At 42.0% G+C, this 288358-nt stretch overlaps 5 protein-coding genes and 1 long non-coding RNA gene across 23 annotated transcripts in view; 3 read left to right on the top strand and 3 right to left on the bottom strand.

Annotated features, from left to right (window-relative positions):
- MYH15 (myosin heavy chain 15) overlaps positions 1 to 17385 on the top strand; it is a 46112-nt gene extending 28727 nt beyond the window's left edge. The window contains exons 29-42 of the mRNA XM_065638113.1: positions 42 to 168; positions 1269 to 1387; positions 1865 to 2061; positions 3099 to 3448; positions 4663 to 4787; positions 7164 to 7279; positions 9268 to 9460; positions 10159 to 10362; positions 11381 to 11506; positions 12882 to 13052; positions 13484 to 13588; positions 14722 to 14817; positions 15325 to 15462; positions 17278 to 17385. Of these exons, the coding sequence (XP_065494185.1) occupies positions 42 to 168; positions 1269 to 1387; positions 1865 to 2061; positions 3099 to 3448; positions 4663 to 4787; positions 7164 to 7279; positions 9268 to 9460; positions 10159 to 10362; positions 11381 to 11506; positions 12882 to 13052; positions 13484 to 13588; positions 14722 to 14817; positions 15325 to 15462; positions 17278 to 17295 (2085 nt within the window). The 3' untranslated portion in view covers positions 17296 to 17385. The remainder of the gene's footprint in view (positions 1 to 41; positions 169 to 1268; positions 1388 to 1864; positions 2062 to 3098; positions 3449 to 4662; positions 4788 to 7163; positions 7280 to 9267; positions 9461 to 10158; positions 10363 to 11380; positions 11507 to 12881; positions 13053 to 13483; positions 13589 to 14721; positions 14818 to 15324; positions 15463 to 17277) is intronic.
- HHLA2 (HHLA2 member of B7 family) lies at positions 15393 to 33524 on the bottom strand. 7 transcript variants are annotated; one of them, XM_065638059.1, is made up of 8 exons: positions 33449 to 33524; positions 26993 to 27264; positions 26637 to 26733; positions 25202 to 25522; positions 24473 to 24733; positions 22332 to 22622; positions 19634 to 19725; positions 15393 to 18263 (listed from the first exon to the last, which is right to left on the bottom strand). In XM_065638059.1, exons 3-8 carry the CDS (start codon positions 26698 to 26700, stop codon positions 18240 to 18242), a joined length of 1053 nt encoding a protein of 350 aa, XP_065494131.1. In that variant the 5' UTR covers positions 26701 to 26733; positions 26993 to 27264; positions 33449 to 33524; the 3' UTR covers positions 15393 to 18239. The 7 variants fall into 7 exon arrangements, with proteins under 7 accessions (XP_065494131.1, XP_065494122.1, XP_065494139.1 ...); XM_065638050.1 differs by having other exon boundaries at positions 26993 to 27267; positions 33449 to 33495; XM_065638067.1 differs by having other exon boundaries at positions 33372 to 33456.
- A 263-nt stretch (positions 33525 to 33787) lies between these two features.
- IFT57 (intraflagellar transport 57) lies at positions 33788 to 62701 on the top strand. Of its 3 annotated transcripts, none has more exons than XM_065637396.1 (12): positions 33788 to 34002; positions 36586 to 36748; positions 37851 to 37969; positions 38928 to 39018; positions 42267 to 42335; positions 42882 to 43004; positions 47443 to 47514; positions 48117 to 48248; positions 49384 to 49446; positions 51183 to 51249; positions 52459 to 52614; positions 58953 to 62701. In XM_065637396.1, the coding sequence occupies exons 1-11, from the start codon at positions 33788 to 33790 to the stop codon at positions 52587 to 52589; spliced, it is 1245 nt and encodes a 414-aa protein (XP_065493468.1). In that variant the 3' UTR covers positions 52590 to 52614; positions 58953 to 62701. The 3 variants fall into 3 exon arrangements, with proteins under 3 accessions (XP_065493468.1, XP_065493450.1, XP_065493459.1); XM_065637378.1 differs by lacking the exon at positions 58953 to 62701 and adding an exon at positions 57720 to 58060; XM_065637387.1 differs by lacking the exon at positions 58953 to 62701 and adding an exon at positions 52777 to 52855.
- A 2588-nt stretch (positions 62702 to 65289) lies between these two features.
- LOC135990069 (uncharacterized) lies at positions 65290 to 72114 on the bottom strand. The gene is made up of 4 exons (XR_010606378.1): positions 71912 to 72114; positions 70564 to 70679; positions 69096 to 69192; positions 65290 to 65584 (listed from the first exon to the last, which is right to left on the bottom strand). It is a non-coding gene; the product is annotated as an uncharacterized LOC135990069 (long non-coding RNA).
- Positions 72115 to 72873: 759 nt separating this feature from the next.
- On the top strand, positions 72874 to 97420 carry CD47 (CD47 molecule). Of its 4 annotated transcripts, XM_065647257.1 has the most exons (11): positions 72874 to 72980; positions 76443 to 76793; positions 78150 to 78197; positions 80372 to 80461; positions 83690 to 83791; positions 84191 to 84283; positions 84812 to 84907; positions 88037 to 88129; positions 89590 to 89621; positions 91931 to 91955; positions 92611 to 95027. In XM_065647257.1, exons 1-11 carry the CDS (start codon positions 72935 to 72937, stop codon positions 92634 to 92636), a joined length of 1002 nt encoding a protein of 333 aa, XP_065503329.1. In that variant the 5' UTR covers positions 72874 to 72934; the 3' UTR covers positions 92637 to 95027. The 4 variants fall into 4 exon arrangements, with proteins under 4 accessions (XP_065503329.1, XP_065503344.1, XP_065503321.1 ...); XM_065647272.1 differs by lacking the exons at positions 91931 to 91955; positions 92611 to 95027 and adding an exon at positions 95058 to 97420; XM_065647249.1 differs by lacking the exons at positions 91931 to 91955; positions 92611 to 95027 and adding an exon at positions 90950 to 91908.
- Positions 97421 to 125675: 28255 nt separating this feature from the next.
- Positions 125676 to 270142, bottom strand: BBX (BBX high mobility group box domain containing). Of its 7 annotated transcripts, XM_065636476.1 has the most exons (15): positions 268304 to 268317; positions 266695 to 266767; positions 252788 to 252843; positions 185256 to 185426; positions 183465 to 183707; positions 177105 to 177303; positions 171524 to 171591; positions 167479 to 167559; positions 157210 to 157290; positions 154221 to 155139; positions 153199 to 153337; positions 149921 to 150069; positions 136426 to 136623; positions 135549 to 135741; positions 125676 to 132717 (listed from the first exon to the last, which is right to left on the bottom strand). In XM_065636476.1, the coding sequence occupies exons 4-15, from the start codon at positions 185415 to 185417 to the stop codon at positions 132630 to 132632; spliced, it is 2520 nt and encodes an 839-aa protein (XP_065492548.1). In that variant the 5' UTR covers positions 185418 to 185426; positions 252788 to 252843; positions 266695 to 266767; positions 268304 to 268317; the 3' UTR covers positions 125676 to 132629. The 7 variants fall into 7 exon arrangements, with proteins under 7 accessions (XP_065492548.1, XP_065492573.1, XP_065492531.1 ...); XM_065636501.1 differs by lacking the exons at positions 252788 to 252843; positions 268304 to 268317 and adding an exon at positions 270088 to 270142; XM_065636459.1 differs by lacking the exons at positions 252788 to 252843; positions 268304 to 268317 and adding an exon at positions 269166 to 269218.
- Positions 270143 to 288358: the final 18216 nt, after the last annotated feature.

Below are 288358 nucleotides of genomic sequence, written 5' to 3'. Positions count from 1 at the left end.
AGGCTATAGCTTTGATTATCTTCTCTCCTGATGCCTGTTAGGCGAATGCAGAGAAACTTTGTCGCACTTATGAAGACCATCTGAACGAGACAAAAACGAAACTGGAGGAGATGACTCGCCTCATGAATGACCTCACTACTCAGAAGGCAAAACTCCAGAGTGAGAATGGTACGTGCATGTTCAGCCCAGATAGACTGTTTCCCAGTCACTCAACAGGTGTCTCAGCACTGCATCAGTGAGATGTATTGTGCAATGGCACCTCTGAAGGCGGCTGGATTAGTATTGCTGAATGGAGCAGTAGCTTTGTGTCTTTTGACATTTCTATCCTCAGTATTTTTATAACCTTGGTGGAGAGACCTTGCCTCGGACTGGCTTTTGAAACAAACCTATAACCATATTTACCAGCATATTGTGATACCATCTCATGAGCTGAAGTGGATGTGCTGGCTGGGTACCCAGTTTCAGAAAAAAGGACAGGTACATCTATCTTGCAGTGCTAGAGGGAAGATGAAGGAGTTGGCATATCGCTGCTGTCTGTGTGAATACCATCTTCCTCAGAGTGACCTTGGGCACTAGAAGTTGCTCACATCTGATAAAAAATACTACATATCCTCTAAGTGCTTGCTGCATTCTTAGGCAGAGTAGCACTATCTAATCTCTGTATCCTCATCAGATACCACCCTTTTGTGGTATCTGATGAGGATGACATGTTTTTCATTTCCTGAGTTTTTTTCTTGTTAGTTCCATGTACTCATATAAGGCTGCAGTTTCCACCCTGCAGTGATGCCCTTCTTGTGATAAACAAAATTTTCCCTATGTATCCCTCTGCTCTGTACGCTGGTCATTCTGAGGTTCTCAGGGTGCTTTGCAGCCCTCTGAGAAGTCATCTGTGGAAAAGCAATGTAAAGTAGTGAAGAAAAGCATGAACAAAACCAGATACAACCACATGTGAAAGTAAGCATTAGTCTAGTCTGACCCATGAGCTGAACGAAAATTAATGAATCAACATATTGGCAGTTCAAAAACAAAAGCCCAAAACTAAACAAGAAAAACAAACAAACAACCAAATCAAAAACCAAAACCAACCCTAAAGAAAACTACCTAGTGAAGTGTCTGAAGGTTAAAACTTTGAAAGAAGCTTCACAAAAGGTCAGCCACAATCACTGTTAGTTCTTTTCCTTGGTAGAATTGGATAAGTGGGACTTTGATTTTGGCTGGGACTTTGTCATTTCATCATCTTACCTTTTTTTGGTTAAATCTTGTGGCAGGTGAATTTATAAGACAACTTGAAGAGAAGGAGTCACTGATAAGTCAGCTGTCCCGGGGGAAAACATCGTTTACACAACAGATTGAAGAACTCAGGAGACAGCTAGAAGAGGAAACCAAGGTAATGCTTTGATTGTGTCACATTAATTGACACGGAATGGAGAAAACTAGTCATGTTCATTTGTAGCCTGGATGAAAGCTGAAATGAGACACAGGAGTGAGAATCCTTCCTGGTAATTGTACTAATATAAGTTCCTGCTCCTGACTGAGGCAAGACACAGGAGAAGAGTTTGGGAAAATAATCAGCATCCTTAATTGTTAAATAAAACCCAGTAGGATAGCCAGAATCTCAGATTGTACAGCTTAAAAGTTTGGATGCTTCTCCAAAAGTGTTAGATTATCTTCAGTCTTGATAGTTCCTCAGCATGACATCAGTTAGAAATGACTTTAGACACTTCTTACCTCACTTGACCTGGACTGTCAAGGCCAGAGGCAAAAAGAGAAAAAGGCTTAAGCCTCCATTTTAATTTCTATGGGCTGTTTGTTTGAGTTTTGCTGTAGATGACCCTGCAATGCTGTGACCTTTCTATCCCTGCAGTCCAAAAATGCCCTGGCTCATGCTCTGCAAGCAGCCAGGCATGACTGTGATCTCTTGCGGGAGCAGTATGAGGAGGAGCAAGAAGCCAAGGCAGAGCTGCAGCGGGCACTCTCCAAGGGAAATGCAGAAGTGGCACAGTGGAGAACAAAGTATGAGACTGATGCCATTCAGAGAACTGAGGAGCTGGAAGATGCCAAGTAAGTGTGTTATGTGGACTTCATCATGTCCTTGGCTGAGACGACTGTGCTCCTTGGGACTTGTTATAGTGCTAAGGAACCAGGGCAATCTGGTTGGAAAAATCCCTCTGGCTCGTTGCTGTCATTTATGGCTGTCCTTCTTCTGGTTTTTAAATTGCTTGAGCAGGTCAGTGTGTCTGTTGAGTCCTTGTCCATGGGGTAGTGGTTGAGGATGCTGGGGTTTATTTAAGAACAAACAAGATTAGATTACCCTCCTGGGTTATCTCACACACTCACTTGCTTTGCCCCAGCCCAGTGCTACGTTGCCTCAGTCTTGACTTCCCTCACCAGCAGAGAGATGATGGCTGCTCTGGGAAGGGCAGAAAGTCGTGTTGGGTCATGCTGTGCAGCTGCTCCCAGTGACCAATCTCAGGTGTTACTGAGCAAGGACTCTAAGCATCTCCAGCATCTGCTTCCACACATCTCTGATCTGCAGGAACTTCCCTCACTTCCAGTGTATCTAATCCATCTAGCATCTTCACGGTCTTCTTTTGGGACCCTCCTTTATTTCCAGGACCTCTTCTTGCTGGGAATCCCAGCAACCTGTTTTCCCAATCTAAATAATCTATGGACAAAAACCCAAGGCATGACCAGCCTCTTAATTGGTGGTTCCGTCTCATATCTCCTAATTGGAGGAATGTGACACTTTAATTTAGACAAGGCCTTTTCAAAATCTACAACCAGCCCATACTGGTTACAGCTAGCAAGCAGCAAGCTGCTGCTTGAGAGTTCAAAAGTTCAATTTCAAACACTCATATGCACACATGCACAAAATTATGTGCCACATGTCACCATTCATAATTTAAGCTTTTTTTTTTTTTTTGCCTATCATAGTCCCTTGTGTCTATAGGCTTGATTTCCCCCTCCCTTCTCCTTGTCCCTGCAATTTTCCCTTTCAAAACTGATTTATTGATATATACTGCCTTGGTGTCAATTTTTCTGAATAACATGGCAGTGGTGGCACTCAAGTCATTTCACTGTGTCTTCCTACCTGGTAGGAAGAAGCTTGCTGCTCGCCTGCAAGAAGCTGAGGAAGCAATCGAGGCAGCCAATGCCAAGTGCTCTTCTCTGGAAAAGACAAAGCACAGGCTGCAGAACGAGCTGGAAGACATGATGATCGACCTGGAGAAGGCCAACTCAGCAGCTGCCTCCCTGGACAAGAAGCAGCGCGGCTTTGACAAGATCATTAACGACTGGAAGCAGAAGTATGAAGAGTCACAGGCTGAGCTGGAGGCTTCCCAGAAGGAGGCTCGTGGCCTCAGCACCGAGCTCTTCAAGCTGAAGAATGCCTACGAGGAGACGCTGGACCATCTGGAGACATTGAAAAGGGAAAACAAGAACCTTCAAGGTAGGCTTCATTCAGGCCTCGTGTCCAGCGTCAGAGCCACACCAGTGGACAGCTGGAGGGATGCAGGTGCCCCACAACAGCTGTAGGGAAAGGTGTTTTTCTCGTCCTTCAGGCTAGCTTTCTGACGTGTTTGGAGACACTGACGGATGTGGGCAATGAGGGTTTTAAACATAGTGTCGTGGTTTGATTGCGGGGTGACAATAAAACCGTGGCAGATGTATTGTTAACCCCCTCTCCCCACCCTAACCCATTCAGCGCCTCCTCCTCCCCCCTTCCCACTAAGGACAGGCGATTGGGAGGGAAAGAAGGACAGAGAGAAGAGAGTTGGAAAAAATTAAAAATGTTTTACTAATGCTACTAATAAAAATAGAGAAAATAATACAAAATATACAAAACCAATCTTGAAAGTCCCGGCCACTGCTCTGGCAGATGTGGGGCCGGCACCCGAAGTCCTGGACTGGACTGAGCAGCCAACCGGAGCTGGATTCAGTCTGTCACTGGGCCTCAGTTCGCAGGGACAACTCACAAGGTCCTCTCCCAATGTCGGCCATAAGGAAAAGGGATGAAATCCTCGTGATACCCCACTTTTATATGAAGTATCACGTGAATGGGATGGAATACTTTAGTTGGTCAGTTTTCAGTTCACCTCCTGCCTGCACATCTCATGGGATGCATCATTATCAATGACCTTGCATTCCATTGCTATGTCTACCAAAACATGTATCTAACTTTCAGGAAAAACTGCAGTTAGTAAGAAGACTTTAGCTGACAGGGAAATTCACTAAAAGAGAATCTTGTTTTTAACAAAACCAGGACACACAGAAATCGGTATGGCCTGAGGAGGGCAGGCTTCCCTTTGCTCGCCTGCCCATGGAGCTCACTGGCAGAGGAGTCAGTCTCAGGGAAGGAACGAGAAAGACGACAGAGGTACAGCAGATGAAGCTTTGACAGCTCCAAAAGCAGAGCACAGGGTTGCTAGCCTGCAGATCACAGATAACAACTAAACCACTATAACCACTTCAAACAGTGTTTACGAGAAAGTCTGTGCCTTCAAGTTCGTCAGGCAAAAAAAGCTGCTGTAATTGAAAGTAAGGCAGCGCTTGTGTACAGATGAACCCTGGAGGTAGTCGTTTGAGGCGTGGGTCCTGTATTCATGCTCCGTGAATTGTAGTACATTTGGGACACTCTGATTGCTAATCCTTTTTTTGTTTCAGAGGAAATTTCTGATCTGACCAATCAGATTAGTGAAGGAAACAAGAACCTCCATGAAATAGAGAAAATCAAGAAACAGGTTGAACAAGAGAAGTCAGAAGTTCAGCTGGCTCTGGAAGAAGCAGAGGTAAGGGAAGAAAGCTCAAAGAAAGAGGAAAGTGTGTCTTTATCACAATTTTCTTCCCTTTTTCGTCCCCTCAGCCAATGTGTTGATTGTTAGCAAGCATAACCTCTCTGCACCCAGCTCCTCTGGCCTTGCTAGCCAGTGTTTTTTGAGAGTGACTGGTGACTTTCGGACATGTCAGCTCTAAGATCATCCATTGAGGCCCTTTCAAAGGAGGTGCCTTGTAGAATTGTTTGTTTGTTTGTTTGGTGGTTGTTTTTGTATGGGCTTGTTTGTTTTGTTGGGGTTTTTGTTGTTATTGGAGTTTTTTTCCTCCCTTTCAAGAAGTTCAGAAATCTTCTGAGCACCTCCTGAAAATCCAGTTCTCGGTCACTTTGGCATAGACTACTTCAGCCTTCCAGGAAACAGGAACTACTGAAAATTGTGGTCTTATACTATTTTATCAGTTATTTCTATTGTCTAGTTTCAAACAGCAAATTCACCATTTCCTGTTTTTGAGAATAAGAAAACAAACCTCCTGATGACTTTAAATTTTATAAGGTCTCAGATACTGTGTTGGATACTGCAGCCTGCTTAGAAAAAATGGTAGCAGTTTCAGAAACCAAATGAAAACAGGCCATTTAGAAAATCATTGACTCCAAATAGGAATTTGGTAAAGATGTTTAGCATCACTGCATTAATTTGTACAGTGACAAGTATGTACGTATCCAAGAGAGATGCCTCATTCCAGTTTCCAGAAGCAAACCAACAATAGGGAACAAGCCAACTGGAAACCCTGGTTATTCACTTAGAGTGCTCAGTTGTCAGTTTTTTTGGAAGTTTGGTGCATTGCAAAGCTAAGAAGTGGTAAAGGTGTTGCTGCCTAGAAGCAATACAGCACGTAACAAAGGATTTTTAATGAAGGCTGCATTTCTTTCGAATTGTACTCTAAATAATATCTACTAAAACAAACTTCACCCAGTGACAGGTATCCGTTTATACCTTAAATGCTGTGCAACTTCTTTTGTCTATTACAGGATGCTTTATACATTGCAGGGATTTCACAGCCAAACAAACAGGTGTCATGATCAGAGCAGAGGAAAGAGCATGCCTTTCTTCCACAGCTCTGAGATGTGGAGGGTGATTATAGGCTCTGTTAGTAAACTTCTCTTGCTAGAAAGAATACATCAATTCGTGAGGGATCTAAGGGGCACACTTTACTTTCCTGAACTGTGTGGAATGGCTTCCTAAAGATCAGTGATATTAGAAACTAGCAAAAGTAAAGTGGTGATGTATCTTACTTTAATTGTGAAAGAAGTGGTTTAACACAGATTTTCTCCCTTCCTTGTGGATTTGGGTCTCTGGCAGTCACCACTGGTGACGCAGTCCTTCTGCATGCTGTTCCCACTAATACGCTGTGGCTCCTTGGCACGAAGTGTGCATTTGACTGACCTGTAGCTGCTGCATGGTGGGTGAAGATTAGCAAGGATTTTATACAGCTTTGTCTTCGGAACCTCCATTCTGTTTCCATTATCTCTCCAGGAACACATAGCTAAGCCCATGCAATTCTGCCTTTCAGAGAGCACTTCCAAAATATATGATGTTCAGTTCTATGCTTTCCTTCCCTGTTTGATGTGAGCAGCAAGGAGTCAGAATGCCACTTGAACCTGGTTTATGCAAGACCTGGAAGTCAAAAGCCCTGTTATTTCACTATGAGGTGTTGTCATCTTAGTTCTTGACTTCCACACATGAGAGAAATGTTAGAATAAAGACATAGGAGCAAACCTCCCTTCTTTCATAGACTTCATGTTAAGTGGAAAGAATAGACAGAATATTTTTGCATTTTTTCATCTAAAGCTGATGTCTGTTATTTCTTTCCTTGAGGTCATACTGCCTAAAAAGATTGTATAATTGCAAGGCTTTCAACACTTCACGATTTGGAGAGATCTTCATGAGCTGCGGGATGTGTGGACCCCTTCAACCTCCCAACAACGATCTTGTTTTAGCTTTTGCCTACCCCTTACAAGCCTGTGAATTTCTGGAGAGTGTCTGTATGGGGGTGTGGAAAGGGGAATGTCTGTTGATATCAAAACCATGCAGGCAGGGCATAAGGTATTTGTTTTTTGTGACCCATGGACTGTTTGACAATTTGTCCTCTGAGGAGCTTGCTGCTCGGTTTTCCAACTGCCAAGTTGCATTAGAAGGCAAATAAATGTATAATTTTGCTGTGTAAGCCACTCACATCCTTGCCTAGAGAGGGAGGCAAGGAGGAAATAGTGCTATTGGGAACAGGAAGAAAAGTGTGAAGGGGCTGTCTTTGTGCTGCAGTTTATGATTTGGGAAAAAAAAAAAAAAAAAAGCAACTCCTGGCCTGCAAGCTCTTGATGTTTTCTATTTCAGGGAGCTTTGGAGCATGAAGAAAGTAAGACCCTTCGTTTTCAGCTTGAACTTTCTCAGCTTAAAGCAGACTTCGAAAGGAAACTGGCAGAAAAGGACGAAGAAATGGAAAATATAAGGTACTGTGCAGGAAGCAGGATGTTTTTTAAGGGGAAAGTCTCAAAAGACTGGAAATATTCTAAAGACCCAAGCTAGTCAAATGCACCACAGGTAGTTACGCTAGCACAAGCAGATACTGTCCATACCAGAAACCAAGACAGCTCTATTTTCCAAAAGGTAGTCCTACCACATTACCATTTCTTAATTCAAATATTCCTGTCAGTTCAGTCTCTGCCAGAGCACACGTAAGCCAAACATATATATCACGTAGCAGCTGTAACACAACTGACCGGCATAACCAAAGTCACAGCAGACCAAGGGCCACTAAGTCTATACATTTACAGTATGGAGACAAGTAGGCCTAGAGACCTGCCTTCTCCTAAACCTCTGGGATGGCTGCCTCCCAAAGGGAACCACAGGCAAAATCAGCCGTACTACCCCAGTGGTGCTCCAACCTGTTATCTGAAGGCATTTAGTTAATTTATGCAGTTGTAGCTACACTGATTGTGGGAGAATGCGAGGAGCTTGCCATTATGTGTACACCATTTGGGTAAGCAGTGAGAATTGCAAAGGCACAGAAAGTACTAATATAAAAGGAGAAGAGCTCGCAGGTGAAAAGGATAAACATGGAAAATGGAAAGCAACTAGATGAGAGAAGGAGAATGTCTTTTGTCTCTCCCACCCAGCACAAACGCTAGACTGAAGAGTTACACTCTTAAAATGATGCCATGCTGGGCCAGATTTTCAGCAATGGGTGTGTGCAGTCCTTCAGGAAATTCTGGCTTTGAATTAGTCCATGTTACAATGCTGTTAATCCAAGAATCGTGTCATTGTTGGTAGGCTAAAGGATAGAGAAGGGGAAGTCCAAGGCACACCTTGGCCAGCAGAGACACAAGGATTGATATGTTAATTGTTTCAAACCCAAGAATGTTCTGGCCCTTTCAGATACTATCTTCTGATCTCCTGCAGACGTCTGGATGACAGAGTTTTCAGGACAAGCCATCCTAATCAGTGCTTTCTGCCTCAGCTTCATTATGAGTGTTTTCCTGCTAAGTTGTTCAGCAGACAAGCTGTGTTGTTCCCAGGGAGTCTTGGGCACAGTTCAGTATCTTGCTGAAGCAATAAGGCCCTCAAGGCTTCCCTTGTTGACTCGGTGATTTCCCAGAACTCCTCTGCCTATGGCAAAACTTGGCCAGCAGTGAGATAGATGTTTCCCTATGTGAGTCATAATTCATGCTTTGAGTTATCTTCTGCTTGTGAGAGAGCAAAACTTTAATCGTAGTACTTGACTGTTATAGAGTCAAGAAAATTAAGCACCCGTCTGTATCTGTTTTGCCATCTTTATGTTGAAACTAAGCTGCCTTTCACAGGGGGACCAGGCTCCTAACTGGGTGGGCTTAATCTTTTCTAACTTTAGATGTTCATAACACAGATTTCTATTCCTGAATTATTCCCCTTATAATTAACACAAGAAATGTTTTTTTAACATCTACTTTAAGACAATAAAGTGTAGCTTACACATGCCATTTACTATAACGAGCACCTAGAGTGCTACCTACATCTTAGAATGTAGCTGCCTACATTCAGTTTGATTAATCTCCTCCACTAATGCCTTCATAAAAAGACTGAGAGGTAAAACATCACAGTAAATGATTCAGTAAATATCTTGGTGACTACTAGACTTGACGTGCTTCTTGTAAGGTTTAAACCTGTACTTGCTTGAGTTTACAAGAGATCTGAGAGAAGTCCTTGCTCCAATATCGCCTGAAGAATCACAAGAGAAGGATGCTACAAGTGCTTACGGATTAGGAGTTAGCTGAGAGTGTGAAACACACCAGCCAGTTAGACAGCAGTGAGGCACTAGAGATCTGTGCTATGTATGTCATTGAGAAATATACTATTCCTGGAAATGAGACACTTTCAGAAAAAGTGAAGCACGGTTGCATGTAGTTCTGCGTTCCTGTGCAGAGAGGAAAATCACTCCATTCATCCTTCATGTCCTTTTCAGGAGAAATCAGCAACGCGCCATAGATTCACTCCAGTCCACCCTTGATTCTGAAGCCCGGAGCAGAAATGAGGCCATCCGGCTCAAGAAGAAGATGGAAGGGGACCTCAACGAGATGGAAATCCAGCTCAGCCATGCCAACAGGCATGCTGCAGAAGCAACAAAGTCAGCACGTGTCTTGCAGACACAAATAAAGGTACCCTGAGAACTGCCAGTCCCAAGCACTCAGGCGTAGGTGTGGGCTGGGTTTCATTAGCACAGAGCAAAACAGCAATGGTGATGGTAATTAAGAGAGAAGGTACTCCCAAGGATGTGCAGGGAAAGCCCTCAGTGATCATGTCTGGCATAAGAGAATACTGAAATATGGATTTCTTTCAAGACTTGCATACAAGCTGGAAGAGATCCAGTCATAAAACCCTCACTGGCTACAGCCTCCTGCAGGGGCAGAAAGCTACCGCATGAGGAACTGAAAATCTGTGATTTCCTTGTGAGATTTCAAGTCCTTTAAAAGCGAAGAGCAAGTCAGGCTGGAGCACAGTAGTGCGTGTATATTCAGCTTTGTTGTTTGTTTCAATATTTGTAATATGTTAAAAAAAAAAAGTGCCTTGCTAAGACAAATCACCTCTCCCATGCCCAAGCAGCTAGTTCTGCCTCAGGCAGAACCACAAGCTCTGACAGATTTGAACGCACAGGTTTTTTTCCCCATTGCACAACATACCACAAAAGCTATTCAGATGACAGTGTGGAGGAAGCCCTTCTCCAATAATGAAGCACTGAAATTCTTCAGGTGGACCCCATGCAACCTCCGCAACCTCTGGGGTCCTCTTACATAAGCATAGCAGCTTGAAATGGAGTTGCATTGGTAAAAAACCCTAAACATCTGTTTTGTTAAAGGAGCTTCAAGTGCAGCTGGATGACTCAGGACATGTGAATGAAGATCTGAAGGAGCAGCTGGCAGTCTCTGACAGGAGGAACAATCTTCTCCAGTCCGAGCTGGACGAGTTGAGGGCTTTGCTGGACCAGACTGAACGGGCGAGGAAAGTGGCAGAGCATGAACTACTGGAAGCCACTGAACGTGTGAACCTGCTTCACACTCAGGTTGGCTTTTTCTCTGCGCTCCCTCTCTCTGGGTTAAGCTGAGCCTAGTCTTTTAAGCACTGACACTGTTTGCCCATGGCCATCATAAGCCAGACAGGCCCCACTCTCCTTCAAGGGAGAAAACAAGGAGAGGAAGTTAGTCACTCTGTAGATAAGCCACCTCCCTCCCTTCAAGTTAGCTGGAACTGATGAATCAGCCAACTGCTTTAAACAGTTCCCAGAGAAAGCAATGATGGAAGATAACACAAGTAAATTTGATCTCTTTCCTTCTTCCATGCTGTAAAACCAGTTTCCCGCTTTTGTTGAGCCATGGCTGGGGTGGTGAGGCATTCCTTTGGAGAAGTGACACAGGTGCTGTTCTTGTGTAGAAAGCTGATGTTACGCAGCAGTGGAAACTGCAGGGGCCAGGTTCTAACATGAGGCGTATTGTGCAGGGCACAAAACTACTCTGCAGCACAGTGCTCTCATTAAGACAGGCCTTTGGACTTTGTCCCTCTATAATGATGTACACTGCAGTTTTTACAGGGTCATGGAGGGGCATGTCCTGATGCACCAGCATTTTTGCACAAAACCAAAGCTTCTCTTCACCAAATAATGGTCAGACAGAGGTGAAAATGTGCTACAGGCTGGTGATGTTTTGCAACATTTCCTCCAGCCCATTGGTGACTTGGGGCTTCTGGTTTAATCACCTCATTGACTAACTGATCAGTAGTTTTCCAGGATGAACTGCCTTATTCATTCTTCTATTTCAGCCTCTGGCTTATTATTTTATCTGAATCAAAAGCTAAATATTTACAGCTTTGAGAATATTTTCAATATTTCCTCAGTCTGAAGCTAAGTTACGTAGTAAAGGCCAGCCCTCACCACATACCTGGATCTCCCTTCCCAAATACTGCTGTAACCCAAAGGATGCAAAAATCAGTAAGTCTTGGTGTGCTGGGATAGTTAGAGAAGTTACATTTCTAATCATCGCTTTTCTTCCTTTTCCACTGTTCCTTTGTGGAAATCTTAATAAAAGAACACAAGCCTGATCAATCAAAAGAAGAAGCTGGAGGGTGACATTTCCCAGATGCAGAATGAAGTGGAGGAATCAATCCAGGAGTGCCGGAATGCAGAGGAAAAAGCCAAGAAAGCAATCACAGATGTAAGTGGACTGGTTGCCTCCTCACTTCAGTACTGCAATGTCTCAGTACAACTAAGAAAGTATTTTCCAAGTCACCATTTCTGTGCTTGTTACAAAGCTCATACCTCCAAATCACCCCTCAGTTATCTGGAGGTAACTGATGAAACTTCAAAATTAAACAGGCTGGAGGTAAAAAGAGAGGAGGGACTTCTTCCTGGTGTTTGGGTTTTGGTTGCTTTGTTGGGGTTTTATTGCCCTAAGAATGCAGTATCCACTGATCCTCAAAGTTTCAGGTCATGTCACCTTTGGATCAGGTAAATCATACACCTGTGTAGGCTAGACCATTTCAGGCTGAACTAAAGCTAACTGCTCTCCTGGTGTAGATAGAATCTGATGTGACAAAATTACTGAATCTCAAACGAGGTACCCTAGACCTAGATGTCTACTGGAAAAACACGAGGCCTAAGATCCCAGGAGGAGAAATGTAGTGCCTTCTTCCTCTAGAGAAGACATAATTTGGGCAGGTATAGTTTCATTCCCCACAGACCTGGAGAAATCCATGTCTTCAGAGTTCCGCTGATGTATCACATCATACCAACAGATAACACAAAAGCTAGAACTGGAGGTTTCTGTGAGTTACATGTCTGGAGTGTCTGGACAAAGCTATTCCTGTACCATGTTCTTTACTACTTCTCAGCTGACAGCACTATTGCTGCCTGCCAGAGAGAAGACACTGATTGTCCTTGATTCAGCTCCAGGCTGGATTGCAGTGACTGCTGCCTTCTGATGACTGCTCAGTGTGGGTAAAAAAATCTGTAAATGGCTCTTGGTGGCAGGCACAAATGTCAAAGCAGGAATGAGCTAATTGGCACCCTTGTCACCTGTCTTACAGAACGGCCAGGGACTATGTAAGTTGTTGAAACTGAGCTTCTTATTCCAGCACAGACAGCAGAAACTGCTCTGCTGTTACATCTGCTCAGGCAGCTCTCATCTATGGCTGTGCAGGGAAATTTGTCTGCCATTTGCTTTAATTTACTACCTTTCAAGAGCTCCAAACACCACGATTAAATTTTCAACAAGTTCTAGATAAAATGCCTGCAGCGAATGACACAGGCTTACTTGTAGGCATTATAAACAAGGACATTATATAGCACAGATACTAAAAGAAAAAATTAAAAAATGTGGGGAGAAACTCTTAAATCACAACTTTAGAATATGGAGGGAAAAAAAAGGCCTCTCCATCCAGGGAAGATATGCACACACAAGATATTCTCTGGAGCTTTGGGTATAGTGAATGATACAAGTAGTGGATAATCCAAGATCAATCTTCCATCATTTCTTCTGAGATATAATTCAATAGGATAAGAGAGCTGCTGTAAAATGTGGTTGCTTTCAGGCAGCAATGATGGCTGAGGAGCTTAAAAAGGAGCAGGATACTAGTGCCCACTTGGAGAGAATGAAGAAGAACATGGAGCAAACCATTAAAGACCTCCAGAAGCGACTGGATGAAGCAGAACAAATAGCCCTGAAAGGTGGCAAGAAGCAGATCCAGAAACTGGAATCCAGGGTATGTTTGTGATCTTACTTTGGACCACTGTCTCCTGGTTACAGAACTGGGACCACGTAGGTGCCTGAAGGGTTGCCTTTTAAGTTCATAGTGGCCAATAAGGGATACTATGAACGCTTTCCTCTGTTTCACAAAATGCAGATGAGCAGTTTTCGAGGCATGCTTCCCTTTCATCATCCAGCTACAATGAGCTGTTGTAGCACAGCAGACAATCAAGCCCTTGATTAAAAAAATTATTAAAACCCTCCACATTTAAAACCAGGAAAAGCCCTTGCAATGCTTCCTTCAATTAAACTTTTCTGGCCTTTGCGTGTGTCTGCACTGTTGCTGGTGCAGTTTAAATACTTTTATGAAAAAGCAGAATGGAAAGGTGACGTCTTGATCTGCTCTTGAAATTTGGCATAATGACAAGGGTTTTTCCTTTTTTGCAGGTTCGTGAGCTGGAGAATGAGCTCGAGACTGAACTCCGTCGCAATTCAGATGCTCAAAAAGGAGCCCGCAAATTTGAGAGGCGCATAAAAGAGCTGACTTACCAGGTATGCTGAGGACAGTAGCAACCACTAGGTCCCTGGAACTAAATGTGTTCTCCCAGTGTCATCTGTTGTCTCAGTGCTTCGGTGAAAGATGAAGGACGAAGAACTGCATTACCCAGAGCTTTATGACTGTAGGAAGCTTTAGGGATATGAGGAACACCTCTCTAGGGCTACCATCATCTTGCTTGACTCATTGTGACTAATGTTAGAAAGCCTCTATTGCTGGGATTTGGACAGTTTTAGCACAGCATTAATATGGAGCAGGCTTAGATGACTATTCAGACTGCAAGAGAAGAAGGAGCCCAGCTGTCTCTCAGCTGTGCCAATGCCAAGAAAAAGAGCCAGAAGGATTCAGTTGACTCTAATGCATCCCTCAGTGTAGGGTTGCCCAGTCCCAAGGCTCTGTCACCTATTGCTGAGCAGCAAGGTCTCATTGGAAGCCTCCCACAGGTTTGCTCACAGCTGCTGTTGTAGCTTGCCTTTTGAAAAGGGTCTTTCAGCACAGAGCACTCATCCTTTTGCTTTCAAGAACATTCTTAAGCATATAATCCCATCCATCTGCTTCAGGAGATTATTTAGCCTCCTACCTGTTGTTTTACTCTGACTTGTATATGCAGAGGCTGAAGGTGGTTTTCTTAAAATACAGTGCTCTGGCACAGGCAGAATTATCTGGTCCTTCTGCTTATGGACTGTGACAGCATAAACCTGGCTCCTTTTACCAGAAATGCCTCCAAACATGATTTTTAAATATGAAAATTACATATACTTTAGGCCCACTCATAGGTCTGTTTCACTAAATAATGACACACCCTTTAATGACAAGAGTGCTCCTCATCCCTGAGCAAGGAACTCTCTGTGTGTTTATGAGTATACTTCTGAAAGTATGTGCACATATATATGTATACATATTTACATATATATATATATAAATGGGGAGGGCGCTCTCTTCGTCCTCAGCCTCTAGGCTTACATATATCTTTAATCAACCTATACACAGGGTGATCACAATATGGCTTGTTTGTATTTTCAACTACGTGTTTCTAAAATCACAAATATGGCAGCCTTACCTGTTTCATTGTGGGGGATGCTTTAGGCCTTTTTCCGCTGCCAACCTAATTAATGGTGTTTTGATGCAGTCAGAAGAAGACAAGAAGAATCTGGCCAGGATGCAGGATCTGATTGACAAACTACAATTAAAAGTAAAGAGCTACAAGCACCAAGCAGAGGAAGCTGTGAGTAACTATTTAGGCCTTTTTAACTTTGAGAAATGTGTTGTCCTAAACCCACAGTCTTTAATCCATAGAAGCTTTTAGTAGAAATGCACATTTTCTGTGTGTATTAATATTTGTATTTATATTCATATAAACCCTGTATGTATAAATATAATAGATATTAAACAAAATATGTAGCATTTGTGTTGATTATATTTAAGAAAAGGTATTCAATTTTATCTTAAGACTGCAGTATCATTTGCAAGGGAAGGGGGAAGGGAAGGAATAAGGAAGACTTTTTTCCTCCTAGTCCCTCAGGAGGCACGTTAAGAACCTCCCAGTTCACTTAACATGGAGAGTGCCACTGGAAACATCAACTCTGTAAAACAACAATCTCAGTTCTCCAGGAGGCAACTGGTTCCCCCACAGCTTACCCAGGCATGCTGAGCACTTTATGTCCTGCTTGAATTGGAAAGCTTAGTTTCATAGGGACCGGAGGAAATCAGCTGCACTGTTTTCTCTCACCAGGAAGCTCAAGCCAATCTGTACCTTTCGAAGTACAGAAAACAGCAACATGACCTGGATGATGCTGAAGAACGGGCTGAAATAGCTGAATCTCAAGTCAATAAGCTGAGGAGCAAGTCAAGAGATATTGGCATGAAAAAGGTATGGTTATACCATATGGAGTAAATGTGACTGTTTAATACACAGTAGTGGATGCTATGCAGGAAGATCTGTTACATCTTTAAGTAGCATGGACTAGAATAAATTCTTGTTTACTACGTTTTTTTTAGTTTCAGTCTACTATTTATTTTAATATTAAGGTTAGCCTTTAGGACAGCAATCTGATGCTTAGGCAAAATGAATTCTCCATCCTCTTCATGTTGTCATTTAACCTCTATGCTCAGTAGTCAGAAGTTTCCAAAACTGGTGGTTTTTGTTTTTTTTTTTAATGGGATATTAAAAAGCTCCACCTTTTTCTCCTGATGATGATGTAGATTTCTATGTATGTAATACAGCCTGGGGATCACTGCACTAGCAGATTGCCAGATATTTTAACATTGCTCTTTCAACAAACTTGTATTGATTTAAAGAGCTAGACAAAAAGAAAGTATTAGTGATTAGTCACTTGGGTGCTGGGAAGTCATTCGTAATTAGAAATATATTTGTGGTGTTTCACACTTGAGCAGAATGGTAGCAGAATAATATTGATGATACTAAAAGGTGCCTGAGAACCCGGTCTGGAACTGAAAGCAAACATTTGCTTCTCTATGCTCACCTTGTGGCAACCAGGGCAAGTAAGAGAGGGGTTGTTACTTGTACGAATGATAGAAAGAGGATCTGGGTTGTTGCTTTATCTGTTTCATTTGCCAGTGAAACAAAAACTGTCGTGGTCAGTGTCATATAAGTTTTGTGGGGGTGACAGCTCCTGAGTCAAGAAAGAGGAAAAAAAAATTGTATAATTCTGGTATTTTTATCACACTTGATCCCCACACCTTCCTTCTCTCTTCTGTATCCACCATTCTGTGAGAAGAAACACTCCAATTTCTGCTTTTATATTGGAGTAATAAAATCACCTTTGACTGAAATAAATGATTGTAGCTCTACCATCTAGAGCAGAGCTGCATTAAAACTGCATGAAAATCTGGTCTCTCACACATTTACATATTATGGAAGCAGCACTGTAACTGAAGCTCAAAATAAGTTTTGCAGCTTTTAAGAGTAAAAAATTTCCACATATTTTCCTTTAAATTATTCCAGCCCTAGAAAAAAAAAAGAAAACTCACACAAGTTCACAAAGCCATGGCATCTCACAGACACTGAAATAGGTAAACCATGAGAGAAATTAATTTTTTTAAAATACTGTTAAGAATTATGTGTATTTCCTGTATCTTACTAGTACCCTCTTTCTGCCTCAAATATGCAAAAATAATAGAAAAGCGGATGCCTGTTTTTATTAGTCAGATGCTGGTTTGCCAACACCAATTCCAGCTCTGGCTTACAGCAGAGTATTGCGCTGTCAAAAGATCAGCCAGGAAACATGTTCAGGCAGCGAGTGCTGTCCCAAAAGTCATGACACATCTCCTTTGGGGAGAGAAAGGCACTGGAGAGACTACTCCCACTGTGTAGCATTAGAAATATGTTGTCTACTTCTACTAGTACCCATGTTCCTGGAAACTCAGAAGCGTGTGTGATTCAGAATGAGCACCACCACCTATTGAAACAGGGTTGTATAGAAGCCATCTGCTGTCAAAGGGAGATAAAGTCTAGCATGAGGACAAGAAACATGTATTGTTAGCTGAAATAAGACAGCAAAGGTTGGCTGGATTGGTGCTCGTCTCTTTCACATAAAAACCGGTAATACCAGGGAGCAGAAGCATTAGTGAAGATAAACTTTTGTCATACACTTGTGAACTTACTCTAAAAAGCCCTCAATGCTTCAATTTTTAACAGTTGTATACTATCTCAATTGCATTTCAGGTTCATGAAGAGGAATAAGTACAGTTCACGCTGACAAATATGAGAAGATGCTTGATATAATCAGGCACAACTGAAAGCAGATGTAGAAAAAAATAAGCACTTACAGAAATAAACATCAAGTTTATCAAATCCAGAAAGACTGTGTAGTGTATTCCATTCATTTCTTTGTGTTTCTATTTTGCCAAGCCCCAGGGATCAATAAAAGCTTACATCTTGCCAATAGCCCACTTCATTATATTGGAACAAATCCTAACCGGCAGATCTCTGACAAAATCAAAACCAAGGGCAAATCCAGTTATGCTGCACAACCTCATGCATTTCATGTGCAGATTGTTAAAGCAGCACAGATTGAACCCGTGCAGGGGTACAGCCCTTAAAGCTGGGATAACTCAGGTTCCATCTGTCCTGCCAGTTGGAGGCTGTATGAGTTTTGTAGGAGAGCAAGACACAAACTTTTCCATATGAACAGTCAGTTTAGAAGCTTCTACTACCACCAGCCATAGTACTTTTGTTCACCAGCTGCAGTAGAGACATAGCAGATGCTGTAGAGGGACATGTCCCATCAGGTGTTCTCTTAGACGTTTTCCACTTTTAAACAGGCAGGTTGTTGTTGCCCGAAATTAAAATACTAAATGAAGTGCAAAACAGTAAGCCCTCTCTTTCCCCCATACTGAAAAAAAAGCCCTCAAAACTGAAACTTCCTCTGTAGAAACTTTTTTGTTGTCCCTTTAAGATCTTCTAGTTCCAGTTTTTCATGTTGACTCTTCACAGACAAGTGTCAATTGACTTACATTTTTTTCACCATCAGTCCAGTTGTTTGTTAGTGTTGCTTAATCACATTTCCATTTGGCTCTCAATGCAACTCAGTAAGGAAGGTGAAGGAACCCTTTGTTCTTTTAAGCAGCAATCTCAGTAGCATCTGTGTGTGCAGAGAGCGATTTTCCTCCTTTATGTCAAGGTGCTTATATGATTCCTCTTCTGTGTTTCTAGTCAAAACAAAAATGTTTGTAAGAACTACTGATGTGTAAAATTAATCCTCTAGTGGGAACAGAACAAGACACACTCACTGTAAAGATAAGCCAGTACTTTCCGTTTTAGCATTAGCTGAGTAAAACAAACATCCACATAACAGTGCAGAAAAATTCCTCTTTCTTCTATCTAGTCCTCCATCAGTGTAGCCAGACCTGAGTTAACACATAAACTGTTCCAGTTGCTCTGATTATATGTTAAAGGTCTCAACAGATCCCAAGATAAATAAGTCTTGCCTAAATTATTTAAATTAAGCAGCTGCATCTCAAAAGTATGTTATTATCTCCAATGCATGTTAGCATTAAAATTGGCTAATAAGAAGAATGCAAGTGAATCTCTAAGTGAGAGAAAAGCGGAAAAAGACTGCAACTCAGTCATTTTAAAGTTGTCCTTCTGGTATGTTCTTGTTGAACCTCTCAGTAACCATTGTAAAATGTTTCCTGAACATTATCAAATTCAGACTGTGACAAAATCCAAGGCTTAGCAAGTCTGAAGGTATAGGTCTCCATGGGTAGGGCTCTACTGTCAGACACAGAAAGATGTATCTGAAGGACTAAGAGCTAAAGTTTGTTTTTTAAGGATAATCACCTCAAATGCAGAGGAAGGAGACAGAATACTACAAGACAGAGCCAGCCTTCTTCAAAAGCACAAGAACAAAATGCATCCACTTGAAGATGCTGTACACTAGTAAACAGGAGACATGTGTTGAGAGATGAGATCAGGGATCATATGGTTATAACAGTCTCTTAAGCAAAACAAGCAGTATAAATTTTCACACCAAAGTTTTGGTGAGGTTAGACGTTGGCTATAGTTGAAATACTAATTTGAGCCCTAATGAAGGCTAAGTATGTGTATTGTTTGAGAGACTTCATGTTTTGGTTTGGGGTTTTTTGGTTTTAAACACAAGATAAAATTAACCAGTTTGATTGTTTTTAAAGCAAGTTATCTGAAAGGATCCATGAAAGGTAACCAACTTTTTCATCTTTTTATAAAGCACAGGAGAGCATGTGGTCAAGGGAAGGTCATGTTAATATTGTTACAACCAAAATACTGCTGCATAGATGTACCAATGAGGGCTTTCTGGACTTAGAAAATAGTAAGAATAAGGACAATTTATTTATGCTGAGACTTATCATCCTACATTTTCAGTCTTTTGTATGCTTTAACTCATGAAAATCAAATTTATGTTTTAACATGAAAGTTGTGTTTCAACATAAGCATTATGTTTCAACATAAAAGTTATGTTTTAACACAAAAGTAACAATCAAGGTCTGGATTTAAGCTTAACAGTACCTTTACAAATAAGTCCCCTAATGATCACACATACCTTGAACCAGACCCAGACTCCTGCTACCAGTACCACTGCTGCGATCGCTCCAATCACTCCTAGCACAATGCTCCCGGTGTTACCTGAATTTTCTTTAAAAATACAAATTCCAAGAAGTTTAACAGAAGTGCTAATTAATGTTCACTATTGTTCAATCAGCATACCAAAGCCAAGGTTTTTTTCTTATTTATAGTCTAAAAGCTATGGTTTAGGGAGAATGTCTCAGTTTCTTTTAATGTTACTAATATAACAATGTTCAAGTTACTTGACCCATAGTGCAAGACTTTTAATGATACTGTAATGACTTAAGTATGAATAGCTGAAAGCAGATTATTTTACTTAATTGTGCTGATACAAAATTCCATGTGTGCTCATGTAATATGATTTGATGACTTCCTAATGTAAGTCCCATTTAAAAACAATCAACTGCCCAGTATGCCAAACAACTGCATCCAAGGCTCAGTGCCATTAACAGTACTGCGGATTTCCAGTGGAACAACTCGGTAAGTGTTATCCAGCCTGGACCACAGGTCTCATGATTTCTGTTATGAAATCTTTGCAACTTTCATCCAAAATGTTTCCCAACTTCACGATGCAACCATGCCATCCAGGTGGGTGCAAGAAGCAGCAGATGGGTGGTAATAACGGATTCCACAGGAGATAAGAGCCCATCTAGCAGAGCTTGGTCCTGCACAGCACCAAGTGTCTCATTACACCAGCCAACTTCAACAATGTAAGAACACTCGGAAACAGAGGACTCATTCCTTTAAGGATGGTTCTTCTACTTCAGCCTTCCTTTCCGCTGCTGCATCTCATCCAAAGAATTTGAAAAATTCTGCACTCCTCTGGAAACTCCCTATGGATGTCTAGCAAACAATTCAAAAATGAGAACTGCCAAAGCAGAGCATTTAATCTGGCCATTGCCTTCAGATTGGCTCTGTCCCCCCATGCAGACCTGTATTTACAACTTGCCCATTCCTTTGGTAGAGCAGCTTGAAGCTGTGACCTTTCTTTACACAGGAGAAGGCCTCCAAAATGATTCTAAGTTCATCTCACTTTTCCCCTTAGAAGTTTCCTTTCCAGTGGCACTTGGAAATCTTTCTGATGGTTGAGCAGCTTCTGTGCTATGACCACTATCCAACATACTGATCTAGGTCATTCCCTTATGTTTTACTGTCTCTGTCTCCTTTTCTGCTTTCAATCTGTGCTGCCACAGAGATGCTAACCTCTCTGGGAAGTGTCTTCTCTGTTCTGTATAATGTATTTCTGGTCCACAGTAGGAAAATTCTGTGAGCAGCACAGTAATTTAGCCACTAAAAAGGGGATTTGTGTCACCTGTGGCTATTATGAGATCCATCGGCAGAGAGCAGGTAGAGAAAGGCATTTGTAGAGGAAGATCCAGATCATATTTGGACTGGACAGGTGCACATGTCTGTCCCCAGTAAATGCACAGGGAGACTGATAGACTCATGCACGTTAGTTAAGAGCATCAGTTAAGTGTGTAATTCCTTGGAGGTTTTCAATGCCATCTACTTCAGAGGCACAATATTAGGTTTACAGGATAAGGAAGATCATGCTGGAATTTGAGCTGCAAGGAAGTGTGTTTGTCTGACTTAAAAACTTTCTTTAATCTAACTCCCCTCCTTCAGGTTGCATATAGCTGCTGCCATTTAAAACACACCCTATGTCAAGTTTTCAGACTGAAAGTAAGCTATCGTGGGAGAGGGGGCAGAAGGGAAGATCAAAAAAATGCAGTTATCAGTTATTCTAGCTCCTTTTCTGCTACGTTGCCTCTATTTTTCATATCCTACTGGCTTGTTTCAAGTTCTCTTCTTTCTTTAAACAAACAAACAACAAATGAGGTACCTAATATTAGTTCACAGACTTTTAGGTGATTGTATTTAACTGTGTAAAACGCTTATGTGCTACTGTTTGAACGCTGGGGTTTTTTTCTCCCTTTGGACTGAGATTTAAGGAGGCTGCATCCCAAACAGCATAGTATTTTTGAACACATATGTAATTTGTTTGCACTATAAATTTTAGAAAGCTGGAGTAAATTTTTTTAACCTTCAGTAAGTTTTCAATAGTTACAAAAGTTAATCAGTAAGTCTTCTTGAAACTGGAGACTATGTGATAACTGTAACTAAGACTTCACAGCTGGAAGCTTACTACAGTTCATAAAAACTCAGGTATGCATATAAACATATATCTCCCCAGATCTAAAAAAGGCCTGCTGTGTAGAATTAAAGCTTTGAAAACAACAACTGTGCACTCTCCTCAACACGGTTTCTTCTGCAGCCACATTTATACTGTGTCTTTGGGCTTCCTTTCATCTCCTTGTTACCTTTAGAAGCTGTATTTTCTATTAGCGGAGCAGTTAGGACACGATTGTAAGAGTTCCTCTGTGCCCTCGGCTCTGAGAGGAGCTGGTGGCAACTGCAGTCAGCCACCAATTTTGAGACCTTTGCCACAACGAGCTGGTAATTGGAAAAAAAGAAACTTCAAGTCTTTAAATAAATCTATTTTAGGGAACTTTTTTTTTTTTCCTGGATCAACAATAATAAAGTATCTCTTTACACACTTGTACTTATTACACAAGATGATTTTTCTCAATGCTTTGCAGATTTCTGATTGACCCTTTCACTCTGCATTCCCCTCACTGGTCCCCATTGTCTGAAATAAAAGAGTAGCAACTTACCAACTTGCAAAGTTCTCACAGTCAGTTTTGTGTAATGAGGGGTTGAAATATTACACAGGTATTCTCCACTGTCATCTGCAGTAACATCATGCAACATCAGTGAAAAGTCATTTTGGTTAATCTGGACTCGAGGCTGGTAAGAGTGAGATGTACCATTGAAGGAGGCCAGGACTGAAGTCACTGCATTTCTGTTTAATGTCCAGACAACACTGAAACCTTCAGTATTTGCAGAGTTATTGCCGTATTCACAAGGAATCGCAATGCTACTTCCTTCCACGTTAGACAGTTGGTCTGAAACAGATAATTGAAGAACCCTCTGCATTTTTCCTTAAATAGTATGAAGGTTTAGACATTTTCCGAACTTGTTCTGAAATCTGATACTACTGTGGACAAATATAAAAACATATTTTGCTATTTTGATATCATATTCAAACATTACAGTATGCTTCCAGAAGCATCTGAAGATTTTAAAAGCAAATGTATCTTACATTAAAACAAAACAAACACATAACCAAATATCAACAACAAAAAACTATCTAATTGGTATTAGCTATACTTAAAATTATTTTGTTTTCATTTGCCTCTTTTTCCTCTAATTGAGGGGCTCATTAATGAAAGTGATTCAGCCTAGTCTAAGTTACCATGTAAAATAGCATGAAATTTGACATGTTGGGAGCAGAGAAAAAAATGCAACTAGTCAGATACTTGGATATTAAAAGCAAAAGGGCAATACTGTTATAACATAATTTAATTAGAAGAATCAAAATACTGCATTTAGTTAGAAATAACTTTCAGCTATGGTGGTCTTAAGTATTTCACCTCTCTGTGTGGAACACTTACAATTAATGAATAGCTTTAAATAAGGAAGGAGAAGGAAAAAGCAGGTAAATGGAACTAATAGCTAATGTATAAAATATTAATATAAGACAAATTAATATCAAAGCACAACTATCAATTTGACAGGAATTAAAAAGAGAGGAGGCAGTGGTGGCTGGCAGTGTGCTGGAGAGGAAACTAATACATTTGACATGGTATAACCACACTTGGTTTCTGTGCGTGGGGATGAATGAGCAGAGGCGTGGGCCTGAAAACCACGAGGACAAAACAAAACTGTACCCCACACTGCTATTACATAAGGAAAAGGAAAGCAGTCTATTTTCAAAACGTCCCAGTGAGAGGATAGACGGACGCAAACAAAAGTGTCATAAATGTACCTTTTTCTCTTGGGGATCAGAAAGATAGATTAACAAAACAGCCACTTATAGTGCACTTGTTACCTGCTATTATGCAATACTTGAAACCTTCCATATTGTAAGCTACTGCATGTAAATCAGAAACTGCACTCTTGTTCTGAAACGTATGCAGTGGATTAGAACGGAGGGAGTGTCTGGCTACACTTCAGGGGGAAATCAGGGCAATGGAAGCAGCCATGCACATCTCACAAGTGAATTGTTCTTGCATTGCTGTTGATTCAATTCAAAATTTTTTTTCCTAAGAAACAGGAGAGGCTGAAAAGCACCAGTTATTTACTTGAACTGAATTTCCAGTGAAATTCAGGAGAAGGACAAAATGGAGGGTTGAAATTTCACAGTGCTGTTTTTCGTTAATAAAATGAGCTGCTGTTTGCTCTCCACTCCCATGCGTTCCCAGCACTCAACCCGGGCACTTAAGAACACACTTGAAGAGAAGTACAACGAAAGCATCAAACGCTACTGAAAAAACTCTCGCAAAAGGTGGGCAATGGACTGATTAAGGAGCATACGCATCTAGAGCAGCAGGCAAACCTTCCTCTCCCTCATATAGCCCACAGGTTCACTAAGGTTTCCATGTATTTTGTCTGAATTCATTCTTTTCTTGACAGAGTGTAAAATTTTATTATTATGCATGTCTTGAAACATGGAACTGATACAGAAAAACCATTCAGAGTAAAACTAACTTCCAGAAGTGAGAGCTCCCCCCTCTTACCCTTACTTCTTGGGCATATACTGCCTTGTAATTGTAACAGACGACTTTCAAAGAGGAAGGCACATTGTTTTGCACCATCCCGTATCTGTGTTGTCCCACTGCAGAAACACTGTATTTAATAATCTGAAACCAGCTGTGACATTCAGTAATGATGCAGGAAGAGACTTCATTCCTACCTTGCATCTTCCATTCAGCAGCCCACTCTTCATGAGGCAGATGAACACGACAGTGGTAAGGATCAGCTGTGTTTATAATGTTCTGGTCACTTCTAAGAGAATACAGAACTCCATCCCTGGTTTCCTTCCGATCTGTTTCTTGGAGGGATGTATTGCCTTGTACCCAAGATATATGTGGTGCCGGATAAGTGAGAAAAGCATAGCACTTCAGTATTCTTCCTGTGTCTGTCTTTTGGTATTCCAGTGCATAATAAGAGGGAACTGTAGATTAAAAAAATAAATAAATAAGTAAAATTCCTACTACTTTCAAAATCCTCTTTAACTTGTAGCAATTGGTCTTCTGAAAAAAACATTGGGGATAATAAATATTGTGAACAAAAATTAATCTGTGTTTGATTTCAGAAGAAAGCATAGCATTACTTGGTGTCAATGCCAGGGTCTGTACTGTTCTGAGGAGCCACATGATGTTTAAAAACTCAAGCATACTGCCTAGTTACCCTTTAGAAATCACAGTGCAGTAGGTTATGAGTACAAGCGCTGCACTGAAAGTTTTCAACTCACGTTACAACATTTCACCAGAGAAAATGAATTGTCTGATAATACCATCAGGCCCAAAAGGCACTCTGTTCGCCTAAGGGATTTTGATTCCATGTGAAAAATAACACAAGAAAATCTGTTGGTGTAATCTAATTCCCACTGCAATCCAAGCACTTTTGATGTCTTACTGACCTCTTACATGCAGCGTGACTTCCACTTCTGTTTTAGATCGTTGTGTTCCCACATAGCAATTATAAGAGCCCTCATCAGACACGGTCAAGCTATTGAGTTTCAAGGAAGCATTTCCACTAGGAATGTCCTGGTGGAAAAGGTGTGTTCTGTTTCTGTAATCCGGGTCTTGTCTTTCCAGCTGATCTCTCTGATAGTAGTAGCTGTGCACATTTCTGTCCCCCTTCTTCCAGTAAATTACTTCATCATCGCCAGGTGGGAAAGGACAAGGGAGGATGCAATCCTTGGAAAACAGCCCTGTTACTGTGCTCTGTTCTGTAAAACCTAAAGCCCATAAGTACAAATGAATAAGATAAATTAAATCCAGTGTACAAGCATATTCCTGCTCCTCCTTATCCCTGACAAAAAAAACGCTCTGGCAGGCAGCACATTCCTACCAAGCATGTCTCTGGGACGGGAAGGATCTTCGATTGGTTTAATCAATATTGTAACACAGAGCTCTGGTCTTTCAACTTCTAATAATTTTAAGTAGATATCCTGAGTGAGCACATACATAATCATATTGGCACATCACCACCCTAGTTTCAATTGCATTCCCAAAAGCACCATCTTCAACCTCAAAATGTTTTCAGCTGCAGCTTGCTACTTGCTCAAATGTTCATAGTGCCATGTTGCAATGACCTGAGTTAACGACAACCATGCATAGTGCCAAGCAGTTGTACAGTCACAGGAAAAAAAGGACGTGATGGTGCAACCAACAGGAAGCCCAGAACTTCTTGAAACAGCTTTTCCACCACAGATAGTGTCAGGGAGCTCTATCCCTGCCTCTCAAGGTAATTAAGGTGTGGATTCCTCAAGGTTAATTCACACAACTAGTATCATCTGATTGCTGTTAACATTTAATTTAGGCCTTGCTGGCATAAAAGAACACTTTTAAACCAATCTTTTTAAAAACAGGCTGCATTAACTAGGCATTGTCATATGGACCTTCTCGGCCAAGGTCAGACAACCTGTTAGACTGCTGGCGAATGTCCCGCTGCAGCTGTCTTGTCGGAAATTCTGATGCCCTCTCCAGCTCAGCTGGCAGGGCACTACGCATGACTTTTCCTCAGCCATCCCAGTGCAAATTCAACCAAAGCATTTTCAGTACAAACTGACAACTACAGCCTGCTGAGCAGTCACACGATGCACTCCACCAGCCAAGCCATGGGGCAGAAATGTGAGCAGGTAACAGTCTGGGTGCTCAACGTTGCCGATGGCCATGGCCGTCTGTGCAGCCATCTTCCAAACACTTGTCTTTTGCTTTGGGAGTGTCTCACATTACCCTAGATCAATTCTTTACTATCAATAAACAGTGTTTGAATTAATTAATTACCCCTATTAAGAATGATAAACAATCGTCTTATTATTTTTCATTAACAATAGAGCAAAGACCTACCCCAAAGTGTAGCACCTGTGTGAAATAAATAGATAAGAAGAGATGGTATTTTCTGTCCTTTCATGTCTTCTCTGGTTCATAGTAGACTCATGTCAAACTGACAACATAAAAGGAGGAGAGAAAACCTGTTTAAATGCAGGTAAAAGACATACCCGAACTATAAGATTTCCTTTGTACAGCTTATTAAGAACCACAGGCCTTTGTATCACGTTTTTTGTTTGCAACAGTCTTGGTCCAGATTTCTGGCCTTAAGTCATTCTGTAATACTATACACTTCATGAAGGTTGAGGCCCTCTCATTACCATGTAATCCTTTGCAGATAAATACTTTATTTTTAATAAACAGAAAGCGTTTACCTTCAGTGTTTATCCCGGGTCATTGTGGGGAGCAACGAGAGGATGTGGTCTGAGTCAGGCGACCACAAATTGACCAATTGGAGTATTCTACCCCATCACGACTTCCTGGATATAGAATGTGAAGACTGGAAGGACTCTCTCTTCTGCTAGGTCTTCTGCTGCTTTGCTTTGCTGCTTCTTCGTCTCTGCTTCTTTTTTGCCTTCCCTGCAAGCTGAGACCTTGTGACAGACTGAATCTAGTTCCAGTTGGCTGAAGGATCCTGTCGGAGCAGCTGCTGGGAATTGCAAGACTGGTTCTATAGTATTTGTTCTGTGTTATTTTTCTCTATGTTTATTTAGTAGCATTAGTAAAACGTTTTCAAATTTTCCAACTCTCTTTTCCTTTTCTCTCAAAATCGCCTGTCCTTAGTGAAAAAGCGGGGGGGGGGGGGGTGCGCGGAAAACAGGAGCGGGGAAGAGGGTTAAGGAAAATACATCTGCCGCGGTTTTTTATTGTCTCCCTGCATTCAAACCATGACAGTGTTCTACCAGGGCTAGGGAATATTAATCTTCATCATTTGTGAACAGGACACCAAGGAAAAATGGTCAAGTACCATTTCCAAAAGGATTTAACATGTGCCTTGTCAAACCAGATTTTTTTGACTTCCTAAAATATATTTCTGATTGCCGCAACATTTGACTTTCTGAAGTGGGAAATCTGCCTGCATTTGCAAATACCGCAAATATAAAGAACTCTTCACACTTTACTCTTAACCAGACCAAAAGGGCATCAGCTGAACTTCCAAAAATATGTGTATGGACATCTAGGATAGTAATGCAAAGGCAGAGGAGGATGTCTCATCGTATCTTCTCGTTTCTCAGTTAAGTAGCAATGAACTGGAAGCTCTTGTGCACAACGAAAAAATAACAACCTTACTGTAACTGATAGACTGCACCTTTCCTCCACCCAGGCACACTATTCTAAAATGCAGCATACTGCAGTGGAGAAATTACCTCATGAACCAAATAGCTTGAAAAGAGTCTGAACAACTTTTCCTAGCTCTTTTCCTCTCCCCAAAGAACAGTTATAGGTACCACTGCTGACTTATACAGGGCACAGGTATAGCCAGGCTTGCTAGCCAGTTCTTTTAATACTAATGAATAATATTGGCTGGTGTGTGTCACTGTACCTGTGGTGGATGTGAATCTTATGTCCCAAGGATTTTTGCGTGTTAATTCTTCCGTAAAGCTTATGTGATTATTTTATGTATTCTCACTTTTCTATTAGGGAAAAAACCCAACAATATTTTGGGACACCAAAATATTAAACCTGAGGCATAGATAATGCAAGAATAAACCAAACACTTATGATATATATTTTGTTTCATGTTAGCAGCAACTGCCAGTATCTTCCTTCTTTTCCTCCTTGTCTTGGCAAGCAGTGTATATCACATTTTATTGGATTTTTTCCTCATTTGACCATCACTTCCAACTTGATTAACACAATATACTCTGATGTTTAAATTTCAGAAACTGCAATCAATGCTGAATTTCCCTTAGTGAGTGATCTGCCATGTTCAATAGCCTGTGCAGTTTGGCGGTGATGTTCTGAGAGCAACATGGTTCCAATAGTACCTCTGTGATGCCTTTGGGGGCTGCATCAAGGAGTGAGGCCTGGACAGTGCAGGCTGTGTCACCTCTTCTAGCTGTACTCCATAATGCTGTACTGCATAATGCTGTACTGAAATACAGAACTACAACTAGTTAGCTGAAAAATTTCCTGTTCAGCAGAAATCTTAGCTTTGGATCCTCCCATTGTAGTGTGTTGGGAAAAAAATGTTTGTCATTCTGCAGAAAAACCTGAGGAGTGCAGGCTCTGGCCAGTCTTCTTTTCAGCAGGTCTGGGATCTTACACGCACAAAGCAAATCTATGCTGGTAGTTAGAGTCACACTGCAAAGTACTGAAGATACATGTTTGTTACAGACCTAAGTGGCACAACCAAGAAATCACACCACAAGGCTTTGTAGTGAAATATCAATACAGACAGTGCACAAGTAGAATTAAGATCGCTGTAGGCAATGTCAGTTACTGACACTCTAGTTTTCAGAAGACTTACTTCATACAGAACTACCACAGGCTCAGTTGGGCAGCAGAAGCTCAGCCAGGGTTTCTAAGAGCAAGGCAAGGCACTGAAATGCATCTTCTAAGACATACAGTGAAGTCAAGCACTGAACAGTTCAGATAGTGGTATGGGCAACAATGCACTTGCTTTGGCCACTATAGGAAATGAATGTCAAAAGGCAAATCCTTTCTTTTTCTTCTGTGACCAAACCACATGTCCATCATCTTTGAACTTTCCATTCGATCTGAACCCTGATCAGAGCACTCCCCTAACATACAGGTACCGGGGATCAACCTCTGCTCACTGAACTTCCCTCTGTGACTCACATTGAGAGCAGCCATTCATATCGTAATAATCTCCTAACCTTGTCAAACAAAAGTTATTTATTCCTTAATAAAAAGGATTCAGATTAATTCATTTTCAAGGTAACTTAACAACAGCACATTTCAAGCACGCACACGCACACTTATGAGGACTGGAAATGCAGAGGATTTCAAGTTTTGCCAACAAGCAAACAAGAAAAACGAACGTGTAAAGTTCTAAAAAACTTGTGTTAATCACACACTACTAAAATCTCATACTAGCCACAATGATACTAGCTTTCCAGAATTTCCCCACTGAATGTTCAGGAGACATTTTCTGTAATAGAAAAGAGAAGTAATTCTCCACCTCCACACAATTAAACCCTTACGACTTAAATGCTAACTACATACTTCTGTTGTCAAGAAACACCCCCAAATGAAGAAGGATCCCACATTCTAAAGACCAATTTTGGATGTTAGGAAGTACACCAAAACTACTAGGTTTTACCTGAATATATACATACCATATTCTCCGCCTCCACCATTTTGTACACTTAAACCACCATAGAGCTGTTAGAAGAACACTGGCGTTTTTTTTACCTCTTCTGACTTCACAAGTAGCCAAAAAATTCAGGAACTTGTTGTTTCAGGTGTTTCGTGCAGGCAGGGTTTATGCATATATAAAAAAAATAAATAAAACCCACGAATATACAGCTCTCCCAAAGCTGCAGCGGTTCACGTCTTGCCTGCCCCTTTCACAGCCACAGCCACACCTACACATACCAGAGCTCAGGTATTTAACACACAAGTTCATTGCTGTTCCACAAATGAAAGCAGTTTCTTTCTGTAGGCTGAATTAGCTTCTATATATGTGAAGCTTTCACAGCTTTTGCATTTGTTTCTCCCTCTTCAGGCTTAAAAAGCTTCTTCTCTTAAGCATTTATTTTGCCTGGCTTTATTGAACACATTTTTAACGATAACTCCCGCGAACTGTAACTGAGTAACAGAAGAAATCAGGTACTGCCAGAAATGTGACTTCTACAGCAGTGGTCATGCTGCTTTGGGATTCTGCTTGGGCATTACGAGAGCATGAGCACCACAGGCACAGCAGGGACCAGCAATCCTCTCAATAAGGCAGAGCACAGGAACCTGATGCAGGGAGAGAGGCAAATTCTTTATGGGCACAGGACAAAGGGAATGCAAAATACAAATCATCATGACACTTTTCTCAGAAAGCTGCTAATCTGAATCAAGAACAGTAGATGCCTTGGGCTGTCTGCAGGGTTAGGTAGTCTATTTTCTTTTTAACAGTATTTCACTAGGCCTTCGCTTTCTCTGAACAATTCGAGCCTCCTGTGTGCTACCCAGTAGGAGAAACTGACAGAATGACTCAAGCATTTTAGGGAAGAGGGCTTCCAAAAAACACCCCAAGCAAAATGCAGGAAGAAGTGAAAGGAAGCAGTGTCTGACCTAGAAGATCCCAGGCAGTGTCAGCTGTACACACAAGACCTGTGTCTCCTGCTTTTGCGGGAGAATCAGCTTTCCTACCCACTGTCTTCCCCCGACTCTGCAGCAGCTCCGGCTGATCTCCAGCTACAACTCCTCTGCTCGCAGGACTTACTTTTTCATATATCCAGCTGTAAAGTACCGCACCTCAGGCCAGGAGCTGTGCTATCAGCTATCCATAGGTACAGCTGCTGCCTCTTCTCAGCTTGCATGTTCATAGCTTAGTCTTAAACTGGGTAAATGTTTAACACAAATGCCCTGTGCAAAGCTTTTAGAAATACACCCCTGCGTGTTGAAGGGCAATTGTGGGCTGGGCCCCACACAGTGAGGCTTTATCTGCTGCAAACAGTCTGGAAGGAGTCAACCAGATGCCACACAAGCCACAATAGCTGATACCGTCTTGGGTGAAAACATTCCTCACCATAAGCATCATGTCTGTGGCATTAAGAGTTTTGTTTTCAGATCAGGCTAAAACCCAACCTATTGATTTTTTTTTCTACCAGAGGACTTCACAATAACATCCTTAACACAAAAGAAATGGATACTTCTTGTCTCTAGTGCTGCCCTATTCGTGGTCTGGTTTTTTTTCTGAGATATTGTCAGATAACGTGAGAGTCTAAAAAAAGGGACATAAGCCAACAGAAAGGTATGAGGTACTTAAGACCTACTGAAAAGAGGACACGAAAGTAATTTAAAAGTAGAATATCTATCCTTGTTTCTTGAATGAAATTCATGCCCTTGGGGTAGTAGAATAAGGTGGTCTTGAATAATTATGTGCATGCACACACACATTTTAAAATATATGTTTAAAATACAGCTAATATATAACTAGATATAGTTATATAAGTCACCATCCCTGGAGGTATTTAAAAAACACATAGATGTGGTGCTTAGGGACATGGTTTAGAGGTGGGCTTGGCAGTGTTAACAGTTGGACTCGATCTTAAAAATCTTTTCCAACTGAAATGATTCAATGATTCTATGATCCTGCCCATCTCCACCCAGCTCCTAGACCAAAATAATGGTGCCATCCCCAATAAACCAGGAGGAGTATTGGCCCTAGCTGCCTCTGTACTAATCCTATTCCTCAGCCCCTTACTCCACAAATCTAAACAACGTACAATAACCTTCCGTCCCTTCTCTCAACTCCTATTTTGAATCCTAGTTGCCATCCTGACATGAGTAGGAAACCCACCTGTAGAACACCCATTCATTATCATCGGTCAACTAGCCTCTCTCACCTACTTCTCCATCCTCCTTATCCTCTTCCCCACTGTCGGAGCCCTAGAAAACAAACTACTCAATTACTAAAACTCTAATAGTTTATAAAAACATTGGTCTTGTAAAACGAAGAATGAAGACTACACCTCTTCTTAGAGTTCCCCACTTCCTTTTTCCTAACCATCAGAAAAGAGGGAGTCAAGCCCTCACCTCCAACTCCCAAAGCTGGTATTCTACATTAAACTACCTTCTGACACCCCCCCCCCCCCAGCCCAAATCGCACCCCGAGATAACCCCCGGACAACCTCCAACACTACAAACAATGTCAATAGTAACCCCCATCCCGCCACCAAAAATATACCAACCCCACACGAATAAAACATAGCCGCCCCACTAAAATCTAATAGAACAGAAAACATTCCCCCACTATCAACAGTCACTAACCCCAACTTTCATCCCTCAATAAAACCCCCAGCAACCACCCCAACAACAAGCACTAGAACAAACCCTAAACCATAACCTATAACACGTCAATCCCCTCAAGCCTCAGGAAAACGGATCTGCCACTAAAGACACTGAATACACGAACACCACCAGCATCCCCCTTAAATATACTATAAACAAAACCAGCGACACAAATGACACCCCCAAACTCAACAATCACCCACAACCAGTGACAGACGCTACCACTAACCCAACAACCCCGTAATAAGGAGAAGGATTCGACAGCACCCCCAACCCACCTAAAACAAAACCTAGCCCTAAAAAAAGCACAAAATAAGTCATAGCAATTTCTGCTTGGCTTTTCTCCAAGAACTACGGCCTGAAAAACCGCCGTTGTAAACTTCAACTACAGAAACTAAGAAAACATAGGACATAATGCAGGAACCCCTCCCCTCCCCCCTGCGCTTATGTCCTATGTATTGCTGTGCATTAGTCTATCTACCATATTAATAATCCTCATTTACTTAAGAAACCCCATATAATGCATGTTCTAAACACATACATATGTACTCCGGCATATAGCTCACATGCAAGATATTAATCCCCGTAACAACTCAAACGATCCACTAACGATGCATGTACTACAAACATACGTGTAATCGGGCAATACACACTTTACACACATGTATCCTTCCAGAGTACCTAAACATGTAATGATACCTAGGACAACCACATCGTACTAAACCCATAAACCGCTACCCTGTGCACACCTCCCAGCCAACACAGAACTGCTTGAATACACACTATGATTGGCACCGTCCATATAAGGTCACATCTCCAGGGGTACATAAAGCAGGGACCAGATTATCGATTAATCTTACACCTCACGTGGAATCAGCAACTCGACGCACTCTCCTCATGGCTACTCAGCGGAAGTGACGAAATCCGCTGCTTTCCGATCCTGCTCCCTCGCTGGCGGCGTTCGGTACGGAGCGCCGGGGCGAGGCGGCACCTGTTGGCGTCCCGCTGCTGTGGAGCGGTGATTGGATGTTGACCCCCGGCATGCCTGGTCGCCATTGGTGGTTCGCGTCAGACAGGCGCGGCTTCACGGCGCCCCGGGCGCCTGTGATTGGGGCAGGAGGTGGGCTTCGAGGCCGAGGCAGGCGGGGATTGGTAGGACTGGTTGCCTCGGTTACGAGCGGCGGCGGCGGGGTTCGAAGATGGCGGAGGAGGCGGCGGGCGGCGGCGGAAGCCGGCGCGGGGTGGGGGAGCGGGAGCGGAACCGGGACCGGGACGAGGAGGGGGCGGTGACGGAGCGGGGCCCGGGCGCGGCCTATCACATGTTCGTGCTGATGGAGGAGCTGCTGGACAAGCTGAAGCTGCTGAGCTACGAGGAGGAGGCGCTGCGGCGCCACAACATGCGGCCGCTCTCCAGGTGCCCCTCGCCCGCCCCGCCGAGCAGCTGGCGGTGGCGCCTTGGGGCGCGGAAGGCCCCGGGGAGGGCAACAGCGGCCTCGCCCGGGAGGCGTTCCGTGTCTGTGTGCGAGGGGGCGGCCGGGGCAGGGGGATCGCGTCGTGTGGGACGGGGCTCCACGCGTGAGGGGCCGCGGCCGCCACGGCTGCAGCCAGAGGCGTCAGGCCGTGCACCGTGGGTGTGCGCCCACGGGTGCAAACCCCGAGTGTTGGCAGGAGGAAAGCCCCTGCGGTCAGGGACGAGGGAAGGCAGGCAGGCTTCCAGGTGACAGGATGCCTGCGTCAAGTAAAAAACCAGTCAACTTCATCAATACCCGTGCGGTTTTGAAGCTTTCAAAACGAGAAGTCCCTCTGTAGGCTGAGATGTGAGAAGTAAATAGGCATTTCACCATTCAGTGCCCCCACTACATAACTCGAGTGTAGTTATTGGCATGCTGGTTTATCTGCACAAAATATTTCTGCCTTAAATTAATTTCTTGTATTCAGGGTAACTATTTGTGGGGTGTGTGTGCATAAGGGGGCTTGGACCCATTGTTTTAAGTCTGTTTTTTCTTATCTAATACATATTTGTCTCATATGTAATGATGATGAGGATAAACGTCTTTACTTTGAGTGTGCCAGAGCACTGGAACAGGCTGCCCAGAGAGGTTGTGGAGTCTCCTTCTCTGGAGACATTCAAACCCACCTGGACACATTCCTGTGTGATCTGCTCTGGTGAACCTGCTTTAGCAGGTGGGTTGGACTAGATGATCTCCAGAGGTCCCTGCCAACCCCAACCATTCTGTCATTTATTTTGTTTTGTAATTACTGTGGGAGACGGGAAACCTGGGAAATGAGACCAGTGTGTTCCCAGCACCCATCCTCCCAATTAACTTCCAAATTCATCAGTTTCAACCAGGTTACACAGCAGCATATCACACAGTTAAGCTTTATATAAACAACAGTTTGATAGGGAAAAAATAACAGTCCAAATTATCCCCTTGTTGGGAGGGAGGCTCAGGTATGAGCTCAGTGGCTGTATGCTAGTTTCCACCAGCCGTCTGAACATCAGTATATTTGGAACAAGAAAGAAAACCTTTGTCCACCTTAGCAAGTAGCTGTGTCTGTAAAGGGAAGGGCTTGATTCCAAGTGTGCAGTCTGCACATTATTTATACTTTATATTAACTGTGGTCTGATCTTTATGGACTGAATTCTCATTAGGACCATATCTTTCAATTTAGTGTGATCCAAAATAGATCCAGTTTGTGTACCTTGCTCTTTAAAGTGACCCAAAGCACAAGAAGTGAGGATGGGTGGAAGAATCGCTTCAAAAACAAGCGTCTGATCTGAGCTTATGCACTGATTTAGGTACGCCAGCCTCTTGCCACTCTTGAGGAACATGGGAAGACAAAGAGGTTTGGGGAACTTTGGAGCAAAAGGAACTGGATGTATTGCTGTTGTCAGGAAGAGTATTTGGGGATGTTAAGAGAGGAACAGGAGGTGAAGTTACTGTGGTGTAATGGCACGGATGAGGACAATATGCACAAAGACAGCACATCTCTAGGCAATGAGGCTTTTGTAAATTTGTTCTCCTCTCCTCAAGGAAGTGCCATTAAAGTTTTCATGCAGTCACTTGATGCAAAAATTATTTATTTTTGAAGAGGCATAATAATATATCCAGATACCTTTCTTTGTGCTATTTGTCTAAACTCCCTTTAATGGAAAGCAATGTGTGCTTCTAAAGCATTTTTTCAAAGTGTTGTAAAGTAGATAAAAGATGAGACAAATCCATCCTGGCTTCCGACGTCATGGGTAAAGGTAGAAAGCTTTACCAATGGATCATTTTTATTTTCTTTTTGAAGTAAGCTGTTTGCTGTGTTATGTTCACAGTAGTTATCAGCCACTTCTGCTAATCTATTCAGAGGATGTTTTTCAAATTTAAATTTTGTCTTGCACTGTAATTCATTTGTCCTGTGAAAAATGCCTGAGATTTAGCAAAATCTTAGCTCATTCATGGTCTACAAGTTATTGGCAATTGCACATCTTTGACTTCTGATTCTTATGAGCCTGTAAGTTTGCATAGTTATGCAAGGGACATCTGAATTGATCCATTGCATAGACTCTTAATTAGTCAGTTGGTGGTATTTTATGAAGTGGTGGGCTGGATTCTGCATCCCTACAATTAACTGGGAACAGAATTGAGCTCATCATGATTTGAGACTGCTCAAGTAAATAAGAGGAATAACTTGGGTTTATGTGGAAATGTTAATTTGGTGATGCTTAACTGAAGCTGTATAATCCTGCCGTCAGGAGGGAGGAATACCCAGTTTCCATTTGATTCCTTGGAAGTCTAATGTTGATTAATAGCTTAATCAAAGTGGGAAACATGAGCAACATGTAAAAAACTGAGTCTACTGTGGTTATGCGTGAAACGAGACATCTGTAACTGGATCACTCATTGAGAAAATCAGTTAAAGAATCTGCTTTCTAGCCTGTGCTGGCCTATAATGCTGTAAGAGCTTCGGGAGCTCAGAATATTTACCATTTTTTCCCCTTTTTAAACAGGCACTACTTTGCACTGCCCACTAATCCTGGTGAGCAATTCTTTATGTTTTGCACACTTGCTGCCTGGCTGATCACTAAAGCAGGACATCCTTTCGAACAGCCACAAGAATACGATGACCCCAATGCAACAATATCCAATATACTCTCAGAATTGCGATCATTTGTAAGTGTTTAACATTCTGCTTTCCAAGGTGTATTTCAAGCATGTGCATCATCTTCAGAAATAACAGTAATGATGCACTTACTTTGCTGTCTGATATGTTCCCAAGGGGTGGACAGACTATGTATGTATGAGTTTGTACTACGTATGAGTTTGCTTATGTATGAGTTTGTACTATATTAATTAGTTAATTGGAAGCTTATACTGTATGTAGCTACTTGTTAACTTTTTGGCACTTACAATATTATATATGATTCCAATTAGTTTTGTTCCACAATCTGTAAAATGGATTAAATCAGGCTTACTTCTTACAGTGCCACATATGTTGCTCATTTATATTAATAGTAGTATGATTTACAAAGATTTTATCTTGAAAGTTTACACAGCACTTGTGTTCCTGCTCCTGCCAAAGTCAATGGTATAATTAATTCATGGTGAAGGAGATGGTTTAGAATTGTGTTTATTTTTGTTTGTTTTTGTTAAGGAGTAAAAGGTTATATTAAACTACCAAAAACTATTGGGATTTTTTTAAATATTAAAAAAAAATCTCCCAAAGGTCAGGAGAGTGTATCAATTTATGGATCTTATGGAAGAATTTATGATCTTATAGAAGGTTATACTGTGGTACAGCTGTGAATGATGTTAAGAACACTGTTCTCTAAAAGAATTAGTTGATTAAAAAATGAAGATATTTATTCCATAGGACAACAACAAATAAAATCTAGAACAAACAAGCCAATATTGAAAAGCTGGTGGTTAAGTCTCAGTACCTGAGTTCCTCTGTAGCTGTTCTTGCCTTGCTAGCATGTCACTTGTGTGCTTGACCATCTAGTTCCCTTGTGGCCTCTGACTCTTCTGCTCCCTGTGAGTATCCTCTTACCAGATACTTTAAGATTTCTACACTGCATCTGTTCCTTGAGTTGTTCCCTTTTCCCTTCTGTTGCCTTACTGGAACTGGATAGGGGAAGAATATGAATTAACATTGGTAAAATCTTCATACAGAATGAACACTTTGGTTTTAGTGTAGTAAATCTTGTTACCTCCCTGAGAGGAAACTCGATTGATGGGTATCCATTAGTAAACAGTATATCTCTCTTTATTTTAGGGAAAGTCTGTGGATTTCCCTCCCTCAAAATTAAAGGCAGGTTACGGAGAGCAAGCATGCTATGTTCTTGATTGTTTAGCTGAAGAAGCCTTGAAATACTCTGGCTTTAGCTGGAAAAGGTATAGTACACTTTTATGCATCCTCCCTTATGCGTGGTTTTCCAGCAAACAAATGTAAGTTGTGCATGTAAAGACAAAACATAATAATTACCAAAAATGTTTTACTCGATGTTTCATGAGATGCAAAATTTGACTAGGCTTGAAGCAGTGGGACAAGTTAATTCCTAATGTAATTTCACATAATTTAGTCTATTACCAGCAAGGATGAGTTTGGGCCATTAATAGATGGAGCTAGTTAACAAATATTTGACTGATGACCTTTTTTTGGTCATTTTCCTATGCACAACTCCATGTTAATATGACAACTGAGTTGAAACATCAATATTCTTTTAGGTCCTGTCAGTCAAGCTTGACCTCTTCAGTTGGAGGTGTGCACAGGATGTGATCACGTTACAAGTTGGCTACAGTAACTTCGAGTATTTAATCCGAAGGAAATCTTAGGAGAAATTGGATGACAGATAATTTCAAGTATATGAAAATTTATTTTTAAAAAATTGTTTAAAACTGCTCTTTATTTCATTCCTTCTCTGTGATGGGTTTTGAAATGGATATAGCAAAGTAATTTCTGCCTTGGAAATATTGTACTGTTACCTCTATTTTGTACATAAATTCCACTGTAAACTGAAAATGAGTCTGCGGTGACTTGCACTTAAATTTTAAGAGGTTAGACCAAAAGAGAAAACGACTCAAAATTTGCTCCCCATATGTCTTTGCAGTATGAAGGTACTGTACTGCTTGGCGTAATAACTAACGCTCACTTTTAAGACAATCTGAGATAAACAAAGACTTTTAAGACTGAGTTTTAATTTTATTTGTTTAAGTGTGTGAGACACTATCTAGTCATATTCCACATCATCTGTACTTCTCATGAAATATTTTGTTTCCTTAAGAGCAATTTACAAAGGTATTTCCAGTTTAGTGTGTTTAAAAGCTCTGCTGTTCTTTGAATGAATTTCAGGCCAGCATATCCAACAGAAGAGCTAGAAGAAGAAGAAATAACAGAAGATGATGCGGAATTAATGTTTAATAAACTGGAAGAGAGTGTTGTGGTAGGTTTACCTAATGGTTTTGATTATATCAGTATTGGCCAGCTCTGAGGAAATTTTTCTCACGGTTCATTTTGTTTGGCTTTGTTTAAGATGTCTTTTGTACTAGCTGTTGCCCTTTTCCCTGCATCTCTTTCCTGCATCGTCAGCTTCTCTGTAGAGATTTTTGTTTCCTTTCGGATAAGGTCGTTAGCTTTTTGGGACAGAGCTTATGTGCATTTATAGATAATTTAAAATGGATTGGAATCTAACTATATGTTAAACTTGCATAGATTCAGAATTGCTTGTTTTCTCCTGAGACAAGCTGTTGATGTTCAACGAAATTTCAATTCCCATTTAGAGAACTGGCTAATATTTGGTTAAAATTTGCCCAGTGCTTTATTAACAGAGTGCTCACTATTGTAACTCAGATTTCACTGCAAATAGGAAACAGTAACTTTGGTACTTAGTTGATCTTAATATTTGGGAACAAAGTAGATGGAAAAGAACAACTGGAAACCGAGCATTTGTTTTACACCACAAGCAAAGACCTAAATAAAGGTTGCAGAATTGCTTCTGTAGAGAAAGGTCATGGCAGCTTATCACTATATATTCCACAAATGAAATGGTAATATCCAATCAACCATTATGACTACAGAATAACTCTTTCTGCTTTGAAATACCTTTTACCAACAAGATGGCAATGTTTGAGGATAACCTGTTTTATTTATTCCTCCTTTTAAATATAATAATTACAGTGAAGTTGTCATGTCTGTGAAACAGCCTATGAAATACATCTGTAAGTTCAAATATGCTTTTAGGACTTACTGATGGATGGATGTTGAAGAGAAGTTGTTCCTTGCTGATTGACTTTCTCAAAAGATTATTTTTATGAGAGTTGGAGCCTCACTGTTGTCTGGTAGCATAATGCTATCACAAGACATTGTCATTTTCACAGATCTCCTCGAAGCCTTTTTTTACTGCTGACTTAAACAAGATTTTTCTGGAGAGGGAAGTTAGCTGAAGACAAAGTGAAAATTACAAAAAGAAGTTAGTTTCACATCTGATTTTTCCAAAAGCTGATGATTCTGTGCAAAATTAATGTAGATTAAAACCCAAATATCGAAAGCTGTGAGCCTGGATGTGTTCGCTTGCTAGGTCAGTAAATTACTTGAGGAAAAAACAGTTTTCTGGAGTGTTAAGGCCCAGCAATACTCAATAGAAATTGCCACAACTGTCACATTTCCGTGTTCACGTTTTTCAGGTGCTTGGGAAAAATGAAAGGTCATAGAAGTTGGAAATAGAGTGCCAGTAATGTTATAGTGTGGTTCTGATCGTAGTGCCAATTTATATGCCACCATAATCTACAAGAATGTAGCAGTTGAAGAGTTTGCTTCTTTTCTATTCTCAGAGTTTTCTTAAGTGTTGCATTATTTTTATCATTTTTATTAGCCAAGAAAAATTCCATATTTTTATTCTTAAGTTTCATACAATATGCAAATATTGTTACATGGGTGTCTGGTTGCATTTTTACCAGCTTTGAAATCTCCACAGAAAAAGTCTTGAATAATTCTGAGAACAATAAAAGACATTCTGTATTGCATGTTTGACCAGCCTCAGAAATGTAAGGTGCTGACTAAAAGCTTTAAATATGAAAACAATCAGCTATCTGCCCTTTTCTGTGTCTTGTTAAGGTCTAAGATGTTACATTGGGAAGTGGAGAGGAAACACTTACCTAAAGCACAGTTGAAACCCTTCAAAGAACTCTGGATTTGCTGTCAGGTGGTGTCAGAGGCCATGATTTTCACAACTAACATGGGGGTTTTTTAGCTCCTCTGAGTCTGTGTGTCAATAAACCCATTTAGCTAGGTTCGTACCAAGTGGAAAACCCCTTTTTTAGAGTCCCTGATTGTTTTACAGGGATTAATTATATGCTGATGCAATTGATGGTGTTTTGTTTTGTTTTTTTCCCCAGTCCATTGTTACTGCCAATATACTGGTATGTCCTGGTTGTATTAGCTGTATCCATAATTTAATTTAGCAGTATTTCCAGTAGTTAGATGCTAATGATGAGGTTCACTGATTGTTCTTTGGGTTTTGATTCTTCTGAATAGGATTGATGAGGCTGGCAGAGACAAGCCTATTTCTGTAAGTCTTGAGGAATTAGGTGAACAGTAGGCAGCGAGGCTGACTGTGCAAGGAAATCTGCACAGTTTGGTTCCTCAGTTCTGGTAACTAGTCTTGTTGTCATGGTAGTGTTGTAATATGTTCTTCCAAGTGCTGAGCACATATATATTGTCCATTTATCAAAAGACAGTCCCAGTCTAGTCACCTTTAATTTCTTGTAAGTATTCTGGGGACTTAGGGCCAAACATGCCAGAAGATAATATAAAGTTGTCCCCGTTAGGTAAAAAAATAGGCAAAGTACAGGAATAAGCTCCCAGGTTTTCACTGAGTCTTGAAGGGTTCTACACTATGACCTGTGTCATTGCAGCATTCATGATTTGTCTAGAAAGGAGGTGAATGATGAAATTTGACTTTGGTGGAAAAGATGATGACTAACAGAAGAGGTACAGAAGGACAAGGTGTACATGGGTGAAGTGTATGGGTGATAAAATGGCTGTTAAAATTCAGTATAGATAAACAGAAGATAGCACACGGCAAAAGCGTCGTTGACTTATGCAGTGATGGGCTCTGAGCTGATCACGATCACTGAGGAATGCAATTTTGAGACTATAATAGATAATTCTATAAAACCATCAGCTTAGTGCATAGTGTCATGGGCAAGAAAACAACTCAATTGCCTCCATTTGAATTGTATCATTCTGCATGCTTTTAAGATGTGGCATCATTCTGCAGCTCCACATCTGTAGTGCAAACAACATCTTGAAAACTGTTCAGGTCTGGCTGTGGTTTGTTATGGTTTTATTTTTAATGCAAAGCTTTAGGAAACACATGAGAAATAAGTTACCGTACAACTATTGATAATGGTCCATTTGATGTGAGAGGGCTTAGGTTTCCAGTTTTTTGTTGGTTGGTTGGTTTAGTTTTTAAATACTGTAGCACCCTGAGGGAAATGTGGGGTAACTTCCATCTTTCACCTTGTCCCAGATATTGTGTTTCCTCATAAGATTTTAACTAAATACAAGCTCCATTATAATTTTCTGTGGCAGAAATTCGGAATTTAATACACCTTGTCCTGTGCTCCTGCAAAATAATGGAGAAAAATTGTGCAATACTTACTGAAGCCTTACCTTGCAACTTTGCTTCAGGAAGAAGAGTCGGACAATGAAGAAAATTTTATTGACCTGAATGTTCTAAAGGCACAAACATACAGATCGGTAAGTTGTTACCCATCAGTCCTCTCTTAAGAGATTTTCACATCTGTAGCAGCAATTTATGTCTGTTGTGTGAAAGTCCTTATAAAGTCTAAACTTGAAAAAAAAAACATTCCAACTGAAATGAAACGGCTTATTTTAAAAGAAAAATGTCCATACGGTTTCTACACCGTCATCACTGCAAGGTTGCTGGAAACATTTGCAAGAAATTTTTGCAGAGACTTTTAGGGAAACATGGGTTTAGTTTCTTGAATGTATTTTAATTTTTCCATCCTTGCTATTTCTGGAATGTATTATAATTTCATATTATATACATTTTATTCTTTTCAATTCCAAATATTGTGAGAAGATATATTTATTTTAATTCTTAGTCTTTATGAATTCAAAGAAAGCCGGTAAAGAAATCTGTTATATCTGTAGTCTAGATCATTCTGGATGTAAATTTTTTTCTGACTATGAACACTGTAAGCCATTATAACATGACTTCTAACAGTTCTCACTGTGCATAATGATGATATTTTGTATATAAACTTTCTGATTTTTACACAGGACATGAATGATTCTGCAAAGCATGAAGAGATTTTACAGTCCACAACAGATGCAGCAGAGTGGAATCTGGAAGTGGAACGTGTGCTTCCACAGCTGAAAGTTACAGTCAGGACTGACAATAAGGTATGTGGGAATGGATTTGCATGTGTACACATGGCAATTAAAGTGTGGTTTCAGTTGGTGTTGTTTACTTTCCATCTACACCTTTTATCATGCCAAGAATTGTGAATAATGGGATCTCCAATGCTATCTTGTCTGAATCTGTCACTTTGACAAAAGCAACCATTTTCAGTAGGGTTTTTTTTTCCAAATATTATATAAGTATATTTTTTCTGCTACTTACAGGGCACCTTATTTCCATACACTTATTTCCATATATTTATTCAGTGGAAACTTCTTAAATCATTAAACATCTCCAATGTATTTATACTTCTGAAAAATTATAGCCCCAGTTTAGCAGCTATTAAAACATCTTCCTGGAAGAGAGCTGAGGAACTTCTTATCTTTCAGCTGTTTAATTTGCCAACCACATGAAAGGTTGACTGCATGGAATTAATCTTGCTCAACTTTAAATGGCAATAAAGTAGGCCTGTACCTCTGATCTAGTCATCATGAGCTCTGTTCACATTTAGCAAAAAGATGCAAGTACTTTTTTGACTGATTTTACTTACCTATCCAGATAACTACATCAAGATGAAATTAATAATTTCTTAGAAATGAGTATTTCTCTCCATAATCTATTCCAAGGAGTCTAGAATGAGCAACTTAGAAGTAGACATTATCTTGGCAAGTCGAAGTCCAAACCTAGGACCTATTCCTGGCATTGCCATAAACATTCTTTCTAAGATCTTGTATAGCACACACAGATCAATGCAGTATTGAAATTGCTCATTTGTTGTGACCCAGCTGGGTGGGGTGTTGGAACAATCTGTAGCAGTGATATCGAATTGAATGAAAGATAATTATCTTGCCAAAAATAGGCTAAGCTCTCAAATATCTGTTAAATTGCTTACCTGCCTTATAGTATACTGCATTTTTCTATGTGAAGAATTGCCTGGGGTGAGCCACCTTTCTCTGATCCTCGGCAAGCCCATCTGTTACAGGGAACATCATGCTTTATTCTCACACTAAGAAATTAAAGCTTAATAAAGACATACATGAAACATTACAGCCACTGTAAGAGCTAAGGTTTGCTAGCTTTCAGTTTAATGCACTTTAAGGATTATGTCAAAATGAACATGGAAGAGGATTCTTCTTTTTCTAGCTTCTGTGCTATCCTGCTTTCAGAAATAACTGGAGAGAAGTGTTTGGCATTTTTTCATTCTAGAAGAAAAGCATCATATTTTGTTTCCTACATGGTGAGGGCTACCATTCCTGCCAGGAGAGGGCTAATGGTTTAATCAAAGGCATTAGAAACTAGAACTTTTTTGGTGAAGTCCTGGGCAGGGGTGCGTGGGGTGTTTGGTTTTATTTAAACTCCAGAGTTTGATAAATCATGAGCAATTGTCACCAGACCAACAAAGGTTCTTGATTCTGCTGCAAACTTAAAACTCAACATACAACATAAGCACTTCTTATTTACTAGCCTTTGCTTTGTTCTGGAATAGGGGGCAGCAGCTCAACTGTAGACAGCCAGTGAACCTTGCGGGCTGAGCAGCTGTTGCAGATGCTGGGCCGTGCTCTGCTAAGGTGGTGAGACAGGAGCACCAGTTCTTTGGTAGCTGTGTGCATGTGCTATGCAGGGGAGTGGCCTTACTTCAAATCCGTGGAACTGCCTGCGAGTGAAGGATGGCACATGTTTAAGTGTGTGGCTGTTTTAAGCTAGGATTTGTTTTGTACCTGCTATGAGATGTTATAAGTGGCTGTATCCTCCAGGAGCCCTTGCATTGGGAATTCTTCTTGCTCAGTGCTGCAGCCAAGCCCTGTGTGCCAGGGTGCTTGTGGGTCCCCATCCTACACTGTTGGATGCTGCTGCTGCTGCTTTCTTGTTTGCAGCTTCAGAAGCATGTATCACACAGAGGACCGTGACATGGCGAGCTACACAAACTGCCATAAGCAAGGCCCTGTCTTCAACAGCACTTGTAGGACTCCCATAAAATAAAAAACATAGGGCCCCTTCCTCCTTTTCAGCTAATTCAGATTTAAGTTTAGTAGTGAAAGCACACACTGCCTTCTCTCTAGGTTCACAAGCACAACACATTCATGGATCCCTCAACTATTGGCATGGTCCATCTGTCTGTCTGATCCTCCTGCCTGGATCCCGGACCCTCTTAACTGTTTTACTGCTCTTCTACTTGCTGGCTAGTCCAGCTTGCCACTTGCCAGCAAACAGATGCACACACTCGTGCTCGTCTTAAGGGCACTCTACATTTGTGGGTCCCCGTGAACACCAGCATGTACCTTCTGCCCACCTCATACCCAGGCCTGGATGTGAGGCCTACTCCTTGATGGCTGGTTTGGTTTTCATTCTGCTATTGAATTTTATGTGTGCACAGCAGGTTTGGAGAAGGTGCAAACATTTGCATGTTCTCACTCCAGCAGCTGGCACCAGCAACACAGGCTTGTGACCCGCAGTCTTGCTCCAGCTGCTGGCAATGAGCCCATCACTTGCTTTACTCAACACTAGTCCTTCCTAGTAGCTGGATTTTGGGATACATGCTGGTCCTGCCTTGGTGGCTGAGACCCTCACCTGCTCCTGTGGCTGGCACTGAGACCTCCACCCTCTCCAGCTGCAGACACCACAGGCCCAGGACACCTGCAGCCCTGGTCTGATCCCAGTTGCTGGCCTCATATCCCCTGTCACCAGCAGCTGACACTTAGTCCTTGCAGCACTCATACGTGTATGGGCATAGAGCACGAGATTGCACAGAAAGCTAATTTAAAATCGTTTAATAAGATAGGACAGACTGCAGTGATCAGGCACAGGACTCAGGTGGACAAGTGGACTGCCTGGCAACAGTTTACGCATGACCAGCCCCTCTTATGGCCCTCTCTGTTTCCCACTTTCTTTTTCACCAGTCCCCTTCCCCTGCACGTTGTTTCATCTGTTTGCATGGTTGCACCAAACCTTGTCCTGAATATCCAGAACCCCCAGGTTTGCATTCTTATCAGTTGCAAGGACCAGGTTCACCATCTTTGAAGTGATACTTGCAGTTTCTCGATATCCTATCTGTTAGTGTGACTGATGAGCTTTGTTTCTCGTCCTTGTCTCCCTTAGTGTTTATCAGACAGGTCTGCGTCTCTGTAGGTTTTTACTTTTTCCCTCCCCCTTCTCCTTATCATCCCATTTTGACAAGGTCCTTGATCACATAATCTCACAGAAGCAAACACTGTCACCTTCCATGTGTCATTACAGTACCTATTTTACAAAAAAGTCTCCTAAGGTTTGATTTCAAATGATAAAGATTTACTAAGATCACTTTTTAAAACAAAACAAAACCAAACCAAAACATGTAGACCGGTACAGTGCCAAAAGCTTAAAAATCTCAAAAATATTTTTTAGCATGTTCAGGAACAAAATACTGAAATAATGATTCTGCAGTGCTGCTATTCTGCTTCATTTTGAACTCACAGTCTGTCTGCAGCTGTGCTTTGGGTTCAGGGGATGTAAAAAATTTGCACTGATAAAAAAAAGAAGTGATAAAGCTTGGGAACTGGAATCGATTTCTAAGTAAAAGACGCCTATCTATCAAGTTAAAACAGCACCTTTTCTCATCCCGCATCTCTGAGTCCATGTATGTTTCCTATGACCTAGAAGCTGCAAATAATTTTCCCCCTTCTAATTTTGTCCCACTATCAAAAACAAGTTTAGATATTTCTGCCTCTTTCATTTCCTTCTGTTCTTCTCCTGTTAATAGTAAGGGCTAAGCAGAAAGGGAAGATCTGATAGTCTAGAACTGGTAGGTGTTGGACATTTGAAGCACTCATTTGGTCTATGAATAAGCTGAGCTAGTGCAGCTATAATCAATATTTTCAGTATTTGTGCCCAGAGTGGTTTCTAATGAGGAGGGTGTTGGTCTCTTCTCCCAAGTAGCAAGCAACAGGACAAGAGGAAATGGCCTCAAGTTGCACCAGGGGAGGTTTATATTGGATATTAGGGAAAAATTTCTTAATGGAAATGGTTGTCAGGCACTGGAAAAGGCTGCCCAGGGAAGTGGTGGAGTCACCATCCCTGGAGGTCTTAAAAAACCTGTGGATTTAGGTTCCTAGGGACATGGTTTAGAGGTGGACTTGGCAGTGCCAGGTTAATGGTTGGACTCAATGACCTTACCAAAATGATTCTATGATAAGATCAAACAGACTCTGAAAAGCATAGCTACTACGGTATCAGTGAGGATGTCAGTGTTTGTTTATGCATCTGAGTGTCACATGTGACATTCAGGAGATTTATAAATTGTGTCGCATCAAGCAAGTGCCTTGGTATGAACATGGCAGTGGCAGAATGGTGCATGGTAATAGTATAAGAGAACTGACCCTGTCTTGCATGCCAGCCTTTGTTAAGTAACTGGGGAAATACAGAAGTTGTACTTACCTATGTTTTACTTTGTGGCATCTTTTTTAGGACTGGAGGATTCATCTAGATCAAATGCATCAGCATAAGGATGGAATTGAATCTTCTTTGAAAGAAACTAGGGTATGTCTTGCATGTGCAGAATATTTCACTGATCTGCCAGCATTTTTATTTTCTCTTTTATTTGATATACTTTAAGGACTATTTTCCTTAATTTTATTTGTGCTATTGCTGTAAAACTAAAAAGGGAAACATATGATAATGATGATTAGGGACAGTGGGACTTGCAAAATATCTTGTGAAAAAGAGATGCATATGTGAGGATTAACAGGGATATTAAGAGTTCTTTAACATATGCATTACCATAAGTACATCCTGACTACAGAAGGCAAAATAAAAAAATACAATACTACTATCTGAAAATAAGTGCTGATGAAAAAGCCCAAAATACTGTCAGTACTGTTGTTAGAGTAACTTACTGACATTGACATTTGTAATTAATTGAGGGGGGAGAGTGATGGAAACAGTAAAACTTGAAATATGTGTTTTGGAGGTGGGCAAACCAGAACACATTAGCAATAATTTTTTGTTGGCTAAACACAGTGTTTCTGTACTATTTTTCTCTCTCACTGTAGGCTTCCATATCCTTTCTTAATTACAGCACCATTTTAATACTCTTTGCATATTATCCGTATACTGTCTACCCTCAGAATATGATTTTCTAGGGTTACCTTGACAAACTTCATAATGAAATCAGCAGAACACTGGAAAAGATCAATAGCAGGGAAAAGTACATCAACAATCAGTTGGAGCACTTGGTTCAAGAGTACTGCTCAGCACAAGCCTTGCTGAGTGAGGTAATGCAGTGATCTTTTGTTGTTGCCCTCTCTGGTATTAACTTGCTATTAAGTGAGGGTGAAGGCAAAGAAGACTTAGAGGAGAAACTTCTTCACAGTGAGGGTGACAGAGCACTGGAACAGGCTGCCCAGGGGGGTTGTGGAGTCTCCTTCTCTCGTGTCTCCTTCTCTGGAGACATTCAAAACCCGCCTGGACACATTCCTGTGCAACCTCATCTAGATGTTCCTGCTCCGGCAGGGGGATTGGACTGGATGATCTTCCGAGGTCCCTTCCAATCCCTAACATTCTGTGATTCTGTGAATTCTGCTGTTGGGTAGAAAGATGGGGAAATCTTGATCTGCTCTCAAAGTATATAGTTTTTAAGCTAAACTAGCAATTTTTATTCAACTATTCTATGGGGGAAAGTAAATGGTTTTTGCCTGAATTTTATGTAAATATGTTGCCAGTCTTGAGCAGCTAGTAAATTACTAGTTTAGCTTTCCCTGTGAAGTTCACACATCTGTGATGAGTGGAAAAACTGCGGTCTCAGTCCAGTGCTCTTCTCTTATATTGATTACTAGTGCTAACGTGCATAAAGCAGTCTGATTAATTCTTTGCTTCGTTTTGTTTCTATGCCAATAGAGTGCTGTTTGAGAAGCTTTTTGATCCCCTAGTTAGGAGGACTGTATAAGCTGCCATTTGGCTAGCCCTCCCATGTATGGGCGTCATGTTGAAATGAGGCTAACAGGATTTGACCTCTGTTTTCTGTTTATCTTTCTGTTAAACTTTAAAAAACTTCAAGATAGTAATTTACTGTTGATGAAGAAGTATTCTGAGTTTCAGGATTCAATTCTGTCTGCATTCTGGCAAATTGTTTATTTTCTCGTGTAAATGATTAGAAAACATATCTCTTATTGTATATGTATTAAGGCTATTACTATTTTTAAAGATGCTTTAAATTTTTGAATGATAGTTATTCTAGTTGCTGATGTTTCAATCCTGTCCTCATATGTGTAGTGCTGTAAATCTCATTGGGACTTGGTGGGAGAGCTTCTCGAATTGGGATGTGTGAGAGCAAGATTTGGTGTTCTCTCTGAGCTATCTGCAATGCATCTCTTCAGCTTTGCCATTAGAGCAAAACATGTTTCTTTCCAGGCTAAAGAGAAGTACCAGGAGGGAAGTGGAGGGGTAACTCAAAGGATTAGAGCGCTTTCTGAGGTAAAACACATCTTCACATAATTTCTTTCGTTTATTTTGAAACAACCTTCAGAGAGTTGGCACTTAGTGTTTGCAGTTTTATGAACCCAGTTCTTCCTGATTTGTTCTCGTGTTTGTTCAGTGGAGGTGACCTAGTCCAGTCACTAAATGTTAAACCCAGGCTGCCATTGATTTTTAACTTGTGAATTTGGGCAAACTGTTGTGAGTTTTTAATTTCTCCAGTTTGTAAAAGAGAGTAAATGTTCTGTGTCTTGAGGATTAATCAAGTCATGACCATAAATTCCTTGGAAGAAGAAAAGCTTAACTCTTATTTTGAGTTAAAATTAACAATTTGAAATTTTCATCTGTGAAGCACTTAAAAGCAATATTTGACTGAACAGTAGCTTTTCCATACCAGTCAAACTGTCTTAATACCTACAACTGTTTTGTTTTGTTTTTTTCTTTAAATCAGTGGTCTGACAAATTTAAAGAAAAACCCCCAGACTCCTAACTGCTTCAACATGTTGAGTGTTTTGTGGCATTTCGTTTAGAATTACTGCCTGATTTCCAAATATTTCAACCCTTTGTCCAGTTCAGAAATGATTTATTCAATGGCTCTGTTGTTTGGGTTTGAAAACCCCACTTTATTAGATCATAGAGTGTCTGGAATAGTTAAATAAAACAGATCACACCGTAAGAATGTGCTGGAAAATGTAAACCAAGTTTGAGATGTTTTAGAATAGAATAGTTCAGTTGGAAGGGACCTACACTGATCATCTAGTCCATCTGCAGCAGAGCAGTTAATGAGAGTTTTCTAGCAAAGATTTCTGAGTGTATGGATTCTGCAGAATTAGAGCTTCTTTCTATTTCATTCTCAAGTTTGAAAAAGAGAGTACAATAGCTTCAGATTTATAATGTGTTTGTGCATTGGAAGTTATTGACTCATTAGTAATGATGAATACGTTACTAGTTGGCAGCCTTCAAACTATGTAGATGCAGTGGTGCATATCTGAGATAAAACAGACACATTGGATATTACTACTAATCTGCTTTCAAGCATGCAATCACATCTCAGCCCACTTGGTGATACCAGTACTGCTGTAGGTATGAAATAACAATACAGCCGTGTTTCTTTTTGGTTACTGAAAAGGCTTATTGAAGCCTGAATGAATTACCACCTAGACTGTACCTTAGAATCATATATTTTCTTCTTTTTCATTGTCTACAAAGGCAAAGTGGTTGACAGATAATGCTGAACTGCACTTTTACTCTTGATACGTGCGTTGTACATACCAGTGCCAGCAGGCTTGACTGCTGCATGTTCTTTTGCTGCCGTGCCTTTTCTCAGGTTTCCACTGTCACCTGCTGAAGTCCTGACACGTCAGAAGAGCAATGGGCACGGGCATTGGGTAAATCTTGATCTGCTGGGATATTGGTTCCTGTCTTCCATCCAGCATCACACTGCAACACTTACACTGTCGTTTTTATTGGTTTGATATGTGCAGATTCTCAGTAACACCATGCTGTTTGGCCAACATGTTACTCTTTTTGCTGTAATTTTTACAACATTAATTTAGGTAAAGTTAAATTAAAAGTTTCATAATGTTTGAAAAAAAATGTTCTTCTGTATACATCAACTAAGACAGATTAGTTCATTTTTTTAATTAATGCAGTCATTCAGCAGAGTGGTTTTTTGTTTTCTTTTTTTACCTTGACATTCATCTGGCTTAATTGAGAAAAAAAATATCTATTTTAAGATTACAGAAGTATTAGAGAGAGTAAAGCAGGAAACAGAAGAGAAAGGAAGCAGTATGACTGATGGTGGTAAGTATGGTTTTGCCTCAAACCAAACACCCATTTTCTTAGTGACAGACACATAATTTGTCCTTTATTAAAGAAAAACCAGAATGAGTGACTAGTCTAGAATATCAGTATTAAAATTTATAAAGGTGTGTAAGAAAATTAGGAGTCTAAACCTCTTTGAAAGGTTACTTAGGTCTGCAGGAAGTAGAGATTCCAGGATTTACTCTTTTGGTAAATTATTTTTAAAAACAAAATTTAAAAAAGTTTCGCCTCTGCTTTGAATAGTTACAGACTCACTGGAAGAACTTCACACATTACATGTTCATGTCCTTTTACGCTGAAATAGTTAGTGGTAGTAGCTGTTAGATTCCCTGACTAAGGCTGGCTGGAGTCTGTGAGAAAATTTATTTTGGTGTTTTGACGTTTGGACTTTTTTAATATTTAAAACTACATACCTATTTGAATTAGTTTGTCTCAGACTTGGGATTTGGTTGTTTGAGATATTTGCTGGTAAAGGTGTTCAGCTGCAGATGTATAAAGAATATGAATGCAGAAATAAATTGATGCATGTTCAAGTAGGGCTAAATATGCAAGCTGTATCCATATTTGGCTATAACCATTTCAGCTAATTTACTTAAGTAGTTGTAAGTGCCATTGTTTAAGGAAATTTTGTGCACCCTTGCTTCACCGTGAAGGAGCTACTCACCTGCCCCACAACACCTTTTCTGTATTATGGCATGGCCCAGGGTCGGGATAAAATCTAGAGCCCAGAATTCTAAGGAGCAATACAATGCAGCAGCAGCATCATTCCTAGGGTGATATTAGTGGCAAGTGAGGGATTAGAAACAAACTATGGAGCACAAAACATTTTAATAGCTTTTCACATGTAAAATGACCTCCTGCTGAAGGTGTTTTCAGTTCTCTGCCAAACACCAAGTCAGGTATCAGGATGAGGCTTTCAGCTGAGCTAAATACATCATTGACAAACCTATCTTAATGTTGATGCACATCTTTATGCAGACCTTAGATGTCAAGAAGACAGCAAAATTTTCATCGCCTATTTCTAAGTGTCTTGCATATTAAAAATGATGTAGCAGTACAATCATGTCTTTAGAGTATAACACCCTTTTGTTCATTCAACTCTTCAATTTCAAGGAGTGAATTATAGAAAATAATGCTTTTGTGTTAAGTAGCTGACAGAGTTGCACTGGTTTGTCTCTTTTTTAACAGCTCCTCTAGTGAAGATTAAACAGGCCTTAACAAAACTGAAGCAAGAAACCATTCAGATGGACATACAAATTGGTGTAATGGAAAACACATTACTCCAGTCAAAGCTGAAAGGAAAAATCCAGTATGACTAGAGATATACATACAACAATGATCACAGTAGGTACCTATTAAAGTTGTTTGGAGCTGACTTGGTTTGCCCAAAACACAGTTTTCTACCATTTGCTTCTTTATTAGTTTAGAAGTTTCCTTTCTGTTGGGAGAGGGGGATGTTCTTTTTTCTTGTTTGTTTTTAACAAGATGCTTGTTGTGCACTTTTAGGAAGTAACATGCACACTTCGGACTCAACATGGAGCCATGTTTAGTTTTGTGCTGTAAAGATTTACTGCAGATCCCTTCCAAATATACTAATAAATTCTTATTAATGAACATGTCTCTACTTCACTGGAGAATGTTACGTAGTGTGAAAGTCTATAGAAGGATACTGACAGCCTGTAATCTTGATATTCTACAGTGTTGGAAGAAAATCACATGCAAAGGACTTGAAAGGAATTTAAAATGTCTATTATTGCCATTTACATACATTTAGTATAAAGTATTTAATTGATGATATTGAAATAATACAGCGTTACCCTTCCTAAAAGGCTGGGTCAAAATGGACATCATGCTGCAAGTTAAAGTAATTTGTTGCTTTGAATTGAAGTGTTATGAATTAAGCAACAAACTAATGTTTCAATAATATTGACACACTCCCAGAACAACTCCATACAAATTTGTGAATGGACAACCACCCTATTGCTCACTTTTTTTTTTTTTGGTGGTCTTCTAGACAGACCAGTATGCATGATATTTGTAATTACTTTTATTTTTACATTTCCTCTAACAGAAGCAATGATAACAAAATCTATATAAGACCAAAGAATGTGGAAAGTACTGCTTGGAAATTACTGTTGGCTTCCTAATTTTTCTCCACACGTCATCACTGTTTCAGAGTCACTTCAATATTAGCGTTGGGTCAAATGCTGCTTTCATTTATAGCATGTAGTAGGGCTACATGGACATAATTTGGATTATTAATGTTTTCTGTTCTTGTGTAAGAACACCTAATTTGGATCTCTGTTAAGGAAAAATGTTGCCCAATCTAGTTGTGTAATATGGAATGAGAAGAAAAATGTAGGAGGAAGGTGTTAGAAATGTAATGGCAACAGGGAGCTCCCTTTATCTTTGTAAATTTGTAGGTAGGGAGTGACTCTAGAGTCTAGACCTTATTGGTAATGAAGGAGTGTGAAGCAAAGAAATAACCTTATTAAAGTACTTGTGCATCCTTTTGTTTACCACTGTTCATAAGCCATGGACAATATTGGTACAATTCCAGTAATATTAAATTCCCCCCCACCTTCTGTAGGCAATTCCATTAATCTTACAATTAATTTCTCTCATTTAATGATGAGCAGTATTTTGCAGAATCAGTGGATCAGTTCTGTGTCTGAAAGTCAAGACACTTGACACAGTCAGTACCATGAGCCAGTTTCTTAACTTTGTTGTGCTTCAGTATTTCATTTGCCAAAAAGAAAAAGCCCTAAGCCCATCAGATTTTAATAAGTGAAAAGCTATATGTAAATGTCAACTATTATAATTTACCTGTGCAAGCAGCTGCTGAAAATCTCTATGAATCACACTGGAAATCAGTTTCCAGCTTCGCTTCCTGCCTACCTCTATCCTCCCACATTCAGCTTAAATTAGAAATGTTATTATTCATGTTTCCTTTGTTAGGTGGTGTTGCTACTGTGTATTTACTTTAACAGTGGGTTTACTTCAACTTAAGATAAAGCAATCCCCTTCTGCATTGCCTGCAAAGCAGCTCACTGACACTTTTGGATTGCAAATGTTGTGCCGTATAAATGCTGTTTATGTAAATACTTTCCCTAAAAAACTCTTCCTTCGTGTTAATATAACGAACACAATTGACTGAAAACCTTCCCTTATGAATTGAGCCTCTTATTTTATTAGAAGTGAATCTGTTGCAACAAGCATGGCCAAAATCCCGCTAATGTGGTAGAAAAATCTCCAGAAGAAAAGCCAGCCTCTTTTATTGCCAAAGCAATTCTAAAATAGTGTATTAATAATGGATGATTAATCTACATTATTTTTCATGGTACTGTCAGAAACTGCATTAATCTAAGCAGGACACTTCTGTTGTTGCTTTAAGAGTGATGTGTGGTCCTCAACTGTCCTCTGGCAAAGAACGGCATTTGCCCATTTAGACAGTAAAACCACTTCACCCTGCTTTGAAAATAGTCTAACTGATCCAGCAAGTGGCCACACCACCTTCCTTACAGGCATGAGGAGGGCAAAGAGGTCTGTCACAAGCAGCCTGAAAGACTGTTCTAAAAAGGCAGTTATCTGTGTAATTATTCCACTGCTGGATCGATGCAGGAAGCAGAAGCCACATTAAAATAAAACCACTTGATTCATATTATCTCATATATTGCTTATTATCTAGCGCAGTGTCAGAACTGAAGATAACAAAACAAAGGTGTCCATAAGTAGTAGGATGCATGTGGAGCTGTGCTGTGCTCTAAAACAGTCTGTCGTCTTCTGAAGAATATTTGGGGCAAAAGGACTATACATAAGAGTTAACTTTTGCGTACAGCTCTCCTCTTCCAAAGTCTCTTAGTATTTTCAGTCCACTGAAATACATCAGCACAGAGTCACGGTGTCACGGTTACATATAATTCAAAAGCCAAAGAGAAGCTCGCTATAGACAGATCCAGAAGTAGCGCAGAGGGACAAGCAAGGAGTTTCGTTTGCTGCATCTGGTCAGAGAAGCCATGGGGCTTGCAATAGTTCAGTCTCATCTGTGGCCCCAAGGAGAGCTGAGACTTGGCTCTTGGAAATGTGTGGCTGAGGAAGCTCATCAGTAGCCAGCTCACTCTCCTGCATGTACTCTCCAACAGGTCAGAAAAGGAACACTAGCAACATTTTACCTCTTAAGGTTTCTGCAGCTCTGAAATCCTTCTGAACCTCGTAATATGACTCAATGTCTTACTTCCCTGAGCTATTTTACCTCTAGGCTAGAATGTAATGGATGCAAGTGCCCTGCTAGAAACTGGAAGTAGCCTTAGTTCATGGTACTCTATTAGAGGTGCTGTTTACAAGCCATTTAGGATGTTTGAGAGTGATGTTACATGCATTACTGTCTTACTTTAATAAATATTATATTGCAATCCCCATTCTCTTCTATGTCAGCAGACGGCATGATTTGCTGAATGTTAGGTGCTGTGCTAGTAAGAAGTGCAAAGTAAGGGCTGGATTTTCACCTCTTAATCCAATTCTCGCATAGAGAGCCTTCTGCGGAGTTAGTGACTTAATACTGAAATTGCAAGAATTCGGTAGTAGCTTTCAATCGTATGCCAAGAATTCAGTATTTCGGTAATTATACAAGTTAATCATTTGAACTTGCATTGGTGAGTACTGTGCAGGAAGGTGAACCAGAACATCACATGAATTTGAGAAACCACTCGCTGTTACAAACAACTCCCAGATCGGGTCAAAATATTCTCACTCTTTTCTGCTGGTGGTATTAAAGGCCTTTTCCTCTTCCCCCACCTGAAACAGGAGCTTCAGGGAAAATTCTTTCTTGAAAAGAAAAACAAATTCCCACTTACTGTTAAGCATTGCCACTTCTTTTGGAATATGGCTCTGCTGTGCACTGTGACATACAAAAAAAAAAAATCACTGTATTGCTAATTGTAAGTTAGAGTAAGAGCAATTAAGCCATCTCTGCATGACCTATAAAAAAGACTAGGCATAAATGAAAAGCCTGTCTGTGAACATTTCCAGCTTCTGAGCTCTTTGAATTTTGCATCTGAATTTTGCAGCCTGGGCTTCTCTCCAAGTTTGACAAATGTTAATTAAAAAAAAAAAGAAAATAAGAAAAGAAAATAAAAAAGAAGAAATTAGTGTGATGCTGTTTCTTTTCAGGCTGGCTCTCAGCCCACTGCCAGAATGTCAATGCTGCAGTGTGCCTCCACAAGGCAGCTGCACGTGTTTGGGCACATGGGGTGTCCGGGTTCCTGCCTGGCGCTTGGCCCAAACTAGCAGCAGACTTCGGCAGCATAACAACACGAATCCCCTGTCCCAGTTCCTGCAGCCTCGCTGCTTTCCACTTCCTCATTGATGTATTCATGTTTTAGGAAATGGCTGGGTATTTTCTGACAAAGGCTGGGAATAAAACTTGGGAAAAGCCTGGCCTATGATATCAGTGACTGTGAGCTTAAGTAAACGGAGGATGACAGCACCAGCTTTTGTGCATGAATACTGTTCATAGGTGGGGAGTTTCCACAGGAGGCTCTGAGATTGCGAAAGTTATTTTTGTCTGCCATTTCCTCCTCTCAGTGTATTTCTCCCTTCAGCAAACACCATTACCAGAGCTTTCTCAGGTATTAGCTAATACTTAACTATTGCTCCAGGCTTGGTGTTGCTGGAAATGTCTGTCTTTCAGCTTCCTGGTAATAGCCCTACCATTTTGTAAGCCATCATTCCCAGGCAACACTGGTATGAGCAGAGTTGAAAGCTTTTTACTGAGAGTGAATAACAATTTTAATAATGCTAGTCTTTCACTTACTGGCTAGTTTTACTCTGTTCTTTTTTCTTCTTGGTCTTAAGTAATTAAGAACAGTTGTATCTCAGTACTCCATCCACGGATTGGCCGAGACACACTAGTCACTCACATGTCTTAGGTACCTGTTGTAAAAAATCAACAAAGACGAAAATTTTAAGGTCAGAAGTACAGAATAATTATTTCTAATAATAATATTCCTCTCGATGACTCACTAATTGCAATTGTTGATTCAAAATATTTTCCTGTTTCTGTTGCTTTCAAAAGATGGCAGTACTTCAAATGACGTCTTAGTGTTATTCAGTAGTAACACGAAGAATTAAACTGTGGATTGTAGGCTTCCCCTGGATGAAAAGTTTTCCATCGCTCCTCTAATTTTAGGGCTGAAGTTTCTCACTGTGTCTTGGGAGAGGGGCTCTTGTAAGGTTTTAGAGAGTTCTCCTATCCTTCTCTCAGTATTGCTGGTCTGTGAGCATTTTACCTCCTTTCAAAGAATCCATTTGGAAAAGAATACAAACCCATTGTCAGACCAAGGGAGACAGGCTGTTTGTGAAATGTTGCCAGAAACCAGTGCCAAAAAAGTGGTGCAGAAGGTTTCAAGAGGTTTGACAGCATCTGTTGATCGTCGTTTCCTTTGTTACAGGAAGTGTGCAAGTTCCCGTTATGACGGCAGGAGGGATTTCTGCTGAGTTTGACAAATGCCATCAAACAACAGTAACAACAGTGAAAATTCTGTGAACTTAAGAGTGTCATTCATTAATTTCGTACTGATCTGTCTAGTGGCCATTTCATTACAGCTTCTGTAGAGTCCCCACATTATAAGCTCAAGTAAAACATACTTGAAGATTTTAATAATCTTCAGCTGTATCATACTGGCAATAAAGAATAAAGAGTATTGTTCTGAGAAGATTGTTGCTGGGGCAGAAAGATATACTCTGGGTGTTGTGGGTTTGGAGAGGTGTTTTGCTATAACTATTGCAGTACTCTGACATTTCTGTTTGAATAAGAATGTACTTAATACTATGCTTGGGTTTGTGAGATCTCTATTGAAAAACAGAATTGCAGGTAACTGTGTTAGAGAAGATTAACGTTGAAAGTCAATTACGTTTTCTCTCAGTTGTGAACGTGATTGATATGCAGGTAACAAATTCAAACAGATAGAATGAAAAAGATTCCTGTAAAAAGCTCTTCCTTATCATCTTTGCTTAAATACAGAAAGCATGCCTTCATTGCTTCTAGTTAGTCCTCATCCCTCTCAGGTACACAGTTTACTCCTCTGTGATGATGTTTCCCTCCAAATAACTGAAGGGCTGACAACATGACCTGAATGTGGTCAGTCTGTCTGAGCTTCTGCTAACCTGGGTGGAAACTGTCTGGTGTGTCTCTGCAGAGTGCAAGGACACCTGCTGACATCAAGTCAGTGTGGGTGTCAAGAGGTCAGAAGCAGGAAGCTGTCCCCACCTATCCTGTCACATAACCCTTAGCTTCTCTGCAGAGTATGTAAGAAAACCCTGCAGGAGACACTAGAAGGCTAGGAAGACTGAATTTGCTATTACAGCTCCGAACAGAACGAATGTGGACACCATGGTGCTTGTCACCTTTCTGCTAAAAGCAGCTAATCAAAACTCAGTGTCTCACTGATTGCTCTAATGGTGGGGGGGTGTGGAGAAAGTGGTGATGAAGCCAGGTGGTAACTTCTGTGCCCAGAATGAATCAAACAAAAAGCAGGAAATAAAACACATAAGCTGCTCACAAATTAAAGCCTGCTCCTGGTAGACCTTATCTCTTGGCTTGCTCTTGGGGTCAAGCTAAATGTGCTTCTGAGCCAGGATTAGCTTTCCTACCCCACCTGTTTTTGTTTTTGGTTTTTTTTCAGATCTTTACCACCTCTCTTGACGCACTGTAACTTCTATGCCTAAAGCCTCAGGACTCAGGATCGATTTGCTTATCCCTTTGTCTGGAGGAGAGATACCTTTGTGTTGCAGCTTTCAAAACCCCTTGTATTTCAACCCTCTGCAAAGAAATTTCCTTCTTATCTGCATCTTGAAGAGCTGTGTTGATACCTAGAGTTTCAAAGCAGCTTAACTTGACCTTTATCAAGCATAAGGTTTGCCTAAGAGGAGGGAACCTTTCATTTGTGAAAAAAGATGTTCTGTCCAGGGGTGGAAGAAAAGAGAGAAACATGAGAAGATAGAGCTGCAAGATGTAGCCTTTAGAAAGCGATAATATTCCTTGTAGGACCCAGATTTTTGTCCTGTGGCCACATATTTTGGGGTGTCTCTGAAAACCTGAAGTTGCCATTCCCGATTTTAGCAAAATGGCCCCAACACTTCACAAATACAGCAATGAACAGGACCCATAGCATACAGAAAGATCTGTCACTGCACAGCAGTAAACTAAGTCTGCATCTGAGAAGAAACATGGCACTTATTTTTTAGTTACTCAGAATAAAAAATACCAGTTTATCAGAGTGAGGGACCTTCTGACAAGCACGAGATAGAGCTTTGCTGTGATGCAGAAAACACAACAACAGTAAAGGGCTATGAAGTCTTCTTACGACACTCCATTTTATATTTCATGCCAGAGAATGCTGAGACCTCCTTTTCACTGTCTTAAGGGTGCTAGCTCCATTATACAGCTCCTGATCTTTAAACCGTGCTTTGGAAAATGTATCCTTTGTCACACTTCTGTGATCGACTATGCTTTACTCAGTGCCATAATTGTTTACAACACGCCACAGTCTTCCACTGGATGAAAACACATTTATTACAGACAATGGTGCCAGTGCTGATCTGTTCTTATTGGCCTTTTAAAAAAAAAAAAACACCACAAAAACAAAAAGGCGTCTGTTTTTAGCGGCTGGTCAGGTTAGTCTTGGAAGTCACTTCTTGGTGCTTTTCACCCTGTGTTGGAATCCAGCTGCCAGCGTTCCGGGTCCCCGTTCATTCAGGACCGCCTCCCTAGAAGTGGTGTCGTGGTGGACTCAGTTTGAGGCTAATTCTAGCACTGACCTCGCCTTTCACACGCTGTGCCAACAAGTTTTCACACTGAGTCATTAGAGCCCTAGAAATGGTTCATACAGTTAAAAAAGCCAAGAGTGTCAAAATGAGTCATATTTTTCAAGTGACAATTGCTATTCTGAGTAGCTGTTATGCATTTCCCTTACCAGGACACCCAGGAACCAACGGTGTTTAAGCTTTGCTGCTGATCTCCCTTCCCACCACATGACCCACTAAGGCAGTTTTATCACTCATATCACTGAGCTGCACCTTGTGTTTCCCCGGAAATCATATTCTTGGGCATACACATGACCCTGTCAGGGGGAAATTGCTGCATGTTTCCATGAAAAATTGCTTCAGGCAAAGGTCATTGCTCTCAGCAGCCAGCCCGAATCACACACTGCATACCCAGTGTGTCTGCCTTGGAGAAAGCTGAAAACGGAACTGAGACCCCATGGGCATCTGCAGCGATACCAGCATGCAGAGTGAAGAAAGGCAAGGTTAAGGACATGGTAGTTGTGATCACTCCCATGGAGGATGGACTTGAAGGACAAAAGGTGCTGAACATGAGGAAACAATTGGACATGTCCATGCAGAGAAACAATCCTGGAGTCAGGAACAAAAGGCTGGAGAGCAGCCCTATGGAGATCTGGGGGTTCTGGTTGACAGCAAGTTGAACATGAGCCAACAGTGTGTCCTGGCAGCCAAGAGGGCCACCCGTGTCCTGGGTGCATCCAGCCCCATGGCCAGCCGGGCAGGGAGGGGATTGTCCCGCTCTGCTCTGCACTGGTGCGGCCTCACCTGGAGCTCTGTGTGCAGTTCTGGGAGACACAGGATAAAAAGGGTATAAAGCTACTGGAGAGTGTCCAGAGGAGGGACACGAAGTTGGTGAAGGGTTTAGAGAGGAAGCCATATGAGGAGCAGCTAAAGTCACTTGGTTTGTTGAGCCTGGAGAAGAGGAGACTGAGGGGAGACCTCATGGGGCTACAGCTGCCTCACAAGGGGAGGAGGAAGGGCAGGCGCTGAGCTCTTCTCTTTAGTGACCAATGACAGAACCCAAGGGAATGTCAGGAAGATGTGCCAGGGGAGGTTTAGGCTGGACATTAGGAAAAGGTTCTTCACCCATAGGGTGGTGGACACTGGAACAGGCTCCCCAGGGAGGTGTTGTGGCCCCAAGCCTGACAGTGTTCAAGAAGCAATTGGACAACACCCTCAGACACATGGTGTGAACTGTGGGGTTGTCCTGGGAGACAGTTAAAAGGATAGGTGAGGATGGATGCTAAGCCACTTCAGAAACAGATACACAAGCAAAGGAAACTGTAAACGGAAGGAGGGGGGAAGAGGAGGAAGGCTGAGCCCAGTATGCTGAATATGCTGGCATAATGCTGGTTTTTGCACAGACCTTCTTTGTTAGCAGCTCTTCCAGTTTCGAAATCTGAATAGCTGGAGCTGTTCCAGCTGTTACACGGGGAGATATTACATTATCTGCTGCAGCCACAAAGAAACAGTTAAGCGCAGTGTCAACTGCTGCAGGAGTACAAGGAGACCCTACTGGTAACAGCCACAAGTCAATGAAATTGTCATTGTTTGGCTACTACCTTGAGGGCAAAGGGTAGAAAAATTCTTACAGTAACCCTTTCCAGGGCATTACATTTTCCCTTTTGCTTTTTTTCCCCTGTCTCTCTTTGGAGGTGAACTGCATTTATTTGCTGTAATTCGGTAGATAAACAGGGTTTCACTCTTTAATGTTGTACATCCAATATAATTTTTGCAAGCAATAGGGACATTTCAAACAAAACTAAAGCTGTTTTACAGGGTTTTTTCAGTTTACCAGTGGTAATTCCCATGGATTTCCTGTTGAACACTTCCTTTTTTTTCCTGTTTGCAAGTTCAAATTTGGTGTCTGTAAGAGTCGGTCCGAAGAACAGTATTTGCCCAAACATCGCCATCAGGGACTTGGAGAATAGATGGCCTGATAGAAAGAATTGGACAATGGCTTGGAGAGAGGCCTGAAGAAAGGAATTGTGTTGTGCAGGTCTCTCCAACCCGGGGGCTACAAGTAACAATGGCTGCTGTATGGATTCCACCTGCTGCCTGAGCCAAACTTGCCCCCACCTCCTAAAAGGGATTGTGTTACGAAGGCCTCTCCGACCTGGGGACGATAACTGCTGTCCAGATGATGGATTTTCACCTGTTGCCTGAGCCAGACTTGCCCCCACCTCCCCCCTGCTACTAAGGCCAACGAAGAAAAGCATGCACAGAGGCTCGCCAAGGGTCTTGAGGTCACCCAATGGACCAGAAAGAGACCCTTGAACCGAGGCGGCGCAGGCGCAGACGGGTTCTGGCAAGCGAAGCGGGGACTCTTCAGGCCTGCACGGTTAAGCCTGGATTGCGAAACAAAGGCGGAGATTGGCCTCAATCTGTGGGCATGAGGAGGGGTGAAGAAGCATAAAAGATGATTCCCGATGGGACATCGTTGAGATCTCCCCACCGAAGGATCCTGGATCACAACGGAGGACCAGCAGGACTCTTCTCACGGGACCTGAGACCAGAGGGACGCCTCTGGGACTTGTTCGGTGGTAATCAACTCTCTTTCCCCCTTTTTCCTTTTACCTTTCCTTTTTTCTCCCTCTCTCTCTATCGCGTGCTGCTTTATGGCCAAATAAAGTAACACTGTTTGATTGAAGTATAACCCCTTGGCATTTTGGTTGCCTTAATTTTGCGCTTCGAGATCAAGGTAAACGAACCATCACAAGTCCATCACCGAATGGACCGTGACAGTGTCAAAGGGCAGAACCCACAAATATCACTTCAGGCAGGTTTAAAGGCAGTTATATTTAAATAAAATTTAGTCAGAAAAACATGAGTTGGAGGCCTGTTCCTTGAGAAAGGCCATAAGCTAAATTTAAAGTTGCCTCATATAACTCAGAAAATTCCTTATTCCTTATTCCTTCTTTGTCTCTACTCCAAACTGAAGGCTTGTGATGACAAGCTGCCTGAAAAAACTCCCATGTAACCAAATTCAGGTGGAAAAATGCCCACATGATGAGGCCAGGATGCTTTATTTGAAACAAGCCAGTTGCAGAGCTGAAGCTAGGGTTCAGCTGGAGTGCTGCCTGCATCCCTGGCATCCTGCCCCAGAGCCACACACCAACCATATGTCTCCATGCGCTGGGCCTGGGCCAGGCTGCCTGGGAAGACTCCTGGCTCCATGGAGATCCACCAAGCTGGAGATGTGTGATGGGTGCGCTCAGCTCCCTTGACCAGGCTGGTGGTGGTTTGGTACAGGCTCCACAGGAGGGAAAGGCCTGGGCTGTGGCCAGGACATGAACTCCTCCAGCTCACCCACAAAGGAGAAGGGTGGTACAGTGAGCACCAACCCGTATAAGCTCGGAACACTGATCATGTGAGAGACGTATGAATAGCAGGTGGCTTTTCCAAGACTCATTTATCAAGGAATAAAGAAAGTTGTGGGTACAAGGAGCCTCATGCATGCCTTTCCCACCACATGTGATTTGACTATGAGCCAACCACTTTATTCCATAAACATGACAGCCCAGGTGAGCCTTCTTTGAGCTCTCTCTGCTAGGCAGAGTAGCTGTATGGTGGCGCTCTCCCCTTGAGCTGGGACACCTCTCAAGGGTGCTCCTCAAGGCAGAGAGACCTTTTACCAATCACAGACCTTTAGTAAGTGACCGATGTCACATATAACCTTGTAGTATAGTAATTTTGAATTTGCTTGGTAACTTTGATTGCATGCTGAATTGACACTAATGAAATATTACCAATCCTTGTGGCCACTGAATAGCAATCATTGTAACTTCTGTATTCCTTACCCTTATTCCTTGTATCTCTACCCTTAGACATAAACTGTTGACCATGTCTGAGACTAAGTCTGGATCCAGCCACACCTAAAGTCCTCTCTGAGAAGGAGTTTAGAAAGCAAGGGAGTTCATTCCAAACCCTGCAACTCAACAGGAAGGTCTTCCTAACTCTATGTGTTTCTTCTCTACCCTTAGACATGAACCATCGACCAAGTCTGGGACTAAGATTGGACCTAGCTGCACCTACGCTCCATAAGGAGTTTAGAAAGCAAGGAGGTCCATTCTGAACCTCATGACTCAACGGGAGGCTTTTCCTCACCCGTTTGCATCTCCAGTCTCTGTGTGAAACATTCTAATGCAAGGCTAACACATTTCTCCTCTGTATATTTCCTCCATGCAGTAATTAATAAGGTAAATCTTGCCATCAAACTTGTTGAACCCTATCAACCCACTGTTAACTTTGTTAAATTCCATCAAATTCATTGAACTCTGTCAAATTTTTATTTTACCTCGATAAAACATATTGCTGCTTCTCTCTTTTGAGTGGGCTGCACTCCACTCATCCGCGACAAGACGCCAATGCCCTGTGGATTTCCTACGCTGGCTCTGAAAGCCTGGAAAGCCCCAGCTTTACCAGCTGCTCAGCTCAGCTGTACAGGTAGGTGTACGGATGAAGCCTGTCTGGAGATGCAGCACTCTGCTGGCTGTCATGGTAAGAAAAAACAAACGCACAGCCCTGGGACTCCAGCTTTACTGCTGGCTTAAGCTGATCTAATGAAAAGCTGCTGTGGGTAGGTTCAGTTCCCCGTTTTCTTTCCTCATCGGCACCTTTCTGGAGCAGCTCACGGGTCGGGCTGAAAACTAACCCTGTAGGAGCCCCCTCTGCCCACCCACCCCAGCAGCCCCCTGGGATGACACAGATGGGAAACGGAGGACAGGCAGGCATGGGGGAGTTTCTTCTTGGCAATCTACAGTTAAACCAGCTTCATTAGGTGGTCTAGCTGCAGCCTACAAGGCCTGAGTCTGTGGTTCCCCATTAGCCATTAATGGCTCCTACCAGTACTGAGGAGTTTCACCAAGCAGGCAGGCCAAGCGTACATGATAACTAAAACCAAAATACTCTGCTAATTATGCCAGTACTTAGTGTTTCTTACATTTGAATTTCATCTTGAGAAGTCCTGTCAGAGAAACAATTAAATGATCCCACCACCGCCTCACAAAAGCTTTTAATTTCAAGACAGAATAAATTCTTTGCCCCCCTTCGGACTCTCTTGAATATAATTTTGAAAAAGACCTTCATGGCTAAATTAAACATTGGACGAGAGAATGGCAGAATGCCAGAACGCCAGCCACTTTGTCTCATAATATTATAATAATAAATATCTCATATAATATTATTACCCTTTTGTACTCATTGTGGCCTTTTCCCTGTTGTCTCAGAACATCTCCTTTGTCATTCATTGATTTTATTCTTAATAATAGCGTTACACTGAAACACGGGCTAGACTGAGGCTCATGCACATAACCATACAAGAAGACAGGGCAATCACATTCACCCACGGTGCTTCTCAGTGTGATATCTGTTGTCTTCAATGGAAGTTGCACCTCCTCTCTCTCTCCGTTGTGGGCTCTAATATACACAGAAACCGGGAGCTCAGGGAACCTGAGCTAAAAATGCCTGGAGGCTGAGGAAGGAAGAAAGTAAGAACTACCATAGATGTTTGCCCTCTTCCCCAAGCATCTATGTCTGGGCGCTGTCGTTACAGGACATGGGGCTAAATTGCTCCTAGGGCAGAGCCAGCACTGCCAGTTTCATATATTGTGCAGCACCTGAATTTGGCCCTTGAAGGTGGTAAGAACTAAAACCTGCATTGCATGGAATTTTTGCCATCAGCTGAAGCTTTGTGATTAGCAAGCTACACACCATCACAAATCATATTGAGCGTTCACTGGGGAAACATTCCTCAATCAGTTCTGTTTCCCTGTTCAAGCGGCTTTATGTGCTATTCATAATGCTGTATAGAAATGGTATACATGACATTACATGCACATAAAAATTCTCTAAAAAAATTAAATGCTTGCTAATCTTCTGGGGACATTGTGCTAAAAGTGGTGTTTCCATCAAAAGAAAACCAAATTCCATTTCATGCAAGCTCATCAAGGAAACACACAATATGCAACCATTTCACAGCTGCCAAAAGAGATCAGTCTAATTTCTTTTTTTAGCTAGAAGGAGAAATCTAACCAGGCAAAGCTGTTGGGAGCCAAGAAGAATATTAAAAAAAAAAAAAAAAAGTAGAAACCATCCACAATTTCATCCAAAGGCAGAAGACTTTGTCAGTGAAATGCATGCACTGGGCTAAGTGAAATAGTGGTGACATTAATGTAGCTGCATGTGAGGCATGTCAATTAGTGAATTTTTTGGAGGGTTGTTTGTAATCCTGAGAACTAGAACTACAGGAAACATTTTGTGCAGTTCTGTTTCTGGTATTCCTCTGTCCTTAACTCTCCCACCCTCCTCCCTCTCCATCCCCTTCTCAGCCCTCCCCCATACAACAACTGGTTGCATGCTAACAATATTTCTCTTGGCGCCTATGCAAATACTGTTAGATCCAAGCACGTCCCATGGAATTTAAGGTTATCATCTGTTCGCATGTACTGTGTAGTCAACAACTTCCACAGGACAACCATTCTCCTCACCCAGCTTTCATTTCCTTAAGAATATCTCAGGAATGGTATGAATTGTTTATGTGTTTTTAATTAGTACCAAGAGGAGCCCTCCCACTCACCTCCTCAACCGCCCCCAACCCACAGGCCACTAGAAACCCGTTCAGCCCAAAGAGAGGTCAGATGTTAAAATCATTTGGAAAAAATGAGTATTTGGGCTATGGGCAGGGTGGCCGAAGTGCTCTGCCTCACTGGAGGACCAGAGATGTCGGTTGCCTTTACGTAGCAGCTAAACCAAGATGGAGGGAGGACAAGGGCTGCACGGGCCTTGCCTGGGTTCTGCTAGGACACGGAGTGGAGGGGCGCAGGGTCCCCCCAGGGGTGGCATGAGAGCTGTCACATTGAAAGGTGGCTCCAGAAGACCTTGTGCCTCAGAGATACACCTCAGAATCAAAATGTTTCTGCTCGCCAGGAGAGGGCAATTAATGACTTACTCCAGGAATAAGTGATCTCAATGCAAGTGGCCCTTATAGATACTATAGGGATATGCTTACAGTTTTCCGTGTCAGTGGTGCAGTCACTCTTCAGGCCCATATGGCTTCCAGCCACTTAATTAACTTCTTGGGACCTCGGTCACCACCTCTGAACAGGGTGACATGTCCCTAGCTAGGTGTTCTTCAGATGAAAAAAGTGATATTATTATAATTACTACAGTACCATCCTGCTGCAAATGGACTGCTTGTGCTTGGTTACCTATCACATATTTAATGCGTGAGCATAACTGTCTTCTCTCTGTGTTTTCACAGCCTGGCTCTTCAGAGGAAGGCTCTTTGTTCTTAACTAGGATGATAAATGGCTTTTAGCTGTATTTTCTCAGAGGGAAGCTTATGTGATTGTGCTGTCTGTCATCTGTCTAGGCCGATAAGTTTTTAACTGCCACAGCCAATTATAATTATTTCCAAAGAAAAAAATCGCTAGAGGCAGACATCTCCATGATAATTATATTTCTATGGATTTTGTGAAAGACAGCAGCAAGCTGGGTTGGGGCTGGGGAGGAGGAGGGAGAGGACAGAGCGCAAGACCACACAGAGAGCATACCATGCCAAGGAAATCTGGGGCACCTCAGCTGAGCCTCAGCCCACCCTGGCCAAAGAGCCAGACAGTCAGTCTGCAGGCACCGGAGAGTCAGTCGGCACCGGTGTCTCTCCGAATGGCTCAAGAGATGTCCTGCCTCTTGCCTGTGGGTATTATTTCACGGAGGACATCACTGGGGCCGCATCTGCTGCGGTGCAGAGGGGGAGCAGGCACAGACCTCCTTTCTGCCACTGCTATGGAGGGAAACAATTTCGTTGGTTTGATGCAGGCAGTGGCACCGTTTTGCCCTGGGTCTGTGCTTGCAGGCTGCAAACTTCAGACAGCGGCTGGGCTGGGGTGGTAGGTGCCTCCAGGGACAACAGCTTGTCTAAGTGGAAGACATGGCTAGAATACGCTCCATGCTGTAACTAACTGAACATAATAGGTGCATTGCTAACAAACACTTGTAACGTGGGAGACAATGTGTTCTCTGTGCTCAGAGACCTGCCAATACACTAATGAAAGCTGCTAAGGCCAGGTTTATAAATGCATTGAGGTGACAGAGCCAAGATAGTTGAGAGCCTAATTCTCTCTGATATCAAAAGGGATTCTGACTTACACTGCATGGGAAGTCATGTCTTTAAACATCTTTAAAGCTATGACCCTTTCTTCTTAAATATTTTAGAACCGACCCTCTCACTGAGTGAATCTTGACTGAAATTAGAGGTTTCTGGAACTACCCTTGAGAACCAAGTAGAAAATTACAGTTTTTGCTTAACTGAACCATTCCCTAGAATGGTACACATTGTTTCACCACTGCAGAACATCCTTGGAAGGGGCGAAATGCTGAGGGTGAACGCAGATCACTATCTTCACCATCTAAATACCATAACACATAATTTCTTTAACGGTGATGATAATCTGATTCAGTTCTCCAGGAGCCTCATTTATGTGGAGGGCACCTGCAGGTAACACTCAACAGAGTTGCTCTACCTAGCGGGCTCAGGCGGTGTCCCATAGTGGGTGTTTGGTGACCACAACTGCCCATCTTCTCACCAAGTTCAGGAGCCCTCATGGCAGGAGAATGTTTCGGAGGCTGGCTTTGCAGTGGCCACTAAGTCACTAAAGCGATAAGTTGTGTTGTTAGAGGGAACTAACAATTAAAGGGTTAACCACACAGCAAGGGCCTAAAGCTTTGTGTATTATGTTAAGAAACAGAGCCTCATTAAATGCAAAGATAATAAGTTTTACAGCATCCAGCTCTATCCTTGAGGAGATGAGATAAAGAAAATTTTCAGCAAAGGGAGGATACTTTAACTGACTCAGCAGTTGGGGTCCCAGCCAACGCAGATGTTAACACCTTGCTGTATTTAAAAGCACCTCCTATTGTTAGAAGGGGCATGCAAGATTAAAGGAACGATCCTTCAGGCACCCGATGTCGTCGAATAAACATACCTACTTTATAACCTTGCGAGTTGCAAAGTTTTATGACTTTATAGGTTGTAAAGTTGTTTCTGCACATCAATGTGATGAATCCCAGTAGCTATGGCAGCTACAGCAGCAGGTGAACAGAGAACACAAAATAAAAATGGATATGCCAAAAAATGCATTCATATATACAACAGGAGTAGAAAGAAAGTGAGGAAGGGTGGGGTGAGCATGAAAGCAGCACTATTTCCCTAAAATAGTTTTGAAATGGAGGAAAAATGACTGCATTTTAGCCCTCTCAAACAACTGTGAGAGGTTAGCACTTTTTCACAGCATTGCTTTATTTTTGACTAAGTCTTCAGCAACTATTACTCAAAGTTAATTCAGGCTTTGGTCTTTGGGAACTTTTTTAATGTGCTAGTGATTAGAAGTCCATTAATATTTATAAATGTCACTTGAATCCCATTTTTTACCCTCTTGTCCAGGCAGGGTCTCTCATAAGAAGAAAATATTGTTGCCTTTTTTGTTGGTTTTTTTTTTGTTTTTTTTAATTACTATAGTAAGTTCAGGGTTGAGCCTGTTCTAAAAATGTCATATTCCATAAAGCTGTGATGTATAGTTTTGGTAGCCTGCCTATGCCCCGAGACAGGTCAGAGAGTTAGATCTTAGGCCTGGAGAAATGGATATGTAGTCTATTCTCAGCTCTGCCACTGGCTAATCATGCAGCCTCAGTCAGTTCATTTAACCTCGGCATGCCTAGGTTTCCAGATCAAAAAAGAAAGGGACAACAGGCTCCATTGCAAATGTTTTCCGGTGCTTAATGGAGAACAAAGTATTACCCATCACGTTGCTGCTGCACTGTGGGTGTTACAATATGAACGTCAAGTGAGTCCACAGACACGGATGGAGGTCTGGCCACTGCTTTTCTTCCTGAGGGAGACAGCTCTCACAGTCAGTTTGGCAAAGCACAGACACCCTTTGCTTTAGGCGTGCAGGCTTTTGTGTCACTCCTCAGCATTTTCCTGCCAGCCACGGCAGTCGCTGCCTCCTGTATGTTGGCTTGTATATGTGATTCTTGTCTGCTGCAGCTTCACTTTTGCTGACCACAGATGATGGTCAACAGCACTCCAAAGAGCAGTAAACCAGGATAATACGGCATATCAGTGCCTAGTAGTGGTCATTAACTGGTTGCCTAATTTAAAGACCCAAAAGTGTGCCTCGGAAGTCATCAATGAGGGACTCATGAACAGTTTTCAAAGTATAAGACCTATTGCTTTTGGAGCACTTGAACCCCAACATGCAAGTCAGAGATGAGTCTGTCGTTTTCACAGTTTCTGAAATGTGCTTCTGTGCAAGCTTCTAGAGCGTGTACGCACTGGGTGAAGAGAGACATGCAATACTGCAGGGTAAAAAGAGGGAAATGGTCACAGTGGTGTTAGGAAAAATGGTTAAAAGCATGCAGCTCTCCTGTTACAGCAGGGTTTGCTTTGCATACCTGGCTCAGAAAGGAAATCAGCACCTTTGTCTCAGTAGGCATCAGAAGCATCAGAACCACCTTGCTCTGCGCGCTTCTGCCTCTTGACACCACCAGCAAGCAGAGGCATTGCAGACCTTTCTCAGCAGCAGAAGGCAGAGTATTGCAAGACAAAGTATTGCAGATAAACACCTAGTTAGATGGCGTGGCCACCTCCAAAAAAAAAAAAACCCACAGGGAAACTGCATGCGGAGAGAGTTATCTTTCGAGGATTTGTGCAGCCTGCTTCAGTGGTACAGGAGACAGCACCTGACATGGAGCAACACTCTCTCACACAAGACTCCTGGCTGTATGAAATTTCCCATGTGCGCTGCTTTGCTTTTAGACTCGCGTGGGTGTGCTACGTGCTCCCTTAGCAACAGCGACAAATGCGTGCTGCAGCTGTAGCCTTCTCCTCTTTGCAGCAGGAGGAGAGCATCCCCAGTTTTCCTGCAGATAACACGCTCCCCGTGGAGCTGACCCTGTCCCCCAAAATGTCTGCTTGCTGCTCTCAAGGCTCTGGGCACTGATGCAGGAGCTACAACAAAAGGAGACATGTCTTCCCTACCACCCTCTGCTCCAGCCCGTGCCTCCTGGCCTCCAGAGAACATCATCTGAATCAGTCTGGCAGGAGGAGGATCAGTTGCTTCATGCCAGCCCCCCTCCGTCGATTCTGGAGTCAGATAGCTCCCACTGCTCAAGGCTTTTTACTAAAATTGAATGCCAGAGGGTGTCTGAGTGCTTTATGAATATCTGGAGGAAACAAACGCAGCAGTCAAGGCACTGGCATCCATTAATCACTTAAGGAGGGCTGGGGAAGAATTTAAGAGAATAGAGTCTCAGGAAGCAGGGGTGGGTGGGGGAAGAACCACCCAAGCCAATATTAATGTTGCAGCTAAAAATTAAAAAACGTAGTAAAACCATGCCAGACACAAAAAATATTCCTTGCAGTATTTTGATATTTGCCCTGGATTTCACCCTCTGTTGAACTTTGGTACTTGATAAAACATTATGTATATATATATATACACGTGTGTGCGCATTCCTCAAATATATTTAACAATCCTGCTTTTAATGCTTCGTCAACACATTTACCTGAGAACAAAGTATGCATTTAGGGTGCAAGTATTTATAGATCCAAAATTGAGACAATTCTACCGTTTTAAAAAAAATGAGGTCCTAAAGTGGGCTACTTCTGGAGAAAAAAACCAAAATATTTGTTGAAACATTGCTGAAATGGTTCCATGTGTATTACTCCAGCCGCAGCAAGGAGAAAAAGAGAGCGTTTATCCTCGCTTTTAACGGAAGGGCAACAAGAGATCACACTTACAAATTCTCCTGTGTCTTGTGCTGTCTTTAAAAACTTCTTAATTCGGTTGTGCGTAGAGCGCGTCAATCTGCTAATTCCCCGCAGCGCCGGGCGCTGTGGAGCTGGCGGTTGGCGGGGAGGGCTCAGCGCCCCACGCCCGCGGGGGCCGAGGCACCGGCGTCCCCGCCTCCCAGCGCCGGGTTTTGCCTTCTGCCGGAGGCAAAGCTGCCTCCTTAGGGCTTTTAGCGAGGAGGTAAAACCTCTGTTCCCCTCCCCGGGGTTATATGCAAGCGCGAAGTCAGGTGATTAACCAGAAAGAGGGACGGAAACCGAAAGCGCCCGCCCTCCGCGCCGCGGGTTCGCGGCTCTGCCCGCTCCCGTGTCGGGCGGCTGCCGCAGGGAGGGGGCGAAGGAAGGGCGGGAGGGGCCGCCGCCCCGGAGCGGGGCTTGATCGCGGGCGAAATCAATAAAGCGAGCGGGGAGTCGCTTCGGGAAGGGGAGCGGGAGCCGCCCTGCGAACGCTTCCCCTTTTAACGGGCTCGGCACCTTCCCCCTGGCCGCCCCGGCCACGTTGGTCAGCCGCTCCGCTCAGCCCAAAACACGACCTTCGCCTCCCTGCGTGCAGGGGAAAACTAAATAAATAAAATAAAAACATCATGACTCCACAGCTCGAGTGGTCAAGGAAAATACGCCCTGATAATATACTTAAACACCGAGCTTTGCTGCAGCTGTTCCCGAGGGCTGTTTTGGTTCCCCCCGGAGGGGGAAGGAAGCGGCTCCACCCGCCCCACAGCCCGCGGTTTCCCGCGCTGGCTCCCGCGAACCGGCGGCCGAGGGGGCCGGGCCTGAGACTCCTCCGTCACCGCGCGGCGGGGGCCGGGAGTAGGCGCGCGCGTCGCCCACTCCCGCGACAGCAGCCGCAGCCAATCAGCGGCGGGAGGGCGCCCCCTCCTCCCGCAGGCGCCCCGCCCCGCCCGCCCGTTGCGGCGCCCAGCTCCCGAGGCCGCCGCGCTGCCCGGCCGCGCTGCCCGCCGCCGCTCCGCCATGTGGCTGCTGGCTGCTTGGGTGCTGCTCAGCGCCGTGGGCGCCGGTGAGTTTCTCGCCGCCTTCTTTCTCCCTCCCTCGTCGTCCCCACCCCTGCGGCTGGGGCCGCGGCAGCCGGGCCCGAGATACGTCCCGTCCGCCCCCGCCTCCAACGGGGCTCCGGTGCAGGCGCCCCGCCAGCCGCGGAAGTATCCGCGGCGAGGCCCCCGGGGGGCGAGGGAGGGTGTGCGGCTGTGAGGGAAGCAGAGCCGCCTCCCCTGGCCCGCGCAGCCGTGGGCTGGGAGGGCGGGAAAGGGAGGGGCGGGTGTCGCCTTGGAGGCGCGGGGCGGGGGGGACACACACACGACATGGCGACGTGAGGCGGGCGGTCCCGCGGGGCGAGCGGAGCGGAGCGGCACCTGCCCGCCCGCGGAGACTCGCAGGGCCCCTGCCCCGGGCTCCCGGCTCTGTCCCCGGCGGCCGCCGAGCAGCGGGCGTGTGTGGCACTGCGCTCTGCGTAGCTGCCGCTCGCCATCCGCTGCGGGGGGGTGTTCCTCCGGCCCTGCGCCTGGCTGGGCCCCGCAGCCCGCCCGGGCCCGGGGGTGGGCAGCTTCTTGCAGAAGTTGCGGGGGAGAGGAGGGACGCCGTGACCAGCCGCCAAAGCTTTTCGTCTTCCCGCGTCTGGTAGCGTTAGGGCAGCTTAGCTTAATGTGCTTTCTTGAAGAAATAATGATGACCAAACTGGTCGTCTGCTGTACTGGGTCTAGGGTTGGCGACGTTTCCCGATCTCAAAAAAAGTTTGGGTGTCGTTGGTGTGTGAGTGAGATCTCGCAATCTAACTTGTTATTCTTCTGTGCGTCAAGAAAAAACTCGGTGAGAGAGTTAAAAAAATTACCCTTTCCCTGGGGCGCAAATGCTAGGTAGTTCTTCTGTCCATAAGCAGCACATCTAAACCTGCATGTTTAAAGCTAGTATTTAAATTCCTGTCTGGGTTCCTGCGTTAGGAGTAGACCGGCTTAAATGCTGAGTGCCCAGGCATATTTAGTAGTCAGTGAGAAATGCAGGTGTCCATCAGGTGCAAGTGCCGAGCTTAGCCAGTTTTGACCTAATGTGCAGTATTTCTGAATTTGCACTGCATGTATAATTTGAAATAACCTTTCTGTGGTAGCTTTACAACTGCATATTCTTCAGAAGCACGCCCCCGCCAGCTGCTTATTTTAAGGCTCTAGAATTGTCACCTTTATGTGACATCTCTAAGATCATAGTCCCTTTACTGAGACAGAAGCCACGGAACCTCTTCTACTGAAGTGGTCAGATTTGCAGAGGACAAGACCTGTAAATATTTGACTGTGTGCTTCTGTTGGTGCCTGTCTGCAGCCTGCTCCTATTTCCCCAGCACTCTGCTGGTGGAGCAGTTCACATGAGTACTTCTTAATTGGCCTCAGGCAAAATATGCCAGCTCTCATAGTCTAAACAACAGCAAACCAGTGCAGTCGGTAATTTACAGCTCCCTGCCATTCTCTGGTCATAGTCATGAGGAAGTCGTGATCCATTTGTTTTAATTTCTTTGCTTTGGTAAATACTTGGAAGCATAGTTGCTTCCTTTAGTTGCAAATAACCTTTCACAGTGATGGAGTCAGAGGAGAATAAATTCTTCCTAAGAAGTGTATGTGTGCTAGCACTAAAGGAGGAAAAGAAAAACCCCAGAGCCCAACACCCCAAACTCTGAAACCTTTTCGAGGTAGTGTTAAAGTAAAACAGAAGGGAAACTTATTTCAGGAAGAACCTCTGAAGCACTACAGCTTCTAATTGTGTGCATTTATTTTTCATTAGTGTATAGTTTGGGATTTGGGTACAGTTTCCCTTTGTTCTGCTTTTGTTACTTTTATTTTTTTAGGTACAGCTTAAAAATGCAACACAATGGGTAAACTGGAGAATAATCCTTCATTGTTGAGTGCTGTCATGCATAATGCATATTTAGCTTTTAATATTCAATAGTAATCTGGTGACTTCTATGAGAATATTAAAGCAATGTTTCAAGGATCGGTGCTTTTTAAATTTGACCTGAGGCTGTTGCTTTGAAAAAAAATTGAGCTACTGCAAATAGTGGCACAACTCTTACTGATTTTTCTTTTTTTTTTTTTTTTTCTTTTCTCTTCCCTTTCCTCTCGTTGAATTGAGTCATATCACAATTCTGAGTTGGTTTAAACATGTGAATGCCAGTAGTTCCTCTGCAGTCACTGGAGCTACTGCAGTTTGCAAGTCTGTGCGCTTACAGTGTTACGGGTTGCGGTCTTGTTTTACGGTACTTATCTTTTCCCATATTTGGTTTTATCAGGTGGATATAGTCAAACATTTTGAACAAGTAATGTTACTGGGACTTAAGGAGCAATGACTATTAGGACAGCTATTAAACTAAGTTACAATTTCACACAAACAAGGGAAAATGTAGAAAATGTGGGGTTCAAAGCCGTCGTATTTTGCAGTCAGGTTAGTTTAATCTCTTTCTTCTGGTTCCTGATGTAATTTAAATACTGATTTTTGGTATTCTCGAGAACTGATGGATGGGTCTTCATTTCAAATGAAATCTCGACATAGGATTTAGGTCTTTCTTGAAACAATGTTCAGTCAGTACTGCTATTTTAGAGCTGTGGTGCACTATGGGAGAGAAGTGACAAAAACCAGCAGTGATAACATAATCCTGTGTGGCGGTGATTTTTTGTTTCCTGCATTAAATTCTATTGTTAGTAGCATTAATCACAACAACTTATAATACAGGGCATTTGTTGTTACTAATTCTCCATTTTCAGTTCTATTGTGTGTACACTCAAATGCTAAGTAAGTAATAATCATATTTAATGCATGCTATTTTGTGTGCACCTCCTTCATTGAAAAGGAAAAGAGAGGATTTGCAAGGAACTATCTTAACCTATGGGCATTTGGCTCCACCTTCAGTGATGAGAAGGAACAAATGACAAAGTTTTGCTGGCTAAGCTGCCCTGCCTGCCTTCTTTCAAAAGTGTAAAAGTAGTTTTTATTCCTCCCATGTCCTTTACAAACTGTAAAGGATACTTGTGTGGAGATGATACCTGGACCTCCTTTTTTAAGTACCTGTGTGATCAGCAGCAAAATTTTGGAACATCAGTGGGAAAACATGTGGTTATATTATATGTATGCTTTGCAGAAACCAGGTCTTAATGCAGTATTTCTCTGTATGGCATTTTAGGGGAAGTGTCCACGTAAGTGGCAGCCCAAAGTTTTATTACTTTAAAAAAAATATGATAGGTTATGGTATCTATACGTTAAATGGATGCGAGAGAGGCTAAGTCTGTGTATAGAGTTTGTGGTAGAATTATAATAATGCCTTTTTTTCTTCTTTTGTTATTCCCTTAAAGCATAGTTCTCTTTTGGTGGTTTTGCAGGAGAGTTTGTTTTGTTTTCCAAGTCAGCTGTTGTAATGCTTTTTTCTTTCTTGACTTGTATATTAAGAAATAATTCTGAATGTGTCAATTTTCTTTTTCCTTTATAGGTTCTGCCCAGTTGACATTTAGCGGACCAGATGTTGTTGAAAAAACTGACTGTAATAGAACTGTCATTTTACCTTGCTACGTGAATAATCTAGAGGAGAACAATATAAAAGTCATGTTTGTTACGTGGAAAAAACAAGGAAAACCGATTTTTTCTTTTGATGGAGCAAAACAGGCATTTTTGAGAGATGAATCGGTCCCATCAGCTAACTTAACGTCTCAGGAGGATTTACCCAAGGGTACTGCCTCTCTAACACTTATCAGTGCAGAAGCAGGTGTTGGAAATTACAGTTGTAAAGTAACAGAATCAAACAGAGAAGGAGAAACAAGAGTTGAACTTAGACACAGCTCGGGTGAGTTGCCTGCCATTGTTTTAGAACCTGTTGGGAGAGAAAACAAGCAAAATCTTACAGGAAAGAGAAAAATAGTGAATATGACAATGTATTACTTGAAATCGAAAACATAAAAAATGCAGCATCCAGGCTTTCTAACTTAAATGCCAATATGAGTTATTTTGGATTAAGTTATAGGAGAATGCTTCTGTGGGAAAGATCTGAACACATTTTTTCATTCTGTAATAATGTCTGAAGATAACTTGTATAATATGGTAAAATCCATGCTTTCCCACATCTTTTAGATTGTATAGTCAGTGATATTTTCAGCAGCTTCATGTTCTTGCGTTACATACTGAAACATATTCCTAATATCCTTGTAATACTGAGATGTATATATCCACCACAGTGGCTGCAGAGATGTCTTCTTTGAAAAATTACATCTTGCAATCTTTAGTTGTGCTGGAAAAAATACATGTAGAACAAACATAAATTCTTTACAAGAGCTCTAAAACTTGATGTGAAGGTAGGCAGTTTTCTGGTGAGGTTGAAAATGCTTCCACTAGATGGTAACTTGTTATGGTTGTCTAGCATTAAGTGTCATCTTCAGAAGACTGTGTTGAACTAAAATAATGGTGACTAAGTGATTAGTCTCATTTAGTGAGCCATTTTACTGTATCTTGTGAGATGCAGCTCATGTGCTTTGGCACCTCACCTATTAAATAATGGGATCTGCTGTACATGTGCAGTCTGTCTAGTATTTTCACTGAACCTGTGTGTGTACTGTTTATCGGTTCTGCACAGGAGACTTGCTTCTCACTTCTGGAAGGTTTGTCAGAAGCACTGAATAAATGCATAGCACTTGGAGTCTTACCTGTGGACTGTAGAATTGTCCTAGGATGGTTTTGCTCTTAGTTTTTGCATTTGTCGCTAAAGTATTTGTGAAGCTCAAATAGATGTTATTTGTGTCCTGCTGCAAATATCTGTGTAATTCACAGTTGTATTTAATTATTGAGTTACCCATGTATGCTGCAAAACAAATGTGATCCTGAAATGGACTGAGAGGGGCACAGCCACTGAAAGAGTGAGGGTGTTACAGAATAGTTTGGTTCTTAGAACACCGCAAAAACAGCAGAAGTAGTATAGGCAGCTTTCTTCCTTCTCTTATAACTTCTTCCTCACTTAGCATTTTTAGACTGGTTTTGCTCTTCAGTGTTAAGCTGTAGAAGAGGAAACAAAGCTTAAGGATATAGTAGAATCAAGTCCCATTTGCAAGTTTTATTGTTTCGTTTTTACTTTCTGTGTTTAGCATTTTTAAAGTGATGTAAAGACTACAAAGCAGGAAACTGATGTAATTTTTCTAATTTCGTTTTCTAGTTGTCAGTTGCGACGAGGAAAGTACTCCAACACCAAAGGATATATGTGGTTGGTGAAGAATTTATAGTTGCAAGGTCACATTAGGTTTGACAGTATATGCTAGAAAATGTCAAACTTAGTCTGTTGTTTGAGGGTTTAGCTTGAAGGTAAAACAGTTGCTTATTCTCTCTTTAAATTCTTCTGCATACTTTTTTGTTCTTTGTTCCTCAGTATTCTAAAGGTATAAGGTAATAGAAGAAAGAGTAGCAAGTGAGTTTTGAAAAAAGAGTTAGTGAATAATGGAAATTCTGTACCAGACTTCTCTCTGTCATTTCTGAGTGATGAATTCATGCTGTCACTACTAACATGTTCCAACTGATGCTTTTACAAAGATAGTCTTATAAGAGCCAACTGTTCTCCATCTCACTTTACATCATTCCTGGATTCACATAGGAAGTGGGTAGCAGAGTGAGCAAGACTTAGATGTTAGTCCCCTTGTCTTTGGGCACTCTCCTGATCACTTATCTTAACAGGAAAGTGACTGTGAAGTCCCCTTCCCTCTTTTCTCCCCTTTTCCCTTTCCTCTCTCCTCTCTTCTCCCCACCCTCTCCCACCCACAATGTCCAGAAGTCTCTCTTGTTAGTTTGGAACTGACTTCCTTATACTGGCTCTCAAAATAATACTTTTTGCCAGGAGTGTATTGCTATGAAGCACCAGAGTAAGGGAAATTACCAGGAAAATGTGTTCACCTGTTTCTCTTATTTGCATGTTGCATGTTCCAGCAGTATTGCAAGCATTTCCATGCAGTAGCAGCTTTAGACTCTAAGACTGGACCATACGTGGTTCCATGTTGCATGCTGAAGTCCTAGCAGATACCAGGCTTCATGGCTGCTTTTTAAAATTTGTAGCACCTGCTGGTGTCATCTGGAAACACGGCAGAGGAAGTGAGACTGCTTTAGAGTCTTTGCTTGCAGATACTTTCAATTCATTGATAATTCTTGGTTGCATCGAACAGCATTGCTGGGATTTGCCTGTAGGATTTGGCTTATCTAGAGAATGGCAACTGTGCATTGAAGTTACTATACAATATTAGTTGCTTTTTTGAAAATGCAAATGAAGCAAAAAGCCTTCCTTTAAACAGTTTGGTAAATTGGGCTTCTTTTGGTGATAAGGAAGTTGGCAGATATTCCTCCATTTCTCTAATGTATTTTGTGATGATTGCCTTATCTTTATATGTAACCACAATGTCTTCTTCTGTGATCCCTTCTGGGAGGAGAGGAAGGGGAAGAGGGGAGATTGTGATTTTAAAACTCTTCTCAAGGTATTCGCTTGGCACTGAAAGTTATGAGGTATTGCTACTTAATTCCATATTTCTGGAGCTGCAGATACAAGTTTTAAATATGGAGGGTAAGTGCAAGGAATATGCATCTAAATCGAAGATTAGAAATGTCTTTGGAAGCAGCTGTGCAGGCAGAGAAATGATGGCAAATATAATGTAAGAAATGGAGACTTCGGATTCCACCGAGTGAGTCTAAATGAAGTTATGAGCAGAGATGCAAGAATCAACTACATTTTCTAGTTCAGTGGAGATGTTTTCAGAATTTTATGTTGTAAGGTGGCTTACATGGTCTTACAGCACGAGTGACTGAACTGCCTAAGGCATCTGAGATGCAGGGGAAAAAAGGCTAAATGGATGAGGGTAGAAAGACCTAAAGGAAAAAATGTGTGATTTCTAAAATTAACAAAGTAGTGTTTCCATCTCACTTAGGTTGCCTACTGTATTCCTTATTACATATCTGGATTTCTTCAGGAATTACAGCAGTTGGAGGTAGAATAGAATAGCTGAAGGAGCATCAAACTGGACTTATCATATCTTCCCTGCTTGGCCTAAGTGCACTGTTTTTCTGATGTACCGTGCTGTTTGTAGTGCCACAAGCTAACCAGCTTATACTGCCAGACAATAGCATAAACGTATCCTCTGCTGGAGTGGAAGCCGAGACCTCCGGTTTGGAAAATTTTAGAGTACCTAGCAATACTGAAAAAACAGATTGTGACACACAAGATCAGAGTGAAAAACACATAGGTAGAAGTCATAGCTTTTGTAGCCTGTTACCACTCTTAATGCTAACTGTTACATACAGGATTGAACAATCTAGAGCATAGCCTAAAAGGAGCAGTAAATGTAAAGCTAATAACCTGAGGTTTTGTTTTCTTCCTACCATTTTTCTTTTTTTATTCTCTAGGACCATGGTTTCTTCTAGTGGAAAGTGCTATCATCATAGTGTTGCTGTTATTAGTTATTATTTTCTGTTCGACTCAGTTCAGTCTTATTGGTAAGTATTGACTCTAATTCTTTGCAATTGTTGATTTGTCCTAAAATCACTTGCGTACGTAAAGGCATCTGTGTAAGATGGAAGATGGTGCTCACATAGAATTGATCCAGCTAATCCACAGAGAGGTGGTACGTCTGCTTGTCAAATAACTTGGCATTTGGTTTGTTCTGGAATCCTCTTCTGATCCTCCATGCTGTGTCACTTACGCTCGTTTCTGGGCTTGCTTTTGGCATGAATCAGCTGACAACACCACGAGGCAGTTAACTCATATACAGTTGTCAAGATAGTTCCTAATAAGCACTATTGCTTACAGTCTGGGTCAATGAGAGTGCACCATGCTACACCGCTTTGCGCTGCATGGTCTTCCATTTCCTTTTCAGTGAGCCTTTCAGGATGTGTAACGTACATTTTTGGCATCAAGCTACGAAAACACTAGTCTGCCATAGCGTTTGCAGAGTTTGGGACCTTTGGACTGAAAACGCGACCTCATCAAAGAGAAGCGTGTTTTGGGGCTTCAGGATGCCACGTGGTGCCACAGTCATGCTGTGTGGACACCGGCACACTGTTGCAGGTGCCTGAGCCCTAAGCAGTGGGATGTGGGCCGGTCTGCTCTGTTTGCTTGAGGGCCAGAAGTTGCTTTCTGGGGTTAAGATTTTTAGCAGCTGGATGTCCTCTTAGACATAGGTCTGATGTGCAGCCTAAAGAGTCTGTGTTTAGCGGAAGTCTGCCATGTGGTGGTTTCTGCTGCCAGTACTGTTGCAAACTATGAGCTCTGTTGCATGTGTGTAATTTTTGTAGGGGATAATTGATAATGTCTGCTGTCATTGGTTAGAACAAGGAAGGTCTTTCTTCACCGTCAGTTCACCATGACATTATTGAATTATTAGAAATGGAAACTTGTTTCATTTTATGGTCAAAAAATCTATATTAGAGAAGGATGGTGCTCTTTTCTTGGTGTAAAACTGTTCGTTAGTCTTTTAGCACTGGCCAAGTTGTAATTTAACACGAACATCAATAATTTTGTCGAATGTTTTTAGAGGCAATGCATTCACCAGTGTCAGACATCCTTAGATGTTCTTCATACACTGGTGTCCACCATCTATGCAAGCAGAGCATGCTTTATGCCCTTGTCTTTCAGATGGTTCCCTGTGGTGCCATTTGTTGCATCAGTCTTGGAGTTTTTTTCAGCCTTTTTCAATTTGTAGACTTCTAAAAAATAGTTTTATGCTTAGGGTCGAGTCCATAAGTAATGGAAAGAAATCACACTCAGTGATTTATAGTGATCATATACATATGCAGCCATCTAGATAAAATTTCCTTTATTACCTTTTCATGAACCTCTGAAAGTGGTATGTGACTCTTCAAAGGTCTATCCATGGTCAGAGGCTGAAAACGAATATATATTTTTAAAAATTATTTTATTTCCATAATGTTAGATTCCTGATTTTTCATTTTTGTTTATAATAGTTTATGAGTCTCTGATATGTTAAGGAATTGTCATTGCCTCGCGTTCGTAGCAGAACTTTAACATTTTTAGTGTTTTGATAAGAAAGTAATAATTGTCCTGAACTAAGATGGAGAAGCACTGTCATTTTATAGGATTAGGTTAAGCCTGCTTGGATTTTTTCTATCTCCACACTTTGTTGTGAGATCTGTGACCTCTGTAGGGAAAAGTAATTATGCTACCTCCAACTTAATAAATGTGGGTGTACTTCCTGTTTCTTTTTGTTGCGTGTGTTGTTGTGTGTTTTTGTTTGTTGTGGTTTTTTTTTCTTCCTTTAATTTGCACTGGTTTAGTTAACCTGTGAATCCAAAAATGCTATAGTATACCTTTAAATAGTTTGTTAAACGGGGCTTACATTTTTCTGTGTAACACTTGAAAATATATGTTTTCTTGGTTATGTGTTTTGTGGGGAGCTTTGTTGTTGTTGTTGCATGACGAGTTTGTGGGTGGGGGTTTTTTTGGTTTTTTGGGTTTTTTTTTTTTTGTTTTTTATTTGAGGTAGGGTATTTTGGGGTTTTTTTAGCTTATAGGATTGGCTTTTAGGATTTAAGTATAGTCTGTCCACTACTTATTTTTGCCTTTGTGTCTTGCTTTCCATATTTAGCATATTTGTAATATGAAAAATTTCCAGTACAAGTGTGCAGGAAGTTTTACTATGACTCCTATTCCAAATAAGTTTTTGGTTTAAATGATGGTAGTACCTGAGAGTATGGCTGAGATCCTGTTGTATTAGGCAATGTGAATATAATGAAAGGTAGCCTTTTAATTACAAGAGAGAGTATTCTGTAACCCTTCCATAGATAAGATACTATTAAAGATTTTGTCATATATACCCTCTAGAATATTTACCGTATTCTTGTGATATGTTTTTTGTGCTAACACAGTGCATGTAGACAGGATGTTAATTCTGTATGTGCTCCTTGTTTTTCTTTTTGAAATTACGGTATTTGTTTGTTCTCCGTTTGTGGTTACCAATTTCAAAATATACCAAGATTGTTTGTCCATAAATTTTCAAGCTTGGAGCGTGAGCTGCCTTTTTTGTGTCTTAGTTTTAGCAGTGTATAAAACAAAACCAAGCATGGCTTATTGTGGTGTTTTATTTGTATTGTTCTTTCTTTTTCAAAGACTACTAAAGTGCTGCTGCTTTGAAACCCTCCACTGGAATCAACCATTTATGAGATGGCAGCTATTTAGCAGTGCAATTATACTGAAAATTAGTCTTGTCTGTGGCATCTGAACATGTAGGTTATCCCATATCTACTCATCCTCAAAGCATTTTGGTGAGATGGAAACATCACCCTGTTGCCTTGGGGATGGAGGTGATACGTCTGAGCTCACACAGTGTCGTGGGGAAGAGAATTAAACCTGGAATTTCTAAATCTCTTATTTAAATGTCAGTAATGCGTCTACTGGAATTAACCTGTGCCATGTCTCAAAGTTATTTTGATAACATAGCACCTGATTTATATAGAAAGTGGAATTAAGAATTTGACTAGAGAACACCAATGCCAGGTTTCATTTATTTGAGTAAGCCATATTAACAATGGAAACAAATAAAACCTTGGTAATATGTATAGTTCTTTTTTTTTTTTTTTTTTTTTTTTTTTAGGAGTTTGTTTCTTTGTTTAGGACAACAGTCCTAGTCATAAAATCTGTGTATTTTAGTGAGAGAATCTGTATGTCTGATTATTCTCCTCTCTGTCTCTCTTTGTTTTGTCTTTAAGCATTAAAGTATGAAATTGTACCTCAGAAGAAAACAGGAATTATTGTAGCAGGTGTCATCTTCATAGTTGCTGCTGTTGTAGGCACTGTTCTTTTTGCCCAAGGTGAGTGTATTAAAATTGCCTGCCTAGTTAAAGGGAATAAGAGCACAAATGAATCTCTTGCCTGCAGTAGTATGGAAGTTTGTACCACCTATTAATTGCCATCTCCTAATTTTAAAATAAAAAAAAAAGAAAGAAAGGTTAAGGAATACAACAGAAACAGCATTGTGGTTATCAGGCCCTGAAATGGTGATAAGGAGATACAGACTCCACATTTATTTCTGTTTTCTGTCCTGCTGCCTTGGGTGAATATAACGGGCTAGGGGGTGATTTCTGGTACTTCAGTGGGATTTTTTTCTGGACCCTAAAAGGTTGGTAATACTAATGATTTACTTTTGTTGCCTTGTGCTTTATTCCAATCGAGGATTTCCGTTTTACTAATTTCCATACCAATGTTTGCAGATGGCTATACTGCACAGAATCAAGCTGGTCTTGGCCTAATTGTAGTCCCTGCTATGATTGCGGTACCGCTTCAATACTTTATGTTTGGAATTGGTGAGTATTTATTTATTCATTGCCTCAATAACTCCCCCCACACAATCTACATACTGTTTTCATTTTTGTAAGTAGATGCTACCATAGAGTCCTGGATTCCTGACCTTCCCAGTATCTTAAACCAAAATGTTTAACCTGTGTTTGTTTGGCTAAGTTGCTTCAGGGAAGAAGTATAAGTTACCTGCTTGAAAAAATGAGATTTAGGGCAGGATATCCAAATGGTTCCTGCTCTTCCTTCCCGTATTTTCTGACTGGGACGAATAACTAACTCTGAGAATGTATGTGTTTCATTTTTTCTGCTTAGGGTTTATTTATAATTTAATTTATATATATACACATATTTTTATATGTATGTGTGTATGCATAGAAGAGCTCTGAGTGACTTGCGAGTTTTGTTGTCACACTGGTTGGCTGAGCTTGGAATTTAGGAGAATCTGATTTCTAGCTTTATGTGAATGACCTGCCTTTTGTATCTCTTTAGTTAAACTCTAAAACTTACAGTTTTGTTTTTCTATCTTTCTTTCCTAGTTTTCGATAGCCTACCCCCAGCAGCATTTGTTCTGATATTTTTTCAAATCCTTGGTTACATAATTGCTGTGGTTGGTTTTGCATTGTGTGTCTCAGGTAAGCAATTTGCGAAAATGTCTTTTTACTTTTGTCTATACCTGATGTTTGCTTATTTTAACACTAAAATGTTGTGGAAATGGCTTCACCACATTGAGTATTAGCAAGTAACGTCTGTGAATGTACTTGAGGACTACTGTGTTAATGCTCTTTCATTTGGTGAAAGAAAAATAGCCCAAAGGCAGTATTACATATATCTGTTTCATTAGTATGACTGTATCCAGCATGACTGCATTCTATGAGCAGTTGCTTTAAAAAAAAAAAAAAAAAAAAAAAAAGAGTAAAGTTAATTGTTTTGATTTTGCAACAGTTAGTGCCCTGAAGAGTCACCTAAACCCAACATTGACCTTTATTACTGTTATTCTTAGTGAGGCCTAGGGTGTTTAGAAGCGAAACTAGAGTCATAACAATTCTCTCATGTTTGATGAACAAATCAGAAATTCCTTGTTAATCTCCACTTGTATGCAACTGATAATTGAGTTGCTGGGAAATAAATACCATTGAAACAGCCTAATAAGGCAAATGCAGTAATCTTGGAAGCATTCTTGTACTGTTTTAAGTCTGGTTGTGGCCAGCATTCTGTTCCGGCACTGAAAAACACTCACTGTTGTAAAGTAACAGCAACTAAACGCCGTACGCAGCAGTACCTGCCTCTAACCCTCCCTTTGTCCCCTGCCTGCTGTCCCCTCTCCCTTCGCCCACTAAAGAACCCCATAGCAGAGAAAAGGGTGAATTTAGGACTAGGCATCCTTGGCAGTATATTGTGTAGTAGAATACATACTTGTGTTCCTTTGAAGCACTTTACACCCCTGACTTATTGTTTCCTGGAGACCTTCATTTTAATCATTCATTTGGTTGGGGATTGAAGAAAAACTGTTTCTCTTGGAAGTGGTTTCTAGAGGTTTGTCTAATCTGGGTGAAATGATAGACCTGTCAGTGGAGTTGTGATTTGAGTTTTATTCTTATTGTTTAGTATTTACGGGAAGTATTCATAAGCGACACCCCTAAGTGTTGTCAAATGTAAATGTAAAATAAACTGATGGGAGATTTCTAGTAAAGCATTAATCCTCTAGAATAATCCAAAATGGAAGATGTTTTTATTTTGCTCTCAAATGGAAAATCTCCCTAGTTTTTCAGGGTGACCTTTTCACAGGTCATAGAATGATAGAATCATTTCAGTTGAAAGAGTCCCTCAGGATCGAGTCCAACCATAACCTAACCTAACTCTAGCACTAAACCATGTCCCTCAGAACCTCATCTAAATGCCATTTAAACACCTCCAGGGATGGTGACTCCACCACCTCCCTGGGCAGCCTGTTCCAATGCCCGACAACCCTTTCTGTGAATAATTTTTTCCTAATATCTAATCTAAACCTCCCCTGGCGCAACGTGAGGCCATTTCTTCTCATCCTATCACTTGCTACTTGGGAGAACAGACCAACACCCTCCATGCTACAACCTCCTTTCAGGTAGTTGCAGAGAGTGATAAGGTCTCCCCTCAGCCTCCTTTTCTCCAGGCTAAACAGCCCCAGTTGCCTCAGCTTCTCCTCATCAGACTTGTGCTCCAGACCCTTCACCAGCTTCGTTGCCCTTCTCTGAATTCACTCCAGCACCTCAATGTCTGTCTTACGATGAGAGGCCCAAAACTGAACATAGGATTCAAGATGTGGCCTCACCAGCGCCGAGTACAGGGGCACAATCACTTCTGTAGTCCTGCTGGCCACGCTATTCCTGATACAAGCCAGGATGCTGTTGGCCTTTTTGGCCACCTGGGCACACTGTTGGCTCATATTCAGCTGGCTGTTGATCAATACCCCCAGATCCCTCTCTGCCAGGCAACTTTCCAGCCACTCTTCCCTGAGCCTGTAGTGCTGCCTGGGGTTGTTGTGACCCAAGTGCAGGACCCGGCACTTGGCTGTGTTAAACCTCATACAATTGTCCTCAGCCCAATGATCCAGCTGGTCCAGATCCCTCTGCATGGAGCAGATCAACACTCCCACCCAACTTGCTGTCATCTGCAAACTTACTAAGGGTGAACTCAATCCCCTCATCCAAATCATTGGTAAAGAGATTAAACAGAACTGGCCCCAATACTGAGCCTTGGGGATCACCACTCATGACCAGCCACCAGCTGGATTTGGCTCTGTTCACCACAACAACTCTTTGGGCTTGGCCATCCATGTTACCTGTATCTCTGGAAGGTTAGCTCAGTGACCCTTAAGTGTCAGCAGAAATAGCGCATCGTAGGTTTAGCTCACAGGTAGGTGTGATGGTTTCCAGTCCCTGGAAACAAGGATCAGAGAACAAGGAGTTTGTGTGGTGAACTATGGCTAGCTAAAGCCCTTCCTTCTCCCTGCCATATCCCTGTCCATATTAGTGGAGGAAAAAGAGTTCTAAAAGGAAAACTGGGATGGTGGGAGGAAATGAATGCATTAGATCTTCTCCAAATTGGCTCCTCACTTAATCTAATTATTCTTATTCATCATTTGCATCCAATTGGTTTTCTACATCAGGAAATAAAAAAAGTTAATCATCCTCTACAGTTGATTGGTTAGACCATACTGAAGACACTGGTGTTAACTATCTTAACCCAGTGGCTTCTCTCCGGGTGAATTTCCAAAGTGAATTGCTGTAAACCAAATAAAGCTAGTTCCTGCTCTGTGATATCCCTGTAAACATGGAGAATTTCTTTTAGGTGTGATGGATTTGACTCAGAATTACCCGCATACTCTTCTCCCTTCTTCCCTTTTTTTTTTTTACCCTGTTTTATGAGTATTGTATTCTGTAATCTAATGCAATTGCACTTCAAACAATTGGGATTGAAGATGTAAGTTTAGGTTTAAAAAACAATTAATGGAAGAATGTTGTTCGTTGCAGTGAATGACAGTAGAATAGCTAAACTGCAGTAGAATAGTACAGCTAAGCAGGATAAATCAGTAAATGCCTCTATTGTTAAAGAATATATACAGAAAAAGATGCAGAAGTAGTTCTGGGGTAGCTTTGAAAGATAAATTAATCATGTCTGGTTTTATCAGGCTTATTTATTTATTTTAGTATTCAGTTATATCTGAAAAGTTTGTGGTTTTACTTGTATCAGGTGATACAGCTCCTTTTATCGTCTTTTAACAGCCTGTCCTCCGCTACATGGGTCTGTTGTGATTGCTGGCTTAGCTATTATGGCTAGTGCAAATTTGATTAGTCTGGCTTACGTGTTTATTACAGGTAAGTAGCACCTAATATTCCGCAGTATATTTTTTTAGTCCTTAAGTATGTAGAAGAGCAGTTTTCTCTATTGTACTTTTCAGAGGTAGACACGGCTTATTTGAACATAAGGTGTGATTTCACAATTACATGGCTTAAAAAATTACTGAAAAGTTGTCTGTATATATTGGCTTTGTTTCATAAAGCCTATGGGAAGTCTTGAGTACAGAAATTTACAGCTTATCATCATAAACTGTCTTGAGATAACACGGACAGGCTTCTTAAGTAAGAATGTTTCAGCTGTGGATGGATGTTTTCTCTTGAAGCTCTGCAATTACACAGTTGTCTAGCTGAAGCGTAGAATGAAGAACGCAAAAGGATTTCAGGGATTCTATGGAGCGGGTTATGGGATGGTGCAGACAAAAGCTGATCAAAATATGGATTTAAAGGATTGAAATCTGCCTAGTGATCTTCATTGGTTAGAGGCAGGTTAAAATAAGAGCGATTTGAATGCACACCTTTAATTTTAGTGAATCTTTGTTTCAGAAACTGGTTTGTTCACCACATCTCAAAAATATGAGAGATTTAAAGGTATAAAAGCCAGTCAGGCCTGCTGATTAAGAAGAAAACCCATATCAGTGCTGTGTGATCGCAATGCTGGCACACCACAGCATAATGTTATGCGGACTTTACAGCTTGGGTGTGAGAGCAGAGTGACTTTATTTGTTTCAAGCTCTGTGTGAAGATCCCTCAAACAGCTTGTTGGTTTGGATGCAGAACCATGTGATTGAGGGTTTGTTGCTTCCAGACTTGAGCTGACGTGTGTACAGTCAGTGCTCCCGCCAGCGTGCACTGAACTAGGCAGTCTTCAGGTTTAGTGCCTGCACACCACGTGTGGGCATGGTCAGAAATAATAGACCCCGAGACAGGGAAGATTTCCATTACAGACAAAATGAACGCAGAAGGCTTAATATTTGATATCTGAGATAGATGAAGATGAGTAGAAAATGTGACAGAGGTGAAGCAAGCCTTTTAATGACGAAAGTAATTTTATTGGCTTTGGGCCCTTGTATGTATGGCTTCGATGCTGTGTGCTAATAGTCTGTACAAATATTGAATTTGTAGTTCGATTATGCTGTCTGAAGAAGTCAAATGTGATTGTTGGGGTAGATTCTAGCACACCAAAATAAGCACAAAGAATAGTGCATAGTGTAATTCATTTTTAGAGCTGAGTGCATGAGTGAAACAATTCACAGACTGCACGTGACAGGATTATTCAGTTCCGAAACAGAGGAGTGCTTAGAGGCTATAAGAATTTGCAGATCATCATATTAATATTAAGTAGTTTTGGACAGGAATCAATTTTGTGTTTTGCTACTCGGTTCCAAATTTTACCAGTAGATATTTTTACTCAGTTTGTTATGGTATCTATTCGTCTGCCTGGTCACTTTTTTTTTTTTTTTTTTTTTAAATTATTTTAGGTTCCAGAATGAAAGATCATCCTCGTCCAGGGGTAAGCTTAAAATTAATAAATTTGGGGTGACTAGATGGCTCAGGGGATTGTAGTGAGATACTGAACCTTTCTTCACTAGTTCGAATTCAGACCAGGTTGGTAGCAAGCAAAAGTTCTGGCTGTGTAACAGATGTCTAATGTTGAGTGAGTTGGTGGTCTTCATTGTCCCTATTGAGTGTGTCTCTAGTACTGTAATTGCCACCCTTACCCAAGGGCTACTCTGACTGTTGTGCCCAGATGGATTTTCAAGGGCTGTCACACAAAGGTGGTGGATGGGAAGGGAAGTTTGTTCTTCTACAACGCACTCTTTCACATGGATTATAAAGACCTTTTGTCCACCTTGATGAAAATTCTTTTTCATTGAGTGCAAAATACCATTGTTTTTTTTGGTTTTTTTACCTAGGTGGCTTATAAAAAAGACTTAGGTGTTTTTTTCCCTATGGTCTTTTACATGAGAACCTTTTAATATTCTCTTGAATTCACAGCTACATGGATGCTATAGCTTTCATTTTTTTTTTTTCTTTTTGTATTTTCCTGTAATGCTCCTTAATTTGATGAGATGATCTGAAAGCGGAGTGTCTGTCTTTAGGTCACACAGAACAAATGGAAAAGCACTTTGTGGTTTTTTTTAAAGAACACTTTTCAGTCAGTTTTAAAAATTCTAGAGTAACCATTCCTATAACAGTGATTTTCATAGGGTTATGCACTGCTTTCTTGTGATCCATGAATGCGAACTGCCTGATTCCTGGAGATTTGCAGAAACAAGTAAAGAGCCACAACTGTAAAATAAAAATAAAATTTCCTTGCAGCAGGGGAGCATGGGAAATACTAAGTCATCCCATTTCTTGACTGGCAGCTGTCATTTGAGACACAGTTTCCAGGTGTCCTCTTCAATCTACAGCCTGAGACCCAGTTGTTGAAGAAAGATGGTTTCTAACAGTGGGGCAGAGCTGACCACAGTTAGGACAAGAGATTTTCTTATTTTTTCCTTTGCTTTTTCTCATCCATTTTCATTTTGAGGAATAGTATTTCAGAGAATTGGCCTCTTAATTATGGAAGGAATTTAAGTGCACAGAGTTAAAAAGAGGTTCACAAAGTTCATGATATTCGAAAAATGAGCTGAGAAGTGTATTACAGATATGCTGCTTTGAAAACGCAGTCTCTATCTAACATGCTCATGTTTACTTCCAGAATGGAAGCAAACGGGGGAAGAGGGGATTTTTTGTCACGTAGTTTTTGGTTGAAAATAAGCTTTGAAATGGAAACCAGGGTGCTAAATAACATCCTTTGTGGAACTCTGTTCTCTTTATGACCTGTTTTCTTCGCAGGGTGGTTTTATGCTCCAGCAAGGATTTGACAAATACAGAAATAGCCACACAGTTCTGTAGTAGTGAACACCATGTTACTCTCTGAATTGGAAACAGGAATGAAATCAAAATAAATTTTTAAAGTTTAGACGTCATTGGAAATCTCATCCACTAAAAATACATTTTTTTCAGCTGCAGTTAGTGGAGGGTCAGATACAGAGGAACGCAGGTGACAATAATATGTGCCCATGAACTTATGGAAGTGCTGGGAAGACCTAGTGGAAAATGAAGCATGTTAACATGTTGCTTGTTTCCATCAAGGGCCGTTCAGCATATATTGCTGTACCTTGAGGCTGTAAATAGGCGTGAAGTAATTTTGAAAATACACTTTGATTCTGTGTAATCTAAAGACTATGAAAAGCTTAATGTCGGTGAAGTGCTTAATTTTGACACTAGGGCACGCTTACAAAACAAGGCTTGATATTTTCTTTAGTCTGAGGGAGAAAAGGTGCCATCTTAACCAGTTCCTGATTTTTTTTTTCTTAATGTTTGTGTAGATTGTGTGTGTGTTGTTTCTGATTGTCTACCAGACTAAATGCACAACTGCGATGTATTCCCTTCTGAGGAGATTACACTTAATTGCTTGGCTACTGTTATTTTTTTTTCAGTCATGCTGCTTTATTACTAACCATTGGTCAAATCACAGAAATAATCAGTTAGGTTTCAGAGCGTAATAGTATCTGCATGCCTTTTGCTGCCATCTAGAGGTATTTCATCCAAGGAAGAATTTGCAGTGGGGAAAAAATAATCTGGAGAATGCAGTTATTGATTGATTTAATTTTTTAAAGAACTCTAGTCATTAATTTTATTAACGTTCAGCTTTCTTCATTCTTGTAGAATCACTACTTACTGTATATGTCAATTAGAGTAATTTAACTGTGGCGAGCCAAAAGTAGACATGAAGGCTTTTTATACATACGTATGTTTTTAAATGTTTTGCAGAAAGCTGTAGAAGAACCACTAAATGGTAGGTGATATTCAAGGCTTATCTTCTACTTAAGAGAATAATTATGGAAAAAGGTTATGAAATAATTGTAGTTCTCAATACAACAGCACTGAGATGGCAGATTGGTATGTCAACTTGAGTGACTCTTGAGTCAGTAAGAGTTTGATCTCTGGGTGAAATTATGCTTGCAGCTCCAGACTCCCTGTTCTATGCTCCTGTGCTTGCTAGCCAGTGGCATTGGTTGACTGTTTTAGGACACTCTAATATCTCTGGATATTATGTCTACCCTCTTCTCTTTGCAAAAAGTCCAACTTTTAAGAGGAAAAGAGGGATAGGTCTTGAAAGTTGATGTTAATTCCTCTTCATGAGGATTTATCTTGGTGGAATACTCATGATTATAGCAAAAATCTATCCTTGTCACTCTGTTCTTTTGATATTTCTTTGGGTTGGGGAAATCCTACCATGCTGTTGGGAAGCTCTGTTAGCATTTAAGATGGGGAAATGTATGGTGAGAAGGGGATGGCTCTGGATTCTTTTGTTTTGCTATTCTGCTTACTAATTGGCATGCTGAGTAGTAGCAAGCTCTAACCCAGATTTTAGAATTAATCTGAATATTAATTATTAAGCATTTCTTGCTGTTTGGCGCATTACTAATCCATCTGCCTTACTTTTAAAGATGCAAAAGGAGTGATGTTAGAATGATGGTAAGTCCAAATGTATCTCCAGATATTTATTTCAATTAACATGTATTTGGGGATTTGGATGTTTACAGTTACCCAGTGCTAACAGAATGAAACTTGGAGGACAGGTTTCAGTGCAGGAGCTTTTCTTATTCAAATTATATTTAATTGAAAACAAAGAATACATATTTTCTGTATCACACATTGTATTTCTAAACAGTGAAGAGGATGAGTCAGAGAGAATTATTAAATAGCATGTTTCTGATCAAATGTGGAAAGTCAAATACTTTGTGTGCTTTCTTTATGCTTATGTAGTATTTTAACTGTTTCTTTGGTGGTGGGTTGTTGTATTTGCCTTGTTTGTTTGTTTGGTTTGGGTGTTTTTGTGAATATAATTAAGCCTTCTCTCTGTATTTAATTGGTGATCTCCTATGGACATTCACAGAGTAGTGGTTTAAAAGTGGACTTTCTCTACCCCTTCATTTGAATTCTCTGGATTTTGTTGTTTATATTCCAATCAGATTTCACTCAATGTTTTTTAGCGTCAGCAGTGTTTAAAACCAAACAGAACTGAAACACATGTTAATAAAATTTAAGAACTGCTTAAATAACTTCAACTTATTTTTGACAAACCTGAATTTTGACCTTTAAGATCTAAAGGTGCACTGTGGCTTCTGCCCCTTGGTTACACTTGATGTTTAAAGATCTACCAAATATTGTAGACAAAGATGTATGCTAGTGCCCCAGCCTAACTTAAGATTTCTTCTGATATGAAGTGTCCTCCATGCTGGGATTAGTCCTTTTTGATTTTGTAACTGCCTGTAAGACCGCAGCACTAACTACATGTCAATAGGCTCCTCCTAGTTTATATTAAGCCATGAAACAGGAGGGACTGTGTTAATTGGCCTAAAATTCTCAGACTGGTACCTAAAGTGAGTGGCCAAGTCTGTGAAGATTCTTGGTTCCTGCAGCTCGTGTCCATCAGGAGAGTAACAGTGTTTGCCTGGCCAGATTGCTTCCATTGAAGAACTTAAATTTGAGATTAGATGCTCAGGTTTGAAAATGAGAACAGTCTTTTACTGATTCTTTTCGATTCAGAGGCTGTACTTGCTTTTCGTGGGAGTAGGATAAAAGAGCACTTGTTGATGCTCCTGGAACTTCCATTTCTTCCTGGAGACTGGGCAAGCTTGTTGTGAGGTGTCACTACACTCTTTGCCTAGTACTCCTGCATCGAATTACAACATTTTGTTAGTCAGGAGAAAGAGTAAGGTCATTCTAAATCTGTTAATTTACTTGAAATATTTTAATATCATGCCACTTCTAGAAGGCATGAATTGACAATGTGGCAATAAATGAGGTACTAGTTAGCCCTAATTGGAAAAAGGTATTATCAGTTGATTTTAAAAACAGGCTTCCTTACAAATACCATGTACTGCTAGGTTTATGTTACTTCTGACTACTACATGATTCATCCAAATATGCCATAGGATGATTTGCTAAACCAATAGGAATCCAAGCACTTTTGCAGTACAGAGGACAACTGCATTGATGCAATGGATACCAGTTAGTATAATCTGAAGTAGCACGAGTGGGAGGCAGGTCCTGCTTCAGAAGTGGCTATGGCTTCTTCAAGGCAGTGGTTTGAGATCTGGAAAAAAATCAGTATTTGCCAGTCTCTTGCACTCAACACTGACCAGAAGGGAGATAAGGATGGGATCAATACAGTTACCACATACTCCTGAAGAGCAAGGTAGAGTTTTGCTTGGAGATCCAGTTTTAAGTAAGTTGACTGTTTCTTCTTGGGTCTCCCTTGGGCTTATAAAAACCTGCCTCCTCTTCTAGTGCTGAGGTAGAGCTTCCAAAAGCACAGAAATTGCTAATTATTCATTTTATTTTGACTTTTGGGGTAGGATCAGAAGTCTGTCTGCTTTTTCTACCCTGAAAAATGGATCCTAAAAATAACAGGATGTTTTACAGATCAAAGGCAAGAGCTCTGACTCGCGAGCTGGAGGCAGGAACCTTTTGAGGTCTGCCTGCTTTCTACCTTAACCTTCCCTTGAAAGTCCATACACACAATGAAGGGAGGGTGAGTCAGCTGCTGAAGCACACTAGTTAGACAATGGCATGTGAAAGTAAGCCAGGACTGGGGGTAGAGAGAGGGACGGGTGAGACAGCCAAGTCTGGGAGCTGCTGCAGCTTATTCCAGTTCATTAGTCGGAGCTCCAAGACAATGTCCACTTTTCTGTTGGGGAGAGGCTGAAACATCGCTTGCTGTTAGTATCACTCTCTTCCATGATTTGAGGGCTAAGCGTGCTTTCAAAAATTGAAATTAAAAAAAAAGTTATTTTTTTAAGCTGTAACCTGGGTAGTCAGTACAAAACGTTGCTGCTCTTCCCAAACAGTCCTTTTTTTTTTTTTCTGTTTCTTTCTTTCTTATTCCCAGAGGTGAAGAGTTATGTGACATGTGAAAAGTACACCGCTGTTGATACACCGTGGCCTTGAAGATGCACTACTCAAAGAGAAGAAATTCAGGAAACTAGTTGTTTTGCATGTGTGGCAAAAGTGCTTTTGATATAAATGATGTAATTTTATATATAGTCACAGCAGCTGTAGCGAGGAACATGTGTGTTTGCCCACATGTGATCTTCATTTTCATTTGTAATGGTATATATTGTATGGTTGAGGGTGAGAATATAAAAAGCACTGTTTGCCCACTACAGGGTCTCCCTGCAGTAATCCTTAGTGGTATTATTTTCAAAAACTATCATTAGTCACTGCTTTGATAATGGGCCTGCTCAGCCCAAAGATTGCAATACCATTTAGACTATTGTTTTCTTTATTCGTGTGCATGGGCAAGGTATGGTCATGTGTCTATGATACAAGCAGGAAGTAAGGATTGTACAAATACATCTTTTCTGACATTCAGCAAATTTTTTATAAAAAAATAAATAAAATGCTCATACATGAAGTTGCATAAGTACAGAATTTACTCCCCAGCTCTCCTTAAGTTACTAAACGCGTTCTCCTGATTCCACAAAACAGTAGGATTCCTCTCTCTGGACAGTAGTCGTGTGCGCTCTGGTGGCCGATATTTTAGTTCAGTGAGGGAGCTCTCGGTGCCTCTTCTGTCTTCTTTGATGCGAAACTGCTCAGCTGTTGGAGCCTAATGCAGCACTGGAATTATGGAGCCCAGCAGCTGGTAATTTTTGTGCTGAATGTGGTTGTTGTGTGTGTTCATGTTGTGCAGTGTGTGGCACTGGAAGCAATGTCAGGCTTTCTTAACTCGGTGAATTTGTAAAACTCACGGATGCTTCATAAAAATAGGAGTTGTCCTATTTAGTGTGTTTTTGACAGTTTTAAAATCTGTTTTCTTGAATGGAAAAAAAAGGAGCCATTTCATTTCTGACCCAACTTTGTGATGCTTCATTGCGTCACAAATACATAAAATAGAAAGTAAGTAGGAGGAGCTGATGAGAAGTGAGGAGGCTCTGTTTCTGTATATATGTAAGTGGTACAGTTAAAAATCAATTTTCCAGGACTTGCACATTCCATGATATTTTGCCACATTTTACAACTGTTTTGAGAGTTGTTCCAATATAGTTGGCTTCTCTTGGACTTTATGTATACTTTGTAGAAATTTTGTCAGTCTCCTGTTTTTACTAAGGTAATATACTTCAAAGGCACACAAGGTTATCTCCTTCTAACAATGTAAAACTTTGTTTGGAAAGCTATTGCCAAACAGTAATGTAATAAATTCTATGTTTTTAAAGATTCTGGGTAATTTGCAAGTCGCAGAGTTGGATGTTATAAACTAATGTTCATATCCATGTTGTGGGTGCATGTTGCAGAGATTCAAGTCTGCATGTTGAGCTCCAAGTCTTGATGCAGACACCTTGCATCAAGAATTCAACAAAATAAAATTGAGGTATCTGATTTTACAATATTTACTTTCATTAAGTGTCCTCTTGCTAGGGCTGTGGGATTGAACCACTTGAAGCAACCCATGGTCCAGCCCTCACTAAAATCAGTGGAACTGGCCACAGTGAAGAGGGTTATTCATGTGAAAAAAACATTTAAGAAGCACATATGGTTTTATGCTTACTCTCATTCCTTCAAGTTTATTGGTGGGAGTATTCACAGAAGATTTGAGCTCGTATATTTTAATCTTTTGATACAGGTTTTTCCATAAACACAGCAATCTCTACCTGAAGATGGGAGATTAATCTCCATTAACGATTCAGTGTAAGAATTTACCTGATTCTCTACCATGCAGAGCTCCCTCTTTATAGCTAGCGATTCCCTCTGGCAAGTTGAGAATAGAGCAGCTGAGGAATAAAAAGCAAACCAACTGGAATTCTGTTGACCTATTCTGCCTTATAAAAGCCATTATGTATAGTAGCTTTAAGTTAACTGCAGCAGAACCCGTTTGTGTCACTGTGGGATGAGGCTGAGCTGTTACGAGGTGTTGCCAAAACCTGAGGAGCTCGGTATCATGTTCAGGCTGCAGAATTAGTTGCCCCTAGACCTGGAAGAAACCCACCGTCCCGTTGTTGCGTTAAGGGCTCTGCTCCGGATTTCTTGTAGGTACAGGTTTAAAAGCGGGAGTTCAAAAAGTCATCGGTACACCCAGCCCATTCCCACCAGTAATTTGAAACCAAAGTTGTTCATAACTATATGCTTCCATTTGTGTGTGTGCGTATGTGTGTATATATAAATATATAGACATTAAAAATATCTATAGATCTATCGTCTTTACCCAAGAAAATGTTTTTATTTATGAAACATGAAACAATTTTGTAAATAGTGTGCTAATATACTTAAAAAATAAAGTCATTTTAAGTTGGTTTTGTGAGAGATTTTCTTGTTGCTATCATGTTGAACTTCTGTAACCGCTTCTACAAATTCACAGCTGTAACTGCTTCTACAAATTCACAGTCACAGCTGCTCTTCTCCCTGCCTTTACATCCCCTCTCCCCCTACTATACTCACTGGGTGTACAAGAATGTTCTCAGTGTTACTTAGGCTGGCATAGATGGTTTCGGTTGGGAGATCTTGGCGTTTCTCCGTAAAAAGGTCGTCCGGTTGGAGGAGAAAACAGGTAGATTCCCCTCTAACAACCTGAATTGGGCTGACCAGCTTCAGCCATCAAATGTCATCAGAATGTGCTGTGGGAGGAAATAAAAGCTGAATAATGAGCTCCTGGTGTAACTCTAAAAACAAGGCGGAGCAGTGCGTACTCCCGGTCGGTCTTTGCAATGCTGAAATGACCTTTCTGTGAGAAGATATTTTCTTGTGTTACTGCTAAAGCACGGACGCGTAAGTCCCAGATTTTCTGAAGTTGTGTTTGACATTTGCTTGAGAGTGGAGAAATGAGAGAAGGCTGTAAGTCCTGTCTGGAAGTGTTTCTGCTCACTCATCCCCTTCAGTGGAGCTGAGCTGATGGGAGCAGTTAAAATTATTAGCAGTTCCCTGCTTGTTCAGGGTGATGTGAACCGTGGCTGTTACTTCAAGAGCTCTTCTGAAATCTTGTGTGATTTCCCTAGACACACACTTTCTAAAGGAGCAATGAACCACAGTTTGAGCTATCAAATTTAGAAGTTTTTTAGAGTGTTGCTGTGCAGGGACCTAACTGCAGGGTAAACTAAGCTCAGAGTGACCCTGGTGCAAAAGCTCAGCAAAACTGCATGCTTGAACCTTGGGGTGAGAAAAATGGTGCTAACTTAAATATTAGGCGGTTGGGGAATATCTCGATGCAATCACATCTAATACCTGTAATTCAGACTGTTCCAGTCAGGTAAGGCAGGAAAACCAACCCAAACCTCGACTGGCCAGTGCAGAAGCCTTCTGAAAGAGCTTTGGTGCTTCAGCAGAGATCCATGAGTGGACATCTACTACTGTAGTTACCTGCCTAATAGTTAAAGTGGATCCTCTAGCTCCTTCCACTTAACAGAAGAATTTTTTTCCTTCCTCCAGTAAATAGTTCTTTTGTGCTTAGTGTTCCTTGTCACAGATACAGCTAGTATGATCTTGGAGTTAAGATCTGTGGTCTGTGCCCATCTGTCAGCACCGAGGATTGGCTTTCACAGGCCACCTTCCCTGCCATGGCCGGGCTATGGTATAAGGGGAAGGAGTAGTCCTGAAGTATGAGAAAAAGGTAAAACCAGGCTGTATTTCAGCTGATGGATGAATTGGCAAGAAACTTCTAACATGCAAATGTAAACAGCATGGAGACAAGGATTCATCTGCTTTGAGGGAGGAGAGCTGCGGTGTTGAAACAACTTTTAGTTTCCTTTTGTTTTCTTGCCTGCTTGTTTTTAAAGACTATAGAAAGGAGACTTTTGATATTGCTGCGCTGGAGAGTGGGTGCAGTGCAAGGAAGAGAGACTCTGTCATGAATATACATTTGGTGGGAGAAGTATTTTAAACAGCTTAGGAACTGCAGATTTGCTGGAAGACTGAACAGTTTCTCCAGCTTGACACTAATAGTGGTACTTTTGGACCCTTCTGGAGTTGTAAGACTATTTATATAGCATTAGCTTCTGTGTGACCAGCCAGCTGACCAAGGGAGGTGTTTTGTGGATGTATAGTAATGGGCAACCAGGGAATTAAAAAAAAAAATCACCAAATAATTCTGGACCATGAGGCTGCTTTGGGTATTTGCAATGACAGTATACTCAAGCACCAAAGCATAAACAGCTTTAAATGTCACACTACGCATGAAATGAAGCTGGTTACAGCGTCAGCAAAGAATTATGATTAATGTATGATAGGGTATGTCATGACTGTGCCAGTCACAGTGAAGGTGACGGAGGAGAAGGTGGCTCCTGTCCTCTCCCAGGGCTGGGTAAATGAACCACAAATACTCCCTTGGAGACAATGTGAGCTCTTGGCAGGCTCCAACAGGTACAGGACACTACTTGTTTATTTACCAACAGTGTGAAAATAACCATGTTCACTTGGCGAGGGACTCATCCATGCCTGAGCCTGCTCTTGATCCAGATTGCAGCCTCAGGCTGGGAAACCTGGACAGAAAAACTTGTTGGTACATCTGCCAGGCCAAAATCTGCCGTCAGGTGAGCAGCAAAGAGAAAAAGCGCTGCGAGCTCACAAAGGCTTAAAGAAAAGACCAGACACTTGCAGCTGCGCTGATTGACTTCTCCATTTTGCAAAGCCACGCTGCAGCCCTGTTGCTTTATCTCGGCCTGTAGGAGATCAGAGAGATCTGTAAAAATCAGATTGTGAGGATGGATGTTGCTGTTCTGAGGGCTAGACCTGCAGGCGAAACTGCCTGTCAAGATGGGACAGACGTGACTACAGCTCAAGGTAAAGCGTGTGAGAAAGGACACAGTGCAGGGTCTGAAATGAAGTTTCATAGAAGGGAAAAAAAAAAAAAAAAGAAGAAGAAGAAAAACAAGCCCAAAACCACCACAACAATAGAAACAAGAAACAAACCTTGGGATAGGCAAGATGTGCATTTGACTGGAAGAAGACTGGGGACCTCATGACTCGTGTGTGAAGCCAACGAGGGTTCTGGCTCATGAGAGATGATGATGACAGTGGAAGCCATGAAAATCATTCCATGAGGTGTATCTGCACCCAATTATTGCTTTAGTTTGTAGCAGCTCTCTTTTTTTGGGGAACAGCCTGCATGACTCACAAGAAGAGACGCAAATCACTGTTTTTTCCCAGGGAATACCTCTGAAAACGTGTATGTCCTGTGCCAGAAAGGCACGCAGCCATCCTCCTGTGAGGAGAAAGATGGCCAGCATTAGATTTTAAAGACTGGTCCATGTGCTTTGGAGAGCGGGGCCCATCTTGCTTCCAGAAGCTGTTGGAGGATAACGCTCTTCAAACTGTTGGGGGTTCTCTTATGCATGGGATTATATCTGCTAAAGCAAAGCTAAAAGAGAGCAATTGGGGAAATATGTCATGATTATTCATAAAGGCCAATTAAAAAAATGTTTTCAGTGGCTTAATTCTCTTTTAGTGAGTGTGGTTGTTGGATCCATGCTTTGTTTTGGTTCAGATGGTATCTGCAGCAGGGTGAATCACTTGCACTCAAGCGTTGAGCTTTTGAAATACCACCTTTTCTTTAGGGAGAGAGAAAAATAGAGCTGGAATTTAAATTCAGCTGATTTAAATAAGCAGTTTAAAAATGCCTGCTTAAAAACTCTGGTGTATTTTAACTTTCCAGCTTTTGAAAATGAAAAAAACCCAGCTTTTGGACAGGCTGTTTCAACAAATATGCAGGTCCTTAAACTGCTTTTAAACCTTGTGATGTTGCCAAATGTAGACTCTGGGGTTGGCAGGGTGGGATAGGAAGGTTAGCAGAAGGGAATGTCTGCCTTTCTTGAAGTGTATTTTTGGGGGTTTTACAGATGAAAAAAAATATTTTGAAGACTTATAGGTACTGCTTTGGCCCAGCGAAGTACAAACCAGGTAAGACTGAGCACCACAACAGCCTTTGGCACCACACCTGGCTTTCCTAAGCCTACAAAGGTCTAGGAAAACCTTAATCTCGTTCTCCAGGGAAAGGGATGCTGGCAGCATTTTGCCTGCTGGTGTGCTACTGACAAATTAAAAGATAATTAATATTACTAAAAGATTATTTTTCCCAGATCCAGCAGTGTAACACACTGAAATAATAGAATCATAGACTAGTTTGGGTTGGAAGGGACCTTCAAATGTCATCTAGTCCAACCCCCTGCAATGATCAAGGCCATCTGCAACTAGACCAGGTTGCTCAGAGCCCCGTCCAGCCTGGCCTGGAATGTCTCCAGGGATGGGGCATCGACCACCTCTCTGGGCAACCTGGGCCAGTGTTTCACCACCCTCAGTGTAAAAAATTTCTTCCTCATGTCTGACCTGAATCTCCTCTCTTCTAGTTAAAAACCATCACCCCTTGTCCTGTCATAACAGGCCCTTCTCAAAAGTCTGTCCCCATCTTTCTTACAGGCCCCTTTTAAGCACTGAAAGGCCGCAATAAGGTCTCCCCAGAGCCTCCTCTTGTCCAGGCTGAACAACCCCAACTCTCTCAGCCTGTCCTCACAGCAGAGCTGTTCCAGCCCTCTGACCATTTCTGTGGCTCCTCTGGCCCCTCTCCAACAGCTCCATGTCTTTCCTGCACTGAGGGCTCCAGAGCTGGACACAGGACTCCGGGTGGGGTCTCACCAGAGCAGAGCAGAGGGGCAGAATCACCTCCCTCGACCTGCTGGCCACGCTCCTTTTGATGCAGCTCAGGATACAGCTGGGCTGCAAGCGCACGTTGCTGGCTCATGTCCCCTTTTTGCATCCACCAGTATCCAAAGGTCCTCCTCGACAGGGCTGCTCTCAATCCCTTCATCCCTCAGCCTGTATTGATACTGGGGGTGCAGGACCTTGCACTCAGCCTTGTTAAACCTCATGATGTTCACATGGGCCCATTTTTTTGAGCTTGTCCAGGTCCCTCTGGATGACATCCCATCCCTGAGGCATGTCAGCTGCACCACTCAGCTCGGCGTCATCCACAAATAAGCCCTGTTCACTCACCTGAGAGCTGAAGTGCAGGAAACACAGTGACATCTCTGAGGCAGCTCTGTTGTTAGGGTACAGCAAGTAGAAAGCTGGCCTTGGAGTACTTCTTAAGGCTGCTTCGAGCCTTCTCCCTGTGCTGCGATTTTCACTCGTCCGTGACGCGCAGAGCAGTGAAACACGGGCTGGCAGGCTCCTCCTTGCTGGTGGGCAATGGAGCCGAGGACACGCCACGGCTGCCCTCTCCCATCCCAGCTGCACAGGGCTCGAGCCGGGAGGATTCGAAGCTGCTTTTCTCTTTTATTTTTCTTTAGCAGTGCGTGGGCAGTGGTGTGGCCCCTATTGCAGCTGTAGTTCCGCAGACACAAGGAGCCCAGTATACATTTCTGATCTTCTCTATGGTAACCAGTAGTTACCCCAGTATAAGGAAATAAGGGACTTTTACCACTGTACTGTGGTATATAAGGTAAGTTATTAGATATATGCATATACATATGTATATAAATACATATATGTGTATGGTACGTACATTATAGCATACCACGCGTGTACCATATCCCGTGAATATAGGCAATAGTGGCCTTATTTTGCAACCAGTGATGGTACAGCAGCTTGGAAAACGGGGAAAGAGATGAGCAGATCTTTTCTTTTTCACTGTACATTGGCTTCACTCCAATAGCCTGCAGTCTTTATTAATAGATTTTATTAAAAGCCTAATCCTTTTGTCCACTCGGCTAAAGGCTGAGAAGCCCTTAATGCATCATCCCAAAGGGAAACCTTCAGCAGAAACCGAGAAAGCAAACTCAACAGTCCAACCGGCTATTTTAAGAGTCAAAACGATGTTTTCCCTCCCAGGAGAGCTTCTGTAACACCTACGGCAACCCATACACAGAGCTATCCTTGGCCATCCCGGGGAGGTGGAAAGAGCTCCTCCAGCAGCAGCCAGGCTGCTCGCCGTCAGGGCGAGGGGCTTGCGGGTGGGGAGGTGTGACCTGGCATCGCCCCACCGCTGGCAGACGTGGTTTTGGGTTCCCCGACCTCAGGTGCGAGCCCGAGGGGCGATGCCCGCGCGGGACGCGCGCAGCAGCCGTGCTGTGCTGCAAAGGCCTGGGCAAGGGAAAAGCAGCTGAGCCGCCACCCCAGCTGTAGCTGCTCCTCGCTCGCCGTAAAAATTACACTATAAGGAACACGCAGTTAGCCAAAGTCGGTAAATTAGACGTGCATCTTCAGATGTACGTTGTATTTTTTTCCAGTCAGAGCCTACCGAATATTGCGACAGCTATGCCGTGTTTGGTAAGGCGCAAGGAAGGCAGGCAGACGTTTTGATGGTGTCCAGCGAATTGTGAATGCTGTAGAATAACACGAGCTTTTCTAAGAGGAGTGAAAGCATCAAGTCTCAGAAGGAGAGCACAGAGCAAGCAGGTATTTGTAAAGGTAGGCGGCGGAAAGGAAGAAGCACAGGCTTGGGGCTGGCCAGTAGCCAAAAACCACAAAAGGAAATAATTCAGTAAATTTGCAAGGGTAGAAGAGGGAAATTAAGGCATAAAAGCTATGGCCATATCCTGTAATTTCTCCCAAATGAAGGAAAAACCAGTGATGCCACAGAAGCGACTGAAACGAAGCTGAAGGTATTTATGGAAAACCCTGTGCCCTGGGAGTTTGTAAGTGATATAATTCCATCCTGAAAAATGACAGGTAACAAATCAGTTTCCAATGTGTCCCCCACCCCATCCTCGCACACGTGCACCACCAAGCTGGTGCTAGACCAGAGAAGTGGTCCAGATAAACCTTTTTTATCTTTCAAATGGAATCTATGAGTGCTCTTCTTTTCCTCCATTTTTCCTAGATGGGCGCATCACCACGGTGTGTCATTTTTTCTAAATGGCAAACTATGGTTGCTTTTCAGCTAGCTTGTAGCAGGGGGAGTATTTTATCCGAGTCGCCAGAGCCATCTGTTTTAGATAAATATTTTAGTGAATGATCCCTCTTTTACAGTTAGGCAATTTCTTTATTCTCCTGTTTAAGGATCAATTACATGAAGAAAAAAGGCGGGGTGGCCTCTCACTGGCTTGCTCACCCTCCCTCCTGCTGGAATTAAACTGTGAGCCTCACCCAGCTTCAGCACCACCAAATATTAAAATGGTCTGTGGGCAGATTCTCAAGATGGCTTGGAACTAAGGATTAAAGTTTAAAAGTAAACACTTTTGGCTTCCTGGGCAGTTGCAAACAACTTCTCTTCAGTTCCCTGCAGATTGCTCAGGGTATAAGAACACCATGTGGAGGTGGGGGTTCCTCAAAACATTGACCTGTGCCTGACCTGTGGCACTCGGACATTGTTCAAGGTTCATAACCAACTCTTCCTTGGTACAGCAAGTTCCTCCCCTCCTTGCAAGGGGTTTGGGCGGCTTCAGCCTTAACGCCTTCCCTTGGTTCCTGCTATCGATGGTGCTCACTTCGCCTTCTTTCTGACCCTCCATCAAACCCCCAGTGAATATGCAGCATCTCCCCAGGCTTGCAGTGATTTAAACTGGCTTCGATGAAAGTCTGCTGAGCCGGGTGGGAGGGACACTTCCCCTACCAGTGCTCTGGGTAACAGGAGGTGGTTTACCTTCGGTGGCTGGTTATAAAAAAGAAAAAAAAAAATAAAGGAAAAGCTGGGCAAAGAAAAGCCATTGTAGTCACTCTCAGAGTTGAACATTTTGGGGAGCAGGAGCCAATCGCAGGGACAGAGCCAGGGCCACAGGGTGAACCTCTGCAATAAGATACACCCGCACATGGGACAGCAGCTCGGTGCCACAAGGCCTGGCGCCTTGGAGAAACTTGGTTTGAGCAGTCTTGAACTTATTTCAGCTTGTGTTTTTGCTCTAAGAGCAGATTGCCCGCCTGGTGCCTCATCTGCTTTTAGCTTTGGCTTTGCTTTGTGCAAGGAAACGATAGCAAGGGTTTGTCAGACCTTTATCACCCAAGTGATCATCATGTAACTAAACCTGCAGACAATTTACAAAAAAAAAAAAGAAGAAGACTGCTCAACAAGACTGTTTAAAATGTGTAAATAATAGCCTCAAATGGGCTCTGGACCAAGGAGGAAAAAAAATCCAGCTGTTTATGTCCTTCTCCCAGAAAAGAAACAGGGATACAAAGCACGTGCCATATCTACACATGAAAAGGGTAAAATAATACACATGATGTGCCAGAAATTAGCAGTAATTAGGTAATTAGGATTATGAATTTCAGTAACATGGCAATTAAATTAATAGAACCTGTTAGGTTTTATTTAGATTAGACTGGCAAGGCTTTGTTAGACAATGAATATATTCATTGTCCCATGTAGCAGATGTGGTTCCTCAGCCCGTATAAACCTCATTAAACTTGTCTAGTGCAGCAAAGCAGCAGAAGAGCTTTCCATCAAAGTATTCACAGAAACTTTTTTTGACCAGGCCTAGGAGAAAATCATGGGGCCAAGTGCATTGGTCAGTGAGCAGGGAAAAAGCAAGCAGCAGTGTCTTTCATATCCTTCTGTTAAGTGGCTCGATCAGGAGATTAGTCCTGATCTACATGATGATGAACCTTGCCAGCACCAACACCAACACCCAGAAAATGGGAGCACATGTTGGGGCTGGGGGCTGGCAGGAGAGGTGGTGGCCCATCGTGGAGCTGGGCATTCACACCCCTTGCAGCTTGGCAGTCCCAGCCTTTGAAGGCATAAACCTTCCAGCAGGGTCACTCAACTCCCTTTTCCTTTTTTTTTGCCCCCAAGCAGACATCCCCAGCTGTGCTGCAGGGGGATCTCCCCTCCCTTCAACTTCAATCTTCAAATCACCTTCACCACTGGTGCTTTTCCAGAGCTACTGAACCCAGCCCCGACGATTTCGGCAGGAGAACAAAGCACATTGGAAACGGGTGGCAGAAGTGGCTGTGTCCTGAGGGGGCAGCGGCAGTGGGGCATCTGCTGACTGCAAGCCTTTGTGTGCCTGTGCTCTGCATGCTTATTTAAGGAAAATATTAAAGTTGGGACTTTTTTCAAACATGTCAGAGGGATAAGCATGCCTCATTCCCATTAAAATCAACAGGAAGTAGACATCCAGCCAGTTGGGGGAAAAAGAAAAGAAAAAAGACATTGAACACCTGTCTAAAGCTCTAGTGATGAATCAACCATATTCCAGCCCCCAAAGGATGAATCAAGTATACCGATAATCCAGACAACTAAAATTTGCCTTAAAGTTAATGTGTTATGAATACACCACTTCTTTCAGTAACAGGCAAAACAAAGGAATAATTATCTTACACATAAATACATATGAATATTTTCCATTAGCCTTTAAAGGATTTAGTTTTAAAAAGTTTTTTACTGGCTGTCACTAAATTATACAAGTAATCCGGAGATTTAGAAACCAAAACAGGGGAGCCAGGCCAGGCCAATTTCTCATGTGGCAAAACTCCACTGACTGCAAGCACATTTAGGGCATGGCAGCAAAAGCATCCCTCCCAGGAACATAAAGGAATGAGAAAACACCAAGGAAAACTAAATCCCCTCCGACAGCCGCCTGGTGTGCTGCTTTCCTGCTGGGTGGCTGCAGCTCTGGCATCAAACCCGCTCCCACTGTTATCAGTGCCTATAGAAAAGACCAATGGATAATGAAGAGACCAGCAACACGTTGTTGGACAATGAAACGTGCGGGCAATAAACACGGGGCTATTGGCAGAGGTCTGGGGTTCTGTAGCTTTCACAGGGAGAGCTCCAGACTCCCTGGCAAAGTGATTTAGGGGCTCCGGATGGAAGGCGGCGCCGCTCTGCATTCCCTGTGCAAATCGCAGATCAAAGGCAACCATCCCTGGGGTAGATGATGGCAAACATGGTGTGGTGCAAAACGGGCTTGTGAGCAACACAGAAGCCAGAAAAGGCGAACGGAGAGATGAGCAGTGCTCTTGCTGCTGTGCCGTGACGTTGTTTTAACCAGGGCTGCTGAGATGCCAGTGTAAGGTGCAGCAGTTCCTCATCTTGAATTCAGATGGGAAGTGATGGGAGGCTGCTTGTTTGCTAAAATGCCCAAACTCCAGCTTACGAGGGACAAATAGAGAAGATACCAAGGTTTGGTAGCCTGCCAAAGCAAACGACTCATGGGAAGGAGCTAAAAAGAGCGACATTTCTATGAAACAATACATCTAGTAAAAATGCTCCATAAATAAAGATGCTAAAGATAACTCGATCCGTGCACCGGAGCCGGCTAGAGGGGATGCCACGATCCACCCAGAGATGGTCCCATTTGCACTTCTCCAGCCCCTTCCTGGTGTGGCCCTCACGGGAGGGGATGCTTTCAGCTCTGCAGTCATCGCTCCAACGCCACCCCCAAACCTCCATACATGCCACTATGGTGGGTGTCAGCCGTCCACGACCACAGGTTGGGTACGTGCTTTAAATGATAGCATCCACGTGACAGGCACCGGGGTCCACCGTCCCTTTGGCCAGGCTAACCTGTGGTCCTGCTGGCCATGGCCAGGCAGCCGTGCCCAAAGCTCCCTCAGCAGCTGCAGCCTTTCTCCATTCAGGCATTAGACCATGTACCACCAGCTGCAACACCCCGCAGTGTACCACCACCAACAGAGAGACGCGCACACCGTGAGGAGAGGTGACAGGGCTTTTCAGCTCGCTTTGAACCCTGTGTCTTGCAGGCTGTGCTCTCCTTGCAGCTCTCCCATAATCAACCCCTGAAAGAAATGGCACTGTAATGGAGTTACTCGCCTTCACCTCTTCATTTTAGTGCTACAGATGATTAATGCCAAGGAGGTGAAATGTAGGAAGAAATCGGGCTTGTGTCCTCTGAAGGAACAGCCCATGTTGGACATTTCCACCCATTGACCTGTTGGCTCCCGGGAAGGGACCTGGGTGCTCCGAGATCCCATCTGGAGCAGCAGGCGCCTCGGCAAAAACCCAGCCTGCCTGACCCCAGGGGAAATGTCTGCCAGCTGTTTGTGGGCTTTTTGAGAGAGACAGAGGCAGGAAGCCCCGAGATGAAGCTCCTGAGATGGAGACCCACCAGTGCCGAGGGAAGGCATGAAATCCCTTGGGGCTCCGGGTGAGGAGGCTGGGAAAGGAGGGAGCACGTCCATGGGCAGTAGATGGGATCGCTGCTGGGAGCTGGAGCAGCAATACCAGGCTGTGTGTGTGTGTGCACACGTGTGTGCACAGTTTATGGGGAGGGCTGGCTTGTAGTTGCCTACCACAGAAAACGCAAACACTAAAGACCAAGCCTCTGTATTTGCCATGCTCTGGAGAAGAGCAGTTACTGAGAGCAGGGGTAATTCGGAGTCTGCTCTGAGCAGCTGAACTTCCTTGGACAACATCCTGAAAAAAATAACCAACCTCGTGTCAACCAAGGGCTGCTTCTGACAGCTGATGCTTTGTTACTAATATTGAAAAAAGCTTTGGCGGGTTACTGCAGACCTCTCCTTGCTTTGCTTTCCCAGGCCACAGCCCTTTTGGAAAGCTTGTTTTGGACCTCCCTTTTCCTCCAGCCCTGGTGACGCCTCTTTTTCTGAGCTCTTTGCTGCCTCCTGGGGCTGCACAGCCCTAGAGTGATGCGCCTGTGCCACAGGGAAAACTGGCCTTCGAGATCTCTCGTGGCAACTCTTCCTGACCATTGCTTTGCAGAGAAAGAATTGTTTGTCATCATGAGCGACTCAGAAGATTTTTCACGCAGTTTCCAGCCCAAGCAACTCAGCTTACGTATATCTACTTCCTTCCTCATTCCCTCTGCAATACGGGGAAAATAAAGGATATAATCAGAGGCCCAAGTGCCATGTTTGTTCCTCATGCTCCACACTTTGTGTTTGCCTTATATTCCTCTTCATTACATGTCCTGGAAGGCTGTCACAGTTGAATCTCACCTAACAACTAAAAGCAGCAAAAGCACAGGACGTTTGCAGAGCCCCCCGCCCCTCCTGCTGCTCATAACTGCTGGAGACTCTGGGAGAAAACTCCTCTTTCCGGGCTGGTACAATTAGAGATTTCCCGTCCAAATGGATGGCTGGCACTGAGAACATTTGTGTTCGGTTTCCTCTTCCCCAGTTCTATTGGAATAAAAAAGAATTTCTGAAAGTTTCCTGGCAAATTTCCATTCCCAAGCGTCCATGGTATTTTAAATCTCATGGTGTGCCATCAGGAGAGAAGCAGACTAGATATCAACCATTTATAGCACAGAAAGTTCAAGAAAGTTTAAGGAGTGAGATCTACCAGTGAAAAAAAAATCCATTTTTATTTAGCTAGGGAGAAATTAAAACCAGGCAAGGTGGAACACTTTGGTTAAGATTTTATTGTGCTTCTACTTAGGATTCCTCTCCATGTCTTGTAATATCAGGCTTTTAATTAAAGACCTAGGTCCTTAAGACAAGCAATTAAGTGCCAGCCCAAGCGTGCCCTCAAATCTATCTAAATGAACAATAGGAAGCTGATGAGATGCAGTAAGGGGGAGGAGGAGGCGGATGATTTCTGTCCCAAATGGTTTGCAGTGCCTAGCTTTACATTGTTTTTTAATTTAATTTTTAAATCGGTGGCTATCAGCACTGCTCAGCGACCCACAGCTAAAGCTTCCCTTCGGTTATCAGACGATGAGGAAGTCATTTGCTTTTCACAGGACAAGTCCAACACACAGTACCACTATCACCCCAGGCGCATGGGCTGCCCTGTCCTGCTCTCGCAGCCAGCCTGCCCAAAAAGTCCGAGGTGCCAGTGGCATAGGGAGGCTGGTAGATGTCCCACCCCTGGAGACATTCCAGGCCAGGCTGGACGGGGCTCTGAGCAACCTGATCTAGTTGCAGATGTCCCTGCTCATTGCAGGGGGGTTGGACCAGCTGGACTTTGAAGGTCCCTTCCAAACTATTCTATGATTTCTATGATGCTCACACAGCTGAGCCCCAGGGCTTGCAGGCTGAAACAGTGTCCATTTTTTGCCCTAAACCAGTTGGTTTAATTAAAGATACTTCCACATAATCCTGCCAGACACCTGTCCTGAGGCCACTGAGCCCATCACCAACACTATTCCCAAACACACCGATTATACTCTGATTTCACCCAAAACAAGCATGTCTGCACTGACTTTTGTCAGACTTCAAAACAGCTTGAAAGCGCTCCTTACTTCACAAGGGTGCAAGTCCTTCATTTTGGTGAGCGGGTTCGAAGTGTTCACCAAATGGTGAACCGCTTAAATCACAGAAATGCAGCAATCTGTGGCTCAACACCTGGAGTTTGCCAAACCACAGCTTCTGGAGGAGCCTGGAGTGCACCCAAGCCTTCCTTCCGCAAACCTGGGTGCATCCCCTGCCCCGGGGTTTCCTCTGAGGACATAAGGTCTGACACAAACACAAGATTCATTTTATTTGTACAAATGTTCCCTGTGACTGACAGGTGGATTAATCTGGAGAGGAAGACATTAACCTCCCTAATTATCTGCAAGCAACCCTTATTTTCTTCTACCTATTTCATGTGAGCAAAAAGCCCCTGTCAGATCCAATTCGTGCTATGGAGAAAAAAAAAAAAAGAAATCCCATTAATCATAAATATGCCATAATAAGCAATTTGAAAGAGGAAAAACCAAACAGACACATGCATATAAAATATGCTTCATAACTGTGGTTTTATTCCAGCTCTCACTAGTCACTGAATATATTATAGATGTTGTGGGCTGTTGTACCCACTCAGAGCCACCAGCCTTGCTGCTGCCTACGATACCAACTGATTTCTCCAGGTGGGATGTACAAGTAGGGCCAAGTCTTGGCACAGGCACGTGAGGACGTAAGAGCCACGTTTTAGGTCCCAGGGAGAACCACCACTGCTTAGAAAGGGGAACCAACTTTTATTGCTGTTTTTCCCCCCGATGCAGCAACCACAGCAAGAGGAAGCCAGGCATTTTCCAGATGCGAGTCTCTGTTGATGTCAAAACAAATCGAATAATCCTCCACATACTTTAATGAACACAAAAAAGCACTTTTTTTTTTTTTCCCCGGAAGAGGTGCGCTGATGGTAGAGGACCAAGCCGAACGTGCTGTTCAAGGACTCGTGTTGTATTTCTGCTTCTAAACGAGGAAAGGGCAGCTCAAAAATGAGCAGATTTTTTTCTTGCTGAGCCCTTTGATTATGACCGCATAAAAAGAAGAGGTGTCCTCCTCGCCCCTGCAAGCCCAGCAGCCGTGGGGCACCCCTCACCATGGGGTTGGCTCCCCTGTGTCCCTGGGTGATGGCAAGGGCACCTTTGGAGCCCTTTTTTGCCCCCACCCAGGGCGCTCTGTCCCTCCTTGGAGGGCAGTAGCTCCTTGCCCCATGGTGTGTATGTCGGCCCCTTTGCAGCCTCCTGGCCGGACATGAGAGTGGAGGGGGACACAGCAGCCTGTGTCTGTCCCCCCCCAAAAAACCACCCCATCTTGTGGTGCAGGGACCAGGGCGGTGCTCAGGCATAAGGACTAAGGCTTTTCGGCTGTCCCTCCTCGCATAGGTGCATGCAGAACGCACACCTTTGCCCACACAAAAAATAGCAAAATAGGTGAATGTCGGTGCTGAAGCAAAAGAAGCCCCTTTGACTTACGAATGAGGGTTTTTTCCTGCTTGTTGGGAAGCTTTGCTGCACAGGCAGCGCCACCGTTTCAACCTTTGCTTCAGGGTGGAATGGGGGAAAACAAACACCAGAAAATCATGTTGACGCACAAAGGCTAAGTTTTTTAGCGGCCTCATCTCCCCAGCCACCAAAGCTGTTTGTTACGAGATTTAGCGGGAAGCAGCTTTGCCCTCTTGCACCCCAAGCTGCCGCAGAGGAGCAGGGCCACAGGCCCACGTCCTGGCCCCCGGACAAGGACCAGCTCTGTCAGGTGAGCGACCTGCCTGCAGCCCCCGCCGTGCTGCACCAAGGCTGCCGCCCCCTCCTGAGAGGAGAGCAAAGCGGGGGTGACGCTGTGCGTCCCCTTGCGGGGTGGCAGATGAACTCTGAGCAGCGACGGCTGAGGAAGGAAAGCGGGGAGAGAAGGACACGCTCCTGCAAATGCAGCACCTGGCGCGTTCCCACTAGTTGCTTTAGGGAGCGAAATTTTTGCGACACAGCAAAAAATGCCACAGATGCCAGGAGGGAGAGGAATTGCCACGCAGAACTTGACTCCCCCTTAAAAACAAAACAAAGCAAAGCAAAAAAAACCCAAACAAGCGGACCAGGCAAGTTTGAGACATGCAGGAGCACGCTCCCGGGAGCGGCGTTTTGGGCCCGGGTGTGCAGCTGCTGAGCGTGAAATGATGCATCACCTCACGTGCAGGAAAGCACCGAGTGCCCCTGCCATGGCCATGGACCTGAGTCTGCCCATCTCTGTAGCTCGAGGCAAAAACCCGCACTGCCAGGGCAGCAGGCTGCTGAGAGCCAAAAGCTGCCAGTGACAGTGACGGCACCTGCCGCTGCCACCGCTGTCCCTGCCGGAGAAGTACAAAAGGATTGTTGACTGGAACTGGAAGACACGCAGTAATTCCTCTGTGTCCGCACGCTCTCCTCACGTCCTGAGGGATGGCTCGGAAGCAAGGCTATGACCGCTCCCGGCTGCAGCTCCTTCTTTTCCAGTAGGAAACACCAGGTTTTTGTCCTGGGCGTTTGCCTGGGCCCTGCCTTGCCCAAAAGCTGCGTGGGTGAGGTGCCTCCCCCGCGGCCGGAGAGATGTCCTCCTGGCCGGGAGCAGCCGCCGCTCTGCCGTCCGGCCTCCACCAGCACTGGCTCCCCCTCCATGGACAATTAAGAAGCACACTGCTTGGCTTCAAAACATACAATATACTTTATTGCCTGCTAGATAATCAAAGTGAGGAGTAAACACCATAGCTGGAAAAAGCAGAAAAGGACCAGGAGAAGGAAAAGAATATCCAGTCACCAAACAAGTTATCAGGCAATAAACCATACACAATATAAATAATCTGTTTCCCAAACAACTAAATCTTTATTTTGCTAATGGTCATCATATGCTTAATTATCAGTAGTAAAATCTCTGGGTTTCCTTTTCTACACAGCATTAGTAGTAAGAAATATATAAGGGACTCTGCAGAAAGCAATACAAAGGAGTTATATACACAGGCACCTTCTGTGGAGCAAGAACAGAACCTCATCTAGTAAGGAAGGGCTATCTACAAACCAGGAGACCATGGTAATACAATATTAGCTCAGACTTAGTTTAGCTGCAGCCTTTCCACAAGGTAGGCTAGCCAACTTATGTATACATATATATTTTAATATAGATATATATAGATTTATTATTTTTAAAAATAATGTGAACTACCTGTAGTTCCTAGACTAATTTTAAAGAGGCAGTGTACCTTTCCAAAGCTTCATTTCAGGAAGTATATTAAAAATGGTATATAAAAGATTAGCAGACCCAAGCTCGCATATCAACTTTCAATATCTTCCCTCCAAGTTTTTTTCTAATGCTATAGCTGCCGTGTGCACTGACAGCAATGCCTTTAGTCATCTGGATTGCTATTTATGTTGCTGTAATTGCTACCACTAAGTTTACAGGATTATAGTGTTAGTAATCGTTGATTATAAATAGCAATAATGCTGCAGTACACTGTCAAAGCCTGGCCACGTTATGAAGATCTAGTCTGTATGTGCATGCAGAGTTTTGTTGTTTAATCTAAAAGAATATTTCTCAGTCAAAGTGCTTCCCCTGCCAACCCCCTTGTGCTGTTCGAGCCATGTCGCAAGGGCTCCTGTCTCTAAGGGAGATGTGGTGCCTCTCGCCCCACACCAAATTCTCAGCAGTCCTCCACGCAGCATCCATCCTCCATCCGATTTTATTTTTAGGGCCTAACCCTTCCCTCTCCCACAGCCAGTGTCCTGAGGGCTACTAAACATGACTTATTAAAATTAAAACCGACTATTTGAGGAAATGCTTTTAACACATTTTGGTCCAGATCTCCCTCTGGGCTATTTCGGCCTCGCACTCCCCACAGCAGGCAGACAGGCAGCACAGCACTGCCTGCTGCTGCCGCCTGAGAGACAAGCCTGAGCCGCCGAGCGGGGGACAGGGAAGGGAGAGACGTTTGCTGGGGACACCGTGAGGACCCGGCAAGACCAAGGGTGCCTTTTGTGCCACCCGTTTCCCGCCTGCTCCCTGTTTGCGTCTTGGGGTCCACTTGCAAAGGCGAAGCGGGAGCGCGCACGTGCAGACGGGCAGCAACTCTTCCGATGGGATTTTCTAGCAAAAACGGGGATCGAGGGACAAGGCCACTTTCGTAAGAGGTGTCATTTTGCTCTCAGCCCACCCCTCCCCAGGCTTCGCTGCTCATGAGCTGCTACATCACTTTTGTTCATGATGCAGATGTCACTTAACACATTCCTTGCTATAAGGGTTTCTAGAAGCCCTTTCCCAAACCAGCGATCGCACCCTGATACGCAGTCGCTCTATTTCAGGCACCACCCCAGTGGTGAGAAGCCGGGTTTGCATGAAGTCAGGGGCTCAGACCCAGGAAAGACCCGAAACACAGCAGCGCAAGCACGGGGGTCTCCCACCCAGGCAGAAAACCCGCTGGAGAGAGACGGCTGTCGGGGTGGGAGGGATGTTCTCAGGCTTTGGCTTTGTTTTCACACACACACCCAGGTATCCCCTGTGGCCTGCAAGGTTTCTTTGCAACCTGCCAAGCCAGGATCAGGCCCATGTAACCCTGCATGGGACCCCCAGCCTGGCACAGGCCACCGGGCAGAAACAACCTTCAGTACAAGCACCCGCATCTGACCAAACGCGTACAGCGCACCTTCAACAGAAGCTGTCTTTGGAGCACAGCAGAAAACGCATGTCAAGAAACGAGTGGCAACAAATGAACTGTTTCCCATAACAAGCCTGGTATTTTGAGAGGGCAGCTTAAAACTGGGTATTTGCAGTATTACAGCGTGAAGGATGGACTCTATTTAAAAGCATAGCTGTCATTAGCACTTTGCCAGGCAAACGCATCCTTGCTGAATTCATTATCCGCTGCATCCTTGCTTACAAAACAGTAAAGCTAGACAATTCCTGACTGATATTTCATAGTGACCTCAGAAGCAATCGTAGCTATCCAAGCAGCGGGTGCCCTTCTCTACCTCATCCAGGTGCCCATCTGGAGCAGGCAGGTAAGTACTGTAAGAAGAGAAGCGTACACAAAAGCTAGAAGCTGACCTGACTAATGTAAATTCTTCTGCATATATTGGGAAGGCCACTGTGTATGGATGCTGTTTAAAACTCAGTCATCTCAGTTCCCACATCACCATAGAGTTTTATTTCACCTTATTTATGTATCTGGACCTTCTTTGACCCTTGGTGTTACACAGAAGGACATGCAGGCAGAGCAGAAGGGAAATGCTCCTTTTTTGTGTGTTTTGGCAAGAACTTTGTGCCTGCAAGGGTTGCAGGATTAGTGTTATTTTTCAGTTCTGTTAGTAACTCCTGTTCAGCTCTACTGGACCAAGCACAGGCTGATACTCAGCAGCAGGGAAAATATGAAAAGCACCTCACTATTCTGGGAATGAAAAAAAAAGACAAACTTCAAGACAGGAGCTCTTACATTGGATATAAAATCAACTAAAGATTCATCTTTACTGGCTGCTCTTGTGTTTTTTTGACTCCTGAGGAAAAAGAGTGTAATTTGGAAGTCATGCTCTGGTGGTTCTGCTGCAAAGTGCAGCCTTTTTTTGTTGCTTTTGACTCCACCACAGCCTATTTTTGCTTTTCCTGGGTAGGGTTGCTAGGGTGAGCAGGGGTGAGGAAATTGAGGCAAGCATGAGGGATTAAGAGGCTATTGAAACAGGAGAGAAACTGTGAAACACAGAGCAAAACACTTTTCCTTCTCCGTGCATCTCTGAAGATTATATTGATCCTGAAAGCTGGGAACTGCTGAACATACTGGTCAATTTGCAACTGAAGTGCAATTTCATAGGCATCCATCGTAATTCTAGGTTTATGTGTGAAACCAGGAGCCAAAACCTCCTAGCGCTAGGCCATCCTTGACAGGGTGATTACTGGGTTTGGGGAAAATCGGTTCCCACGCTTTGTTTCCCCTTTTATAAAAGTGCCATTTCCTCCACTCACACGGTAGTTGAAGAAATTTTCTGAACTGCTCTGGTGCACTCGCTTCCTTTTTAGCCATTAAATGCTTTTTCTCTCCACACTCTGAGATTGCCAGCCACTGCAGGAGGTTGGTTGTGGAGATACTGCCCTTAAAAAGTCAGCCTCTGGTCAGTACACAGTTGCTCTGGGTTTCGTCAAAAGCTCTTTCTGGAAATAAACGGCCTCGAGTCCCTCAGCCATCCATGCTCCTCGCAATACCCATGCCCATAACTGGGCCAGGCGTCCCCTGGAGCAAGCACCCATAGGAGACCCGTGTTTCTGGGGCCTCCGCTTCGTGCCCAGCCTAGGGTATCACTTATTTCAGCTCTTCAATACAGCACCCGGTCCCTGCTTTTCTCTGTGGCACCTCCCCGGTGTCAGCGCCTGGGTCTGTACCACCACGCGGCTGGTGCTCAGCAGCACACCAGCACCCTGTGCAGCCCGCGGGGGTGACGCTGGCCCCTGCCACGGCTGGCAAGGGGTTGCCATGTGTTGCAGAAGGTGCTAACGCCGCTCACCGCAGGAGCCGGGGGGCCCTGCTGCGGCCTCCACCAGCTCCGAGCTGCGTGGGGCTGCACAGAAGAAGAGCAGGGCTGGTGGAACCTGGGAGTAGGTCCCAGCTGCATGCTGGCACGGCTGGGGCAACATTTGCCCGGTGCTTGGGCCATTAGTGTGGAAGAGGTTTGCCAACCCGTTCCTGTAAGCCTGCAACTTCTGCTAAGCTCAGCAAAACCCTGCCCTGGTGCCAGGCACAGCAGCCAGAGTGCAGGCAAGGAGCTCCCCGAGGCGGGCAGAAAATGAAGGCAACTGCACCCCTTGCTTGAGGGATGTGCTCTCCCTTTTCCTTCCCCATTGGATGCCTGTTCTCTGTAATGGGTATTCTGCATGGAGAAAAGTACGGTCTGTCCCTCCAAAACTCCTCGGCAAACGCTGACATTGCCCTGGGTAAATCAGCGCCCCTCCAGCAAGGGAGCACGCCGCTTTTGCTAACACACTGGACTTGCCCCATTAGTCTCCTAACTGTTTCAAAACTATTCCACTAGTCCCGGTTTTGGAGCTGCAGAGAGTATCACAGGTACAGCTGCAGGTCACCTGTCCCAAAGCGGAGACCCAGGGGTGTCCTGGTCCCTGCGCTGCCGACACTATCATGGGCAGCTTTTCCCACATCTCCTGGGCAGAGGCTGGACTGGACACCAGGAGGGGACCTCGCCAGCAGCATCCCACCAGAGGACAGCCAGGAAAACGCCACTTCCAAGGCCAGAGGCCGCTGAGAGAGGACAGCGGCAGAGCGAGGGCAGGCTCCAGTGCCCGGCTCGGCGTGGCTGTCACAAGCACTGCTAATGAAATGGATGCTGCTCTTTGCCTTCCTCCTTGCAATATGGCTTTAATGATGGACTCGTAGTGTCTGAAAAGAGTACCGAGGAAAAAGCTGGCAAGCTGGTTTGTTGTTTTTTTTTTTTTTTTTTTTTTTTTTACCATTAGAACTCTGTAAAAAAAATTAAAGGCAACTGCTAGATAGAAAACACAGCATGAGGAGAAAGGTCTCTTGGAACCTCTCTGGTATGGCTATTAACAATCAACCAGACACACCATTCGAAGGAAGAGATTTTTCAAAGGCATGGAGGAGTCCTGCGGCTAGCAATGAAAGTGGGCTGGTGCTCCTTGAAAAATCTCATCTCAGATTTTATCTGATCATTATTTCTAAGGTTGCATTTATAAAAACAGCTAAAATGCTTCTCTCGCTAACATCTTTCGAGGACACTGTCTTTTTCTCCTATACTCTAACATTTTGTACTTAAGACACTGGGGGAATAAACCACCTTCAAAATGTAAAGATAGTCAAGCACTGGAAAAAACAGCGCAGGGAAATGGTTTGGTCTCCACTATTAAAGGCTTTTAAGGACAGGTTCAACAGCCACCCGTCAGGTATGTGATAAGTATAGCTTAACCTGTCTTAGGGCAGAAGAACTCTCTAGCTGACATCTCCAAGTCCCTTTTGGCCCTGTGACTCTGTGCCAAGTAAATACTGCCAAGATCTCATCCTGCCACGACCCAGGATGTGTTTAATATCCTGACTGGCTGCTTGGTTTTCTGCCTTGGCTTGCTGTTTGTCCAGGAACCCACACAAACTCTTCAGACATCCCATGAAGAGTCAGCTTACATCTTCCTCACAAACCATAAAAAGCCTGTCAACTTTTACAGTCCTCTGAAAAAAAACGGAGGAGCAGCAAACCAAGAAGAACACAGAGAAATGTTCACCCTAACATTTCAAAAGCTGCCACAGAAAGCTTTACTTCAGCCTTCTGTCATCTTGAAAAATGTTGACCAAATGTTGGCAAGTTGATAACGAGCAAGAAAACCCCACACTGACAAGAATCACTGACACTTTTAAATATTCTTCTGCTGGTTCTAGCTGATAGCTTGCACATACCGGGCATTCAAAGAACAAAAAGAAAAAAAGCTAAGCTAGGAGCAAGGGACATTTAACAGGCACTCCTTAACATCAATATGAAACACCATTAGGACATAGCAACACTACTGCGAAGATGATCCACGACAGTGCATTGAACGTAGTACGACTGCCCAAAGCCGACCTCACACACCGAGCTCCTGTCAGCTGGCTTACGGTGCACAATTAACGTGACAAGAGTAATAGCAATCAACTTACAAAGAATGGAAGGAAGTAAATAAACAGCAGCAGCGGCAGGACTGGCCTGCCCTGCTCACCTATGGATGGCCACAGGAATCCATCTGCTCAGCATTCCTGCAGCGCACAGTTATTTTGGCAGCTTGCGAACCTGCCCTCACCATAGACACGCAAGTGGAAAATGTGCAAGTTGATGGTGGCCTTTCCTATAGGCTTGTCTGTGTCGTGATACTCCCCTCCCCCCAATTTATAAATTTCATGTGGGTTAAAAAAGACCATCTAGTGACACATCTAATTATGAAAGTCAGTGGCATCCTTCCTGAATTCATGGTTCATGGCAATATGAGGATAAATATGTCTTTGTATCAGCAACAAATATGTCTTCGTATCAGCAACAACTCTGTGTGCAGAGAGCCATGAAACAACCACCACCGCAGTATTTCAAGGAGACGGCTGCAGATTACAATGACAAGTATCCGGTGCTGCTACAGCCAGCATCTTTGACCATAACAACTCAAAACCACAGGGAACTGCTCGCCCGACACGAGCTCTGTCACACAAAGTGCCAAGGACAGCTTTGCAACAGGAGGAGGTGAAAGGTACAGAAATTAAAAGCAACCTTTTACTGACTGGCAAGACACACGGAGCAACAGCCCTTAAACTTTGATAGGTGAATCCCACAGGTGCAGCTCCTACTGCAGCTCGTGGCAAGGGGTGCTTTTTCACCCACCAATCTAAACTACCATCTTTGTATACTGCCAGTAACTAATAAATTAGCCCTCAAGATCAGCTGCAACATTGAACTCCGATTCCTTTCTCAAGCTGGCACAAACCAGAACAGTAGTTTACTCAGACTTTCTAAAGCAAAACACCAACTTCTCCTATGCTATCTGGGTAACTCATCAAGTTTTGGATGTTTTAATTTAGAATAAGAACTGGCATAAATTACATTGATAAGGTACTTTTTGTTTTTCTGTGCATCAGCTTACCTTGTGTGAAAGGAATTTCTTGCTGATTATCTTCTCTGTTCAATAACTACACCTGATGTCTTTATACATTAAAGTACTTGAAAAGCACCTACATTGAGAGTATACACTGTTGACTTTGTTGGTTGAATATATTCAGCCTTTTTTTCCTGCTATATCCCCCTCCCACCCATTCGGATGCAGCGGGGCTGCTCCCTCAACCTCCCCAGCGCTCCAGAGAGAAAGCAACGATGCTTCATGTCTATGTGGTCCTGATCCCCGCATGCACCTGTTGGCTCAGGCAAGGCTACATTGGCAAGGTAACTGGAAGAGCCCCGTATTATTTTTATTTGTTCTGAAGGTTTCTTCATTAATTACAGAGAAAGAAAACCTAATTGTCTGCAGACTTTTTGTCTCCTCCGAGAGAGAAATTTAGAAGTGTGGCAAGAGTTTTACTTTGCAACTTAAGGCTTAGTATGAGCTGCAGGTTTAACATGCAGTGCTGAAGGGGGTTTTGGTTTGCTGCTTTAAAAAACGCTTGTGACTTCAAGGTACATTAGCTGCTATAACAAGCCACGCACTAAAAAATGAACCACGCCAAATCCTCATAAACTGTGAAACTATTCTCAACAGTAAACTGTTAAGAGAAGGAAATAATTTATCCTATTTCAAAAGCCTGCTGGGTTCCCAACACTTGGGCTTTCCTGCAGAGAGCCAGGGTGTGAGAAGGGCCCGGGCAGCCCAGCTCTGCAGCTGCACCGCTCCGCTGGAGGATCCTGCCTCCCTGTGCTGATCTTTCTGCAGAAGCTGTGTTTGATGCACAGCCACAGTTGGGGAGAAGTGTTGTTAAAATATCACTGATTTAAAAAACGTGGGTTTTTCAGAGCTGTGCAGAAGCTCGGGAAGGTGTGGGACACGGCCCATCCTACCAACAATCAGTGGGATGTTTTGCTACTGATGTCCATCAAATTTTTAGCTGTGTGAGAAAAGAGAGGAAAGGCAAGATGACTAAAAAGGTGAGAAATTTGTAATGAAGCTTGACATTAGCAACATGAACAAAACTATACAGCAAAGAGATTTGTCTCTATCAAATAAAAAGTATTTTCAGTTGGACAGTGGATTTGACAAAAGTGACAAAACCCAACTACTTCTCGTTTTTGAACAGCTTTTATGCCGTTTATGCCCCTTCTATCTCGACAGCAATGGATTTCCAATGGCTGAGGTTTATAGGACAGTGGTTTGATGCCAAAGGCAGCTGCGCATTCCAGACATGCCACCACGTCCTCCTGCAAGCACCGCCAAGTGTGATGGGCTGGTGCGGCCAAGGGGGGGCCCTTCTAGGTCTGAGACAACGTGTGGCATCTAAAAAATGACATCCACCATTTTCTATTTATTTGAGGATTGTAAAACTAACTGTACTTGTGGTTTTATTAATCAGAAGTAGGAAAAAGTTACTCATCTTGCAAAGCACGTGGGGTATTTTCTGAATGGACTAAAAGCCCAGAAATTTTTATTTCATTATTAAAGATGCTTTTAAATCCTTGCTGGTAACCCTTGGCTGTGAATTATACAATCACTTTGCCAAGGTGGAATACCACTTCTTTTGTCTAGGTTTTTTGAACTGTAGATTAATAGAGTCTGTGTACATGAAACTACTGCTTTTATATTGACATTCTTATGTACTATGGTGTTTTCATGGTTCTCACACATGAAACATGTATCCTACATACAACACTAAAACATTAGTTATTTTAAAAATGCATCTGTTTGAAAATGCTAAAATACAGATAATCTGGAGATTATTGTTCGTCTAACCACCCGGTGACCAAGGTATGTCAGGCATATTTTTCCATTAGCAAAAAGTAAATATTCTTTCCCCTCACTCGTTTATAAATAACCAAGTGCACAGTGCACACTGCGTGAGTGGTGCAGCTGTCAGGGCTCGTGGCAGCAAACATCGTATACTCCAGGCAGCTTTTGTATAAAAGCCATAAAGGCCTGAATGGATCCTGTCGTTATGTATGTATGGACGTGACCGAGTAAAATTCTGCTTCACTTCTTATAATTACTTTTTATGAACACTCTCTGTTTCTGCTGTTCACAGAGCCTGGTCCAAGCTCAGGCTTGCCCGTGGTGCCACCGCACAGCCACAGCCCGGCCTCCCCTGCAGCCAGGACCTGACTTGGCCACCCTGACTCTGCAACCCCGGGGGTGTTCAGCAACCGCTGGGCACCACTTTCCCACCTTAAATCTGCAGTGGGGCCGTTGCACCTGTCAGTGCGCGACACTACTGCTCCAAATATCACTGCGCTACAGCTGCGACTGATCTAGGAACCCGTGACCGTCTTCATACCCAGCTGCAAGTTAAAAATGCTGAGTTTTGTCAAGGCAGCGAACAGCATGTGCTCCAGACAAGCAACAATGGAGCCTCCCGCTGCAGCGACTCTCAAATTCCCTCTGGCAAGAGCCCATGGTGCCAACGACAAAGTGTTGGAGTCAGTGCATCAAATGAATTTAAAATACAGCTGTCCTGATGGTGAAACCATAGGCTCTTTTGTTCTTTCCCTCATGCAAGTCAGCACAATGGACACTGTGAACCTGTGCTGATACCCACCAGCAGCCTGGCTCCTGGCTCTGCAATCACACCTCTTGCATGCCACACGTCTAATGAGATCTAGCATCTGCATACAGCATCCTTCGGTAACCCTTTGCTAAGAGATTCCCTTGCTTGTATGGATTTCTGCATGAGAATTACGTACTTATCTTCACTTCAAAAGATATCAGAGCTCAATTAACTATATCCTAAATAAACTACGCTAAAGATAGTAAATAGTAATGATGTTTTGACCAAAAAAAAAAGTACCAAGATTAAACAGTCGCATAGTGAATGCTTCCAACCATTTCCTTTCCAGGGTAAAACTAAGCCCTGTGCCAGCCAAGCACAATATATTTTCCGGAAACACAGCAGGAAGAATTTTCTTAAGCACCAATTAAAATGATTGATGAACACTCAGTATTATTTATGACATACATACAGAGAAGCACTTAGCAACACTCATGCCACGTGCCAAATACATCTGTCATCAAGAAGCAAATGGGATGGTTTAGAACTGCATCACACCTCAAGCAGCTCACATATTACTTCTGTCTGAAAAACTATCGCTACAGTCACTGAAGCAAAACACAGCATCCACTCCAAGCCACAGACTAGAACTGCAATTTCTTTTATTTATTTTTTTTTTTTTAGACTGGCTGGCAAACCTTGCTTTTGAAATTGGAACCTCTTGAAGGCTGATGGAAATAGTCCATCTGCTGTGACGGTAATTTCCCTGCCACCTTACTTCCATTAGAAAACACTGCTCTCAAAAATAAAAGGAAACCCAGCTTTGTTGCCGCAATCTGTCAGTCTGTACACAATTTACATGGCTGCTCTAACTGGAGACACATTACACCCCTCATTTCCAAACTATCGCCTAACGAAATCTGGAAGTTCAAGAAGGTCTGACTTTACTGTCGAGTTTCCAGCTACGTTTAGTTTATTTTGTTTTAAAAAATGGAATCTGAGCAGCTGTGGGCAAAAAGAGATCCCAGCTACATGGATGAGTTGTGGCACAGGAACACTTTGCTGTCCTGAAGGGAGGCTTGTGGGGAAAGAGCCTTCCTCAGCCAGAGCCCCCCTGACAAACCACAACTGGGAGTCCCAGTAAGGTTCACCCATGGGCAAGAACGAGTGTTTGACTGAGCCAGAAAGGACCAAACCAGATGGAACATCTCAGCCAGTATTACTAGACATCGACATAAAAACCAAATCTTTAAGTACTGACAGATTCGGACTTCCAAATTCTCCCTAACTCCTGAAAGACAGCAAGATGTTTTAATAAACCACAGTGATAAGACAGCAGCATTTAGAGGGCCCCGATCAGAACAGAAATCCCATTGTGGTAAATGTTTTGAGGTTGGTATCTCAGATAATAGACCTTGAAACTTTTGGCAACATGCTGCTGAGTTCTAAGACCACCAGCAGCAATACCATTTTAAGAATCTCACTCATAAAAACATCCAGGAATCAAGATTCTTCATACTCAGAAAGCCTGAAATGAAATAATAACTTTAGGTGTTGACTGGGTATTAAAGGAACCCACCCAGACCTTGGAAGGAAAGGAATGGATGCTCACATTTATCTGACTGGGGCCTGATGGTCTGCCATGACTGGGAAGCCTTTGGTGGGCCACATATATTTATGATGTTCTCCAAATACTTCTTTTGGATGAGAAGGACATCTCCTGAGAGCTCAATTTATTTCTCCCTTTTTTTTTCCTCCTTAAACTGGATGTTGCTTGATGGCAACACTGACCTTCCCTTCAGTGTGCAAACTGTAATAAATGCACCTGATACTCTGAATGTTACTTCTTCATAGCCAAGAACTAAGGTAACAAAAGTAATAAACAAAATGCTACAGAGTAGACTAAAGTATTAGGTGTTTGCATTGAAAAATTACACTTTGGTGCTAAGCCCAAGACTTGAACTCAAGTGGTTTGATTTTTGGGTCTATTTCAACTAGTTCCTCCCCCAACTAGTTCCTGGGCTGACAAATAGGTTGAAGTGCTGCTCTGTATGGAATAAACCTTTTCTATCGCTTTGTATAGGCTGGACTTTCCACTGGAGTTTCAGCTGGAGTGGAGACAGCTACACCTTGTGCTAGCTTAATTCTACTGAAGATGTAATGTTACCTTCTCCTGTCAGAAAGTAACTAACGAAGCCTAGCTGAAATCTAGAGTACATGTTAAATACAACTATTAGAGCTCAATTTCTTACTGTTTCTGTGCCAAGAACAGTCCACAAAAAAAGCTGACACTGAAGAGATGGTAGGCGTTACATCTGACAGGTTTTATTTCTGAAAACAAAACAAAATAGAACTTTGCAGCAGATATAGAAACGCATCTCGTATTTTGTTATAAAGTGCTAGTGTCCTACCGAAGAATCAACAGCTTCACCAGCTATAGCATAGTTATGTGTCTCATTTAATATTACACTGTAGGAAAAGAAAAAAAGCGTTTGAAAGCAGGGTTAGCTACACGTTAAAAAACCCTCGGATGAACGACAAGAAGAACTCAACAAAAGGTATCAAGGGGAGAAGTGCCAACGCTTTAGGAGAATGAAGCCTTTCTGCCCTGTGTTCTTCCGAACGTATTAGTGGAAATTTATCTTACCTGACAGTGAAGAGAGTGTCAGTGTAATGCCATGCAGCTGCAAGAAGCAACGTAACAAACCAGATCTGGATGCACCCAGAGTGAGCTGGATTCAGCAGGTGTTTTGTTGAAAGAACAAAATGAGAGCAGGTGAAAAAAGATGGGAATCCAAGGAATGCAGACGACTGTTTTAAGGTAATTTGGTAATCAAAAAAACAGAATAGTGACTGCGGTGTTCCTGACTGGGCATATTCTACTGAAGGAATATGTATTTTGTAAGAAGATTTCCTCCAGCTTTTTTTGCTCATTGAATCAGAGCTTTTATCCCCCTGCCTCAGGTATGACCTTTACATGGCCTTTAATGCTGAAGCTCTTCCAGTCCTGATGTTTCTTTGCAGACATACCACTGCATACCCAGTAAAGGCAGTGTAAGATTGTGTACATTTCTTCCTCCCTGAGTAAATGGCACATAGTTTAAAAAGAAATAAACCTAAAGGCTGCTTTTGACCTTCTACTGCTTTTGATTCAGAGACAGGAGTTCTGCTCCCATGTGAACAACTGGTGTCTACTGGCTTCATGAAGCCTGTACTTGGGTCTTCTGGGATCAGAAAAGTACATTGCAATCAAGGAGGTTTCAGGCATCCAAGGACAGGAAAAGACAAGATCCCAAACAGTCTAACTTTCAAGCCTCAAGAGGGTAAAATAACTGGGCAGAACACAGTCCTGGTTTAAATAAGTTTCCCAAGTAGTGGGGACAATTAAACATCAATGACAATAGAGAATCCATTTCTGAGTAAGTTATCTTAGTGTCCAAAGACCAAAAACATGGCAAGGGCTTCTTCATGTGAGATGACTTCTCTTATACTTGGATGGACTATAGATGAGCTTCCCAATTGTGCAAAGACGACAAAACCCAGAAACACAAAGCTGATACGTGGAAAGCTCAGGAGAAAAGGTCAACTCTTCTGCCACAGCCCAACTGCACTGAGTCCTGGCTCTCTCTGGCCCATGATCTCCAGCTTTATGCCGATACAAATCCATCGAATTCTGGGGCACTTGCATGGGTCTATGGATCTTTCCAACAACGTCAACAGTGCTGAACCAGGCTCAGAAGTTTTTTTGGTTTTTTTCAATGGAAGCTCCTCTTATAGACGTGCGTAAACAAGAAAAAATGGGCAGAAGTTATTTGCAAAATATGTGACATCTTTGTAGTCATTGTGCAGAAGTTGAATGGATGATCTGACAGGAAACTACAGTTCACAGTTCTGAGGATTTGCCTCTGGGTTTTGGCATCTTCCATTTTCAGGTGGAAAACGAGCTTGTTTCTTTTTAAGTATTAAAAAGCCAGTGAATTCATATTGTAGCTAAAAACAAATTCTGCAAATACTGCTAACTCAGCCATATGTTAAAGTAAACAATCATTTGATAGTAAAACAGGTGAAGTATCAAAGAAGCTCTGTTTGAATAGTATTTATTTGCAATCATTAAGTTTAAATGGGAAACGGTTTACAGGCACACACTAGATAACCAAAATAGAATGAACATAAAGAAATCTATTTGAAGGTCCTTTTCAAATATTTCAAATATTTTATTAAATATTTTATTCAGTTTCATTATCACAGTTTAATGTACTTTAGCATGTTATACACATGGCTTAACATGTGCACTTAAAAATATCAAATTAGAGGTTTTTGAAGAAAGTATGACATTCTATAAATGTGCTTACTGACTTTTAACTACACACATCTAAGAAGGCAGTAGCTCTGTTATACCACTGATGGAGATGAACTATTGTAAGGCATGTTTACACCAAGCTTTGGAGAGAATAAAGACAAATACTGGGTCAAAATTCAGTGGACTTATATGTGAGAACAAAAGCTGAAGGACTGGGACCTAGCAAGAAAGATGATAGCAAATCAGTTGTGTTAAAACTGTCAACAGATATTGGTTATTAAAAGCAAGCACTGCTGAGAAAGAAGGTTTTTGTAGCATCCAGGTCAGCAGGATCTGTGGGTTTTTTTCAGGTGTGATTTTTGAAAATCACACCGTATGGTGTAATATGAAGGAAAGAGCCTGAAATCTAGCAAGAAAGTTGGAAAACTATCGTCTAAGAAACCTCAAGTTGTTTTATGACCTAACACAGGAACACTTTTGTACAGAGAACATGTTGCAAGCCACTGCCCTCCGATGTGTATATGCATATCTATACATACATGCAGACACATGCACATACACGCCTCTCTCACTTTTGTCACCTTCAAGGCCCCAACCACTGATTGAAGTGTTATCAGTGTGTGGGAGAAAATAAGGTTTCAGTCGCAGGGGTGAAAAGAACAGGTTAGACCATTACATTGGGAAACCTAGTTAGTTAGTTAGCCTGTACAGTTGTGGTTTTTTCCAGTAGAGTACAGTGTGGGTCTGCTGGTATATGCTAACAGTTAAGACCCAGAAACTACAATACAATTCTTTGGAAGAACTCAATAGATGTCAAGCTACTGGCAGTGATTTTTTAAACTCCATGTCAATGAAGGCCCTAGGTCACAATGACGTGCCTCCCCCAGGAACATCACGCAAGCCCAAGCTTAACTCCAAGCGCGTAGTGGTCCGTAACCAGAGTTCCTGCGCTCTCACAGTGCAAACCACAACGCTGCCCTGTAAGTACGAATGGTTTTCGGCTTAAGCTTGGGTGTGTTGCTGAGTGGAGAACTCGTGTCAAGTCTTCCTAGATTTCTGCCGTAGAGGAATCAATGGGGGAACATAAAATATACATCCATCTCATAAGCTTCTTCAAAGTTGTCAATTTAGTAGAAAATTCTGAGTATATAAATGACTATAATAGTACTTAGGTGAAAGCATAAACCTCGCTGTGCCTTTTAATTGGGGAATTCAGGGGAGGAGGCAAGTAACTCTTTCACAGACTGAACGCACTCATTCACAGCGTTCAGTGTCCTGAAGTGCCTCAGCATCCTGGCAGCTGTAGGTGACAATTCCACAATATGTACAAGGTCAGGAGAACGCCACAAGTATTACAAAACATGGCAAAGATACCTAGGAGCTCTACAATCATCAAACAAGCACGGCAAACAAACGGCACCTAATGGATAATGTATGGTATACAACACACAAGTTGCACAGTTATGTTTCCTTGAGAAATCAGGATTGCAAACATAAACTCCAGAATAAGTTTCAAGAGCAGCATTTGGCTTCCTGCCTCACCTCTGGCAACACCTGAAGTCCACCTACCACCCCACGAGGGCTGCATTTTCTGCTGTTTCAAAAACCCATCTTACTGAACTAACCAGAGCTACCGGTCCCATGTCCCGCAGCCCATATGACTATGGCAGAGGTTAAAAAACAACACGCTCCAGCAACGCAGTTTGGCTACCACTGTATATTCAGCCTTTACGTTGTCTGCACTATATAAATGTTGCTCTTGGAAAGTAAAGCACACAAGGATATACAAATAGGATCAATGGCTGAAAAGATTACAAAATCAAGCCTGAAAGCAAATGGAAGTTAATGAAAGTAGTCTTTTAGGAGAGGTAGCCACATTAGACTCAGCATTCAAAAAAAAGGGAGTGCACTCAAAGGGTCAACACACATTATAGTCTCTTGTAGACCCATCATGTTTTTGTTTTTCCTACTTTTTTTTTTTCAGAATGTACACACCCAGGCGCACACACACATATATACACACATCTATCATTTTCTGCTAATCCCCCTTTGTTGCCATAACTTTGTCACACTGAGAACAAAGGCCAGCTTTCCTTTCACCCTCTCTTTGTTGTCCTACTGTTGCCTTCAGTCTGTTCAGGATCCATACAGTAGCTAAACAGGCAGTGGAAATTAAAATTGCTTCAATTTAATATCCTGTTCCAAAAGATAGCATCCAAACTATAAGGCATTCCCTTGTTACAATGCGAGCTACAAGTCTCTTGGGTTTCTACTTGATACAAACTGCAGAGAGGTCCTCAGCCTTGTGCTACAAAAGCAGCTCTCACCCAAACAGTAAAGACCAAAGCTGGAATTCAAACACCGCAAGTTCACACGCTTCTACCCATCCCTTGTTCCTGTGCCCCCTTCCAACAACGCTTATCACTTTAATTTCAAAAGTCATGCACCAATGCTATAAAATAGAAACCCAAACTACCAAGAAGTCTCTTGCTCATGACTTTGGGATATTGTATTAGTATAAAAGAGCATTCAGTCATCTTAAATAAATATATTCTATTTCTGAAATCACAGCACATTCAAGGGGTAGTTACTGCCATAAGCAGAGCATTAAGTAATCTCCATAGATGTTTTTAGAACCATAGAATCATTTAGGTTGTGAAAGACCTTAAAGATCATCGAGTTTTGACTGATTTGTTCTAATATCTGGAAAATAACCTACTGTGGGGATAAGAATCTGCATCTCAAATGTTCTGCAGAACATTTTTCCCATATTTGTATACAGTACTAGAACAATTAAGAAGACATTACAGTAATTTTCTCCCAGCTGCTTAGATTTGTAGCTTCGGCTACGATAATGTATTTTGTATACCCCAAAACTACATATGAAATATCAAAGATCACTAAATAAATAAAAGCCAAGGAAAACTGGGACAGTACTGCATTTTGCACTTGAGACAAGATTCCCCCCTCCCATGGATAAGTCACAGAGTACGACTACGGTAAATGCTGTTCTTTGTTTTAAAAGAAAGATTTATACACAGGTTCAGATCCAGAAAATAATGTGAAATGCATAAATATTGATAGCTTTAGCTAAGTTAAAATGGGTTCAGTAAAGTATGATACAAAATATTCAGAATAAACAAAGCAGAAAAGCATCATATTTTGGTTTGCTTGAGATATACATAAGGTGCAACAATTTCTTCTCTAGAGGCATTTGTGGACAATGTGTTAACGGTAACAGTGTTTGCTGGTATACTGAAGTACACACAATAGCAATAAGATTTTCCAAAATGAAAGCAGCTGAAATTAATAAAACTTAAACCAAAAACAAACAAGGAAAAAACCCAACCCAAATACAGTAAGATATTGGTCTGAAATTTTTGTTGTGCTAACAGACTTTGTTACCTGAAAATACTGATACCCCTTCTAGTAGATTCAGGGAAAATTCTAGCTACTGAAATCAAGACATCACTCAGAGAACCAACAAAGGCAAATGCCTAGTGAACTATAAAGCTTTGCAGGATTTCTGCTACTCTCAGTGCCTAATCGCTTAAAAATTAAGCATATCTACAAAAAGGTTTATAAGTATCTGAAAACAGTCATATCCAGTAAACTGACCCAACCCTACCCCCTCTCTAAGGGAAAGTCAAGGAAAAGCAGATCAAGTAAGATATTAATTCATATAGAAAAAAGTAATTTTCTGTTTCTTTTAAAAAAGGTACCATTAATATACAGAAATATCTTCAGGAACAATATTGAAATTTAAATCGAGGAAGGATGGGGTACTTCGACAAAAATATATCTACTCTAAAGGTTTCTAGAGAAATAAGTTAGTACCATTGTCAACGTGAACGGCCTGCACTGTAAGATATTTGGATTTCAGCTAATTATAAAGTGGTCCAAAACTTCAACAGCCACCTTACTGTGACCCAACAGCTTTAAGTCTTTAAGTTTTTCCCGTCTTGTTAAAATAACTTATAAAACTTTAATAAAATCTTATTAAAAATACCGCCATAGGCTGCAATGGCATTCTAGGGGCTCTTAGTCATACATTCACCTGAATTTTTAAAAAGCCTTTTCACTGATTCATTGGCTCATAAATTTTGTTGTTCTTTTGTTGTTGTTCCCTTCTTCCAACACATGCAATCTTGATGGTGCTGTTTCAGTGACACTTCCCCATCTCCCTGCCTTCTGTTAGACTTTTAATCCACTGTTACAACTCATTGTGTGGTGTGTTGTATATTGTTTCCCGACACTGAACCAAAGACTTTCACTTAACTACAACAATGAAAGGCTAAACCTCGCAAGCATTAATAGAGTTACTGTCCATATGGCTATTACATCAAATTAGTTACAAAATAACCCCAAAACACATTATCAATTCAGTCAAGTATAAGAATGCCTGATAGAATGATGTAAACTCGCATCATTTAAAGACTTAATTCAAAGAACTTCAAACTCAATCTAATACTATCAAAAATTCAGCCGGTATGACGAAGACTAATAGAAAATTATTGCTGGAGTCCAATTTGGTAAATTGTTGTGCTACAATGCAAAAAGTAGGGAAACATCTTGTGCTATAGAAGAAGTACCCTGTTGAATTTGTAGCTTTAGATCAATTACTAGTGATCATTTTGCATCTGTTGGTAGGAATCAATGCTTGGTTATACAATAGTGTAAGTCAAGATAGCGAAGGTAACAGGCCAAGTGATGCACTCGGCCTGCTTTTGGGATGTATTTATGAGAGCAAACCAAAAATTCAACATAAGCAAAGACAGAAACTGGCAGATGGATCTGTTTGGTAGTCTGAATTCAGTCAAACGTTACTCTTGGTTGTAGTTTATCAGTATACAACTTGCTGCTTTACCAACACAAACTGTAATTGGCCTTTTATGGAAACTCTGAAGCTGATTTGGACTGTGCATAGTAACTACAACAATGCCAGTGTCTGTAGAATGTAAAAGGTATGTGTATCAGTGTACATGTATATCGAGAAGTCACGGTTTTAGGTTTCTCAGAACGGTGAAATAATACTAAGGTCACTTTTGAAAAACACATTTGCAGTACTTTTTGTTTACAGGAAAAGTTTCAACAAGTCGCTCAGATATCTATGCAAAAATAAAGGAACCCTCCAAGGCATAAAAGACAAGTCAATTATCTGCAGTATTTTCTTTTCCATACACCACTCCTTTTTCTAATGCACATCATCCTGGTTATTCAAAGCTAAATTAAAAAGAAACAAACCCAAACATAGCCTGTCAGAATTTTTGCCAGTAAACTCTACCACTCTGGTGGCAAATATAAAAGTGCAGAACATCTGGACCACATGGCTGCCCAAACACCGCTAACAATGGTACATCTGTCCAGGCTGCCTTGAGTTCTCTGGAACAGGTTTTAAATTCATTCTACAATATAAACGTAGGCATAACCTATTAATATAAACCATCTTAGAACTTAAATCTTCATGTACAAAAATGACTAAGAATATCTAATAATAACTAGTGCAGTGCGTCAGTGTTTTTGTTGTTGTTGTTTTTTTTTTTTTTTTCATTTAGAATAACTAGGTATTATACGAAACTAGTTGCCATACTCTCTGGTTGGTAAAAGAGATGCTGTGTGAGCTAACAGTAAAGGCAGCCATTTTCACACCAACCACCTATTTACTGTTTAAAAGCCTTCAATAGAAAGCAAGCTCTGGGATCATTCCATTTCTGTTCATTAATAGACAATTAATATCTCCCTCCTACATACTGGGTTCCGATTTGAGGACCTGGCCCAAGTTGCTAACATCTGGCTTCCAGTGAATTCTGGGCCACTCAGAGCAATAAGCACTTGCTTGCAGTCTGTAAGTTTCCATCATATGGACTGACTAGCTTCCCTTGGTAAAGACAAGGCTAGGATATTAGGTAAAGCACAATGTTTTACAATAAAGTGGAGCTTCACTGGTCAGCGCAGGAAATAAGCACTGGAGCCTGAGACATTTCATTTGGCTGTCCGTCATGTGGGAGAGGTGTGGCCCTCTGACTTCTGCAAAAGAAGAAAAGAAAAGCCACCCATCATTATTCGGAGCACAGGAGGTGCTCTTATCAGAAGCGGCACGTGGTATGGTTTTAACATCCGACATTAGTGCACCGTAACTCCCTGCTGATACAGATGCCCACACACCGCTGTTACACACTCCTTCTAGTAGTATATCCCGCAACAGTAACGCAGCATCCTGAGGATAGCCTGCAACACCACGCAAAGTCTGGCAAAACCAAGTGGTGATGGTTATTTGACTACACAAAGCAAAATGCAAAGCTGAAGAGTAAGCTAAGAGTGCACAAGTGCCCTCACTCATTTTGTCAGGGAGCGGCTCCAGCCCTTGGAAGCAGAGAGTATAGCTTGTGTGTGGCAAAGGAAGGTAAATGCACAGAGGCACATATCATGTTAATGCGAGTCAATAGCAAGCTTTTAAGCAATATGGAAATATACTCAGCAGCAGAGCTGCGCTTTGGGATTACTCCAAGCTTCGTGAATTAACACTTCATCAGCCTTAACACAACATCTCTTTCATTACTACAGCAGTGTTAATTTACAAATGATCCCCTGGCACAGGGTATCATAAAAATAAACTGCACTAGAATTATGTGCTGGAAATCAACATCAATCATTATAGCAGATGGACTCAGGAGAGGTCCTTTGCAGCTTGCCTTTTAAAATGCATACACAAACCACGTCACTGCCTGTTATCTAATCTCACAAGTCAGGTTCTATTTTTGTTACAGTATGTGTCATTCGCAGCAACTAAAATCTGGAGCCCGCTTCTTATTTACACAAGGGCCATTTTACCTCCCCCTGGCACAGCTAAGAACCCAGCAGAAACAGGGGTACCAATACGCTTTGCACAACCAGAGTGCAAGGAAGCGGCCTTGGCACAAAACACAGCTCAGGCTCACAGTGTTTAACTGGGGCACGCACAAGGTAAATAAAGCTAAACAGAAGCCTCCGGATAAAAGCCATGCTGCCACTTCCAGACAAGCTCTAACTACCATTAAAAAGGAGGTTGGCTTCTGTGGCCCAAGGCTCTGTGAAATCATTTTATAATTAAATTCGGACACTGAAGAAACACATCAAGCAAACCTCTAATGCTGTTCTTCACATTTCTGGCTATTTCCAAATGAAGAAGTGAGTTGCAAAAGATAACAAAGAGTCGACAGACTAGAAAATAGAGAAGCATCTAGCCCAATAGACTTAGGTTTCTGTTTTGACTTCCATTTGCCAAGCCTGTGAGAGACATGGTTAAGTTTCTACTGGGAAAGAGTCCTCCCCTGTTGTAATTTTCCCCCAGGGTGATTACAAGCTGGAATTTGCAGCAGTTGCTGGACATTTGCCAGTCTGGTGTTTTTCAGGCCCAATGGAAGGTGCTGCATTGCTCCAGCTGCATGATGACATGACAGAAGGTGGCAGTAAGAAAGAAAGATCCAAACAGAATGTCATGCAAAACATTAGCTCACTTCAGCAGGGACCAGAGGAGGACAAGAACTCTTAGAGGGACAAAGAGGGAAAAACAAGAGCGAAGCAAATCCTGTTGCTTTTGTTCAATTCTGGTCAGTGTTAACGGAAATCAATGAAACCACAAGGGTTTGAGTGAGAGCAGAGCTTAGCACAGCACTTCCCCAAGTCTCACTTCATGGCTTCTGACCACAGAAGACGACAGAAATGAGTTCAGACTTTTGCAGTCTTGACAGCAGACACTTGTTTTGCAATGCCAGGAGGAAAGGCCAGGCTGACTGCAGCGCGAAAACACTTCTCACCCAAACCAACGTTGCTTGAGCAAGACAACGGCTTCTACAGAGAAGAGCCAGCAGGCTGGGTTCAGCTGACTTTGTTTCTTGTGGGGCTCCTGAGCTTCTAAAAAGCCTGTCAATGTTTGATGCGTGGCCTGAGCGCACAGGACTGGGTAGGCAGACAGAGGCCATGAGATCAGCAGTAAACCGAGGTTTTAAATGGTTTAATCAACCACTGCCTTGTGGAGTTTCTTAGGCAGCCAGTGACCTGTCAAATGACATTTGCAGAGGCTATGATGGTTTCGAACTGGCCCAGCGCCTCCTCACTGACGTTCCACTGCAGGAAAGGATGGGGTTTCATCTCCAATAAGCTACAGCATCAAAGAACAACACTAGATAATTAAAGGCCAAGGAGGACTTGCTGCCATTGGTTTCCTCCCATCGCAGGTCTCACACACAGGATCTGCCCATGCTGACCTGATCCAACAGCCCTAAGTAACCTGCGCATTCTCCCTCTTATCTGTGTGGATGGTCTGCCCAGTAACTGGGGAGACCAACCCAAACTAACATGGCTTTCTGTCACCCAGAGTTGTTCTGCCCCATGCCATTCTGCAGACACTTTGCCCCTTTACAAGAGTAAAAATAACAAGTTAGCTTCCTTCAGCCATGTTCAGCATAAAAACTTCAGCTGAAGTTATATGGAATTCTCTCCACAGCCTTAGGCCACTGAAAAAATAGAAATCGGCATGCAATAGCTATTTAAATTTGGTATTATCTTACAAATGGCATCTGATAATTAGAATCTCTCAACTGTTGGGATCTCAAGGAGCCTATGAACCTGTTTATATAAAAAAACCTGGCAGGCATCTTACCAGGGAGAACCATTTAACTGACTACTGAAATACCTTACATTGTCATTTAGGTGAAGACTTAACACTACTAAGCAAGTGGTGTAAAACAGACATTCACAGAAAGCTGTGGAAGAGGAAGCACAGGCCAAATTAAACAGTCTGCCATTCACATGCTTTCTGAACAAGCTGTCAGCCATATACTATTCACTAAGACAACAAGGGGAAAAGAAAACCATACCTGTGTACATTTTCCATGGCTGCTACTTCTGCCAGAGCAGCTAAGCTAAAAAATGCAGACACCGCTGGCATATCTGATGTAATACTATGACTTTCTTCTGTCTCTGCATTTCTGGAGCATTCACTGTTGCAATCTGTTTCTGCACTTGATGTTTTCTGAAGAGTACTTTGTGGCAGCTCTTTTGGCTTCTCCTCTGCAATAGAATAAAGTTATGCTTGCAAATCTAACCCTTAAAGTCATAGCAGCCCATCGAAAAACTGACTAGTCTGGTGTTAACAGAATCTTTACCCTGAGGACTTGGATTTTGCAAGTGCAATGCAATTCTTGTTGCAACCTCTTCTGACCTAAGCTATTGGCAGAAGCACAGCACTAAGGTTTATGAAGCAGCTTACTGATTTTGCATTCAACTGAGTTTGATCTTTTAGGTCAGGCAAAAGAGCTTTTGTGTATGTTTAAGATACAGAAGTCTTGAAAGATTATCTTAACTGCAGAGGACTCCTGCAAGGACTGTGGCATTGACTGTCATATTATGGAATTAATTTTTACATCCTATAACTAGGTGCAGTGTAATTTCTTTGCTGGACTGGAAACAAATTATGAAAGGTAACTGTTTACTATTTCTCTATGTATCAGCTGTCAATTCACAGTATGAAATATCCAGGGAGAGAAGACAGATTTGGACATTCAAACAAAAGAAGTTGGCCGTTATGGACTCAGTGATTTCACAGTTGACTGATACCTGTATTTTAAAGAATGACCTTTCTAAGCAGGTATGAAAACAAGCTAACTGAAACATACTTCCCTGATGGGTTGCTCGTACTTCCAAACCTTCTCCAACGATTCATTTTTAATAGAATTTAAACTCCAATTTCCTTACCCAGTGTCCCTCCTGCTGGTGACACTCGACCATCTGCTGTTCGGACAAGATGCGTGATCTTAGTTTTCCTTGCTTTCCTTTTCTGGCTGCCAACTAAAGGCTCATGCATCATTGCTGGCTCTGGAGTGTTTAGGGCAGATATAGAAATTTTATTCTTCCAGGCAGACTCACTGGAAATTCTGTCTTCTGAGAATATGGCTGAAAGGGGAAAAAAAATGCAGTTTTACATGTAGAATAATACAGCTACTAGCTATGCTCATTTACCATTTTGCATCTAGCTGCATAAAGCCTTCCCTCACAGATACTCAGAGCATAACCTATGGCAAGATATCATCCAAATGCTACAGATGTTTGCAGGGGAATAGTAGCGTCAGCTCTTAAAAGATATCTTGGAAGGTTCATGTTTCTAACATTTGCAAAGAAAACTGTGAGATGGGCAGTAGCACTTCGGCAGGAGGAGGGTATCAAACAGTCTGTATAAAACACACTGCAATGGAAGATGCCAGCAAGTAGCTAAGAGACAAAATGTATTTAAGGAACAATAATGGTCCTCACATAAGCTTATCTTAGCTCATAGACAGACTCACAAGCAGAATTCAGGAATTCCTGACTAACCCCCAGTCTACCTCAGCAGTCATTCTACGTCGCCTCCTCTAAACAGAGGGAAATACTGCCTTTTAAAAAACAACAAACCTTAAAGAACACCCAAAAGGCAACAAACACAAAAGCAGAGCTGGATCACAGTTAAAGACAAGAATGCTAAAAAAAGCAACCAAGGCATGGGATAAAATGCCATGACGGAAATACTGCCTACATAAAGTCAAAATGAGAAAGGAACAGTTTGAATCTTTCTCAGTAGTACCAATGCAGGCATTTCGAAGCGGCCTTCTGCCCTGAACTGGAACATGATCACAAATTTTTACTGAACTCAAGTCTCTTTAATCTTGTTCATGAAGAAACTGGTCAGACAACAATCAGAAAATGTATTTAATCTTCTAAAGTCTGAGATCAGTGCACGGTCATCAATTGTTTGATTTAATAAGCCACGCTGCTGATACCATAGGGCATCAATCTGTAGCATCTTTTTTCCTCCTGTGATACAAGTATTATGAAGCCTACTCCATCTGCGATCACTCTCTGTTAGGGTTAGAAAGCCTACAGGTAGCAAAAGGAATGTCCAAATCATTTCTTATGGATGTCTTGTCTAACCTGTTTTGAAACTGGGCACTCATAGCATCTGCACCAAGTCCTTGGGGTATTTTCTCCTAGTGCGTGGTATCCTGAGGGATTTTGTATTTTTTCCTAATGCCTGCACCTTATCTCCCTTGATGCATTTTCAACCCGCTATTTTCTTTAGTTCCCGTCAGGTTATACCCCATCTCTTTGCAATGGTCTTTTATATACTTCACAGCTGTTTCTGTGTCAACGGTTATCATTCTCTTCCCCACCATTTCTTTCAATCTTTCTTCTCATTTTAAAGATATGGTTAAGACCCGCTTGTTCGCTTTCTGGGTGGTAGGACCAGCAAAGTTACATACACAAAACTCAAGCCAGAGTGCAAACAACTGATCTTTCGGAAGGGCCAAGCACTGAACAAAACCAGCCTCCTGCACTGAGACCGGCTGTGTCAGGCAGGAACACTCGACCTCCCAAACTCTGCACAGTAGCCTAGCAGTCTGCATGGACTTTGCCCTCTTTCATTTTACTGTTTATTTACTGTTTATTTATTGTTTGCTTTGTAGATTTAATGAGCTGCCTATTCAAAGATATGGCTAATAGAACCTCTATCTTTTGCTAGCTTCTTTAACTGTTAACTGTGCAATGATGCAGACTGGCTGAAGAGAACATCTGTAATGCATTTTATCGTGTTAGCTGTCGCCCTCTGCTCTTTTAAGGGGGAAAGGACCTTTTAATGTTTTATGGCGTAAGAATACAATCAGATCTAGTACAGATGTGTAAAAACATTTGGAAATGTTCCAAGCTTTAATTCGTTTTGCATTCTTAACGCGCCTTCATATCTTCTCTTGCAAAACATTTTTGAACTTGTGCGTGTTCTTTATTTTGGAAAAAAGCACGCAGCTTCAATTAGCTTTTCTCAGTGTAAAGAGACCAACAGAAATCACACGAAAAGATCTGTCCCGTAACAGCCCAGTTAAGTAGAAGTGCCAATGAATGCAAATGTGACTCTCAAGTCACTCACCTGGGCTAATAGATGTTCAGATAACTGTGCTGAGACCAAAATCTCAATCGGAATGTATCATTAAATGGGCAGCTTTCTCTCTAAATTTCTTATTTGGGAATTCATAAGCCTTGATTTTATATTAATGTAATGGTTTGGTTGTAGTTCAACACTGTTAATTCTGATTTGGGGATTTGCTTTAATTAGGTAGTACTTTGACAGTGCTGTTTAATTCTAGTTTGAATTTATAATGGCTTTAATCTTAGTAATACAAGTCACTTTTGTTTTTACATTTAAGAAAAATATTAAGACATGATTTCAAACAAAAAACCATGGGATTGAAAGAAAACTGATTTGGTATGTTTTTAATTAGATGCGTTGTATATTGTAAGCCATGTCAGGTCACTAGAAATTAACTTGATCGGTCAATACAGTAGACGGTTCCCTTTTACACTGGTTTTCTTTCTCATACAATATCCACCAAAAAGCTCGAGAAATTAAAGACAAGAAAAAACCTTGAAAAGTAAAATAAAAAGAGGTGATAGTTATTGAAGACATAAGAAGGAGTATACGGTGTTGGTGTGTTTGACTAAGAGATGGTAGAATGTGCCTCACAAATTCAGGATGCAGCAAGTACATTCTCTCTTCATGTTTTAAGGTTTTTTTAAATCCTTGAAATGATACTTGAGAGTCCTCCACTTCTTTATCCTCTTCTAGCTCTAAAGTAAGCTCTTTATCACTTCATCATAACATTGCTGCCATACAGTTTTGAAGGACGGATTAAAGGTGAACAATGAGTATTTTCTTGTATGTGCACTGAAGGGAAGAGCTGCTTTTTTCTTCTCTAGCAGTTTCAGTGAACACTGGGATAACAAATCATTTCATTTACTTCTTTACAGATTATTTTTAAGCAGACACAGAACATAACTTGAAAGAAATCACACAAAGACTTCACTCGGAAGACCCTTTGCACTGAACTCCAGAGGAGAAAGGGGTCTATGCTTCAACAACCATATAGCTCAGCTAAGTGCTAACAGGAGTCTTCCTGTGCCTCCTGCAAGAGGAACGGCACCTCATGGCTTCAACTGACAAAGGTATAGCCAATGCTGATCAACATACTGATGCTCCAAACCAGGACTTGGTTTTGCTGTGCAGAAAGGACAGGGCTGAACAAGTTTAATTCCCTCTATTTTTCTTTAATAATTTCTTTAATCCATTTCACATCCCTTCTCGTTCCACACAGGCCTGTGTTCAAGAGCTGCCCCATGTAGAGCTCAGCTAATTTTCAAGAGAACGCTGGCTAGAAATACGATGAGGTTCTGCAGTTACTGTGCAGTCCTGCAAACACGTATTTACATAGTTAGCTTTCCGCATGGCAGTAGCACATGCAGAACTACCAGGCTATTTTTGCAAGCAGAGCTGAGCACATGATATGAAGATGTGGGCCTTTTGGCATGCTTACACCACACTGACAAAAACGACTTTGAGAGAAAAACATCCAGAGCCAGATTTGTTAAAAGTTAACATGGACAGCTTACTCTATTCTGCAGTCATGCAGAGTACATGCAGTCTTATTTCCCCCATCTTTATGAACAAGAAAAATGAAGTTGATCAGACTGACTCAACACACCACAAAAGAAGACAAGGTTTTCAGAGTGCACCCCAGAAAGGCAGATTTCAAAGAATTTCTTCAGTGATTCCTATCTGTTATGAGAGAGAGCTGCAGGAGTTTAACCACACTTAGTGGAGAATGAATGCTCTGTGGGTCTAAGTACACTGCTATCAGGAAGGAAAGGTGGGCTGTAATGCTTTAATGGTCTTTATGAAGTTACAAAGGGGAAGACTGGCAGAGCAGAGCAAAGCTTCAAGTTACCAGTGCCTGGAGAACCACTTCACAAAGGAAGAGATGCCAAGCACACTCTGACCTATACCTAGTGGAAATGCCAGCTCTTCTGACAACGGGATGCTGCTGCAATACCGCTCGTGGGGCCTGGCGCCACACAGAGCTGCAGCACGGACTGGGGACTATCAAGCAGAGAGGCACTAGCTGTTAAAGCAGCAGATGGTCAAGCCAGATGTGTGGATGGAACAGCCGCCTGGATGGGCAGCTCTGCTGTATGATCCTGTGCTGGCCCAGCCCTCTTCCAGCCCAGATAGATGCCAAAGGCATAGAGCTGCTGGCTCCCTCTGGGCTGTAGCCCTGCATGACATGGCTTTTTCAGCAGAAAAACAAAACAAAACCAAAGCAAAAGGTCATTCAGTTAATTTTCTGCACTTTTTTTCCCTCAAACATATTTGCTAAGGCTGTACAGACTGATATGCGTGTGGGAGAGCTGATGGAAGACCAGCGGAAGGCAGTGAGCTCTACCAGCTATGGGAGACAGGGCTCCCTCACATATTGGCTAGTGTTGAGGCTGGTGTACAGGTTCATCTCCTCCCTTCCTGGTGCGAAGGCCAGCATTGCATCTGGTTGTTACACAAAGCATGCAAGAGCCCTCAGCACAGCTCACTACAGGTACCTGCAAAGACTCAACAGTTATGACTTATCCCTTGTTATTTAAAGTATTGCTTTCCACCAGAAAGCCTTGACAGTGTGGCAGAAAATAAATCTCTGAGCCGACTGGTGTTCAACCTCCCCAAAGAGGGATGGGTCCCACTGTACTTCTGTCAGCCTTCCTAAGGAAGTGACATATCTCCTAACATATTCAGTTGCATTACTGTGTGTTTTCTACCAGGAGCAGCAAGTGTTGTGGCATGTACAACTGGGATTTTACTGGGCCTTGCAAACAACTGCAAACTTGTAATACAGTGATTTGCGCTGGTGATGCCGTGTATGATATGGTCACGTGGAGTCAAAATTCACTCAGATACTCAAACCAGAGACAGACCCAGACAACATGACCCAATCACATCAAAATTTACCTTTACTGCACTTTTCTTCATTCAAAACACAGATGCACACAGGCACACACACTTTTCAAGACAACAAAACATGAAACCAGCATGACCTCTGCTGACAGCAACCCTTCCAGCTGTAAGAATATTCAAGCTCCTTCCTCCGGCAAAATTAACTCCATAAAAACCAAACCCACACATTATAGACTTGTGACTCACCGCAAGCATAGACTAACCACAAAAAGGAGCTGAAATTTTCATTTAGTGTTTAACTCACTAAATCCTTGTACATTCAAATCGAAATGAAGATGCTGGGATTCCCAGCTTGAAAGCTGTAGAATATGGGACAGTGGAGTCATATTTTAGAGCCCTGCTGCCCAGGAACTCCTGAAAGGATGAAGTTACATAGGCAGCACATGCTGGCGAGGCTGCACACTGCCTGCCAAGGCCATACCCAGGCTGCACTTTGCTGATCAACACTTTGCTTTTTGGGTCACTACATGGTACACTTAAGAGTAGGCAAGACCCTAGATATTTTCCCCTTTGTAACTCTGAGAAAATGCAGTTCCCCACCTTTATATATATATGTATATGTATATGTATATGTGTGTATATATATATACACACATATATCTCTTCACCTTCCCTTTGAGGATGTCTACGTGGGCTGTGTGGTAAGTTCCCCTTATCTTTGGCTTCAGTCTTGGGAGGAACTTCGCAAACTGGCCCTACTCCAGCAAATGCACAGACGCATCTTTAATGTTTAGACACGATGACATTATTCACGTACTTAACTTCCAAGGACATGCCTCCGTGTTGTGCTGGAATGAGGCCAGGGTACTCAACACTTGCCAGGCTTGAATCTTTGATCATAGTGCACACACTTCGCTTTATATCAAAACACGCATTTAGTGAAATGGAGGTTTTGACATTTTGTTTAGCCACATTTTAGATCTGCTGATTTGAAGATATTTATATTTTTTACTCTATGATGTATTAAAAACTTTGTTTCTTTTCCCATAGGAGAATTTAAACACCATTTTTCTTACTAATTTGTCAATGTGGTCTATTAATAATTCAGGAACAAAAATCTGAATGGCACCCAATAAAAGCTATGTTAATGTATGATGTCTTTTTCACACCATCATGGAAGCAAGATAGTTACTTCTCACAGGTGACTCTCACCACATGTTTGTTGTGCAAATACAATGAAACAGAGCAAGTAATTTCAAAATATTTGCACCACTGAATGCAGCAGAGCTGGCAGAGCCTATGCAGGAAAATATAGCACATGCACCACAGAGGACAGAAAACAAAGCATCAGGAAAGGAGAGGAAATGACATGGTCAAGCCTTACAGAAAGATGTTAAGGATAAAGGTAGCTGGGGGAACTGGAGATGGTGATAGTAATTTTATTATCTTAGAAACAGATATGGATGGGGGGGGAAAAAAAAAAAAAAAAAAAGGAGAAATTAATGGAGCTACCTAAGTAAGCAGAACCAGAGAGGCTTTTCTATACCACAGGGATGATGTGTGAGAGAACTCCGCTGTGGAAGGGCTGAGGAACAGCCTGGTTGTGACTTGGTTAGTGTGGGCAACATGACTACAAAAGAAAAAAAAAAAAAAGGGCCTAGGGAAGCAGGCCAAGCTGTAAACCTGTGCATATTGTACACTTGAAAATGCTCCTCAGAGGAGTATGTGTGTATGCAGGACCACAACACTGTAACAAGAAAAAGACTGGAGAATTACCAGCAGGACAAGGACAAAACAAGCCCAGGACAAAACTTAAAAAACTGTCCAACTTATCTTCAATCTGAGGCAAACAGAAAGCTGGTTAAGATTTCTACAAAGAGAGGGTTCGTTTAGGTTAGTATTTCTGAGATCTAGTGCAGAAAGAAGCTCTGACATACTGACAAGTTGCAGTCTGCAAAGTTCTAGATAGTGAGAGGAGATAGGGAGATGGATAAATGCTCTGGCAAAGGGATAAATAATATGGTCTGATATAGAAGGGATGGAGATAAGAGCAACCAAAGGACTAAAGAGCTATGAGAGATAATGAGTTCAGGGCAAACTGCAGAATCGCCCTTGCTTTGTCAGCTCTGCTGCACCATGTCTGGAGCAGGAAAACTGCAATTAAGGGAGATGCCAATTAAAAACAAAACAGCATCATACTGGAGTAAGGTAATATGATCAACTGGAGCCAGGAGCTTATAGAATCAAAGCAGACTAGGAAATACGGGACCAAGGCAATCAAAGACTAGACAGTCGAGTAGCCTCTGTCTAGAAACATTTCCCCGAGACTGAATTGAGAGAGAAGGCGGCCCAAAACCTTAACTATGTAATGCACTAGTACCTGTGTCCGGAACATTAAGCTTCTGCTTTCTGTGCTTACATTTGGTGACAATTTTGTAGAAAAAGTTCTTTTTCTTAGACTGGCATGAACCTACAGACAACATTAATAATACATACTTTTAATTAGCAGTTTTAAAAAGATAACAAATAGTCACAGTATGTACTATACAACCTCCTCTAATACAGGATGCCATTTCATGGGGAAGCGCAAAACCCAACCTTCTGCCAGAAAGGACTCCGGAGGCTTTCCACAGGCCTTACTTTAACCCATCAGCTCCCAAGGCTTAAGTGCATACAAAGCATTTCGGAGACTGATGACCTTAGGAAAGCTTAGCCATACAATCAGACAAGGGTTTTGCTTGTGTGTTCAAAGATAGGCTCTCTTGATGTGTACAGAGTTTGGCTGGAAAGAAGTTAAGCCTGGATGGTGCTGCGTTTTAGACTGGTGACCTAAACAGTTTTGGTAGCACACCAATGTTTCAGTTACTGCTGAACTGTGTTCACAGAACATCAGGATATCTCCTTCTCACTCTGCCACCCCTGTGAGTAGGTGGAGGGTGTGCACAAGGTTGAGAGGGGACATAACTGGAACAGCTGACCCACACTGACCAAGAGATATTTCATACCATATAATGTCAGGCTCAGCAATAAACCATGAGGGAGAGTTTTTTCCAAAGTAGTCATTTCTCAGGAACTGGCTGGACATCAGTTTGTTGGTGCTGGCTTTTGCATCACTTGTCTGTCCCCATCCCACCTTCATTTATGAAGCTGTCTTTATCTTAACCCATGAGGTTTTTTCTTGCTTTTTGCCCTTTCATTTCTCTCCCCCATCCCACTGGTGGAGAGTGAGCAAGTAACAGGGTGAGGACTTACCTGTGAGCCAGGGCGAAGCCACCACAGGATGCGAGAGTTACCTTTGACTTTGATTACCAGAAATGAGCTTATACTAAGAGCAGAAGTAAAGGCCCCCACGAGAGAAAAGTGAGGTTATGCCCAGCACATGGCATAATTCCTATTTTGATAGCAGAGTCTTTACTAGTAGTAGTCAGAAGACATCTTATGCAACATCAGCCCACAAATTATGCCACTAGCAGAGGTCATCAAGAAGCTATCCTTTGTCTCACTAATGGAGTAAACAGCGATACAACAGAAACAGACATAGCAGACCTCTGTGAAAAGCCAAATTACAATCACTCTCATACTTACGCATACCAGTTGGCCAGTAATTACTAAATAGACTATTTGGTGGTTCTTTGAAAACGGCCACATCCTATCCTGCCTTTAGATTAAGGCTTAAGCCAATGAACTGCCAAATACAGGATCTCTGCATGGCATGTTCAGGCATGAAAACCACAGCTTTGCTTTTAATAGAGATTAACTAAACTAAACCAATATGGAGAAGGCAAAATATAGTCTGGACCGGAGAGGACATCTGCATGTAGGAAAGGCTGAACAAGGGGGCATTCCTGAGATCACGTGCTGGCTTTAGATGGGATAGAGCTAATATATCCCATCTCAGACTGTCACTAGCAGGTGCCCCTGGGGCACAGTTCAGGCACGCTCACCCATGCAGGAGTTTACAGGAGGCCTGGCTGGGTTACACCTGTTTTCGGGGACAGCAGGCAAGTACTCCCAGACTTGGAACAAATGCCACTTGTCAACAGTTAATCCAGGGAAAATCCATGACTGAAAAAACTAACTAACCTAAAAGGCTTGCTGTTAGGCAATGGACCCGGCATGTGACTTCCTACAGAAAGCTGAAAAAAGCTTTTAATGTTAGTTTACTTGCCATTGTTATCCAGCCATCTGCAAGTAAAAAGTAAGTCCTTTTCTCCTGCTCATCATTCCCTATTGGAAATATTTTACATGGTTCTTCCTTCCCCCAGCAGTTGCCACAGGATTTGACCACCTGCTAATCCCTGACTTGTCCATTGTGCTCCCTGAGGGCGGCAGGGATTTCCTCTGGGAAAAAATCCCTATGGCCAAGGGCAGCTGCTCGGGGAAGCAGCAGGCAACAAAATGAACCCACCATACATAATGAATCATAACTGCATTTCTTCCACATTTCTGGGCATATGCCCCCTCTGCTCTCACAAAATTCCCTATGTTAAAGGGCCTCATCAAACAGAGAACACTTCAACATGCTCTTAAGAAAACCAGGACAAAAGGATGTGTCTGCTAATTTCTGCATCTCTCAGGAGGAAGATGCTGTATTTTTAGGTCGTGATCTTTGGAACAGTACGGCATGCAATCTCCAGGCATCTGAACACTTTGAACTGAGCCAAAAAAACCCCCGAGCTAACACCGAGAGGAATGCCACAAAGCAGCATCCATTTTAAGCTGATGCTTTATTTCTAGTCCTAGAGGCCACAGACAAAAAAAAAAAATTGTAGACAATCCTTTTCCCAAATAAAAGCCTACTACACATTTTGGGAAGGCAAGGAGAGGAATGAAAGCTTTAGTGAAGCGCTTAGTGTATAAGTGAGCATTTCTTCACAGCACAAGGCAGAAATAATGACTACGCCTGTTGCTCATTTTTGCATACAAGTGGATTAGTGACTCACTGCAGACTGCTGACTTCTGTGCTGTGGGATGTTTTGGCACATACGCCATTGGAAAGAAGAAAAAAAAAAGAAATCAGTCATAGCTCCAGCAAATGTCTGAGCAGGCCATCTGCACTGATTCAGTATAGCTGTATTATTCAGCCATTTTGTGACATTATTATTGTATATGCACACTCCCCATTCAAAATGCTTGAGGTAGAATTTGCAAAAGTGTTATGGCTTGTTCAATCCTGCTTCCACATTAATTTCAGTGTGAGCAGAATTTGGACAATTTAGAAAACTCTGGGGAAAAACTGCCTCTCATTTAAAAAAGGTCAAATTTTGCCTTACACATGTGGATTTGAAACAGCTTTCACGCTACAAGGTTCTTCAGGTGTTTTTATGTAAAAAGAACTGGCCAAAGTGAGGACTGACCTGACAAGCACAACTGAAGGACTCAGTGGGCACTGACCCACTCATCTTCTGCTTAGGAGTAGGAAAACATCCAGACAACCCTGGTTGTTGGGTTAGGTAGCAGATCAGGCCTCTGGTAGGTACAGGTTAATTTCATTTGACAGAAAATCAATGTGGCACCATTTACTCCAGAATAAAACATATTAAGGCATACAGACCTAGTTATAGGGGCAGGGAGGGTGGAACGACACCCCAAAAGCAAGAAACATTTCTTCATTTTTTTTCACCTAACATCCTGGGGAAGTTTTAGTGTGCAGCACTCCAACCTATTTTCCAAATTTTACATTTAATTTAGTAGGCACTGATCTGTACACTGCAAAAATTAAGTATGTATCTGAGAGCTGAAAATGCCTGGGAAGTTTATGATCCTGCACATGCTCATTCAAAAAAAGCAATGAATGATTTTAAAGAGTGCTTACTAAACCTACCCTTAGTGATTGTTTTCTGTTGTTTGGAAACATCCAGATGCCCCAACCATGACTAATCACTATTTGTGCTGGACATCTAATTGCCTTACAGACAGAGACAATCCCAAGGAAGAGCAAAGCAGCAGAAACTCCACACAACACCGTAATGCAGAGCATAGCTAAAGCAAGGTTTCCTACATCCCTACATCCTGCATCCCAGGACAGTCACACCTGTAAGACCCTTCACAGTTCATACTCATCACGCTGAAAGAATGTTACTTTTGTCTAATTCTGATAGTGTAAAACACCCCTTGTCAATTCAAAAAAACCCAGAACCATTCCAAACCAAGGTCCATCATTTTGCACAATATACGATTTTCATTTCCTGCAATACTTGCAGGACCCTACTACGCAGACCTGCCTGCTTAACACCTTTAGAAGTCAGTGTTCTCTAACCATCTTTGGGCTCGTCGCAGTTCACAGGCAAGCCAACAGCATGATGAGGCTGAATGGTCTGTCAGTACACCACAATTAAACTGAGGATTCAGCTTAATGAATATCTGGCTCAGCTGGAACAGTTTCCCCACTAAGCTAGTAAGCTTGCTTATACGCAATTTGGTTCAGATCGTTTCAAATCCACAACTTGCATCCTAATTTTAAGCATTCTAACAAAATAAAACAAATTAATATTGACCCATTGCCACACTGCCATGGAATATTTACTTTTTAGTGATCTTTCTTTTCCAAAAGAAAAATGATTTGTCAGAAAGCTTTTCAGCTACCTCTTTAGAACTGAGCTTTACTCTCCAGGAAGCTGGAATGACTGACACAAGCTGACAGCTTGCCCAGCTAACTTGAGTGAATTCAGCATTCGTTGAAATTAGGAGCAGATATCACTAGCACCATCTGGATTTAGTTCAGGGCTGCGGTTAGATGTTCACAACAGAAACAGCAGCGTCAACTATCAGATATTCCTGCCCTGGGGCTGCTTGTTGCAACTCCACAGCTCAGTTGGTGGAAAAGTTCATGTGACTGTTGACCATCTGCTTCAGTGCAAAGTCAGCTGGCTGAGTTTAGAGAGCCCTTACTGCCTGCTAGAGGCAAGCGCTCCATGGGCGCCTCTGCAGGGCTGTGACAAAACTACTTTTATCAGGCCTGAAACCTGCTGCCTGCAGTTACGTGTCTGACCTTCCCTCGAGTCACGGCCAAATATATTCCAAAGCTTTTTAAGCGATACGAACAAGTATAAAAGAAATTAAGCTCTCGCGTATGATTCTATGAACCTAGTCAAAAGCAGAATGCAGTTGGGCTACCTGATCTGAGGTAGCATTCTAGCGTGCCATTCCCAAACAATGTAGGACCTGCAAAATTTTTAGACGTACAGACATTTGAACACATATAAATACTGCAGGGAGAAATCCAAGGAGCTGCTATTACAACTTCAACTGCCAGATCACATTAGATGAGAAGATCTTGTTCCCAACATATGTTGTTTAATTAACCACTGCATTATCATCCTGTAAAGAAATTCATTCATGCTCATTGAAGAAGTTCTGCCAAATACATACCATAAAAAAATGAAAAGCGTTTGAAGCCAGAACTCACTTGATATTAGCACAAGTCTAATTTTGCAAAAGTGACTGTTCCACATCTAATTATATAAAGACAAAAATCAATACCAAAATTGGCATGCACTAGAAAAGAACAGCTGCTCAATCCTGCATACCGTAATGTGATTATTTGTGAAGCATTTAAAATGCATAGATCTAATCCAGGGTCACCTGGCTAAAATAGCTGTATTAGATCTGAAAACCTATCAGTCAGTGGAGCTACCATAGCAGCAGAAAAGGAAAACAGCTTCACATTGTGAACTATGCATAATGAGGATTCTTTTGAGCCTCCTTTTGTCTTGTAGAATTACTGTCACGTCATTCCTTCATTTTGTGATGCTTCTGTACTGTATGTATGCATCAGTATTTCTGTCACAGTCTAACACTAGTTTTCCCTACCATATTCTCACTTCTCTACTACATCTGTGTCACAGGTTGTCTGTATATAAAACATTCAAATGTGTCAAGAGTTTCTCCCTCCAAGAAGCCTCAGCAATGGAGCTGGGTACAGAATTGGTTTTCCTGTTCTCTGACCCTTTTTTATAATGTCAGGATATTTCTGCTCCAAACTTACAAAAGAGAATGAAAAAATATCCAAATGTTTAATTCAGACATCTCTGGTATCTTATGTTTTAATTTATAGAGCCTAAAGTTACAGTGAAATGCAAACTGGCCCAAAGCTACCTTTTGAAAAATGTCGAAACGTAACCTTTCGATGATCTGCCATTTTTTCCTCATTTCTCCTGGGAAAACTTGCCTAATTCACTTACCTCACAAATATTCATGTTTTTGATAAATTTGATTGCTATGAGGAATATATTTCATATACAAACTCTAACCAGTTCTACTCAGCATGAAAATCAGGAGTCAAGAGTACAGCCTGAAAACTAACCCAGGTGAGAACCAACTAATTTCAGTGCTAGAAAAATGTTTTCTTTGATTTCACACTTTTCACATCTAACAGTAAAAAACACAAATTCCTAACTTGTTGTAGCATTGCTGTTGCTTAAGAATGTATTGCACATGGTAATTTACCTTTGTTGGATTTTGGTTGTTCAGATGACCCGCTTCCAACCTTTCTCTTCTTCCGTGGCACAGCTGAATTTTTCCTGTCAAAGGTAATAGGACTGTATTGAGGAAGGCTGTTGAATTTCTTTTCAAATTCTTCTTCCAATTTTGCTAAGCTAAAGGGGAAACAAAACCGATCAAATTAAATGTAACTCTGTTTCTGTAGAAAAAAATATATTGTTTAGGAGCATGCGTGCATATATACATACCCGTCTACATAGAGGGGGGGATAGCGCACGCACACTGTACACATCAAACTAGTATATGTTAATCCAACTCTGGGATCAGAATGTACACTCCAGCTTCTGCATTTGTAACTCAGTGCAAACTGACTACATTAGTTGCATATATTAAAATTAGAAAAAAATAAATAAATGTCATACTGGTGACATTTAGCTCTGTTTGCTGCACGGATTTGTACAGGAGATTTGCCTGTTCTGTGAGAGGAATGAAAAAAAGACAATAAAAACCAATAAAGTAACTTCACATAAAGGTCCTTACATCAGAATGAAAACAACAATTCAAACCAGAAGAAAAATGTCAAACTATTCAATCTTCTGGGGATATTCTAAAACCTGACACCTTGTGGTGGGAGCGAGCTTTGTATTTGGTCTGGGGGATTATATCTTCTCCCCTCATATGTTATTTGTTGTGAGATGAAAAACGCAACTAGCTCATGCTTTCATGAAACCGCACATCCCTCACACGTCGGCCCAACCTGAATGACTAACCGCACTACCTACAACTCAAGAAATCCAAAGACATGGTATTGTTGTTCCTAATAACCAGCTGAAAACAAACCACTTGAACAGGCTGCTACGGCATGGCATTTCTGGCTGTAATGGCTACACTGGCCTGGTAAGCGCTCTGTTCCAGCAAATTTCTGCAGCCGGACAGGAGCAAAGGAAGGAATTGCATTTTAATAAAAGGCAGTGCACACGGCTAGGCAGATTATAAATAGCACCACCAATGACATGGGAACAATGACATTTTCTACTCTTCTTTAATTCTTTTTGCTATGGAAAAATTGAACTTGATAAAAGTTGGCATGACTGTTGGCAGGATGGCCCTTACCCACTGCACGCTCGGAAGCACCACAAAAAACATGGTATTTTGCTCTCTGAAGCAGCACTTCAAACAAATTGCATTCTGAAAGCTTTGGTACACAGAGCGATACTTCATTTTATGTTTGTAATCATTACTCCTTTCAGTAAGCAATCTTCCATCTTAAAATATAGCCTTGGCTCCTGGCAGACCGCGTGCATAGTGGGGTTTCTTTATTTGGTTGGGTTTTTTGTGTGTGTGTATGCATGTTTTGTTTTTAAATCACAAAGACATCTGACATGAGTGGTGCTTGGTACCGCTACCTCTCTCTTCCACACGGATGTTCCCTGACAAGCACAAAGCGAGCTGATTTTCTGCTTGGACAGCTGTCAGACACTTCCATTCCTCTGCCCCAGCTCCTCTTGTTGCAACCTGCCTCGTCTCCTGCCCCAAGGGCACACGAGGGGCTGCCGCTCTAATCAGGAAGGCCCAACCCTGAAAGCAGCCGAGCCGCCATCTTGGCTGCTAATTTATAGCTTGTGTGACACTGAGGCGGCAGAGACTGCTGCTATCGCTATGTCACCAATAAATTATTAGGAAAAAAAAAAAAAAATCACCACAGTGTTATGAATTTTCAGAGCATCTCACAAGCCTGGTTAGACAGCTATTCATGCCGTTGGGCCTAGTTCTGCCAAGAGCAGGCTGCGCGTGGACAAAGTCCACCTGACAGGGACCGTGGGGGACGTGTGTGACTGGTGATGGAGAAGGTCAGAGGACATGGGGAGAAAGGTGTAATTCCAAAGGGGTGAGGACCCTCCCTGCTACACACACAGAACGAGGCTGAAAGGTGATGCTGAAGGGAGCAGAAAGTGTTAAGAGAGGAGCAGGCACAGGTAAAATCAGGTCTTCAAGTAGCCAGATCATCAGGCAGTGCGGTGGACAGGTAATGAATACCTTCTCCAGCATTTACACTCCACAAATTAATGATTCTGCCTTTACAGAGTTCACTAAATAGTATTATAGTTAATGACACAACTGAATTGAGAAGCAAGATTGGCAAATATGTATTTTCCCCATCCAGCCAGCTAATGATAGTGGAACAGTATTTGTCGAATGAATTATTTACATAATTCTCCTAGCTACTTTGAATAAATAATTTGTAAGTACTTTTTTTTTTTTTTGGCACCATTAGGTGCAAAAAGTTTTCAATCTTTCAATTTAAATTTAAAAAATACTTACAGAACTTATATACAATGCACTGAAAATACAAGAAGTGTTCCTTTTTTTTTTTTTTTTTACTATTCCAAGCAAACAATACTTGGGAGATTTTCATCACTTTCATATCATTGCTGTAAACTGAGCTGCAGCTAAATTTCACATAGACTAGGTTATATAAAAAAAGCCACTGCACAAAAACACATTTTGCAATTTTAAATATGAAATGTGGAAAATCTACTCTTTTTTTTCATTTTCACCCTCTGAATTCAGTTAATTGGAAGTCTTCAGAAATTTGCAAGTGGGTATGAATGGCTAAGCAGACTTAACAATTATGCCTGCAGTTAAATAAATCTGTAATAATAATTGTTACTCATATACTAGAAAAGTAATTCTGTGTGGCCTTGCTAAACTTTAATGCGTTTGTAATCATTAATTATTCTTCTATTTAATTTCCTCATACTATACGTAAACAGTTTAAGTATCTTGTCTCTACAATAGAAAAATGATATCGTTATCATAATTATTTGCCAATCTTAGAACATTCTTTACTTTTCCTCTGTAAGCAATCTCTCCAAGCAGGCAAAGAGATCTATTCTTTCTAGTCTAATTATGTTTATGATGATTGAACACTTACACAGAACTTTAAATACTTCTTGCAAAGTGCTCTGAAAATTTAAGTAACCCTCTTCACCACCTCTTGAGCCGGTAAATATTGCATGGGTTTTTTTAGAAGTGAGTAAATAATGTATCTGTTTGCAGTAGTGTAAACCAGGAAATATCTCAAAGGAATTATATTGGTATATAAATAACAGGTGTCTAGAGCATGACTGAGCCCAGTAGGGTTTGCAACGTTCAGGAATTCTGTGTAATTTTGATTATTTGGGTGTTGAATGCAGTTAATTTAGGTGCAATGAAGAGGACTCACTCTTAAGTTATCAGGCTGATCTAACTAAAACTTTGAACGGTGTTAAGCTGCAACTTACCCAAAACCAAACTCTTCCTTTGGCTTAGTCCTTTTCAGTTTTTTGTTCCCACTTGTACCACTTTGGGAAAAGGCCCAGTTTTCTTCAGTCCAGCATCCTTCATGATCTGAGGAGTTGCCTTTTCCTGAGCTTCTTTTTCCTGAGATGAAGGCAGAAAATTGTTTCTCATCTTTAGAAAAATGTGCCAAACCAAACTGGGCTCAGAAGGAACTTGTGTACTTATTCAGTACTGCAACCTGTGATGCTTGACCTTCTTGAGGGCATTACAAAACATTTATTTATTTATTTATTGTAACCTGGATAATGATGATATTGACAAATACTTCCTCCCCCCCACCCCCAACTTCTTTCATACTATCTATGAAATCAGAATCTTTCGAGGTATAAAACGAAGAGAAAGAGATGAGTAGATTTAAAGTAATAACTTCCCTGAATTACAAACTTCTTTTTCTTTTCTGGCTGTTCTAGTTACACACATAAATCTACTAATTGGAAAAATACATTTCAAGACACGTCACTGAAAGCTTCCAGAAATGATCTCATATTTACCCTTCCATGAGGTAAAAGGTTCTCGCTCACCACCTACAGCAAAACTAAAGCCAAAGCAAAAGCACAACACATTTGCCTCTTGTAGGGATGGAGAACTATGCTCACAACCACAAAAGTTGCTTATACAGAAACAAGCTAATTGTTCGGGGTAACACAAGTCCTGCATACATCTATCAGCAGGCTGGCAAATTAACCAAAAAAACCTTTGGTCAAAAAGCTAAATCTCAGATCATGAGACATAAAGAGGGAGATGTTAAGAGTTTGTGAGGTAAGTAGGAACACAGATGGCAGGACTCCAGAAGATCTGCCCTGGACATGGAGCCCATCCCTTTCAGCTGCCCCCAGCATCTTAGGTGACCAGATACAGCTTTCCCATCACAAGCTCCTGCTTAACCACAGACTTTTGATTTTCGTCCCACTCAAGGCAGGCTTTTGTGGTTCATGCTGTAAACGAAACACTCAGAGCCACCCACCTCTGTCCACGTTAGCACGCAGAGATGTGAGCATGCCCTCTGACACCAGAGTTTTATAAAGAGCACCTTTGCAAGATCTCTCTGATTTCCTGGAGCCACAGGTTTCTATCTTTTTAACACAGTCACTGTCCTCAGTTTTGACCTGTTCTGGTAAGCTTTGGGGTACCACCTCCTCTGTTGGGGTCAGTGGTTCCACTTTAATGTTATCAGAAGCCTCACACGGTACTTCCTTGCTGGCTGCAATACTAAGGAAATCGGGAGGCTTTGATTCTTTGGTGGTCTCTGCAGGTTTTTCCTTCGATGTTTTCTTCTCTTTTGATTTCACTTTTTTCTTTGGTGATTTTGTATCCAACACGCTTCCCTTCACATTTGAGACAGGGCGGGTTTTTTTGCGGGGAGTTTCCAGGAGTCTCTCGGCACCCCAGTCCCCTTTTGCAACAGCTTCAATTGTATACATTACGCTTTCAATGTCCGACTCAGAGGACTGCCTCTTTTTACAAGGTTTCTTGGGGGTGGATTTTTCATTTGTGTGCCGGTCCAACTTATTTTTTTTCTTTTTCTTCTTTATCTTTTCTGGCTTTAGCCCAAGGATATTCACATCACCCATTGAAAGCTCTGGAGAACAGCACATGTGATCCTTTGTGTTATCATTTCTCTCAAAAGGACTGTTCCCCATTGCAAGACTAGTAAAATCTCTGCATTTTGTAGATTCTGATTCCTCAGCTTTTGTCTCATCCCAGTTTTGCATTTTCTCTATCTCTGATTGTTCTACTTGTCCTTTACAGGAGTCTTTTATTATTGTTTTCTCCAGTTCTTCTACTTCCATTTCCTCTGGAACTACTTCTCCCACATCTTGTGGTGCTTCCACTTTTGTTTTCCCAGGTTCTTTCACTTTTACTCCTTCTGAAGCAAGGCACATCTAAAATGAGTTTAAAAATAGTGCCATGAAACAAACATCAACTGATAACATTACTCACCTATGTTAACAGGAGCACTACACAGGGAAACCCTCTAGCGTCTTAGCTCAGGTAACCAAATTATGCTGAAAGCCAGCACTGAAAAGCATGCTGAAGCCCTATTGAAACTGATGCGACATGACGATGGCTACATGCTAGAGGAATCCTGGTGGGTTCTACTGCTCTAATAGAAAAAGGCTCCAAGTGATCTCAGTGGTGTTTCCATGATCCTTTAAGTGCCCTTTATATAACCTGGAAACCCACTGCTAGGTTGATTTTCAGAACACCCTAAATGCAACGGAACAATTATGGTGTCTCTGTTGCCACACACGAGTTACTTAAAATCTCACATGTGCACCCCCTTCAACTCCCAATTGTCCCTATATACAGTTCTTTCCTCTATCTTCCAAATGGCTCTGGATGAGAAGGGGGAAAAGATGTTAATTAAAATTCAGCAATTGAGATTATTTGCTTTTACCTGAATGTGCAAAATAATTTGGAAGGTAGTAAAAAAGCCTTCCAAATCTTTCTTCTCATGTCACAGACTTATTTTGCAAAGAACTGAAAAGCAGCGGTGGTTGCCATGGTTATCTCCTCCTGGAGATAACATTAATGGCAACCAAACCCCTCACACTGTCTGAAGAACAGCAATATTCAAAAGAAGAGCTGTAAATGGTCCCTAAACCGCCATGTTCCTGCAGCACTGACTTGGGAGATCCTCTTGGTTTTGGATCACCTGTAAGCTCTGCTGACACTGCTACAGAGGGTCGTCCTTCACAGTATCAAGCAGATGCCCTAGGGAAGACATGCTTGCTTCTTCTTACTCTCCCTCTCAAAGCCCCCAAGCTGAATTCCCAATGCTATTACTGCCCTTTTTTTTTTTTTTTTTTTTTTTTAGATTTCTCAAACTAGCAAGGTATTTTTTCTTTGCAAACTAAAAATAACTCTTACTCCAAAATATGTATGAGCATAATACCAACGAAAGAACACTTTGCAGTAAGTTTCCAATATTCATGCTGCATGGGGTAGATCAAGCTCGGTTGAGCACTGGAAACATCGGAGTTCTGGCAACACAGTGTCTATTAGGAAGCAGCCTAAATTGTGCAGAGGAGAACCCCACACCTTTGCTGAGGTAGATTCTCAGTACCAAGTTACTTCTGTGACTTTTTTACTGTACTGCAATGTAAACACAGCCTATGATTTTCAAAAGCTAAAGACCAATTTTTAAAATGCAACTCATTGGACAGTAATATTTTGTCACTTCAACACACACACACACTCCTCACTAATGGATTTGTTATTTATACTGTTGCTTCTTCTACAGCAGCCAATAGTACAGAAGGCTATGGATATGGCTACAAAAAAGTGACTTCTGTTTTGTGAGCTCTAAATAAACTTGCAATTCACAGTCTTTAAGATTGGAAAAGTACCCTTAAAAAAAAAAAAAAAAGCAAGCTTAGAAACATACAAAACACAACATTTCAATAAGAGGCCATTTGTTTTAACTGTTCCCAGAAGGAGGATCTACTGAGAGTATCATAGCAGAGTTTCTACAGAAGTTATTGAGCTGTTTATTCCTCACTTCAAAAAACACTAGGCACAAAAAGCAAAAATAAATGAAAGCAACTGATGACCTTTAACAGAAATTTGTAATGGCAATGCCCTAACCCGAGTAACGGACTAATCCAGCCCTCTCTATCAACTCCTTGCGTCTCCAGCCGAACCAGTCAAAACCCGAAACCCTAAAACAAGGAACGAAACAATTTCAATGGTGTTTGGAAAGTCCCTTTTGCCATCAGGGACCGGTACTTCTTCTGAACTGCAGCACAGACTCTTAGAAACCTCCAAGCTGATGGCTAGTCTGGGCAAATCTTGATTTGTGGCACCCAAGCCATGATAATTTATGCTTCTATAAGCAACAGTGTAATTATAACTGTAGCAATGTTCTGCCTTCCAGACTTCAGCAACCAACATCATTAACTTCTCCGCCCCACTGCACCTGTGGTAATTAGTCACCAGTGTTTTAATATTACCTCTGCCAGCTGAAATAACGCTGATGTTCCACACTGTTTTGTTAAATCAGAAGAACCTGAATGTGATGTACTTGAAGAAATCTAAAGAAAAAACAGAGAAGAAAAAAGAAAAACATTCTTTTACCAGCACAATTCTTTTGTTTACCACACAGCTTTTGAACAGATTGTTTCATCCCTCTTCCAAAATTCATTCATAAGGTCATATATTAAAAAAGAAGTGCAGACCTGTGCATGCTGTTGTAAGTAACACCCTGTTCCACGATTGCTCCAGTGGATAATACCACTGGACAATAAAAGATATTTGCAGATTTGGCGATCTTCTTGTCAGGATTCCTTTTGAAGAGTAGGATGAACTGAAGCCCATGCTTTCTCACACATGACCAGACTCCAGTCGCTCAGCACCAACCTACACCAGCGTGCAAGCCAGTGCTGATGGTGTTTTTGAAGGCTTAAGTTAGACATTTGATGGCAAAATCATTTCATTATCCCAGCTTAAGAAGGTTACTCCTGTCAGGCTATGGCACTGCCTGTTGGTGTCCTACAGGATTCATATAAAAGATATGCTATGAAACCAAAGCCAAGTAGGAGCCCTCAAGCCTTTAGAAACCTTTACTACTCCCTAGAGTAAGGGAGGCTGTCTGGCAAGCAGGTAGATGATTATTCTCCAGAACATTTTTCCTGTATGAGGCTGTGATCCTCTTCAATACTTTAGAGTGTTTTGTATCAGTTTTGAGCTTGCTGCAAAGAAATGATCTTTTTCTAAACAAATTAAGAGCCATCTCAGGGTTGGCCATTAGTACGAAGAAGAAAATGTTTTATTTTTAAGCTATTTTTAAGGACATATTCTGTAATGTCTAATCAGGCTTGCATGTTTCTTACACTTGCTTCCTTAGAAAGAGGTGGAGGTCTAGGGACTGGGGACCTAAAGTGTTTACAAACTTTTAGCTGCCCCTATCCCCCCCCAACTCAGTTTTCATTGCTCTCAACCAACACAGGCCCACAAAGTCGATTTTGCAGAAATCAACCCATCATTGCCATAAAGGAAATAAACAAAAAAAAGGTGCACAGTGCTATCTCTATGTCTCCTGGAGACTGCAGCTCTTCACAGTATCTCCCAAGCTCTGACCATTACAGCTCAAGTCTCCAAATGCTGCTTATGGCCAAGCCTTGTCAGAGCTGTTAGCCCTCCACGGCAGAAGTGGCCTCCTTGCCTTCTGGAGGTGACAAGTATCCCCACCACTGCCTCCCTTTGCTCTCATGCCTCCCCACCCATGGCTAAAGACAAAAAACCATGTATTTAGGCCCCACAAGAGGCTCAGCAGAGCTGATAAGCAACAGCTTCCCAGGCTTCAGGCTGCTCCAATCGTTTTTAGAAACTTAGAAATTCTCAGAATATTTTAGAAAACAATTTAACCCACTTCTGCATTTTCTTTTATCACCATCTGTGAAATACCAACAGGGAAGGCATAGGGAAGGCGGGGGGGAGGGAAGAGATGATAAAATTGGTTAATCTACGCAGCAGAGGGATGAAGGAGGAGGAGAGCAGCGCGTTGTGCTGAAGCAGACAGGCTCCCACGCACCAGACCCCTGCCACGCCAGCAGCTCAGAGACAGCCGCCCAGTCCCCTGCAGTGCACAGCATCTGCGGTGCGGGGTCGCAGAGGCCTGGCACAGCTGCCTGCCAAATGAACCTGCAAGCCTAAGACACCCTTGAAGTGACAACGGACACAGTCCATTTGGGATGCTCCAAAGCAGGTCCTGAACTGCTATCTAAGAACTTAAATTGAATCTCTCACATTTTATTTATCCAGTTACAATCCAACATTACAGAGGTCTCCAAAACTGAAGGTGAAAAAGGAAAGGAAAAAAAAAAAAACCACACCACCCAAACAATAGCACTAATGTCCTACAAGAGGCAGAGACAAGGAGGATGTGCTCAGCACAACTGCCATGCTTTTCTCAGTATGAATCAGAGCCTTTAACATTCATTTCGTATATTAAATTAGGCTTGTAGGAATCCATCTGAGCAATCACTGAGAGAGATCATGGAAACCTGTCCAACGTGTAAACGTCACGCTGCCAGGCTTAGCTTCACTTTTTTCTGCCAACTGCAGTACAAACTCTGCACTCCTGTGGATAAGCACCTGTCCTTCCCCCAAATTAGGACTTCACAGTCAGGCTGCACTCAGCAACAGCCTTACTCCAGACCAGCGTGACTATAAGCCGGCTGCTGTCCTATATGGGGACATTCAAAAACTTCTGGTGTCCCTGACTAAATGTTACCAGCTTTTCTGCCGCTTTAGTGCTGCAATAGGCAAATGCCCTTATGGATCACTGGTCATAGTTAGGTGTCCTTGCACAGAATCACAGAATAGTTTGAGTTGGAAGGGACCTTCTAAGGTCATCTACTCCAACACCCCTGCAGTGAGCAGGGACATCTTCAACTATAGGTACTGCGTAGGTACTGCTAACAGTGTAGCACATATCCACAAACTCTACTACGGCCAGGGACTGCCTGTAGGGTAAGGCAGGTTTTTCTCCACTCAGTATAAAAGTTCCTATGAAGTCAGATAGTAGCATTACTATCCGTGGAACAGGGCGTGAAATACTTTTATTCCAGTGCATCCAATCTCTTATCTTTTTTTCCCCTGAGAGGGATTAGCCTCACCAGCAAGAATATATGGCTGGATGCCACTAGAGGGGATCCAGAGAATCATTTTCCTCACTGAAACAGGACATGATTTTGAGGGGAAAAAAAAAATAAAATAAAATGTATGCAGAAGGTGCTAGCATCCTCCATTATTTGCCTGGAATACGGCATGTGTCTTCATCTTTCAATCATCAAGAAGAATAGTATTTGCACACCAAGTATTTGCTTTTGAGTGATTCCTCTATATCAAAGAGAAGACCTCTATAAGGTTATATTTAAGACTCACAGAGAATTTCTATGATTATTGGAAAACTTGACCTGGTATTCTTGATTAGGGCTGACAGCTGCCCATTTCATAACTTAATACACTGCTTCAACTTCCAACTCTTCATGCAGATTCCTGATGATCTCAACAGCTACTTTCCTCTTCTTATTCTTGGTCTTCAATTCAGTAATGTACCTTCCAGTCCTTACAACCAACGCTTTACTTTTTGAATCCTGGTATCCAGCTCCTCATTAAGAAGAATGCTGTTGTCTCTTTGCTATTGTCCTGAGCATTGTTTTTATTACAGTTATAAGGCTAATTTTTTTAAAAAGTGTAACTTTTTCTGTGCAGTCTCCAAGAAACTATGCACGTTAACGAGTGTATAAAGAAAAGCTAGGTCCCTGGGGCCACTGCCACTGCCTAATTCTCTTGCTATTCCATTATTTACTAATTTATGCTTCTGGAAATACTAAATTTGATACCAGAGCAAACCTTACACAACTCATACTTTTTGAGGGAAAAGACAGATACACGCATCTTCCCACTGTGGCGCTAATGGGTATAACTTCATTTCTGCCAACTGGAAGAGTCCCGACTTCCCACAGCACTTTACTGGCTCAGGACTTGACAACTGCAAAGTATTTGATGAGGTCTAGATTTTAAATCAGCTGAGGAGAAAATATACCAGTGGCACACATGAAAGGCGTAAAGGAAGGGAGAAAAAGAACAAAAAAATTAAGGTAAGTCAAATCAGTTTTGTGGTGGTGGTTGTTTTTTTTTTTTTTTGACACATCTTCCTGGCAGAAGGCCTCGCTTCACAGAGGCATGTTCATCCAGGAAGAAGTTAACAGGCACTTAGAAGTCACCAGGATACAAGTAAATACAGAATTTCTTCCTTAGATAAGGCTCACAGATTCTCTTCTATGTTTGTACTATCCACAGCTAATGTTCTATCATGCCATGTGTGTTTTATGTGACTAAGTGAACAAGACATAGCAGTTGCTTAAAAACATGAACCGTGGTGGTCGAGGTTAAATAAAATTCTCCCAGAAAGCCTGAGCAATATTTCCCATTTGGTTAGATACAGAAGCAGACCATTTGTCCTCACAGGCACTGCTTGTTTCACTTTCATTAGTTAGAAAAAAGAAATAAAACCTTACCTCCATCTAGCCTTCTAAACAGGTGTTGGTGTACCAGCACCAGCAACTTGAAAAGCCCCAACATTAGGGGCAAGACCACCCATGTTTCCATGGCATCTGTTTCATCAAAGATCACACTTATAACAATGACCTTAAGATGCAAAAATTATCAGCCTAGCCTTTCTATTTAATGTCTTTCTCTTGAGCTAGATTATTTGAAAAGTTTATTTTTCAGTTGTCAAGGAGATTCATTACAACCACCCCCCAATCCAGAACATCCATTTTACTGCAAAGTTATTTAAAATACGGTGAATGTGCATTAGTAATAATTTTTAATATTAAACTAAAATAATTCAAAATCCTAGTTTTGCTTTGAGACAGTTCAGTGAACCTGCTCAGGACCCCAGGGGAGTAAGGCATCTGGAGTACACTGCACTTTGCAGGAAGAGGGCCTCAAATTTCTGTCTTTCTACTGTAATAAATAATCATGTTTTTCAGTGCAATATGAATGGCAGAAAAGGGACAGAAAACCACCCACATACTGAAGTATAACCTGAGAACACGCAGGCATATCTTGCCTCCTGATGCACAATGTGAGGAAAGAGTAATGAATTTCATTGACAATAGAATGGGTGCTCCTAACAAAATGCAAGTGGGATTCTTGTTGTACTAATAGAAAGAGAGGAAGCCAACATTTCACTTCAGGAAAAAAAAAAAAAGAAAAATCTCCTCATAGTCAAGAAAACAAACTGCAAGACACAAACTTAGAACTCACACTTCTGCCAAAGTTGCTGCCCAAACATCAGAAGTAAGAGTACGGCTGATCAATCAGCTCTCAGAGAGATTACAGATCTCATTCCCTGTCTTAACACCATCTTCCAGTTTTAATTACAATAATCAGAACCTGCAGTACTACAACCACAAACAGGCCATTCTTATGTAGAAGTTTAACTTGGGGATCACTAGGATCAAGTTATTATCTTTTATTACAATGCCAGCCAGTATTTTAGCTACTATATTACTTCCTAGTTTGCATAAGAAGCATGAGCCATGGTACCACTTTTTCATTTCCCTCCTAGAACAGGCATTTCACTTCAACACAGATATTTAATAATTTCAGTATGTAGGCAAACAGCAAATATATTTGTCTGTTTTACATAATAGCTTTACCTGGGAAGATTACAGCTTTACTTAAGGGAAGGCTGGCAGAGAAGATACTGACTGGCTCTCACACTCCCGATTTTAAGGCATTTCAACCAAAAGTTTTTGATTCAACCCTTCTGTTCAGCATAAACAGAAATGATTGCCTGCAAGCCTGCTCAAAGTGAGTATGTGAGAATGCAGGAGAGACGAAATCATTCTCAAGCATGCATTTTTCTTAAATGATAGTAACCTGCTGGACTAGCAAAGAAAATTTCACCTTCTTGCATGCTGCATGCGATTGTTTTGACTAAAACACCTAGGGAAAAACTTCAGAAAAGCAGCTGAAAGTGAAGGGTTTGTAGTTTTTGGTTTCATTTTGTTTTTAAAATGGGTAAACTAGCAATTTTATCACTTCCAATCTCAGGAAGCATTTTCCTTGTTTAATAACAGATGAGAGTTTAGCTCAGTATATCTAAGAGGTGCTTGTGTTTCTTCTCCATGAAGCAGTCATCACCATCTGCTTGCATTTGCCAAACACGCATCCAAGTAAGACCAAGAGAGCAAGGGGTCCCATCTGCTCTGCTTCCCTCGCATGGCAAGGAAGATGACAGCACCAGCACGTGTGAGCAGACAGCTTGCCAACAGCCACCGTGCTACGGAACACAGCCCACTGCGCTGAAAACACTGGCCTAGATAATGGCTTTCCAGAAAAGGTATATGTGAGGAGGACAAAAGTAGGGCCAAGAACTTCCAAGATCAGAGCGGAATGAGAAAGCCAAGAGCATAACTTGGCAACGCTCCAAATTTCAAAACCAAAAAACTCTTACGAGGACGTCATGTCATCTTTGAAGACATCCAAAGCGCTTGCCTGTGTACCCGCAGGACCCAACCAAGCCTCACTCCTGGGATTTTCATTATCTGTTGTGGCAAGTCACCGGGCAGGCCTCATTAGCCACATACTCAGCAGCTTTAATTTGAAGACTATGGCACTTGGGGCAGACAAATGGATGAAAGGCTAACAGAGGCTGTAAAGAAGAAAAACTCCAATGCTACGTCTACATATAATGAGCTGTTTCTGAGTGACAGGGGACTTGTACTCCTGGGGTAAAGGTGCCCACTTTAAATAACAAGTCTACTCAATGGGATCGCTGTCTTCACAAAGAGGCACTCTTATTCACCCTGCTGCACAGGCGGCAAAGAGAAAGGGAACATATGAAGAACACCCAGCCAGAACCAAAACTGAGCTGGGACGTCTGCCAAAAGTCTCCGGGCACATCAGACCACAGCACACTTCACATTTCTTCACAGGTCTACTTGGCTGCTGGCTAAATAACTACTTTCTCTCCCTCTCTCTTTTCTTTTGTACGTTGCTGACAGCAGCCTACTGCAAATTGCTTACCATAATTCAGCTTACTAAATGCAGTAATGGGTTCATATAGACAGGACCCAGTAAGAGGTGGCACAGTAGAGAAAGGGATTTTTGCCAAACTTGACAAAGACACCCTGTGCAAATTGAAAGCCCTTATACTTGAAAGAGCACCAGCAGCTTTAATAGCTGAGGGAGAAAGCTTAAAGAGGTTCTGTAGTAGGCTCAACACTTTCCCCTGGAACAACTGCAACTAAATCAGGCTACAATCTTAGAATAATGCCATTTTAATCACTGCCATTAAGGTTTCACAACAATAGTGTAACACAGGAGGAATAACCATGGCCAACAAGGTTTGTTTGTTTTTTTCTTTTCCAGATTTCTATGCCTTATTTCTAGACACTGAAAAAAATATAAAAAGAAAATACAACCCCCTCCAACTGCACACACATTTTAATATTTTCACAAGAAAATGAGATTAAATTTGACTTTAAAACTGTCCTCTCCAGTTTCTAATTAACTTTCTAAGCACCTCTACCTAACATTTGATGATTCATACATGCGCTCCATTGTGCCAAATGAGTTGGCTTGGCATACTGGTATGCAACTCAATGCACTTTCACGTTTCTATGACAGTTTTCAGGTTTTTTATTTTGTTGTTTGTTCAATTAGGCAGGAAATAATTTCAGGATCTGTGAAATTTTGAAAGTATGGCTAAGTCAAGTTTTATAAGACAATTTGAAAACGCTGTACTAAAGGCAGTTCAAGTCTGCAGATATCTAAAATCACTGTTTAATTAAAATGTAAGATGGTTAAGATTTTTGAAACTAAGTTAGCAGACTCACTTGTGCAATATTTTGCAATAAAATTGACAAGAAATGTTCTCCAGCATGTACCTTTTACCTGGTTTAAAAGGTTGTCTTTAGCACATAGCTTCATCCTGCCCAATTCCACTATTTTTTTCAAAATAACTTTCCGAATTAACTCTTAGCTTTAAAAAAAGGTGGCACACACAAAAATACCTTAATGATTACAGATATTTACTGTATCTTTTATAGGGGTGTCTGTAGTCAGGCACCTGGATCAGTAAATTGTTTTTTCTTAACTGGGCCTCCTAAGAAATACATCAAGAAATACATCCTAATCAAGCTAAAAACACAAGGTACACAATTAGTTCAACATTTAACAGAAATAAGTGTGCTGTATGTAGTCACACCTCTGTAGGCACACAGAATAACAAACAGGCTCCTCCACAACAGCACCAGCTCCAATCTGTCTTTTCAGACACATCCTGAATATACCTGTAGTACTACTGATTCTGCAAGCAGTACGAGACTCCCCCAAATGGGCAAGAAGAGTATATGTGTGGAAAGTTAATTCATAGAGGCACATTAAACACATGGGAGGAATTCTTAAAAGTGATCTTTCTTTAAGAACTCCCAATCTTCAACATGTGGAAGAAGGAGGATACTTTACATACTGATGGGTAATTTATAGGCTTATAAGTCACCACCTGACAACGCTGTTACATATCCTTGTAGCTGTTGAGATAAGCGTCCTTTGACCTGCAATGTTATTTATCAAAGGATTCCTGCCTCCAGGAGAGTTGTCATTTCACACTGCTGCAGCCTCTTCCATAGGCAGGGCATAGTGTCATTTCAGAATGTCTTATTTGTTGTTTTCCTAGATGTAAATTAAAAGGCCATTTGAAAAATATGCCTGCAGTGGTCCTTTGGTATGGCAGGCCAGGTAACATTCACAAGCTCAGTATCTTTTGTGTACGCTACAGCTGGTAGAACTGGCCAACATCTCGCCCAATCGCTGTTTATTCCCCCTGCTATATTGTATTGCACAGTTCAGTGAAAGACCTGAGGCAGCAGAACGGTGGTGCTGACAGGGCACAAACTGCTATTTAGCAAGGAGGGTAAGTGTAGACAGGGACACAATGCATACAGGTGCTTTGAGACACCAAATCTATCCTAGACACTAAGGTAACTGCATTTTATACTGTTTAACCTGTGTCAATTATTTTTGTTCCAAATGACACCTCTGATTAGTGTCAGACCTTGGTACAAGTACCAGTTTTGCCACTGACACACATACCACCATGCACTGGTTCAGTGCAGCCTCACTATAGGCTGCTTAACGTCCTTGAAAAGTAAGACTAGCTAATATGGATTTCTAATTACTGATCGTCAGTGAGCTACTTCTAAGCTGCATGATTTAGCGGTGCAGATGACCTTGTTTCTTGGCACCCACTAAAGTTCTTCTCTGGAGGGTAAGGAAAAGCCAGGTATCACAAACCCTTAGCAAGAGTGTATCTTGCAGCCCACAGCACAGCTCCTGCCTGATCCCACACGGCTCTGGCACTGCCCTGCTTGGGCACTGTAAAATGAACTGAAACATTTAAGCGAGCTAGTATTTGTCTTGCTATTTGAAAGACTTACCAGTGAAATTCAAGACACAGTTATCAAGAGGAACTATATGAAGTATGACAGTATAAGTATGCAAAAGCATCTTAGAAATACTGGAAGATGGATGATGAATTATTACCATACAAGTATGATACGTGACACTGGAATCAACCCATTTTAAGAAAATTTAAGTACTGCTCTTCATTGTTGGCATGCCAGGCATTTCCTCTTCCTCACAAGCGAGCAGGTTAAGAGCCTAATTACAGGTTATGTACTTCACTGTGGCCATCACCTTAAATCAGAAATAAAGGATGAGTGCTTTATTTCTAATACATTTTGAAAGCCTCAGATCTTATGTTGGAACTCAAGGTCTTGTCGGTTGATGTTAAACAGAAAACAAACCAAATCACATTTTCTGTGTGCTAGGATTTCAATGTATCTGTTCCATAAGTGATGACATTTAGGGAGAAGTATGAAGGTACACACAGCAATGAGTATTATAGACACAGGAGTCAGATTAACAGCTGGTGTGAAAACAGGTAATAAAGCCTCTGCTATGACAAAATTTCTTTCCATATGCACTTACTCAAACAGCACCCAGCGTCCTGTATAATCAATATTTATACAGCTAAAATTTTACATGTCACTTGACTACAATTATTTCAAAAGTTGGAAAGATATAAACACGGACCAGGATTCTCTGCAACCTCATTCTTGTCATGTTAGTTATGCCAATGAAATCCACTCAAACTTGGATGAAATAGTGTATACTTTAAAAAAGCACAGAACCACAGCTGCACTTCCAGCAATAACTAGAAATATGTTGACAAAAATGTTGAACATTGCAAAACTAAAGCATAGTTGCATAGAGCTATTTGGTGGTTATAGAATAGAAGAATATTATGGAAAATTGCAGAACTACAGTTGTTTTTGATGGAGTCAACGACTAAAGAAGCCACAATAGGTAAAAGACATAGTTATATACAAATATACATGTTAAAACTTTAGTTAGGAAGACTAGTTTAAAATTAAGTGCAGGAACAACTCATCTCTAAATTACTGTTTAAACCACTGCTCCATTATTGCTCTAGGGTTTCCAGCATGTTCCTGAACACACTCTCTTGCACTTCCAGTCTGAGCTATTTACCTGATAAATGATCCAGTATCATAAATCCAAAAAGAAGGAATAAAATAATGAATTTTATGATTTTTTGATTTCCTCTTTCAGGTGAATATCAGATGCTTCTCAAAAGGAAGACACTGGGGAAGACAACCCTTTTAAAAGAAACTCACCTCTGCAAATTGAAACAATGATGACTTCTGACAGGTTTCCATAGAATTAGTTGCATCAGATTGACAAGTACTCGAGGAAACCTGAAACAAGAAGTGTGCAGAGTAAGACCTCGAAGGCGCTTCTCTGAAGCTAAGAGCAACAGTGAGCAAAACAAAATATCAGGCAGCAGTAACAAGAAGCAGTATTTAAGACAAAATGGGCACTCTGATGTTTCAGCCCCAGACAGGTTAAATCAAATTTATGGGTGAAAATATAGTTTAGCACCCATTTTAATGCATTTGAAAATCACTTAAGAAGAACAAGACCACTCCAAAAATACCTGGGATTTTTTTTCTCTTCTATAATTCCAAACTTTTCAAAAGAGTTTTATGCAACAGAATACTAAACCGATCATATTGGGCTACACACACAATTACCTTGTATTGGTGATGCTATCAACACTGCTATATCTGTAATTTGTACTGCCATTCTGAATAAGGAAATTACTTAGAAGCTAAAATCAAAAATTTTGAAGACACTAAAGGTTGCTAAGTGACAGAAAAAACTTATTAGAAAAATAAGCCCCAACTACCTGACAGCATAAAAATAAGTAGTTAAGGATACTACAAGCTTAAAATTGCCCAAATAATGTACCTAAACATCCATTTAGGGATGCTTATGAGAAACAGTGCAAGAAAGAGTCCTAACTTCTGGAATCAAAATATAAAGAAATGACTGTTCAAAAACAACAGCCTTATTTGAATTAACAAAGTTTAGCCATACTACTCTTAGTAGCCAGAAATGTATTAATCAAGCATCATCCTGTAAAGGAATTGTATCAGCTAAGACACATTCATTTAATGTCACACTTGAGTGTAAAAGATTTACATGTGTAACTCCTAGAAGCATAAGGTACTGTTATTATAAAATAAAGTATGTAACATGGCTTACAGGAAACAGAAGAAAGGAAGAAGGCTTTGTAGAATTTTTAGGAAAAACAATAGGATGGATTTTTTTCCTTAACCATTTTAAACTTTTCATGAAATTTCAGTTTATTTAAAACATTTCCATGCAAATGTGTTTTTTCTCATATTCATTACCAAGACAAGTATGTTAATAGCATTTATTAGTGAATGCACACATGAGATTCAGCTAGCAACTGCATCTGTTGCCAGCAAGCGCAAGGCACCACAGAATAAGCAGGCCTACAGCACATGCAGTTTGTACTGCTGCTGCTGCTTGTCCAAGATGCTTAAGCGCTGCAATAGCAGCAGTGGCATTTTGTTTCAGGAATCTGCTACCCATGCTCCCTCGAAAACACTAAATCCAAGCATAGCAACCAACAGGCCAAGGGGAACTATACCACAAGACAATTTGCTTACATACACAGTCGAACTTGTTTCTTCCCTGCCATAAAGCCATGCAGTAACAGTGCCTCTATGATTCCATTATATTTATTAAACATCAAGCAGGATGTTTTAATCGGTGTACTATGGGAGCATACCAATCCAAGGGGTTACAAAGAATGAATTTTTAATGCCTGTCTTTTGCTTTTTCAGTGGTCTGTGTTACTGTTTTCACAGATATAATGTTTATTACTGCTTTTCTCCTGTTTCTGTATGATCTATTTAAGATGTCTGTGCCTCAGCAGTGGTATGGATTGCACTAGAGATGCGTACCAAACTTGCTGCTGTTGAGCGACTTGTCTCTGAAGGTCTGAGTCTCTGCACTGGTGTGAAATACATAAGGATGCTGCTTGCATGTCTGAACACTTATTTGGTTATTTCAGGTCACTTCACTGGTGGGATTCTCCCAGGAATAACCAAATTTGGGCTTTGATTTCCCAGACAATTTAAATTTGCTGCAGTTAGTGGTGTCTATTGAAGCAGCTTGTTTGCAGGTGGAGCCTACATTGCGCGGTACGAAAGGGCGCTATTTTGCTCAGGAGAAGCGACGTGAGGGAGGAAGCCGCAGCACAGGCCAGCTCTGGTTTGGGAGCTGTTGCCCTGTGGCACCCCAGGAGCACCATGGTGGAGCAGAGGAGCCCTCAAGAGGGTGGTGAAACACTGGCCCAGGTTGCCCAGAGAGGTGGTAGATGCCCCATCCCTGGAGACATTCCAGGCCAGGCCAGATGGGGCTCTGAGCATCCTGATCTAGTTGAACATGGCCCTGCTCATTGCAGGGGGGTTGGACTAGGTGAGCTTTGAAGGTCCCTTCCAACCCAAACTATTCCATGATTCTAACACCAGTGCCATAAGGTGCTCACTCCCTGGGCGGGCACGGAGACAGAGAACGAGCCTTCTCGCTGCCTCTGAGGCCAAGTTCACCTCGCAGTACAGGAACCACAAGCCACGGAAGGTGTGAAGCCCAGTTTCCCCACAGCTTTGTGTGTAAAGGACAGATTGCTGGTGCCCAGTAACTCAGAAATTATTTTGTAGTTAGAACTACGCTCTTCCTATCAACTTCCATTATCTTTAAAAAGTTAATGCTCTTGCCTTAGCTTGACAGAAGCACTAATTTGAGCTTTTTTCTTCTACTCTGCTACTCCCCACACACTCCTGACTTGTGGGAAATTTATTATCTCTAGGACTTCTAATCTCTGCCAGGCTGAACCTGATCAAAATGTTAAAGAAGTTTCCAGAGGGAAGGGATACACAGATAGTACCATTGCATATGTTTCATTTCCTGATGTAAGCAGACATCCTCAATATCTCATTTCTTCCCTTTTCCTCTTTCCAGTTTGTCCTCAGCTACACCGGGAGACTTTTCACTTCTGATTTACACCCTGAGCAACACCACCCTGTGCAGACCTGGCATTGCATACAAGGTAACCTTTTGATCTTGAAGAGAAGGAAACCGCAAGTATAGCGCCTCCATAACCTCCCTTTCCCTTCAGGTTACTGTAACCTGCTCTAAAGGGGATCACGCCGAACAAAGGCGAAGGACAGCCCCTGCTCACCTTTAACGCTGTCCTGATGTGCCAGGCAGTGGCAAGGGGGGAAACTGGTAGAAGAGCCACGTTTTGGGCTACACGACAAACCCTGGGATTTCTGGGCAGTAACCTACAGAAAGGCCACTAGGTGCTGCTGTAGGGCAAGCAAAGGGCCTGACGGGCGAGTGAGGGAGATGGGCAGGGAGGTTCGGGCAAGCACAGAGTGCTCCTCACCCATCCTTATAAGCCTTTCTGCTCATAGACCTGCTGTGAGGACCAGGCTTTGCCTAGCGCAACGACAGCAGCTGGAGCAGACACTTCTGGCGTTTCTGCTCGAGTGTTCAACAAAATATTCTCATATACACACCATGGTCTGGCGTAACTGATGAAAAAGACCCAGAAGCCAGGTAGAAACTCACTGCATATCCAAATCCTTTGCTTACTGCTGCTAAGGTCTGTAGCTCTCCTGCCTATCTGCTTAGTAACTCCAACCACTGCTTGGAGATCAGTCATGTACTGACACTGAATTCTATTATCAGAAGAAAAACCCTATAGTATGTTGAAAAAAATTACAAAAATAGGAACATAACTGGCAACATACAGAGATGTCAACTGAAGCCTCAAAGCAATTTTGTAAATATCGCTGTGGTGCCTCTTTGCATCCTCCCGCTGATGTCTGTTGACTGTTACCTGACATCTGGGCTTCTGACAACTCGAAGGTTAAACACCTGACTTGAAAAGTCCCTATACATCCATTTAAAATACCCTTGACAGAAAATCAGCAGACACTAAATGCGTTTATGTGGGATTAGCAGACCTGTAAGTATAATTTCCCTCATTTTCTCCCAAGTTCTGAGCAAACTATGCCAGTGTTGCCCCTCCTTTCTATTAACAATGTTTAAGATGATAATAGTATTTAAGACCTGTGCTTAAAAGGCCACCCAAGTCTGTATAGTCATAAATATGCACAAGCAGCCAAACTGCATGTTGACAGGTAATCTGTCTGGTGGTCCCTCAGTTTAAGAACCATATATATGCACGTGTATCTTACATGCACACACTCACGCTTCAATGATAATGAAGATGTGATATCATTTAGAGCTCATGGTATGGGAGAAAAGAGAGTTCCTTACCTCTTGTGCAGTCAGGGCATGTTCCCCTGCTAGAAGCAGCATACTCAGGCCTCCCATTTGTGTAGGATCTGTTAAAACAGTAAAACCAAGTCTTAAGTTTATTCATTTGCTTGTTTAAAGAACCTACCATTTGCAGCGTTAAACCCCCAGAAGACTACTTGTCACAGACACTCTAAGCAAGCTGCCATAAAAGGCAGTTCAAGAGAATCACAAATAACCATTTCTGTACCCTCTGGGAGAGGCTTTCAAAGCTGTTTGAAGGATTTAATTGGATTTGTATGCTTAACACCTCATCGCATGGATTTACAATTTTACTGCCGAAGGTTTTATGTACTACAGAGATGGATATCTTCAAAACAGCAACTGTAATGATCTCATACATAAATATACACAAAGATCCTCTAATACTGCACACGTTTATAACTCAATGGATGCTCCTATCAAGGGATTGGTTCTCTTCCTTAGCCACTGAACAAGTAAAAGGATGGAACAAAGTGACATGATCAAGCTCTGAAGCAAAATTTCTATTTTCATTTGGCTCTAATTTAGAGCTGCATTTACTGGTGAAAAGTGCCAGCCTGACAGCTCTGAAGCATGAAGCACTTAATACTCTGTGCCAGAACAGCACAGGCACTGGCCAGGCAAGCTGCCTGCCTACTTGTTGCCCTGCCAATACAATACATAATTGAGGAAAGTAAAGTGGAGATATAAATGTTCTTTCTCCAAGTATTTGATGCTGACAGCTTCTCGCCTCCAGTCTTCCTGGATCTCCAGAGCTCGGAAAATGACAACAAGAAACGAAAGCAATGAAATGAACACTGCCACTACATTACTCCTGGAGTGGCTTTTCCACTCAGAACAGTGGTTGCTCTTCATTATTATGAAGACTAATTGTCTGGTTTTGTGGGAGTGCCTTGGAAGCAATGCAGGGGCCCGACTTAACAGAGTGTTCCACAGAGAGAGGAGACCGTCTGTGGCCCAAATGTCTCGCACGACAGCCACAACGTGAGAGCTTTATCCTAACTGTATTGCTGAGACAACAACTTCAGTAATTACGAGACACCAAAGATGCATAACTTTCCCCAGGTTTCACTAAGCGTGCACCCACATTTTCCAATTTCCTTTCAGTAAACTATACAAAAGCTCTCTCTACCACAACAAATTACAAGTGCCCGGGACCATTTCCTGGAATGGAGGCCAGCTGGCACAATTAACTCTTGCCTGTTTGGATGAATTTTTTAATGCAAAATTTGGATGCTGAATAGCTGCATCCAAAATGCCCACTGGGAAATCCCCTGGCCCATTCCCACTCATGAGCGGTGCTGAAAAATTTGTTGAGCTTTTCTGCTGACATGGGCCAAACCTGTACCTGTAAACCTCCAAGGGATTTAGTGCTACAGATGATCAAGGTCCAGTTCATGAGAATACTCACTGCTGCTGTTTAATTCGATACCGAAGATGCTGCCAAAAGTGTTCCCTCAGATAGCATCTCACACTGACATTCACAGTGTAAGTTTTTTCAATACTCTCTTAAGAGAAACATCAGTAAATGAAAGCAGAGGAAAGCCATGTGAATAAACCAGGCTCATCCACTATATCTCAAGGATAGACCAGCGGCTCATTATCGTAAGAACACAGCCTAAATAGCACCTGACTTCAAACCCCATGTTCAACTGAAATTATTTTTTTCCTTTATGATAACAAACAGGTAGAAGGTATGTGGGGTTTTTGTAATTTTTTTTTTTTAAATTTTGACTTTTAATAAAAGAGAGACCAAAGATATTAAGTTTCTACAAAGAGACAAGGCACTATCAAAAGTGTAAGATCTAGTAACAAGAAATAGTTGAAGAAATGGTGACAGAAAAAGGGAAGGGCCAGCAAGTACGTAAGCACAATTTGTAAGTGAACCTACGCTGCCAGCGCAGCTCTTTCTGCCATGAAAATACTTGATCAGAAACAGTTCAGTCCCTCAAACAAGATGACATCAGAGCAATTAAGAAGTGACAAGTCAACATGTATCTTGAAAGATAATTTCTTAGCAGGAAGGAGAGATGGGAAGAGATCTCCAGGCCCATCAGAAACTTACTGAGCCCCATATAAAATAGCAAGGGCTTGGCTGGTTGCCTTCTACTTTGTTTATGCCCACTGGAAGGGGCTGTTGCAGAACCCAAATCTTCTAAGCATTAAGAGTTTTCTTCTAGTTTTCAGCTTAAATATACTCAGGGCCACATGGTACATGTTTTTTCTGATGCCTGCATCTTTAAGATTAAATAACTGTTCTCCCTAAATGGTGTTTCCTCTCTTCAGCTTTGAGAGGAAGCACCCTCCTGTTCTTCCACTTGCTTTCTTAGTCTGAGCAAATCAAAATCTCCTGATGTTATCACGCATGTCCACCCCCATCCAGTCCCAGTGATCCCTGTAGCTCTTCTCTGCAGTCATCCCAGGTGGCATTCATCTCTCTTGTACGTGGCTCTAAAATTCTTCCCCGTTTTCTAAACATCTCCTTGGTGCCCTTCGAATAAGTAGCTTATCATAACAGGACAAGGATAGGGCTGTTTTTTCCCCAAGTAAGCAAATACTTAAACTGTTTATTTAAGTATAAAAATTAAGAGGAAGGAAAAAAAAATGAAAGCTAAGTGGAAAGTGAAAGTTTAATTTGGTCCTTAACAACTTGAATCCTTATGCTGCAGCTGTAGCAGAGGGCTGGCACTTAGATGTCTGATCATGGTAAAACCAAAAATCCTTCCACTAAGGTTTCGAATTACAAAATAACTTAATCTAAGGGAAGACAAAATGTACATATGCAAACACTGCCATATGTTTATAGTGCCTTCTCAGCATGACGTTTCTCTTATGGTACTAGGAACTTAACTGGTATGAAAAATTAAGAATTTTAAGTGTTATTTTAAAGCATTTTATAGTTAAATCAATAGTAGTGAGAAAATAGCAGAATGACTTGCAGAATGGGAGGTGATTCATGACTTTCTCAGTAGCTTTTAACATTGATGAAACTTAAAACCACCTCACTATTTGGGAATGATATATTTGTTAGTATTGGTCTTGTTAGAAATTCCACAGGCTGGTTTGTTCATCATCGCAATTTTTCAGTCAGAGGAAAGAACGAACTGAGGAAGAACTAAGCAGAAAGAAGGCCAGCAGGTACCAACTTCAACTAGCTTTTACCTGGGTGTAGAATTAAGCTTCTTTCTAAAAAAACCCAAAACAACAACCCAAAATTGCATCTCTATCAGGATACTGCCTACTCTAGGAAGTGCCTTTTTTCCACTCTTTGTTTCACTAAAGTTCTTTAGAATCCCTGTCCTAAGGAAGCTATCTGCCTTGAAGGTGCAAGACAGTCAGTGGCCATTTCAAAGGTAAAAGCATTTCTGAGGTGGTTCAGCTGTATTTTAGTTCATCAGCTAGTATACAGCCCGGATTTTGAAAGAGGTTCTGCTGGATAGAAGAGTCAGAGTTGAACTGCACTATCACATGAAGTCAAGGAGAAAAGAACACAACAAAACATATTTACCACAAAATGGTATATAGTTATAGCTGACAAAACAGTAACCCATTTGGTATGGCAGACTTGTCATGACATGGATGCTGCTAACATCTCTGTCAGAAGCTGTTGTTATTTTATGAGCTATTGTTATACATAAGAAACAGCCAGCCTTCATTGGCATGACGACTGGAGTGAGACCTCTGTGAATTACTATGCTCATTGACTCTGCAGTAAGAAAAAAGAAAATTAAATCGCAGGTAGCACAAAAGGGCCTTCTTCAGAAATGAATGGCTCTATAGATAAAACAATGGATTAGATTAGTTTCTAATTAATTCTTAAGTTCTCTGTCCTCTGCTCTGACAGGTGTTGATTCAAGATCTCTCTGTACTCAGAAACTCTACATTTGGATAGCCCAGCAGGAGTGGTGAGGCATGGCAGACAGGTAGACCAAGACTCACTACTTGTTCTGTGTGTTACAGAATCATAGAATGTTAGGGATTGGAAGGGACCTCAAAAGATCATCTAGTCCAAGCCCCCTGCCAGAGCAGGAACACCTAGATGAGGTTACCTAGGAATGTGTCCAGGCGGGTTTCGAATGTCTCCAGAGAAGGAGAGTCCACAACCTCCCTGGGCAGCCTGTTCCAGTGCTCTGTCACCCTCACTGAGAAGAAGTTTCTTCTCCTATTGAAGTGGAACCTCCTGTGTTCCAGTTTGTACCCATTGCCCCTTGTCCTACCATTGGTTGTCACTGAGAAGAGCCTGGCTCCATCCTCCTGACACTCACCCTTTACATATTTATAAACATTAATGAGGTCACCCCTCAGTCTCCTCTTCTCCAAGCTAAAGAGACCTGGCTCCCTCAGCCCTTCCTCATAAGGAAGATGCTCCACTCCCTTAAGTCAATTAACCTTTAAGGAACATAGAAGTTACTCCCCTGATGGCAAAAGCAGAACAGAATGAAGGGGTTTGCGATTTTAGAACTGGTCTCTCATATATCATAACTGTGTAGCACAAAAAACATTATTTTGATCACATTTCATAGATACTCCATAGCCAGAAGGAATTTAATCACAGGAATTTTCATAACATATTGGCAAAAACGTATACATGCCTTTTTATCCCTTTTTATCATTTTACATTTGTTCTGTGAAACCATTTTCCACTCTGCAGCTCATGACATCTCTAAGTAGAGAAGTCCTATCTGCCACAGACTTGTCATAAACTAGGTAGGATACAATAAAGTTTCAAATGAATTTCAAACATATTTATAAAGTTAGAAACTTTAAACAACAACAACAACGACAAGAAAAAAAAAAAAAAGAAAAAAAGGAAGAAAGAGCGGTGGGGAAAAACTACTTTCTCCCGTGACAGTTAGGTTCTTAAGCTGCCAGTATTTAACATAAATGTCTCTGTATTTCAAGGTCATGATTGCAACAGTTCTGCTATTTGTGGATATCAGCAAGAGATTATCTGCCTTTCACCAGTTCAGGCGCTCCACCTACACTTAGTCACAGATTTTTTTTTTTTTTAATGGTTAGACAGAATCCGTCCCCCAAGGTATAATGGGCAAAAGAGCATATTTTAAGTCAAATTAAATTACTCTTCATTTAAATACAAAAAGTTAGCTAGAGCAGTACATTCCTCCACAAGAACATTAGCACCTCCAACTTCATAGACATTCATATATTATTTTTGTAACAGTAAATTGTTAAACACAGTACAACACTCAGTGAAACAGAAAACAAATGGACACAATCAGCATTTTCCTTTTTGACTAGAAAATTAGTGTCTCTAACAGCAGATAAGCTAGAATTAAAAATCAACCAAATCTGGACCCCAAATGGGTTATGATGCCACATATCTGGACTCTTGAAAGCAATCATGCATCAAGGAAATTTTAAGAAAGCTGTTATGCAGAGATTTAACAAGAGTCTTGGCAAACCAATTTGGGACATGAAAAGTATTTGCACTATAGTACCATGTGCAGTAAATAAAACTGGTACCGCAGTTCAGTTTCAAGGCCACATCCTCAAACAAAATGAGGATGTTGCATCTGAGTAACATGGATGGAAATCTCACCTGCCATTGCGAAGTTAAGCTGTGGTATTTCTTCACTTTTTGTTACTCTTCTTGGGCTTGGTAAATCTTTTGCGGAGTCTGATGCAAAGGCCCATAGCTTTTTCCTGTTTGTGACGGTGGATGACTGGGTTTTCACAGGTTTGTTTGTTGTGGGGCACCACTTGTACCCTGGATTTGCTTTCATAAATGCATCCTTGTACTAGAAAAGAAAACGAAGATTACCAGTCATGCCAGTCATGACATTATACTATCCACAGGGCAGTAGAGTGCACTGAGTGTAAAAGGATTTAATACAGTAAATAATCCTTAAATATCTTGATTTTTTAACAGTTTAATCACATGCTTAGAATCTGATCACTAACACAATCTATTAAGAAGAAATATTAAGATAAGTAGAACTGTATTTTAAAAAGTGGGGTTTCTCTTTCCTTTCCTGAGGGTTTATCACCCAAAGCAGGCTGAAGTTCCAATCCTGTAAACTGCTCCCCAGTGCTTGTATGCTCACTCTCTGGGAAACAAAGACATTTATTTGAATTCTTCTGCAGGTACAATGTTTGTTTACTTTCTAGTTTGAATGAAATGAAAAGATGCATTTAGCAATAAATGCAGCATGATGCTCCTTACCTTGCACTCATTTTTATCTAATAGTTCTGTATTTTAGAATATTTGAGCATATGCTTTCCCAAGCCAGCCATGGAAAACAAACCACTACCAGTATCATCTCATTTTCAATCTCTAATACATCATCTCAGCATACCTGCAAAAATGTACCATGCTGCATGGCTGCATAAAATAAACTTAGGGCCATTTAAAACTTTCTTTGGCCTTGAGCACACAGCACACATCTCAGTTGTTTGCTATATTCTTAATATGAGGCTGCAAAATGAACCAAGCCAGACTATGCATGATTGGTGTGGGGAAAAGGTTTGGATCCTACACAGTCTGGGGGATAGAGGGAGGATGGGGACCCATTTTATTCACAAAATGCAACAGTGAAGTTTTCCAAGTATATTGCTGACCAGACCAAAAAAAGATTTTTCAATGTTAACAGCAATAAAAAGAGCACATTTCAGTATTTTAAATGCGCTGCTCTGCAACATGGAGAACGGGCGAACCAGAGGGACATGCCGCGCATTCCAGCTGCAAATGTTTGCCCAACAACTGATAGGGGGTAGAGCCCTGGCTGCTGTGGGAGCCTCCCCAGTAAGTACCAGCGCTGATCGCAGGGAGAAGGAACCCAACACCTCCTTATGCCCTTGGTAGCTCTCAATGGCAGCAAACGACCAAAAGAGGTTTTATCCTGAAGTACGCGGCAGGGCAGCTGCAGGAAGTTTCTTCTGTGATTACACATGTTCCCACCCACCCAGCTGTCATCAGTCCTGGTTATGGCACAGAGAGGCACCTGTGTTTCATGCACATGCCTGCACAGAACCACACACGGAGGGGAAAAAATATCCCTTGGGTATCAAATACAGAAACAGGACTGAAAACCCTGTCCTCCGATAGAGTCACTGCAGTGTTTTCCCAGATTACTAAACTGCGTGCCTCGTGGCAGCATCACCATCACGTGTATATCGCTTACTTTCATTTCCATCTTAATCTATTGGCTAGTGCTTGCTACCTCCAGATCGCAGCAAGGATAAAAACAATTCCGTTTACAAGAAGCATAGCACTGTGTGAACCTGCTGTGTGAAGTCCTGTATTTATAGAAATAGCTATAAATAATAAAAATCTGCAGGGACTGCTGACCCACATACAAACTGTATTTTCTGAACAGAGTGTATGTATTACATCTGCAAACTAAGGACTGCAACACCTCTCTTTTCCCTTTCCCTCAGTTTGGTTTGGGAGTTCAGTACATCACAAAAATAGCCTGACGGAGGGAAGGGAAGTGGGTAAGGGAAGAGGCAGAAAGGAAATACAGAGAGCAGCAGCTTTGCTTTCCATTGTTAAAGCTACAGCCCACTCACAAATCATGTTTCCAGCCTGCAGAGAGGAAAGCACAGAACTGCTCGCAATGAGGTACACAAGCTCTTCGTATCAGCACTGCTGCTGGAGTAATTGAATTATTCTAAGGAGTAATTTGACAAGCCAACAGGCTGCCCATCAAATGAGAGCCAGAATGCATGCCATTTGCGAGACGAGGCAGCAATAAGCTTTTAATCAGTTTCCAACAAGAGCAATTCAAGTGAGGTGGTATATTAAGGGATTTTTCCCTCTGCAATGCCAAGAAGTGAACACTAACTGCACTCTCCAAATAGAATGGAGCAAACAGAGAGGACAACTCATTGGCCCCTTTCAGAGTTTCAACACTTAAGATAAATGAAAAAGAAAATGTAAAAAGTTAAATGATAGCCAAGAAGTAGTTTTATAAAACACATACAGAAGCCCGATCCAAATCTCAGAAAGACTTTAGGTATTGATTTTTGTTGACTATTAGACCAAGGCCTAAAATGAAATGATAGGTTCTGCTTGCCAGGTCATGAGAAGATAATTTAAATGAGCTATACAGTAACAAGAAAATGCCAAAGGCATTAGCAGAGCTCACTGTTTTTCTCCATTTGACCAACTGTGCAGTAAACCAACTTAACACAGCCAGTCTAAGGACATCTCTAAAGTCACTTAAAGAAAAAAAAAAGGTAAGTCCTTAATCTGAAATGCAAAGACACCACCTTGGTTCCCACACGAGTGGCAGGGATGGCGTGGCAGGGTCATGTCCTGAAGTTCCAGGTAAGATTGAAAAAGCACGGAAAATGTTTGTGGGATCACTCTGATGTACCATTTCTGTTTTGTGAAAGCCCGGGGAAGGATGCGTTACACAGTGGGACTGGTGCCACTTTAGAGCTGAGGTTAAAAAAAGGTGCTGTGCTTCAGTGCAACCCCCTAAGTTGCTTTCATCACCAAATAAAAAAAGATTTGCTTTCTCCAGTGTGGTGGGAACAAGAGCTCACAAGTGGATTCCACCTGCACCTCAGGGTAGCAGTTAGCATGTGCTTAACTTTAAAAAGTATGCTTAAATCCTACCAACTGGCTATTAAAGGTCACATGAATCCCAGAGATCTACCACCACCAAAAAATCCCCAGAAAATAACTACACTCCATTTTTCACTCCTGAGGGACGCGGGGTTCACATTACATGTTATGGTCCCTACGTCACCCAGTGAATTTGCCAGACTCCAGCCAGGAAGCAGAATGTTCGTCCCCTCCTACCCCGTGGCAGCTGCCAAGGCAGTGGCACAGCCAGGACAGCAGCTCCCAGTCAGGCTGAGGGACCCGCGAAACCCCCGACCGAAGCGTCCAGCTCTGACACGGAATGGCAGCAGCCTGGATTTGTCAGACTGCTCCCTAATAGAAACAATCCCGACTGCCTGGATCTTGCCAACGCGAAGTTGTATTTAAAAACAAAGTGTTTTCTAGAAAAGGAAACAGGGCTTGAACAATAATAATCTCACTGGATATTTTCCAAGGCAGCTGAATATTCCCAGTAAGCCCTGTAAGAGTTAACAGAAGAACACTACCTCTATTATTATAGTAACTAAAAATGCCAGAGTGTATTTATGAGTGATCAGAATTCATTTTCCCCTCAGTGAAGGGAAATGCTAACAAACAGCAGGAACACCTGTGGTTCCACTTGGGAGTATTTATCAGCTACTCGGCTTAAATCCTCTAGAATGAAACTTTCAAAGTTAAGTTGATCTACAAAGCCTGTAGGATACAAACAGAAAGCCTACTCCTGAAGAAAATGCCAGCAGAAGCTGACATGGAGCTCTGCAGGCACAGTATGAGGTCTCTGGGGCACATGTTGTTACAAGAGACCATAAAGCATAGAACTGAAAATAGAGACATCATGGGAACAGTTTTTCTAGGAAATTAAGGCACCTCAAGGTACAGACAGGTACATAACAGGATTTTCCAAAAGCACCTAAATGAACCATAGGCCTGATTATCCTCTCAGTGGGAATCATAGATAGATGTATAATGCGATAGAATACTTCTCATAATTCTACTTAGCAAAACATTTGGGTGCCTCCCTATCTCCCAAAATCCTAGATCTTGTATATAGCTAGATACATGTAAGTAAATATGCCAACGCCTTGATTTGCACGCTGCTGAGATACTATCAGTTGCTGGTACTAAGCAGGTGAGAAACCGAAAGCTGCTTGCTCGAAGCTTGATCTGAGCCAACTGGCTTTGTAAACTCTGGATTTAAGAACTAAAAACATTCTCGAGGCTGTAAAACAGCAGGGGTTGTAGCCACTACGGTAGAGATCACTTCTGTCAGGCCCATTTGTATCTCCAGAAGAGGGATTCAGATGCTCAGGGTACACAAGACACATTGTGGGGGTAGCAGATACGACACAGGGTCCTTTGGGAGATGCGTGCCCTGCCCAGGCAGCAGCCAGAGACTACGCGGTGAGAACTGGAAGTCAAAGGGCACTGAAAAGCTACATCGAAGTAACAGAAGCTCATCCACTATATTTTAAACCTCAATGAGCTTATACATATAGGTACTCAAACAGAAGGTTATTGGTATAAAGGTAATTTTATGTCCTTCCAAAGGCATTCACCTTCTTGACTTTTAAATGAGCTCTCCTTAGCAAAAAGAAAAATACCAATAAGTGGTTTGCACTAGAGTTGGCATTAACATCTTTTTGACAGTCTCAGCAGTAAGCCTAACTACAAAAGCAACTGTTAAAACCACCGATCCACACATGCGGAACAGGCCTGTTGGTGAAGAAGGCCCAAAAGCATTCAATAGCACATTATAGCTGCTAATTATTGTTGTAACATACAACTGTTAAAAGAATAAAAATTATATGTTATCTCTCTTCTACACATTCTTGGAACTAGTCGTAATGATGTAAACTACTGAGATTTATTGTTTTGCTTTGACGTTGAATATGCAATTTGTTCTTCATGCCTAGAAAAATAAATAAATCACTACAAGAACAATGATTTCTACAACAATGTGATTAATCGTTTCAGATCTTTCACATTTTTCCTTCTTAATGAATGAGTTTCCTTCATCAAGAAAAAAGGCCAAGAAAAACAGTCACAACAGGTTTGTTTCTTCCAAAAGTTATTTCTTCATTTTCATCTTTCCTTCCTCTGTATCTGTAACTGGATCTCCTAAATGCCTTTCTCCCACGTGTTTCAAGAAACATCACTAATTTGTGAGTGGGAACGCAGAACAAATCAGGAACGGCTGGACAAAGCTGAGACTCAAGTATTTCAACACTGTGTCACAGATGGGGAACTACAGAGGTACTACAGACCCTGCTCCAAGGAGGACCTGCCATGCAGAACAGTTTTTCCTGTGGCCCCTTCCACGCTCACACAAACTACTGAACAGCCAGACCGTAAGGTACATGTGATAACAGCAGCAGTATATGTTGGCTGACAGGGCAGGTTATGGATAATAGTTTCTGCAATCATTTCACAGCTATCTGTACTTCTTGTAGTGTGACAGCATTACTCAACAAATGAGAGAGATGTTCTTCCTCCGTTATTTTTTCTGAGATTGAATTCAATGGCTACCTGCAATGGACATCACACAGGTAATGACAGGGATCTGTTTTGGGGTGATGTCATCAACCTAAGTAACCAGCTGTGTTTGTCTCACTCTGCTATGGATATCCACAGCCTGCTTGGGGCCAGCTTACCAAGTAAGCTATTTCTTTAAAAGCCTCATTTAAATTTTAAGTTGACTTAAAGATACTTTGTGAAATACGGGGATAATTCTCTTTTCTTTGCTCCCAGTTAAAGGACTCTATGTACTGCTCTCTGACTCGGGTACTGGACTCTGCCTCACCAAAAATTGCCCTATCAGAAACCGGTTAACAATACACAGGGAGAGTACTTCATGAAACACTAATAATTTTTAAACTCTTTAGCATCAGAGGTAAAACGGGACTACATTTGTTGACTGGGCTTTTGGTTTGGTCCACCTCTATTATAATAGCAACCTGCATTATCAATAGAGAATGCACAGCTTGATCTAAGTATCACTAGTCAGCTGACACTGAACTGTATGTTACTGTTTACAATGGCCACTATCCACACACTATCTAGGTGTTAACGCTTGTACCGCAGATATTATCAGGTGATATCTATCACAACCTGTATATATTTGTACCAATGACTACTAGAGCCAGGCTAGTTTGTTTACACAGACCAATTTCTTTTCATGCTGGTCCAGAGGACCAAGGCAATCAAAGCAAAACCAGCCGCTGCTCCAGGCATCATAATCGCATTGGGGAAGCTGAGAAACTCAGGGAAGAGAAAGACCCAACAGAAAAACAGCACAAAGACAAAGATGTAATGAACTCCCTTTACATCCACCATTCAGACAGAACATACCTCCTTGGCCATGTCAGTGTACTTCTGCTTTTCTTTTGGATCTAGAACCGCCCACCAATCTGCCAGGATTTTGGTTGCGCCACGATTATCAAGGCGAGGGTGTTCTTTTCGCACGAGAGAGCGATGGCGTTTGCAGAACAAGAGAAATGCATTCATTGGTCGGCGAGCTCGTTGCTCTGAGGACTCGTCATCTTCGGTTTCATCGGCATCCTGCTCTAAACCATCAGCGCCAAGGAGCGGCACCTAGCAGAGCCAAAGAGGTGTAAACTCGGTTATCCATGCTTCTCATAGAGACTGAGAATCTGTGTACGAATGAGGGAGACACACACGGATACACACAGCTGTCTCCAAAGGCCATCCATTCCATCCAGAAGACCTGGAACTCTACATCAAACCTCCTTGCCTGAGGGTTCCAAGGTTCATTCATGCACTCTGCAAGACTTAATCTCTAACTTGCAAATGGAGCAGATGTTTAAGCTGAGGACCATTCTTTAGTAGCAGTCCTAACGCATCTGGAGGGAAGAGATCCTTCCTACTCTCTTCCTACAAGCTAGAAGTCATCTCAGTGGGATGAGGTGAGCAGAGCTACCTCGGACCTCAGTCACTTGTGTCTGCAACTACAGAGTGCATGGGAAGGACAGTGAACAAGTAACAGTTGTTCTCCGTCCATTCATTACCCAGCCTGTGAGTGGTACTGCAGTGCAGCCACTGCACAACTGCCCAGTCAGAGCCAGAGGGCAAATCTCAACAGAACACTGCCAAAATATACCCTCTCCACTCACAGGCCAGCCTGTCATTCCTGCAAGGGATGCACCACAGAAGACTAGTTCTGACTGAATGAAACTTACTGTAGGAGACAGAAAATCATCTCCTACCTAACCACAAAGTGGCTGTTTTATGCCACATTGCGGCAAGTGACCTATAAGGTCAATAGAAAGCACTGCCAGAGCATCAGGCTCCTCCTTGTTGCTCCTTATCCTTGTCAAGGTCACTCTTCCTTATCAGTGTGTGAGCAGCCTCCTCAGCACTGACCTCTCCCTTCCTGCCTGAGAAAAGCATTGAGGAGAAGCAGATATGAACATTATCTAGATGATGGAAACGTCACATCTCCAAAACCCATCACCTTTCATTGCGACTTCTTGTTACACAGGATGAACCTAACTGTACATTTGTGAGGTGCCACATTGTGGGATCATTACAAAAAAAAAAAAAAAGTGTAAGGTCAGCATCATTGACCAATTTCAAAATGACAAGCAAACGAGATTATTCCACCTGTGCTCTCAGTATTTTGGAGGATAAGTTTAATTTCACATGCGAAGATAGTAAAAATTGTTGACAGCTTTTTCTCTTTTAATCTTTGTAATTTTTTAAGCATTAGAAAAAGAAAAGTATTAGCTTGGCATGTCCTCAAAGCCACTAAAAGTGGCTACTAAGCACAAGCTAAATTAATACATAAAACTAGCAATTTAAGAAACCCATGTCAAAAACCCACCTTGAGCAATCAAGACCAAGATTTGTAACATGTTATCAAAACAACCTTGTCAAAACTCTTACAGTCTAACTCTAAAAACCAGAGTCTTGTCCGAGATTTTAAAAACGTGGTTGATAACTCACTTTTTTTGTGTTATTTGCTATTTACCTTTGTAGCCTTGTGGGCACAGAATCACTTCTTTTAATTGGCTCTGTGTGTTCACAAAAGAGAACAGCAAGAAGCAAATAAAACAAAAACCAAGTCAGGGAAAATCTGACCACCATTAACCTTTTACAGTCAAATAATCCCATGAAGTCTACCTTATCAATATCTTCCTCCTCCTCTTCTTCCTCTTCCTCTTCAGAGAAGTCAAGGAGTTTCTTGGCAAGCAGGGGATGCCACTGAAGACACTTTCTTTTTGGTCGCTTCCCAGTTCCTTCTCCTTCTGTCGAATGATCCTTATTCCTACTACTGCCTTTCATTACTGTGACCTGTCGTGCAAAAATAGTTGTAAGTTCACAACAATCCCTGAAGTATAAGTGACCATCACACAGATGCTTAAACCAGTGACAAATATATGGGGCACTAATGCAAGACTCTCAGAAGTTTTTTGGCAAGGTAATAGATAGGGGTTTCTTCCAAATATTGACAACAGCACTGAGTATCTTTTCCAATCTTAACACCTCCACCTAATTCCCAGATTAACTAACAATACACAATTTAAGAGCACGAAGCAAGGACATCAGCCAGCACAGCTCTCAAATGTGTTGCTGCCTGAAGGACAGCAGAGAAGCCCTCACGCTTCACTGGTCAAGCAAGTGAGAGACTCCACAGCTCTTCCACGCCTGTGTCCGCTGTAGTTTTTCATATTTTGCCACTGAAAATGTCAGGATATCCCTCTTTTTAGCAGTGGAACGTACCTCCAGGCTCTCATCTATTCATCACGTACTTACATATAGCAGTGACACTATGAGCTAGGATTTCCCAAGTGCTCTTAAAAGGTGCAATTGTGAAATCCAACTCCCTGCTTAAGAGAAATTAATTCTAATACATCAATTTGAAGCAAACAAACAGAAGTAGTTAACCTGACACTTCCAAGTACAAGAGCCCCCACACAGTAAACAAAACAAACCATCTGCTGAACCAAGCAATCGCAGGAAATAAATACTACTTACATGACTGTCTTGTGTGTGTGTGTCCTCATCTAAAACTAGCTCAGAACTACCTCTCTCTCAGTAAAAATACATGCTAACTATCAATTTAAGGGACGGCTTAAAAATCTGCTACCCAAGTAAGGGGCAAATAAATATTTAAAAAAATAAATAAAACCAGCACATCACATCCGAGTACCAAAGTGCAGAGGAAGCAAGCACTGCTGGCACACAGTCTGGTGCCTTTTAGCCTTCTGTTTACACTGTGTAATGCCAATGGATAATCCTGACAGGAGCATGGCTGCCTTGCCAAGAAAACAACACAAACATAAAAAACCAAACTGAAACTAGAGAGTGGTTAGCCAGCTAGATCTTTATAAAGCCAAGACAAATTGCTGAAGTCTCACAAGGACTTCTCACCAGCAGGATGAAGAAGCTGGTCTAAGTCCTGGTCCTGCAGGTGAAGCCAGCAGAAGCTCTGGTGTTGACTCTCAGGAGGAGGGCATGAAAAAGTGGTCGACCCTCGTAACTGCAAGGCCACACTGCATTTTAGGATGCTGCTTTCTAGAAGACACCTGCTAGATAGCGCACTAATGTTTCAGCCCACAGCAGCAGAAGTGAAAGGTGTGACACTTACACCAGTTGTCCAAGTCCTGGTGCCACTATCAGGGTGAATGCCTCACCAGAACCATCTCACAGAGCAGCTACAGCCTGTACAACTCTGGCCACGCTCCTAAGTATCCCACCCATTTAGCAATCACTAATTCTGCTTTTGGCTGATCTCTTCCATGTGTGTTTCTTGCTGGTTAACTCACTGGCATTTTGGAAACATGCCCTTGTTTGCGCCAGAAACGTGTGGTTAGCTCAGCTGCTTCCCCTGCAGACTCCAACAGTGCGGAAAGCTGAAGGACCTTCAGATGCTGCTTGCTGGAGGAAACAACTCAACCCTGAAGGAAGCAGGCTCAGAAATCTTTACATATGTTTTTAAACATCATTTTCCTGGATGTGTATTTGATTTCGTTAGTCTCCCCTGACTCATCAGCAGTACCTGGCCCCCACGAGCTGAGGATGCCCTGTAACTTCGCAGCAGCTTGCCATTAAGCTCCACACTTTGCTGTCCCCATCACACCCCTTCTACCTGGAGCACATTTAAACTTTGATTTCATGGCACCCGCTCCTCTGTTCATTTTCTGTAACCAACTCCTCTCTTTTCAGTGAGTACTAAATGACACATAATCACACACCATTTCACCTAAATCTTTGCCCGCGACTTGCAAAGCGCATCCAAATATATAGAAACAAACAGCTTTGGCTTTAAAAGACTATTAACATATGGGAAATCAAGCCACAGGCCAGTATCACAAAATGCAAGTCTGACATTGTTTGTGTGCCACCGTGACGTCTGCCATGTACCACACTGCACCTATCTGTCCCTCTTCCTGAAGTGCTGAACCACCATCTGCTTTTGTCTGGGGTATTTTCAGACACGAATCAACAAAGTAGCTGAGTTACTGTTCGAGCAGGAACCTCAGCTCCCGTGGGTAGCAGAGATTTGTTAAGTCTCAGAGTTTGTTAAATGACAGGCATCTGTCTGTTACTGTAGGCATTGAAATATGTGGCCTGTTTTTGGGCAGGATAAATGCACTAAAAGTACGATGTGGAGTCGGCTACTCCAGCCTATACCGCTGACTTATCTAAGCAAGCTAATTTTATGGCTTCTACCTATAGTCAGTCCCAAGTAAGATAAGCATTACTGGTAGCCTTCTAGCTTGTTAGTGCGAAACTAAATTAACGTTTGAAGGATATTCCGTGATCCTCCTTTACAAAGCCCAGCTGAAGTCTCAGTGCTATTTCAACAACAGCATTGCCTTTAGCTGGCACGTTTCCACCTGCTGCCCTTCAAAAGATGAGCAAGAGAGAACTTCACAGGACTTCAGTGATCCCACGGTGTATTTTACACGTGTTCTCCATCACCTGAGTCCCTGCCTATGCTCTATGCTGAGCTTGGTAAGGCAGCACAGACCCTAAGCACCAGTTACCTTGCAAACCCCAAAGGGGGTCTCAGTACATTATGTCTCTTTACTACCACACAGCCCACAAATAATTTTTGCTCTCCATGCATGAAGGGAAGGTATTGAAGACCCAGTTACTCCTAAAATAAATTAACCAAAGCTCACTGCACACTAGTGCTGAAACAGAAACATATACTCAGCTCCAGGAATTCAAGAGATGCTCATTAGGTTGTTTTCTTAAATTGTGAACCATTTCACACTAGTCCCCACCCTGAAGCAACAGTTCTAATAAAAAGAGTCTTTTTTAGCAAGATTGCTTGTTACCTTACCAGCTCAACAAGAATTTAGGAGATTCGAGACACCAGAGTAAGTCAGATCCTGGCTGTTATACAGGCACCTTTTGCTACAGAAAGACACACAGTCGCTCTTCGCTTCCACTTGGGAGTGAATCTCTGCAATAGCCAACTACAGAAATCCTCCTGATTTAACCCCACTGATGGATGGCCTCAGGCTACAGACTGACTTCAAACTTTACTTTTACAGCATGACCTGGAAGCCTCCTGCCCCTTATGTCAAGCTGCATACTCTATCTGTGCCCTCTCTTATTTCCTATAAAATAGGGGGTCATTCATAACATGGACAGATAAAATATTTCAGCTCTTATTTTTTAATACTTCAGTCTTTCCAAATCCTTTTTCCCCATTTTGGCTTATTCAAGTTCTCATAAGTTTTGTCCTACATTTCAGAGACTTCTTTGGTGTTCACATTTTGCTGATGACTCTCTCAGTCAAATGTAGGATTGGCATAATGAAAAATGTTCTAATTCTCTATTACATCACGTGGGACTTTTCCTCTTAAAAATGGATGCTGACATAGCGTGTTGAACTTGTTTTCCTTTGGATTGCCTCATCCTCTATCTTACCACCCCCATGCTTCATGGGCACTTCTGTCGTAATTGTTGAGATATTCACATAAAATTATATAATTATGCGAGAAGCTGTCCTATTAAAAAAAATCCAGTCAAATGCAAAACACAGTTAGCATTGACACTTTCATTCAATTTTTTGTATGAAAGATTTTGGCAAGACATAAGTGTAACTACACAGATAAGACACTCCATGGTCAAGTGAATGCATGTGTGATTAAATGACAGCGCAAGTTTTACTGGCATTATTTACTTGTTGAATGGCAAAACATCAACTGAATCCATTTAGTGGATGCTTTAGATTCTTTTTTCCCTTGACACATCACCAATAACATGTTAGTTGCTGGTTTTGTACAGGAGATAGAAAGCTGGCAGACATAAGCAAGCAAAAATACCAGTTCTTTCCCTCTCTCTCGGGGATCCCCGAGTGCCAGCAAGAAAACCCACCAGCAAGCTTTTGAAAAGAGAGCTGGACTTGGACCCTACAAGAACTGAAGCATGCATTTAAGCTTGGCAATTAAACAGTCCCATAGAAAGGCATAGAACAAGTCATAGGTGGTCTTTGTAGGCTTTGGGCCTTAAAAATACAAAAGATACACAGCACCCGAAGTGCAAAGTTTACAATAACTGGAATTTGTGAACCCCATCACAGAAAAAGTTAATTCTTCCATGGTATCAGTAAAAATATCATGTATCTTTTTTTAAGGCAGATGTAATGCCTTTTACAAGTTAACAAGAGGAAAACCAAAGCTACCTAACAAAATTTTACAAAACATTTCTCAGCTTAAGGATGACAAAAAAGTGACAGACACTAGGGAGAAAGTAGGAATATTTCAACAAGACAAGACAAAAGTATGGGCAGCTTTGCTTAAAAAAAGCCATATATGCTTTATAACACCACCAGAGGATACCTGTCAAGGCTGACATTCACAATCCACTGACAGCAAGAGATATCTTCAGGGTGATGTTCTACACCTACCTTCAGTGCAGATACCGATCAAATATTACAGAGATATTAAACCAGTAATTAACTTTTTAAATTATTTTTTGTGTGTGCTGGCTGTATTATTTCCTTTCTGGTCCCGGAAATATTAATCAAAGAATAAGAGCTTTCTCAGATGTCTTATAAATATGTACACTTAATAGAGCTTCAGAGAAAAAAAAAAAAAAAGATTCGCTGAGAAAACAGATGGGAGTGGGGGGAGCCGAGGAGAAGAATTATTGTTTAGCTTTTTATGACATATATTTCTGTTTCAATTACACAACTGTATGCAAGCCTTCATTTTTTTAAGTGCTCATTAACAACAAGTGTTTGATTACCTTCATTAAGTTTTGTTTTCCTCTTGCCTTCTTCTGTTATTTACAAAACCTGACACAGACAGGTGATCAACTTCTGCAGTCCTAATTTTGGAACTCTCTCTCCCCACGGTTGATCTGCCACCAAGAATGCTGCTACTGCTTGTGCTGAACAAGCTGCATTCACCAGGTGTTCCCCAAACACCACAGTCCTTATATAGGTCTTCAGAAGTAACCAAGTCCTGTAAGGCACATGTTGTAATACAAGCTAGAAAGAAATCCAAGACCCCAGAGATGTGAATTGTGACTATGGTGTAGTCCCTGTCAGAAGGTTCTCCACAGAAAAATGGCTGAACTTTAGCACCACTCATCTTATTTCTGTGAGGACAGTGGAAATAAATTTCTGTTTTCTTGTTACCTTAAAACCACATTTCCTGGAGCCCAGCTGGGCCCTCAGCTTCCTCCATGCCCATTACTGGTACAAAGGAGCAAAGGGAAAATTTCAAGTGGATTTTCTGCACTTCTGCTCTGTTTTACACTACCTAAATTCTCTACTACTTCATAAAAACAAATGCCGAAAAGAGGACCGAACTACGATACTAATGGCTTGATGTTTTGGGGGCTCCCGAGTCAGTGAACTGAGCTGCTGTTTCAACAAAGAGGCTGGAGACTGGGAAACGAGTTCATGTTCTCAGGGGTCTAGTGGGATGAACAGGTATTTGAATTTTCAAATATAAGCAAAAGGAGATTGCTGGCAGTAAAATATACCTACACAAATACGAAAGGTTTTCTAAAAAAAAAAAAAAATCTTTTAGCTCTGGAATAACTGAACCAGAATATTTCTATAATGCAGGACAAAATCTAGTTGACACTAATTACTGACCAGTCAGTGAATGTATTCTTTATCGTTTCACAGCAGAAAGCCATTAATGAGCTTTCTAACTTTTGGGAGATGTGGTGGTTTAATGGGGGACATGCTGAGACTCGATGAGTCCTGTTTACTAGCAGAGGTTTGGGATAGACTGTCACCACATGAAACTCTTAGCAACACAGCAACAAGTCTTAGTTAGTTTTTAATGGCATGCTCTTCCAACTTCATAAATTATTTTAAACCATTCCTTACTCTCTTAAGCTCAGATCTGAGTTGCTTGCTTTGTTCTAATAGATAAAATTAAACCCCAAGATCATCACAAGAATGTCAACGGCACGTTTTTGAGTTATTTTTAAGTGAATCTTTCATGCCTACCAAAGAGAAATAAATGCAACATATAATAAAAGTCAACAGATTTTTAAACTTAAGTTATACTCTTTTTCTGCTCATTCACAAATGCACAGAAAAGAAGATGTGCTTTGAGGTTTTTTAATGCAAAGAAATCAACTTGGTTCTCTCTATAATGTAAAGTATTTCTGTTGAACAACTGTACTCTACTGTTAGCATGACATCAGAATGTTTCAATTTTTTAAAAAAGGGTGGGAGAATGAATTTGTTACTAGTGTTCGCTTGCCTTTTTATGTGCATATTATTTAATTTTGCCTTTGGTTAATACTGTCGTAGTCAATTCTTCAGACCTCTTGGTCAGAATGGTTGTAAGGGCACTTCAAGTGCTTGCCCTCTCCAAATCTGCTTTTAAAATGGAAACCACAGACTCCAAGTGCACAGGATGGCACAAGAAAACCTCACACTGAACAAGAAAACATCACACATTCAATGCAGAGAAAAAAACCTTGTCTCTTCTGTGCTAGGAATACTCTGCCCAGATGTGCCTGTGTCACCATTTCAGGCAACTGTGTTTTAAAAGATACTTAAAGGAACACGAATCCTTCCATAAGACCTAAGCATAACATAAGCAATAAAGCTTGCAAAGTCATGAGGAGATACATAATCTACTGCAAAGTGTTTTAATGATGGCTGATTTTAAAGAATTATTTCTCATTTTTCTTTCTAGTTCTCTTCCTCTTCATTTATAGAAGACAACATGAAGAAATATAATAATATTTTACTTTGTAGGGAGTTCTTCAGCCTTTAGGAGTGTCCTCACTAAAACAAGTGAAAGACAGGCAAACCCTGCCTGCTACAAAACTGCCCTCAAAAGACATACTTGGGAATCAGATCCTATTGCTACATCACATGAATAAACTGATTAAGAAATTTAAAAGACACAACTTAGCATAGACCTTGACTATTGAGTTTTCTTTAAGCCCTTGCCAGAGAACACCACGACTGAGTGGATCTTCCTCGGCCAAGTGAGTATTTCAGCCTATACTTGGCCTAAAATTCAGTATAGAACTCGGCCTCAGCAGTGCTACATTAGCTATGGTACTGGAAAACCAAGTTAAGAGCGTATCATGGTTAGGCTGCCAGCAAGTGCCTGTTGCCAGTAAGGAAAACTACTTGTTTACTAGGAAAAAAACAAACACAAACCCCAAACCAACAAACAAAACCAAAACAACAAAAAACCCCAACCACAAACAAACAACAAAAAACCCCAAATCTAAACCAAAAAAACCCAACACCAATGGTAAAAAGACAGGGAAAGATGAAGAAGAAGAAAAAAAGAATGAAGAAAAATGGCAAATAAAAATAAAGGAAAAGCTCAGTGAAACTAGTATCATTTAGTTTGACAAAGACAAAATAATGGGCTTTGAACACATAAAAGACGTCAGCAAATGATCAATTTTGCACATCCACAACGTGGGGCACAAGTGGGTGGCCTCTGCTGACAGGAAGGAAAACAGGGAGGTCAAGTCCTAGGGATCAGCCCCTGGCAGGCAGCAGTGCAGGAGCAGCACAAGGGAACTGTCAGACTCGGGGGGCAGGGGGTGTCATCCAGCACCCGTGGACCCCCAGGGGCTGCAGCATGCAGGGCAACCACACTGCTGAACAATCGGACCAAGCTGTCATGTGTCGTTCATGACACCCCATATGCTAAACATTAAAAAAAAAAAAATCTAATTATGAAAACTAAGTGGTGCGTGATATTTCAAATGTGTAACAAAAATGCAAAGTATTTTAAAATATACCCAAAATGCACAGAATGCAAGTAGGATGGCTGGGCAGGAGTTCGGTTATAAAAACGACAATCCCCCAGTTCTCTAAAGTCTTTCATTATGTTGTTGTTATTGCTTTTTTGATTGCTGTTTGTTTGTTTCTTCCCCCCTGCATTTGTACGTTTGTTCTGCAGTCTGAATGCCAGGCAACAGCCACTTCTTAGGTAAAACCAAATCAGTACATTTATCTTACAATTTATCAGTGCTGGAAGGTACCAACTTGTGGGAATCATCTCCCAGATCCGCAAAAATAACCTTTATAAAGTGAGAAATGGTTTAAGAAATGGTCAAGCTTTTATTTTCTACTATGCTTTATGCTAAATAAACCTACTTTCTGGGAAAACTCAGGACTGCAAACATTAATTTTAAATTTTTAAAAAATAACAACGTGACAAACACTTCTCAAACGGATTTGCTGAGGTGGGGCACAACTGGCTCAGCTGTATTTTGGACCAGGCTTTTAATGAAACCGGTGGATGGAACGACAAGCCCACGACCTCACAGGCAACATTTGCTCTTTTCTGGCCACAGTGTTTCTGTTTGGCAGAAACATACCGCTTACACACCAAAACGAAGAGCAACGCCACTCGAAACCAACGCACAGCCAGAAACGCAACACCTACGAGCATTAACTCCAGAAGAAGGAGGGGGGTACGGGAGACACGCCTGCCCGAACGGCACAGCCATTTGGGAGCGGGACGGGTCAGGGAGAACGAGGAGGCGCCAGAAATGCTAAAGCCACCCAGTATCAACAGCGACCCGCGCTGGGGCTGTGACAGAACAGCCGGTAACCGCATCACGGCACTGGTACCCGCGCAGCACAACGGGGGCTGGAAGAGACCATTTGAGGGGCTGAAGAGGAGCATTTGTGGGGGGCTGGACTCGGCAGCTGTGCTGTGCCCAGGCAGCCAGGGAGGGGTGTGGGAGGGCAGGGCCTGGGGGCAGCCCGGAGCAGGGACAACCTCCCACCCGGCTGCCCGCGGGCTGGCAGCACTCCTGGGGCACAGCGAGGGGGGTACGGGTCTGCCCCAGTGGCTGCTGCTGGGGCGCAGGGCGGGGACACAGGTCCCACCGGCCGGGCAAGCACCGCTCCCACCCTGCGGGCAAGGGGGCCGGGCACGTCGGCTCTTTTAGGGCTCCTGTAGTGCCGTGCCAACCCTCCGGTCACATCGTGCCACCAACCCAGTGTTTTTGGGAAGGGGGAAACAGCAGTAAGTACCTGCGGCGGGGAAGAGGAGAAGCCACGCAGGCATCCGGCAGCTCTGCGGAGCGATGCCCCGGCAGGAGACAGATCTCCGCGGGCACAGGGCAACGCTCCCGAGGTGCTCGGGGCTCTCCCGGAGCCGGCAGCCGGCGAGCTGGGGCTGGGGGAGAGGGAGGACGCGGAGCAGCAGCCGAGCGCAGGCAGCAGGTGAAGGGGTTGGAGGTGTTTACTTCCAAACCGGCCGCTGCCCCGGGGGTTCTAAACCGCCCGGGGAGCGGGGGGGGCGGCGAGGGCAGGCAGGGAAGCTCGCACCTAAGGCTCGTCCTTTAAAAAGCAAACTTTTAAAAAACCCCAAACAAACAAAAACCCACAAAAGCCAACAAACGGAACCCAAACCCAACCGAAACAAAACCCACAAAACCAAACACAACCAACAGAACAAATAAAAACAAAACAAAAACTCCCCCACACAACAAGAAGCAGGATGCACCATGGAAATGAACAACCAGCCAGCCCACCCACACAATCCGTGTGCAATTGTCTCTGCGAAGAGGCTCGCTTGGTGCCGCGGAGGGGAAAGCTGCTGGTCTCCCCTGTGCCACTGGGCACACGTCATCGATGGAAGACTTCACCTTATAGAAGTACGTCTGCGGGTGTAAATCACGAACATCTTAATTCAAACGTGTTAATGCCTCCAACCAGGAGCCTCCACAGAAAGAAGCAATTTAAACAGTTCGAAGTAGTCAGCCATAAACCTTTTGTATTAACATTATTTTTTCAGATGAGGTGGCTTGCTTTCAGAGTCAGCTGAAAAAAAGCAGTTGTCTGAAGACTCAGATCTTAACCAAAACAGGCTTTTTTTTACCTTGAATTTAAGTTACAGTAGGACATTTGCTACTGCAGGACTAATTTCAGCCTTCAGCAGCTGCAGAAACAACACAACAAGAAACCCCAGCAAGTCCCAGGCCACAGCTACACTTATTTCACCAGAACATTAAGGACACCCCAGTGACACTTCCCTAGCCAAAACTTCCTTTGCAAATGCAAAGGAGCCATGCATTGGGGAGCAGCGCCAGGCCTCCCACATATGTAGGTGAGGTTAGTCACCCAGGGGATGGAGACACTGGGACACCTGCACTACTAAACCTGGCCCTGCTCCTGGCCCTGAAGGAGACGTGACCCATCCAGTCAGAAAGTTTTGGCATCCTTTTGCTCCAAAGCAGCATTTCTTTTTGTTCCTACATCTGCTGCCACAACAGGAGAGCAAACCAACAAACCCAGCCAGGTGAGCGGAATAAATGCCTGAAATTCAAAATACAGAGGAAGCAGAGCCCAACCTACTTCACAAGGCTTCCTCCCACGGAGAGGGGGATAATAACAACACACGCTACAAAAGCTCTCTGCTGACGCCAGAGCAATTTATCAATAGCGCACTTTTCCTCCAGGAACACAGAGTAGACTCCGAAATGCAACCACCTTTCAGACAGGAGATGAGTGCTTGTCTGCAGAGCATCATAGATCATAGCAACAGCACAATCCAAAAAACCACCAACTTTTAGCAAGCTAAAGCAGGGCACAAATTTTGACAGAGTAGTTGTCTGACAGCAATGACAACAAGGGTGCAGAACTGAGAGAGCATTCATATACACACCCCCAAAAATTTGCTTTCTGCTACTGTGTGACTGGGACTACTGGAGCCTGCATGAAGAGCAGCTTTTCTAGAAAGACAGCTGTCATTCCTGTGTCCTGCGGTTATTTTAATATCACTCTAAAATGAAAATTTTTGTGATTTGTTAACTGGATCACCAGGGATTCCCTCTAGCTTTTTCAAGTCACAAAATGGTTGATCTCAGTGTAAAAGGCTCTAGGGCCAGTGATATGCCAGGTAACACAGCCACAGGAAATGCTTAATGAATTTCAGGGTGTGGGTACACCCATCAGCTCGTTCCCACCAAGGCATCTGCAGTTCAGCAACAGCTTCCTCCCTGAAGGGCCTATCTGGTGAGAACTCAAATAGAAATTTCATGTCAAAAAGAGGGATGGCCTGGAGTTCTGCTCGCAGCCTTCAGAGGATGAGACCCTCTAAATGGAAAAACAAAACCAAAACAAACAAATAAAACCAACCAAAAAACCCAACGCTTTTTGACTTGATGCTCCCAAAGCCTCATATTTATCTTTGATGAGTAGGCATACAAATTGCAGTAGGGTCCTGTCACGGCAAGCAGCACAAGCCAAGCGCTTCCGCGCAGCATGGAGCAGCACAAAAGAGGAGCCGTTCCTACAGCAGACAGCGCAGGGGGAGCGCGCCTGAATGGGAAAATTGTTCCACTCTCCTTTTCACCTCTTGTTGATTGTGTCTGAGCGTCTTCTGCAAAACAGGGACAATGCGGCTGTGTCCATCGCTACTGTAACCCATTCTAAGGTTTACCATGTGTGTAATGAAGCTTTCATAATAAAATTCAGTCGTAATTACTAGCAGTGTCAGGGGAACCATATACAGCTGTGTGAGCAAATGAAAGGATTAGTCCTCTAATACATATTTAATAGGCCATAAAATATCCTTGCACAAGCAAGTATTATAGTTTGTCTACTTTCACTCTCTTCAACTTAAGTGCAATAGGCTGAGACAGCTGTCCGAACAACCCCTCGCAAACAGCTACTACCCACTGCTCCTACAGAAGAAGAATCAAATCGATGGCTACAGACAGCATTTACTCAGCTTTGCCCATCTTTAATATTATTAGCTCATAAATCATAGTTACGCAGCTCTCATGCATCTCAGAAACAATACAGAGGTTACATGAAAATTCCAAGTAAAACAGGCTTGTGCAACGTTCACTGACAGAAATAGCACAAGATTGACCTGATAAATTCCTAGCTACTATAATATTTTCTGCAGAATCAAATTGTCACAATCTCCTTCCATCCTTTCCCCCACCAAGAGATAAAGTGGGTAAACCAAAAAATTAGTGAAAAATGAACACCTGGACTATCTTCCCTGCCTGAATCCTCTCCTACCAGACTCTGAGTTCATTTCCAAGCTACTGAACTAAAGTAATATCAAATATTGAAACAGCAACACCTTGTCAAAATGTTGTATCTCAAATTAGGCATAAGCCAAGAAAGTAAACAGAATGCCAGGACAGAACAGAATTTTGTTAAAAAGCTGGATATAAATAAAAATAAGTGGAAAACAAACAAATTTGCACACAATTACCTGTTATACATGTATTTCTCTCCTTTCTAAAGGTAGCATTTTAAGAATCAGGAACAAGCTTTTAATGCAGACTAGATTCCTTAGTGCAGTGGTTTAACCTGATCGCAGAGGAAGGAGATATGACTCTAAAGGAACTTTTACTCTGTTTTTGGAAACACCACCATCTCTCAGAACTATGCAGATCCACGCAAAATCTTTTTGGGTCTATCAACATTTGTAATGATTTTGAAAGTAGGTGTACTATCTCAATACACAATTTTCAAGTGCCATCTAGTGGTTATTTTCATTTTAATTTCAACTGGTATTTAAAAATAACTTTCCCCACTTTTTAAATTTTTTTTAAAAAATGTTATTTCTATCGCTCACTGTTATTTTATTATATGACTCTTGGTCCTGCAGTGGTAAGTAGATGCTTAAGTTAAGTCTAAGTTTAAGCATTCTGATGGACTGAATTTGGGCCAGAAAACAGCTGTTTTCAGGACTATGGAATTAAAAGGGAAAAACCCCAACTTATCCATCTAATCCATAGAAACAAAACAAGGTACAAATGTCAGTTCATTATTTGGAGCTTTTTCAGTAGCACTTAATGTTTATCATCAGAAAATTCTGACATGTTAAAGATTGTAATTAGGGCCTCAACTAAACGTATGAGAAAATCCTGGAGAATAAAGCATGTTCTAAGCATTCCTCACACCAGATAAAGCCAAAAATCCACAGTAGCATATCAAGAGGATTCTGTTTTACACTCAACCCAACCTGTGATCTTACACAGGCCCAAAACTTTGGTACTCATCTATGTCTGGTAACTTAATATATTAGCCTCACACAGTGAAAAATTAATTCAGGTCTTCTGTCTCCCACCTCAAATATCCTCTTATTCTCCACATATAGAGAATTAGGCTGACTAGGTAGCCCAAAAAATAGCTAAGTGTGAACATGCAATACAGTGTATCCAAGAAAGCATTAAACCTGTGGTGCACGCCATGCAGACAGCAAATTCTGAATTCAATGTGCATGCAAGGACACCTATGTGCTTGTATCTCCGTCTGGAAATCCCCAGACACAAATATGGAAGTCAGTGCCAGGCAGACAACCAATCAATAAAAATAGCTAAGCTTCTTTACAATGGACCCTTGAGAGCCTAAAAGGAAGATGCTATTGCATCTCTGTAACATACTTTGATAGAGTGACAGTAATATATTAATACATATAATTTTGTGTCTCTCTCTGTAGAGAAAGTATTAGAACGCAGAGTTTGAGACAGACCCTTTAAAGTTAAAAACATATTGTTAACAAATACCATCTTCTATTATTTCTTTACTGAAAGACTTGTTAGCTACCTTGCTGTGGCAGAATCAAATTCACTGAATAAGAGCTTAGCTGCTGTTCACTCTGTCTTGAATCCAGATTTCAAAGAACTTCAATAAAAAGTAGGAACATTGGTATCACCTAATTTTTCCAGTTTGGAATGAAAAAAAAAAAAAAGGGGGCCTGAGAGAGATAAAATCTTGAAAAAAAAGGTCAGAAACAAATTCATGGTCAAACTGGGAAGAGAGCTTCTAAATTTGATTGCAGCCCCTGCTCCCTTCTGGAAGACACAAGATGAAGAAACTGAATAGAAAACTTCCACATTCAGCAATCTTTCTGTGCGGTAGTTACACGAGTAATTACAGAGACGTTAAACACCAGAACTGAGACGATGAAGAGCACACGCACGTACCACCTGCTGGTGTACGGTGCTGCCTGAGCGCTCAGGGCCCGTGCCCACCCACCCACCCCCATGCGGGTGGTCGTGGCGGAACCTGAGCAGTCCAGGTCCATCACCCCCCACCACACCGGCAGCGAGGACTTCGCTGGGCAACCCCAATGGCTCGTGCCCACAAAACACTCCGTGGACAATCCTGTGAGCGTTTCGCTTTAGACCTGAGCACCGTTGCCCTTTTGCAATGCATACAAGCCCTTAAACGCACTGTGGAATACACTCAGCATAATGATCCATGTACAGGTCCTGGAAAATTTATAGGATAATCCAGCTACCTCTAGGTGATTAGGTCAAAAGCAATGCAAAGATTTGTAGGTCCAGGAAATCACAAAGCTGCCCCTGAATACAAGAACAGTGCATACACGATGCCAGAAAGAGTAATAAAATTTCATAGTGCACAGATTAAAAAAAAGGAATAAGCTATGTTACTTAAAAAACCCTCTGAAGGAAGAGTACGTCTAGCCTCAAAAAGGCAGCCTCAGCTACTCAGCACAGTAAACTCCCCTTTAAACACCTATCAAAATAATTTTAAGTCCCATGGTTACATTCTCATTGCCTAAGTTGTTGCACTTCACTATTTAATTAATCTATTAAATAAAAATATGTATTTAATTTGGAAGGCACGGGAGTTTTGGCCTACACAGCTGCTAGTCCTTTTTAGGACAAGACTGTTCTGTGTATTATTCTCTCAGGTGTGTGCCCACACATCAAAATGATCTAAAAGAAATGAGCGAAGAACTTCCCCCACGATGCTGTGCAACACCAAGCATTAAGTCTACCACTTTCTTGGCAGGTGAAATGTAAACGTAGGTGAAACATAAGCTAAAATTCTGCATGCAGTCTTAAACTACTTCATTTGATGGAAAAGGTCTAAAGGTCATACCCATATAGCTTAAGCAAATTAAGAAGAAAAAGGAATATTTTTACTGTCTTTCATACAATAATTTTCAAAAATGGTTTAATTGAGAGCTACAAGAATACTACTAGAAATATTATTATATTAGAAAATCCTGTATAGTGGTAAACGATACTCACAACGATCAGAAGTGTGTAACTGAAAGCACCCATATTTAAATGGTTGGCATTTTGCTGTAGCATTAGAGCCACATTCTCCTGAAGCTCAATATATGTTGGGCACGAATGACTTCAAATTCCTGGAAGCAAGCAAGCTACCAAGAAAATCTGTTCTTTGCCAGGGAGGTAGCTTTATGCTGTAAGACATAGCTTTCAGAGTTTTTCCCCTAGAAATGTCTCTCCTTAAATAAGCTTCAAACTAAACCATCAGAAGTAAGCAGGGCTGCGGACAATGTTCCCATTCAAGCCATATGCATGCTCACTAATGTTGCAAAAATGCATCACCACCTCAAGTTCTGCTGAACATAACAGTCTCTTTTAAGGAGAAAGAGACTTGCCTTATTTTTAATTCATGGAAAGACAATCACATGATTCAGCAATGTCCACTTCAAAAGATCTGAAGCTAGGAATATGACATGAGCTGCATGCGAAGGATTTAAGGCAAATATTATTTGCATTGTTGCCCTTGAAAGTAGACAATTATTAACTTTCACGCACTAACAAACCATTATTTCAAGAAAAGGGAAATATTAAAGACTGCATTCATAGTACCTGGAGGTCTCCAGTCCTGTTCAAGGCAGGCCTAGCTTCGAAGCTGCATCACGCTGCTCAGGAGCCTGCCTAGGGATAGCGAATCCACCACCTCTTTCGGCACCTGCTCCACCACCCTCACGATGCAGGATACTTTTCCTTACGCTTAACGAGAATTTTCCTTGCTGCAGCTTCTGACCACTGCCTCTTGCCTGTCCTTTCACTGTGCATCTCTAATGAGTCTAGCTCCATCTTCTTCATACTTGTACAGATAACTGAAGTCAACTGGAGCCTCCCTCAGCCTTCTCAGCTGAAACACAACCAGCTCTCACAGCCTTTCCTGGTAAGACATGCCTGGTAAGTCATGCTGCAGATCCAGCCGCCTTGGTGGTCCCTCCAGTTCTTTGGTCTCCTTTGTATGGGCATCCACAGTCACAGAAGCGCAGAGCAGGAAAACCCCTTCTCTCAATCTGCTGGCTATGTTCTTGCTCACACAGCCCAGCCTGCACCTTGCTTTTGTGGCTTCAAGGTCACGCTGCCGCCGAGTCCTATTCAATTTACTGCCCATTTGGATCCCCATGTCTTCTCTGCAAAGCTGTCTTCTGCCGCTCTTTTTGTTGAACTTCATAGAGTTCTTGTTAGTCCACTCCAACTTTCTGAAGTTGCCTTCAATGACAGCTCTGCCCTCTGGCATATCCACTACTTCCACCAATTTGGTGTCAACTTTGACTTGCTGAGGATGCACTCCATCCCAGCCTTTGTAATATTAATGACTATTAAACTACATTGGCACCAGTGTCAGCCCCCAAAGAATACCACCAGTAAATCTCTGCCAGTTCATTGCTGAACCGCTGGTTCAGACAGTTTTTCCACACGCTCTATAGCCCATCCAACCATCCATCCAGTCTGTATCCAGTTTGACTCCAGAAATGCTAATGAAGTGTCAAAAATCCTGGTACCATCAAAGTAAGCAAGGCCCTCTGCTCGCCCCTTGCCCACAGGACATTGTCTCCATCACTTCATCCCATTGATCAGGCGCAATTTGCCCATTTAAAAATCCATGCTTGGCTGTTCCCAGTCACCTTCTTGTCCTTCATGTGCCTGGAAGTGGCTTCCACGAGGACCAGGGCCACAATCCTGCCAGGGACTGAGCAGAGGTGAGCCAGCTTGCTATCTCCCAGATGTTTCTTTGTGCCTTAGAGCACTATTAAACACCTCAGGGTCTGATTTCTTCCTCTTGCATGACCCAAGAGAATGATGACAGTTTCATTTGACCTGTAGTAGCCTGAGATTACAACCATGTTCCCATATTTGCCTGCAATTCTAAAAGCAGAAGAGCTGGAAATTCCAGCAGCTGGAGAACAGGTAGCACAGCTTGTTTGGCTCAGCCCTTCCTGTAATTTTTCAGAAAGCTGCCCAATACTACGAATCCAAGTTTGCAAACACCTTTCCCCTACTCAAAAAAAACCCCAAACCCTCATTAGATTTAAACATAGCAGGGTATTTTGTGTTTGGAAAAGCTGAGTCCAACTTAGTCCAAGCCTTCCTTCAGACTTTGTTTTTTAAAAAAGGTTGTTTTTCTGTAGGGGGAAGAGCATGAAGTCACCATGATTTTGAGGAAAGCCCTAAAAAAAAAAAAAAAACCAAAACAAAAAAACAAAAAAAACGCAACACCTCAAGAGAGGGAGCAACAGAGAAAAAGCAAGCGAGCTTCCTGGTCAAGTAATGTGTGTAATTTAAGAATAAGGTGAGAATGCCCAGCACTTCATGAACAAATTCTTTCTAAAATCCAGACGTTTACCATCCCCAGAGATCTGCTGTGGGCAACCCAGTTTAGAAATCTGTTGCTCTGTGCTCAAGTGCCTAAACATAAGCAAGTCTTCCCTGAAAGTCAAGGTCCCTGATGATCTGGTAAGCAACTGGACAGACAAACACACGATTTGCTGATCAAAGGCTTACCTGAAACAGTGAAAATGCCCGAGGACATCAGTAAGTGTGGACAAGGCTTTCCAATCCACATTTCAAAAATAACTTGTATGCTTGCCATGGTTTGGAGTTCGGTAGGACACAGGTGAAAGGTCTTTTGAATATTCTAGGATTGCTGTGGGATGCATTAATTTGGCAGCAATCTCTGTGATCCATGGGTCTGTCACAAGCCTTAAGTGGTGACACAGAGGATCTCATTGCAAGAGACTGAAGTCAGCCCACTGATGAATCAACTGAGTCCCTCCTACAAGTAGTCCAGGTTTACACTAAAACTTCCTCAAGAAGCAGGAAAGTGGTTTCACTTTCTTTTTAAAAGATTTTAAGTGGAGGAGCACTCTGGAACACAAAAAGCCTCTCTCTTGTTAAAGCCCAGGCTCTTACGAAGCCCTCTCAGAAAGGGTGGATTTCATGCGTATGTGAATGCAAACACATCCCATTCATTACACAGTAAATCAGAAACCTCCATCTTCGAAATACTGAGTGGACCTTTGTCTTTGTCTTCTGATGCCCATTCGCAATGCAATGCAACCATTTAATAAATCACGGTCTTAAAAAAACAAACAAACCAAAACATCTCAGCTAAAAAAAAAAAAAAAAGCTCTTAACATACCAGCCAACAAGCCACAACTTACTCTCTCATCACTCTCAAAAAATGATCTCCATGTGTACCCAAAATTTTCAAAAGCTGGGAAACAGATGGCTTTCTCTTGAACACTTTGGGTATCAATAATGACAGGCTACTGTGGACAAGAAAATACTCATTAGGCAGCTTACTGTTCCTTGCACTCCTGTACACAGTACATCTTACCACCTATGCTATGTTCATTGTCTATGACCTGAGTTCTTTCACCGATTAAAACTGTGACATGATGGTAAGGGAAAGATGCAGACTTAACTGTGGATGTGCCACGTTATTTCATCAGTCCTGCCTTCTTCATGTTACTATATGAACTCAGCAGGAGGACTCCTTTGGTTCAGCGGACTCCAAGGACGTTTTTTCCCCCCATCAACAGTAAGAGAGTTCTGAATTCCTGCTTGTTGTGAAACACCACAGCATCTTCATGAAGTTATGTTGCAGACAGCTTAAAAATTTCCTCCTGATTGGAAAGATTTTCTCTGGAATGTGAAAAGTGGAAGATGAACTAACACCTCTATGCTTCAACATCTTTCCTGCTTTTCTGTTTCCATTGCGTCAGATTAAATAACTCATCTTAGTCTTAAAAGACTAAAACTGGATTGTGAAAACTGGCTTTTGCTAACTCTTTCTGACATTGGCATTAAATACCTCAGTTTGCCTTATATCACAGTTAAATTATGACAAGTCAAACATTTAGCTGAAGCTTAGGAAGAGCAAATGAGTTCTCCTCATTGTAAATATTCTCAGTACAAGGGCAAAGTCACCTTGGATGAAAAAGTATGCCACTTCCAAAGTCAATTATCTTTAATTCATATTTGCACTGCACAGAGATAGCACGAAAAAACTCAGAATGTAAAGGCGAAATACTCAGTACTCATTTACACACTGAATATTTTCTTGTAAAGAAGGACACCTCAAGACCACTCACAGCAGCAATAGCAACTTCCAGTTGCTATTCCAGCCAGAAAGCTGATTTAAAGAAAAAAAAAAATGTAGGAAAACATTTGACGTAGGCACTTCTAATGAACACTGAAGTCTGGAAGGAGAGCACTAACACATAAAACACAGGTTCTCTCTGCTGCCAAGTCCCATGGCCTGGGATTCAGCTCTTTGTGCTCATTATGAATATAAAAAGTGCGGAAAACAGCTGCCTTTTCATTTGGGGTTTTGTTGTTGTCAGCTATTCTTTTTTAATAAAGCCTTTTACACCACAAAAATATGGAGTAAAGTTGTAAAATGGAAGAGCTGCAGTCAAAAACTGTGTTGCCACAAGCAGAGGATCTCAGCCTGCACTGTTTCATTATATCTCCTTTTGGCAAGGTTTTCCTGGAAAACCACAAAGCACCAGAGGCCCGTAAGAACTCAAAGGAGAAGTTCTTTTAGTAAGATAGATTATTTTAACTTTGGGTTCTCATCTTCCTTACATTAGCACCTATTTTAAACTCATATTTCTTAACCAACAGTCAAAGAAGAAGTGGCTTCACGAAAAAATCTCCAACAGTCTGGCTCCAGCTGGGTGCTAAAAACTGCTTCTGTAGTTCTCCAGTGGAAAAAACCAAAACAATAAACCTCCAGCCAACATAAAAAAAGCCATTTCATGAGTAAGCCACACCTCAAACAAGATTGGATAGCTAAGATTACAGGTAGGCATTATGGGTTTTATCTTAATATCTTTATGACCACAGAGAAACAAATATGAGAATATTGTTTTTCCCAGTTCTTTTGATCACTACTGAGGATCTTTGCTGATTGTTTAACGCATGTAAAATTGAGTTTTCATGAATGCCTCCAAAGTTTTTATGAGCTTTATAAAAATGTATTATTATGCCTATGCAGGGGTTTCTAGATGGAAATACAGATACATATTTAGACAAGATATATCTGCCTCTAACTATGTATACATGTTAGGTCATAAGCTGAAGGTTTTATTCTGCCACCAGCTAAGGAGAAACTGCAGCTGTGCCCACAGATAAGTCAAAATATAGTTTACTCACATGAAACTATCAATACAAAACTATTCCTGTAAAGAGAACAACAGCAGATGGAAGCCCCTTCCTCTAGGCTTAAGGACTGGATCTCTCTGAGTGGAGAAGAATTTCCCGTTTTCTCTGTTGTGTGGCACAGCAATGACGTGAAGCTTTGCCATTTTAATAACCATTTGCTGAACAGTCAATTATCAATTGAAGAATTGACCATGTCAGAGTAATTGTAAATGATACAATGAAGTCATAGATTGTGGAATATTTCCTATTTACTCTCATTTTCGTTTACTCGAGTATGGTAAATCTGCCTTTAGTTTTTCTCCAAAGCCAAGCAAACTCCCCCTTCTGTTCGCATTAGGAACCAAAGCAGATCATTTTAAACTATAGGGCAGAAAAGTACCAGCCACCCTCCACTTTTTCACCTTTCTGCGGGGAACTCCCTTGTTGCAGCAGGAAAACTATTTGCCCATCAACCCTCCCCCCAAACTTTGCCTTGCCCAGAACATTTCACCCATCCCCTACAACTGAGAGGAGCAGAAGCCGAAAGGACAGGACACCAACCATTCACTGCCTACAAGGAAAGTAGTAACGAACACCCCACAGTGCATCCAAACAACAACCAACAAGTCTTCCTTGCTCCTGTTGTGTCCTTATAAACACAGCTTTCTTTGAAAACACACAGGTCAACGCAGTAGTCACCATCTCATAGCGTTCCTTCAACCACACTGCCTCCTGGCCGGTGAGTGGCTTTGGCCACCTGCATCGCTGCCTGCAGCTACCATAGGGCAACACGCCGTGTTAGACCCACCAGGGCAGCTGAACAACACCTCGGGCACTTCTCGCGGGACGTGAGGGGCCGCAGAAAGGTGAGTGTGGGTGTCCTTCCTGTGCCCAAGGATGACACCTGGCGTGGTAGGACTGACAAAAAACAGCCTAAAACCATCAGGAGAGAAGTTGTTATTTAGGTATTTCCCCTACAGTTGATAAGAGTATGTGTGTGGAGGCGGGGGGGGGGGGGATGGGACAGTAGATATATTCGACAGCACACCTTGGAGATCATCTTTTTTTGTAATAAAAGCTGCCATCGCTTATTCTTATGCAAGTAACAGCACACTAAATACATTAAGTGTCTGCTAGTACTGAGGATGACTCCAGGCAAAATTCCAGAGGATGTCTCCTGAAGTACCAAGATTACGTTAGGTCTTCGTCTTACAGAGAATTGTAGACTTGAATGTACTCTGTTCAGCTTCAAAAACATCTTCAGAATGCAGTATAATGCCCAAGAAAACATCTCTTCTTATTAAAAAAGACTGTGCATTTAAGTAATTAATTTCTTTTCCTTGACATTCATGAAAAGAGAACAATATCCTCACACACAAAACTATAAACAAGCTGTGTCTGCAAAAACCACCACATACAAAAAAACCCAACCTCACAAAGACATCTCTCTGGAGAAGAGATAAGGGATCCAAACAAATAAAAAGCCCTAAAGTCTCGATTGTGTTGTCAGAGAAACCCCATAAAATATACAGGGTTACACCAAGCTTAGACTCAAAAGTAATTTAAATCAGCGTGCAGGAGAGACAGGAATACAGACAGACCATTACTGAACTACTGACACCCTTGTATTCAAAGGGTTTTCTTATTCATCCTCAGACAATTTCACATGGTGCCTTCAGTGTTGCATGGAAAAGCAGCTTTTACAATTCAGATAACAACCTGTGATACCTACACCAGGCTGTGGATATGAAATCTTACTGAAGCAGAAATATCCAGAAAGAGTGAAAACAAACTGTCAGCTTATATGATGCTTGAAGATCTCTCCTGAACTGCTCTATGACATTATTCTGGAGCATCTCTTCAACATGCAGAGTCCCCAGGAAAGCCAAAGCCAAAGCCAAATAAGGTAGGATAAAGAAGATAAGTGCATTGAGGTTTAAGTTCATACTTTGTAGACTCTACAATATAACTGAGCATCCCGTATGCATCATTATTGCCTTGAATACGTATTTAGTGAAGAAAAACTGACTTCTGCTGATTTTTTAACTCCTGCCTGACAAAGTTCTAATGCAGTTTTTATTGCTTTGCACAATAAAAGCATACGGGAATGCAGACTGTTTTAAAATGGTCTGACTGGAGAAAGTAAACAATAAGTAAACTGTCAGAAATCAAACTTTTCATTCTGTGGTATTATACATATAGTGAAAATGTCTAAATTGAAATAGTTGAGATACAGTTCAATGTGTACAGCTTTGGGATTTTGTGGCTCTATCAAGCTTGTTTATTTTGCTAGTACACACATATTTACAAGAACTGGGAAAGGGAATTTTTACCCTCATGGAGAGAGAGATAGACTCTTCTGAATTATTAATTGTTTTATGACATTAATACCTAGGAAGATCCATCTCAGAAGACCATTTATGCTGCAGCCCACTAGAGCTCAGTGACAAGACGCACTGTATGCAAGCTCTACATCAAATTAAAGGCCAGTTATATCATTCAGTGAGTGTTTGGTATTTGACATTTTACTTTCTCCAGGTGTCACATAATTTTTCATAGGCCATTACGGAAATTCAAATTAGCAAACAGACTTCTAAAATTTCCTACTCGTTTAGGCTATGGAAGTTCCTTTACATATACAAGAATAAGCCCTTATTTACATAGGAACTCACATTAGTAAATTAAAACCAACTCAGATGATTCCAATTCTTATTTCAGTCTAAGACTTGTTTATTCTCAGCTTAGGCTGGTTCCTCAACAGCACAAAGCTCAGAGGATGCCAGGGGAATAAAGCTGTTCCAAACACTGGAATTTACATCCATGACACACACATTGTGTCACAAACCCCAGGCTGATTTATCATGAAAGCAGCCACAAAGCTGAAGCACCACAGGACAAGTCATTTAGAGAGTTCACTACTTTGATTTAGGTTAAACAGATTTATGATCTTAGAAGCAGTACCAAGTTACTGCAATTTGAGTAGCTGAGCTGTATAGCTGACCATACACACGCACTTTAGCCTACAACAAAAGCCAGCTAGGTCAAGCAGATTTTTGGCTTAAGAATGTCAAATGATAGGAAATTTGAATGGAGAAAATTCCCTGAAAGGAGATTTGTAGAGTATACCTGCTTTACCTCACCACTCGCACAAGAGAATTCCTAGTGGAAGCTGTGGATACTCAGTTACCAAAACTTTCTGCTGAAACACATCCTTGACCAGGTCTGCAAGGCCCATCCCACCAAAGAAACAGGCTGGTGTTCACACCACAACACCCAGCATGTATCCACGCTCCAGACACCACTGTGACCATACAGAACTCTCCATGTGCGGGGAAAACAAAAACCACCAACAAAACCCCAACATGCACAGTGTGTCCTACCACAGATCTGGCCACGTACCCAACACGTGATGGCCACCTCTTAATGCATCTCTGACGATACAAAGGGGGACACAGCAGCAGCTGGCAAGCAACTGCAGTAGGCTGGCACCACTACAGTAATGGAAAGCTACCCTACTACAGACAAATTTTAAGTTACAGGTTTGCAGGTGAGTCGCATCACGTAATCCGTGACTGAACATGCTGTTAAAAGGCTCAGACACAGAATCAGTTGCTGGCCAGATACTGGTTATCCAGCTCACCATAACCCAACCAACCTGCCGTCCAGAGTCAAAAGCAAACAAGGATGGTCTGGAGCTCAACGTGTGCCCTGCACTCCTCAACTTCTGCACAAAGGAAACAGCACAACACTGGATTTGCTGAGGCTAAATTTAAGACAATATTAAATAATAATAAATAAATAAATGTCGGCCTGAGTTGGAAAAAAATGGGGAAGCAGGCATCTTCCTGAACAGTGAGATAGCATCAGATGCCACAACTAACCACCGCACTCATGAGTCTTGTTACCTGTTTTAAGGCACAGGTCACAACCTCAGCAAGGTCATCTTCTCCAGCTGACTACGCCGTTTCACAGCACATAGAGGATCTGTCCCATGTTATCGATGAACTCTTTGTGCCCCTTGAGCTTTACAAACTGTTACCTCTGGCTTGACAGGAGTAAAACTTACCTTCTTCCCATCAGGACTCCTGGATGAATGGTAACTACTGCTAAAACCAACACTAACTAAAAGAAATAAATATTATAAAGTATTCGCCTAATCTCTAGCAAATATATTATTCCCAGCGAAGCCGTTATAGTCTGGAAGCACTGCAGGCCAGAGGTACCTGCCCAAGTCTGGGGACGTGTGCTTAAGAGTCCCCCAGACCCGGGTGGCCACCGTCTCCACGGAAAACAGAAGCACCATGGAGACACAAGTAACCAAACATGGAATGGCCACTCCAGGACGCCGCTTACCTGTGTGCTTAGCATGGAAGCCGTGAATGCATCAAATACTCTCTCTTTTTGAAGGGATCAAGCTTGAAAAATGCCACCAAGCCAGCGGGAGCTGCAAGCCAACCCGCAGGTGTGTCCCTACAGCTCACAACCTCCAGCCTCACAGAAGCGGCTCAGTCCCATCTACCAGCTCACTAAGAGCCACCGATCTGACAAACATCATCCCCTACAACGAAGCTTTTTCAGGAGTGAGCTGTACAATACCAAAACTTTCGATGTTTCACATATGCTCTTTTCCAAACACTCAGGCAACATAACCCTTGGCTAAGGACCTCGCAGCTTAAAGAGTATCTGACACTTGTGTGTCTGATAAAGAAAGCTATACAAAATAGTAACCAACCTCCGAATTGGAAAAGGCTCACAAAGAAGCTAAAGATACGAGAACTATCCCAGTTAATCACATTATATGTTATGATCCTAGGCATAGTTCAGGTTTACACAAACCAGAAAACATAATTCCTCCTGATTTGTCAGTGGCTTATCCACATGGACCTTCTCTGAAAATCAAACAAGAGGGCGATACAAGTGTGAAAAGTGCCCTTCACCATCACCTCCCAACGGATCCCAAGTTTTGCCTGGTAACTCCTAAGAGACTTTTAATTCTAAGAGACTGGGGGAAAACAAACCAAACCAACCAACACCAAAAAAACCACACAAACAAAACCAAACCAAACCAAAACCCACTACAAACAAAACAACAACAAAAAAAACCCACAACATAGAAGCATCCACACATCCACCGGAATTATGACAGGTTGTTGCTGGCTGAAGAGAGGGAAATAAGGAGATAGGACTGAGAAGAGAATGAGTTTATCCTGAGTTTCAAAATACATTTTCCTTCCTTCTTCACAAGTTTCCCTTTGAGGAGAACAGGAGGAGTGGTAAAAGGGCTTATCTGATGATATCCAATTGATAACCAATTTCAAAAGGAAAAACATAACTTTCATAGGTTAATTCACCTTACACCCCCAAATAAAGTCATGCAATGGAATTTCCAGTTAAGACAAAGCTTAGCATAAGGCATAATGATTCCTAACATTATCCATATGAGAAGTTCCTTTCACTTGAATGTTTATATATCTTGGACAAGTTTGTAAACATGGCTGTGAAAAGACAGTTGAAAAAAACAGCGGTATTTCCTTACGTGTGTTCCTGGGCTGTTTCAGACAACTCTGAACTACAGGGGACCAACCCCTTTGCCTTGCAAATCTTTTTTTCTAAGCCAGCATGTGATATCTGCTCCCAGAGACACAAGGCAGCTCACTAGAGGAAAGGGGTGGTTGACAGTGCACATGTTTGCCTGTGAATTGGGCACAGAAGAGCCACATAATTGCTATACATGCTGCTACTGTTATGGAACAACTTCTGAGAAAGAACAGCAAGAACTCCTCAGTTACCCATGAGGGAACACATTAACCACGAAACAAGTACCTGCACACTGGCAATGAAGTTACTGAGACCAAGGAGATGCCTGTGCATGAACACCTGAAGGACAGAAAGACAGGTCCTGAAGGAGCATCAGTCCATGTAATTCCAACACACCTAGCATGTTCCTTTTCGTGTCCTCCCCAGTCTAAAGTATCTCTGTAATCTTGTACAGTACCTGATACTTATTTAGTACCACATATACATTACTGTTCAGTGAAAAGCTTCTGGGAACTGTAAACAGATAATTGTCAACCAGAATAAGGCCAATTTTAATTCCATTTAACCAATTCTCTTAATTCTCCAAGTGTTCCCAAAAAGGCAACCCTTGCAAGCAGCTGTAGATCATTAGCATAATCTATAGTCTAACACATTTTGCACTGAAAAAATGTTTACCTAGAGTATGAAAAATTTAGTGCAAATGAAATTTTATCATTTGATGATACCAGAACACCTGAATGTAATGATATCGTTTGTTTCCCTGAGCAGTCCTGATTCACCCAAGTTTCATAATTACTTAGAAATATTCGGGAAAACTAGAAAAAGAAATTAGCAAAACATTAAAGCCCAGTCTTCAGTAAGGAGGAGAGAAACACACATCCAGCTTGTTGTAGCTACACAGAGGGCAGTCAGAGCGAGGCAAGAGAATGCAACTATGTGAAAAGCAAGAGCTGAGCAGTCCAGGGAACCACAAAACGGCGTGAAAAAGGAAAACGGGAGGGCAGAGGTAGAAAGGATGACAAGCAGATCCAGAAAAGACAAGCTGAAATACAAGTGTCAATTAGTCTTCAAAAGCCTTTGTAACTTCTCAAGTGTTTACTCAAATGACGGTGTCTTCGTGATGTATCTCGCAACAGTCGATCTCTTCAAACACCTTCAGGACGCTGCCGTGGCAGCTCCTATCAGCCAAGCACAACGCAGCTGTCCAGCATCACCTTCACGTATCATAATTTCGATCTCAGTATGCTCTACCTGCCATTGTTCAGGCAACTGGTAACATGGTTATAAGTGAGAGGAGGTGGGAAAATAGCTGCCATTTGCATATATTATTCTTCACTGTTACTCATCTTACATTTTAGCCCTTATCAATGAGCCACACAAATTTAGCGTCCATTCACCCAAGCTGCGGGAATTACTCAGCTGAGAAACAAAGACAGTAAACAGAGGATGTTAAATGAGTTCTTTGTACTAAAAGGAAGAAATCCTACCGTACTTTAAATCTAATGTGTCAACAACATGCATGTCCTTTGCTTGGGCTCTGTCACCCATTGCAACCCACAACAGGTCTTTGCCAAACCAAGAGGTGTGCTTGCGGCACCACTCTTTTCCCAGGGCCCGTGCAGCGGGATGTTCAAATCTTCGCACTAGAACAGCTGAAAATGAAAATGCACCGATAGAGAGTGAGCTCAGGGAAAAAGAGAGATACGAAAAGGCCCTTTTGGTGTTGTTGCTCTCATCTGTCAAGGTACTTGTACTATTAATAAGGTGAGTAGAAGATGCAGTCTTATGGAGAGAACGTCTTAAGACCAGAGGAGATTCCAGGTAAATGGGACTGAGTCAACAACTGTATGATTTCAAATAAAAGTCATTACGAACTCTGTAGTTTGGTATCTAACTCTGAAGTTTCAAGGACTTGCACTTGGGAGATTTTTCTTAGTAGAATCATTAGGCTCTAAAGTCTGGAATTTTAGAGTCAAGAACTTAAATGAACATAATTTTAAGAGCTGAACCTTTGAAGCAGTCATGAGATACCACAAAACCCATGAAAGGAGGAGCTGTTAATAGCAACATCTCTTTGAAGGCTATTTTCATAAATTCCTGTGTATGAAAAGGAATTTTATCACAAATAGCTAATAATCCCCCCCACCCGGCATTCTTATGCCAGGTAGCAGCACACTTAATGTCTCTATCAACTAATCAAACTGCTAACACCATTGCTAAACGAACCTCTTACTAAAATATAGGCACATCTCAGATGTTCTCTTGCTGTTTTTGAAATCGGAGATAACAAGCAATAAAAGAGAGTTATGTTTATGATCCACAAGACAGTGTTGATTAAATCAATTCTGTTACTGTGTTTTATTAACATACCTGCTACTGGAGGATAAAAAAAGGAAGGTGCAGCCAAGACAAGTAAGTGGGCATGGAATTCTAAGACTGGGAGAATGTTGCTTTTTATTAATCTCAATGTCATTTAAAAGAAAAATACTAAAGCCATTAATTGTAAGGTATTTCCTATGTTGTACCTTAAAAAGACAAAGTTTGGTTTTATTCTCTGTTGGTACATGCCACCTCCTATACCAGGAAAAAATGCTTCCTACCTGCATGGTAGACCAGTCTTCAAACTTCATACTAGGGAAAGAATTACAGAGATGTAATGCTGTAACGGTGATTTTGGCCCCAAATATAATTTCTATCTGCGATATTCTTGTGTTGGTTCACTGAAAGGGGAATTTAGTGGACTCAGTAGATGTTGAGGACAAAACATCTGCATATGCACAATTTCTATGAGGTAATGTACATACAAAGTGAGAGATGGAAAGGATTCAAGCTTGCCCACCAATCTCATCAATGTTATTTCAAATACATCAGAGCAAGCAAATTTCAGAGCACTGCAGCAATTCAGAAAACACAGCAACAATGAAATCCTTGATGAAGCATCTTTAAAATTAAAATGGTAATTTTTCTATTTGCTTTATTAAAAAAAATGCATAAAAAATGTTTCTTTTCATTAGGCAACTATTTCTACTTGTTTGGATCTAATTAATTATTACTTTGCAGTTACTAATTTATTCAGAGAAGTACAAGTCTGCCCTCTAGTGACTAAAATATGCAAATTAAGTCCCATAAAAGCAGTATCTTCCCCCCGCACCAGCCTTTAAACTTTAAAACATTTGAATCCTGATGTGTCCCGATAGTAAGATAAAGTGGGACAGACAAAACAGCATGTAAGAAAGTTAGATTCACACCATAAAGATAAGTTTATTAAATTTGTTCTCATCAAGAAAAAAATCAAGCGAGTCTGATTGGTTTTTTTTCTTTAGTACCAGGGAAGCCACATGGTTTGCTAGAGGAAGGAGAGGAAGGCAGCAAACAAAAAACTGAATCTTACAGGAAGGTCTTGGGCTGCATGGAATGCCTAAGACATGCAAACTGCTCTAAGAAAGAGAGAGACAGTAAATGACACAAAATCAAACAAGTAAAAAACCCCAAACATACACACAAAACCCACAAAAAACCCTCATTGACCCGCAAGTGGGATTTGCTCTTTTTTTTAGAATCCAAAAGGAAACACACAAATTCAAACACCAGAAAAGGAAAACAGAGGAATTGGCTTTTCAAAGGGAGTATGTGTTTGATTTGAGGCTGAATCAAGTGGGGAAAACTGAATTCTCTCTTCCCAAATTATAACTATTTATTGCAAAAGCAAACATTTGGCATCCCTAAGGTACAGGTTAAGGCCACGAATGTTAAAGCACTATTGGATGAGCCATTTCTTCAGGTGTCCTGCAGGAGATTACTGAGGAAACAATTTTTGAACCCCAATCCTCTTAAAGATCCTTCTCATGCAATGCAATACACTTGGAAGGCTGAAAAGCCACCCTGCAAATGGAAACAGACACACTTCCACCCAGGCTGTCAGATCAGACAGCTCTATAGCTCGCTGTATGGTATTTGGGAAAGTGACCTTTCATACCCCATAATATTCTACATTCAACTCAGACACACAGATATGGAAAGCTGGATGGTACGACTATCCCCTTAGCATGTCACAAATTCTTGAAATCCAGTGGTTTCTGCTTTCCTTCAGAGGAAAAATGACAAAACTCACAGCTGCAGAGGAATGTTTAAAAACATAAGTTGCACGCATGGAAATGAAAAACTCTGACGTTGAAAAACCATCCTTGCCCAACTTCATTAAAAACAACACATTGGTAACCAACCACTGTTCTGGCATGCCTGTTTTTTTGTTTTTCCTTCTTAAATGGTTGGGATTGGCCCTGTGCTGAAACGAGAAGGTTCAGCTGCCCGCTGTACTGCTTGACATTCAGAGTTTAGGATGAAGCTGTAATTCAGCTTACAAGCCGTATTCATTATTGCACCCCAAGCCATTTGTAACGTAATTTTCTAGGCAGTTGAAAGTGCCTTCCTCATCTGCTGAGGAAGGACCAGCGCGTATCAAAGGCTGACATGGAAACTCTTGACATTCCCACTATAGTAAAGTGTCCGGCACAAAGCAAACTCCCTGGCCAGATTTTGATGGAACCATGAAGATATTTGGAGAAAAACACTGGGAAGTGCTCAGATTTAACTTTTATAACCTCAGCACCTGGGGAGGTAACTTCAAACCTCCTATTTAGTGTGCAAATACAAGTTATTTACTATAAACATTTTGTTCATATTTTATATATATACACACACATATACAGCCTGAACAAACAAGAAACTGTAAAATGAGGAAATTTAAGCTGTGAAATTTGTTATACTTCTACTTCACACTTTACGAGACACTTTTTTTTGGTTAAATTGTTCAGTCCTCCTATGCACAACAGCAACCTACATGTCATTTAATCAATCAGTCCATACACTGATGTCACATTAATTCTGCAAACAGTACTAATGAGGGGCATTTCAACTCCAGTACAGCCACATATGTACTCCTTTATTACTCTGAACAATACTCATTTCAATATCTCAGCTGGATTTCTTTAACTGCTTGCATTTCAACTGGATAGTCCAAAATGAAGAACTTTGGGCTGCCAAACTGCTATTTACTATACAAAATGGAGAAAGTATAAATGCACAAAATTGCACTAGGAGTAAACATCCTTTCCCTTTGTACGTGCTCCTAAAAGCAGTGATGCAAACCTGGTATTTTTTCTGACTCGGCACATGATCTCACTTTAAGGACAGACAGAGTTTTATTAGTTCTTAGCCCCGTTGCCACTGCCGAGCCAAGAGAACGAGGAGGGGATGAAGAGTCGGCAGCTGCAGCTCTGCGCCACTGCCCGCTGGCTTCTGTCTGCACCACCAGCTTCTGCGCGCGGGACCCGCTTCCCCTTCTCAGCCCCACAGGACACAGCAGAGCTGCCAGGCAAGGCAGAATCTGGGCCTAAAATTAACCTCATCGAGCACAGCAGAAACCCAGGAAGAACCCAATTAACTCCGCTACCCCAGGCTGAGTGGAGCAGGACAAACAATGCACATTCCTGTCGTTCTTCCAGCTTTTGCATTCGGCAGATTTGTCACAGAAACCCCACAACTCGCCCGCGGCCTGACAAGCCTTTTTCACGCGATAACGTTGAATTTACCGGGAATTCCTGAGCCATGCCTTCCTCCTGCTGGTGTGCTTCCTGAGTTAGTCCACACACCGGCCACCTTCAAGTCACACTTGTGGTTTTGCAGAAGCGTTTCGGTGGAATGGACAGACAGACAGGTGTGCAAAATTGCGGCAGCACTCCTACGTCTGGAACTACAACCACGCCATTTAATAGGCTAAAGTAACAGTGGCTCTAGATGGTTAGTGCTTGGGAGTACAATTCATCTTTCAGGGCTCCTTTGTGTTACATTAGGCTCAATAGGATCTTTACCCTTATTCAACTCTCTCTTAATACTGAAAATAAATTGGAAAAGCAAGAATATGCCCTCACGACAGAAAGAAAAAAATTAATGATTAAATCTTCTGCATTGTTTTGGGTTTATATCATCTGACAGACTTTAGTATTAAAAAATTAGAGCTCTTTCACAAGAGACTGGAAAACAGTGAAAAGAAAAATTATGACTATTAATTCTTCTTAACCCTACAGAACACTATTAAATACTGAATGACGATGCATGAGGGGGGAAAAATGGAAGTTTAAAAAAAAAAAAGTTAAATTCCCTCACTCAACACAATCTTGAAGAAAAAAAAAAAACCAAAAACCACCAAACCAAAAAAAACCCAAACTACCCCATAAACCATAGTGCAGCAAAACACTCAACACTAAAATACCTTTTCCTACATTGCAGCTGTCGAGTTTCAAAAAATCAACTGCAGTAGCTACTTCTATTTTCACACCTTGTGATCAACCAGATTAGAAAAGATAGTCTAAATAACAGGCCCAGATATTAAAAAATACATATATACACCTGCAATTTAAGATTAGGAAATTATTTTGTCCCAAATATGCTATTCCAGTATCAGCCAACAGCCTTGTAGTCTCTTATTTCCTAATGTACAAAAATAAATACAATCTCAGAAGTGTTGCCCCAACAGTTATCTTCAAGTTTTATTGGACAAACTTCCCACAGAAGCCCTAAAGTAGAAAAAAAATGTCAACAACTTAGACGTTATGCACTCTGAGAATCTGGAAGTCACAGAAATACGTACCAAATAAATTGCAGAAAAAAAAATATTTTTCCTAGTTAGTTTAGACAAGACTTGTTTTACATGAGCTCTACACTTATGTACATCGTTGTGTATATTTCAAAGACTGTGTGCATACCCTGAGTCAGGCTTTCTATTAAAGCCAGTAGCTATACACACTGATCAGCAGAATTAACTCACATACAAAAAGGGTTACGAACAAAGTAAATGTCAGGAAAATAAAATTATCCTTTTACAAATCTATCTGGTGTGTTTGTATCCACATTTTCAGTAAATCAGCTCTGACAGGGCCAATGGTCTCACTAAAGAACAACACCCAAGTAAGATTTCTGATCCAAACTAATGTGAAGGAAAATAGGGACCCTCACAGTGAGGCTGCCTTCTTCACAAGCCCTCTTCAGTTAGACTTTGTCTCAAAATAGGAGGCAATGCATTTAATTTAAGGAAATAAAGATATTCTATGTATGATTACAAGTCCACAAAGATTTATTTAAAAACAGACCTAAGAGTTTTAGAACAACGCTGTTTTTTTAAAGGTAAAAAACGATCCCAGTTGCTTTTCCTGTTTCATCCTAAGAATACAACATTAAAACCATACTACGGTACCAAGTTTTACACACAAATCACATAAACTTGCTAGAATGTATAGATCTGCAATGCTCTGTCATCTTTGAGAATTTTCACCCAAGTGTGCCTTCAGTTACATTTTCAGTCCTTTCTTTCCTCTTCAGGTCCATAGAAATTATGCAGAAGAGGTAACGGCTCAATTTTCAAGGCAGCCCTCACACAAATTTGGGTGCAGTAAAAAGGAGGTGTGCTGTGATGGCAGCATCATCTTACCGGCAAGAAGCCAGGTAGCCCTTGTGCCTATGTAGGGTCTCATGGTTTTCTCAAATGCTTTCCTATTGAAATACGGGAAAATGGACCTGTTTGGATGCTGGCCAGTGATGGTGCCCACCGCTTGTGGAGTCAGCAGCACGAGGAAAACCTTCCTACAGAGAAACCCTGAAGGAAATATACTCTCTTAGCAGGCTCCACGCCACAGTTTTCCCAAATTCTGGATCTTATTTAAGGAAGTTTTTTATGTTTAGTGCTGCAGGTCATAAGCGGCTTTTCCAGCAAAAATCAGGAGGCTGTGCAAAACTACATAGCGCTGAAGGTCATGAGAGGGCTCTATTTCAACATCTAGCCATCATCCCAGCACCTCCAGCCCATTCCAGCTTTCTGGAAAATAAGGGACAACACCAGTAAACTCCGCTGTGAAGAGTCCCAGTAATGCAGCAATAAAGAGCATTAGGTGTCAGCTAGAGATTACTATTCACATGCTTGTTTCAGTGTTATACAATAGAAAGTGGCTCTAAATTTACTGCAGGAGTAGCCATTTATGATATAAATAATTTAAATAGTGATTAGTTATCAAAAAATCAGTTTCACCATAACAGACAGTGGTCAGTTACAAATCACTTGGAAAAACAATTCATACTTAGAAAGGATGATAAAAAAAAAATCCACATAATTTTTTAAGAAATGTTGATGTCTTAGGTTCTTCATTGTTTTGTGCAATCACTCAGCAAGACAAGTATTTATTTTAATATGTAATTACATATAGCATCTATATAAGTACTTTCTTCCCGCCTCATAGAAGGCATTTTGAGATACCATAGAGGTGTTTCTTAAACAACATTATTAAACAAATGGAAGGCTGACAAAACTGAAGGATCCTGAGTGGGCTGAAGGACAATGCTTTTTTTCCTTCCATCACTATCACACAGAGCAACTCAACCCCCATCATCCATCAGTCCTGCATCTCTTCTTCAGCATGTCTTCGAACACCACGAGTATCCCCAGTGTATTAACAGAGAACCACCAATGATAATCATAGAATCATTTTGGTTGGAAAAGACCTTTAAGACCATGGAGTCCGACCATTAACCTGGCACTGCCAAGTCCACCTCCAAACCATGTCCCTAAAAACCTCACCTATGCATCTTTTAAATACCTCCAGAGACAGTGACTCAATCACTTGTGAAACTGATGCAGCGGCTGGTCACGACCCTGAAAACACTTGCAGTAATTATTGCATTCTTATTAAGAGTTTCAGAAAAGCTACTTCCTTAAGTCTATAAGGCAGTAACTTCATCTCAATTTCTCCTGATCGGTAAAGATTTCGTTACCCTGAAACAGAGTCAAGCTACTCAGGATGGGACACTGTTGCCTACAACCAGGTCTCTGGTGCCTGCGAGCAGGTGAGGAGCACTGGAGCACCCGAGACCTCCCCAGGGGCTGGCAGATATGCCAGTGGACCCCCAGAGGATGCCCAACCTCCTGGAGCAGTAGCTGGAGGCCAGGCAGACCCATCTGAATGGTCAACTGATACCCTGGGGCAGGAAAATGACTTCCACCTTTCGCAGCACTGCATTTACACCCTGCCTCCCTCTCCTGTGGTCACCAACTTGCAAGTGCTTACATTTGGGCTCCATTTCAAATACGCAAGTAGCCCCTGAGGTCAACAGAAGGGAGCTCTGGTGGAGAAATTATGCCTAAGTGTAAAAATTCTCAAGATCAAGACTTAACAGCGTGGCCTTTGAGCCTTCACTCATTGCAGCACTCCTACTGACCTTGTGAAACTTTGGTGGGACAGGCTGCACACAGAAGTCCCTGTCATGCAAGCTACAGTTCTTTTGCAGAACCTGACTTCCAGCAGAAGGTGCAAACCAATAATAATAAAAATTATTAGTAGTATTAGGAAAAGGATAAAGACCATGGGATGAAGAGCAGATGCATTTTGTCTTGAAAAAAAGTAATAATAACAAGGAGAGTTGATTCTTTGCTCTGCCACAGCCTTTTATTTGAGGGCAGAAAGGCAGGGAAAACTGCTTATAGAAATCCTGATTTCATAGAGGCAGCCACAGAAGAAAAGGAGAGTCATAGGGGAGCACAGCACACTCTTAAATATCATATCTTGGTGCCTAGCCAAGAGATCTGCAGAAGCCAAAACACAGCAACTCAAACAGGGATTAGCTCCCAAGCAGTTCCAAAAATGCGTCAGGAAAACCTCTTTGCTCCAATGTGCTGCTCCAGGGCCAAGCACAGACAGCAAACTGCATAGCTGGACAAGTCATTACCACTGGAGTTAAAGCGACTCATTTTTCTGTAGAGGTGTGTATATATATACATATACACACACACACATACACATATATATATACACACACACACACACGAGACTTCCACTGAAAGAGATGAGCCTGCACATTAACACCAGACTTAGCCATGAAGGTTCTTCGATGATTTTATACTGAAGAACGGTATTTCTGTCTTAAGATGATGTGGTAATATTCAAATCCTTGTCTTAACAGCACATTTTGAAGTTACAGGGTGTTCTGAGGACATCGCATGGCAATGCACTTGTATCATCTCATAATTAACTGTAATTACTATACAATCATTTCCAGACTTAAATGTAGTTAACCATTAACCTGTATTTGTAGACTGTATTTGCCGAACAGCATGGTATGTTCCTTCATTCCCCAGCGCTATGTAATCACACAGTTATACACCTTATCAGAGTGGTCAGCTGAAACAGTTTTCGTGGGGGTGGGAGGAAAGGCCACAGATACCTAGTTATTATTTAAACATTTTTTAATAAAAAGTGCCAGTTTTCTACAAAACTTTGTCAGGAAACAAAGCAAATGAACATGCAGACTGCTAATTTTCATGCTTTCTGGAAAACACCCTCAAACCTCCACCTCCAGTCCTTGTGCATGTACCAGAGTAAGAAAAACTGGCATTGAGAGAATTCTTCAAGCTTCCAGATGAATTTCCTTACCATTCCTCATCTGTATATGTGTATGTCTATTAGACAAAGAGCATACTTGAGTCTCCAGCAACTTATAAATGTAATTTAGTTGTTTCTTCCATAATAATGAATGTATTGTTAACAGATTTGTAAATGATTTGCAGCAAGATTCAGTTGCTGTGAAAAATATAATACAACAATATAAACAACACTGTATTCAGTACTTATTAAGCAATCTAGCAGTACAGACAGTCAACAGCAGAATGCTGAGCATGACTGCAGAACTCTTGTAAGCTCAAAATTATGCGTATTGAAGCTAGAGTTGTTTGTTTTGGTTGGTGGGTTTTTTGTTTGTTTGTTTGTTTCCTTAATGGGTAATAATTAGGTTTGTGCAATCACATCTTTGGAACTTGCTCTGTATTCTATCCCAAACTGAGGTATTACAGACCCTTCTTAACTTTAAAGAAAGTGCTTGATGCAGAAATATACCACAAGATAAACTGAGGTAGCCTATCAATCACACAGATATAATGGCTGTTATATTCAAACAAATATCAATTACTGCATTTCAAGTCTGTTTTGCTGCTCCTTTACATTTCAGAGGGAGTAACAGAAACGATTTAGAAATTCAGGACATATACCAACTAGTTACCAGCAGGACTCCACTTCCACACAGGATCCGCTGCAGCCCATCTCAGGCTGTAAAAGCCCAGCTACAAACTGTCTGTCTCTTTGGAAACTCAACCTACAACTTTTGGCTGCTTGAGAAAGACTGCTGGCTTGGCCAGCCTGAGGTGTCTCTTGGAGGTTTCCAGCACCACCTTATGCTGCGTTTCTGCTGCAGCCCCAGTTAGAGAATCAAGCTTTATTTAATAAACACAGATTCTTTATCCTCCTTACTGCATAAGCAAAAAGTGAGTGTGTTACCCTGTCCAGCACGATGCACTGGCACAACCCAGAAACAGATCATTTAGTTGCAAATTACCTGGAAAGACTATGCTGGAAAGAAGCCAAACCGAGATTACGAGTGACTTCAAAGTATTCTCAATAAACCCGCACCAATATTCTAAAATGAGGTCTTAGTGCTACCAACTGTTAAAGCATTTCAGCGCTCTTTTCCTGTATGTTTCGTGTTCTGAAGGCCAGGAAGGGTAAAGAAGATGGCAGAAGTTTGGTGTCCCTGGTTGGGGAGGACTTCTCACGCACCGTGGGGTGGCCTCGGCAGTTGCTGCACAATGCACTGGAACAGGCTTTTACGCCAAATCCAATTCTCAGCAATACAAAAAGCATTCATCTGAAAGCAGCTTTGGGAGGATAAGGAAATCTAATCCTAGAGGGAACCCCTGTGCCCATGTACAATGGAAATTCCACCCACACCAAAACAATTTTCTGGATGCACATCAAAGAACATACCCTCTTTAGAATGAATGCTAAATACACCCCTGTCTCAGAACTGTGTCAATATTGGCACTAGGAAACGAAACCTGACTTCTAAAACTGATGCTGGGAAAGACTCCAGTTGTCAGAAACTTCGTGAAAGCTCTAGCGCAATGTTACCTGCGCTTCAGTCAATAGTAATACCGGTACAGATCTTTGCAAAACACAAGGCTAAGGCATGAAAATATCCTGGGGTTTTTGCAGGCCCAATTAAAAGTTTTAGGAGCTCTTGTTTTAAGACACATTCAGTTTACAGTTACCTAACCCAATACATAAACGAAAATGGCAAACTTCTTCAAAGACATCTGCAAACAGTCCTCAACAGGATTTCAAGTCTACAATTAAATCTTACTTCATAATCAAATGCTTGTATTTCAGGGGAAAACTGCTGGACATGGGTAAGAAATATCCGAAGCTTTACTTCTTAATCCTAAATCCAGTAACTTGTGTCAGTAAGACTGCTGTACAACCTTTTCTCAAAGAAAATTCTCCCCTTCATTCAAAAAAAGCTTCTCAGACTCTGAAAGCATTTGTTTTGTGTGGTGTTTGTTTGTTTTTTAAATAAACACAATGCAACCCTCATTATCTTCCTCGGCCTGACCATTCTCAGTACTCCCTTCCCTGGGTCTTTGCACAAGATGACATAATGTTACAAAGGACACCAACTGACCACCCTGAAAATTTGCTGCTCTAAGGGTTGGAACAAAGAAATACCAAAGGGAGTGGCTATTCTATCACCACACCACAGTCGATGAACAAGGAGGAAGCAGAGAGGTCGCCAGAGAAGCACACAGAGTCCTGCGAGCTGGAGGTCTGCAGAGTGCAGGCACCTTGCTCAGCCTTTTCCCTGCTGCTGTCAGTACCGCTGTGCCATTCAATTCAGCTGCTCCAGAGGGAAAGCTGAACACTAAATATAATCCCACTCGCGCTCCCGACTGCTGCAGCAGCCCAGCTCACTCCTGAAATGCCAGATGCCCTCAGAGCTGATAACCTGTGCACATCCCAGCACCTCACTCAAGACCCAGGAGAAGGAGAGGAGGGACCTGGCAGAGGCTGGGGGAGACAGGACCGGCAGACATGCGCACACATGAATGCCTCTCCCTTTGCATTCTTCTAAATAAAATTAAGCCGCTCATGTCATTTCCACTGCCAGATTAGCTCAAGCATGGTCCATTTCCAATTCAGCTCATTCACCTCACTCTGATCCATGCTGCGTGCTGCCTTCTATTCATATCTACAACCATCACTAACAGCAGCAGGAAAAGTAGCATAAATCCAACAATAAAACACTTTTAAGAGTGAGAAGTTAATGAGAACTACAGGATTAGGGTTGGTTTTTTTTTTTTCTTTCCTTCACTATTTTTAAAAATTTTACTAGTCTGATGTTAACAGGCTGCAGCACAATTACTACCAGTAACTTTATTTCTCTTGCTGCACATAAGAGATTAAAGCACTGAATTCACCCAAACGAAGTAAGTTTAAATAAACGGTGATCAGCTTCTTCACTAGCCTTGCCTTGAACCTTCCTCCTTGACCTTTCAATTAAGCAAACCAAGAGATCTCCTTAGAACTACAGCTTTTAAATAAATAGATAAAAATCACAGAAATCTAAGGAAGCAAGTTAACAGAACATGAAGTGTAACAAAATAATGAAGTAGCAGCAAGAAGGATGGAAATTATTTTAGAAAATTCCAAAACCAGTTTCCTTATTTCAATTTTTCTCATCAGTTTTATCATACTTCATTTACAGATCATTAGACCAGTTGAAACTGCCATAGTGCAGCTCTAAACTTAAAAATCTCAAGGTATGGAATCTCAGTGCAGAAAATAAGATAAGGTGGAAGGGAAGGATCTCATGCATGTCTGTCAAGGTATGCACATTTTGAAAGTGAGTGAGATGGGATGTTTCCATACATATGAAGAATTGCATGTATTGCATACACATCCTATATACATAAATAGGAAGTAACTGAAAATCCCATATAACAGCTGCGTTTATATCATGTCTTTGTGACACATGTGAAGAACTAAAAACAACATACTACTGGGTAAACATAATCCTCAAAATGGATGTAAGTTTGAGTCAAGAAAATTCTGGTCCTGGTTTGCAAAGACTCAATCCAGAATTGTGGTTTTGGAACCTAATTCAGAAGGGGTTTTGGACTTATCAACAGGTCTTATGTATTTAAGAGAGAAAAGGGAAAACTTTAGCTGAAGAAAACTTCCAAACATGATAGAAGCAGAAAAGCTGGTGCGCCTAACCCTTACTTAAAAGTAGATATACATTCTTAATGTGTATTAAGTTTAAAAACAGGACTAGCAACATGCATACAATGAACACTGAAGCACTCAAACATTACAACTTTGAAGAATAATGAAAAATCTTCACAGATCAAGCCATAGTTCAGGCCCAAGTCTCATCTCTATGGGATTCTTGGCTGACCAAAACGATTTCGAAAAAAGAAATATTATCAGACGTGCGCTATTGTTTTATCCAGCACATACTTTGCACCAGGAACTAGTCATATTTAATGGCAGCTCACTGATTCATTATTACACCTCAGAAATAAAAATGGATGTCAGAGAAACACATGGAACGACAGCAGTACCACATCATCATCTAATTACCTTGATAAAGTGACTATACGCTTAGTACAGACGTTAGCAAATACATGTTTATGAAACTGAAGCATCATTTACACTGGCAGGTAGATTATTTAATCCTGAGCATTGTAGGGTGAGTGGACCCTCTGAATATGCAGTGAAATCTGTAAGGAGTTTCTGGAAATTCTGCCTGAGCCTTAATTTCAATACAGTCTGTTCAGATTTTTTCCAGGGGAAAGATGCAAAGATGCAAAGAAGAGGCAAAGTCAGCATCATGTTGCTGCTGGTTTGGGTGGGGTTTTTTTGATGGGTTTTATTTTTTTGAAAGCTTGCAAAGTAAGAGTTGTAACAGCAGAGCTTGACATAATACCACTTGTAACCTAGTCAACAAGTAGTACAACTTGTAAAATCAGCTTCTTCACATGTTCATTGCGTCAATAAATCCACCCTGACCTTAAGGTCTGGACCTTTGTTTTGCAAATGCCTGAACTTATGTATGAACAAACTCGACAAATTAGTGATTCCTAGATGTCTATTATCCTGTAACTACTTCAACTCAAACTAAAAACCATGTTAACACTTCCTTCAGTTGCAAGATACATAACCTGTTTATTTCGGTGCATCTCATTCAGTACGGACCAAGCACAGCCCTCTCCTGTACCAACTCACCATCTCCCCAGCTTTTTTCAGCTCGGAGTTTACCTACCAGCAGGCTGAAGGAGTCATCTAGTGGCCACAGATAACTCCTGCAGCCTCACTAGTTTCCGCAGTCCGGCTGTCAGGGCAAGACACAAGATTTTTGAACCCTTAAAACACATGCAGCACTGAAGAGAGTGCACTGGTGGGACTTCAGCTGATGGTCCAGTATCTGAACTGGGATAGAGTCCTAGCAGCCATGTCCATGATGTTCTGTGTTCACGTTCCCTATCACGCCTTAAGTGTTAAGTTTCCCACTTCTGACCCACAAATTCAAGTTCTGTCCTTCTTAAATATGCTTTGGAGTAGACATGGCTGTGGTGTTTCTAAACCACATGTAGCTCACTGTCCCTCTTCAGGGGTGGGCAAAGAGATTTTCTGAATGACGTCACTACACATGCAAAGCACCAGCTAAAGCGACAGCCTTGCCCACCAATTAAAGAGCAAAGCATCAGCACAGCAAGCTGGCCCATCACACTCGCTTCCCATCCCTCCTCCACCACAAACTTGCTGTGTGGGTTTGGACAAAGCACCTAAATATTTAGGCAAGGTATCTCAGTCACAGAACAACCATCTGTCTAATAACATGCAAAACTCAGGAAGAACTGTAATATGTTAAACAGGTACTTGAAGTATGACTTATTTATACTGTTTATCAAAGTGGTTTTTTATCTATAAAAATCTTAAGTGTCATAAAAATTTGTAATGGTTCATCAGTTTTGTTCAACACCTCCAGTCAGGTAAGCTCCAGAAATTTAAGGCAGTATAACTTTATTTGAAGACCTCATATATTCATCCCTCAGATGAATGATCATTTCAACTATATTTGAAATAAAAAAGTGAAAAACCAGTACAAACACCTTAGTTTGAAACAAACTTGGATCCTGATCCATTTTTGTTACTCTGTGTTAACTTGTGTCACATGTTGAGTGAGTGAACTGCAGGCACCTGACCCAAGAGCAAGATTGTCCTAAGTTTCTTTTTGTTTCTGGAAACCACTTTGCTGCAACACTAATGCCAGGCTCTGGAAGGACATGTTGCCACTCTTCCTTCACAAAGTAGAGATTGATATATACATATTTTCTTTTCAAATGCTTGCAGTGTTGCTCAGAGGTGAATCTAACGCAGTGAGCATCAGGTGTTAAATATCCTCTGCCCCCCGCAATTTTCTAACACACACACACACACACAATCTATGCGGTTTAATATCTTATAACTTAATCTCAGCAGCAGTAGCCCGCTTCCAGAAATCAGTAACTATAGGTTCTTCAGACCTCCCATGGATGAGCCAAAAGACTTCCTTAAAATTCATACTCAACCTCCCTGTGACTCAGAGCCTCCATTTGCCTCAATCACTTCAGTCAGAAAGGTCTCACCTAGCTTTCTTCATCAATCCTATCAATCACTTGGGTAATTCAAGTGAGAAGTGCTATAAAAGTGCAAATTATCACTAAGGTATTGTTAAGGAGCTCTGACCTATTTCAAGCTGCAGTTGAAGGTGGAAAATGGTACAACCGCACCAACAGGTGAAAGAAAGAAAGAAAGGTGAACCTTGCAAGCCTTAATGTCAGTTAAATAGAAAAGGTTCCTTCAAAATGGTGTGGCATGAGCAGCAGTTAAGTGATGCTTGAAGCTTGTATTTAGCTCAGCTGCCCTCTGATCTCAGCAGGCAACACCTCCCCCCTTGCTTCACAGGTCTAGCAAATTAAGCGTTGGTCAGATCTGTCTTACAGGGAGGACCTGGAGAAGGACTGCCTCTAATGGCTCCAAAGCACATTTATTTCTGTAAGGTGGGGAACACCTTACCCTTTTAGGTCACTACATCACCAAGAGCTGTTTCTTGCCACTCACTGCTCATGGCCCCACTCATGGAGGTGTTGAAGTCAGCAAACAGTTCTGTAGCACTCCAAGGTCTGCCTAAGCACACCATAGATCTATTTTTCTAGTTTTAAACAGGCTAATTTGTATTCTCAATAAAAATAATATTGATATTCTGCAGTCTTAACTGGCCAACAACATATGAAGGGTAAAACCACTCTTAAGACTTCCACACAAATTTAACCCATTCCAATTTTATTTCTTGATTTTATTTATGTACTTTACATGTAAGATCCTCTTTTAAAGAGCAATGAGAAAGGAGGTTCACTGCTGGTCTAAAACAGCATGCAAAAAAATTTCACTCATGAAATGAGTGGTGGACACCTACTGATTTATACCGTGCTAGGGCAAGCCACCTTGCCCTGTCTCACGACATGCTTTCAGTGAACTGCAAAGAGCAAATGAGGAGCAGTAACAGTCACTCAAGCCCACTTTGTCCTGCTACTACAAGAAAGATGCACACACTTTTTATACTACATGCATATACATACACACAAAGACATATGTGTGTATGTGTGTATGTATCTACACATACTTTTTTTGCAGGTACATGCAAGACAAAAACAAACACCATACAGCAGGCTGCTTTGTGAAGTAGCCATGCAGAAGAAAAATAGTGGCAGAGTAGAAGAAAAAGACAAGAAATTGCAAAATACCACAGCCACTCTTAAAATATCTAGCCACCTTTGTGCACTGAAATTAAAATGTCAAGCTCCTTCTGGAGTTTCTCCTACTTCTTAATATGCAGATCAGCCAAAGCATGGCTATACTTAGTGCTGTGAATACCTGGGTTGACAGACTTCCTTTTGACAAAAGGTTTATTATATTGATCAGGCTTTTATGACCCTAAAAGACAGACATAATTTGTCTTTCCTCAAGGTTTTACCAGCAACTACTTAGAAACTTTGGTTCGTTGGGCAGCTGCTCCCCTCCACCGGAGATGTTTCACAAAGACAGTATATTATACCCATCTTCCAGAGATGGCACAATTTTACAGAATTATCTCCAGGTGTAATTCAAAGAAGCTGACCATCTTAAACACATTACTGACTGAAGCCTAAGCATCTCAGGACAACCCCTCTTTGCACCTTAATTACTCAGCAGAAATCAGCTAAAAAGTATCAGTCAACTGCTTTTCTCTGAGGGCCCTGCCCTCCTATCATTTCCTCAGCTTGCTGACCTGCAGGACAAGCTGAAATACCTCGCTGAGAACTGCAAGTAGCAAAGGATTTATCTGCTTTTATATACATTTGTCAACCCACACTGCAGGAAATTTAATCAGAAGCAAGAGTGTAAATTGCTGATAATATTTAAAATATATTCACTTATTCTGAAAGCCCAGTCGGAAAGTACCTCTTTTTCCTCTGCCTAACCACCACTTCACCAACGCGGCAATTTGGATTCCTTGTCTCACTAGAGGTCCACCAGAGACCAGGTGTCCATACCTGCAGCAAACACTTCCATGTGGAGCAGAACCTGCTAGAAACTCCCAGTCAGACATTCAGTGAAAGGCCTGATTCAGAAAGCCTCTACCACAGTCTCATTCCTGTGATCATTTTGAATAAACCATGAACACCACCACAGATGGGAAGGCCTCAGTTGTGTTGTTAGAATATGTCATAGGCTTTTTCAAACAGGGCCTGGCTAGTTGGCTGCCTTCTTGCAGCCTTGAAGGGGGAGGAAATAGCTTAAATCTAGTAACGTTTTATTGGCCCTGACTAACAACCACCTGTTTCTTGAGTGAGTTCCACCAACACAGGAGCTATTACTGCTGACTGAGATTCTGTCCGCACACACGGGCCCACATGGAATTTGCTTGCAGTTTTACCGAAGAAACTTTCAGGTGTTTACAAACCAAATTGCTATTTTTGAGTTACTCCATACACTAACAAGCTTCAACGGGCACCATCAGTCACAAAAATAAAGTAATTTAGCCAACTATGGAACACTTATAGCTATATTACTAACATTTTAAACTCAAAAAGCATACATTCCTGTAGCCAGCTTGGAACAGGAAAACTCAGTTAAATTATTTTCACTCCTCTTACAGTTTCACTTTGAATTCGTTGGGGAAACAAACATTTTACTTGAACATCTACATAAAGATAGCCCTTCAATTCAAAAATATTTTAACTTCCTAATAAAATAAACACTTCCACCTTACAGTGGTGATCTAATAGATGAAAGGAGAAGGATCCATTTTGAGCAGCTTTACTTTGCAGTGAATCCTGCTCATCTTTAGTTGAAATACACAGGTTTTTCCAGTAGCATGTTTTGGGACTGCTTTTGAAAAAAAATGTCCTCTATGTAGCATTAGCCCTCATTACAAAAAAAAACATGTCCCGTCATACTCAAGTTCCGCATCTGAAAAATCTCAGATGCTGCCCAGGTTTCCGCTCAGGTTAGCTGGCCATCAGGGAAGACTACATTCTGCAGCAGCAGACCACACCAGCTCCCTGCACCACCCTCCACAGCCGTGACAGCGCTTCCCAGTGAGGCTCTCCCAGCATCATCCCAGACAGAAGCCCATGGAGAACGTTGCTGCCATGACACCATCTCCATGCGGAGAGTGGACACAACGCTGTTAGAAGGTGCTGCAACAGGGGCAGTAATTCCATGTCCTCACCTGCAGAAGTCATGTACTTGCAGAACCATGGTCACGGCCCAGCTGCATCAGCTCTGGAGGTGTTAGGTCCCTTGTATTTTAATTTGCCTAATAAAGCATTATTCTTGTGATTTACTCTCATTAACTAGCTTCTCCAATTACAGGAAAAGACGACTTATTTTCTCCTCCAAAAAAAAAGATACCATCAAATCAAACTGTCTTTTTTTTTTTTTAAATGCTTGGGATTCCAGGTAGTTCTTTCAATCCTTCTGGCCATATAAAAGCCAACTGAATTTCATGCTGTGCAAGCCTGATAGGAATATTTAAATAAGTTTTCCTTCTCATCCTGAAACTATAATTCCTTCTGTTCCTCTCACACAAATACAATTTTTGTTTTGTATAAAGTTTTCATTGGACAGCATCTTTTTTGTAGCTTCAGGTACTCTAACGTATTACTCAAAAAATCTGAAGAGTTAATGTGCCACATTTTGCTATGAGTTTTCAGTTTACTTTGGTATAGCAAGGGAAGGAGTAGAGATGGTATTTTCAAATCTTAAGTCTACTGTCTGAACAACTTCCAAGCAAAGCAAACATCGATCCTTTAATCCCTCATCAAAATCCACTAGCACAAACTTCTGTACTTGCACAGAGTCTCACAGAGGGTAACAAGGCTCTGAACAAACGCACGGGTCTACACTAGCAAGTCTCAAAATCGGATCTTTATCTTGGGATGTAACATCTGGCTACCCTAGTCAAAACACAGCCCCAGGGAACTCATGTAGAAATATTTATTGCTGCTTTTTGCCAGCATATAACACACATAACAAAAGCTTGAAAACCACTAACAAAAACTTCCTGAACTCCACAAATCACAAACAAGCAACAACCATCACTTTGCTATTTAAAACAAACAAACAATATTATAGTACTGACCACAGATACGTACTCTTCTTACAGGCCACTGGAGGAGAAGCTACCTTCTCTTTTAGAGATATTCCACCACTAGTCAAAATCTCAGAGTAACAGATCACACAAACCATTTACAGCACCAAGTCCAAACTCAAATTTAACCAGCACCTTGAATCTGTAGTAAACCAGTATTCTGCATCCAGATGAAGCTACCTTGCTAAAATCACTTGCCAAACACACTCACTGAAAGTCCCATGTAACTTTTAATAACAGCCTGACATGTAGCATGCTATGCTGGGTCACAAGAAGGAAAGCCATGCAAGGCAGCACCTACTTCAGAAAGGATCACAGGAGAAAGATAAAAGCAGCATCACAATTAAGACATGTTATCTTCAGCATCAGTAACTAACTGATGCTATCTGGGCTGGAAACTATCCAGACTGCAAAATCACATTTAGAAGATGCATATATGTCCCCAGTAGAAGAAATATTGACAATAGTAGTCTATTTCTGGAGATACATCCTCCTCCTCTTGCATTTTACTTAGCCTGCCCTTAAGGCTCTAGCCTGACAAACAGTAAGGTAGCATATGCCAGCTCTGAAGCCAAAAGCAGTCCTGTTCCCTGTCCCACTTCTATTCCCCACACTCCTAGAGATCCCTTTCTTGGGGCAACAGAGCTGTTCAGTTCTCCAGTCTAATTCATGACACAATATATGACCCACCCAATGGCGGTCAGGTCTATCTTTAGTAGACAGAAAATGTTAAGCTAATAAAACCCATTAACTTTAGCTATGATCAGTCCTCCAGTCCAGTTCATCGCACAACTGCAAAAATGCTATCACAGCCCCATGGGGTAGGACGCAAATGTCTGAGGCTGCGATTGTTTCTTTCAGTGACAGTGCTGCCATTTAAACATGGCACTTCACTATTACCTCTGTCAATTAAGTCTTACTTGCTTCTTTGTCAGGGAGCTGTAGTTCAACTAATGTATCGTATCTTCTAGCTATGTTGAAGATGTGGTCAGCATTACATGTGTAGTGAACTGAAGGTGAAAAAAGCCTCTGGGAGCGATACCTTTCACTCTTCTCTTCCTGCCTACAAATAGAGAGCACTCATGAATAGCCTTGTGGTCTCTCCAACAAGGAAGGATCCAATTTGCAGACAGAACTTGCCATTCCCCTTCAGTGCATTCCAAAATAAATTAACAAGTTTCCACAAGTTAACAGAAGACCAGGTTGCCAAAATGTGACAGAGAAGTAGCAAATGACAGCCCCAGCTGTCAGCAAGGCTAGCAAATCAGTTATAAGCAAAAAATTTAGAGCCACTGGTAGGAACCCTTGGCTCTACTGATACAGGTTGGATTTTTTTTTATAGCAGCCTCTTATCAATCAGAATGAACACGTGAAAAATAAGTACAAAAATCAGTAAAACAGCACAGAAGTCCAGCAGCTGTTGGGCTTGATGCGTAACATCATGCCTGTGTTCTCAAAGCTGCAGAGCTTCTCTACCAGCAGAGTGCAAGTAAAAAGGTAGTAACTTTGGCAAATAAGAGTTGGGTACTTGGGTCCACATGGGATATAAATTTCCATCTATAGAATAAGCACATTTCTCACACATTTATTGTGGAAACATCAGCATTTAAAATCATCTTTAGAATCAGCACACTGAGGCAAATGGGCATGCATCATCCATCTAACACACTGATACAACAGCACATAAAAGGTCTTTGACCACAGTTTTATCCCTCCTAACATAATATAGGGTTAATTTCCTGAGCACAAGTGTAGAGAAAAAAGTAGATTTAGCAGCAATGAATGCAAATTGCATGGAGGCAAGAGCACAGAGTGTAATATACCCAGGACCTGAAACAAAATACAAAAAAATAGAGGGCCATACACGGCTGGAAGTTTTATTATTACTTCCCATACAATGCTCTTCCACCACTACCACAGACAGGCCACAGACTGGGCAATAAAAGTGGTCTGTTGTTTTCCTTTCAACCTTACAAATATATCTACAAAGCTGTTCAATTAGAAGTGGTAAGTGTGGCCCAGTAATACAACATACTCTTAAGAAAACATGCTTCTGCTTGACCTGCAACTGAAAGAAGTGCTAATTTCCACCATGGGAAAAACAAAAGAAAGTCGGTTATGCCCAAGAATGCTATCAACAATCAAACCCCAGTTTCTAATTTACCATACCTCTTCCATCAACATGCATCAAACTTTGAAACTGAAGTCTTCTCAGAACTGCTTTCAGCACAGATACTGAGGAACTTCACTGTTAGAGAAATATCCCCCACTCCCACAATTAATCAAAGACTAAATTTGTTCCATTTTATAGCGGAATCAAGAAATTCAAGTTGGCATCATAAAAAAAATAGCTACTCAAAGAGTGCACTATCATCTGGATTAAGAGCAGAAGCAACTGCAGTCAGGCCTCAGAACTTGGGACACATCACACTTCTCATTACCCTGAACAACATCCTTCACTTCTTCCTATTGTCCCTTGTCACCCAGAGAGCAGTTCAGACCTGCAGCGGTGCCCTGTGGCTGCGACGGCACCATCCAAAACCCAGCTGGCCCACCACAGGTAGGCTTTTTGAACGGCTTCTTATGAAGAGTCCTCTGCAAAAATCACTCAGGGCACCACAGTCAGAATGAACAGAGTTGTCCCATTAATCTGACTATTAACAGGCAGTAATGAGAAGGCAGCAAAAGAAGGGTACCACAACACAAAGTAAGTAGTAACCTGCCACCAGTTACAGATTAATGATTTTAGAAGTCCATTAGAACCTACACCACGAACGATGCTCACCTATTTAAAAAGCTGAAAGTTAGTTAAGGAACCTGTGGTATTTACATTCTTCACTCCACAAAGAAAAAAATTTTAAAAAATTAAATTAAAAAAAAAAAAATCACAACAACGTAGGAAGAAGCATTTCTATACAAGTTGCCTGTTTGATGCAACTGAGATATTCTTCCAAGCAATCTGCTTTATCTCAGTCAACCTGTCTTCCATCCTGAGGGATGGTCAGCAACTGTACATTTTTTTTTCTTTTTGCTTTTCCTATGTATAATTTTATTTCCACACATTATAAAATCATGTTATTCCCACGTATACATCACACTATTCTAGATCCACATTTATTACTAAATCACTGTAAAGTCTCTTTCTGGCATTATTCAGTCCATCTAAAAGTTCTGAAACTACCCGAGTGGTTTCTTTGTTGTAAGTTGTTTGAACCTTACCTTTATGATCTGTCCTTTATGGTTATATTTTCGCCACATCTATCCACAGGTTTCAATAAAAGAAAATCAAATTTACACACTGTGAACTTTCATTGACTACAGTTCTTCGCTACAGCAGAATCCATCATTTCCTGCGTATACTCCATTACAGTATTAGCAGGAGCAAAAGCATCTAATCAGAGAGCGTAACAACACGATTGCTCATTTCTCGTTATTGAGCCGGGGTAGGTTGTGACTCGTGGTTCCACCTCCAGCAACTCCCTGGACCTACTCGATGTAAGAGCGGCACTCACCTCCTTCGCCTTCCAGGGTCACAGAGCTGGCACAGAAATGTTTTCGGTGCAGCAGGCTACCATTCTGCCTACAGCTCTGGCTCGCCGCAACAGAACAAAAATCACCATCACGCCGCTTTTTCCCGCTTGGTGTGTCAGCCTGTCAGAAAAAGAGCCCGCGGCCACCCATAAAAATTAACTCCAGACCGATGAAAATAACTCTTTCAGGGGAGGAGTAACCGCGTCGTGAGGAAAATGAAAAGCAGGAAGCTGATCTCAGCGGCGCGGGGAGCGCGGGCGGGGCGGAGCGGAGCCGCGGGGCGAGGAGAAGCGGAGCCGGGACTCGCCGCTCCACGGCTCGGCGGCGGCGCGGCCGGACCCCGCCGCATTACTGAAATACCAGCCTCACGGCTCGCTACCAGCCGGCAGCACCCCCTCCCCTCCCCGCACACACGGGCACCCCCAGCACCCCGTACACCCCCGCCCCCGGGGGCCGACGTCAGCGCGCAGGTAGCCGGGCCCTGCGCAAGCGGCCGCCCCGCCGGCACCGCCGTGCCCTCCCCGGCCGCTCACCCGCTGGCCCCGGCCCGGGCCAGGGCTGCCCGCGGGTGCCGCGGAGCCCGTTTTTCACGCGTGAGCCGGTTCGAAAAGGCACGTCCTGCGGGAGCGAACCCAAGTCCCCTGCGCCTGGAGGAAACTCGTACTGCGCGTTAAAAACAAGAGGTGGTGGTATCTTCTTAAAGATCGGACTGCCATGTTTTTTGTGCCTAACTAACTTCCTTTAATGAAGTTATAACAAAACAAAAAACAAACAAAAAAAAAAAGGCGGGGGGTGGGTATTCTTTAGGAAAACAGCTTCAAGAACCGAGAGGCTTTTCAGGCTAAAATTGAAACCAATACCAAGCTGGGCTTTAACTCGGTAACAGCATCTCCCTGCTCTGCACGAACCTTCTCTGCCAAAGGCATCCACCAGCCCCACCAAGGCCCCCCCGTCCAGGGGCAAGGCAGGACACTGACTCCCCCACCTGCCCTCCTGCCCTCTGCAAGAGTCAGGGTGCACCCACCACTTGCCATGCTGTCCCCACGTTCCTCTAGAGTGAGCTTCATTCGCATCATTAGGACGGCACTACAAAATCCCACATAAAACAGAATGATAGATAACATTCTAAATAAATGCGAGCTTGGAAAACCTGTCGAGGTAAACCCAAAAAGACAGAGGGCGAGGGTGGACTGACTACCATGGGAGCCATCAGCCATTGGTTCAAAAGAAGAATTAAAAGCCACAATGGAGAACAGCATGTAAACAGATCTTCCTCACATTCACACAGCCAGGATCTGATCTACGCCTCTCAGCCAAAAGCAGACAGTCCCTATGCGTTCAGTTTTTCTAAATGAGACCATGGAGATAACCACAGAGAGTGTTCCTACTTAGATACTTGTCTTGCTCTCTTTCAGGTTTGAATGTTTTGCCTCATGAGCTTTGCACAGCAATATATGCAGGTATTTTGCACCGGTGGTACAGAGAAGACACAGGACCAAAACAAAACAGTAAATTAGTTTAAGCCAAGTTCTTACACTTTTGAAAATCCTGTCTGGTGTCATCTACACCAATACTGACAGGGAAAGGGAAAAGAGAAGCAACTGTATCTTTACCACTTCTTTCATACATTCTCTTGTCTGCTCAATATAGGAACCCGTAGTATGCCCTTAACTCACATTTGAAGATCCCATTCCAGAAGATTATGAAACCCAGGACCTTTTAACAAAGCACTTAATGCCTCCTTTGAAATTCACTGCATCTTGTCCACTTTTTGACATCGTTTCAAACTATGTCCTACACTTGGCCTGCAGTCAAATCCAGACTGAGCTGGAGACATGATCACACCCCTCTCCCTACCTCTCCGCAGAGCCTGATGGCTTTCACTTCCAAGAGTGGACAGACAGGACCTGTGCCTTCATCTTCAGCCTTCCCAGTTCACAGCCAACCTCTGGTGACTGCAGTTACATTAACTCCTCAGGCTGTAAGTTGAAGGTCACTGATGCAGACATCCATCTCTATCTACAGCTACTCTGACAGAGTAGTCATCTCCAACTGAGTGGATGCAAAGCCTCAGTCACAGCAGTATCTGCAGGTGCAGCAGCAACATCAGCAGAGCCACAAGGAGACTAAAGGCAGCCTAAATCTCAGCATGCAGGCTAGGCCAGCCAGTGTACGAGCCACAACACGCTAGATCCTGTCCACCTTCATCTCAATGCCCTTTCTGCACTAGTGTTCATGTAGTTGGGCAGCTTTATCCCTTTTCATTCATATAGTGAGGAATGCTAGTTTCACTCTCAGGAAAACTTACTCCATTTTTGGGGAAACTATTAGCACTGAAGTGACATACAGGTGCTTCCTTATTAAGGAAACATATAGTTTAAAGCCAGAATTATATCAGAACTGGGAATGTAGTTTATATACTCAGCTGAAAAGATCCAGTGAGTATTAAAACCAAGAATCCACAAAACCTGCACGGAATATTGCGCTGGCAGTGATGTGTGAACAGTAGACAAGGTTAAAATACAGGTAAGAGCCCAACTTAAAAGAAACAGCAAAGATATTCCCAAAACATTTTTTTATATAGTTACTGTTACATAAATGCTCAGGCTTCTCTTCAAATCAAAACCAACACTCGTACAGCATCACTCTCAGCTCTGGGAGTCCACCATACCAGAGATAAATGAGCTCACAAGCCCACCTCCAGTGCCAGGATTACTGTGTGTATATTGGAGAAGCTGTTTCCTACCTGCTTTATAGAAGAGAAATTGTACAGCACTGAGTACTGGTCTTTCCCTGCTATTCAAATTGATACTGAGTTTTAAAAGGGCACTTCTCAGTTCTCAAAAATACTGTCCAGGTACGTTGTTGCTACAGTGTATTAGCCTCCTTCCTGCTCTCTACTTCTTCAGTTCAAGTACACATGTATACCAGTGAGAGTATTTCATTAGATGCAGAAGAGCAATCTCTGGAACTCCTGACATGACACTCAAAGACCATTTAATTCCAGCAACCTAGAGAATACCAGAAGCACTTAAAAAAAAAAGTATTCTTAGTTAATAAAAATTATTAACCACTTTATGAGGTTGACTTACAAATCACTTAAGGCATATGTTTAACTTCAGCAATGTACATCTTTAACAACAAAGGCACATCTTCAGTCTATCTTGACTTAGTAACAAACTAAATGTTTTAAAGTAACTTGCTATTATTTATTTTGCAAACAATTTTTTATAAGTGTCCTGGAAGACCCTGTTCTGTCAGCCCACCTTCAGTCTTTTACTGTTGAAAGAACTTCATCCTTAAGATGACAGTTCATACAAAGAAAAAGTTGAGGAGACACCCGTTAAAGTATTGCATTGTTTTCACTACAAAAAGCTCGAATTTCTTTAACCCTGCCTTTCTACACAAGAAGCTTCCTTGAGAAATCAGAGTAGCATCTGTGTGGACTTCAGATAATTATTCTCTGCTGCTTTACCCCTCCCAAGTTCCCTTGACTGAGGTCATCAAAATAACAAGTACATTATAAAAATCAAAGTTTACCATTTTTAGGATTTCAGGGGCAGGACTATGAAAGTCATTATTAGGCAACCATTCATCTCAAAGCAAACAGTTTGTGCTTAACAGTACCAAACAGTAAGACTTCTGTCATTATCTTTGCTGGCTAATGTTATTATCCTGTCCAGGGGTCTCCAACTTCAGTATAGATACAGCACTGGATCAGCAATTTTTACACTGTAGTCATTATTTCCTATGGCTCTGCAAAAGCAACTAAGAAGATTAGTCCATTGTTGGTAGGCTTACATTCATTTTTCAGGCATCTATATCACCTACAGGACACTTTTTTAGTGTTTTTAAAGTAATAATAATTTTTTTAAAAAGTTTGAAAACCCACTACTTTAAATTGTGTCAGCTTTTTTTTCCTCACAGGGTGAATACAATTTTTTTTGAAGCTTGAAAATGGTTATGAAAAGGGATCATATAATCATCCTTCAGGTACTAAACAAGATAAAAACCTACCTCAGAAAGAAGGCACGAGGTAGGAAGTAGCAAGCACCTACAAGCATATGCACTTATGTGCTTTAAACTCATTCACATACACTTAGAAGTCCAGGCACTTTCAATCAAGTAGTTATTCTGTACCATTTTATCATGAACATGAAATCTTTGTATTGTTTAAGCTACAGTTGTCGAAATTAATTTTTATGTGACAATTTCTGACCTCTCATTCCCTACAATAAAGGCAGGTAGAAATTAGGCACCAAGTTGTCTCTATATTTATTTAAAACAAGCCAACCCAGAGATAGTTTGATTACAAATTTACTCACTCCATCAGTACATCTATCTTCTCTTGAACTGACATGACAGGATGACTTCTCCTGGCTTGTTACTCTGGTACTTTATGACCATTAAAACTACTTAGAAAGTGACCAAGACAGGGAAGACCTGATGAAAGAAGATACAAAGGGAAAAAGTAACACTGATGTATGGTTGCATGGTTGAAAGCTTTCTCCTGCTAACCAGAAAGGAAATGTAACAGCAAATAATCACGGAAACAAACAAATATTTTGAGAGCATATTTAAAACACTCCAAAGCTTAACCTGGAAGTGACTGTCAGTGAAGACATCCAAACAATTCCCCAATCAATCAAATTTGTAATAGCAGCCTGCTATTGTAATCTCACCTTCTGCAAAATTCACAAAAAAAGTGTGCTCACATATACAGAGTTTGCAGCAATATCAATAAATTATAATCTCCACTGAAGCTCCATATTTTAATCTCCATCTATTATGAAGAAATACAATATTAATCACTAAACCAAGTCACTACTCAGCTCAAAATGGATACAATCTCCCAATCCAACACTTACATAACTTTGCAATACCACATAGTTAATATAACACTAAACAAATAAATTAATTCATCAAACATTCCAGAAAACACTATCAACAAGCTGTGTATTCAGGAACGGCAGAATTGCCACTTTAATGATTCCCAGATCTCAGCACTTCTTAGAAGTTGTATCAAATATTTTCATATATGCACACGTGCACACAAAAGCTTTCTGAGCTATGTAGTACATTAACAAGCGCACTGGCAACAGTGGATTTCCATCACCAGAAAGCCACTGCCCGGTCACCTACTGCACAAACCCACACATCAAAAGTGTCGGAACAACTTCAGGTACAAATGTCATACACAAATAACGCGTAAAATACCCAAGCCAGAAATCCTACCACAAGCAGCATCCCTCCCACTGTTATCCCGATAAGTTAAACCCCCGTTCTTCTCTGCCATAGGTGGAAGGCACTCAGATATCATATACAATGTATCTAAGTAAGATCCTAACTCCCCCTTCTTAACTTTATTACCAGAACAAGACCCTGGCAAGTTTACAGATGCAGAAATTTACTTCTCACAATGTAAGATCACCTATTACCTGTAGCACAAAAAAACCCACCACATTTCTGATATCAGAATTATGAGAGTTTTGTCTAGTTTTTGCTTTAAGAATAATGAGAACTGGTCTTCACGAGATTAAAATGCAAAACAGAGTTTTAAAAAGAAAACTGCTTAAATATAATCTCCTCTATTTTCTAGTTCTCCTATCACAAACAATTTATTGGAAATATATATACTTCTGTTTTTTAAAACAACCCACCAGTTTTCTTCCTAGATGTAGTGCTGCAACATTCTGTAAGCATATTCTTAAAAGAGATGCAAAGGTTCAAAGAGCAGTTGTGAAGAAAGCTATTTCACTCTGCTAATTTGCATCAAGTTTGATGGTTCCTATCCTCCCTCCTAAATGGAAAACTAACTGTGATAAAACATCAAGCCCAATTAGAAACAGCCACTACACACAACTATTTATTTGAATGATTTCCTTTAGAGTATGTGTAATTGTTTTTACAGAATCCTTTAGGGTTTGGGCCAAATATTGTCTTTTTCAGGAAAAAAAACTTCCTCCAGCTTCACATCTCCTTTAGTAAGTATTTCATTGAATTCAAATCTTGATACATATGAAAATAAATCTTTAATGCTGGAAAACCTCTACAGCAGCCTGAATTCTGCATTCAGGATACACTTGTGATTTTCATCTGGTTAGAATATTAGCTTGCACATTAGAAAGCCCAAGTTTGGCACTTATTTGAATATTAATTATTAAGATAGTAAGAGTGCCATGTAAGATTTCAACACCAGAACTAGAGCTCACATTTTTGGAGCTTGGTCCCACTAGTATCACATTTGTCAAAATCCTGAAGCTTAGCTTCGTTCTGTGCTATCATCTACGATCCGTTTTAAGGGCCAAAAACCTGACGGACTTCTGTAGGCATGTGAAGAAGTTGGGGAACAAAGCGGGCAAGATTTAGAAAACCACCAAGAAACTTAAAGAAATGTGTTTTGTCCAGATCTGTGGACAACTGGCAGCTGTGCCAGCCAGGGCCGGAGGTGAGATGAGTCCCTGTGGCAGCACCATGCGAAAGGAGGAGTGAGCACGGAGGAGAGGTCAGGTCACCACAGGTGAGCTGCCATCCCTTCTTGGTATAGCCAGGATATATTTTCCTCTGCAAATATGCTTTCTGGAAAGTGAGCAGTGCCTGGGAAGCAGAGCTGTGAGGAGGACAGCTGGCCCCAGCCAAGGCCATCGCAGCTGTGAGCAAGGACAGAGGACTCCCCTCTGGAAACACATGGTGGGGGCGTTATGCCAGCAAGGAAGTGCTGTGTAAATACAGTACCCAACATGTAAATCCAGCAAATATAGTGAAATTTTCAGCCATCCCTACGGATTTATAAGACATCATCCAATCTTTAGCCGTTCTTTTGTTTTACCAACAACTGCCTCCTCTGAATGACTGCAAACAAATTGAACTCAAGGTGCTTCTGCAAAACCATTAATTAGCTTTGGCTACTTGCAAACTCACTTTAAAAAAAAAAAAAAAAGAAAAACACCATATCATTTCATCTCCGGTAATAAGTGCTGCTTAAGATTCCATACATCAGGGTAAAATGCTTGCTGCAGCTTCTCTTGTGATGAAGTCCACTCTTATCTGAAGACCTGACTCCAAAGCCAGACATGTGAATCAGTGGCTATCACATGGTCTTCTCTAACTAATAGTTTCTCTGTGTTTTGTCAGCATACTAAACTGAAATGAGTAATTTTTCTCATTCAATTTTCATATTCAATTTAAAAAAAAAAAAGTGACGTTTTTCTTCTCTGGTTTGTGGTTTTCTCCCCAGTGTTTGTGTGGGACTCTAAATCTAAAAAAAGTTTCAACTATGCAACACTTCACTTTACTATAAGAGAACACAAACTAGATTATCAATATTAAAAATTGACATTTTATATCAAACATGCAACTTCTCCCCCTCCAAAACCCAAAACCTAACACTTTACATTCTAGGTTCAGCCACCAAAAGTCAATGCGCTATGTAAAGCATTGATTGATGCACATGTAAATACAACAAACCTCTTCATCAAGGAAAATCATACAAGTTTCTTGCATTCAGGTCTAAAACACCTCTGTGGGACACGACAGAGTAGGGTGGGTCTCTTCCTGCCACTCCAGCATGAATGCAGGGAACACAGGTGCCAATCTACACACTAGCTACCTGCTTGTATAAACACAGTAACAACATTAATATATTGTCCCTTCCGTAATATGCAAACAGGTTTTTAGTTTGTTTGGTTTTGTTTGTTTTGAATTGATAGGAAAAAAAGGGTTTAAGCTAGGCCACTTGTTACCAAAGGATGCCATGCTTTACAGATCGAAACTATGTCCTTGCTCTATGCAGAAGAGCAAGACTCTAGCTGTTAGGGTACAACGCTGGCTTGCCAGTGACACAAATTCTCCTATTCCAGCATCTGTCCTGCACTCTTTAAGTTATAAACACAGGTTAACAATAACAGCTATTTACACAAAAAAAACCTCACACTGCGGAATGCGGTGACTGAAGAGCTGACCCACTGTTACTTTTGCTACCAATGCATTTTACGCTGCCACAGAAAGGTACAACGGCTCATGGGAAACTGTAAAACTCCCAGCTGCTGCTGTTAAACTTTAGAGAGGTCATCAGCCACGTCCCCATGTCTCTCACCTGGCCGAGCACCACTGCTGCTCTCTGGGACCCTGCCTGGGACGGCCCAGAAGGAAGGGGAACGAAAGCCACTGGTAGCTTTGGTGCTGAAGAGACCCAAGAAAGGGCCACTGCACTCCTCTAGGAGAAAGAGGCAGCTGTAACAAGCAACCTGGAGAAGCCTGACATCTTCTGCAATGTTCACGTTTTTGTCAAAGCAATTCCACTACTACAACTTGATCTTCTGACCTAGGTGTAGATGTGGGTTGCAAACTTAACTGCATCACTTGTAGACCAATGCACCATACAAACCACACAGACATAATAATTCCCTGTCAAGAGACACTTGCTTAATTTTACAGCACACTGGATGCTGTACTTTTCTTTTTCTAAATTTTTTTTTTTCTATAAGAGAGTAGAGGGAGGATGAGGTAGAATGTTAAACATGACCTTGAAGGATTATGCTGGTATAAGAAGAGCACATGGCTTGGCCCCAAAACTGGAGCACTAGTTAGTCAATTAGTCTGTCATCACATTTACAGTTTTCTTTTAATTTGGACATACCTAACTTCCTTGAAGTCACTAAAAGACCCGTTTGATCTATTTAAGCAATGGGTACTAAACAGATACTAAATTGACTGTTACACGCTAGATACTTCAGATAAACACAGGTAACTTGGCCTCAGTGTTGATTTATGTCTGTATTTCACATACATTCTCAACGACTCCAGTTTTCAATTACAGCTTCTTTAAGGAAAGGCAGAAAAGCAGGGCAAAAATTCTACCCTAAGTACCGAAGGCAATACGCTCATCCTCCCCCGCCCCCCCCTACTCCTATAAACCCAAGAACAAGCCCTCTAATAAGCAGATCTTATCCCCAACCAGTTTTCACTTTCAACAACAACAAAACTTAATATAAAAATAAATACCAAGTTAATTGAATAATAATTTCCCAAGGGAACGTACTGTTTTCAATATCCAGTGCTATAAAAGAAATCTATAAACAGGATTTGCAACTTGCCAGGTCGGAGGAGCTGTTGCTGCAGCGTAACCAGATTTTGCATCTTGAAGGAATGTCTAGGACATGCCCTCATCGTGTATGGCACCAACCCTCAATGACTGGCCCCAAAGACTACAGATGCTTTCAGCAGCCCTGTGCTGCTAGGCACAGAAACCTGATTTAAACAGACTAACCAAGTCCAAGGAACTCCAGCTACAGCAGCCCAGCTCTGCATGAGCTAATTTACCCCTACTCAATGCAAGTTAAATTAGTGTGCACAGAGCTCCATGCTATCACTGCCAAACCACTTCTGATACTTGTTCTACCTTGTTGAATGCATACTCAAGTAACTACAAAAAACAGTGGTCTACAATGTAGACCTACATACCCTTAAGGTTTGAGAGTATGCCAAGTTTTATCAACAGGTTGGATTTGAAAATGCTACATTTTAACAAGGTGCTTCTAAAAAGTTGGTAATAAAGAATCTTTTGAGGTTTTTTGTCGGGTTTATATTGTTTTGAAGACACTCTGCATACTACACTCTCAAAATCCACCAAATCCAACTGCAAACCAGACTTGGAAAGGATGCATAAAACTCATAGCTTTGTTGGTAAACAGGCAGTATATTTGCCTGTTGGTCTGGCTGAACTCCTTAGCTGCGTTGGGTATTCACCACAGACCAGCGAGGCTCTGCATTTTCAAGGAGGTAGGTCATGGAGAAATGCAAGCACTCAGCACCTCAGTAGGGGATCTGGTGGATGGGATGACTCCAATTGTCCCTGAATTAACTAAAATCAACAGAATAGTTGAGACATTAAAGACAGAGTTTGACAGAAACGGAGGGAAGACCCTGGGTTTCCTGGAACAAAATATTTATACTGAAAAGGCACACGTCCTGTGCAGTCATCTTCACCTCCCATCTCTGTTTCCCCTAGTAATATTGTGATTAATTTGGAGTCATACAGCAATTGCCATCGTTTGCCAAACTATTCAGTAATCTTTAGTAGACCTCCCAGTTCACTGTAATAATTTTAAGTGCACCACAAAGTTGAAATCTCCCATGATCATTTATTTATCACTGCTGAGAAACACACCACGTCCCCCACTGTTCTCTAGAATGCTACCACTCTGCCCAGTAAGACATATGTCACTAGACACTCTGGAGCCTTTTTCTGTATTGACTCTGTGGTCCAATTAAAGCCAGTTGCTTGCATTACTCTTTCTACCCTTGGTATCACCATGATCAGTGACTTTTGTAATGAAGAAACTTAAGAATCAAACTTTACCTTGCTATTTTATCCTGAGTGTGCAGTGGTAGCAAACTGAGAGCCACGTGAAGATTTACATGTTTGTAGCAGACAGGGACTACATTTAAAGAACACTGGTGAACACTGATACCTTGGTAATACAGGATTTCCCAAGTTTAAAACTGATTTCCTTCATCATACGTACATATGGGGGGAGCGGGCGGGGTGAGTATTTCAAGTCAATGTAAGTGACCTGTTGCTTGTCACTGAGTTGCAATGGGAATGAGGCACCTATCTCATGTGACTGAAAATTTCAGATGTAATGACAGATACAGCTAAGTTTGCTTCAATAAACACCAACTGCTTAATAACTCAGTGCTGATAGTAATTTAATTTAGATTTTAACTGACAGTCAGTCCAATCCTATTGGTACATAACTGCGTAAATCCTATGCCTTTACAACCGCATATAACAGATTTCAGTAGTGTGCTCATCAAATGCTGAATCCTTGCTTAATTATTCCCTTTTGTAATAATTATTTTAGGTTGCTTATGTAAGAACTAAAATTATTTTCAAATTACAGGCAAGCGAAAGTTGTCACCATTGGAAATCACAAAATTTTCAGTATCAAAATTTAAGTATCATCTGACTGCAGCCACTAAAATTATTCAGCTCTGCCCTAACAACAAAGATATTCTTAAATTTCATGCATTCCTGCAAACAGGGATATAAAAAGAAATTCTTCTGAAGCTCCCATATTTTGGCAAGACAATGGTATATGCTGCTCCTCTACGGCAGCTGCTGAAAAGGTTCATCTCTGCATCTTGTCCTGTCACTCCTGTCAGTAAAACAAGGTGTAGGTATTTTACTGGACGAGGCATGCTAGTGCAACAGGTCTGTAAGTCACCACAGAACTGACTTTAAATGTTCCTAAGTTGCTCCCACCATTGCTAGAAAAAGAAACAGCACTCTTTCATATACAGGCATAGAAGAATTTTCGTTCAATTTACCTCATATGGCTATTCCAGATATCCCCATCACAAATGCTTAGATTCTTTTCCTATGGCATAATAACAAGCAACTGACACTGAGTGGGATGGGAGAAACAGAAATTTTTTGTAAGAGTTGAGTTATTTTTACTCCTAATATCTGTCTGCTGGTTAAGTAAGCTACCCGTTCTCAATTTCACCTTAGTCCTACTGAATTGCATTGTCTGTCCACATAAACGAAGTTGTCCAAATTCCCAAAGATATCTGCCTAATACACAGATTTGCCCTCTCTTTCAAAAAATAAAAATAGACATTCACTGATTTAAAAATAAAATATCTTAACACAAATCAAGACATTCACAAGTCTCAAAACCAACAACATGGTCCACTGGATCAGGGCAAATAATTTCACCTTACCACTGTTCGGTTCAGTGCTACTTCTGCCAACTAAAACCCTGAAGTCCGCAGATTTCTTCTAAGGCAGGCCAGAGAGATTTTTTAAAATGAGAAACTTCTAACTCAAAGTGCAAAGTTAAGCATGCATAAGTATATAACCACAGGTCTCAAATCACACCTTCAATGAAACATACTTGATTAACCTCCTTAATCTTTTGCAGTGCTTTACATCCTGATCACAGAATGTTTCAGGAAAGTGCTGACCATCAGCAGGCAAGTGGAAACAAAAGCAAGGAAAAGTGAAACAAGAAATCCAGCAGCCTAAAGAAATATCAGGGCACTAGGAATAGAAAGGAAAAAATTTCAGCCTTACGCATTATATACTAGCCAACACAGTATTACTAGTTAGGATGAGCTATTCTGATTACTTCCAATAATCTCCAAACTTGGACTCTTTTAATGCTATTTAGATTCTTCAGAGTTCCCAGAAAAAACATCTCTATGGCCTCACAGAAGCAGCAGAGAATTCCTTTACTCCCAGAGTCCGTCAGCCCTGGCTGCTGTGTCCCACCTCATGATCGCCATTCCCACGACATCGAGGTGAGTTTGCAAGTTAGAGATGCTCACTGCCAATTTGTTAAACTGTGACCCTCATATGCCAGCAAGTTCCTGCACGGCCTCATCCCTGCTCTTCATTCACAGCCATGACACACATTACAAGCGAATTACCACCACCAAGTGAAAATAAAGGTTCTTTTTGTTGACAAAGTAAGAATGGTTGAATCTCCTCTTTTGAGGAACGATTCTTGAAGATCAAATCTCGTTCATTTGCCCAAGTTAATCAAAAGTCAAAGAAACACCTATGCAAGGTGTTTTTTTGAAATTTTGGTCTAACTTGCTTGTGATTCGAATGCATGCAACTAGCAAAATCAGTTTATTACCTTCACTTTCCTCCAGACCATGGCTTCAGTACAGAACAGTTAGCTCCTGCCACCTTGTGGGACTCCACAGATTTCCCTGAAAGCTTCTTACAGCAGCAAGCTAGTCAGTTAGGACAAACAAACATTCAGGAGTTACTTTCCTTGTGTTTCACCATGGTGGATGTTAAAATAAGAGAGAAATATTTATGGAGAGGGTATGCCATTTTGAGTATTTTCTGGTTCATTATTCCTGGCATTGTTTATATAGTTGAACTGCTGGATTTAGTAATCTCATGGAGGGTGTTTTAAATATTTAAATATCTGTCAAGAATCCTAAGTTTTGGAAGCTGATGCATCTAAGTTTAAAATAACACTGTGATCAAATACTTGTCACCAGCAGTAAAAGTGACATATTTGAAAGAGATTCCACATAGAAATAATATGAATTTAGGCTGAAAATCCTCGCAGTCAGGTGCAATTTTGAAACCAAATAGTCATCTCAGTCTTATAAGGAATTATGCACATGCTCAATTTTTAATATGGTGACAACACATGTCCAGTTTTCCCAAAAGATCTGACTCCCTATGATTACTTTTTAACTGCAATTTAACTTCCTATTTAATGTTTTTCCTCCCTTCATCCCCCTCCAGCCCATCATATATGGCTGATTTAATGAATGAGAGAAGTTCTCCAAAGAACAACAAGACAACTGGAATCGAAGTAGTTTTTCCGACACAATAACAAGCAGGTGAAGATCCATGGATCTCCATCCTCATGTCTTACATGTTGTCTACTAACCCTCGGACAGGTAACTCATCACACCTACTTTGTGGAGGTCCAAAATACAACAGCAGCTCCAAACAACAGAAAAGAGATGAGGTCATCTTTTTATTTAAGCAAAACCTCTCTGCTGCTCCAGATCTCAAAAATGAAAAAGCACAGAGGAGCATGGACAATGTGACTCCATGAACCTGATCAACAGCCTCAGTGAACCTGCTCCTTTCTGTTGTCAGAGCTAAGTGATTTGTTACACATGCATAGAAATGCAAGAACAGGTAGGGAGCATTTCTTCCCCCAAATCATCCTGCAACTGCTTCACTGAACCCAGTGGAGATTCACCATGCTGTGTACTTGATGACAATTGTAAGCAAACTTAACTCCTGGGAACCTCCTTCTGATAAAGGAAAAACTGTCAGACTCAAAACAGGAATAGGCCTTCCTGATGTCACAAGCAAGTCTTCTCTAGTAAACGCCTTAGTAGTTCATAAACACACTCAAGAATAACTACAGAACCACAGCCAAAGGAAATACAGCAGGAATGTCCTCGTTCATCCATAAGCAGAATGTATTTTTGCTAAAGACTGAAACAATGACAAAACATCAGGCAATGAATCAAGTGGTCACAGTGTACCTGAGGGACAAAACTTTTGTCTTCATGAATAAAGTTCTATGATCTCACAAGCTCCTCTGGTAACTTCAGAAGTGGGGTTGTCTCTGATAGCCATCATATTCCTTCACCTCCCCTTATCTCCTTCGACATACTCTTAAAGTCCTGGTTGCTATACAATTTAGAAGCCAAAAGGTCAGACCTGTTCGTGACAATCTCTGGCCACACCTCAGCTCCAGCACTGCGAATCCCTCCCAAACTGAGCCGTGTCTGTGTCCTGATTGTCTGAAAGACACCAAAATGTTCCTTAGAGTTGTCCTTACCCATCTCAATCTCCACTACGGGAAACCCAGACAGACAAACAGGCAGGGAGCTCTAGAAGAGTTCTCAATCTGGATGATCAGGGAATCAGAACTGCACCCTGCCCGCTCCAGACACAGCCAACACCTCGCAAGTATGGTCCAGGCACCACTGTACTCTTACCTCGCTCTGGGTATTACGAATACAGACATTTCCTCATCATGAGGTATTTGGTTCAGCCTTTTCCCTGCTCTGGAGCATCATGACGTTAAGTCAGTCTTACTGTAACTGCAGACACGCATCTAAGAGCCACCTTCAGTCCTTGGCTAGAGAGAAAAAGAAACAGCATGCTCTAGCACCAGAATGAATCTGATCCAACACCCACTACAGGTCTCAATAATACCATAAAGCATGAGAGGAAAATACTAGGACCCTACAAGAAATTCCACTTTGATGCAAGTGAACCATATCCTGCCATATCCTCTTATTCCCATTTTATTTCTCTACTAGTCCCATATTCTGCAGTATTACCAACACAGTGGGAAGATCCCCAAGTTAACTTTCTGCTTGCCTACGTGCTCATGGCAGTCTACCTACAGTACTAGGCAGCCAGGCTACTACCTTATTCTTCAGGATGGTCTTCAGACAGAATCAGTGGCAGCATAGACACGCTTCTCACACTTGACTGGAAATCCTCTTCTTGGTGAGTGTAACTGAGTTGGACCTGATATTAACAGCACTCCCAAGCAACAGCAGACTGAAAAGTACCTGATGATTTTCAGTTCTCCCTGTCGTCCACAGCATTCTGAACACCAGCAGCAAACACTGACCAGCATTAACTTTGCTTAAAGTTGCAGGTTTTCTAAGGAGCCAAAAGCATCTGGTCCAGGTCAAGGAAGTGGCACGGCATGGCTTCAGTCTGGTTCCCATCTGAAACACTACTCCTTGGCTGTCAGGGTAAGATTTGCTTTGTTTTTTCTCAGAATATGTCTTTTCTGCAAAAACATTTGACTTTTGCAAAATTTTGTTGAGTGAACTTTCCAAGCAGTTCCATAAATTTATTACTTTATTCGTGTATTAACTGGGGGAACAAAGTATTAAAGAAATACCCAAAGAAACCAAAAAAACACATACTATTGGACCACCTACTCCTTCTGTTTGTATTTTATCTACACTCTTATTCATCTCCTTTCACTGTCAACTATTTAGCATTACATTTTAAAGAGAATAAAAAGGAAATTTCTGAATGTAATTGTCTCTATTCTTGAGAAGCACCTCCTAAAAAAAAAAAAAAAAAAAAAATCACTCAGTGTACACAATTTGCAACGTTCTGTATGTAACAAGTCTTATCAGATTTCCAAGAGGAACCTCACTGCTTCAAAAACCAGAATCCACAATCAGATCCATCTTCACCAATTGTTTCACTGATGCCAAGCCACAACAGCTTACTCAGAACGGTGCACGTGCCCAGGGATCTGTGCCAAAATGTCTCAGAGCAGGATCAGGTCCCTGTAAGATTAGCCGCATGCAGGGCTTCAATCCTGCAACTGCAATTGCTCAGGGAGACTGCTGTGACAGAGGCATTGCAGGACTGGGCCCTAAAATAATCAAGTATATAAAGATCTTTGTCCTCTCCACAACTGAGGCACGATTCTTAAAAGCCAACCCAACAAAAAACTTTTGTATTTGTGAAATAAAAATCAATTCTTTGGACAGCAAGCAGGATCAGTATTCTTCAGGCCAAGCTCCTTAAGATCTATAGGCTGCCTCCCCATTTTTTGTTTTGTTGGTTTTTTAGAAGTTGTTTTTCAGTTGTTTTTTTTTTTTCTATAAGATAAATATTTTTATTCTAGTAATTCTTTCATATCTCCCTCAGATGAGGACCCTTGCATGGCCGTTGTTTTAAAGATAAACCCAACACAGGAAAAACTCAGTCCAAAAGATGCAAGTTTGGCAGCCTTATAAAAAAGATCGGCAGTTAAAAAACCCTGATAGTGCTGGCTGGAACTCTGGAGCAAGGATGGGGAATGACACCCTTTGGATCTACCAATTTTTACTGATTATCTTCTTAGATTTCTATCATTGTATTTCACAGTATAACACACAGATGTCTGGATTTTAAATCAGAAAGTGAACAAGATATTAAGAATCTTCTGTGAAATCGAGTTCCAGCATGCTCAAGACTCTGCCAACTAAGAAAGCGGAACATGCTTAAAACCCCAGGTTGGCACTGAAGTCCACAGCTCTGAACAGTAGTAGCCAACACATGAAAGCACGAGATCCATGGATTCTCAGTCTAATCTGCTTTAAAAGGCAGTCATTAGGCTTTTTTGCTATGAAACTACAAGTTTAAACTTGGGACCTGAACTACAGAGTGTCCCACAAAACCCCACAGTGCCACAATGCTGACTTCCTTCCAGACCACTTGTGCCAATCCCTACAAGAAGCTCAGGCTATAGAGTTCAACTGAACACTCTGAAATATGTAAGTACAGACCAAGCCTGGCCTAAGAAGCCCTTCTGAACAGTAGGACATCTTAGCTCATGCCTGGAACAAGCATAAATATGTTTCTATCACCTTCACACACCTTGAACCACAAACGGAACATGCTCATGCATCCTTGCGAAAGTCACGTTCAGAGAAGTAGGAAGAATGGATGGCAATATTCACACAGCACAGAGTTAAGATGACACCCTGGGTTGGAAGAAAAAAACAACACTTCCAAAAGCTCTGACCTACAAGGTTATGTTTCTATCATGCAGCACAAGCTCTTAAATGCAGCAGAATTCTGCACTGAACTTAGATGCTAACAGATTGGTAAATTCACAAATACTTAACCAGTAAACCCGAAATCAACAAGACAGTTCGCTATCATTTTTTTCACCTACCAACATGGAAAAGCAACATATGCACATACACACGGCAGATGTTTCAGTAACAAAGAGGTAGCTGATGTAATGGATTTAACAGCGATGTAGAAACTTGCAGGAAGTTCAGGAGTTCTGTACTTGGTTCTGCCATCAGCCATCTGGTCTTACCTGAACATCCCTGGGTCTACTCTGCAATCTGCAAAACGGGGCTGGTAGCACTGGTTCTGAAATGTTTGTAAAATGTAGTTAGTTGATGCCTGTAAGAGTACACAATAGGAGAGCAGAGTGTTATTACACCCTGATAATGTGCTGTTTAACAAAACATGCAACACATACGAATGACAACACCATCTGTGTTCTACAGTACACACTCTTAAAGACTTCATTTATATACATATTTAGAAAGTGAATTGTTTTGACTCTCTGGTACAATGAAAGGCTAAAAGTCAACCTGAAGTCCATCTCTCTAGAAAAAGCAGCAGTCATCTTTTCTAGATCTTCACAAACATTAAATGAAACTGAGCCTCTGTGTAAAACTTTCCCCAAGTATTATAACAGCACCACAATTAACGTAACTGCTATTTTACCCTATAACAGAGCAAACACATGGTAATAAAAAAGTAAAAAAAAAAAAAAAAAAAAAAAAAAAAAAAAAAAAATCGACACGTTTTCTCAGCTTTCTCCCCTACTACTCAGTACAAAGTTTTTCTTCCAGAAGTTGCTTGATACTTTACAAAGGAAGAAGCCACCACCATTCCGAGTTTGTAAAAGGAGAAACGAAGAGAAAAAGAAAGAGGAAGCAGTCTACCTGAGATCATTGAGCAAATTAATGGTAAAAACTGCAGCACCAGCCAGTGTTTTGGGGGTTTTTTTGGTTTTGGTTTTGGTTTTTTTTTTCCTGCTCCAGACAGCACAATTTTCACCCTTTGCCAGAATCCTAGAAGGAAGTGCTAACCTTTCATTTGCTTGCTAAAATATAAGTGCAGAGTTGGAATGCATTTTCACCCATCCCTCTGAATATATTTGAACTTAAATAGTAAACTGCACTGGATACAGCATTGCATATGCCCCAAGGTGTATTTCAAGAAGTTCATTCAGTGTCTGAGACACATTTTACTAGAAACTCACTCCAAGATCACTCGTCTTTGGTTCTAGCACCAGAGTACAGTTTATATGTTATTCTATAAATTTGTCTACCTTAGAAAATAGCCTTGTTTCAACTATACCAGAACACAACCAGAAGTACTATGTCAAGAGGATACTAGTCTATAGCTAAGTAACACATTTTCTGTGTATGTGCACCTCACTTCTGTACCAGTTATTTTACTGGCATACCTCAAAGGGCAAAAAATGAAACTTAGAAAAATGCAAGGACACCCTTGTGAAAGGGGTTTTACTGCTTTTTTTTGGTCTCCATAGCTGAAAAAGTTGTAGTGGTATGCTGTACCTTTATTCTAAGGTTACTTCAACCATGCTCATACTTTCACCTGCATTTGTGCAACAGTAAAATTCACACTAATCACTAGCATAATTCTGCTGGAATGGATGATCCTTAAAGAATCCTCAATGAGAGTCACGAAGGTTTTCTTACAAGTCAGAATTTATTTCGACTGAAGTCAATAGCGAAGTTCTCACTGAACTCAGCGTGATAGTGACCAGACCTACTGGGGCACAGCTCCCAGGCATCAGTACAGCTCCTTTTCGGCTGGGAGGTGGGGGAATCACACATATGGTTAGCCACCCCTGTTGCTTTTGGGGGCGTGTGGGGAGAAGTACCTGGGAGAGTGACAGAATCTGTTTTGCAGACAGTGAATAATATGTACAATCCTTCGCAAAGGATACTCCCCTGCAGCTCACCTTATACAAACTTGGAGCGCTCGGGCTGAGGCCGCACACCTGCCTTTCCACTCATAGAATCACAGAATCATTTCAGTTGGACGAGACCCTCAGGATCATCGAGTCCAACCAATTCCCTCCGTGCTGGGCTGGAGCTGCCATGAAGGCAAACCACTTGGCAGCGATACTAGTTTGGTTCAGCACTAGCAGAAATACTTCTGGTTGTGAAGATACAATTTTCTGTAAGTTCCTGAGTATAAAATCATTTCAAGAAAAAAGACTGGTCTGTCATCTAAACACAGAATGTTGGAGGGGTTATTTCACTAAGTTTCACTAAGTTGATCCATCTGACTAACTCTCCAAAGCAAAAAAAAAAAAAAAAAAAAAAAAAAAATCAAGCTTTAACTGTAGCGATGGGACCAAACCCCCTTCCTCACAAATAAAAAACCAAAAAGGAGTAAGCATGTCTCATTCTTCTGATCAAGAGTTACTGATGTAGTTACAACACTATTTTAAACACGCAGGGCTCCTAGCTGGTTTTGCCAAAATCCCCGTGACTAACGCTGCCAAATTCTGTTCAGCAGACTCAGTGGAATTGCACAAGCTCACACCAACCCTGAATTCTGAGCAACACGAATTTTATATCCAGATTTTTTAGCCTGACCAGTAGCCCATTTCAATGTAACCCAGCAGGAAAACACTGCTAAGCACATGCCGAGTAACTGGCTTCTGAGACATCTCAGACAGAACACCCTCAATGATACCAATTCTCCTGCTCAAATACTTTTTTTCTGAATGTGAAGAAAGCTTCAACATTTCACATGTCTAAGTTGGGGGGGCAGTAGGGAGAAAAAGCAAGTTAGAACAAGAATAGTTCAATCCTATAGAAATGCAATAACTATAAAATCAGCTGCATTAGTAAAGCATTCTGTTTAAACACTTACGCTAAACAAGAGCTAATTGTTTTAGGGCAGCTTCATAAAACATGAATGCTTCAGCAATAAACAGCTTCCATCAGAAAAGTTGCCTAAATATGCAACGACTTTATTTTCTTACTGATCTTGTACCAAATGTATGTGAAAATTAAAATGACAACCACTTCAAGATGAGTGATTCGTCTTACTTTGGCTTGTTCTCTTAAGAAAAAGAGTAGGTAATACTCAGTAATTTTCCCATTTCATTTTTTTAAGGAAGGTTTTCTTTTAAAAAAAAAAAATACTCTTTTAAAACATTTGTGACCTACAACAGCATTTTGACCTTTTCTTCAATTTTCTTCTAATATCTATTTAGCTTTCTAATCTTACCTCTTTATATTTAGTTATACAAGACCACAATAACTGTTGAGACTTTGAATACCCTATACATTGATATGAAAGAATACAGAAAAACAGGACAAAGAGAGGATCATGAAACCTATGTTTGTGCTGGGGAGAGAGGCCATAAAAACATTTCTTGAAGCGTGTAACTCCTCCTTTCGGAGGGGAAGAGTAAATCTGCAGTGTATGAGCAGTTTGTGTAACTGTGCCACCAGGCCTCAGGCGCAATCTACATTTCTGAGCACAACTCTTCTACTACCTGACATCTAACTCCGCATTCCTTAATGGTCACAGATACTACTACAAGGTTCCCCTGCCGCAAAAAAAAACCTGTGTGGAGCAGCCGAGTCAATACACGTTATCAAGCTCTTTGCCTCTGCCCAGCTGCTATTAATATTTTGGTAGGGTGGGGGTTAGAATTCTTTACCTGTGTTAGCCCACAGAGTTGCTATGACATATTTACCATTTTTTTTTCCCTACTCTTTCTTCATCTAATACGCTAGTAATAAATTCAGCATCCAGTAACCAACTTGGTTTCACTTTTTTGGTTTCTAGACACCAGTGGTGCTAGATTCATTCCTGGAAGTTATGAACTCCCTGCCCCGCCATTAAAGTCTCATATGTCACATAGTGTAAAGAAAAGCTTGCAACAGCAATTTTAAAATAATCTCTTCAATTTTTTTATGTTAAGTACGTATCTACGTAAACAGACAGGTATCTGCTGATCTACATCCACTAAAAGCTACAGAGGGGTCTAGCTCCCACAAAAAAGGTTAATAAGGTGACAGTGTCACCTAGTGAGCTACACTGCATTCCTTAATGGTGGAAGATATTGCCCAAGGCACCTGTTATTACAGAGAGAAACTTGGGATAATGGATACTGAAGTCATCTGAGAAAATATATTCAGTCTCACAGAAACTGATACAGTTACAAACTAATCCCTTCTGAAATCAGACTCAAATTTCAATCACATGTTACTAATGCTATATGTATTTTAATTAAAAAATATCAAATTGTAACTTAGCTTTAAATAGGACAAACTAATGTTAAATTCTACTATAATATTATGTAATTCAGTTTCTATTAAATTAAAATAAATTACAGAAGTTTGAAGTCAAAACTGTAAACAAAGCTCAAATGGTGAACAGGTAAGTCTTCATGGAAGGACCAAGAAAAAGCATTAAGTTTAGAACTAAGTTGCCTGAAAGTAGTAACTTCCACGGCATTTGCAGAGAAAACGCCATTGCTCCATGAGTCAGTGGAGTCTGGTGTAAAGCTGGGAAACTAAACGGGAATTTAAAAAGCAAGATAACTTGTTTCCCTCTTCATCTGAAAAAGAGAGGTTTGAGTTCTACTAGTTCTAAAAGCTCGCATTCGGTTACAGTGGAATCAGTTAGCTTATTAGGGATAACACTTTACTTACATTTTAGGTGCAAACTCTATTTGCATTAATTTGTGTGCACGTGTGTTAGTGCACGAGTGTAGGTTTATTAAATAGGACATTTTTAAAGGCCACAACTTTAAAAAAGCATAATTTATGTCCTAAATCAAAACTTTTAACAGTTGCAATCAAAAGAAATGCATGTAAGTCATGTAATCACTTAGAAAGTGTGCAGGCATACAGAGCATCCTCTGAACTAACAAAAAAGTAGTGCCAAATTTAGTGTAAAGGCTATATTTAGCGACATATTTTAACGGTCGTCTATCAATAGAGATTGCTTCTGAGAAAACAAATACAAAAATACCAAAGCAAAATGAGATTAAAAGCACCAATTTAAACCAAGTAATTATTGACCAAAATCATGACTTAAATCAGTTCAAAAGGCATAACAGGAATGTCAAGGCACCAGAGGTGTAAGCGTACGTACAGAGGGGCTCACAAGGGCCAGGGATACGAGGTGTAAAAACCTCCCTGCTTTCACCATGCCTGCCCCCACTCTCTCCTTCAGCCCTGCTCAATCTCTGCAAAGCCTGTTAGCGCTCCACAAAACACCATCCCCCACTCACAAAGATTTTTTTAATTTTTTTTTTTCCCTCTAGGATCCTTGAATAAGAACACATACTGTCCTCGCTGGAAGACCTGCACTGTGCCCTTCTTTCCTGCAACCAATCGCATGGGGATGTCTGTGCCGACCGCCTCGCCTCCTGGTTTGATTTCTCTCTTTTTGTCTCCGTAAGCGAAGAACAACAGCAAATTTCAAATGCAGCTCCTCTGCGGGTCCATCCAGGAAAGCAAGACTGCACACAGAAACTAGATCACCCATGGCAAAGAAAGCAGCAGGACAATTCTTAGACGAAACTGAGTATCTGGCCAGTTTTCTCAGGTGCTTCCCTCCCCGCGGCCCAGCATCCTCTCACTCACTTCAGCCCCCATCGCTGCCCCACACAACGAAACAGAAAGCTTGGCAGTGACATCCTCAAGAGTCCACTTCTCTTTATAAATAAATAATCCACTTCCTCTAGGCATGTCTCTCAGGGGGGCAGGATCTTCCTTCGCTGATTAAAAACCAGGAAGCCTTTGCAGGCATGCAGGCCCTGAGCTTTGTTTGGAGCTCCCACCTGAACAGCAGGGCCAGCCCCAAGTAAGAGCAAACTCAGGACAAGATTTCAAAACCTGTGGCTGAGCATCCAGATCCCTTGGGCAGTGACCTCCGAGGGAAACCAATGGTCCAGAGCATGGCAAGGGCCCTCACAGCATCAGATTTTGCCTGGGTGACTTCTAATCATAGACTTTATTTACCTTCTGCTGCTTTAGTACACGATGCTGAGGTGACACAGATGAGCAAAAGCACGTACAAGAAATGAGGGAAAATACTGATTTACTAACAAGGGAAACACTTAGAAGATAATTTTCCCCTTGCATACGCATGGGCAATTCTCTGTCACATTAACAGGAAATGGACACATTCAACCAACAGTTACACTTAGCTATCCATAATTTACTTCACCTATTGAAGGTTTTCTATACTAAGAAATAAAATAAAAATTAAAAACTTCCTCCTCTTGCCCTAGTTCTGACACTTGCGCTCTTTACTTAGTCCAACAGTTTTCAAAGAACGTCACTGGAGATTGTGCTTACTCTTTCAGCACTGGAACCCATTTTTAATCAACAAAACAGAGGAAGTAAATTGTGAACAGTTACTTGCATTAATATATCTGCTGCCAGTTTTGTCATTCTTCATTTTGCAGACACCAAATTTCCCCCTATAAACACCTCTGTTTCTCCAAAAGCAGCTGGAAATTAATGATGCTATTTTTATTTTCTTATTAATTCGTATGCCATAGCTCCGTAATCAGTGCTGGAGCATGCTGCAATTTTGTGTACTCGTTTCAAAATATATTATGAGCACTTGATGACTGATGTTTAACACAATGTATGAAAGAGTATCTCAAACAAATTAGAGGGAAGAAATACAAATAAAGACACTTAAATAAGAAAAAAAAAATTTACAGACATATTCAAACAAGAGATAAACCCTGAAACTCACAAGTTTGTGGCACGGAGCACTCACTGATTAGAACTAAGCCAGGCAGGAAGTTTGCACTGCACAACATGAAATCTGGGTATAAAGAAATCTTTTGCAAAGAGAAAGAACATCTGAAGCCAGACTCACCAATGAAGTGGAGATGACAATGCTACTTCTTTCCAAATCCATCATCTCCAACCACTGATTAGCAGTACATCAGATGCTTTCTTTGCCTAGCCATATAACCAACTTGAGAAGCAAATATATTGGAAAAAAACGGCATACATGCCAAAAGACGTATCAGCTACCAAATGGCATTCTCGCACTTCATGCTCTTCCACCCTCTTCTCATTTACGTGAACTCCATGTATTTCAGCCTTGTCTCTATTCCAAACCCTTCCTGCACTGCTCATCATCACGTCAGGGACTGCCCATAAGCTTCTGCACTGATCACTGCACACAAAACGGGTGCATGACCCTGGCAGGACTATCTGCACATCAATAATTAAGAATAATGTTAAATCTGCAGCTTTCCTGAGGAATTACAGGCCATCAGCAACTTCAGGCAGCAGATCTGCAAAGGGGTGCATGCTGGTGATGCAGCTCTGGTTCCAGATTTTGTTCAGGAAGCCGATTGCACAGTTGTAGCTGCAGGATTGAACTCTTCAGTAGTTGATGTTCCTGTCCAACAGACATTGATGTTCCTGTACTTCACCCCATAAAGAAAAAAACCCAAAAAATCAGCATGATGTTGCTAACTGTATTATCACTGTAGGCATGATGTGGCTCAAAGACCACTTGCAGAAAGCAAATCAAGCTGGGCCAACCACAAAAACACATTTTTTATCAACCTGGCAAAAAAGAGCAACTTCCTCTCAGCTTTCAGAGACAGATTTTAATGTAGAACATCAATATGTTTCAGCTCCACTGACTTCCATGAAGTTACTTCACACTGAAGAGGCCAATATAAGATAAGAAATAAAGTTCTCCCTCACTCCTTGTATTCTCTCTCAAGGTTGTCTTTACTCAAATTCATCTCCAATCTTAACTATTGCTTTGACAACCACAAAATAATGCATTCTCTCAAATACATAAATAAAAACCCAGGATTATTTGGTTCATAAAAGAACACACAGGCCAAAGAGTGAAGACTCAACTATTCTACAGCAAGAGCCGTAATCCTCAGTATTACTTTATGACATGCCTTACCCATTGCTGGATAACTCCTGATTGTGTAGGACACTGCTACAAATGAAAAACAAACAAAAAACACAAGAAAAAGACAACTTCTGACAAGGTGTATCTTTAAAAGTCATAGAATCATTTCGGTTGGAAGAGACCCTCAGGATCATTGAGTTCAACCATAACCTAACCCTAGCACTAAACTACGTCCCTAAGAACCTCGTCGAAATGTCTTTTAAACACCTCCAGGGATGGCGACTCCTCCACTTCCCTGGGCAGCCTGTTCCAATGTCTGACAACCATTTCTGTGATGATTTTTTTTCCTAATATCCAATCTAAACCTCCCCTGGCGCAACTTGAGGCCATTATGCAGTCCTTACATAGCTGGCAGAAAAAGCGTATTGGGGAAAGAACTGACAGGTGGGGTTCAGAGCCAGCAACCCCGCAGCAGTAGAGTATTGCCCGGCACAGTCAGCAGTACGGTGTGGTCACCGTTCCACGACCCACTAGAGGCCCAGGAGAAGGTTTAAGTTTTCCTCACTTGAATCCTGCCACAGGGCCAGTTCATGTCTCATCAACAGTACCAAAGAGCAGGTCTTTAATGTGGGCACCCGGCCCTGCCATGGGGAGCTCTGGGTTTTGGAAGAGCAGGACTAAGCCCCTTCTGAGAGTAGAGATGGCAGAATCTTCCTGTTGCTACAACCTACTCAAGAGAAGAGTAACCCCACAGCCAGGTGTGCAGTTAGTGGGGTTTCACAGTGTCTCAAAGCAGACTCCTCAACAACTTGCTACATACATGTTGCCTTTCAGAAAGAAAAAATAATAAAAACAAACAAACAAAAACCAGCAAACAGGCAGAGGGAAGACACACCTTCCCACTTCCCCTCAGCAAGGAAAGGTGTAGACAGGACTTGTTAAGATTCTTGTCAAGAGAGCTTCCACTTGAATTAAGTTCCAGAGATCCCATGTTGTGCAAGTCCACTGAATTATTTTTATCCTTGCTGAATGAGGCTCTCTGTGACAGGAATGGTCAATAAAATGCTGTTTCTTCTTTTCAGCAATTGCTACATTTTATAAACTCTCTTACATTGAAACACCCATGTGGAAGATTTCTTACAATAAAAATTCCATGCTTCCTAAGCAACTGATTTTCTTAGTGTAGTCTCATAAAATCCTGTTAACTTTCCTTCTCCTTGCTAAAAATTGAAATTTTGTTGTACTAGCTTTCTTTGTACTCAAATGTGCCTGAAGCTAGTTTATTTTCACATACTGAATTGTCCATGCTCATAAGGACTTGCTATTACATTATGCATTTGTGTGCTATAAGGGGAAAAGGCACGAACACTGGAAAGTGTCAAAACCATGCTTTTCCTCTTTGTTGATTCATCTTTTATGTAATCAAATTTATAAATACTAAAAATAATAAAATGCTGCTATCATTCCGAGAATACTACAATTAGGTCTACGGTCAGGCATTAAATAAAGTATGCTTTCCTCCTCAAATACAACTCCTATTATGAAAATCAAAGCCAACTCATATTGTCAGTAACAAAACACTAGTAACCAGCAAATCTGAAAATCTTACAGGATAAAATATGTTTAGAAGGTTTATAAATAAAAGTTCAAATTAGTAAGTTACCCTATTTATCACAATACTGCCAGTGTCAAAGTAACTGCTTCCATCAATTCCATGTTTCATAAGACAGTTGTGATTTTGCATTAGATTATGAATATGAAAAATAATTTAATTGTAAAGAACTATTTCAGACCAACACATATTTTAAAAACTTCACTGTGAAAACCAATATCGTACTTCATAAAGTTATTACAAGGAAGTTAGCATTAAATAGTTTAATATAATAGATAGTGTAGCATACACAGCAGCTGAAATACCACATTTAGTGGCAAAAACTCTTAAGTAAGCTCTCCTCCTACTTTAGCCTCTCCTGTCAATAAATATAACAAAGTCAGTAACTTCACACTACCCTGAAGGAATTTTTTAAGTAACATAATGAATGGAAGTTGAGAAATAGCAAAAGATGCCCACCTGGCACAGAATTCAGTGAGACTACTCACATGTCCAGATAGACATTTACCAGGAAGGCTTCGGAGTGGTAGTGTACACCAAGGGAAAGAACACAAAACTAAGGACACAGATGTGAATTTTATTCCATTCCCTGCTAATGCTAACCTGCTAAGTGACCACAGACAAGCCTACGCTCCTTCATTGCTTTGTATCTCAGATGCCAAAAACACGGATAAAGATGATTGTTCCTTGTTTAGAGTTGTGCGATTACAGTACAGCTTATGTACTTCACCAGACAGGACAAACACATAAATAAGGCAATGCCTACAACTACCAATTATTAATAATATCACTATTATTGAGAGAGTAATGTGATTTTTTTTTTTCCTATCCCAAGCAAAGTAATCTAACAGCAGCCCATCAAGCCATTCTTTAAGTCAGAGCAACCTTTACACTGGTTCAGGTCTTACCCCTTCTGAAACTGTCCCAAAGGGTGACAGCTGCAGGAGTCTTGTGAAACTCACAGTCCACTAGTACCAGGTTCATCACCACACTGCTCTCAGGCAGAAACACTGTATCAGCACTGATCTTAAAAAAATAAACTAATAAAAAGGAAGTAAGTCTTAATAATCTTTTGATAGAAAACAGAATGGAAAAGCTGCTCACAAAGATACCCCAGGAAGTTGAGGAAACATGGTAGTAGGAAAGGAAATAAAGTTAATACTAGAGAATTGACAAAGTGACTTTTTCCTGTCTCTTCTCAAGAATATTATTTCAATCCAGCTTTACAGACTCCTAAGTAACAAAGAAAACATAAACTGTTAAGGTTACAGTAAGGTAGAACAGTACTCATACTACTTCAAAATCAACTTAATTCACCTAGGAAAACTGTCCCAATATATATCTGCACCATATCATTTAATGACACAGGGAAGTACCCTCAGCCTCCATTTGTAGGTGGCAAAGGGACATGCAGCTGTGCTTCCAAGAGCAAACTCTGACCCTGGAAGCCACCAGCGGGCCATGGCAGTGCCGCTGACTGCGCCGGCTGCTGCAGTGGCCGCCCCCCTGGCACGGGACGGCCAACTTGGGTCCAAAATTTGGAAAGTGGCATCTGGTTTTGGCTACATCACCTGCCAGAGCTCACAGAGACAGCCTGTGGCAGGCTCAGAAATTAAAACTGGAGTTTCATTTCAGTTCCAAATGTAATTTATAGTACCTCACTCCATCAAGGAGCCACCTTCAAATAAACAGGGAGGCCTGAACACTGCACATGCCACGTACCATCGAAAGAGAGGCAGCGTTTCATCTCCCAGGCACACAGATTTTGCTGCAGGCACATTTACAGCTTTCACACAACAGCAGAACTCTGCACACTGCAGGTCTCACCTACCTGACTTGCACCTTCCCCACCACTACACGCGGTGGAAAGGTAACTCGCCTCAGCTCACTTGGTCAAAATTTCCTTTCTTCGTACCACACTGCCACCAGAAGTTCGCCCTGCCTAACACGACATTGACTAAGCTTCAGAGACCTTGTGCATCCTCAGCCTGCAGACCACCAGCGGCATCAACCTGGAACAACTTTAAGCTCTGAATGCGAACAGTCGTATCAGTGAATTTAACAAGACTTGTCATCTGCTTAACAATATTCACATGCTTACAGTATCACAAGCTATGGAACTACTAATTTACGAATAAAGTATATTAAGAACATTCTGGATGAAAAGGAAAAATGATAGCTAAGAAATAACTGCACGAAGACCTCTGATATTTTATGTGGAAAACTGACATTTAATATCTTTGATTATTCACACAACAACTATGAAAGAGACAGGTTTTCTTCCTTGAACAGGAAAATAAACATGGACAAATTCCTCTCACCATCACTCCTACACTCCCTTCCTAAATAAACCTCCTGTTGAAACTAACAGAAGTTTTACAGGTGAAGGGTTTACGGCAAACAGCCCCCAAAAAACTCAAATGCATTGAAGGCAAGCTTCTTCAATATTATGAGTTTACCTCAACACTGAAACCAATTATGTTTCTGCTAAATTATGTGCCTGCTTGAAACAGTTTATCAGTTTGCTGTGCAAAGAGGGACAGAAGTATGCAAGAAACTTTCGAGACCATGGGCCAATTTTTGAAGCATCCACAAGGCCCTTTGCTAAGCAGCTCACCCCCTTTCAGCTTGTGATACACCATCATTACACCCAGCACTTGTTAACTGAGACCAGAACACAAGCGTCTCTCCTGTACATCAAGACCAAATTGCTAAACACCACTAGTAAATGGTCACTTTACTGAGAACTGTATAATAAGAGAAACCTTCCCTTTTACCAAAATAAAAGGTCCCTAAAGTAAATGGAGGTTTCTAGGCATGGACAAATCTAATGAAATCTCTATTCTCCCCTTAACTAGACACATTATTTTTATTACCTTTTTTTTTAAGCTATGAGGAAATGTATTTCTCTACTTCTGCTAAAGCTTCTATTATGCCTTTTTCATCAAAGAGATACCCTACCCCTCTTTTCTTTGTAAGACCTACATTTAGCACTATGCACAAAATCGACATCCGCTCCTCTTACAGCTGTGGGCAGATTATGATCACCACTTCATTTCTAGGACCAAAATTCCATGCATCCAAAAGACTTCATCGCATAAAACCAAACACAGATAATGACTGAAGCAGGGTCCCTGAGCTATTCTTGTTCAGTACCCTTTACTATTACTCCAAATAAAGTCCTTGGCACTCAGAGCACTCTAATCTGAATCTTACCTGAAAACACAGAAAATTAAGTTCAGAAATCAGTGCTGAACAATAGTTTGAAATCTGTCTGCCAGTTTTTAAATTTCCCAATGCGTTTTTACTTTGTAAAAATTGTTGCACCAATTATTCTACATAGAACATGAACATTGTCAGCAATGCCATAAAACTGAAAGCAATATTCTCCTATGCAACTGGTCTGTCATAAAGAACTTCCGTAATTTAATTTGGTGTTTATACTCTCAGACCAACACATACCAACCTCACTGCCCATGAAATATGAAAAACCGAAATTCAGGTGTAATTCTGCCGGAACTGGAGAACAGGCAGAATCTTCCCTTTGAACTATCTCCCCACAGTGGTTATCCCAGCCTTAAGACTAGTTTTGTGGTACTAACACCACACCAGAACAGCTGCTCCCAACAGCCCCCTTTGAGCCAGTGTGTTTGTTTGGGCCATCACTTATCCTGTGTCTGCTATACACTGCCTGGAAAAGGTCAAGAGTATGTTATTAATCATTCCCATTTATGAGTACTAAGCTTACCCCAAATACATGTCTTGTCTTGTTTTTAATTATGTACACAATAGTACCATAAAAAATAATGTTACCTCCCACTTCCCCATTTTGGGCCAAATGCAGTTCCGTGCCACCATGGGCAATTGTATGAGAAGCGCTTCAAGTGCCATTCATTTTATGTCATCTGTGAATGTGACCCCACACATTTAGAACATCATCTTTAAACTACCACTTCTACTTCAGCTTAAAAGATGTCAAACCCTTCAGAAAGTGTCAAAACTTTTCCCAGCATACAGATTAAAACAAACAAACAAAAAGTTGTGTACCTGAAAGCTTAGGAATACTAGTAAATTAGTCACTAAGATTCATCTTTCAAATTGATAGGTACCTGCATTAATCGATGCCAAAAGAAAAAATAGTAGCACGGAAAGATCATGGATGGAATTCTAATTAGTTCTCAGTTTTACGTGTTAAAACTGAACCAACTCCTGTTGCAGCAGTATTACAATTCTGCTAAACTTCTCACTGATTCTTGACCTCCAGAGATTTCTAATTACGTCTTCTGCTTATATTTTCATATTTTTCCTACCACTGAATTTTAAAAGGATTTTACATTCTCATTAAGTTTTCGACCTGTTTGTTGCACATTCTGATGTTACTTTGGTTTAAAACTTTTGCCCTAAATCAATCAGCTGATTATCTTTACAAAACAAGGCTTAAGAAAAAAGAAAATAAGTGAAGAGACACCTGAATACACACAGCTTTTTAATTCCCAAGTTATTCAGACCCACCGCTACATACAAACTTTGTAATCTAGCAGTTGCTGTGAGTACCCGGAGAAGACCTTTTCTGAGGCGCTAAAACCTGAACAAGCATCTTCCATGTAAAAAGTGGCAGCACAAGGATCTCTATCTTATCAACAACAACCAAGTTATTTTTCCGTGTGTACAGTTTACATACTTACCCAGGAAGGCAACTGGAAATTACAGACAGACGAAGATGAAGCTGTCTCAAAGCCTTTGTCATGTGATAGTGACCTATAAAGTATCAAATAAAGGCACATCATCAGCACACCATGATTTTACAATATTGCAACTCACCACAACGCCAGCAAGAGGAGAGATCCCAAAACTTGAAACTTGCTTCCTCTTCACCCCCACCCCAGATAAGTTGTCATTAAAACAAGATGACAGTCGCAGGAAACTGTAAGGAGCAAACAAAAGATGCACCATGTCTTTAAAGGGCACCAGGACTGGGCAAACGGAGCAAATCATCTGAGTGTGCATCAGCAGGGTGGGTTATTTTTCCTCTGTGCCTCTCGTACACACGGATGGATGTTTATGTGTGCAGAAAGACATATATACGTACACATAGGGATGCCTCACGTAATTATTTACATGCACACACGAAGAAACACGCATGCATTATCAAAATAAAAGGCAGAAAGTTGGCCACCATCTGCAAGGAGGCATACATAACAATAACCCCCGGGAACTTACACAAGTGAGCCATCAATCCCCGCGCGTGGATAAGCCAAACAACGCAAAATTAACAAGAGGAATAAGCCGCCAGACTGCAGGTACGAGATCCACCCGGGGAGACAGACAGACAAACAGACAGAGGGACGGACGGAAGGCTGCAACGCTGTAACACAGTTTCAGGTAATGCCCGTTCACCCCCGGCAGAGTCCAGCCGAGCCGCCCGGAGTCCTGCGACCGCCCAGCGGGCCCCTCCACCACCGCGGCCCGCGGGGAGAGCGGCGAGACCCCCGGCCGCCGCGGGGGGAGCGGCGTTTGCAGCCGCCGCCCGCCTGCCGCCCACCCCCGCCCGTGCAAAGTGTAGGGCCACCGGAATCCGGGCTCCGGGGTGGGGTGGAAAGAAAAGGTATTAAATATGGAGAAAGACGGCCGTGCCCCAGGGTTTTCCCCGTCTCCCCCCCGCGCCCCCCCCGCCCTCGGTCATCATCAAGTTTGCATCTTAGTTACAAAATGTCGATCTTGAAGGCTGACAAGACACAGGGAGAGGGGGGGGAGAAAGAGGGAGAGTGTGTGAGTGAGAGAGAGAGAGAGAGAGAGAAGAGAGAGTCCATCTTGCTTTGAGGGGGGAGGAGAGGAGCAATAATGCAGCGCATAAATCTCACCCTCCCGGGGGAAAAGTCTGCACAACACCTTTGGGGGCGGGCAAGCGGGCAGGGAAGGGGCGGCGGCGCGGGGAGGGGGTACGGGGGGCTCCCCGGCCCTCCCAGCTGCCCTCCCCGGCGGGATCTGGCGAGGCAGGCTGGCAGCAAACACCTCCCTGCTGCTCCCCTCCTCCTCCCCGCGGGCCCGGGCGATGATCCCGCTGCTGCTGCCGCCGCCGCTGCCACCGGGGAGGAGGTGCCGCCGCCGCCGGGAGAACCACATGGAGACCGGCACCCCGTCCCTGCCCCGGCGGCCGGGCCGGGCCCCTCCGCCGCCCCGCCGGGCAGCGGGACCTGGACGTGTCACCAGCAGGACGGGCAATGGTTTCGGCGCCCCAGGCCCGAGTGACCACCGCCGGCCTGCCGGCGCCCCGGCCTCCCCGCACACACTCACCTCCGGAAAAAAACTTTTAACCGCGGGCCTCCCCCGGAAAAAGTGGCGAATCCGCCCCGCACACGGTTAAAGCCCCGCGGCCCCCCGGCTCGGCTGGCGGCGAGCGGGGGAGACCCGGGCACGGTCCTTCCCCGCCCCGGCGGGGAGGGAGGGAGGAGGCAGGCAGGCAGGCAGGCAGGGAGGGGGCGGGCAGCCGCCTGCCGGTGCCTCTCGCCCCGCCGCCGTACATGTCGCCTCGGCGGCTCTCGCATCGCTTCGTTTTACCTTCCTCATTCAGCGGCGGCGGCGGGCTGCCACCGATATTTCTAACGCAAACCTGCTGCCGTGCGGCGCCCGGGATTAACGCGATTGCCTCCCTTCCCCTGCCTCCAACCCTTCCTTCCCCCTCCTCCTCGCAAACCTACACTGGATCGGCTCTCCTCACAGCCATGCAAGTTTCATACATTGCAAATAAACCCGAGAGGAGGAAGAGCGAAGCGGCTGGCGGGGTGGGGGGGGGGGGGGGGAAGGAGGAGGGCTGCCTTCTGTAATTTACCAGCGACCCGATCTCGCAGCAGCAAATAACAGCTGAGCACCCATCCGGCTCCCGGCGGCGGAGAGAGCCCTCCCCGAGGCGGCCGCCCCCTCCCCGGGGCGCCCCCCGCCAAGTTCTCTGTCATCGCGACCACCCAATGTCACAACTTACCTTCAGAAATAGGACTTCGCGCGGCCGAGGCCTGCCGCCGCCTCCCCACCCCGGCCCCCGCCCGCCTCCCTTTCTCCCTCTCCACCTTAAACTTATTGACACAACATAATCCCACATCCACGCGAAACCCCGGCAAGGCCGCCCGCCTCTGTCCCCCCACCCCCCGCCACTGCCCACCGGGGCCGCTGCTGTCGCCGCCCCGGGTGCATCGCCGATGACTACCGGAAAACGCACAGCCCAACTCTCCGGCCGAGCCCGGCCGCTGTTGTTGTCGGGGTCGGCGCCGGGATTTTTCCTCCCACTCCCCCTCCCTACCCGCCCCGTGCGGCTGCCGGATCGGCTCCCTCGCCTTCTCCGGTTTTATATCCCACCTCCCCCCGCTCCTCTTCCCGGCGGCGGCGCGGAGCCCCTCCAGGCCGGCGGCAGCCGACACCGATCCGCGCACTCTCCCCCGCGCCTCGCCCTCGCCGCCCCTCGGGATGAAGTTTCGTTTCTGCCTGCCGCGATTTCCCTGTCAAGTCCCCCCCGGAGGCACACACCGAGCGGCGGCCGATGCCTATCCCTCCTCCTCGCCCTCCTTCCCCTTCCTCCGCCGCCGCTGCTCTTGCCTCTCTCTCTGTGGCGGCGAGAGGTGCCTGGTTTCAAACGCAGCCTGGCACTGGCTGGCCTACCCCTGCGCCTGCTTCTTCTGGGTGTTTTATTATTATTATTTTTAAATGCACTGCGCTGCATTGCAATTCACCTCGCCCCCCCAGCCCCGGTAAAACACTCCCGGTCACCCCTGCCCTCCCGGCCGGGCAGAGGGCTGGCGGCACCAAACCACCCGTCCTCCCCTACCCAAACTTTCAAACGAAGGCAGGGCTGATGAGAGGGAGGAAAAGTGACCGGGAGCCGCGGCAGCCGCCGCGCAGGTCAGGGGAAGCTCCGCGCCTCCCTCCCCGCCGCCGCCGCCACGCTGGGGGGCCCGGGGGGGCTGCTCCGCCGCTGGGGCACGGAGGAGAAAGTGTGGGGCGAGGGCACCCCTCTCCCTGCCTGCCGCTGCCCGTCTCCGTCCGCCTCCCTGCCGCCCGGTGAGGGGCGGCGGGCGGCGCGCACTCACCTCGGCGGGGCCGGCGGGCGAGCGGGCAGCGCGCCGCTGGGCCGGAGCGAGGCGCGGCGCGCAGCGGAGCCCCTCCGCCTCGGCGCCCGCGGAACGCGGCTCCACACAGAGCCATGCAACCCGGGCAGCGCCACAACACTCCCCGGGATATAAGCCGGCCCGCCATTGGCCGGCGCGCTGAGGGACGGGCTCGCCAGCCACTTAGCGGCGCCGTTACACCCGCGGCCCGCGAGGGAGCCGCTGGCGCACACACTCCCCGCACACACTCACACAAAGATCGTCGCGCTGCTCTCCACAGTGTTAGAGGAGCCGGCGGTGGCGGAGCGGGGCAGGTAGTGGGGGCGCTGGCCACCGGCCCCCGGCGCCGAGGGAAGCGCGGAGCCACGTCGGCCACAGCGCCGGCAGCCGCTATCCATTGGCCGCCCTGAGAGGGCTGCGAGAGTAAACTACGCCTGCCCTGGGCAGCGCCGCGGGGTAACGGCCGCGGCGGGGCAGGGGCGGCGGGCACGGCCCGGCACGGCCCCGCTGGGCCCCAGCCCCGGCCGCCCCCCGCGCTGCTCCCCGCTAACTTACTCTGTCCAGTTGGGCGCGTTTCATTCAGAGGCCAAAACGCGGCGAGCGGAGAAGTTGAGGGAGGCAGCAGTGCATCCGCACAGCCCCTCCTCGGGCAGTAAACACGGGAAGCCAGCCCCGCGGCCCGGGGGGAGCCGGGCCCAGGCCGGCGGTCGCCCCCTGACCTGGCCGGAGGGTTTCAGGCAGCGAGGCTGTGGGGGGATGCGGCGGAGCTCCGGTGGTGCCTGCCGCCGTAGTAATCCTCGCCCAAACGTGGCGGAGAGGCCCTCGCCGGCCCAGCATCGGCAGCACGGCAGTCTTCACATCAGCTTTCCATAGAGACAGCGGGCACTTAGTGTGGCAGAGCTAGTAAAGTATAACGCTGGCGTCTTTGCCGTGCTCTGTGTCATGTCCCGTTCTCTGCCATGCACCTCGCATACGTTACCAGCCACATGGATGTGAAATTCATCTGAGAATTTGTGTGACTGGCGGGCTGACACGGACAAAGCGACAGTGTGAGGCCAGCAGCTTTTGGGTGGCTGCGTGGCGATTGTGCTGACGGGTGTTGGAAAAGCCCTGCGGAAATGTGGTCTAACTTTTTTGGAAAAGCTTTCTCCTGCGGGAATCTAACACAACGTGAAAGCGTACTGTGCACACTGACCCAACCTATTAGTGTTCACAAGGGTTGAGCATACACAACTCGAGACCTCTTATGTTTTTTAAGAGAAAACACATGGTATTTAATCTTAGTTAGGAAGCACTAATTTTTGTGCGGCACTATCTGTAGGTGAGACTGACTTCAGTCAGCAGTTGGCATATTAAAAAAAAATCATTAATAGTAATAATAACAATGGAAACTGAAGTGCACTCATTTTTTTTTGCAATAAAAGAGCAATGTTTGTGCTTCACAACAGCTTCAAATATACAACACTCCCAAGGATGCTGCAGAGTTTATTCTATATGCTCTCTGTCCTGGGCTTTTTTCCATTGTGGTGTGGTTGATTTCAGCATCTTCACTCTGCTTGCTTACTCTTCTTTCATTTTTTCCCTTCATTTTTCTTTACAGCGGAATTATGTAACTGTGAAACAATACTTCTTATGTATGAATAAAACAGTGAGCTAAAGTAAAAGCTGATTTTACAAAATCAAAGTGTATCCGTGTTTCTGAGAAGTCATTTTAAATTAGTCCGCACATTTTTTATTAAGATGTGAGAAAAGTATTCTAAATGCCCTATCATCTTGCTTGTTGTAAGCAGGGCTCGGTTAGTCCATGCCTGAATAATATAAAAAAATCAGGATAAACATATTCTGTAATTAATGCATTCTACCTCATTTTTTCGTTTTCAGTGCTAGGAAAGCAGAGCTGACCATCCACCCTCTGGAAGTCAGGTGCATGTCAGGTGTCACAGGTCGGGACACTGGCAAGCAAAGGCACACAGATTTTGTTAATCGCATTTGAAAAGGCTGGCCTAATTTTTAGGCAGAGCTTCCTCCTATCGTTTGCAGATTGCGAAGTGCTTAGCAATTGTAGGTAAGCAGCATCTTTTCAGTATGCATAAGCAGTTGCCAGTAAGAGGCCTAAGCCAGGCAGTTAAAACTTTTATGGTATAGTTTCTTACTTTTCTGTATTAGTGCCTTGTTTCATGGATTCTTTTACCCATGTTAATAATAGTACACCATGGAGCCTCTTGTACCTCTTCATTGCTAAAATCCTGCCAAAATAGGTAATTACTGAGCAATGTAAGTGATGTAGATGCTTGATAGTCTACATGAAGTTCATTTTAAAGGATGCTTCATTTTGTTGTTAACAGGACTCTCTATTACACTTGATGCCTTTACTGGCCATTTCAGAAAAGGTGTCAAGGTAGGGACACCTTGCATGTAATGTAGTTGTTTACGGCTATGCAAAATGGTTATACAGTGCTACTAATTAGAACAATCGTGTTTTCTGTCCACTTTGTACAGTTACAAATGAGTTGCAAGGCAGCCACCTATTAGGCCTGTAGAAGCAGAAGTATTTTGTCACCCTTTAAGAGAGAGGTATGCTAAGGTGCACTGGTATGGTCTCAAAATAAAATGCTTGAGTTTCCACTGCCTTTGATTTATTGTGTCCATAGTGAAAGAGAGGACTGTATTTCTTGGGCTATCAATCCCGCACCATCTGCAAACACCGAGGTCATGAGGGGAGAGGAGAAGGATACTAAATATTTCTGGTTTTCCATTTCTTTACATATGATTTTAAGCAAATTAATCCCTTTGCATGTTCACTTGAAGATATTTCTGGCTTTAGTCAGTCACTGTTATCAAGAGTTATAAGGTGCTAGCCAGAGTCTGTGAGGAATTTTTCAAGGGACACTTGAGTGCTGACATTTTAAAAATTGCTTGCTGATTATTAGTTGTTCTAAAACTCCATGCAAGTTGCATTTCCGGATTTTTCTGCAGAAACTCATCTCATCAGATGGCACTTTTCTGTCACTTCTGTGTAATTGGTGTTAGTTTTTAAAAGAATGATGCCTGGACCCTACGTCGTGGACCGCTCACAGGTACTCCTGTGTGCAGCCAGCGCTCTACTGGAGTAGATGCAGTTCAGCACAGATAAAGCAGTCTGCTTAGAGGCAAGTGCAGCAGGATTTGGGACTTTGAGGTTGTACGTTTGTCGCTTTTTTTTTTGAGTTTGCCTATTTTGTGCTAAACTGACAGTGGAGTATCTCCTGCGAACTGTGGGTCTTCTCCTGAGTAATATGTGGCACAAACTAAAAGACACAAGTAGCCATGTGTCTATGACCTGTCAAAAGGGAAAAAAAAAAACTTAAGAAAAGTTTTTTGTTATTTAATAATAAAAGGAAAAATAACAGTGTCGATACAAATAATAGTAATGAGGATTTGCTCTGTTCCTTTCCTTTGGGGCTTGCTGTGGAGCTCAGTAATGTTGGGGGGAGGCTGAGTTTGATCCTTGATTTCTGTTTTCTCTCCTCCTTCTGCCCATGGCAGAAGCTACCTGCTACCTGTGGAACCAAGCTGGCCACTGGTCGCTCTTCTGGGCTGAGACACACATGAGCTTCCATGGCGGTTTTAAATGTATTCAGATAACAAAAAGGAAGCTTGGACTAGCCAGCTGCAGCCTGAGCCTGCAGGCCCTGCATCCCTTTGAGCTGCTACCATGGCTGACTACAAGTGACGGTTGTCATGTGAGCAGGGACGGAAGGCCATAAGGCAACTCTGGGAGCATATGCTTTATCTGTGTTAAGCTTTGCACACAGCCTGGGGAGAAGCATGGGGAAAAAAGGGTGAGGCAGATGCAGCCTTATGGAGCCTGTCCCACCTCTGTTGCTTTTTTTTTTTCCTGTGGCTTGTGCCCACCCACAGTCCATGGAATAGTGTGGCATCCTCCAGGTTAAAAAACACTGGAGCAGGACAATGCATTAGTGGGCCTATTTTCCTCCCCAATGCACTTGTATAACACGGGCAACATTAATAGCAATTTATGTGCAAGCACTGAAGGGAGGGGGCATTTTGTCTGAACTAAAGCTGAAGAATATCCACTTTAGACTAGGAACAGAGCCGCAGGATCAGTGCAGGACAACCATTCTTCAAGAACCAGACTTTTAGGAAGTTATTGTTCCCACCTCAGTCCCTTTTAGGAACACTTCCAGTTTCTTGAGAACTCAACAGAAGTGTGCAAAAGTCAAAGGAAGGGCCAACTTGTTCTATTGGTTTCTCAGTAGGAGGACACAGTTAAACTCTGTGTTTGCTCCTATTCCTTACTCCTATTCTTTTACAACATTAAAAATAATCCAGATATTTTATTCTTTGTATTAATAATTTTGAGATGCTGCTTCTGAACATTCTATATCTGCACATCTAATTCCCACTGTCTCCTACTAACTTTTTCTTATTTTTATGCATCTTTTTACTAGTGGAGCATTAACAACTGCAACCCTCTGACAGAACCAGGCACTGAGAGCGTTAGATGCTACAAGCAACCTCTGTTAGCAGTTAGCAATAACTGTTAGCAGTTCCATTTGACAAGTTACAGGAGAGAGCAGGAAGGGAAACAGACAGGTGAATTGACTTGCCAGTAGTCTCACAGTATGGAAACAGCAAAGTGAGGAATCTGATCTGGGCTTCTGACTTGCAGTGCATTGCTCCATACATTTCTTTCTCTGTTGCTCTAAGATTTCTCTTTCATAGCACCTCGCTTTTCCAGGGAAATCTCACTACACCTTGAGGAGCTGTTTACCATTTTTTCCTGTTTCAGAAGAACTGACTACTAACTTAGCCAGAGCATCCAGATCTGTTTGAGGCTATCACCTCTGTAAAAACTGCTGTTGATCCTGCAAGACATTTAGGTATGTATTAAACTAATATATATTAACTACTTAACTTACTAGTGTATGTTAAATATGCAATGTCTGCAATAATGGTGCAATTGCCTGCTAAGCTCTAAACTATGTAGATTTTCCTTGTCTTTATACAAGTATACTGCATTACAAAAAACAGGTAGATCAGGTCCAATGCGCTCACCTGAGGTTTTGTAGCCCATTGAGTTAGTCTAGTGCAAGGAAATCAGTTTCCATAGCCGGTAACATACAAGAGAGCAGTGGATCTACTGTTCACATGCTGTAACTTGGATTCTTTCAGACTTAACTGACAAATTCCCCATTAAAAGCTGGGCCAAAGGAGAGCAGATTTCCTGCAGCCTCATGCTTTTGGTTTTTACAGTTACTGCTTTAACTGTTATGTAAGCCACAATAATATTTAACTGCTTTAAGCATAAAATGAAATTGGAACTAATATTTCAATTTTAGATTGTTTGCCCCTTGCTGCATTTCAGTGCTATCAAGTAGCTCGCTCTCTCCTCCACCTAAGTGCCTCTTTTTCCTAGCTTTGTTTCTGGTATTATTCAGACATTTATTTGTTTGTTTGCTTTTTCTCCCCTTTTTATAAATCTTCATGGTTCTTTAAAGAAACTACAACTGTTCTAATGTCCTCCTCCAACCTCCAGTATGCCATCAGAAACTTCAGAGCTACCTCACAAAAATGTATTTACTTCCATCTAGAGGAACAAGGACAATCAAGGAGGAAAAAGTTTTTAGCCTGCTAAGTCTACTGCTTAGCTGAAGAGGATGTCATTGAGTCTGTGCTTGACAAGTGGCAAGTCCCTGCAGTGGCTCAAGTGAAAGAGCAGCACCCATGATGTCTGAGCATGAATTCTTACTTCTTGGTGAGCTTCCCAGATGCACGTCTCATTGCCCCACTGCCGTCCCTGTAGTTATGTCCATTTTGAGACCACAGCACACTTCTTTGGCCGCACAGTGCTGCTACCATTTGTAAAGTAAACAAAGCAAGTGACCATTTGACCCTAAATAACAAGAGCGTGCATTAGTCACTGAACTACTCAAAGACATGGTATTTGACTCTTAACTTGTTATATCCAGGGAACTACAGAGCACTGCAGATTTAATATGAGTGGTCTTGTTCATCTCTGCAAGGGAGAGGCTTCAAAGAGGCAGAGATCAGAATTTTATTCTTTCAGGTGGTAGTCATGTGGGGACTCAGTGAAGGAGTCCTGGCTCAGCTCCTGGCAAAGAGGGAAGAAGCATCCAATCCAGTGGAGCCCAGGGGCAGAGGACCACATCTAGCCTTCCCTTTTCAAGGAATTGCTTCTGGAATTAAAATTATCAGCTTTGAATAATTATGTAGAATGGGGAGCAAAACTGGATGGATCTTGAGGCTTCCCAGGAGGAAAAAAGAAAAAGGAAGGAAGGAAAAACCAATTCATATCTTGGACTAGTGCAACCTACTACAAATATTCTTGCAGGAGCAAGGCTATGCACTCCTTCAGTGCATCCAGATGAGAGGCCTCATGAGAGGAAATTAAATTAGAACATTGCATTATTTCTGGGTTCAAATGGAGAAGAAGGTGAAACTTAAGAAGGGCACTTTCTCCTGCTCCTCCCTGCCCCAACATGAGAACCCTTGGCAGGCCAGCCTGTAAGAACCAGCCCTTTTAGAAACATACAGTGTGCCTTCCTGCATGCCCTCTTAATGTGGCTTTTCCCTGAAGCTGGCAGGTTCTCGTAGCTTTCCCCAGTGCCAGTGCTGTAGCAAGGAAGATATTTTACTCTATAAAGTAGGCAAATTCCACACTGGAGTCTGCCTGCCAACCCTGCTTGGTTTAGCCCTCAAACACCCGTGGTGGTTGTGCATTTCCCTTGTTCTGACTGTCTGCAGCTCTAGCTGAAGCATTTGTTCGTCTTGAGATCTCTGCATAACTAGAAGTTACAGCCTTCCCCGGTTGTAAAGCTGTCTCTCCTTATAATTTTGTGAAAGGTAAGTGGCAGAGTTGATCCATATTTTAACTTTATCAGCAAAAAAATCAGTTTGATAATACTGGGCTGTTTTTCTCAAGTGATGAGTTCTGTCAGTTGCAGGTTTGGGGGACTATGTTTATGCATGTTGAGGGAAGAGGAGGTATAAATACCTGTATGTGCATGCAAAACTTTAAATTTTCAAATGCTTTCTAAATTAAACATTTTCATGTCTCAATTTAAAAAAAATCCTTACAAATACTCAAACCTGAAACATAGCATTTTTATTGCACTTTCCTGGCCTTCAGTGTCAATTAGCTTCAGCGGAAGTTTTTGAAAAATATTTGATCCAGGTTAATACAAGTGATCTGTTTTCCCCCACAACTTTTTTTTTTTAACTTCCAGCAATTTGAAAAATTGGTGGTTTGCATAGCCCTGTCTGCATTTTTTTCAAGTGGAAGTTGTGGAAAGCATGCAGAGATGTACAGTGAGATTTTTGCTTTATGATGAGCTGGGTGTTCATAAAGAAACCTTAAATCTGTGACTCTGTTGAAGTCCTACTGAGCAGAACTCAAATCATGCATGTTCAGCAGTGCTCAGATTAAGTTAATAATTATTTCCTCTTCATTCTTAAATTTCCAGGCTGACTTGTTGCATCAACTCCACTTTTCCTGCTCGCATAAACCCCTTATTTTGGAAAGTACTGGAGCACCTTACATCCAAACCTAGGTCCCAGTCAAAGGGAGGGTTAAATACTCATCTGTTGACTTTGAGGGAACTGTTCATGCATGTAAGTTTAAGCCTGTGCATGATCTTGGTTCTTCCAAGAAGATCTGCCTAGAAACAAGTGACTATGGCTTCAATGGTCTCAATTCTCTGTTTTCACTGTGAAGCTGGAGGTTTGTATTGAGATGCATTTCTTACTCCAAAACTTTGCAATCGATAAGTGACATCCTGACAGCATGAAAGGCAGTGACAGAGCTCTTGTTGACTACAGTGAGATATTCTTTTGCTATCATCAGTTTATGAGTACTTGTCAGGATGTCCCATTTTGCAACACAGATTGCAATGGCTAGACTGAAAACCTGGTCTGAGATTTCTGAGTCAACCAGTGCTGCATCCCAAATTTTTTTTGCTGGAAAGAATTGGGTGAATTGGTTGGCATAATCACATTTGCTTGTATAGCTTTTAAGTCTATGATGTTTTTTTTTTTCATTGTGTTTCTGAGTGGGTATGCAAAGTACCAACAGCCAAACAAAAATTGCCTCTCACTGGCACGTCTGCATCAAAGCCAGTCTCCACATACTTCACTAACAAGAAAATACTCCTGGTATTCATACTTTTGAGGTACAAAGCCATTTTTATCTGAGGATGAAATATTGTGTATGATGTTTGCTAATGGGGGCGGAGCTAATATTTCCTTAGGGACAAAGCCATCACACCAGTGCTGATGGAAAACTCATTACAAGATGGGGAATGGCACCGGCCACCAAGCAGGGTGGTGTATGGAGGTTCATACATTGGCACATGAGCTCTAGAGCAGGGCAAGCCACTGCACTCATGCAGCAACTCTTCGCTGCCTGCTGCTGCACCAGAGGCCTGTTGCATTAAATAGGGGTTATAAAAGCAGATGAGGAAGCAGACAAATTAACCTGGGCGCTCACCCTCCAAGTGTATGAAACCAGCAGAATGTGGCTGTAAGGATTTGGGGGAAAATCTGGCAGATGCCGTGGTGGAACAGGGGAAAGCAGCTGAAATGGCAGGTAACAGTAGCATCTTGGCACGCTGACAGCTACAATGGTGCACACATGTATGTACTGGGCTTTCTATAGAAAATTGCTGACACGAAGGGCTCATAGCAACCTTGCAGAGGGATTCGGCATTAGCTTTAGTGGGCTGTGAGGGAACCTAAAGGTCTCAACAAGCCTACGCAGGCTTGAGTCACTGAAAAGATAGGAGCGTGCAGCTTTACTTAAGTTGCCTTCTGGTCCAGTAGCAACTGAGGTTCATGACCAGAATCCAGTCCTATATTCATCTTTACCCATGGTGCTTACATGTAGATTACTGTACTGCTTCTGAACTGGAGGCATTGTATGTTCACCTCATTTACAAATGGTAAGAAAAGTAATAAAATAGACTCACGGGAAAAACAATGAGAGCAATACCCGTCTGAGCGTGAGCAGAGTGACATACCAACAGAGAGAGAAAATAGAAAGAGAAGTGAAGGAGGTGGAGAAAATACATCAAACAGAGTGTGTCCCATATTCCTACCTGAATGTGTTTTGGAGGACAAGGGGTGTTCTAGCCTTTCCCATCATGACAGAACCACTTGGCAGAAAACACAACACAGGAACAGTCAGCAAGAGTTTTTCCCTCGGAGGGCAATGCTTATAATCAGAAATCAAACCAAGTTAATATAGAGGCAAGACTGACAAAAAAAGTACTACAAAAAATGCCTGGCATAGGACCACCTACTTCAGTAACAGAGTTTCCATGTGTGCTAGCATCCTTGTGCTCTCATTTTCCTAGAAGAAGACACCTTCCCGTAGCACTACAGACAGATTAGACCTGATCTGAACATTGAAGGAGAGGTGCTTATTCTCTGGCCATTCTGCTAGTAAGAGCCGTGCAAGATCGTAGCTTCTCAGGCACATGCTGTGTCTAGCTGTTGAATGATTTAGAGGCACTGATGTTCGAAGCAGCTCAGTCAGGCACCTGTGAAACTCAGCTCTTCCATCTAGCACCATTTTGAGGCAATTGCTGCTAGTTCATTTGGATTGGCAATACTTCACTCAGATAATTCATTATTGTAAAACATCTCTAATTACTGAACTAGCAGATAGCCGAAGTGATTCTTGTCCTAGCTCCTGGTAATTTTTTCCCAATCACAATTGATAACAAATAGTTTCAGTCGACCTTTCATGTTTGTGCACACCATATCTTAATGGTGTCTTTAATCTGTTTTCCCTGTCCCATTTCAGAAACAGGACAAAACATTCTAGAAGTGGGCTCGCCAATTAAATGTTCAAATCCATAGAGATATGTGTTATATTACCAATGCAGTTTCCTATGCTGAAAGGCACTAATTTAGGAAAAACTGTTGTATTTTGAGCATGTTCATCCCTGCATGCATGAGATGAACCTCACAAACCTACTGGTTGAATGTACATTTCTTCTAACTGAAATGATCCCTGGCAATAACCTGTATCCAGACTTGCATGCTTACCCCATTTCCATGCATTTAGCTGTTTCTGCTTATAAATTCGTGTATATAATGAAGCCCAGCCCAGCATTCACTCTATAAGTATACTGACAGGCAGGTGGAACTGTGATGACCTTGTTTGTGTTGGTGGGCATTGACTTAGGTCATTGTAGCTGCTGAGAAAGTGCTTGCCAACATGTATTACAGCTCCACAGTCTAGCCTCACATAATCAGGTTCTGCCTGTATGCGGTTGGAGGCATCCACAATGAAGCATTTCCATTCTCTGAAAAGCAGCACTGCATGTGGAATCAAGCAAGCAGATATTTTTACTCATACAATTTTCGCTTTGCCAGGAAGCTGGTTGGGTTTTATTTGGTTTTTGTTTGTTTGCTTGTTTGTTTGTTTTTATGAGAATGTCTGTGGGGAAAAGTCATTTCCACTTAAACTTTTTTTTTTTTTCAGATTTTGATAGTAAATGCAAACAATTCAATGAAGATAAAGATTCTGCTTGGTATACGTTGCACAAGAAATATGAAATATTTCTAATGAAACATATTCATTTGAAATTGGAAGGTGAAGGGGTTCCTGTCAACTATATTGTGAAAGACTAGGAGGATTTGTCCTTGAGGAAATAACACTTCCCCCGTCAGTTAACACTCTATGTGGTAAGGAAAGGAAACAGAAGAGGGTGCGTGGTCACAGCTTCTCCTCCACTCATCCACGCACACCTGTTACACCTGCATGTGTAGATGCAGAGATGTCAAGCTCTAAATTATACCCATCCCATCAGAACAGCTGAGGTTTGAGAACCACCCCACACTGATTGACATGAATGTGATCCTATTCTGTAACTTCAACAGGGTTTGATACAAGACCCTTCTTAGGATGAGTACACACAGCGTTGCTAACTTTGGATATCACTTTGGGAAGGCAGACAGGGAGAGACTTCACTTTTTTGGATAAGTCAGCATCTTATTTCATGATTATTAATGAACTAATGCATTCACAGTGTGTCTTAAAAGTACATTTAAAAATTGTTGTCAACTGCTTGTAGCTGACTACTGAGGAGTTGAACTGGTGCAGGAAGAAACCATGAGTGTGAACATACAGGACCGAATGCTGGTTTGAGCACAGATTCAGGTGTATGACAACAGTGAGAATAGGCCAGAAAACTGAAAGCCATGTGAACATTAAAAAGCCAGTCACGATGACTGGCTTTGGGGGATCCCTGAGCTGGTTCACAGGGTACCCATAGGCACAGGGATGGTTCTGGGTAGATGTCTATAAGTGCATGCTGCAGAAAATGCAGTTTGATTTCCTGTTTGGCCACCAACTTCCACTGTAGCTTGGAAAGAGACATTGTTCCTTGATGTGCGTAGTTTTTTTACCTGTAAGACCATTCAGCATCTTGCCCAAGAAAAGACCCAGCTGGTGAAACCTTGGCACTCTTTTGTTAGAATACCAACTATTTTTTAAAATATTGTTTTGACCTCTTCTGTCCTCCAGCTTTTTTCAGAGCTTTTACAGTGACACTGAAGTAAGTGCAGGGTGTGATTTTGTTGTCCCCGCTCTGAGGTTTGTCATGGCAGTATACTTTGCCACTGAAACTCATTGCTTTCTTTTGCAAAACTTCTGTGTTCTTGGAGAAATTTTGTGGATTGCTAGCTAGTCAGTTTTCACTCTGAACAGGTATGTGTATGTGTGAAATGAAGAGGGGAATAATATCCTACAAAATTCAAAGATTTCAGTATGACAATTGTCCTAGTCCACTTTGACACTCCTTTATGTGTGGTGTTGTAACAGAAAACTAACAATTAAGAAGCATACTTCCTTGCTTATTCTCCAAGGGTGGAATTCAGTTATGCAGAGGAACAAAACAAGGTTTATGTACCATCCAAGTCCTTCACAGTCCTATTTGTGCTGACTCTTTACAAATGGGTAAACCCTACCACAAAGAAATAATTTCTGGGTGATGTCTGAGTGCCACAATCAATTAAATTTTGTCTGTAGGACCCCTGTCAGTATTGTATGGGGAAGATGGAAGAGATGCCAAGTGGAGTTTTATGCCCAGTGGGCCTGGCTCGTGCCCAGCTGAAGTCAGTGGAACTTTTGCCACTCCTTCCAAAATCAACAGGATGGCTCCTCCACTTGCTCCCTATTTCTCTTGCTAAATCACAGTTTTCTGATATTTTCAGGCACTTGTGCTCATCAGCTTGGAATCCACACAAGATTGGGTTTCATAACAAAAGGCAGCCCTCATTCTTTTAAATTCGAGTAGACAGAAGAGAGCAAGGTGAGTCATTTTTTTTCCTTGCTAATCTTGATGGGATGCTACAGGTTTGCCAAAGATTACTTGAGTTTTCCCTGGCTAAGGTGTGAGTGAAGCCTGCAGCAGTTTGAAGCAAACCGGGGTGTTGTTTTTGTAGGTTTTCCTCTTAATTCACAGGAAAGGACAAAATGCACGTGCCGTACTATCCCAGTGCCTCTCTCTCAGCTGTTTGCATTTTAGCAGTGTCACCTACTTAAAAATACTTTGTATTACCCTCAGTAAATGATTTCTCTTAGATCACACCAATCCGTTGTTCCAGAAAGGTTCCTGTCTCTCCATAGAGAGCTTACAGCACCTTGCAGGCCTGACACAGAGCCTTTGAAGTAAATGGAAAGTCTCTTAATGACCTCAAGGGCTTAGATGGTGAGCCCTGTGGACTGCACAAGACAGGTAACACCATCAAAAGCACCTAATAACTACTGTCAGTCCATGGGTCTTAGTCTCCAAATTACTTGGATGACTCTGAAAATGTTTATCCCAGGGCTGGTTATGCATTTTCAGCAGTACAGAGCACATGAATGGTACTCAATGAATAATATAAAGATTATTCTAAGTACAAAAATCTCTCTGTTCGAGAAAATGATCATTTTATGCTTTGCTATTTCTTTCGTGTCAATCTCTTTGTAAGCATCCCTTTGGCTATAGTATTTGCTTAGAGTATGAATATGTACTATGTGTCAAAATAAAATATTTATTGAATACTTTTCCTTTGTGCCTGTTGAGTTATGAGTGGATTCTGAAGTGCTTCTTTGCTGTACCTGTTGGGGCCGTTTTGCGTTCTCTCTTGGCTGAAGACAATGAAAACTCGATGCCTCATAGTTCTGCAAAAAGAAATGGTTGAAGAGAATTCATATTGAAATTTAGCACAAGCATTCATTGTTGGTGGCACTCCAGGACCAAACAGAGGACCACTTAAATCCTTAGGGTAGGGATAGTTGTCTCTACCAGAGCCGGTCCTGGCTCGTATGTGGGCTAAAACTAAGCAGTACTATGGACTGATGGGTACAACTTGTCCAAGGATGCTTGAGATGAACTATGGCCTTCCTAATGTCCCTGGAGAGAGTAAAGCCCAGGGCTTGGTTTGTTTTCTTCTCTCTGGCTTGCAATAATCCAAGGAGAAATGTGAGCCAGCAGAGGACTGAGTCTCTCACACCATGGCCTGTTTCACCCAGATGCTAAAATGTTTTTTTTTTTTTTATATGACCTTGACATTACTCAAGGAATGTACCACTACAACCTCTGAGAAGAAAAGGGAATGTACCTTTCCCAACCTCCAGGGAGTCTGCATGGTAGCTAAGAAATTGAAGAAATTTCTGGCACTAGCCCAAGTTCAAAATAACAGCTTCAGTCCAGACAGGTGGTCCTTGTCAGAGAAATTTACTCCTAGCCAGAGGAGCAAGCTGCTATTCAGACACTGACAACAGCAGATACTCATATAGGCTTTACCTGATGGAAAGTGATAGGGTCGATGACAGCTCATCAGTAAACAGGAGAGCACCTTCTCAGAACCTCATTGGTCATGCAAGCATCTCTGAAGTGGGCACTGGAAGCTCAGGCCTTAGCTTTGTGTGAGACTCCGCTTGGAGATGTTGGGCACTGCAGCTACTGCCCTCTTCTGTGGTTGCTTCGCAAGGTGTCCTGCAGCCCTCACTCCATTTTTTTCCCTGAGTGTCTGTTAGAAGAGACAGCCTTGAGGCATCTTAAGGCTCTTCTAAGAGGTGAAGAACAAACAAAGCCATTGTTATACAGATACGTGCTTTAATTCGGAGACAAAAGCAAAACTTTGGGCATGTTTTTCATGGAGAATCTATGAATGACTAACTTAGCTTGTGCACAGGCTCATAACCAAAGGGTTTGTGAATGGGGAGATTAAGTTCTATTGTAGCTGTCTCTTTGTTGAATGATTGGGTCCTTTGAATATGTAAGCAATAGATTATGAGGCCTAGAATAAGTAAAATTAGGTGGGAATTCAGTTTAGGCTAGATCTCCTTAGGCTTCTCCTGTAAGTGGTGAAGAGACATGCAGGCTCCCCTTGGACCTAGACTCACTCTGGATTTCTTTTGGTGGTTGCTCAGCTCCCCTCACTGACTATAAACAGAATCTGAGGAGTCTGTCTTTCAGCAGAGGAACTTAAGTACTTGAAGTTAGGTGGTGTCACAATTCCACTTAGCTTTTCTATACAGAGATTTAGAAGAACAGAAAACCTAAAAAATGCCAATTTCCTATGCACTGGGTTTAAATTAAGCATCCAGGCATCCCTGCCTCAAATAATCAAGTCTGTACAGTTCAAACATGTTCTTCAACCTGAACAAAAGACCCCATTCAACAACTATTTTATTTCTTCACCTCATTACAATCATTACAACCATCAATACGATGCCATTATTTTTAATCCAACACAGGAGACCAATTATTTTTACTGATTAACTCTTTACCACCAGTGGGATATGGACTGCTAGAGAATGGGAATAAAGGTCTGCCAAACCAAAGAGACCAAATGATGACTAGCCCTTCAAATGATAACTCAAATTTGTTACGAAGCAAATCAACCCCTTCTTTTATCTTTGTGAACTGTATCATACAGAAAGAGGTCTTGACATTCCTTGAAAGCAACTCAGAAGCTTCCACATGAGGTGTGCATAAAGAGCTGCAGCCAACACCGAGGTCTTTAAAAACAATTCTGCAACTGTGGCTAGATCTACTGGGATTGAATAAGGTAGTCTTTAATTATACCTCCCCTGAAAAGCTATGCACATGCAGAATGTTTCCAGAGTTTGGCTATACCTTGAGAGCTGTTTGTGAAGACAACCCTGCCACATGTTGTACGTGGGATTTAGCCAAGTTACAGGGATGAGTTTATGCAGCTGCCTGTATGATCAGAACCAAAGACCCTGATTTTGAATAGACTTAACGTACGTGCTTACTTTGCAGGAAGACACCTATCCCACTGAAAAAGCTACACCTCTGTGAAAAGTTAAGCATGTCCATAAGATTTTGCAAGATGGGTCTGAGTTTGTGAAAATGTACTGGAATATCTCTGTAGTACCTCCTCAGTTTACTTCAATAAGAAAACATGTTAAAAAGCCTATCTGTATTGCTGTAGAGTTACACAGTTAGCTGTGTTAAAAATAATGTTTTCTTGCAAAAAGGTTCTGGTTGTTTTAGCAGATTTTGTTCTTTGACAGAAAATGTATTGATCTGATCCTGGGAAAGTGACTGTCGTGCTCAACAGAACAGTTCCTGCCATATAATTTTGATGTTCATAAGGTTGTGTAATATTTCATATGAAAAGCCTCTGTCAGCTTCCACTGACTGTTGAATCTTAAAATGATTCATCCACACAAATATATTTTTCAGGAAAGCTTCTGAAGCAGGAGGCTGACCTCATTGCAAAATACAATTTAATTGAACATATGTTGATTTTAAAAGTATGTACATATCTATATAAGTTTCTTTTCTCTTTTCTGATTTATTTTTGTGACTCATATGGAAATCTAATGTTTAAAAATAAATGAAAGGGAAATTCATTAAAAGTAATACATTTTGAAGGATAAACTTGCAAAAGCATGTATTTCTATGTTGTAACTTTTTATGTTTACATATAACTAAAGAATTAATGAAAGTTAATATGTGAAATAGTTAAAATTATCAAAATTTCTCAGTTCTAAACTAAGCAAGCTTTATAGTTCCAATAATCTCAGTCCAATTTTGTATCTCCCGATTTTCATCTCAGTATATCTGAATGTTGTTGTCAGTCAGATTTCCTGTGTATCAGTGGAAAATCTGATTTCTATTCCTGCCTTTTACAATTCTTCTTGCTCCTAGTTTCATGGGAAGAACCATCCATAATAAACTAAGAGAGGAGAGACTGGTTCCACTGACAGCAAATTAAGCTTTTCCAGTTAGTTCACTGAAGTTAGGGGTTTCAGTCTCAAGACATTTACAGGTAAGGATGGACACATTGAGGTTGGTGGTTAGCCATTGGCTTCAAGGGAGACATATTTCATCCTCAAATATTTTGTGTGACTCAATGTGTGCAAACACACAGACACACAGAGGTTCTTCTCACTCGTGTTTAATATGTGAGAAAACATGATAGGCTCAAAGTGAAAGTGCACAAAGGTGTATGGGGTTTTGTTTATTTGTTAAATAGGGAAATAACTTGCAATTAAATTTTCTCTTTTTTGCTCTCACTCAGATGAAAAATACATTTTTTCATGAAAGAAAGAGTTTTATCAGCTTGTCTCTGACTGTATTATCAGGACCACTGCCTCACTCATGTGTGATATTATGTTTGTCCATAAACCTTTGATAGGAACTTTAATTCATTTCTTAGTCCTACAGCAGTTAGTATTTTACAAACTTCGGACCAAATTTCATAGTAAGCATTACAAGGTCATTGTGTTGCATAAAGCCACAATTTCTCAAGCGTAAGTATATTGCTATTTAAAATTTTCCAACCTTTAAGCTAAGCTTACGATTTTGTGACCTGTTGCATGTTTGTGTTGCAGTACTCAGCTTGAAAGCTGAGCAGACTGGAGGTGAGTGCGATCCAAACGTGCCGATCCGAGTGAGGCCAATTTAGAAAATTGTATCTAAAAAAAAAATTAAACCCAAAAATTCCTAGAATCATAGAGTAAGCCAGGTTGGAAGAGACCTCAAAAATGTAGGTGTTTTTTTATATCTGCTCTCAAAGAACAAAAGAAGGCCTAGCACAAATGTTGCACGTCACTAAAATCTCTCGAAACACTTAAATTGGATTTGAAGTGGTGTAGAGGCCTTGAAATGGTCTGATCGACTTCACCTTTGCTGACACTAGGGATTGAGCCATGGATCTTCAAAGTGAAACACCATAAACCTCCGCAATCCAACCACGACCTGAGAATTTTAACAGACATTTTCCATGAAATGGCTGTGGATGGAGACAAGAAAAACACCCTGATACCAATCGAAGCTTTGCTGGTATACAGTTAGTTTAACGCTTCTGCAGTAGCTGGATGAAACCCAAACTACCACATTGATATGGCTTTTAAGCAATAATCAGATGGAGAAGATAAACATATTCCAATACTGACTGAGCCTTTCACTGCATAATTTTCATTGCCATTTAGAGCCCCTGATAAAGAATTTCAGTTCACAGATGCAAAACCCTTTCAAGAGAGATGCTAGAAATTAGAGACCTCAGAAGCACTGACCTAGATAAAAGCTACTCCTTCCCTAAATGTAACTTTTGAGGTTTCTTTCTGATTTAAGGGCTGTTTTCCCCTCTCCCCATTCTAATTAGTGCCAAGGAAAAGTGCTGAGCTGCTGAGAGGAAGGCTGTAGCTTTTTGCTGAGTCCAGTTGTTACACTCAAGCAGCAGTCTTTGGGCATCTCCTGGTCCTGTTAAGTAGTTGTGTGTTGTCTCCACAGAATTACTTGGTCATTGATGCTGTTTTCCTGTTTTCTTTTCAATTGCTAAACCACCTAAAAGAAGAAATGATATAACACTGTCCTAAGATGACTATTCCAGGTGAGCAACTGCTGTAGTTGCCATAGGGATACTGAAGGAATGCAGACGAGGTAGGAGACATCCAGAAGGATCTATGAGCACGCTTCTCTTCAGCAGCCTAGTGCAACCAGAAGAAGGGACATTCCTGCACCTCCATAATGCTGGGCCGCAGCTGCTGCGCGGCCTATGGTGAAATGGCGGCCTGGCTGTCTGCGCGCTGCTTTGGACGGAGACGTGGGCACCTTGCTCACCTTTCAAAGTGGAACTTGGGCTCTTAGCTCATTTTTGAAAATGTTAAGTTCCCTAGGAGTGATACTCAGAAGCAGCCACTTACTGCAAAGGCTAAAATACCACTAATACTGCATTTGTAATGAATCCACCAAGG

This window comes from Caloenas nicobarica, chromosome 1, assembly GCF_036013445.1.
Source record: "Caloenas nicobarica isolate bCalNic1 chromosome 1, bCalNic1.hap1, whole genome shotgun sequence".
NCBI lineage: Eukaryota > Metazoa > Chordata > Aves > Columbiformes > Columbidae > Caloenas > Caloenas nicobarica.
This window is presented reverse-complemented; position numbering and strand designations above follow the sequence as displayed.

Excerpts from the sequence above, each read along its gene's own strand:
- IFT57 (XM_065637396.1), top strand. The coding sequence starts at position 33,788 with ATGGCGGAGGAGGCGGCGGGCGGCGGCGGAAGCCGGCGCGGGGTGGGG. Across the intron at positions 42,336-42,881 it reads AGGCACAAACATACAGATCG|GACATGAATGATTCTGCAAA; the intron begins GTAAGTTGTTAC and ends ATTTTTACACAG. Across the intron at positions 51,250-52,458 it reads AAGCAGTATGACTGATGGTG|CTCCTCTAGTGAAGATTAAA; the intron begins GTAAGTATGGTT and ends CTTTTTTAACAG.
- CD47 (XM_065647249.1), top strand. The coding sequence starts at position 72,935 with ATGTGGCTGCTGGCTGCTTGGGTGCTGCTCAGCGCCGTGGGCGCCG. Across the intron at positions 76,794-78,149 it reads TGAACTTAGACACAGCTCGG|TTGTCAGTTGCGACGAGGAA; the intron begins GTGAGTTGCCTG and ends TTCGTTTTCTAG. Across the intron at positions 80,462-83,689 it reads GACTCAGTTCAGTCTTATTG|CATTAAAGTATGAAATTGTA; the intron begins GTAAGTATTGAC and ends TTTGTCTTTAAG.
- HHLA2 (XM_065638059.1), bottom strand. The coding sequence starts at position 26,700 with ATGAAAGGACAGAAAATACCATCTCTTCTTATCTATTTATTTCACACA. Across the intron at positions 24,734-25,201 it reads AGTCACGCTGCATGTAAGAG|TTCCCTCTTATTATGCACTG; the intron begins GTCAGTAAGACA and ends TTTAATCTACAG. Across the intron at positions 19,726-22,331 it reads TGTGAGAACTTTGCAAGTTG|AAAATTCAGGTAACACCGGG; the intron begins GTAAGTTGCTAC and ends GTATTTTTAAAG.
- BBX (XM_065636459.1), bottom strand. The coding sequence starts at position 269,197 with ATGCACCCGGGGCGGCGACAGCAGCGGCCCCG. Across the intron at positions 266,768-269,165 it reads CGGCGACAGCAGCGGCCCCG|GTCACTATCACATGACAAAG; the intron begins GTGGGCAGTGGC and ends GATACTTTATAG. Across the intron at positions 132,718-135,548 it reads GCCATGGAAAATGTACACAG|AAGTCAGAGGGCCACACCTC; the intron begins GTATGGTTTTCT and ends CTTCTTTTGCAG.